Genomic DNA, 256241 nt, shown 5'->3' on the forward strand with positions numbered 1-256241 from the left:
CCAGTCCAGGGTATTACCAAATAAATATAATTAGATACATCGTAATTAGTGTGAGGTGTCGAACCTGCGTACCCGAACTTGCTAACCTTGAATCCGCTTCGCCAAAAAGTTTTTGCTATACGTGATTACGAACGTAGACACACCATCAAATGGATTAATTGTTACCACAAATTAAATACACGGAACTAAGGAGTTCTTCATTGACTTACCATGATGGGTTCTCTTGCAAAGGAGGTTGCGGAGGTCAGATGGGAGATGGGAATCCTGGATTATGGTCAAAAAGGCGCACCCCGGGTTCCTTTATTATTATTTTCGTAGTTTAATGTCGTATGGAGTTATGGACATGGCGAGTACGTAGGTAAATACATAAAATCACGCCTCTTTCCCGGAGGGGTAGGCTCTGCATATTTCCTTCGCTTCATCCACATTCATAACTCTCTTCATGCAAGCTTGGCGGTTTCGGGTACTTTTGACCTGACCCTTTACCAGGACGTCCTTAATTTGATCAAGATACGTTCGTATAGGTCTTCCCACTCCGACCTTTCCCGCCACAGTACGTTTATCTTATTATATATATATTTATTTGATATGTAGTATGAAGAGATCGTGGCAAGTGGAATGAGGTAGTCTCTGCCTACCCCTCCGGGAAAGAGGCGTAATTTTATGTATGTATGTATATGCATTCGTCCACGATTTAGATTTAAGGGATCTATATTTGTAAATTGACGTCCGGTGACAATGCTTCAGTGTAGTTAGTTCCGACGCTTCTTCTACACATGCGCTTTGGAAGCGGTGACGTCAATAAGTGATACCTAAAACCCAGGTTGCTAGCCCATCGCCTAAAAGAGGAATCCCAAGTTTATAAGCCTATTCCTTAGTCCCCTTTTACGACATCCTTGGGAAAGAGATGGAGTGGTCCTATTCTTTTTGTAGTGGTGCTGGGAACCACACGGCACACAATTTTTCACAATTTCCACGGGAATTATAGTTTATACCGAGATGAAAGGTAACAGGTAGGTACTTACGTTAGGTATGTTTCTCTTCAGACCCTTAATTATATATATTTTGTATTCGCTCTGTCTACCCAACAAGGGATATAGACGTGATTATATGTATGTCTGTTAAACGTTTTAACACAAATACGTCTTTTTTCACTTTATAATTTTAGCGGGATAGAAAGTACTTACCTATTCATAAATACATAGACTGCTTCTATACTATTCTGGTAAGGAAGAAACTACAATATTTTATGTGCAAGATGCACATAAAATATTGTCAAAGAACATGAAGTTTGCATTTTGGGAATTGAATATAAAATCTAATAATAATAAAAAAAATGGTTTGAACAAGATCGTTCAAGTAGTTAATGAGCTATGGAATGTGGTAAGTTACCCTTTGTGCGCGAGTCTGACTCACAATTGACCGTTTTATTTTTACATAAGCACAATAAAAACAAATTCTAAAAAAATCTTTCTTCTAAAAATATACAAAATATAAATTTGTTCTAAATTTAGGAGTGACCTACTAACAAAATCACAAAATGTAAGAATTCTTTTTATACTTACCTATTTTTATATTCTTCACAATAATGTTTAATCAAACTCAATAGAATGTAAAAGAATTATTGTTGAGGAAAAAAAAGTGCATTACGCATCGTGGGAGACTCTTTTTTTTTTGGAAAAAGAAAAAACTTTTATATGTTAGGGGACTTTTTTTGATCAAGTTCAGGTGTTTTGCTGTATGCAGTGAATAAAACAGATTTTGAAATCAAATCCTTATGCTTTCGATTCAAATTTTAATACTTACGCAGAATTATTGAAAAAAATGTTAGGAATAAGAATCTATCTGAATTTTTCGTTTCACAATAACTATTTTGTTATTAAATTATATATCAATAATAATTACCATTCAGTATGTTGTTTATTACATTTAATCAACGATTTGTTTTATAAAAAGGATTAAAACATATTTTTTGTGATCTACTCTCCACGTAATTTCATTATGGTAAAATGGACATGTAAAAATGTATTAAAAGTTTGTTAAATGCACGTGTTTTGTTATAATACAATTTAAAATACCTTTTTTTTAATACCAGATCATTATGTACCTCCCTAAAGGCTCGCCAAGTGCCAGCGATAAATTTAAATCCAAGTGAGTCACAGACATCTGCTGACCACTCTTGAGGCAGGTCTATTGTCAAATTTTCAAATCGCTAAAACTATGAAACGTCACGGGCTCCTAATTGTAATAAATTCTAAAACGCACATTTCCGTAAAGCAAGCGAAATCGCTGCAAGTTAATGATGTTGATGATATAATTAACAAAGCAAAACCAACCTTAGTTGTAAAGAATATAACTCACAATCAAATGTCTAATTGCGATATTGTGAGTCATTAAGGCTTCGGGGATGCTACACAAGATGTTGCATTTGAAGGTGGAGCTGATAAAGATGTAAGTGAAGAATTATACAAACTAAATTGTACTGTACCCCTAATAGTGATAAAGATGAAATTTGAAGAGCAGATAGTAATGATGTTAGTTCTTTTGCATATAAGGGATGATGGCAGGTAGAGAAATTTTAACAGTTAAGGGATGCAGGAAAAAATAAGGGTCGATTTTAAGACACAAAAGGCGATGTTGGCGTCCCGTCGGGCGACGGATGGGCGACGGATGCACACGTAGATGTTTTCAAAGATTTCCAATGTTGGAGATAGTTAATTGAATATGACCAATCGCTTGATTTTAAGAAAGATAACTTGAGTTGTATTTTAAAAAAACTATATTAAAGAATAAGATATTTTTATTGAATATTGTTTGTTTTCGCGTTTAAAGACTAATATAGAAACCTAATATTTAAAAATCTGCTGACATGTATCCGAATATTTCATAAATTTAATTGGAAAGTCAGACGCTTAAGAATTGTGTTCTTACAATATAAATTATTAGTATTATGTCTTCCTAAACTTTTCGAAAATTTCAATTAATTGTTATTAAATCCACCTGAAATATCCGTTTTTTCATCATAGTTACCATTGGGGAGTTTAACCTTTGAAATATCTTAACCGCCACTTTACAAAAGCACAACATCTGCATAAAACAATATATTTAAATAAACATATAAAAAGCTTCTATTGGAACACATTGCCACAATAAAAGCCCCAATCTGAGAGAAAAAATTATAATTCAAATTGAAATAGTCGCTTCAACCCTTGAGTTCAGGGAATAAGGTACAAAATCAGTCATATACGTGATATAAGTAGATTTTGTGAAATCTAGTAAAAAATCAGGCGCCCACAATCTTCCGGCAGGAAGAGGAACTTATTTGATTATAATAAACATAAGAAGGATCGATAAAAAATATATCGAACCAGGTGCACCTAGGGAAGCATTGTTTTTTCTTCTAGAAACCTCTTTCATTGTTTGTCTAATAATAACATTCGTATGAGTAACCGCCACCCTATAGTGGTCGAAAAAATGACCGCCCGTGCTTTGTCGGTATCCGAAACAATCATAAAAAGTAATGTAAGTACTAACTAGGATTGCGTCAGTGAAAGTTATTTTTTGTAGAAATTAAAATAAAAAGGATTATTTTTTATTGTAATAATTGGCGTTAGCTTTTTCATGTTTTTGTTACTTTTTTGTTGTTTCTTTTTTTTATAAACAATGATTCAACAAATAAATCAACAATGGTTTTTTTCAATCCTTTCCCTTTTTTATTTTTGTTCTTAAAATGTGTTTTGGCCTTTTTTTAAGGACTTAACATAGTCCATATAAAAATTAACGATAATAACTTACCTATTATTAATTTATTATAAGAGTTTAATAAAACCTCCTGACTATTATTATATAAATTATCAGTGTGTATTATTTGTTATCAATAATGGACATACAATTATTTAAAATCAGTTGTTACTTGAAACCAGTTTTGGACAAGAATCCGGTTTAGACATTTGCGTGATGGATGACTGAGCTGGTGCACGCGCGTCGCCATCTACAACAAAAACTATATCAACCTGCGATCGTTTAACTTCAAAAATATTGTTAATATCCATCGCTGCGTGTGTATAACATCGAAAATTATTTGTCCCTTGTAATTTTGAATTGTATTTTGTTTTAAATTTATTTACATCAGTAATTTTATCATATCATGAGCAAAGGATAGAATAGATCAAAATGGCGGACCCCCAAATATACAGGTTTTTTTGATGATACAATGTGAATAATTGAGTGCAAGTAGCGTGGTAGGATTTGTGTTTAATTGCTTTAATCTTAAAAAATCTATGCATTATCTATCATACATATTTATGGCCAAACATATTATTAATGTATCTTACTGATTTGATAGATTTATTCAAGTTTTAATGATCAAATTTTAATTTGGCAAATTAAATCAATCATAAAGTTTCCAATATAATATTAAGAAGATTAATTATTTTGACTTCTACAAGTTATAATTTCTTTTTACAACGGTTATTTTATTTCACAGCCTCATTTCCAAGGTTCAGGTAACTTTTATATTTAGTAAAATTTAATTAATAATATTATCCCGACAATATATTTCCACTATTATTTTTATTATAAAATCAAATATTTTTTTAAAATAAAATTAAAAAAAAATATATGATTATCTCTTATCATGTTTTTTATATTTTTTTCTTTCATATCCCTTCGATGTTTGCATGTTCCCAGTTGCACCCTCCGCCTCTATACCTCGGACCCTGGAGTCCACTTACCAGTATTTCTCTTTTCTTTTGCCCTGTCAATGTGAAAAAAGGATATGACAGGGCAAGAAACATACAGGACAGGACAGGCTTAAAAAATAACGATTTGATTTAACTACCAAGAAAATATTCAATAGTCCATACTAATAAGTATAATATAAATATAATTTCACCTGTTTACCATACCTTTTCAATTTACACTTGACAATTATACGCAATAATCAAATGCACAATCGACAATCCAACTTCCGTACCCTTTACAGGTGATTTTGATTCAAATAAAAAAAAAACTATTCACTCAATTGTCAAACCCTTGCATTGTAAGAAAAAAGTCCGCATGAATAGGAAGTAAAAAATAAGAAGAAAAAAAAATGTTTCAAATGAAAACGAAAGTTTTTGAAATGCATAACAATTATTCTAAAAAAAAAAATTTGTTCCACATGTGTCTTGAAGGTACTGAGGTATTTCGAAAATGACTTAGTACGAGTAGGTAGGTATGTGGGCCCATTTTTTTATGATAGCATATCTTTGTGAAAAGGTAAATTGTACGTAAGTACTTTTGTCGTAATTTTATTAAAAATACTCTTGTGACGAAATAATTATAATGGCTTTAGTATTATTTAAAATTAAATTAAGTGACTTCTTTTGTTAAATTTGAGTGGGACCATAAAAATCGCAATAATATAGTATAATGTTAAAAATTCTATGGTTTTATTTTATTCCTAATAATACCAAACCATCTTAATATACCCTTTTCTATTCCTGTTACTACCTACATCTTTTGTAGATAAGCCTTTTTGGACAGTTTTTGACTGCTCATAAATGCAAAATGCAAAGCTTCATTTACTATCACACTTGCCATCTGATGTCAACTTTGATCTTAGCTATACAATATTACATAGACATTAATTTCATTTTCTTATTTATATTATTAATTAAAATTCATAAAAATAGTAGTAAATTTGTTGAAAACAATATCGTTAGGTAAATATACTTCCAATTTCGTATATTGAGAAAGATACCTGTTTGTCTAAGTCTAGCGTCGCCAAATACAAAGTATCAAACATTACATTTGACAGTGCAATGCAATTCTGGCCGCTACCACCAGGCTCAGGTAGGAAGGGCAGGCCGAAAAGATCATGGCTGGACGTCGCAAAAGATGATATGCGAGCCAATGGCCTAAGATCCAAGGACGCCGAAAACTGGACCAAGTGGAACACCTCTGTGGAGGGTGCGACCGGGAACACGCAGAGATGAGAGAGAATGCAACCCTGGGTTTTATGTTCCATAATCCTAAAGGTACCTAGGAGCTACTTACCTAAAAAAAGTAAAAAAATTGTTCGGTATGTAGGAAATAGAACTAAAAGACGTAACGACAAAACATTTTTTTTATTGATTATTTTGTTGAACCTTATTTTTGTAATAACTCGGTACGTTTAAAAATAGAAAATCAAAAGTGCCGACCATTTTATGATGCCGCACTTTGACAATTTGTTCTCGTTAAAATACACTAGTTATGTTTTTTTTTATTGCAGGTTTCACTTTTAACTCTATGTTTAAGTTCGTTCGGTCGTTCGTTCATCGTTCATCTGCGTTTTCGTGGAATTGACAATTGATCAAAAGCATTGTTTCTTTCATTTCTATTTTATGAATTGTTTAAATATATTTCAGCATATTATTGGATGTACACCTGTTAAATTATAAGGCTAATTTGAACTTTATATGCATAGACCTACATTTTTACATACTTACTTTTATTGAACACATTGCCAACTGTATGCCATAGTAAATTTTATAACCTTAGTAGTTTCAAAGTCCAGGTGTTTGAATTTTTAATTCCACTTATTAATATCACATTATTACATATTTATTGTTTCAATGGTAAAATGCATTATCTACTGTTACTAATGGCGAAATATTTAGAAAAATTACATAATTTATGTGTATTTTTTATGATTTATTTAAATTTAAATAGCTTGTTTACAATGGTTTACCAAACTATTTTTAACCAAAAGCCAAAATATTTTTTACAAAACAACCTTAAACTGTAGCAATTAAAAATACTAAAATGACAAAAAGCCAGCTCCAAGAAAAAATAAACATCATATTAATTAAAGACAACTTTATGAACACACACCTTTATGTGACAAAAACCAAATGTAGGTAGGTCTTTTAAATGTTGGTAAACTCTTCGTCATCCTGTTTGTAATGGAATTGATTATGTTTATTACACGATTATGTGGACACATAATCTGCATTTCGTTCCATTTCATCTCTATCAGCTACCAAATTAAAGTTTACTTAAGGCCCATCTACAATTTTAATTTTTTCTCAAGCAAGCCATCTACTCCCGCGAGATCCGCTTCTGCATACAATTAACCACCCTCATTTACGTCTGGTCAATGACAGCCCTGTTTTAATCAATAAGTTCTTTTCGCGCGGCGTCCTTGGTTTTTTTTCCCCCCGGCGCGACTTTTTCTGCGCGTATTTCGCTTATTATGTGTCAATTGGTATGCCTGTTAAACTGCGATGAGTCGATCTATCGCACCTTAGCTCGTTTTCGTCGATTTCGCAAAAAGCCAAATAAAAAAGGCAAAAGCTTGCCCAAAAAATTGTCTACTGTCTACAGAACAGTATCTCGCATCGCGGGTCTTGTAGCCATTTTAATTATTATTTAATACCAAGGGACTAGCACGTGGCGACGTGCGCTCTCTCACTCGCCCTTGGAAGGGTGTATACTGCCCGCTTCTCGCCGTCTCCCTCGCACGAAGCCCACTTACACACATGAAAATCGTGAATAATAAAAAAAAATGTGTACACATTTTTTTCGCTTAACCACGGCGCGCTGTGTGCGTGCGGCCTCACGCCGAGGAAGCGAGAAGACGCTAGCGAACTGAGCAGTACCTACTAATCCCCACTCCGATTTTTTAAGCTTCGCTGTGTATGTTTGAGTCCGTGTAATTTTTTTCATTTTTATGTGTTAGTGTACCCCTCGCGCGGTGTAGTTCACTTTTTCTACTATAGATCTGAATTTCAGTCTCGTTTTTGCCGCGTCGGTCTTAAGACGGGTGAACGGGCATTTTGTATTATATTTTTGTTGTCGACGGTAGTAGCCGGTGGTGGCTCGCTAAAGAGCCGGCATTTTAAGCGAGCACATGTCGTCTTGTCTTACGGCCCTCCTATACTACTGGCACTGCAGGCCAGTGCACGCGCAAAACGCTGAGTGCGAGAGGGACGCGAAACATCACGTGTGATTACCACAACTATAACAAATTATAGCTCACTAAAATATTGAGCACAAAAAAAATCTGGTAATTTTGATCCTAGTAACGACGCTCGGCATTCATATTTTAACCGCACGGTCAAGAGCACGGCTCTGCATTTTTTTCGCCGGTATTTATAAATGTTTACTTTGAGGGAGCACGTGAATTTTTTGAATAATTTTGGCTGTAAAGCCTTGGACTGTTGCCTTTTGGACGTGTTGTGACATTAGTGTTACCTGTATTATGTGATATATTTTTAGTGACATTTAGATAGGAACAAACTGTGATTTATTTACATATAATGGTGATATAGTTGATGACTGTGAAGATTTTTTGGAAAGTGTAAGGTAATTATATTTCTTTTTTTTTTTGTAATTAGCCGGTAGTCTCCCTGTTGTCCCTCGCTTGAGTTTGGGAGGGTTCTCCCTCACTGGGGTGGGGTATTTAGCCAAGATCTTTTGGGAGCGGGCTCGTCGGCGGGCAGTCGCCGCCGTCTGTCAAAGTCGACCTTGAAACATGCCCGAACTATAAATACGGAAATATTTTCGGCCAGTGTGCCGCAATTTATTTTAGTATTCATTTGATTCGTTGCGCTCGTTTTGTTTTTAATGTTAAGAGTGTCAATATTTAATATAGGAATTATGGGAGTCTGCCGGAATTTTCATGACAGTTGAAGTTCAAAATGTTATGATGGTCACTTTCTTTCCATATTAATTTTATATCAATGGTGTTATTGATCTGTTTTATTTTTATCCCCAAAATTTGTATCTCATGAATTAGTAAAAAAAAAGTCATAATCAATCCTTTTGATTTTAATTTAATTTAACACCAATGACCGAAATATTGCCAAAACATCTATAATAATAGATCAGTGTCATAGTTTAAATTTTTTACACAATATTTGACATTAGAAACGCTCTTATCCAACGTCAGAAAACTTCTTGTCAAACAGCCTTGTATTGCACGCTTCAGTAACTACGAAATCTCCAATATCTAAAAGCATATTTTAAATAATCTGTAGAGAAAAAAACAAGACAAGCCGCGTTTTTTACACCTCAACAACTGGTACTAACAACGAAAAAAATTGGTGAGACAAGTGTCAATTTTTGTAGTTACAAATTGAGTGACAAACTTAAAAGTAATTAATGGAAATTATTTTGAAAAACAAAGTTTTCAAAAACATTGTTTTTAATTCTGTTTTTAAAAATAATACTTAAATTGATCATTGTTATAGATTTGAGGTTAATTTTTAAAATGTTAAAATCTCGTCGATCATAATGATAAACTAAGTGAATGAAACAAAAAGGTAATTACTGACCCGAAGCCACTTCTGAACTAAACTAGAAGTATGATTACAAATCTTGAAGTCGATCAAGCGTGAGGCCCAGTATACATCAACAAAATTGTTTTCGACCCAAACGAATTCCCAAACTTTGTGGACAACGATTCCTTAACATTAGAACATGAAGGTTCTAAATCCAACACAACCCGTGGTCAAGGACCGCAAATGTCCGTGGTTGTCTATTCTATACACGTAATTATATCTTTGACAGCCCGGCATTGCTGGACTGTACAGGTAGGTACAGTCCACTACAGAAGTATTCTCAACCTTAACCGCAAAGTCATCAACAAATTGATAAATCTTGAAGCTAGGTAGCACTTTGAAATAAAAATAATATATATATCGTCGAGCAAGAGCAAAAGATGTCATCAATAAAATTTTAATAAAGCTAGATGCTAAGTACACCCGTTAACAAACTATCGGTTTAATATTTTTATTATAACAAAGATAAAAATCTCCATTAAGCGTGCACATTGTACGCGCGGATGTACAAGCTGTGTGATTATCGAAGCCTTATTTGATGCGGCATGTGGGCTAGGGGCTAGATCATTGACACAACCTACGCGACGGCTCACTCGTCACCTGCTTGCTCGGAGAAAAAAAAACGCCATCTTTTTTACCCGTCAAATCTAGTTTTAAATAGATAAACAAGAAGTCTTTTTGCGTTTGAGAGTATAACCAACTGAACATAATCATTGACAAATTTTTAATAAATCATCATTTTGAACTTCTACGATGTTATTAAATGCTTTCTTATTATTTCCCCACTTATGGCCATATCATCCAAATACATGGTTTTTTCAGCAAACAAAAACGGAGGATCTCGGAAAAATTCCATGACATTTAGCAAGATATTAAGACGTAAAAATAATTTATGAGGGAGGTAGTGCCAAATAATCACTAGATAACAATTATTATATTTAGATAGAAATTTTAAAACAATCAAGATGATGGAAGGCAGGACAATCGATTACCGGCCGGACGGTGGCGGCTTAGATTACCACAACTCGCCGCTAATGGCGGAAATACCTTTAGACAATTACTCTCACATACACAGAAGCATAGAGCACTTAAGGTCTATGGGTGTTTCGAGTCTCGACCCTCATAGACATATAACAACAAATCTAGCAGACCTTAGAAGATACGAACATCCCGATGAAATGCCAGAGATCAAACCGTCCGTTTTAAGATTATCAGAATTCAAAAGTGGACTACACGAAATACGAGTCAGTAATGATCAGGAGAATGAAGTACAAAGGCAGATGACACCCCACGACGATGGACCCAAAGGATACAGCGCTCCTTCGACGCCATTGTCGGAAAACGGCGGGCAGTCAGTGCAGGAGGAAAAGGTAAGAACATTTTTTGTTTCCTAAACCAATATTAATCATATAAATCCTTGAGCACTTCGGAAGTCTTCATCTTCACTTGACGTCATTAAGGCAGTAATATTCGGCGGTTTAACACATTGTTCCATTGAGTGATCATTATATGAAATCACGATGCAAACTTGTGTTCCGCGTAAGGCCTATTAATCTCGCTAAGTCTAATATTATGCCGAGCTTCGTGATTTAACGTAATTATTATTGCGTTATAAACATCGCCTCAAGTCATAAAACGAGTTAAGTCAAAATCTTTGGCTGATTCGAAAATGATAATGAATTTCTAGTTTTTATTTACCATTATCCTTTATGAGCCTCTCCCGTTCATATTTGATTCCTCTTGATCATAGTTGTACCTCTACTTATTCGAATCTTATTTGTAATTTAAATATTCGGTACCAAGTTCAAGAGTACTTGATATCGAATCAACTTAGAATTCAAGTACTTCGCTTAAATGTTTATAATGCTTCCTCATTCATTGCTTAGATCACACTGCTTCCTATACGTAAACACTTTGTAGTTAATTGATTTATAATTGACTTAAGTTTTAAGGGAAATTACTTTTCTGACACGATTCTTCACCTGAAATTGTGTCTCCATGACATATTGTGATATCGTGAAGATTTTGTGAAATTACCATCTCACAAAATGTATGCAGACCACAAAGACGCCACATTTCAGTGTTTGTCTATCAACATGTGTACATTAAAGTTGCGTCCTTGGTTCCCCTTTCGGGGTTAACTGGGTTAGACTTGTAAGAAGATTGTCTTATAAGCCTTCATACTTACCACAAACCTCTTTCTTACCAGAACAGAATGCGAATTTCTGTTATTAAATGTTTAAGCAAGTTAATTATATATACTAAGTACTTAGAAATTTTAGAATTTTAAGCATGACAAACAATAGGTACGTATTTAACCTAAAATGGTTAAAAAATATTACATGATTTTAACTAAAATCATGCATAATTATCCATTCTCGTTATTTCATTTCAAATTCTCATTTACACATAATACATTAGTTAATTCATTACTTCAAATGCATGTCTGTTTATTATTTTGCTATTAAGGAACTACGTAAGTAATTTTTATATTTAACGGTATTTTTGAATTTTATAAAAAAATCGTTTCCTTATCAATGATTTATTTATTATGCAATACTATCGTCACCACTTATAAGATAATTCTTATTCGTATATCCTACATCGTGTCAAAATTTACTTTCCACAAAATAAGTATGCTTATTGAGAATCAAGTCATAGTATTTATTTACATTATTAAAAGTCTGTATGATCTCAACTGTTAGCAATTTGTTTAATATTTAAAAATATACTTTTGGTAAATTTTACTTAAAAATATTTTCTTTTCTGATTCAGATGCCTTATTAGTCATGGACCAATAAGATAATGGTCTTATTACCTATTTTATCAGCTTTGGAAACTGAACTATAAAGAATTTTTTTTATATATATAGCAGTCATTTTTTATTGACATTATAGAGTATATGTGTGACAAATTCCGCTAATATCTATTCTGGAAGAAATTTCGACAAATTCTCTCTTAGTGCGTTTATTTACGAGTACCTAAGTTTTATTGAGTAATTCTTATTAGAAAAGTTACGTCCAGATATTTTCTTTAAAAATCAACTGGAAGAGAAAGCTTCTTGTATTTAATTCGCCATTTTTTATCATAAGTGTGTGTTGTAAACAAGTGTTAAATTAAAAAGATAAAAAACCAAATTGAATACATCATGTATGTGATGAGTCAAAAAAGAAGGAAAGTCTAGCACATGATGAAAAGTCTTCAAATAATACTGGCACGTGATGAAAAAAGAAGTATACAAGTCTTCGAATACTGGAGCATGATGATTCTAGAGTCTCGACGTTGATGGCTGATGACTGCGGATACGCCTTGAGCCCCGAAGGTCGAGCGTACCCGGGTCGCGCAGAGGTTGTATAGGACGATACCTATTGTCTGAACGATGTTTTTTAAAATGCAATTACATAGATAAAGCGTCGTTTTTAATGAATATTTGGCGCTTTGATGTTTTCCGGGGCGATGCTATCTGTGAATTAATTTTGTTTCGAGTAAATTGTTTCTTTTTTTAAACTACTCGTACTTAACTACCTTGCATTAGATTTTCGTCTTATAAGAAATTGGTATTATTTTATCAGTAATGTAAACTTTTTAATTTTTTATCAACAACTTAATTTATTTTTAGGATTGCGGATTTGAAATGTGTTATTTGTTACCTTTTTTAATAACACTAAAAATGTCTCGCTTCGACATTTTTGTTTTTTTTTTTTTATTTTATTAAAAAAACCATTTCATAAGAACTACATAGCAAGTAAAATGACAAAAAAAAAAGATAAGAAATATTTTCCTTGCCACCTAACACAAATCAATAGTATCAATAAATTTGAATTTCTGCATAAAGTTTACACCAAAATGATAAGATAGCTCCAACTGTGACCCGGTAGAATTCCGAATGGTTACAAGGTCATTGATAAGTCCCCCTAGATATAATATTATGTAAGCTCGGCATAAAAATACATGTGTCATAGGGCTGGCACGTTGATATTTAAAAAAAATGTCATTAATATACCTAAAACTATATTATATATAAAAAATAAGCAAAATTAAATTTCAAAGCACTACATGCTTTTTTGAAATTTTATTTAAATATACATATACTCGTAGGTACATTGTTATGTCCGTCATCACGATAAGTACGTCCTCTCGTCTCCGCTCCCGTGGGAATTCCCAGAAAATTAGCCTTTATAATTTTGAATTTCTGTTTGTGTGCCAAATATTATCAAAATCAGTACAAAAAAAAATTATATCTACAATATAAGTATGAATTATTCTTATTTTCATTTATTCTGCTGTCAATAAAGTCAACATTTGACTTTCAATTTAATAACCTTGAACGAAAATGGTACATTTTCTGATGCTGAAAATAAATTAAACATTCGCGCTTTCATGGGCAGTGAATATTTTGACAATGAAAAGTTTTTGCATTTTTCATGCCGTGCGGAATCATTCGGTTTCAAAGCGAGTATGTGAGATGACGAACATTCTTTTATTATTTCTGTAACGCTGATCGAAATAAGAATTAATCTGCGTAACTGATATTATTAAAGATCAGTTTTACCTATCGGTGTTTATTGTTAAGCGAAAAATAAATAAAAAAATTATTCTATAAAGTAATTAATTTATTACTTTATAGAATAATTTTTTTAAATTCAATATACCAAATATTTGAAATACTAAAAGAACCGATAAATAAAATTATCAATTAACACAATTGTCATTAAAAGGTATAAATAAAAAAAAATCTAAAAAAATGCTCAACAAAAATATACTAAAAACATAAAAAAAATAAATAAAACGATAACCAATATAATTCGAAAATTATTATTCGGCTCGAATTGAATCTACTCGTGGAACAGAATCGAATCTATTGCCGAGTCGGTTTCCGCGCGCAGGAATCGAATCCAAGGCCACATGCTTCCATTGTCAATGTCACCATGCCAGTGACGGATTATGTTTTCTTCGGACTACGTTCAATTCATACTCGTATGTGATTTTATTGATGATTCCATGAAATTTTATTTCAATTCCAAATATTTTTATGTACTTAATTATATGTTTTCAAAACAAAATTTACTTATTTATTGGATAACTTTTGAAAACTTTTAAAAAGAAAAGCTTTCTAATGAAAATAAATGATTTGTTAGGTTAATTCAAAAATGAAGATTTTTTTGTTAGACCTATCTGAATCTTAATTTCATCGCTAACTGAAAGTGGCTTTCTGGTCTTTTCGAGACTGATGGCTCTGTCTACTGTCTATCCCACAAACGATAAAGTCTAAATCAAAAGAAGAATACCAAGTGTTTAAGCCTATCCCTTACTCGCCATTTACGACATCCATGAGAACGAAATGGATTGGTCCTATTCTTTTTTATTGGTGCCAGGAACCACACGGCATGTTGATCGAAATCGATGTTTATGCATTATTTATCGACATTCGATTGATAAATTTGCTAAGCTAACATAGTAAATATAGACACAATATAAATAATATTACGAGCTATGAACAAGAAAATTATAGTTTTAAAGAGTAAGTTTTTTGGTCGAATTAACGAAGTCGGCGGTCAATTTTAACATACAGGGTGCGCGTGAGCAGACATGTGTCAGAACATTTTTAGCATAAGCAATGTGTAGACCAATTAATCTATTTAACTAATGACTTTTCAAAAGTTCATTGACACTGTCGATATATTTTTTTTCTCAATTTTTTTTGACAAGCACTTTTTTCTCTAATGGATTAGTGATCAGTTTTATATTTTATTTATTTGTACTTACATCCACCATTACTATCATTCTTGACTTAAATTTGACATTTGAACTCTTCGAAAATGACAGTGGAAAATATATGCTTAGAATTTTTGAACGTGTTGATTTACATAAAATTACTTATTTATAAATAGTATCTTTACATATGACATCAAGTCCTTTTTTGGGAGATATACAATTTATATAATTATTACATTATTTTAATTACATTTATTTAATTAATTCATTTATTAATCACATAACTATGCTTATTGTTAATTGTTAAACAATTTTTATTTATTTTACATGTAAGTGTAGATACATGTAAAATTACGTTTTCAAATATGTTTACATACATTTATACAGATATTAGTAATTGTAAGAATGTTCAGATCTTGTAGCAAATTCATTATTATTCATTAATTTTGATTCATTCGCCATATGAATACGATTTTATTTAACTTTAACTATTTTAAATAAATAAAAAGAATGAGATATATTCTTCTTTAGTTAAAAACTACTTTTTAAATAGGTTCCAAATGCACAAAGAATCGTTTTAATGTGTAACTTTGCCTAGTAGGTTTTATGTAGAATCAGATATTACATATTTTTAATTTATTATATCATTTTATTTAGCAAATAATCACAGTATTAAAGTGACAGTATAAAAGAATCATTAAATTATTTTCGTTATCAATTTAAATACCACGTTATAAGTCTTAAATAGAATCTTAACGTACTAAAACGCGCCCGACCAAATTTGTAGGCAACTCGACAGGTCTTGATCCGCGTGATTCTCAGAATATATTCCAAAAATTATTTCCCATAAAAAAATAGTATTTAATCTTTATGGTATTGTAATAGAGTTCATAATGAGTTTCGGTTTGTTTGGCAGATGCATGTAAAAATTTGTTGTGTGTAATTTTGATTGACACCAACCATTACGGTTGAGTTAGGTATTGCGTCATCACGTAACTACGTACAGTCGCGTACCAAATTAGTTACAGAAAATGAATGAGACGCAGCACTTCTGTTCATTTTTTTGCCAATTTTATTTGGCACTATTTTGTGTTGTAATTATGTTACAAATTGAATGAAAGGTAACTATTTTGAATAGTTTTAATTATTTTTTTCTAAATGTTATATCATCATTATTATTTTAATGACATTTTAGTGCGGTATTTTTATTCATATACTACTCTGTCAAGAAAGTAGCAGGAAAAGATCAATAATACACAAACTGTTTGTTATTCATCCAAATTTATTTTATCACCTTCAAAATATGCTCCTTTAGAAACGATACACTTACGCCAACGAATAATCCAATCATCAAAACATTTTTTAAACGCTGTTTCCGGAATTGAGGTCAGTTCTCGCCGCGAATTCTCTTTTATGTCTTCTACCGATTGAAAACGGGTGCCACGAAGTGGTAATTTGAGTTTAGGAAAAAGAAAAAAGTCGGCTGGAGCCATATCTGGTGAATATGGTGGTTGCTCGATGGTATTTGTTGAGTGTTTGGTTAAAAATTCGTTCACAATGATGGCCTTGTGCGAAGGTGCATTATCATGGTGCAAAATCCAAGAATTTTCTTTCCACAAATCTGGCCTTTTTCGTCGGATTTGCTCTCTTAAACGCCGCATAACACTCAAATAATATTCCTTTTTACCGTTTGACCTTCCGGCAAGAATTCCGAGTGCACAACACCGCGATAGTCAAAGAAAACAGTCAACATGACTTTGACTTTTGAACGACTTTGGCGTGGTTTTTTCGGTTTCGGTTCAGTTGGAAGGCGCCACTCCGAAGCTTGTTGACTAGTTTGCATGTCAAACTCGTAAACCCACGTCTCGTCACCAGTAACAATGCGTTTCATGAATGTTGGGTCGGAATTGACTCGTTCTAGCATGTCCTCAGCGACTCTCATGCGATTGAGTTTTTGAAAAAAATTCAGGTCTTTTGGGACTAGCCGAGCGGCAACATGTTTCATACCCAAATTATTAGTTAAAATGGTACGGATCGACTCGTGAGATACAGAAAGTTCGGTGGCTATCTCTCTCAAAGTTGAATGAGGATTTTCAGTCACTATTTCCTTCACTTTTGCGATGTTAACTTCAGTTGCAGACGTTGATGGCCTACCAGAGCGAGGCAAATCTTCCATCACATCTCGACCGCTTTTGAACGCTTTGTACCACTCATAAGCACGAGTTTTTGATAAAGTCCATTCACCGTAAGCCTTCTGTAACATTTTCAGTGACTCCGAACACGATATTCCATTGGCAATGCAAAATTTAAGAAAAACTCTTTGTTCGATGTTTTTATCCATTATGAAATTAGCAATACACACTAGATATGATATAACTAAAAATAGCACTGTATTTAATGTAAACAACAGATGCAACTCAAACTCCGCGCCAAAATGGAAAACAGTTGTGCCAATCTAACAACAACAAAAAAAACAAAAATTTGAATTTGGAACCATAAATAAATAATCCATTCCCGATACTTTTCTGACTGAATGTATAATATTTGAAGAATAAATATAATTTATCTTTTTATCAAAATAATTCATTATACTAATGACATTGTTGTAAATTTAAATACTATTAATTTAGCGGCACCTACAAAAGAATACAGGTTTTCGTAAATTCCACGGGAACTGTAGTTACCGGAATTAATATCCTCTTTGTCCTTTTTTTTAAAGATTGGTTTAGGAGTTTAGGAGATAACACGTGCAGTTAGCAGGTACAGTACGTGGAGACAACAAATAAACTTAGGAACTTTCGCATTTATAATATTAGTATGGATAAGGTTCTCGATTCTTCGATTCTTCTTATTCTTATATAATGTCTCAAAAAAAAGTTTTTGCTTTAAAAAATATTTTTCCTTTATATGTTTCTGTATATAAACCAAACATTTTGGTACAGTAAATGAAACAAAACAAATTACTATAATGGCAGCGTGGTCACGCGATTCGTCTATCTTAGCTCGTGTATGATATAATTTGGAAGTAGCCGGAGGCTGAGACGGCATTCTTTGGCAGTCAGTTACTCACAAGTTTGGGGGAGATGGGATAATGTGTAAGGGTAATGATTGTGGATTGACTAGAAGGTATAGTATAAATCAACCACAGATTTATACTGTGGTTAAGGTTTCTTTTTTAATAATTTCTAGGTTGAAACATGTATGTAGTTTAGATTTATTTAATATCAGACAAGATGATATCATGGTCTAGTTCATATTATAAATCTTAAAAAATAATAATTTAAAAGGCGATAGACTATTACTGTGACTTAAAAGATTTTATTGCCGTTTTTTTCTGTATACTATAATTTTAAATTAAGTAGGGCAACATTATCCGGAAAATGTAAAGATATTGGGAGCATCCTACAATATTTTGATCTTGAGGCAAGTCGTTAAGTTACGCGTAATAAGCACTTGTCTAACATTACTTCCTTTTTGACTTTACTGTACAAACAAAATTTAATTGAAAATCACCCATAACTGTATCGATTTAAAATTCATTTTAGCAAACCATGACTTCAAACTAAATTATTAACGTAATTTGGTCTTTAATTCTATCGTAATAAGAGTTATCATATCGGAAGGTGTTTTAACGTTTGTGTTAGAAGCAAAATGATCTAAGTCACTAAAATTTTGACAGCGCTTACGGTTTTGTTTTATCAATATGAAAAATTTTGTAAGTACATTCGTATTGCGTGTTGGTTGATTGTCAGGCAGAGATTCGTTAAGAACTGTTTATGTACCACGTTTACCAAGTTACCTGTATTGTTCTGTGTTCAAGGGTAAACAAAATTAGTCGGGTTATTTGTAAAGTCAAATTTAATACTAATTTGTACACTCCACTCAAAAAGATAAATTCAAAATAATTAATATTATATGTTTTTTTTTTTTATAACATAGGTACAATTTAAGTATATTAAATTTAAAAATTAAACAGACGATCACTTTTTCCAATTTCTAATTTGTCAGTTGAACCAGGTTCAAATGGACTTAAACCATAACCATAGACTAGAAACTTATAAACTTATTAATATTATTAATGGTATCTATTTGAATTTTAACGTTTTTGTAATAACATTAAAAAAACGATGATTATAAAAATAAAGAAAGAAGGATTAATATAAATAGTCATATTTTTCTTTTAATTTTCTAGTCTCAATTCTAGTTTTTAATTAAAAAATATAATAACATTTATACAAGGCAGTAATAATATATACATTACAACTGTTTATTTCGGAGCCAGTTGGGTCATATTAATCATTACGCGGTGAATAGAAGGCATTCTCGGGCCAAAATGTCACTTGTATTAAGTTTCATCCTCTGCGGTTTAGGCCTTTGTGAATGTCTTGTAAGCTATACCTCCAATAATTTAAGACAATCTACGAAATTATTTGAATAATGATAACATAATCTAATTTAAATATAAAGAGAAATTGTTCGCTTATATTCATAACGTTGTTAAATTTACCATTTTTTTTTAATTTAAATATGATATCATTGTGTATATTTTATTTATAAGATGAATCCTAATAATAATTTAAAAGCGACCACTTTTATCTAAGCAACTTATGAAAACAGTTTGTTTAAAGTAAACACATTGTTTTATTCTAAATACAAAAAAATTGTGTGAATCAAAACTGATAGATTATTTTAGCAATCCATAGTATCTGCCTACCCCATTGGGAAACAGACGTGATAGTAAGTTTTAAGTACCTAGATTAATATTATATTTCAAACTATTATATTTCAAACTTTTATCTATACTAATATTATAAAGCTGAAGAGTTTGTTTGAACGCGCTAATCTCAGGAACTACTGGTTCGAATTGAAAAATTATTTTTTGTGTTGAATAGACCATTTATCGAGGAAGGCTTTAGGCTATATAATCACGCATCACGCTGCAACTATAAGGAGCGAAGAAATAATGGAATATATGAAAAAAACGGGAAAATTATTCATCCTTGAGGGCTTCAATGATGCCCAAAATAAATAAGTGCGACTTCGTCCGCGTGGAAGTTATTATATTATGATAGTTATTATATTATGGCACAGCTAGTATATTATATTTCAAACTATTATATATCACATTGAATCTTGGACAAATCTAAGCCATTACGCAACGCAAGACAGCCAGGGGAACGAGTGACCTGCCCAATTTTTGTTGGCATTGAATCGCTTCAAGGCCACAGCTAAATTCGCGCGGTGACGTCACCAGCCTGTTGCCGCCCAGACTCAGCGGCTGTGGGTGTGCTTTGTTTTGAGATTTTTTTTACGTAATCAGCCGATGAAAGGGTTAATTGTTATTTAATATACTTACTTTATATATGTCTTCAATTTCTAATCGACTGGCTGACACATTTTTATAATTAATTATTTTTAAATTACCTAATGTTTAACGTTATTGCTGTTTTGTCATTAATATAAATAAACTACAACATACATACATACATACGTATGGTCACGTCTATATCCCTTGTGGGGTAGACAGAGCCAACAGTCTTGAAAACAAGACTGTTGGCTCTGATAGGCCCGACTGATAGGCCACGCTCAGCTATTTGGCTAAATGTAGAATTAAGATTCAAATAGTGGCAGCGCCGTCTAAAATAAGAATCCCAAGTTTGTAAGCCTACCCCTTAGTCGCCTTTTCCGACATACATGGGAAAGAGATGGAGTGGTCCTATTCTTTTTTATACTGGTGCCGGAAACTACACGACATCAAACTACAACTATGAATTTTATATCATAAATTTGCAATAAGCCTAATAATTATATGGGCCCATGACACACCCTTGCGGCACTCCACATTAATTTTTTCTTGAAAAATACAGTTTAACGTCGGGTGATAAATTAAAAGCTACTTTTGAGAGATGTTTAAGTAAAGACCTCTGGAAAATGTGTAGGAATCCATAATCCCTAAAATAGAAAGTTCCCTTAAAACTAATTAATTAATTACCCAAAGCTGGCAGGGGCAGGTTTGAGTGGTCATATTAGGAAAACTGCTTGGTCATCGCTTACCCGTGGTTAGGTTGAGAAATTAGTTTAATTTATGATTTTGGCGGCTTCCGGCATATATACATATAACTAGAGGCCGCCCGCGACTTCGTCCGCATGGAAACCCTATATATCTCGAAGGAAATCTTGGATAAAAAGTGGTATACCTATATGTTATTCTAAGTATCTATCCCATAAGTCTCGAATTTCAATATACTCGTATAGCATTGCACAAACTATGTATTATAACTATTTATTTATTATATATAGTCGTGATTATATTATGTATGTATGTATTAAAATTCTTCATCACAGTCCTCTTCAATTCTAAGAACACGAGGGTACCTTGATATATAGTTAATAATAAATTACGTCACAAGATAACGTTTGTCTTTAAGGGCTTATCTATGCTAATTGAGGGTTTATCCGTGTGACCGGTCCTTTAGTCCGGGACTACAACACACTCCATTTCTTGAGAGGGGTATGATAGTGCTACAATTGGGGAGGATGTTGAACCATTAGCTAAAATTTAGCAAGAGCTTTCTGATTATATTTTTTTAGTCCTTAGTATTCTGCGCTGGGCAAAGACTTCGACCAAAAGAATCAAGTACGGAACTCATATTTTATATAAAACTATCTGTCCCGGTAAACGTAGTTTTGCATTTTGTGGGTATGAAAAATAGATGTTGGCTGATTCTCAAACCTACTCAATATGCTCACAAAATTTCATGAGAATCGGTCAGGCCGTTTCGGAGGAGTATGGGAACAAACATTGTCACACGAGAATTTTATATATAACATATAATTTTTCACTATGACCGATATGTGCCGTGTGGTGCCCGGCACTAATGCAAAAATTACTAGTACCACTCTCTTTCCCACGGATGTCATAAAAGGCGACTAAGGGATAGCGTTATAAACTTTGAATTCTTCTCTAAGGCGATGGGCAGGTAGCAACCTGTCACTATTACAAAAACAATTCTATCATTGAGCGAAACAGCTGAAAATGGCCTATCAGACTTTTCAAGACTGTTGGCACTGTCTACCCCGCAAGATCCCTTGCGGGGTAGACAGGGCTAACGTAGACGTGACACATGACGTATGTATGTCATAAGAGCGGCTGTTATATTTTTTGCCAGCTTCTAAAGTCAACTTTTATGTCTTCAAGATAACCCGATGACTGCTCACAAGCTGTGAGGTTAGGCATTAACCCATCCCATCAAACATTGCTCACTCTCCCATACAGTCGACCATCCTGTATCAGTGAGGTGGGCCTACTGGCCATATGACCTATTTTTTTACGCAGCACCTGTTACAACCTTACAAGTTATGAATTGTATCGTGGTGCGATTTCTTTTTTGCAAATACATTTCACTTTTACTAAGGGAACTCATGTACGTGTATCTTAATTGCAAATATGTAATATGTACTTGCTTTTTCTTGAAACTATAACTGTATACTTGTATGCTAATAGAATTTAAATATGACATAGGTATAAAAGGAATTTTTCTACATCTATGCATACATATATTTACGTCTATATCGAAAAGATATGTAGGAAGATGTGAAGTGGTTTTATTATTTTTTCTATTGGTGCCAGAAACCACACGGCAAATTTATCATATTGTATTATATTTATTAATTATATTAAAAATAATACGTTTTGCATTATTAACTAAACTTTTTGCTAAACTTCTGAACTTCAGCTAGATAAATCCAGAATTTCTAGAAACAGTCAACCTGTTATTAAAAAAAAAAACAACAGGTGTGTGATATTAAATGAAACATATGCTCTTTAAAAATCTGCATTGGGAAATAGACTTTATTGACTTTATTTTATAGAAACATTTCCTTTTGGCAAATAAAAGGAAACTTAATTTTAGATATTTCATACATTTTAAATTATTTTCAAGTTTCTGGTCCATGATTTTGTTCTTATAAGTATTTTTTGAAGTCCAGACTTTTGAAGCATATATCGGAAAAGAAAGTCATTGATTTCTTTTTCTTTTTTTTTCATTTTATGATATTTTGTAGTTGTGGAATATATTATAGGATATGGGCTCCAATCAGATCCAGAGAATAAAAAAAAAATATATTTTATATCTGTTGAAATTGACCTCGAATCTTATGAAATTATTATGAACTCGTAAATTTACATACTTATCAACAAATGATTATGTAGAATATATTTGCAGGTAGGTACTTGCCAGCTCCCTTTAAGCGGACTCTCTATTTTGTAACTAGCTCTGTCTTCCCCTTAAGTGAAGATATGATTAGAGTTATACCATTTTATGAATCACAATTTATTTTTCGTCTTTACATTAAATTTTTATTCTCAGTTCCATCATTAAGCCATGAGCTACGTTAGGTAGGTACGCCTCGATTTTGCTTACCACGTAAAGTATAAAAAGTTTGGTGTAAATATTACAGACACTTCTAAATTCAAAAACAGGATGCACAAATTTCGCGTTCGTAATTTGAGCAGGATGCGCGCAAGAGGGAAGCTGTGTGACCCGTCCCACGACCCTCAAATGACGTCACATGTGGCACAATACCACCACACCACCTGCACCCCGCACAGGGTAAAACCACCCTTAGCCGGCACTAAATAAAGTCTCGTTCAGACACCACCAATACTCGTGAGAACAAAATTTTTCAAGATTTAAGGAAATTTTAAGAGATTTTTTTTTTGTTAATGCATCAATGGTCTCTAGTGATATATTGCGTATTGTACGCATTGATGGAGAAACCAATTGTGAATATTCAAACTATGTATTTGATTTGACAATAAAATGGGATTATGAAATGAATAAGAATTATAAATACTGAAGCGATAGATATCTTGAGAAATAGACACGCCTCGTTAAAACAAGTATTACCCATAGCCCTGGTCTTTTTATGAAAAATAAACAATTATTAAATCAAATTTGCAAATTATTAATTAGTTTTGATTGACAGCCTCAAAAACTTTGTTTCCTGTTAAAATTTTTTGCTTATATTACTGTGTTTCATATCAAATTAGTTGGTGAATAAGAATTTCCTATTCTTTTTAGAACTCCAAACTCCACGTTACTATGGAGGATTTGATTTGATAAGATAAGATTTGATATTTTTTTTTCCATTTCACGCAGGACTTACCTAAATAAAATTTATAATGAACTACATATGCAGATTGTATTTATTTGTTGCTATCAAATATAACATCTGAAAAATCATTTACTTTCGTTGTTACAACAAACAACACCCGTGGGTACACAACAACACAAGTAATAACGTTATTTATTTTATTTGCAGAAATTAAACAAATTATACATATAAATTTATTTACCCAAAAAAATGAAACATTAAATTATCACAAATTCTGTTATTTTTTTTAATAATACATACACACACAATCACGTCTTCATCCCTTGCGGGGTAGACAGGGCAGCAGTCTTGAAAATACTGATAGGCCACTGAATTTTATAATAATACGAGTATTATAAAATTATACAATTTATCAAATTATACAATTTAATAATACTCGTATTATTTTAATACTAACAACATTCCATCAAATATACAATAAAGAACCATTGTATTAGAATATTATCTATAAAATGTATGCGTTTTGTGCATATCACTGCATTTTAATCCTGAGGGATACGTAACGGTCATCTGGCCCTTTGATGACCCCCTGTGACCCGACAGGATCAGGGGAAGCAGGGGGAAACGATGGCATACTACCCCGATTCGTTATTGTTAATATTTATTATTAAATTCCAAACTCGTATCTACAGAGGAGATGTTATTGCATCATTTGTAGTTAATGTAAACTTTTTGGTTCCCGACAGTGCCGTGTGGTTCCCGGCACCAATACAAAAAAGAATAGGACCACACCATCTCTTTCCCCATGGTTGTCGTTAAACGCGACTAAAGGATAGGCTTACAAACTTGGGATTCTTTTTAAGGCGATGGGCTAGCAACCTGTCACTATTTAAATCTCAATTCTATCATTAAGCCAAATAGCTGAGCGTGGCCATTCAGTCTTTTTAAGACTTTTGGCTCTGTCTGCCCCGCAAGGGATATAGACGTGACCATATGTATGTAAACTTTTTATTTATATACATAACATAAGTAATTGCATATTTTGTAGTTTGAAGTGATTTTAATTAATTAAAATATATTAGAGACATTCTCAAGATTATTTTAAAACTACAATGCCCAATAGGGTTCATATTATACCTACTTATTAACTGCGACTACAATTCAATTGATGTAGGTACTTACAATATCATAGGAATTAAAGATTTTGAATTGAATTGAATTAAAAGAAATCTTTGACGTCAATAAGTGATACCTAGTATCCTCTGCTGATAAAAAGAAGTATTGAAACTGTATACATACATACATAAACTCTCGTCTTTATTCATCACAGGGTAGACAGAGCCGACAGTCTTGAAAAGACTTAAAGGCCACGTGTAGCTGTATGGCTTACTGATGAAACTGTATATAAGAATATATTCTCAAGAAGAAATAAATGTCAAAAGTGTATAAAAGAAATTGCATATTATATACCTATTATTTATGTTTATTCTTTATTTAATATAGAATTAATTAATAATAAAATTAAACCTTTCTTACATACTTAAATAAATAAAAAAAATTAATAGTTAAAATTTAAAATATTGCTTGATAAATAAATAAATATATACGGGACAAATTACACAGATTGAGTTAGCCTCGAAGTTAGTTCGAGACTTGTGTTACGAGATACTAACGCAACGATACCTACTATATTTTATAATAAATACTTATATAGATAAACATCCAAGAGCCAGGCCAATCAGATAAAGTTCTTTTCTCATCATGCCCTGACCGGGATTCGAACCCGGGACCTCCGGTGTCACAGGCAAGCGCACTACCGCTGCGCCACAGAGGCCGTCAAAATAGTTTTTTGTAAAATTCATAGTACCGCGTTCGATCCGGCAAGAATATAAAATCATCTCTTGAGACCAATATTCCGATATCCTAAGAGAAATTTGTGGTCACCTGTTGTATTACGTGAGAGACAAGCCATTCATGGCGTACTTACCACAGACTTTAGACGTTACAGACGGGAACTTGTTTCCTTAGTCGTCTCCTTAATTTTATTATCAATTTCTACACGAGTCAATCCGCATGGGTTGACATGATATTTCTCTCGTGTAGAAATGATATTTCTTTTATAATGTTAAAATGACAGAAATGGATGAACAGATTTTGATGGAATTGTGTATGTTTATAGATTTATTGACCGCCAAACTCAAAGTAACTTTCTTCATAGATCACAGGGGAGCGAAGCCCGAGGCAAAAGCTAGTGTCTTTTCCATCTATTTAATAATTTATATTATATGTATTCTTCTTTAGACACATTCAATAATAAAAACCTAGTAAAATGTATCTATCTATTATTATTTTAGTAATTTTTATTAAATAATATTTTATTATTGCTTAAAGATATTGTTCCAACTTTTTAACAATCTTACTTACCTACTTATTGTAGATGCTAAAATCTGTAAGTATATTTATTATGGCGATTTTATCCATTTCGAAAATCTATAGTCTGTTGCGTACATTTCTGATAATAATTCTTAGTATGCCAAAACTGGTATCGTGTGAGGGAGACAGCATGCTTTTTGGTGTTGTCAGAGCAAGATGTAAAAAAGACATTTCCTGCAGCGTGGAAGCACGTAGAACACTTTTTGTATGCCTTTATGCCAATACTAGAAGTTGTTTACAATTTTGCTTTGTATTTTATTGAAAATGTTTTAAATAAAGTTTTTCTGTAATAAACAAGTAGAGGAAATGTTATTGGTCATGCGTATTTATGTCACGTCTTTATTCCTTACGGGGTAAAAAGAGCTGATGGTCCCGAAAAGATTGATGGTAGATTCAGATGGATGATGGAATCGAGATTCAGATGTTTTTAGGTCATCATTTAAAAGTATTCCAAGTTTATAAATCATTCCCTTGATTACCTTTTGATTTTGGTCTTATCATGAAAAAATATATGATACTTTAAATAATTTAATATTTCAATTTATTCCATTCATTACCTAGTCGCCTATTGCTAAATATATTTTTTTAAATGTAATGACGATAACTATTTGAGTAAATTAAAAAGTAATAATAACACAACATAAGATAATGTAACATGAATTATTGCATTAACATCAAAATTAATTTTACATTACTAATAATTATATTACAAAAAGGGAAAAGAAAAATAATCTTGTATTCAATTTATGAATTTGTAAATGTGAAGTAACGTAAATATTATACTTTTCCCCGTTAGTGTGGTAGAAATTAAATAGGTAGGTAGGTACGTAATTTATTAAAATAATTTCAGGCTATTCTGATGATAAGTTTGACCCAGGTTGTTGATAAAACACCTAACAGTTAGTAACGTGACTTATTAACGAAATGTTTAATTTCTTATCGAACATTACCTACTTACGTCTCATAACAAAATTGTTAATTTTCCACACATTTATTAGATAGTGAAATTAGTTCAGCATCATCATAGCACAGATATAGTATATGTAGATAAAACTTACATACTTACATAAAATGCCCCTTTTTATACACAGAGACTAACATCTTTCCACTTGCCATTTTATGTTAGCACTCCCCACGAAAGCAGACTATGTAATAGGTATAAATAAATATTTTTACAATTTATTTTAGTTTTTTTATCTAAGTTATTTATAAACCGGAATAAAATATAACAAATTTTATAAATTTTCAACAAATTTTCTTTAAAAAAAGTAGAAAAATAACCATAAATAATTCAACATTGCATTTTTCATGGAATTCCCAGGGGAATGGAGCGCAAAAGTCTAGTAACACACATATTATTTACTTGAACAATATTTTTGATGAGGGTAACTTTACAATATCCTCAAGATTACCATGTACGGAGGTGAATCAATACCATTATCTTAAAACCACTATAAAAATGACTGATACCCTACTACATCAGTTTTCTGCGAAATACTACAATTCCATTTAGAAACTTCCACTCTATTCTCATTAAAATAAAGTTCAAAATGCATTACACAGAAAAAATGTATTTCACAACGCATTTATTGTTCCACAAATCAATGCAAATTCATCTTTATTCACTTGTACTAAAGTTTGTATTTCATAAATAAGTAACAAAACGTATTTAAAACACCGGTCATTGTAAAATTTTCATTATTTCGGTATAAATAAAGGCGATTATTGTTTGAATATGATATGTATGTTAGGATTGTTTTCTACGGGGTTGATTGAGATGCTCCCGCGCATCTTGGCGGACGGAAATCTTAATGGATCCTGGAACCCGAACTAACGATGGGACCCATCGATTCGATATAACATAGACTGATAAACGATTTAGAAAGGCCCTTTCTATTTATTTTAAATTTTTAATAGGATGTCTATTTTTTAAGAGGAATATGATATTATAATACTTAGTCATAAATTCGACGTTAAGGAATAAGCATTTTTAAAACAATTGTCATTTGAATATTATATAAATATTTAATGATAACATCAAAGTAAGATTATAGGTAATATATTTGTTTAGTCAACGAAAATTATCAAACAACATACTTTCGCTTACCTTTTTGAAATATTGGATTTTGCATGTGCTTAAGTAGGTACTGTGGGTTGTCACATATTTTATTTATTTAAAACTTTATTGCACAAAAAAATATACAAAGGGCAGACTTAATGCCGTTTGGTATTTAATAACATTAACATATTTAAAATAAACATAATAATTAATATAATTGATAAAAAAATTAAAAAAAAAATTATCGAAATCCAGTGTCGTTTTTATTACATTCGTTAATCAGAATTTTTAATACATTAAATATAATTAATAATTATTTACATAACAATAATATTACTGTTATATTATTTTGATAAGGACATTCAAAAGGCCTAGTTGTTCCAGCGAGACTTTTATAGTAGGTAAAATATTCCTCCATTTTTATAGCCATGTCTACACATTCATATATCTGAATATCATTACGTCGCTATTTGCTCAGGCTGGACCGCAGTTCCAGACATCAGTTAAAGGCTAAATATCACACGACACCGCCTATATTAAAGTATTTTTATCTTATTTTTACTCTTTACCACGAGAGGAGATTAGCTCGTAAAAAAAACTGTACAATATATTTTAGGAGCAATTCATTTTGGTTAGGTCTCCCAGAATAGGATCACTCCAGGATGGTCGTAATCACATCTTTATCCCTTACGGGGTAGGCAGGGCCAACAGTCCTAAAAATAATAAAATGCCACGTTCAGCTGCTCGGCTTAAAATAGAATTTAGGATCAAATTGTGACAGATTGCTAACCCATCGCCTACAAGAGAATCCCAAGTTTATTTTCCTATATCCTTTATCACCTTTTACGACATCCATGGGAAAGGTATGGAGTGGTCCTGTTTCAAAGTACTGGGAAACGAACGTATAATGTCGGCTTATAGTAATAGATAGTACAGTTTTAGTTTTAGTACCCACATACGTCTTTTCTCTGACAGGGCAGACAGAGCCAGTATTCATAAGACTCTGAAGACCAAGTTATGACGACTTACTCGTTTGAATCGATCGAGATATCATAATGTGCAATGTGGCTTTGTTTTTTCACCTTTTTATAATTCATCACAATAATAAAAATGTATTCAACAATTAAAGTAAGTAGATATCCTTGTCGCGCCCAGCAGTACAGATCACGATGAAACGACGTACTTTTGATTCATTTTAACACAACAATAGCCAAAACGTGACATTTATCTTAGGGGCGACACGCTTCTCCAAATTACCTTTTAAAACCAAATTTTAACGCTCAAATCGCCAACCGCTCAATGCCAATATTAAATGCTTCTTTTTATTTTCTAACACGATTTCAAACTTTTTCACTGGCCAGTTTTGGGTGTCAAAAGAAAAAAAAGGTATCACTTTAAAAGTTTGCGTTTAAATGAGTTCTTATCGCGTTCGTCGAGAGTTCACAATAGATAATTGGAGGTGTATAATTTTTTGACAGTTTTAAGTGGGTCTTGGCCGCATGCTTCTTTACGCCGATGCTTGGAAAAACGATTTCTTAAAAATGGAACGTTTTCCGTGGCACGCGCGCGCCCCCCGCCGGCTCGTTCGAATTTTAAATTACCTACAATGATTTGTTTTGGCGGCAGTATTGGTATTCCATTCACAGATCACAGTAGAGCGGCGCCGCCATTACAGCAATGAATACGTTATTTTAAAAAATAAGAACATTTTTTTAAATTATCGTCAACGTCGCAGTGTCTTTAATCTCTTATGGAGTTAGTCCCAGCTACATCCTCACTTCTCTGGAAGAACCCGGGGTGTTCCTGAATTGGAAAAGTCACACGAAGCAACCTCCACAACCTTTGCAATAACCTAACTTTTTCTTTCAAAGATTTGACCGTAATTTCAACAGACCGTCTTCAAATCCAGTCCACCTTTTTAAATTGAATAAATAACCAAATCCATCGTCTGTAGTTTTCGCAAGAACGCACTTACAAACTTTATTCAACAATATTACAATACGGTCCAGCGTTTAGTAACATCTGATTTCTCGCTATTTACCCAGATTATTCGGTTTTTTCTATCGCCTGCAACAACTTAACGCATGACCGGTGACATTGGTTGGTCAGTTTTTGCCGCCAAAAAGCAAAGGTCGCGGAGAAAAACGCTTTTCAAGATCGACTTTGGAATAAGACACCACAGAATTAATAACTGTAAGAAATAAAGACATGTGCTAGATCTCTACCCGCGCAGAATGTAAAAGTTACTTAATGGAAAGGTTTATAAATTAAGAATCCCAAATTTATAGCTGGCGCTGTTTGAATCTCAATTATATCACTGAGCCATACAATCTTTCAGTAATTTCGACTGACTGCACTGTTGGCTCTGTCTACTCCCTAAGGAATGGAGACATGATTATTATGTATTTAAATATGTTTTAATGCCATTTCACATTCTCTCTTACATAAATATCAACGATGATTCGACACAAAATATTTTATTTACCGTGCTAACACGCGGGACGTTCTTATAATTCAAACAATGTTTAATCATTAATCAATTTCTAATTAACCATCCAATCGATTTCCGATTTCGGCAAATTAAATACTGCGTTAATTGTATAATCATATTATTTAAGTAATCGATTAGGAAGACACTTAATCGTTTGATATAAAGCTTCCTATTTTCTAAGATTTTGTTTATAAGTTACTAATTAATAAATAAGGTTATTATTTAATTGTATAATAAATCTGATATTTATCACACGGCATTTTCTAAATATTCAGATTTTCTTGAATTTAGTTATACATATGTTTAGGTAGGTACATAAATTTGATTAAATTAATTCCTTTAACACTTGCTATTATCTTAATATCAATTCCATCTTTTAAGTTGGCTGTTTCAACCCCTGTAAGGGATAAAGAGGTTATACATACATTTGAATTTAATTGAGAATATAAGTATGTCCACAATTTGCTTCGTCAATTACATATACATAAAAATATGTATGCAAGACACTCACAACACGAAAATACCCCACGTACTAAAAAAACACTAAAATCCTAACACCCATTTTATAGCCAGTCGAGTAAAACCAACGGAAACTAATTTTCTTAAAATTTTCGCTAACGTTACGAGCAAAAAGTGTTTGATAACAAAAAGCCGGCCAACCCTTACTCGGTTTTTGCGCGCCAAAATTATTATTAATTGCGGGCATACATTTCATCTGTTTATCTAAGGATATTAAAGGGCTTGTCCGGGGGCCGAAACGGACTTTCCTCGTCTAATAAGACATAGTTTTTGCTGACCCCCGGATTAATTTTACAAAAACACGACGTTTACAAAATGGCGAACGTTTGTCACATTCAACTTTGCCTATTTGCAAGAAAAAAAAATTAGGTAAGCACGGGATTTATTCGCGTTTTGAGGAATCGTTGAATTTTTACTGTTTTTGTTAGATGTGATGTTTGGTCGCTCAACTTTTTGTATCTGGCTTTTGCCAGGGCAAGTTTGGCGATGTTATTTGTGTTAACGGATTTTCATATATAGAACATCTTCTACATCACAACATTAGCACTCAACGATGTAAGTAAATACATATGTAGGTACTTACATAACTAAGAGATAATGTACATAACTGTTTATCTCACAAGATTACTTTAAATCTTTATCTACGCAAATAAAATTTTCAGTTTATGACTATTAAATAGTAACAACGGCTTAAGTCAAGGAAAATGTTAATTTACACCCGCATATAGTGTCTTATACCCGGGTCTCGACACAAATCTCGGTGTCACTCAGTGTCGGAGCGTGACAGGGAAATATGCAAATTAACCATTTTATTTTTATGCAGAACTAGCTTCCTACCCGCGACTCTGCGTGCGCGAATTTACCGCCACCTACAAAACAATTCAGATTTTACACAAATCCTACGGGAATTATAGTATTCTAAATAAAAGTGGGATTATTCTTGTACGATTGGTCTTGTTTCTTCCCATGGATGTCTTAAAAGGCGACTAAGGGCTATACCTTATATTATCAACTTCAAATTCTTCTTATAGATGATGGGCTAGCAACCTGTCACTATTTGAATCGCAATTCCATCAAACCTGTTCGCTCTGTCTACCTCGCAAGATTCATAAACGAGATTATTTGTATGTATATATATGTATGTTATTTTTAATACTGCATAGTTTATTTACAACAAAATTTTACCTATAACATATAATTAGCTAAAATTATACATAATATACCTAAATTATTACAATTTTACAAATGATTGTACATTTACTGGTTTGATATAAATAAGGTCTTAAAAATATTTCTTTTTTTGTATGCATTTTTCCCTTAAATCGGGGTGGTGTCGGTCTGTCCAAACTTTCAATTTGACCCTCTTTAATAATAACGTAATCTGGTAACCCTTCTAACCTGTCACTATGTAATCTTGCTTAACTTGAGTAATCGTGCATCACTATAAAGACACGTTACATTCACGGTGTTATTCTGGTGAAAATCCTGGGTTTTTGAAACAGAAAAAGGGTTAATGTTTTCGAGTAACTTAAGTAGGTAACGTCAAAATTGATAGACAGATGTTTTGGTGAAAAAAGAACGTTTTGAATTTTCAAATGCCTTGTAGTTCCCGGCACCTATGAATAGGACCACTCCATCTCTTTAGAATAGAATAGATTTATTTTCAAAATTGAATACAAGGTGTCACTAATTGACGTCGACATAACTCAAGTCTAATTATGTCTACTATGTAGTAGAAGCTGTGGAACAAAGTACACTGCATCGCTTTCACCGGAAGTCAATTTACAAATATAAATTTATATATAAAAAATTAAGAACTTAATTATTTTTGTGTATTCCTACTGATTGGATTGTCATAATAAATATTTTTTCTTTCCTTCTTTCTTTGAGAAGCAAGAACATATATATTATGTAACAATGAGGTGTTAATTACCATCAGAAAAACTAATCGGAGTTCCAAACATGATTCATCTGTGCTCAGAGTTAGTCTAGCTTGTCAATAGTAGAGTGCGCTATGACAAACCATCAGTTCCTTTTTACAAGCCTTCAACATGTAAAGTATGATGGTATATTGACGGCCGCTGTGGCGCAGCGGTAGTGCGCTTGTCTGTTACACCGGGGGTCCCGGGTTCGAATCTCGGCGAGGGCATGATTCTTGGCCTGGGTCTTGGATGTTAATCTTATCTATATGAGTATTTATTATACTCGTTGAGTTTGTATCTCGTGACACAAGTCTCGAACTTACTTCGAGGCTAACTCAATCAGTGTAATTTGTCCCGTATATATTAATATTTATATTTAATATATGCCAATAAATATATGAATTGTGGTAAAAATCTTTAAATTCAATTTTGCAGGACATAATCTTCAACTTGTAATGTATGTGTACGTTTCTTGGAATCATGCAACTTTTGAAGCATACCTATCTTCAACCGAATGAGCTGAAATTTTGCTTAATAAAGCGTGCTTCATTAATGTATGAATTTAAAAAAAAAACCGATACCGCCAGGCTGTTCCTAATAAACTAAAGATTCTTCTTCTTCTTCTTCCGCTTGGCATTAGTCCCAATTACATCCTCATATCTCCGAAGAGGAGTCCGTGGTTCGTCTTTTTGAAATGATCGGGGCGAGTCAGGTTTTTACAAGAAGCGACTCGCATCTGAACTGTGCAACCTATGAAAAGGGACGTATTAGTTCATGATTGCGCATTCATAAGCCTGAATGTGCGGGTTTCCTCACTATTATTTCCCTCACCGTAATGGCATCGGTTAGCACTCTATATTATTATAATAGTAACCTTGCTGAAGCCATGTTGGGGCCACGCCATTTTCGCTAAGCAATCGGCACGCGCTATGAAAAAAATCAACAATAAGATACAAAAAATATGTTAGAAACGTGGACCACGAAAGTTATCATTGGATTTACGTGCCAGGAGACTTATTTGGTTGTATTTTTTTTTATAAAACTATGCTATTTACGAAAAGACTTGACCATAAATATATATACATATATAGATAGATACTTTAAAGCTTGCAACGATTTGAAAATAACTAGTTTTCATATAATTTAGTTTTGCTTTAATTTATATTATAAGTCTGCAAGAGTTTAGAAAATACAAGTTTTTCAAAGTATACATTGAATTTCCATTATACTTTTTCATAGTAGAGAAATCATATACAAAATGAAATAAAACATAATAAAAAATGTAATGTATAAAAAAAATTGAAAAAATATATAGACATTTGAACAAAACTTTATACCTTTTTATTTATACCAATTCAATGTTAAAATAAAATGACCCAGACACAAGTTTGAGAACACAGCACGATATGGCCACAGTGGGACACAATATTTTTAGATCTTTAGAAATTCACAAAATATGAATTGGTAAAAAGTTGCGATTTTTAATTCTTTATTTCTTATAGCTGATCTAGATGTTTTTATATCAATGTGATTTATTGGAATCATGTCAACTTCATCAGTAAGCTTCTTCTTTGAGCTATCCAGCTAAACGTGACTTTCGAGTCTCGATACTTAAAGTTCTATCTATTCCGTGAAACATGAAGACGTGTTGTAAGTGTGTGTCACTTATTTCACTATCTATATGTGAGCACAATTATTGTTGTTGAAATAAAGTAAACATTCATCTCTCCTACTGGTCTACTGGAAGAGGTTTCTATAGAAATAAGTAGCACCTTTGTACTTCAACTACTGTATTAAATGCTTCTGTATATAATTTCGTGTACATATATATAAAAGTGAGTGAGTGCACACCACCTCAATTTTATTCATACATATAATTGTGTGGTATGTTGTCTAAAAATACATAAATACTTTTTGTTAATGCCTTCTCAAAGCTTCCGTAAACGATACCAAAATTTCGAACGAAGCCTACGCATAGCTATTTCTATTATCTCTATAGGTGCTCTACGGGTCCAATTTACCACAGAATCTCGTCGAATCGATCCTTCACGAAGCCCTATTAAAAGTCAGCCACCACCTCGAATTTCCAACCTCACACCATTAACTAGTGCTCCAAACTTTAATTATGTTCCGTCTGTGACCAATTGCGTTCGTGTCTACATTTTCTTACAAGTCATGCAGCGTGCTACCGAATGCTTTACCAGCGAACAAAACTAACTCTGCTTTGCGACCAGCTATAAAATTTTCATCCCTATCAGCATCAATTTTAAGTCTGAAATCGGTTTGAAATTTAACATGTCTTAAATTTGTATACTCTTCAACCAGAAAGCGACCATCGTCATCACGCGTTGATGATGTAATTTCAACTTTATTTGCGTTTATCTTAAGATTACTATCAGATTGATTGGTATTATAAAACTCGTTGAAATTGAGTCGTGTCCCGACAATAAGTTTTGGTACCCGAAGGAACGTGGCTTCTCCATTGTCGGTGAATAAAATCCATTGGTGGCATGACGCGTCAGTTTTAGCTAGAAACTAATTTGGAGTATCACAATGAGTATCAATGGCGTTCGGATAGTCTTTTGAATATGCGAAGTACTGTAGCACAATAAAGATAGCTTGAGGCACGTGTAACTGACTTAAAACTTGGTTTTAAACATCAAATGGGATTTTGATTACATTTAAAATGCAAATTTAAAATCTACTGACGCAACGGTGTGGACCTGTGGAGTTGTTATGATTTCGTGGCAATTTTTTAGGTGTATTATTTTGTATTTTTGGACTTTGTAATTTTAGAATCAGAAGTGTCGATTTTAGATATAACATTTATTGTCAAATTCTTCATTTTTATTTTAAATATAATTGAAATTATTGCGCATTCTCTGAATCTTTTCATGGATTATATTACGGATGGACTCAATAATTGATTGTTAGCAATATTTTAAATTTTTAGAATAGGATCACTTCATAACTTTCGTATGGATGTCGTAAAAGGCGACTCAGGGAAAAGCTAATAAACTTGAAATTCTTCTTTTAGACCATGGGCTACTAATCTGTCCTTTCATTATTTGAATCTAAATTCCATCATTTATTCTTTATAGTCTTTTCAAGACTAATGGTTATGTATACCCCTAAAGATATATAAATGTGATTTTACGTATGAAAATTTTCGGGAAGTTTTATAACTGACCAATCCATTGAGCTATTTAGCAATAAAACTAATCTTCAAATCAATCATGTCCAAATTTACCAACAATTTCTCATTCAACAAAAGTATTTAATTAGAACATGCCAAGGTTGAATTCTAACACATTTGTATCATGGTATCGTAGCCAAGATCTCGATCGACATCCACAAGATGAGCTTCAAGGAAGTCGAATCACGTCGCGTGAAAACGGCGTGACGACGGCATCCTGCAGTCATTACCGTCCTTACCAAATAAAAAAAATATTGTTTTGCTCAGAACGTCATTTGTTCCGGACGCCCGCGGATGTCGTTCAAGGGCAAATTTCGCTTTCTGCTACTAACGTTGATTTTATTGTCTCAAAGAAATAATTATCCACATTTTAATTCAGAACCCTGTCATTAAAGCTCTTTTTGTCATCATGGATCATTATATTAACTTTATTTTTTCTTCCACTTCCAGGTGTTCGGGTCCAAAGCTGATCTGCAGCTGCATACTCAAATCCACCTGCGTGAAGCGAAGCCTTACCGCTGCACTCAGTGTCCGAAAGCGTTCGCCAACTCGTCCTACCTTGCCCAGCATTCCCGCATCCACCTCGGGATCAAGCCGTACAGGTGTGAGATCTGCCAGCGCAAGTTTACCCAACTGTCACATCTCCAGCAGCACATCAGAACTCATACTGGCGACAAACCTTACCGCTGCACGCAAATTGGTTGCACTAAGGCATTCTCCCAATTGTCCAATCTGCAAAGCCACAGTCGCTGTCATCAAACAGACAAGCCCTTTAAGTGCAACTCTTGTTACAAATGTTTTACTCACGAGAAGGATCTGCTGGAACACATCCCGAAACACAAAGAGTCAAAGCATTTAAAAACTCACATTTGTCAATATTGTGGCAAAAGTTATACGCAAGAGACGTATCTTAGTAAGCATATGAATAAGCACGCGGAACGAGCTGATAAACGGCCTCCAATATCAGCGTTAGGATTGAGTGGTTTGAATAGATCTTTGGCCGCCGCAGCGCCGACGGCTGCACCATTTGGAGATCACCCGTACTGGCCGAAAGTGAGTCCCGATTCAGCGGCTCACATGTCGGATGACGCTGCCTATCACCAACAACGAGAGAACGATGACCACCACGAGCAGCAGTTGCAGCAACAGAGGGCTTTATTCGCTCAGCACGAAGCTCAAGATGATCGCATCCAACCACCTGTTTCTTCAGCCGCGAACTCTGCGTTCACCCCGATCAATTCCATGGCACCCCATCTCAACGGTCTCTCTCATCACAGCGCGCTACCGACAAGACCTTACCTCTACGACCCGTTGCATTTTCAACAAGGGAAACAGCAGCCAAATTCTTTCCCCAATCAGCTGATATCTCTTCATCAGATAAGAAATTATGCTCACCAGCCTTCCGCGCTACTGCCGGCCGAGCACATCCTTCCTCATGCTCTACCCCACAAAGATAAGCAGTAATATTTACCGATCACACTAGGTACATTTACTTAAGTACTTACGATGGTATTATTAGTATATAAAGTAACGAAATATAAATTAAAGTGTTTAGAATCTTGCTCTTGAGGACAGTTGTATTAATGTATCAAATAATAAATTGATTTTAACTTTAGTAAAACGAATTCACTTTTAAGACTTATTCGTATATGGATACTCTGAAATTTTGTGAGTAGATCGTTCTGGTTATTCGAAGTGATTTCAAACATCAGCATTTTGCAGACCAAAGATTAGTTGTCATTTAAGCAGAAAAGCAATGTGTGCGAGCCACAATTTTGAATCAGAACTAGATTCTTTATTGACGCTGCTTTTACGAAAACTAATCTTATGACCATTTCTTCGACCACTTTGTTGTCAATAGTTTATAATAAGGCTGCGTCAGAAATATCTTTTATTTATATATTTATCAAGGATTTTTTTTTTCAAAATCAATATTTTGTGCAGACAATAGACCTTCGCCGACACTTCACGATATTTTACATTTCAATAAATTAAATTTAGTTTATATCTTATATATTTGTATTTGCCAAAAGCTACAAAATACCTAAGCACTTTACCGCCTTGGGGCTAGCGTCCCTTTCAAAGAACAGAACGAAACGCTCTTCAAAATTGAACTCCCCTCCCCAAAAAGGGTGCTGGCTTCGCCCAAACAAATCGACCACTGGTAAGAGAAGATAGACCAGAGAAGACGAGCCGAAGAAACTCTTCCAGTGTTGGCCACGTACTATTTGCACAAGATAATGTTAATTATATTTATTATATACTAGCGACCCGCCCGGCTGCGCACGGGTGCAATGCTGATACTAAATACAGTGCAGAAAATCTGTCGCGATTTATTTTATTTTTACAACAATGTTTATATACATATATAATTTTTCCTAGCTCGAGCAAAGTTTAATAATTTGTTTTGCACACAAACGTTTATAATTGAGCAGTTGGGTTATTTCTTTTGTACCAAAAAAAATTAATGAGAAATGTCCTAAAACCCCTCATATATAATTCGAAACAAACACATTTACACTCCTGCAGTACCAGTGATAATCTGCTCCATATGCACGTTTAAAATTATTAAAATTTAGTTACTTATAGAAATTTTATATATGTGCCGTGTGGTTCCCGGCAGCACTATAAAAAAGAATAGGAACACTCCATCTCATTTCCCGTGGATGTCGTAAGACGCGACTTAGGGATAGGCTTTTAAACTTGGGATTCTTGTTTAGACGATGGGCTAGCAACCTGTCACTAGATATTTGAATCTCAATTCTATCATAAAGCCAAACAGCTGAACGTGGCCTGTTAGTCTCTTCAGGACTGTTGGCCCTATACACCCCGCAAGGGATATAGACGTGACTATATGTATGTATGCATAGATAATTTGTTTAATTATCACAAAGAACCGATTTGATTGAGACTGCCTATATCCAGTGTATTACTTTCTTTAAAGTGAAATGTTCCTGATATACAAAGTGTTTTATCATAGCGATACCCCGTGGTATTATATATATATGTGTAAAGTATATTACATATATAATATGTCATCATATTTCTTTCCGATGCATTTTTAACGTGTAAGAATGTACCTATACGTATATAGATCTCTCTACACCGCTGCACTCAGTTCCTAATTAGGTCATACATTTTTATTTTTTAGCTTTATTTCTCACAGGCATTAGCTATCTCATATTATGATGTCTAGAAAATGTGTTTCTCCTTTCACACTTGATATCTACTTAAAGAAAATGTGAAACATATTTTCTATATTATATTTAAATTATATTTTGTAAAGATTATTGAGTGGCCAAATCGCTTTTTATGTTTTGATGGGTACGTTAATGGCACTCACCGTGTAAATAATTTGTAAATATGGTACATTTTCGATTAACTTTGATTTTTATTAATATTTTTTTGTTTAAGTCTAAATTACATATATATGCTCAATTAAATTAGCAGTTAGAACAGTTTCGGTAGCTGCTATATCATTTTTTGTAATTAAGAAATTCCGATTGTTCCATTTTTTTAGTGAAAAATTGTACATCGATTTAATTTTAGAATATTTTTTCAAGTATACGAAAATTGTTGTTTTTTTTTGTTTTATAGAAGAACAGTGTAGTTTTAAAAAATGTGATAGGGGTGGATTGTGGATAGTGACATATTTTTGGAGGAAATTCTTTCTTCTGTCGAACAATTAAGGTTTAAATTGTTAGGTTGTGGTTATCTCGAGCGGAATTAGCACCGCGGGAGTTACGAACAAAGTAAGTTGAATTTGGAACGGGTTCGAATGATTTTTGAGAATAATTTGTTTTTATCAAAATCTTTTGTCATCAGAACGTTTAATCACGTTTGATCACATCAGAAGAATTTTTTTATCAGAACCGTTGCCTTTTTTATGATAACAGTAAACTTAAGCGAAATTGTTTTGCTGTTCTATTGAGCTGTATTTTATTCACATCATGTACTTTAAAAAATGTGCTAAGTACTTAATACTGAAGATATAATAACTCTTAAACTATAAGGGTCTGCGTTGGCAAGGAATCTTTGAAAAGGATATTTTTTTTGTTAAACATGATACAATCGAAGCAAGATTCATCTTAGCTAGATCACGAAGCCCTAAAATGGCAAGATGGGCGCACCGGACTTTTCCAGGTCAAACAGATCTTAGGCAGACTCCAGGTCTCCTCCAAGAAGACATGTCAAGGAAAATAACGGTGATTGTATTACGTTTTTAATTTATATTTATAAAAAACCCCTTCAAAGAATCCTCGCATTCGCGACCTTTAGTAATGTCAAAATGCTGTTTCCTTTTTTTTGTGTACAAAACGTTCTTTGTTATTATGTACTTATGGCAATAAAATAAATTCTTCCGAATTGTTATAATATGATTGTAAAGGTGCACTTTTTAATGTATAGTATTATAATATGATAACATGACAATGACGCCAATGCCCAAAAATTTTTGGAATTATCATTGGATTTTAGAGAAATCGCCAATATCTCTCTATTTTAAGTAGAAATGTGATATTGTACTTGATTTTTTTTAAGTGTAAACTTATTATGATTAAATAAATATTTTGTAAGTATGTAATTTCGTTTAGTTTCGCCTAATTTACCCATTGTTTGATTAAGTTTATTAGATGAATATGAACGGAAACATTTTTTGTTACTTAAAATCGATTAATATTACAACTACGCCAAGAATTAACTATGTCTTTTATTTCCTACCAATTTTAGCTAAACCTACAAAAGAAAACAGGTTTTTCGCAATTCCACGGGACTTTAGCTTTTACCGGGATAAAAAGGACATACTTTACCAGACTCTTCATTGTATATACGCAAAATTCAAAAAGATTAGTTCAGTAGATAACGTGTAAAAATAACACACAAACTGATTTTCGCATTTATTTTCATTAACAGAATGTATTATATCTTATTATTTATGTAGGTACACAAGCCAATACCTTTCTTTACACTCACCTGTCGTGGGCCTCCTGGAAGAAATATCCTTGCGGGGTAGACAGAGCCAACAGTCTTGAAAAGACTGAATGGCCACGTTTAGCTATTTGGCTTAATGATAGAATTGAGATTCAAATAGTGACAGGTTGCTAGCCCATCGCCTAAACGTCGTAACTAATGTAAAATAAAAAAATGATTTAAACTTTCCTCTTTATTTAGTTAACAGTCACAAATACATTATAAAAACTTAAATTAGGTATTTACAGTAATGGGGGGGCATTCCACCTACGTAGGTAAAACTCATACATGACAAACCATACATATTAATTAAAAAAGCAAAGTACATAGAATATACTTATTTAAATAGGTGCCAAGGTGCAAATTATTCATGTTAAACAGGCTTGTTGAAAATTATGGAAATTATTCAAAAACATTAAAACAAAACAACTATTTTGAAACAAAACAATGAATTATTTATGAAAAAAAAATTTGTTTCGGAAATATCGTATTTAATTAAAATTAATTTGAGATCGCAGAATCTGTTTAACTTATTATCTAAAAAAAATAAAGGAGTTTAGTTAAATTCCTCTAACAGTAAACTTTTATTAAAAAAAGATGTAGAAGAATTTTAGAAATTAACATGAAAAACAAACTCCGCATATTTTTTTTTTTTAATAAATTGCACCTTATTGACTTAAAAATATAGGGAATATTTCGAGTTAATACTTTATATGTTGTCATTTAGTCGCCCTAAAAACTAAACGAGAAACATATAAAATTTCTCCAAAAGTTCGGTTAGACAAAATGCTTATGGAAAAGATGGATATAAATGTAATTTAAGAAAAATAAAATAGGAACAAGAAAACGTAAGCACATAAGAGCCGCGAAAAAATTTTAATTATTTTTTTTAATATTTTAGTCGGGAGATCACTGTATCTTTTAGCGGCCCTTTTCAACGAAAATTGACTAGCTCTATCGTAATAATTGAATAATGGCAGCGTATGTAATATTTTAATTGGAAAAAATTATAATAATGGAACATGAACATCGCACTTTTTATAGTCTTTTTTTATATAATTTCTTAAATGTAAAACTAATTTTAATAAAATAGCCTAACCAATAATTTAATTTAAATATAATTTTAAGGTTAAAAGCAAAGTAATAAATAAATTACAAAGAAAAAAAAACCATTTATATTTTATTTTTATTTTTTTCTATTTTTTTTTACACACGCTGTCATTGGCCATACGTTTTAGACTTCCACCTTGTAGGGGGAGCCGGGGATGTGCTCGTCTCCCCACTTCACGATCACGATGTAGTCTCCCCTGTCCCTCACCACGTACCAACACTCGTAGTTGTTCTTGCCCTTGTGTTTGAGCTGAACTTCATCACATGGCCCTTTGGGGCCGTAGATGCCGACGTACAAAATATTGGTACCTGGACAAAAAATTTTTTTTTTTTTTTGTAAATTCCAAAAAAAAATTTGAAAAGTTATTGTAGTTCATTTATAAAATTTAATTAGCAAAAAAGGGATGTACTTGTATAAGTAATCATATGTATATCAATAATTAAAAAAATATATATATTAAGTAGATAAAAAAAAAATTAACAGAAAAAGTTTACTTAGCTCATTTTATTTTCTAAGACTAAGTGTTGAAAATATTAAAAAAATCATAAATTAAAATTATGTATGTAAGTACTAAGAGAGCGTTATTTTAAAAAAAGAAACAGTATTCATTCAGAAAATTAATCCATTCATAAGATCTCTATGATAATTATATTTATTAAGTGAATCAAAAAAATAAGAACTCTATGATAATTAATTTTATTAAGTGAATCCAAAAAATGGTATTTTACCAGCGTCTCCAGCATGAACGGTGAACTGATTATGCTTGTTCAGGTAAGCCTTCTTCAAGCCCATACCCTTGGACTGAACCTTGGATGCGTCTGACTTGAAATGAGGCAATACCGGACCCTGCTTCTGACCAGACTTGGAGACCTTCTGGACTGTTTCCACGGTCACCGATGAGGTCTCTTGGGCGCCTATTTCAGCAAGGTTTCCACCTGATGATATAAATTGGTGTAGTAAATGGTTGGTTGTAAGTTGATTAAAGCATATAGGTTTTATGTTTTAAGGGCGGATCGTTGAGCAATAAGCCGAAGTCTTTCATGTTTTTTTTTTGGTAGTAATAATACATGCCTTCCATGCTGTTTTCTTAATGAAGAATAGAATAGAATAGATTTATTTTCAAAACTGGTTACAAGGTATCACTTATTGACGTCACATAACTTAAATCTAATTATAACTACTACCGCTTCCAAAGCGCATGTGTAGAAGAAGCGGCGGAACAAACTACACTGCAGCATTTTCATCGGACGTCAATTTACAAATATAGATCTCTTAAATCTAAATCGTGGATGAATGCACATTGTCTACATTAAAAAACATGAATGAATGTAGAACTAATTATGTCAATACGAATATTTCGTCAAATAAAATAAAGATAAAATAAAATATGTACATACTGTACAAATTATGTCAAGATCATGTCAAAAATACACAAGAATCGAACCCAGACTGGAGTATAACTTACTGAAAAAGTTCCCTCTGCGCCGTTAAAGCCCGATACATTTTAAGTAATTAACATCTAAAATGAAATTATGAATGACGATGTTTGTCAGTGAAATTAAAGTAATTCTTACCAGTTGCTTCTATCTTGAAGGGAGAGCCGACTATGTGAGCGCCATTGTACTTGACGCTCATGTAGTAGAAACCAGGTGCCAGAGGAGTATAGCGAACCTGATGAAAGAGGTATCGTATACAGTGTTATGAGTATTTATATGTGTAGGCAACCTTCTTTGTATACGCCATAGCAACGGTTGCCATGATGTTGTTTATTAAAGAGATGTCAAAAATATTTTTTATTGTTAGATGTTCTTAATTTAATGTGGAATAATATAGTGATTTTTAACTGATTATTTCTCTCCTCTTTTCTCCTTCTTTCTTCCGTAGGAATAAATAACTTTAATAACTATACTTCCTACATATGTCACGTCACTATTGTTGTGTGACATCACTAGTCGGAGGAAGATGGCGTTTTAACCGGGTTGAGGGCCAGCCATCTCTCGCGGCAGACTCTTGTATTACTTGTGTTCATTCAATAAGAGTTTATTGAGTAGTTACCTAATTAAAGTCTAATTATTTATATGAATTCAAGACCAACACATCCAGTATCTTAAACAAACTCTTTACTAGGTATATAGTAAAGATTTTTATTAAGATACTATTTTAGATTTAGATTGCAGGAATATAGGATGCTAGACTATCATTCTTCATCCTCCCAGCGCTTTGTCATCCATATGGTAGAGTCTAGAAATGTCTGAAGCCTGGATTTAGTACTGGAAAGTGCAGGCGATAACCAAGATTTTCGTGATGGAGTGAATTAAATAATCTCATCATAAAATACATACCGATACATATAGTCACGTCTATATTCGACCGACAGTCTCGAAAAGCATGAAAGGCCACTGTCAGGCGCATGGCTTAGATGGAATTGAGATTCAAATAGTTACAGGTTTCTAGACCATCGACAAGAAACGAGATAAAAAGATTAAAAAAACTTTTATGACAAGGCTACAAAGACTCGTCAAATTAACAGCGCCTCGTCAAAAGTAACAAACCTTATAGCCTTCTTCTACTTCAGTGCAGTCCATAGCCACTCTGCTCGGCCCGTCCATGGTGACCGCCAATATGCCGGCTCCAGCGTTACACGTGTCGATGATCAGGTCAGTCTTCGCACCTGATGGTATAAAACAAAACACACATCTTATTATTGACCACACAAAAAAATATCATAACATTATTATGATTATGTCTTATTGTAAAATAATATAAGCGTAATAATTTGTAGCGGGAGCGATGATTCGGCTCGACCGCCACCAAAGGGAAGATCTTCCGCCAGGCTAGGTGTTATGCCTGGGGAACCGCGCGACATCTCCAATCCATGAAATCTCTGAAATCGCGATTTGGGTTCTTCGCTGCTATTGGCTGAGCGCGTCGATTTCTTCGAGATGATTGACAGTTGTTGTGTGATTTGATGTTGTTGACGAGTGGCGTAGAGATGTCGCCACAAATTTAATGTAAGCGTAATAAATTAATACAAGCGTAATAAAAAGAAGCATAAGCGTGCTGATACTTAATGCCGTACTTAAGACTTCTCCAGTTGTATCTGAAGACATACATAGGTACATAAAATTACGCATCTTTCCCGGATAAGTAGGCAAGGACTACATTTTTCCACTTGCCACCATCTCTGCATAGAGTACTTCGCTTCAATCACATTCATAACTCCCTTTATGCAAGCTTGGCGGTTTCGGGTACTCTTGACCTGATCTTTTGCCAGGACGTCCTCAATTTGATCAAGGTACGTTCGTCTAGGCATTTCGCTCCTACCTTTCCATCCACACTTTCCTTGTAAATATGCTTAGTTAACCTGATTTTATTCATACTCTCCACACGACTAAGTTCCTGAAGATATCTCAAGGTCCGAATAAAGTCTAATATCTAAGTCCGATATCTGAAGATATCCGTGTGGTTCCCGGCACCAATACAAAAAAGAATAGGACCACTCCATCTCTTTCCCATGGATGTCGTAAAAGGCGACTAAGGGATAGGCTTACAAACTTGGGATTCTTTTTTAGGCGATGGGCTAGCAACCTGTCACTATTTGAATCCCAATTCTATCATTAAGCCAAATAGCTGAACGTGGCCATTCAGTCCTTTCAAGACTGTTGGCTCTGTCTACCCCGCAAGGGATATAGACGTGAACATATGTATGTATGTATGTATCTCAAGGTCACTTCTTGATTAGTTCATTATTATCTTACTCACCCGTCTTGACCTGACCCAAGCCAGGCCCGTGTGCGTGGACAGCAGCGGGATCGGCGTCATCTTTACCCACCTGTAAAAAAAATGGGCAAAACTTTCTTTATTTGCAACTTGAATAAAAATTAGATATTCTTCTGCTTTGATTTTAAAACTTATACTTACCAAATTTTAATTATTTTCTTAAAACTTATACATAAATTGAATCTTTAATTTTTTATTTTATAAATAAATGTTATTCTTTATTAATGAGCTGTCAATATAAACCTACGTTTAACACCTGACGATCGACAATATGTGAAAGAGTTGAACAGTTAGTTAAGTGGTATAGGAGAAAGAATTAAGAGAAAAACGAAACTGTTGAAAAGAAACTTCGAAAATTGAGAAGAGGAAAAAGTTCATTCATTCATTCTTATAATCACGTCTATGTCACTTGCGGGGTAGACAGAGCCAGCAGTTTTGAAAGAATGATAGGAGAAAAACAAATAAATAAATACGGAACAAATTACACAGATTGAGTTAGCCTCGAAGTAAGTTCGAGACTTGTGTTACGAGATACTAACCCAACGATACTATATTTTATAATAAATACTTATATAGATAAACATCCAAGACCCAGGCCAATCAGAGAAAGTTCATTCCTCATCGTGCTCTAACCGGGATTCGAACCCGGGACCTCCGTTGTCACAGACAAGCGTATTTACCGCTGCGCCACAGAGGCCGTCAATAATAATAGAACTTCAAATGAATCAATGAATGATCTTCTTCGAACCTTGATCCTCAGCGGCGAAGCGGGTATGTGAACTCCGTTAAACTTGACATTGATGTTGTGAACACCGTTCTCTCTCGGCATGAACCTGATGCTGTACTGGTCGCCGTCTATGTTCTGGATGAAGCAGTCGTCCGTCTTGCCTGATGGGGAAATCACCTAAGATATGGGATGATAAAATTAGATTATTATATTTTATAATGTCAGTAAAACTTGATAAAAAAATTGAAATCTTTGATTTTGACAGTTTTATAAATTATTATAGAAATTAATTAAAATAGAAATTAACTTGGCTTTACAAACGTGATTGGCACAAGTGTTCCCTTAGTCTCTTGACTACAGTTGCAGCTAGCCTTTTCTCAAACAATGTGCAACGAGAAGAACAGATTGATTAGAAAAAAAAGAACTTTATTTCAAAAGCAAGCAAGTACATACATACATATAGTCACGTCTTGTTCCCTTGCGGGGTAGACAGAGCTAACAGTCTTGAAAAGACTGAATGTTCCACGTTCAGCTATTTGGCTTAATAAATAGAATTGAGATTCAAATATTGACAGGTTGTTAGCCCATCGCCTAAAAAAGAATCCCAAGTTTAGCCTATCCCTTAGTCGCCTTTTACGATATCCATGGGAAGGAGATGGAGTGGTCCTATTCTTTTTTGTATTGGTGCCGGGAACCAAAAGCAAGCAAGTATATAAAATAAAACTCAAACCGGTACCCATTACAAAAATCTAATCAATACATGAATTAACGGCCCCCATTGTTAAATTTTTCCGTTATTTCACATTAAATAGAATAAAATTTATTATAACCATATCACGCCTTAAGAAATCGCATGTAAGTACAGTCCGCGCAATATGTCTTCCAATAAACGCGGTCATTTGATTTATCGTGAGAACGCGCCTGACTTATGATGGATGTGGCCGACTGTACCTTGGGGTCCGTTGTTTTTTGTAGTTTTCGGAAATAAATCTTTGCATAATCGAATGTTATAGTCTAGCGGTTAAGAAGTTCGCTTATTACGCGAAATATACCTACGGGTTCAAATCCAGATGTCGGATTATTTGAAAATGAAGATTTGTGTTTCGGAACTGAAGTACTATACCACTACAAACTAAACTGAACGATAACTTGTTTAGCTCTCATAAAAGTCACAACTAAAGGTAAAATTGGCTCCGAAAAGTAACCAAAACAATGTCAAATTAAATTACCGCTAAGGCTTAATTGAGATGAACTTAATTAACAATTCTAAAAATATTAAAATAATATTTCATATTACATTGGATTTAATACAACATGGTAGGTTTTTAATAAAAATTCAAATAAATTATTATAATAACCCACAATCTACAAAGCTTGTTTACCAAAATAACAGTTCGTTTTCGCTCCATTTTCAACTCGCGTATTGTATTCCTCACCCGTTGCCAACTTTCCGAAAAAAAAAAGCAATAAAACTGACCGAAACGTGTTCGTCGTACAAATAAATCTTTCTTTTAATATTTGAGGGAGGGATGCGGCATGAAAATTAATATGGGGATGAAACACTCTTAGGGAAACTATGAAAAATTCATTGATAGTGTAAGAGCAGTTGTGTTCTTTGAAAAAAGTTTGTTTTAGATCCCATTCTTGATGTTAGAAAAATATTGGAATGGAACGTATGAGATGCTGAAAATATTTGTTGTATTTTCTGAATTATTCCTGTATATTACATACATAGATATAATCACGTATATATCCCTGATGAGGTAGACAGGGACAACAGTCTTGAAAAGACTCATAAGCCTCGTTCTGCTATTTGGCTTAATGATAGAATTAAGATTCAAATAGTGACAGGTTGCTAGCCCATCGCCTAAAAGAAGAATCCCAAGTTTGTATGCCTATTCCTTTAATTTAAATATTGCTTATTTTTATAATATTTTTTATTTCCATTCACGAAATATTTTTTATAATATTTTAATTGCTTTCTGGTTAACTGTAATGTATTTTTAAAAATATGTAATGCAAAAAACCCATTAATTTGAAGGGGAAACAGTCTTTATTTTATCTTGGCGACTTCGCAGCCCAGGGTTCAATTTTTGACTTTTCTCCCTCCACTTTATACACTTAGAAGGACTTAAAAATAACACTTACTCTAGCATCCAGTTCGCCCTTGGCTCCGTTGAACCGGATGTAGAACTGGGCCGGTTTGTCCACCTGGGCCGAGTCTGGGAACTGGGCCACCTCCAGGAGGTACGCGTCGCCAACTGCTGGACTTATGTAGACCTTGAACGGAGAATCTGGGATATGTTGCTCGTTGAACTTCAATCCGATGCGGTATTCACCTGGAAAGAGGTTCGATTTACTTTTCAAAATAGCAAAGACTCCCTGTTTAACCTCTGGACTAATTCGGGCTTCAATCCCCGGTCAGGTCATAATGAAAAAAATATTTTTCTGATTGACTTGGGTCTTGGATGTTTAAGTATATGTAAAACGTGATACCTAATCATGTGGTATGGTATAAAGTTAACTTTTTCAGTAAAAGATAACACAGTATTTATATAAAATAAACAGGCATCTAATGTTAAATAGTCAATGAAATAATGTTATTTAGTAACGAACAATTAAATCTTTGAGGCAAGTCACCAATAGAAAATAATAAAAGAAATATCTATCGAAAAGGAATTCAAGGGTTTATTGGTGCATTTGTTCTGATTTCGCGTTTATTCAAAATCTTGTCACTTTTTTCCGGCCAATAATGGGGAAAAAACAAAATCGAAAAAAAAATATTTAAATTTAGAACGCAGGAAACAAATCTTCAAACAACCCAATTACCAACCGGAACACATCAAATACTATTTCCGAACTGAGATCACCCGACAATAAATTTTCACCGGTTAAAAAAGCTGCAACACTGGCCAAAAAACGCAATTTTAATACCAACAAAAGAAAAAAATTGTAGAGAACGTCACTCAATCTGAATAACGGACTAACGATGTCTTCAATATTTCTTCCCAACCTCGACTTGGAAAATTTAAATTTGGAGCATTTTTGTATTTTTTACTTCTTAAAGCGATGGCGTCTTCGCGGTGGTCATATCGTTGTATTGGACTCATTTACATCGGAACTGGGGTTTTTAGCGGTGTTTTTGTGGATTTAATAAAAAATGCCCTGTTTTTAGAACGTTTCTTTGTCGCTCGTTTTGTACTGAAATTTGTTGCGGCCAGTTACACCATTGACATTTTGTATTACTTTGTTAAATTAAATATTAACTTATGTTTGTTAAGCTTATGTTTCTGAAGTTAAGCAGGCTTTTTGTAACCTATCTAGAGATAATTCATTGATAAGCCAGAAAAGGTATTTTTTTTATTAAAAATATAACTATTTAAAAATTTTACTAATTTATAACCGTATTTTTTTAATTTTTCACAAGTCTTATTTGGGTCTTTTTTGTAAGACTTTTAGTTCAGGTAAATAAAATCTACTATTGACTCTGGGGTAAACTTGACAAAATACCTACAGGATTCAAACGATATTCACAAAAGTTTGTGCTACCTTGATAAGGCACCATCAGAATTTATTTCATTTTATTCGACTATAAAAACGAGATTCAATGTGAAAAAAAAATCCTTTTAGTCTTTTTCATTTTGTATACTATTTAAAATTTAGTCTATATTAACTGGACGTTAACTTTGCATGGTGCAACCGGGCCCAAGGGCTCTGCAAATAATGACGTAGGTATGCAAAGCAGCAGTATTGACATGTTATGCTCGGGTTCGATGCCCGGTTCGTATCTTACTGACTCTTGTCAAGTTTTTCGAGCTATAAAAAGCGTTTTCGTATCTCAACTTCGCAGCTGGTAAAGTTGTCATGTCATAATATTGCCGAATTGTATGACTAGAGTCCACTGAATAGAGTCGTTAAACAATTGTATATATATGATATTCTTAATCCTACCATTAGCCATACAGCTAAACGTGGCGTTTCAGTCTTTTCAAGACCGTTGGTCCTGTCTACCCCGCAAGGGATTACTTCTAAAATAAAGCAAAGCATTCAAATCAGTTTTCACTATCACTCAAATTCACGTATAACACTAAGCCGGGGAAAGTCGGGGGTCCGCCTAGTGATTTATAATTGTCAGTTGACAATGACAGCTGCGGTTAACTGCAGTTTAAGGAGACATTTGATTTGCTAATTCTTAGTTAACATAACATTTAATTAATGAACCCTAATAGCGGAATAATTATGTGTATAAGGGCACAGTGGGGTAATTAATATCCCATTTTTAATATCAATATTCAATCCGAATGGTTCATGGCATTTTAGATGGAACTACTCCGTGCCATTTAAATTATACATACATATTAAAATTTATGCCTTACCGAAAGACAGAGATAACACTCTACTGTGTGCCAACTGCTTTTCTTCCCGTGCAGAATGTAAAAGTCGATCAAGGGAAGTTGGGATTATTCGTGTAGTAGATCGGCTACTAACCTGTCAATATTTAAATCTCCGTTCCATCATTATAAGCCACTGCTGAACGTGGCCAATAATGGATGGATTTTCGCTCATAAATTTACATACATACAAACATAAAATCATGCTATTTTCCCGTAGGGGTACGCAGAGACTACATAAATTTAATAATCAGTATCACTTTTCGGGAAAAATCTTTAAACTTAGAGACTTTTTTAAAGATTTATTCGTTTAATTACCAACAGTCATGTTCTCTGGTGCATGAAACAGAAATATTTCAAACATTTAGATAATTAGGATTTCATAATCGATCGCCATTGTTATTATGGTTATCGCTCGAAAAACAGAAAACAGTCAGGAATTCAAAAAAGGAACAGGCGAAAGTCGAAAATGTTTCGTCCAAAAACGGGTACAAGTTGGCAGCATTCCGTCATAGCGCGTCGTCTGCCCAATGTCGGATTTTAAACCTTTTTTTGAACGATTTTCGAACGATTATTTTCAACGGGCGGTCAATTAAAATGACTCTTAAACACCACGAGGCAAAGAGTTAGTATGGCTTTCTAAGTCTGATGCAGAGCGCGGGAAATAGGTGACAATTAATACAAGGAAATAGGTGTAAAGAATTTAAAACTTCAGAGTTAACATTTAAACAATTGATTGACTTAAAACATACGGTATAACGTAACATGAAATACTAAATCAAATGAAAGTATATTTAAACTTGTATCAATAACTATACAATAATAGATTTTACATTGCATCTAGAGTTAGGTATACATCAGTTTAATTTACTTATTCAAAATACTTTTACATTTGCCGTAGTTCTTTCGTACAAAATTTAATATGTTTTATTCTAGCTTGTGCAATGTCTCGCTACTCCATTCGTGGACGTTATAGGAATATCTAGAATTGCATGAAAAATACTTCATTTAAATACAAATTAAAGCTTTCATAGCAGAAAGCGACGGAATAATACAAGTCAATCAAGGGTATAGACTTGTAAAAGTACTTTATTTCTTCGGGTTTCTCTTTTAGTCAATGGGCTAGCTATCAACTACTCTGAATGTCCATTCTAGGCAAACATGGCATTTATGTCTTGTGATATTATTGGTAATTTAAAATATTAGCTGTTTCTGAGTGCCAATGATATGAAATAGACCAATTCGCATGCTAAATACGTCTATGGTTTCTGTGGCATCCATACTAAGAAAGACGAAGTTAGTGCGGTATGAGGAGGCGTACGACAATTATTAGTTACAACGCGCTCTATATAATTCAGTAGCTACTCTAAGCCGCGGAGAAAGAATGCGAGCTAAACAGAATTTGTTCATAGTCCCATTGTATTCGCAGGGATAAAAAAAGCAGCGCTTCCCGACAAAGAAGTCGGTCCTTTTTGTCTCAAAATACTTCATAAGTGTATCGCGATTAGAAATTTTTGAGCCATCCGACAGTATAATGACTTGTTTTGTTAATTTTTGATCGAGGCGAAAGTTATTTTTTTTTTTTGGTTCACCTGTAACATAGTGATAGTGCCGTTATAATCCCGCTTCTTTCTATATAAATCAGTATACTATCTTGAAACTACAGGCATTAGTAGCACAAGTTATGAACTTACAACGACGCTAACACAATCTGTGTAATTTTGCCCGTAGGTATATATTTATTTATTCATTCGTGTGTCTGCATCATGCACAGCACGAAATTATGTTATAAATGTCTAATAAAATCTCAGAATAATTTGAGATGCCAGTTGAAAATAAAAATGTGTTTTATTTGCTTTACAATAATCACTATACCTAGCTTAATATTCGCTATTAAATATTTCTTTTTTTTTTGTCTAAAATGTTTCAAATTTCTTTGCTTGCTTATCAATTAGGTGTCAGATTAAATGATCCACTTAAAACATTAAAACGTCATATCTACTTAACCATGAGGAATGTATATTATGGCAGAAGTACTGCGCGGGTCTACTGGAAGAAGTTTATTGAGAAACAAGTTGTACCCTTGTGCGAAGATAATATATATAAAGAAATAAATACTTTAAGTTTACGTTAGCCACGATACCTGTAAACATATTTTGCTCCATCTAAATTATCCATCATCTAAATGCAAGCTCGTCGGATCAAAATACTATACTTACTTTAAAAAAATTATGAAATTTTTTAGTTCATCTTTTTTTCTTTTGTGATAAGTGTCTATTTTTAAACACCTTAATAGAAATTACCCTTTCATGTGGTATACGTACGTATACCTCGATATTTTAAATTATCTGTGAAATGTTTGTTTAAAATCAAATATCGTTAATATATCTCCAATTGTCCAATATAAAACCACGGTCAGAGCCAATTATTACCCAATTAATCTATTTTACTTAATTAATAAGGCACAATCAAGACAAATTAAATGAAACTTTGGTATTTACAAGCGGTAAAAAGTAATTAAAATAACTTTTAAGGAGGCACGCACAAACATTACGACTTTCATTATCAAAAACAGTATCGTAAATTGGTACAATCACTGGCCATCCAGAAATCGCGACATCCATTACCGCGTTGAAAAAAAAAAGAACATATCTCTATGGTCAAGAAAAAAAGGAAAAAGAAAATTTAAAAAATGGAACTGTCAAAATGGCTCGCCGTAAATTTTGCCGCGCTGCGGTCAGCTCGACCGCCATTGGTCGTGCGTTAACGTAGGCGTGGTCGGTATTCCAAATAATAAGTCACTGGATTTATTTATGAAGTGTATTTGAGTGTTTATATGTTTTTGTGGCCACAGTTCACTATGGTGATGGGGTGGAGTGTTATTTGAATTGGTGATTACTTTGTCCTAGTTGAAAACATTGTGAATTCTGTGTATTTATTGTTGGTAATTCTATGGATATTAGTTTTCCGTGTTTGTTTAATCAGAATTATGGTGGACGACATTGGTAGTGGAACTGAATATTTTGAAGCAATTGTGATTTATTTTGTATTGCTAGTGATTTTACATTTTATTATGGATTTTTTTCATTTTGTAAACGACCATTTTATTTTCGTAAGTGAAAAGAAGATGAAGGGACAACATTATCAGGAAGCTTGTTTTGTAACCACTTGATTATGTTTAAAAGAAATAAAATAGTGATAATTTCTGTAGGCTATATATAGTGTGACATACATACATACATATGGTCACATCTATATCCCTTGCGGGGTAGACAGAGCCAACAGTCTTGAAAAGACAGAATGGCCACGTGCAGTAGGTATAGTGTGACCAACATAAAAATGTATGAACTTTTATGTTTCTTGATCGAAAAAGAAGTTTCTGGATTACAAAGAAGAAATGTAAACTTACCAGGCTCATCAACCTTATAAGACACGTCGCAGGATCCATCTTTCCTGTCAGTGAAGTTGATCTCAGCCTTGCTGGGGCCCTCGAGAGAGATGGCCAGCTGACCAGCTCCCGCCTCCCTGGTCCAGACGTTGAACTCGTTGAACCGCCCGGCTTCACCCCTCTCTAGACCTGTACCTCCAGCTTTGACCAAGTGAGCGCCGGAGTCTCTCAGGGGTCCAACGGTGAATTGGAAGGGAGATCCTGGTGGATCATAAAGGTATATTAATTGATGTCTTTTTATGATATACTTACATATATATACAATGGTTTATTGGAAGTACTTTATATATATATCTTTTCCGTATATGTCGTAAAAAGCGACTTAGGGATAGGTACTTATAAACTTGGGATTCCTCTTGTAGGCGATGGGCTAGTGACCTGTCACTATACTTCGAGGCTGTCTGCAATCTGTGTAATGTATCCCATCTATATTTCCTAGTAGTTTTTGCGTAAAAGACGAACAAATTAAGACGAGATAAGTAAACTTACCAGGAATATGGATCTCCCTATATTTGACAGAAACGGTATGGACTCCCAACTCCTTGGGTACAAAGTGGACGGAGTACAGGTCGTCCTCCGCCTCTTGGATCTCGGCGTCCTCGGAGACACCCCCCGGGCTGGTGACTGTCGCTGCCAAGTCGAAGGATGTGATTCCTGGGGAAAGTAAAGAGTAGCTGATTATTTTTCAGACATATTTGTACCCGTTTGGTCCCCGGCAATTAAGAATAGGACCACTCCGCATCTTTCCCATGGACGACATCCATGGGAAAGATGCGGAGTGGTGACAGGTGAAAGGCGACTAAGGGAAAAGCCAAGGGTAACTTGGAATTTTTCTGAATCTTACTATCAGAATATCAATTCCGTCATTAAGCCTTTCAGCAGTACGTAGCGTTCCAGTCTTTAAGATTGTGGACTAGGGTTTATTACTCACCAGGCATTTTGAAGGTAAGCTTGCAGTTCGTGCCGACCTCCGTGAGGGGTGCCGGGTCTCTTTGTCTTTGGATCTTCTCTCTTTGTCTATTGCTACCTTCACCAGTGACCTGGTAGGGAAGAGATTGTAGTATTTCGTTTATTGCATGATGAAAATTGTAGAAATAGCCGTGCGGTTCACAGCATTTTGTTTGAAAATACTACAACGGACAAACTATTTTATATTAATATATTATGCTCATATTATGCAAATATAGAACAATCGGCAGGCGGACTCCGGGTCCCAAAACACTTCTGTGGAGAGTGCAACCAGGAACACAGAAATGGGATATAGACTCATATTATGCAAATACAAATTTTAATTTGAATCACATAGACTGACTCTACTTTGAAGTTAAAAACTTGTGTTATTGGATACTAACTCAACGAAATTTTATGATAAAACCTTATAGAGCTTAAACATTCAAGGCTCAGAGAAATCAGAAAAAGTAAGCTTCTTATCATGCCTTAGCCAGGATTCGAACCCATGACCTACTGTGTCACAGACAAGCACACTACCTCTGCGCCGGCAGATAATAATGACCCATAGATTACTGATAAGTTTTTCATTTAAGTCCATAAACCTTTTCCTTACTTTAACAGTAAACGGAGAGCCCTCCACGTGGTGATCAGCGAACTTCAAGTTGATGATGTAGTAGCCAGGTTCTGTGGGCTTGTAGCTGATGGCCAGGACGCCATCTTTGCTGTCGGCGCACTGGATCTCAGCCTTGCTGGGACCTGATGAGAAATATATATTTATTTGGTTGCAACATAACATATACTCATAGTACTAATACTTTTGTAAATAAGTAATTTTAAAATGATATATCCTGACTCATTCAATGTTTTGTACATTTTAATTTAATGAATTTGAGATCTACATAAGAGATCTACAAAATTTTAATGTTTCAATTTGACAAAATTGACTTTTAAAGAGGGTCGGTCAAAAGAAAGTAAGCGTTTTATACTATAAAAAAAATTCACGAAAAAATAATGGAGGCTCTTTTGAAAAAATATACCAGTTATCATCACGTCATCTACATAACTTCTTACCTTCAATGGACAAGGAAAGACCACCATAACCAGCGTTCTTGGTGTCAACGGTAAACGTGTTCTCTGCGTGGGTCTTGCCCTCCTTCAGAGCTGTTCCACCAACCTGGAATACATAAAGTTCATTAATTTATTTTCCTTTATTCAGTCCCTCAATAATTTTAATAATTTTATTTTTATTTTATTTTATTATATTGACAATTTTATCCTCAAAACAACAAACAAATTGGTCATTTGAAGCAAGAAACTCCAGATTTTTATAGTCACATATTATCAGTTTTCAACTGGGTCATGAAGGGAGTAAATGATTCTGGTACGGTATCCACTTAATTGTCACCATTAGGTCATTATATGATACTTTATTTTATAAATCTTTATAGGCTGGTTTTTCCCATCAAGAGTATCTTTGCAAGTTCTCACTGGGAAGTCCTATCATCAAGTTATAATTGAGATTACTAAAGATAAATTAGAAAGAAAGAAAAATTGTTTATTTGGTACATTAATTAATTGTATTTTTGAGAATCAACAAGTGGCCATACTGTTTCAGTCAGATATATTGGGTCATTTCGATTTCAGTTTTATGAATTTAGAAAAGTTTGTTCACCTAAAATTCTGTTTTTCTTTAAGCAATAATAGTTGCATTTCTACATTACCCGAGGTGCCATATTACAGCTTTCTTTAGACCACTCATTCATCACCAGTGCATAAAATATTCAAGGTCCTTACCAAAACTTTCTTAGCATCACCAACTTCTTGCTCCTGGACCGTGATATTGAACGGAGAGTTCTGGATGTGGATGCCCATTTTCTTGACGGATACGATGTGCTGGCCTGCCTCCCGGGGGGTGAAGCTGATGCCGATGTTGCCTGAAGGCAGCCGCTTGAGGAAGCAAGGCTCTTCAAGGCCAGAGGGGGCCTGGAATGATTACATTATGAACAGGTTTTGGTTTTACGGGAATATGGGTAAAGATGTTAAATGGAGAAATAAAATTTTATTAAAACGTCATCGTAAGCGTCACTACAGTTGGGAGTTATCGTTGTTCTAATTGAATAGTACGAAGACCTGTTTGTCTTAAACTATCATCAAGCTATGGATGTGAAGAAAAGGTTGAGGAAATCTGTTAACGCTGGTATCACAAGCTCTCCATCGTGAAGAAGATCCTATTAGAAAACTTGCTGCAATGCTTCCGTCGGTGATTTTGGAAATGAGGAAACGGCTTTATGAGGATGAAAGGTTTTGATATTTTCCTTTTCTATGTGAATCTGGTATTCTCTACTTGAAATTAATTCTACTCAATCTTTGTGCTCATTAGAAGCGCTGGGTTGACTCCAGTGCCATGTTAGTTCTTAAGTAACATTTTTTTTACCTGAATGGAAGCATTCAAGCTACGGATGTCAATGTCAGCGATCTTCCCAGGCAGGGTGACCTCACTGCAGCTGCCCACTGAGATCTGGTTTCTCTTGCGACCCTCACCAGTCACCTGGAAATTACATCTCCAATTACCCATCGAAATTATCAAAAGCCGTGTGGTTCCCAGCACCATTACAAAAAAGAATAGGACCACTCCATCTCTTTCCCATGGATGTCGTAAAAGGCGACTAAGGGATAGGCTCATAAACTTGGGATTCCTCTTTTAGGCGATGGGCTAGCAACCTGTCACTATTTGAATCTCAATTCTATCATTAAGCCAAATAGCTGAACGTGGCCATTCAGTCTTTTCAAGACTGTTGGCTCTGTCTACCCCGCAAGGGATATAGACGTGACCATATGTATGTATGTATGTATTATCAAAATCAATTAAACTCTAAATACACTTTTTTACAAGTCACAAGTACAAGGCGCAAAATTTTAACGCCACAAATAAGATGAAAAGAGTATAGCGGGCAACAAAGACCTTGACTGCCCAAAATAGGGAAAAGGTCACAGCACCACCGAAGTTTTCATAAAAAGACAATCATATACAGATTGCTAAGTAAAGATCAGGAGATTATAGATAGATCATAAGCATTCTGTCATTCAAAGAAAACATTAGAGTAGACCTAACTGCGAAGACTGCAGAAGATCTAACTCATATTTACCTTGGCAATGAAAGGAGATCCCTTGATATGTTTGTCTCCGAACCTAATGGAGACCTTGTATTCGCCAGGGGCGGTGGGCAAGTAGGATACACCAACTGTGCCATCCTTGTTGTCATGGCAAGTGATCTAAAAGAAACATAATTAATATTAACGAAACTCTAGCAATACTGAGTAAGATTTAGCACGACATTCTAACGGGAAAGATAAAATAAGGTGCGGGCTAATTTGATTTAAGAACAGGAGGTAAAAAAGTTTTTAAATCTGTTTAATATGATAGTTGTTTTAAGATACCTTAAAGAAAGGATGTTATGTTTCCTTTGCAAAAACCTTTGATATTATAGATGTTTATCTCATGAAACTATCCGTCTTCACTTTATATACATCCCAATTCTGCCGAATAAAAAGGTCAATTACTCACCTCGGCTTTACTAGGACCTTCCACCGCCATAGAGAGCCCACCAGCTCCAGCGCCCTTGGTGCTGATAGTGAACTCACTGGGCTCACCGCTCACACCACTGATCAGGCCCGGACCGTAAGCCGTCACATAGCCCGAGGAGATGGAGTCTACTGTGAATTTGTAGGGGGAGCCTGGAAACAGAAATGATGAATGAATACAAGTAATTTGAACTAATTAATAAATACAAACGAAGACAATGAGGTAAAACTTCTACTAAATGATCCAATGATATAACTAAATTCTTTGTAAGTAATTCCTGTACTGTGCTTTTTGCGTATAAAATGACCATGATCATCATCATCATGGTCATTTTATACGCAAAAAGCACGAACAAGCCATCACATTTCATCAGAATTGAAGATATCTTCGGGATGTAATTAAGAGAAAACATTCTAGATGAAATAAAAAAAATACAATAACAATTAAAAGCAGATGAAATTTAAGAATCGGTCGAAGTACCATCAATATTAACTATATCAACTTTGTGTCTGCTGTCTGAATGAACAAATAATTGCTAACTTTTTAATATATAATTTGTTACCTTGCACATGCTCTCCATTGTACTTGACATACAACTCGTGCACCCCCTCCTCTCTGGGCTCGTATTTGATGCTGACTGTACCATCTCTGTTGTCTTCGATCGTTGGCTTGTCTAAGTGACCGCTCGGCATTTTGACCTCGGCTAGAAAGGAAAAAGCATTTTCAGTTTTTTTTTTCAACTTTTGGTATTTAAACTTTTCCACTCTCGTAATTTTTCGGGACTAAATTTTAAAGTAATGTAATATTTTATGACATGGTCTAACATATACCTTATATATGTGGTAACATTGCTTAAACTGAATTTATTTAATTCTGATGTCTGAAAAGAGACTCGATGATTAAAGAAAGTCGAATCGTAAAAAGAACTAAGCCCTCTGTCTCTTGCACATGTTATATTTTTTTACGAGAAAATAACGGGTTTTTATAATGAATTTTGTTTCACGCTTTGCACAAAGCCAACATCAAACGAATGTTCCAAAGTTTTGAAAGTCAATGAGATCATGGCCATTTATTGTACTAGGACCAAAACTTTGAAATTCAATTAATACAAACCTTTCCTCGTGTCAATGTAGAAAATCGAGACGAAACTCAGCGGTATATGCTTCAGTCCAAACACAGTTTTATTGAACGCTATATCGTGCGCTTCTCCAAACACTATTGGTATACCTTCCTTATCTACTTCTGATACTGAGAAGTACTTTTTAGTTTTGTCAAAGTAGAATTGTGTTACGTCGTTCCAGTTCACCTCCTTCTCGTTGTTACCCACGATAGAGTTCCAAAGGCCAGTCATGAAAGCCATGGCTTATACTTGGAAGGCAAAATGTGTTAAGGTTTTGTCATGGTGTTGTTTGCTGTGTGTAAAATCTATTTTGGTTTAAGGTATATTGTTGATGATGTAAATTCAGTTACAGTAAAAATTTATGCAATGTGGATTATTGACATAGTTTACAGGTACTTAATTGACCCTGTACTTGGATAGAAAGATAAAAATTATCATAGAAAAAAGACTCTATAGGATTAACTATAGGAAAAATTGGTTTAAATTTCTGTGTTGTTGTTTTTTGCAATAAGCAAACCAAATAAGAATGAATCCAAAGAATTCTAATAACACCCTCAATATTGACATCGGTTTCGAAAAAGATTATATCTCTAATTCCTCAATTTATCTTTCTGATAGTTACCATGTAAACGATTATATTTAAGTACATCGTTTAAAAAATTCTCAGATTGTAACGACTTTAATGTTCTAGAAAAAAAGGATTTTTAAACAAAGTCAAAAATTAAATACTAATCAACAAGTGTATCTTGTATGTTGTATCATATTTTAATTATGTCAGTGTTCGGTGTTGAAACTTATTTAAGTTTATCAATTATGAAATTAACGCGTTAAGTGAGTATTGGTTTCAGAAATGCTTGCGACTAGTTTTACAGGTAATTTCTGTCAATATTTTAATGACTTTACATTTTTAAATGCTGCTACTTTTTTCTGATTATTTATTTAAAAAAAACTAAACTTTAATATACTTAAAAGCAGCTTTAACTAAATTCACATATTCCGTGGGATATTTTTCAAAGTGGAATGTCATATATAAACCAACATCCTTCAAAAAGATTCCAGGAAAGAAAATTCTAATGGAATATATTTTTACCCTTCAGCTTATAAATATATCAACACGTTCAAGTGAGAATGATTTTACCAACAATTCATCATCCCAAATGCTTTCAGTCTGATCTAATACATCTAATTTATACATCCGAAAGTTTTACATTTTTGCGGGTATATTCACGTCAAATTTTAGATTATTCTAAATTAATTTCGAACACATGTTCGTGTTCCGTCGCACGGAATATTATATAAAAATTATGTTTATGTTGTTTTTGACGTAGAAAATAAAAATAGTTGGCATCATTACAGTTTTGCGTTCGATAAATTAGAAGATTGTGCGTTATTGGATAGCGGTGCCGATGTATATATTGTAACCATTAACCGATGAAAATTTTATAAGCGGGTGTCGTCTACCGTAGGATCGCGTAACGACTTAATAGACGTGTGATATTTATGTAATTGTGATGACATTACATGGTCGTTTAGTGTATTTATCGAAGGTGGTAATAGGTTGACTTTAATTGCACTTAAATCATGTGATGTGACGTTATTTGAATAACTAATCACTGGTAATATCATAAAGATTATATTTCCATCGATGAAGCTATATTTCTCATCATATCGCAATTCTAATAGCATACATTTATAAATACTATAATATTGTTTTCCGATTTTCTGAGTTTATCGTTCACCGCATCAAAGACTGACAGAGAATAAATTAAACATTAAGTTAGTTTTAAGTTAAACTCAGTAAAGTTTTAAATGCCTTTTAATTTTATAACTAACTAATTATCTTTTATATTTTATTTGCTTAACAACAAAATGAATAGCTTCATTATACGCAAACTGTAAATAATACTCTCAAGACACTTTTAAGTAAGCATTACTCATCTATAATTAACAATATTTCATTTTGTTATTTCTCCAGATTACTCAAATCTTTTGATCAATCCTTGACAACTAGGTTGGAATTAAAGTAAACGGCCAACATTCTACGCCACAACAATTTATTATTTAGATAGGACGTGTTCCAACATATTAATTATTTACGTCATTCATTGCCAAATGTTAGCGATGCCTGGAGTACTATTTCAATATTTTGCGACTCAAAGTAGACGAAACAAGTGATAATTTTTTTGAAATCGATTTGATTACGGTTGCTTCTTACGCTTAAATCATTCAATCTTCATAATTCGCTTAAAAAATTACTTTTGGTCCATTCCGATTGTGTAGTACACTTACTTATCTGGACTATGAGGAAATGTTCTCTAAATATGAATTATAATAAACTCAGGTGGTTGGCTTTTAAATATCAATTACTTAACATCTCATCTTCTGACTGATCCTCATATTTTAAGTTAGATACAAATACACACAAATTTTATACAGACAAATTTTGGTACCGTGACGTTTTACTATTGCCTGCAAGCTATAAGGTGAATAACAATTTGACCATGACACATTCACCGGAAACAATAAACAGGCCAAAGTAATGAAGATAATGCGAGCCAATTTTAAAAACTATGGACGCCGAAGACCGGACAAAATGTAGATATGTATTTAAATGTCGGAAAGCGGACGGACCCTGGAATCCGAAGTATAGCTTTGGAGGGAGCCACACGTGAAGTAAAGATAGAGAGCAAATAATTATTTAAAGTAATGGAAGATAATTTTGTCGCCTTTTTCTACGCTCTGCATGGCACGTGTATCATTCGTTAACATACAACAAATCACAGGATAGCCACTCGAATGAAGTGAGTCGCCAACTTTATAAATAGCACCCTTGCTCATTGACGTATTTCGTCGAGTTATGTGACAGTTTGTATTAAAATACATTTTTTTTTATTTTTTTTTAGAGCGTGAAGGTTTGACAGTGTGTAAACAACGCTAATGGTACTATTGAGATGAAATGATAAATGTAGACTGTCTTTATAGAGATAATGGTCCTAAAAGTTGGGTGAATATTTTTTTTGTGGATATTTTTTTTTGTTTAGCCGTATAAATAGGAATATGAAGTCTTATATTATTTAAATTTTTATGAGCGGCGCAGTAGCAGCTTGAAGAAAACTTCACGTGTAAGTTATTTTTGTAATTTTATAGTAAACACGCACCAATTATTTATTTTTGTAATTTTATTATTTTATAGTAAACACGTACCTATTATTTTTTTTTAATAATCTTTCGTCGCTCTCCGTAATTCTAAGTCTTAATTAAACTTCATATATTAATATATTTACTGCAAACCTACTTACATGAATCAAGTCATAACAATTACGAAGTCGAAGAGTCAATCTTCAGAAGCGAATCAGGCAGCTAGATGTTTAACCATTATCCAATATGAGTTAAGTTACCCAGCAAAAGTTGTCGTTTTTATTGCACCAAAAACAATTGCTGTTTCGCTTTTTATTAAGACATGAAACGGGACAGCGATAGTTTTTCGCGCGATAAAAATGGCGTCGCGCGTTTCGTGCTACGAGGGCGGGATTTTTTATTTTTTTTAATTTATTATCATTACACATAACAGAATACAACTAAGTAAATGTAATAAGATAAAAAAAATAGTTGAAACAGAGCTGTGTTGTATCCCAAAGGATTTGTTTACGCAAAAAACAAACGATTGCTATTATAGGCCGAGACTACCTCTTTCCACTTGCCACGATCTCTGCCTACCCCTCCGGGAAAGAGGCGTGACTTTATGTACGTATGTATGTATGTATGCTATTATAGGCGCAACTTTCAGGAGAGGAACGCAGCGGGGTCTAACGCCAGGAGACTTACAACAGCTTACTTTGGATTTTGATGCAACAACCACAACCAAATTGATACCGTGTGGTTCCCGGCACATAAAAATAGGATAGGATCACTTCATAACAGTATTTTTCTAGACTGTTGGCTATCTACCCCGAGAGGGATGAAGACGTGATTATATTTTTATTTTTAAGTGTGTATTAGATTAAATGGACCGATACTGATTACTGGTGTCAAAATCATACGATGAAAATATTAAAGAGATAAGTTTATTAGCGTTTTGCCATCTCACATAAATAGTAACATTTGTTGGCTGAGTCATACATTTCGACATGATAACTATTCATAAAACGATGTTATCAAAACAAAAACATGCCTTGGTATTTTCGCGGGGCGTTAAATGCCTGTTTACAAAACATATTGACTGATTTACAGTTTTCCAAAGTATAATCCATACTAATATTATAAGCTTATATTAGAGAAATGATTTGTATTGTATTTTTTTAAAGTAATACATTATATACATAAAGTCACGTCTCTAAACTTCGCGGGGTAGACAGAGCCGGCAGAAAAAGACTGAAAGGACACGTTCAGCTGTATGGATTTTTGTTGGAATTGATATGCATATAGTGACGAATTGCTAGCCCATCACAAGAGGAATCCCAAGTTTAGGAGCATAACTCTTAATCGCCTTTTAAGACATCCATGGTAAAGATATGGAATGGTTCCTTTCTAAAGTGCCACACGACATTTTTATAAAAAATACCCGAAGATCTTCTAATAAACCAATTTTGGAAATTCTGTTATGAATGTGGATGAAGCGAAGGAAGTATGCAGAGATCATGGCAAGTGAAAAAAGAGGTAACCTCTGCCTACACCTCCAGGAAAGAGGCGTGATTTTATGTTATGTTATCGAAATTTTGTCAAAGATAGTCTAGGCCATCAGGAGGGAAATAGGCTAGTCTAGTATACAATAACATACATACTATATATATATATGTATGTAATTATACATATAATCATGCTTCCACTTGCCACGAGCCCTGCGCATACTTCTTTCTCTTCATTCACATTTATTACTCTAATACATTTTACTCGCAGATCAGCCCGTGCGAATTTAGATGATTTGTTAGCGCCACCTTTTATGTAATATTAAGTATATTATCATCATTCATTAGATACTCTAAAAATACGCGCGAATTTAGTGCCACCTACGAAAGAATACAGGTTTTCGCAAATCCCACGGGATATTAAGTTTGAAGAGAGTTATGAATGTGGATGAAGCGAAGGAAGTATGCAGAGATCGTGGCAAGTGGAAAGAGGTACTACCTCTTTCCGCTATCTATCTTCTATCTCTGCCTCTGGGAAAGAGGCGTGATTTAATGTATGTATGTTTTAAGTTTTACTGGGATGAAAGGTGTCCTTGTTGAGACTTTTCATTATATGAGAAATTGAAAGAAGATTGGTTTAGTAGAAATCGCGTGAAGAGATAACAAATGAACAAATAAACCTACTTGACATTTAAAATTTTAGTTGGGATTCATGCAAGCTCTTTTTATATTTATTAAGGTTTATTAGGTGCCGCGTGGTTCTCGGCACCAATAAACAAAAAATTGGACCCCTCCATTTCGTTCTCATGGATGTTGTAAAAGGCGACTAAGGGATAGGCTTATAAACTTGGGATTCTTCTTTTAAGCGAAGGGCTAGCAACCTGTCACTATTTGAATCTCAATTCTAACATTTGGCCGAATAGCTCAATGTGGCCTATCAGTCTTTTTAAGACTGTTGGCTCTGCCTACCCCGCAAGGGATATAGACGTAATTATATGTAGATATGTATGTATTAAAGTTTATTTAAGTACCTTAAAATTGGATTATGAGATTAGTAAAAGAGGGAAAATGCATTTAAAAGCTAAACATGTCAAATAAATACAACACTATGATAAATTAATAGAAAATCGTATAACGACAGTGTCAGCCGCAATTTCTAAACACTGTTACATTTTCACGATCATTATAGTAATTTATTACGTCGCTGTATCAACACGACCTAAATACCAATATGGCGTCTTAATATTAACATATTATAAATAAAAAAAAATGTCTACAACCTAGTTCTTTTTACTACAATATTAAAAAAATAAATGCTGGAGAAAATGGCGGTCGACTAGTAAATGTATACCTACATACATAAATATATAATCACGTATTTATCTTTTACTAAATAGTGCCAACAGTCATGAAATAACTGAAAGGCCACGGTCAACTGTATGGCTTACTTATTAAAATTGCATTGAATTAAGTAGAAACTTTAAGTGGAATTGAGATTCAAATTATGACAGCTTTTCTCTTTATTATAAAAATATTTTTTAAGACTGGGCAAGATAATGTCGTTGCGTTATGTTTCAAATGAATAGTGAAATTCTGGTCTATTTTCAACGGAACAAGCCCACATTCTGACAAAGGCAATGTTCTCATAAACTTGTTGAAAACGCCCACTAGTTTAGTGTTAATCCACTTTATGCATAGCAAGGAATTTATATATTTCACGACTAGCTGTGCCCGCGACTTCGTCCGCGTGGAATAGTTATTTTGGGCATCATTGAAGCCCTCAAGGATGAATAAATTTCCCCATTTTTTTCACATTTTCCATTATTTCTTTGCTCCTTATAGTTGCAGCGTGATGTTATATAGCTTAAAGCCTTCCTGGACCATTTACTCTATCTACCCCGTAAAGGATATAGATGTGTTATTATGTAACACATAAAATGTTTTCAATTGTCAACATGACAAATTAATTCAAATGGTACATCCATAAAGTTTATGAGTTCCTCACATCCATCTAATATAATGCCAAGTGCTTGATGTCTGTATGTGTATCACACTAATATGACATTATTATTGCACCTGAATGGCCTGTGTGATGTATGTTGACATGCACGTCCATAACAAACTGATTTATGGCAACACCTATTTGTTTGTTATGTCTTCATTGCGCATAGGAAATTATTTACATAAAGAATGAAAATTGACTAATGGAAAAAATCAATACATACATACATATAATCACGTCTTTATCCCTTACGGGGTAGACAGAACCAACAGCTTTGAAAAGACTGATAGGCCACGTTCAACTGTTTCGCTTAATGATAGAATTGAGATTAAAATAGTGACAGGTTGCTAGCACATCGCCTAAAAGGAGAATCCCTAGTTTATAAGCCTATCCCTTAGTCGCCTTTTACGACATCCATGGGAACGAGATGGAGTGGTCCTATTCTTTTTTTTTATGCCGGGAACCACACGGCACGGCACGGAAAAATTCAATATGTGGAAGAAAATTGCAAAATTTTCATTTAAATGTTTTTTTTTTCGAATGCCGCGTTGTTTCTTTTTTATTCTAAACCTGCCTGTTGCATTATACGATTTATCAATAAATAATACAGGTGTTAAACGCGCACGTAACGTACCGTGCCGTGTGGTTCCCGGCATCAATACAAAAAGAATAGGACCACTCCATCTCTTTCTCATGGATGTCGTAAAAGGCGACTAAGGGATAGGCTTACAAACTTGGGATGCTAGGCGATGGACTAGCAACCTGTCACTATTTGAATCTCAATTCTATCATTGAGCCAAATAGCTGACCGTGGCCATGCAGTCTTTTCAAGCCTGTTGGCTCTGTCTACCCCGCAAGGGATATGGACGTGACCATATGTATGTATGTAACGTACCTTTATTTTATCTCGGACGTTTCGAATCATGTTACAATGATCGTTATCACCGAGCGTCTCGCATTATGTCTGTCGGTCGCTCGTTAAGCACGGATCATTTTAAGCTGATTGTTTTGTAAGATCATGATCAAGCTAAGATGATAAAATATCTAACGCATGCTCTGTGGGATTGACAACATATATTCTACATTAAATCACGGCCCTTTCCCGGAGGGGTGGGCAGAGACCACATCTTTCCACGATCCCTGCATACTTCTTTCGCTTCATCCACATTCATAACCTGACCTTTTGCTAATACGTCTCCGATTTGATCAAGGTACGTTCGTCTAGGCCTTCCGACATCAACAGTAAGACTGTTCACACTCCCTTTATATATTTCCCTTAGTATTTTCATGGCTACACCCCGAAAAAATATATTATAAAAGAGATTTTTAATTAGTACACCGAAAGAATACACGAAAGCTTATTTCAAAAAGTTTTTATGTGAATTAATTCAAATTCAAATTCAAACTTTTATTTGCATAATATGAGTACAACAAAGAATTACAATTATTTTGATATAAGTTTGCAAATCACCCTGCGTTTGAGAATCACATTGGGCGAGTAGGTAATATTTTGCGTAAGAGACACGACTTTAATTCTGGAAACTGGAACGATTGCCCAGATATGCGGGTACGGTCAGCAAATACGTATAGATGAACTTTTAAATAATTCGAAGCAAGATCTTTAACGTACAAGAACATACATACATACATTTGGTCACGTCTGTCTGAATGGTCACGTTCATCTATATGGCTTAATGCTATAATTGAGATTCAAATAGTGACAGGTTGCTAACCCATCGCCTAAAAAAGAATCCCAAGTTTGTAAGCCTATCCCTTAGTCGCCTTTTACGACATCCATGGGAAAGAGATGGAGTGGTCCTATTATTTTTTGTGTAGGTGCCGGGAACCACACGGCACGTACAAGAATATTTGAAATTTTCGAATTAGAAAAAAAAAATAAGATTTAAAAATACAGTAAGTACAAGAGGTGTCACGAAGAATAAGGAATCAGCCTATTTTGCCATCTAGTTATAGTACGTTTTAGTTCTGTCATACCCGGAATTTCAGTTCATCAATTATTCATTACAAACATATGATATATTGGCATTAAGTCCACTTACTCGTATTGTACCTGTGAGACTCAATAAAGTTTAAACTAAATAAATATGGAAATCTAGCTGGTGCTGATAATCATTCATTCCCTTTTTAGCAATAAAATGTTCTTCCTCAGGGTCAACTCTATCTCTGTACCAAGTTTCATCAAAATCGGTTCATTGGTTTAAGCGTGAAAGCGTAAAAGACATACATGGTTACTTTATTATACTGTGATTTATTTTAAAGGTGATTTTTTATATAATAAACTTCCAAAATCATAAATATCTGGGCCATATAACATCTCTGCCGTGTCAAAGAGTGAATAGTAGCCAAGATATGTCACATCAAAATTATACATCCGCTGAGCGATCGACGAGACGCGGTCTAGTGTACAGCGATTTTTATCACGTGAATCGTAAGAACTACATGGCGTTTTGTGATTAATAGGAATCAATAAGATAAGCATTTAATATTAAAATTCCTGATCCTGGTTGAATATAAAAAAAAAAAAAAATTATACGCTAATGAATTTATAAATTGGTGCCGTGTGGTTCCCGGCACCAAAATAAAAAAGAAAAAGGTCCACTCCGCCTCTTCCTCATGGATTTTGTAAAAGGCGACTAAACGTAAAAGGGATAGGCTCATAAACTTGGGATTCTTATTAGACGATGGGCTAGCAACCTGTCACTATTTGAATGTCAATTCTATCATTATACCGAACAGCTGAACGTGGCCTTTTAGTCTTTTGATGACTGTTAGCTCTGTAGACAGAGCTAACAGTCATCCACGCAAGGGATATAGACGTGTTTATATATATGTATGTATGTGATCCTAAGAATAGCTCTCCTTTCAATCGAGGAAGATCGCCATTAATCAAACCACGGCCCATCTTGTTCATTACAGTCATAGAAATGGTTATGTTCCTGCGCGATATTTGTAAAAATATGTGATGAAAATATGATTTTGCGAAAATATACGTGTGATTGGTCCCATATTTATTAATATAAGACAGAGGCTAAAAAGTATGTTTAAAGTGATAGATAAGTTATAAAAACAAATCGCCTTTTATTACATTCGAATATAACGATAACGCGTCGCGCAATTCGCTTTTTTAATATTCCTATCAATTCTATTCCTATCTTGAGTTTTTGAATGTTAAGAATAATTGAAGTATTGAGATCAGAACTTATAGTTACAAGCAATGCCGCACTAGACGTGATTCATTAATAAAAGAGTATTAAAAGTTCCTGCGTCGGTGGTTTAATTAGTAATGTGCCCGATTAAAAGGCGTGATGCGCAGAAAGGCACAGGTTCAAATCCCACCTCGGCCATATACCAATGAATACTAACCGATGCTCTTACGGTGAAGGAAAACATCGAGTGAGGGAAACCTGCACATTCAGGCAACTGGATGTGTAACCATGGATCCAATACGGGTTAGGTTTACCTGCAAAGGTTGCGGAGGTCAGATGGTAGTCGCTTCGCGTAAACACCCGACTCACCCAATCCAGGTTCCATGGTCAAAGGCATACCTCGGGCTCCTCTCCAGAGAGGTGAGGATGCAACCGGGTCTAAAGCCAGGAGGAAGAAGTTTTTAAAGTTTCACTGGAGACCTTCCATTCTGGTGATTTTCTTTCGTTATTTCGACTGAAGCGTACTGTAATTACAAATCCTTGATAGTGGATGATTGATCTTGTTTATAAGATGCGACACTCGGCCACCTGCCGCGGTGGGGGCAGGCACCTGCCAAACTTATCACGAATTTACTTCGTTTTAAGGTTGTCTGCGGCGCGAAAATATAGAATTTATTAGTTTTTTACATACATACATATGGTCATGTCTATATCCCTTGCAGGGTAGACAGAGCCAAAAGTCTTGAAAAGACTGAATGGCCACGTTCAGCTATTTGGTTTAATGATAGAATTGAGATACAAATAGTGACAGGTTGCTAGCCCATCGCCTAAAAAAGAATACCAAGTTTGTAAGCCTATCCCTTAGTCGCCTTTTACGACATCCATTGGAAAGAGATGGAGTGGTACTATTCTATTTAAAATGTAAGACATCAAATATACTTTAGGCTCTATAGGTGTACGTCTTAAGAACTAAATGTATGCTAAATAAAAACGTTTACATTTGTCCTCAAAAATGGCGAACATCTAAAGAACTATATGTATGCTCAAAAAAATGAAAGCAACTTTTCTTCTTAAAAATTGCGAACCTACTCGTATGAACTGAAAAGTGTCGCAGACCGGAAAGTGAGAATAGTATGTCAAAAAGCTGACCTCGTGACAAGAAGCTCAGCGGAGGAGGGTGCAACCACCCAATGATGGCAGAGGAAATATATATATATGTGGACAAAATCCGCGACGTCGCCTGCGTAAAATGGAAAATCCTGTTAATTTCTCTTCCCGCAGGAATATCGAGATATTCCTTTTTTAGTACACGCACACGGAACCTACTTACTAAACTTTTGTAATATGTCAATTCATCAGTCGCCTCATTAAAAGATGGTAAATCGTCCTCTATGGCGCAGCGGTAGTGCGCTTATCTGTGACGCAGAGGTCCGGGTTCGAATCCCGGCCAGGAACTTTTTCTGATTGGCCTGGGACTTGGAGGTTTATCTATAATAAGTATTTGTTATAAAATATGCCGTGTGGTTCCCGGCACCAATACAAAAAGAATAGGACCACTCCGTCTCTTTCCCATGGATGTCGTAAAAGGCGACTAAGGGATAGGCTTATAAACTTGGGATTCTTCTTTTAGGCGATGGGCTAGCAACCCATCACTATTTGAATCTCAATTCTATCATTAAGCCATAGCTGAACGTGGCCATTCAGTCTTTTCAAGACTGTTGGCTCTGTCTACCCCGCAAGGGATATAGACGTGACCATATGTATGTATGTATGTATGTATAAAATATAGTATCGTTGAATTAGTATCTCGTAACACACGTTTCGAACTTAGGTCGAGGCTTACTCAATCTGTGTAATTTTTTTACCGTAAATATTTTTCATTTTAATAAATGTGTCGTTTATTACGACGAAAATTCATTATTATCACAGAAATAGACAAAAACTAACACAAATTCTTAGATCTAGACGGCGATTTTTAAAACGCACTAATAATATGTTGAGAGCAGTTGTAACTATTAAGCTATTTTCAGTCGTGTAAAGATAGCAAATTGGGATTTATCTTAGATTTATGTACTTGTTATTTGCTTTTTTCTATTACGCGGTTCCTACGACAACCACAGGCAATAGTGTGTAGTTTAATTCTATTAATTAGATATTCTTTTTAGGCGATGGGCTAGCAACCTCTCACTATTTGAATCTCAATTCTATCATTAAGCCAAATAGCTGAAAAGTGGCCATTCAGTCTTTTCTAGACTGTTAGCTCTGTCTACTCCGCAAGGGATGTAGACGTGACCATATGTACGAATGTATGTAATTAGAGCGTCAAAGAGGTTGTTAAAAAATGTGATACCGAAGTTCACATCATACCACGGATATGTACTTAAGACTTATATACAAATACTTTCTCTTAATTTATAGTGTGGATAAATAATCAGTATCTAGCAATAACAAATGACGTTTTGAGGCGCGAGTATCAGCTTGTAAACTGATCAATCAATCAATTAGTCGTCCATAAAGGTAAAAACTTCTGGATTACACCCTGACCGACTGGCACTAGTGTAAGTAAAAAGCTGAAATTTGGGACGTTTATTCTCTGGGAAGTCACAAGGGGTACTAACAAAAGCTTTCCCGAAATTCCCACGGGAACGAGAAATAAACGAGACATTTCGATTTACGCGTAGCTGCGGCATAATATAGTTAATCATAAAAATAGCCGCTAGACGGCGCCCGCGCATGTCTTTTTAAACTATGCAATTTATATGTCACCAATAATATATAGGTGTAGATCAAAGAAGATTCCGTGGGTGATCAAATTATATGGTTTCGACCCACTGAGCGAGGACCTTGTAGAATTATATTAAAACTGACTCTTGCGCACTTCTTCGCCCTTGTTAATTTTAAATACCTACCCAAGTCCATACAGTTATCATACATTATTATGTAATATTGAAAGTGGAAAAATATGTATTTTAAGCTTCGGTTTTTTGACGAAAATATATATGTAACTAAAAGCGCTTGCAGCTCCGACCGCGTAAAAAAAAACCTGTTTAATATCTTTTCCCATGGGAATTTCGGAAAGAAATTGTATCTTAAGGCACACCTAGACCACATAGGAATTTAAATGCCAAATTTCAAGTTTCTAGACACAGTGGTTCAGTCACAGTCTGTGTAATACTTACAATATAGATTAATTTTACTGAATGAAAGTTATTTCGATTGTAATTAATTTACTCTACATAATAAAACATTACTCAAGAATTGTTATGCAAAAAGCATTTATAAAAATTAAATTCATTACGTTAAAGTTAAGTTTCGTGTATTTTTGTATCGATTTTTAAGCGAGCCGTTACGTACTAATACTACAAGCGAACAATACCGCTATTGTTCTACGCCGTAGCACCGAACCGGGCGCTCGTAGCACTTCGTAGCATTGAGAAACACTATACTCACTTATCGATATCGACACAATTAAAAAAACATTTTTTTATTTTAATTTTTTTTAAACTTATGTGAAATCGTGTAGTGTGTGAGTGATGTAGAAAAAAAAAAACTATAAAATTCTCGTACTAGCTCCATGTTTAAACACCAACCGTATTCCAAATTTGAATATTACCAAGCACTGTCACTTCACTTGCACTTTATTTTTTTTATTTCACTGCCGTACCGCACTGTTAAGCCCGCACCGAGTGACTAGTCCAGCGCGACCGAATTCGTACGAACACACATATAGGTACCTCAATTTATTTATATTTTATAATAATTAGGGATATTTTGAACGCTGCTATTTCAATACGGGCAGGTTATGGGTAATCATGATTCGCCGGTGTAATTTTTTCAGCTTATTTTTTTTTTTTCATTGGAAATAGAAAGTTTATAGTTTGTTCAAAATTTAAATTTCTTTTTTCCGATGCTATGTATATTCGAGTATAAATTATTTTTATTTCTAATAAAGAATATAATTTTCATCTTTTTTTCCATAGATCAATAGAGTGATTTATATAAACGTCTGTAAGTGTAAATTTTTATACAATGTAATGAATGAATGAATATTGTACATCAATGTTGTAAATTAAATCAAACTCCAATATAAGTAGATTTTGGAATACAATCACCCAGTTCGAGAAAACTGTATCATTCTAATCTTTACATATAAAGCTTTAACAATAAATGTTATAAAAGTTAATTTTGTTAAACGTGGACATTGAGTCTTGTGACAATGAGCATTGGACTCTGCCTAGCCTATAGTGTAATTAAAGTACTAAAATGTGCTGTGTGGTTACTGGGACTTTAGACTAGGACCACTCCATATCTTTACCATGAATGTTGTAAAGAGCGACTAAGGGAAATGCTAATGAACTTTGGATTCTTCTTGTAGGCGATGGACTAGCAACCTGTCATAATTTGAACCTCAATTCCATTATTTAGCTATGCAGCTGAACGTGCCCTCAGCCTCCTCAAGACTGTCGTCTCGTCTACCCCGCAAGGGATATAGACGTGGCTATATGTATGTATAATTGTACTCTACAGTAACAAAGGCATGCACGTCGCGGATTACCAGGTTGTAGGCTATGACAGTTGGTCATCCCCACCGCTGATGTGAGTCCATGGTGTGACCTCACCTCTCTGCTGAGTAGCCCAGGGTCTGCCAAAGACTGCAATGCGGCTCTCATAGCTCGGCACATAGGTACTACGCCGTTGATATCGCGCGATAAACTATCGCTGTTCCGCTTCACGTCATAATTAAAAGCGAGACGGCGATAGTATTTCGTTTTTCAAGCGCGATTTCATTGCTTCAGGTACTGGATTTTGCACTAAACAACTCCCATCTGACTTCTACCATTTTTTCAAAGAACTTAACCCGTATTGGATCATGGATACAAATTCTCTTGTCATAATATGCAGGTTTCCTCACGATGATTTCTGTCACCGTAAAAGCAATGACAAAGATAATAAACACATAAATAAGTTATTGATACAAATGGCCGCTTTTGGACTTGGAACTTGTGCATCATACTTTTTTCTCATATTCAAAGATTTCGAAGGTTTAAGGTACCTTGTGCCATGTGGTTCCCGGCACCAATACAAAAAAGATAGGACCAGGACGCCATCTCTTTCCCATGGATGTCGTAAAAGCCGACTAAGGGGTAGGCTTACAAACTTGGGATTCTTCTTTTAGGCGATGGGCTAGCAACCTGTCACTATTTGAATCTCAATCCTGTCTTAAAGCCAAATAGCTGAACGTGGCCTATCACTCTTTACAAGACTGTTGGCTCTGTCTACCAACCTACCCAAGGGATATAGACGTGATTATATGTATGTATGTAAGGTACCTTAAACCTTCGAAATCTTTGATCGTCGAGGTTAACCAAGCCAGGGCCCGAAATGAAAGCACTGGTATTTGCAACCGGGGAGACAAGACAGAATATAAGAAAGAGAGAGGAACAATGATAAAATTCTAGATAAGTCTCAATGTAACGTCATAGATGGCGCTGTGAATCACTGCGCTGGAATTTCCAGAAGCCACCGCTTCGAACCTGAAACCCTGCCAAATTAAAGATGACACTATATTACATAGTATTATATATATTACAAATAAACCCGGGCTTTGCAAGATAATTTGGCATCGCCTTTGATGTGGCCAGGTTATAGAAACGATTAAGAAATAGGATGCAATGATGAAATTAAACATCAAATGTTTGAGGTTAACGGTTTAATTAGTTGTGGTTCAAACCCGCGGCCATGACTTTTCTGAACTATGTACATTAGTTTGTTTCCTAACCAGTGCTCTTAGGATGAGGGAAAAAAACTTGGGGAAACCGCTCCTCCATTATCCAACGGGTTGAGTTCCCCTGCAAAGGTTTCGGAGGTCAGACGGGATTCGCTTCGTGTAAAACCCTGACTCACCCAAAGATCATGGCCAGAAGGCGCGCCCTGAGAAAGAAGTGAGGGTGTAACCAGGACTATTATTCTTGACATACATACATATAGTCACGTCTATATTCTTCACGGGGTAGACAGAACCAATAGTCCCGAAAAGACTAAATGGCCACGTTCAGCTGCTCGGCTTACTGATGAAATTGAGATCTAAATAGTGACTATTATTCTTGACAGTTCATAATTTTTAATCTATCATTTGGAAATCAATTATTTTTATCAATTTTAAAATTTGCAATCACTAAGCTGATAGCTTAACGTAGCCTTTCAGTCTTTTCGAGACTTTTGTCTCAGTCTCAGTCAGTCAGTCAGTCCCCGTAAGGAAAAAGACTTTATCACTACATAGTATAAAACAAAGTCGCTATTTTAGTCTGGTTGTCTGTATGCTTAAATCTTTAAAATTACGCAACGGATTTTGATGCGGTTTTTTGTAACAGGTAGAGTGATTCAAGAGGAAGGTTTTTATGTATAATAACATTTATAATTTTGCACCCGTGCGAAGCCGGGGCGGGTCGCTAGTTATATGTATATGTGTACTGAGCACGATCGAATGGCCCGTAGTAAACCACCACAAAGTCATCAAAGCAACAGTTATCATAACAAAATGGCTGCCAAAACTTTTTCATAACCCACCTTATTACGATACACGCGTAAAATTTATAATAAAAATAAAGTATAAATATTTAAAAAAAAACTCACGGCTAAGATTATTTTAGAAATGAGAACTATAGTGCCAAGTGGTAACTGTAAATATAATTTGCATCGGTTTGACGACACGAATCAAGATTTTGATATTTACTCGAATAAACTAGGTAGTCCAGTAAGTGTAGTAAGAAAACAACATACATATATATAGTCACGTCTATATCCCTTGCGGGGTAGACAGAGCCAATAGTCTGAAGTAGTGAAAAGACTGAATGGCCACGTTCAGCTATTTGGCTTAATGATAGAAGTGAGATTCAAATAGTGACAGGTTGCTAGCCCATCGCCTAAAAAAGAATCCCAAGTTCGTAAGCCTATCCCTTAGTCGCCTTTTACGACATCCATGGGAAAGAGATGGAGTGGTACTATTTAGAGAGTCCTAACGTTGTTCTTCATAGTAAGAAAACTATGAAGAACAAATAGTTGTGTGATCATGTCTCCTACCTCGGGTCTGCTGGAAGAGATTTCTTTTAAAAAAGCAGAATCTATGTTATTTTGTTTCTTGTGTTTATCATTCTCGATGTTTTCTGTGTGCATAAAATAGTAAATAAATAAATAAATATTGAGTGAACAAAGTTGACAATGTATGTCAGAGTAGATTGTTTGAACGTGTTGATAGGATAAATGAAAATAAATTAACATACATATAACAAGTTTTTAAATACTAACCGATGCTCTTACGGTGAGGGAAAACATCGTGAGGAAACCTGCACATTCAGGCAACTGGATGTGTAACCATGATCGATACAAAACGGGTGAAGTGTCCCTGCAAAGTTAGCGGAAGTCAGACGGGAGTCGCTTCGTGTAAAAACCTGACTCACCCAATCCAGGATCCATGGTCAAAGGCATACCCCGGGCTTTTATTTATTTATTTATTTATTGGAACAACAAACAGCTACATTATATACAGATAAATAAGAATTTAAACATAAGAAGTGTTACTAATAATGTAGCCCACAACGTTATTCACAGAGTTACACTAGAAATCGGGGCTACTAACTACATTAAGACATTTTAAACTAAATAGGAAGTTACTTTAAAAACTTACTAATTAAATAACGAAATTTTGGCCTTAAAATAAATTAAATTATAGCTTTTTAAGAATTAGATTTTTAAATTTAGCAACATTACATGCAAGAATATCGATGTCCACAAATTCAACATTGTATGTTTCCATCATACGGCGAAGAGGGGCTCTCCGTCCACTGTTCGTGCGACACAAACTTGTTGCAAACAGGGGACGGGAACGAGTACGAGTCTCCCTCATCACAGCACTCCTGGGCACAGTGTAGTACAATCCATTCACAATATCAGTGCAGTCAAAAAGGTTGTTAACAATTCTGTGTAGAGCAGATACTTCAAGGTACTTACGTCTATTACTGAGTGAGAGTATATTATATTTTTTAAGTAGTATAGGATAAGGTAAGTACCGTTTGAAACACCTATAATGCATAGCCTTTAGGAATTTTTTCTGTACTCTTTCGATAGCATCATTATACTCGTTGTAATATGGGTTCCAAATGGGCACAGCATACTCAAGTTGAGAGCGAATGAGAGTTTTATACAGGTAGAGATATGTGGAGGTCCTTTTAAATTCAATGGAAGAGCGAAGAACGAAGCCATACATTTTAAAAGCATTATTAACAATGTTCTGTATGTGAGTGTCCAAGCAAAGTTTTGAGTCCAAATTAATACCCAAGTCTCTTACGGCTGACACTTTAGTTAGGTTAGTGTTATTTAATTTATAATGAAAGTTTATTACATTTTTATTTTTAGTAAAAGTTATCGTGCTACATTTACTAACGCTCAGCTGTAATTTGCTGTCATGACAATAGGCCGAGAGTCTATCAAGATCCTGTTGTAAAAGGATGCAGTCATCTATACTGCTAATTGCCTTGTAAACTTTGAGATCGTCAGCATAGAGCAGGAACTTAGAGTGGTGAAAACATTGTGCTATGTCATTTATAAAAATTATAAATAGCAAAGGACCCAATATAGATCCCTGAGGGACTCCTGAAGTGATAATGACACTTCTGGATTGATATCCATTGATAACCACTCTTTGAGATCTATTAGAGATGTATGACTCGAACCAGCGCAGCAGATTTCCGCGGATTCCATTGAAGGCTAATCTGTTTAGGAGCAGTTCATGGTCGACTTTGTCGAAAGCTTTCTTAAAATCCGTGTAACCCACGTCAACCTGTACACCGCGATCCATATGTTTAAATAAAAAGTTGGCAAAAACAATCAAATTTGATGCAGTGGATCTTTTTTTGACGAAACCGTGCTGTTCTTGGATTATGGCTTTATGTAGAATGGGATAGATTATGTTGTGAACTAGTCGTTCAAATAATTTCGCCAGCGTACATAATATAGAGATGGGTCTGTAATTTTCGCAGTCGTGTTTGGGACCACTTTTATGGATAGGAGTTATGTTAGCGTGTTTCCATATTTCAGGAAACACGCCTTCATCCAAACATTTATTATAAATTATACAAAGCGGTCGGCATATATATTTGGCGGTATTTTTGAACAAAATGGGAGGAAGACCATCAGGACCAGGACCCTTTGAAATATCAAGTAACTGCAGTTCTTTCATGATATCAGATTCACCTAGCCGAATATTAGTTATAAGAGTATCATCATTGCTCAGGTTATTGAGAGCCAGCCGTTGATTAGGTCTGAGTGAAGAGGGTTCAAAGACAGATTGAAAAAAATCTGAGAACATATTGCATACAGTTTCAGGGTCATTTGTTTTTACATCCTTATAATGCATCTTGGGAGGTATATTAGATTTAGATTTACGATTAGCTATATATGTCCAAAAGTATTTCACATTAGTCGTAATATTGTCCTCAACTGAGTTGATATATTTTGAATAACACTCATCACACAATAATTTGAACTCTTTTCTGTATTGAGAGAATACTTCATAGTCAATTTGATTTTTGTATTTTTTCCACTTCACCCAGGCCTTTTCTTTCTTTTTGCAAAGTCTGATCAACTTGGGAGTAAACCATATGGGATAAGAAGTGCACCTGGTATTTGATAAAGGGGTATACTCTTTTATTAGTTTATCCAGAGTGTTCATAAAAACTTCGAGGGCCATTTCTGAGGGAAGATCGTCCAATAAAGCATTCCAGTCCGTTTTTTTAATAGCAGAGTTGATTAGGTTATAATCTGCCTTATGAAAATTGTATTTGGTATTAGGACGTTTTTTCATAGTATCCTCTACATGACTGACGGAAAAATAGGCTATAAATGGAGGGTGGTGAGATTGGCTAGATAGTAGAGGGCTGACAGTGTGCAGTGACGATGGAATATTAGACAAAAATAAGTCTAGAATCCTGCCAAGTCCATTCAGGAAACCGTTGTATTGTGAGACTTCGAGAACTGACATTAGATTAACAAGTAAGGAACACCTGGTAGATGCGCCCTCAGGATTAAAAGTAACGGGGGCTCCATTAATAGAAATAGGCAAAGAAGCAGACATCCATTTGATTTCGGGCATGTTGTAGTCTCCAACTATAAAATAGCTGTCGACGTCCGATGACGTAAGAATATTCTCTAATTTGTCAAAGTGGAGCTCATACATATCCGCTGGCGTCTGAGGCGGAATATATGCTGCACTAATCATATGTTTATTTTTGTTGTTTAAACTAGGTATTTCCACTATGATATGTTCTATCCTACTTAGTTGGGAAGGGTCTAGGTCAGATGAATATGCTAAGGTGGGTCTAAGGCTCCGAAGTACAGCCACCAACACTCCACCACCGTCCTGCTTGCCTGTAGCAACACGATCTCGGTCCAATCGGAATACCGCATAACGTGGGTCTATGAATTCGGTACTGTCAATATCGGGTGTTAACCAAGTTTCAGACAGTATTATGATATCGTAAGCGTTTAATAAAATATTCATATATAAAGTATAAAGCTTAGTTCGAAAACCTCCACAGTTTTGATAATAGATAGACAAATTCTTTTTGTTAACTGAGTTATCCATAGTCAAACCGTAAAACAATATCCACATATATAATTAAAAGTATTAAGTACGTATGCTGTGCCGTCAGGTTAAATTTATAGTCTATGTCCATAGAAATATTGCTTATGATTGATGTACAGTTATAAAAGTGTAAAGATAACATACGGGAGGCGCCCAAGTTTGTGCCATGTAGGCGATAAAATGAGGTGATATAAAAGTAAGGCGAATTACACATCGATACTGTTGCACTATAAAAATAGTTGGAATGGAAAAATCTGTAATAAAAACCGACTAAGGAAACTACACAAAAATTAAATGCAACTGCGTGACGTGTCAACAGGCTGTTGCAAAAAAAGTTGTTTAAAAATAAGAAAAATGCAAAATAAAATAAAGCTAGGTGGAATGAGAAAAAAGTAACATCAACTGGGTGTAGATTAGACGTTTTTTGTTGATAAAATCCGAGTGAGGTCGACTTCTCCTCGGACCGCGAGGGCTGGGCTATCGTCTCGCTCCCGCATAAGTATTGTGGCGTTTTTAATCCACACATACTTGAAGTGATGCTCCCTGGCGGCCTCACGGCATTTACGAAATAACTGCTTCCTTTGCAAAGTGAGGTGCTGGGCTTCTATCCAGAGTGGTGAGGATGCAACTGGGACTAAAATCAGAAGGAAGAAGATACACACAACAAGTTTATACCTTAGTGGGTAGACAGAGCTAGTAGTCACAAGAGACTTATAGGCCACATTGCACCCTTATAGCCATTTTGAGGGCATCATGGGATAGCACGTATTTCACAACGATGCCATCTACTTGAAGAAATAAACCGTAGCTACTACAAAAATGTCTCTAATATCATCCAAGAATTAGAATTCTGTTTGTGTATAAAATGTGTATTACATAAAAATGAGGACCTTGTATTTGTTGTAGCCCATTTAGCTGGGCGCTTCCTTTTCTCATAAACCATACCGTTTTAGACGCAGCCAAATTAATAATACAGAGTTGCGGTCTTTTTCATGTACACCGCAGTGCCAGAGGTTATTTTGATGATTTATTTATTAATACGAGTATGAAATATGCTTGCAGTGCTTGCCGTAAAAAGATTTGCAAACTAGTTTGAGAAAATAATTTTTCAATGTTAAGATTACTTTTTCTTCAAAAATAAAAAAAAGAATAGAACCACTCCATCTCTTTCCCATGGATGTCGTAAACGGCGACTAAGGGATAGGCTTATAAACTTGGAATTCTTCTTTTAGGGGAAAGGCTAGCAACCAGTAACTATTTGAATCGCAATTCTGTCATTTTGTCAAACATCTGAACGTGGCCCGTCAGTCTTTGTTGGCTCTGTCTTCCCCTCAAGGGTTGATAGTTATAAAAAATACTGACATTCTAAATAAAATGGCTGACCTGCTTAACCCTTTTCATATTTAGATAGAAATTTATGTATACCAGCTTAAAAGTTGGAACAACAAAAATCTGAGAAAATGCATTCAAATTGGAGCAACAGTTTTCGTGTGATACTAGTACGAACATACAGTCAGAAATTGGAAAAAAAAGAAACATTTGGACCTTTTTGGTTATAATAAGGTACAGATTTCTACGTTTTACCTAACACTTGCTTAATTTGTTTCAATAAATGCGCCATATTTTTTGTATAATTAAAGTACGGGCATACCAATAAAGTTAGTTATAAATTTAATTGTGTTCATATATGTAATTTGTAATGTTGATAAATATGTGTCTTTAACTTGAACTATTTGTTTTTTTTTAGATTTAGATAGTATTTTCAGTTATCTACCTATATAACAATCAATCACCAAAGGGAATGGCTTATAAACTTGACATTAAACCTGTTACTGAATTTCTATTTCGTCCAGTTAAATGTCTGGCTCTGACCACCACGTAAAGGATAAAAAATTATATCCGTGTGGTTCAAATTAAAAACAGCAGACTACGCTAAATCACCATCATTCCACGCCTTAATATTTAATCCAATGAATATATTTTTTTCTTGGTGTATAAGAAAATAAATTAAATTTACGACTTGTCCGGGAAACGTGGAGTTCTCGTCACGTGGGAATCTCTCCGTGCTGTTACTAATTGGGATAGCTCTAACTGTCACGTATTTATTTTAAATATCATTATTTACAAATTTCAACACCTGCTCTCTGAATATAATATGTGCGTCATAGCCTTCGATATGTCCGGATTTTTGTGTTAGAAGAACGATAAGGAAGTTTTATTTTTAATAACCTCTCGCTCGTGTCTGCGTGTGCCCGATTGCACCCTCCACAGTGTTTCGGGACCCGAGGTCCGCAGATGTTATTATTAATGACCAACCAAGCGTTTTGGTACCAGTTTCGAGCTCATCTCTGGATTTAGAAACTCCGCAATTTTCGCAAGGGGATATGACCCGTATTGGCTTTTTCAACAATGAAACCTATCCCAATTGAGTCGAGGAAATACTATTTAATAACTTTATGGAATGTAGATAAAGTAACTTATACTTACAATAGGATTTTTTGGCAGAATTTGACAGTAATACAAAATTTTATGAGTCTCTTTACTTATTTTTTGTCTGAATAAATACTTGAACCAGTGATGGAAAGGTAAGAACTCAGAAATATATACTACTTAACTTCTGTTTAAGCTTTGCTCCAGTTAGTATATGGTATTATTACTTTGTGACCCTAAGTAATTTAAATAACCTTTGGAAATATACCAATGAAGTCAAAAGTGGCGCCAACATTACCGCTAGCACGAAAAACTTTTCAATGCTTTTGTAGTAACGCCATCTATCGCAACGTAACTGAACTTTTAAGCATACTTCGGTCTTTAGTTAGAAGCGTCCGTATCTTTAGTTTTATGATACACGAAGAGATGGCGTTGTAAAATAATAAGTAAAACGTAGTTGTGAACATAAATAATTTCAATAATAATAGAAATAAATTATTGTGTTCTGGCGTGATTTATGAAATAAATTCACAAAATCAGTTCAAAGGGACAATATCACAAATGATTTCTAAATATAGAATTAAAACTGAACATTTAAAAGTTGTAGTGACTTGCAGGCACACTTGCAGATTTTTGATGGGTGCGTAAAACAAAAATTTAAAATAATAAAACGTACATTTCTGAAAGATATTGTTTAAAAAAGATAATAAATGCGTCCTTGGCATGATTTATAAAATTAATTCACAAAAAAACAGTTCAAAAGGACAAAGTACAAATGATAACGGAATTTAGGACAAATACAGAACATTAAAAAGTAGTAATATTGGGTGACTTGCAGGATTAAGATCCAACAAAAATATGAAAAAGGTTTAAATGATTTGGTCTGGGTCATTCCAAAACTAACATAACATACCCATTATGTATCTTCTAATATCACTTTGCCGATATTGAGGGTGAAAAAATTCTGTAAATGGCATTTTAATAGTTAAATATACTTTCTAACAGTAGGTAAGTAAACTTGTTACGAACTTATCCCAGAATAACTTATTATTACAGTCTCTTCTGACAGTGTTTGGCAGAACTGCAAAATTTTATGCGTCTCTTAAATTATTTTTTCTCCGACTAATAAGAAATATAAGTTAATTATATATGTACCTTAATTCTCATATTTAATGTAGGTATCCATTAAAATAATATAAAGAAATACCAATTTAACGTTAGCGGTAACATTAACAGGGGCCATAACATGAAAAAGGAATATTTTATAACACAAGAAATATTGTTATGGATTTGTTATCATTGTAATAGGTATTATGATGCAGCCCCTAATAAATTATAGTTGACTCGCGACCCGCTCCTTCTTCGCACGGGTGATAAGTAAAGATATAAAATAGACCAGACGTACTTCCTAACATTTCAAACAGGAACAAAATCCAACCACATCTTTCCGCGATTAATGAGTTTACTTATAAACAGAGAAAATAGGAGATTTTATATAATAACATCTTGCGATTAATGAGTACTTACAAACAAAGAAAATAGGAGATTTTATATAATATGTAGTGATTTATTGACGTACCTTCTAAAAACTGCCTAGTGGGTAGCCGTAGGGATACTTTGAGGGAGGATGCGTATGCGGAGTCGATGTACCAACGCGGGTCGCGCTGGTCACCCAGTCTACTGTCGCTGCCTCTGTAAGGAAAACAACTTTGATAAACACACATTTTATTAACTAATCCATAACATATCACATCTTTAACCCTTACAGGAAAGACAGAATCAACAGAGCTCAGAAGAACCGTTTAACTGGATGATTTAGTGTCTACATTGAGAGATATGTCATCACCAAACAGAAGAATCCCAGTTTCATGAGCCTTATCTTTAACCTTTCTGACCTGTGAAATACCAAAGTGGTTCATCTAGGTGTTCCACGGTAAAATTTTTGTACCCCTGCCTCACTTAGGTGTATTGTATTAGTTCACCTATCTGTCTTCTTATCTTAGGATTCTTCTTTTAATCTAGCGTAATTATAACTATCCCTGAATCTTACAAAACATGGCCTACGAATCTTGTGACATTGACTCTGCATACCCCCTAACGGATTAAGACGTGATATAAGTGAGTGTGTGTGTTTGTATCCATAGATATATGTTTATTTGGAAACTGATCTCTGTCACCGTGCGTAAACATTTGTTTTTCAGATTTGGAAGAAATAATCATAGGAAATTCATGAAATCATCCGTGTCATAAAAACTAATTTGTAATGAAAATTCGGGAAACTGTTATTAAAATAGAATTCTGATTTAAGTTATGTGCCTACACATTAACATTACAATTAAAACGTATAAAAGTAATTCTGTTGTCTTTTTCATAAAGTTAATCTTTTAAATTTTCAAACTTAAGCATTCCAGTAAGTATATTTTTATATGCAAACGACATGCTCAGACGATAAGTGTCAAATATACAAGGAAACACATAAAAAATAGCTGAAAACGACAAAGACGAGGTTAGGACAAATGAAAACACACGCAAAATGCAAACACTGCGAAACTAATTGACATGCGGAAATGCACACCCCTGTGAAATAATTACCCCGAATCCATTTTGTGAACCATCTACAGCCTCTTCTAAAATCTATTCATGAAATAAAATTCGCCACCGATATTCATAATAAAAACTACATGTTTCCCTCGTACATATGTCAAACTGTACTATTTTCGGATGCCCAAGTTCACGTCGGTAAGCCGTTAGCATAAATAAATCTGAAATACACTGAAACCGCGAGAGTTCGCATCATCACACGCTAGATTACAACATTTCGTTACGGGTTCGGATCAAAATTGTGATGTTTCAGTAAGAATGTCCCGATAGATGGCGTTGTATTTCTTCGATTGAGTTGAATAGGATTGCTACTCAATAACAGATGGCGCTAGATTTTCGTGGAATATAAAAATCAAAATTTTAATTCATTATTCATGGATGCAAATGTTATGGTGCTTGATAATTATCAGTTTTGTGAATACATTTAATAGTAATTTAGGCCTTTAGACTAGGATAGGCAGAGACTAAAGCTCTCCACTAGTCACGATCCTTACATACTCTTTCTCATCATACACATTCATAACTTTTATAATGGAAGCTCGTCAGTTTCGACTTCTTTTGACCTGACCTGGAGCTGCCCGATTTGATCAAGTTACGTTTGCCTATGCCTTTCCACTCCAACGTTCTCATTTACACTTCTATAGTCTCGTTATTCCAAATTCTACGTTGCGGATAGTGATTCCACACGGAAATAGCTTCGATATAAAAGCCAACAAACAACTCGTTAAAATCACTACTCGAGTTTACTAAACAATTTATCAAGTCGGTAAAAATACGCATAATATTGTTTACGCAGCTGTTACTCCGAAACTGAGATGAGAATTCCTGAATATAATTTTAATACTGCATTAGTTTTATAGCCAAGTAGATTGTATTCCCCAATCTATACTAATATTATAAAGCTGAGGACTAATATTGAAAAAAGAGGAGTACTATAGATCTTGTACGACGTACCCTACGTATGAAAATTCCTTGAAAAGTCGCGAAATATGATATGTGAACCAATGGACTTATAATTAAGAATGTCAGTGACCGGACAAAGTAGAAAGCGCACCCAGGGCTCCAAAGCACAGCTGTGGAGAATGCAACTGTAACGCGCAATGAGAGATACAGTGACTACTGAAGATTTGTTCTATCTAAATCTGTCCAGTAGTTTGTGCCGTGCGGTTGCCGGCACCAATACACAAAAGAATAGGACCACTCCATCTCTTTCCTTGATAGGCTTGCAAACTTGGGATTCTTTTTCAGGCGATGGGCTAGCAACCTGTCACTAGTTGAATCTCAATACCGTCATAAAATCCATACAGCCATTTGAGTATTTTCAAGACTGTTGGCTCCGTCACGATGTGACTATATGTATGTATGTAGTTTATGCGTTACATACTTCTTCTTCTTCTTCCGTCCCTGGTCCCCTTATGTGGGGCCGGGACTCCTCACTTTTCTGCGCCAAGACATTCGGTCTTGGGTGGTCGATTCTGGCAACTGGGCTTGCTTGAGATCCTTTTGGATATTTGACCACCAGGTCGATGGTGGGCGGTCTCTTCCTCTTTTTTTATGCGTTACATACTAAAGCACACATGTTTCCTCTATATGTAACTTAGTAATAATAAATAAATTTATAGGGTCAAATTACACAGATTGAGTTAGCCTCGAAGTAAGTTCGAAACTTGTGTTACGAGATACTAACTCAACGATACTAGATATATTTTAGAGTAAATACTTAAATACATAGATAAACATCCAAGACCCAAGCCAGTCAGAGAAAGTACGTTTCTCATCATGCCCTGGCCGGGATTCGAACCTGGGACCTCTGGTGACACAGACAAGCGCACTACCGCTGCGCCACAGAGGCTGTCACAGTAATACTGAAGCATGGATTTAAATGTCTAATTAACTAATAGTTATAGTTCCTTTAGCACTCTCATGTCAATACAGCTAACAATTTTACATGACAAGCTAATACCGTTAATTCAGTTAATTCGGCTTGTCTGTTCGTTTGACAGGCTGACATATCCGTAACACTAACACATCCAGCTAAATCTCTTTATTTATTGAAATCACTTTAACATCATTTTAATGATTCCGTATGATTCTCGGTATTTAAGTGTACCACTCCATACCATAAAAGGCGACTAAGAGAATAGGCGCACATTCATCTGTGCAAGCTTCTATGCAGGTCGGGTTGCGAAAAAAAAACATAGTGTCAAGGTCAACAGCTTCTCTGTACAGATGGTAAAAGTCAATCAAGGGATAGTCTTGTGTCACTTGTGATTCTTCTTATGAGTATATAGCTATCATATTTAAAAGGAAAGTGCCGTGTGGCACCAATGAAAAAAGAACCACTCCATTTCTTTCCCATGGATGTCGTAAAAGGCGAATAAGAAATAAGCTTACTAGCTTGGGATTCTTCTTTTAGGCGATGGGCTAGCAACCTGTCACTATTTGAATCTCAATTCTATCTTATGGGCAAACGACTGAATCTCGGCCAGGGCATGATGAACTTTTGTTTGATTGTCCCGGGTCTTAGATGTTTTAGATAAGTAGGTAAATTAATATAAATATTTATTATAAAATATAGTATCGTTGAGTTAATATCTCGTAACACAAGTCTCAAACTTCGAGGCTAACTCAATCTGTGTAATTTGTTCCGTATATATTTATATTTATTTATATTAAAAGCTTTGACATTATACAAGAGATACAACACAAAACATTTATGGAACACTATTCAATCCATATATTATAATTACTGTTACAACACTAACAGTGTCAGAGACATTGTAATTTAATGTTATGCAATATTAATGCGACGCCGGCGCAATCGTGCGGTGCATCTGACATTTAGATAATAAGTATACATAACCATAGATACTCGTAATAATATGATAATATATATATATATATTTTTTTTGTTTGTTACGAATAAAATTAAACGCTACGGGACCAATTATTATATACATACATAACATATAATCACGTCTATGCGGGTATATACCCTTGCGGGGTAGACAGAGCCAACAGTCTACAAAAGATTTGCTTAATGATAGAATTGATATTCAAATAGAACATTAAATGTTTCCTGTGATTAATAGGAATTCAACAAAAAACGTTTCAAAAAAAATTCGTCAAGTAATTTCGGAGATTAGCAAACTTACAAACATATATGTACAACACGAATACAATAGTCCTACTAATATTATAAATGCGAAAGTTTGTGAGTATGGATGTTTGTTACTTTTTCACGCAAAAACTACTGAACCGATTACGATGAAATTTGGTATGTAGGTAGCTGAAGGCCCAGAATAACATATAGGCTACTTTTTATCCTGGAGTTTCCGCGGGATTGATAGAGTTTCAATGCGGACGAAGTGGCAGGCGGCCTCTAGTTTTAAATATATTCAATACACAGAAAAAGTGTTCTCAACTGTTTTATTATAATAAATTATGTCGAGGTATTATATATTCTGATTGATGATAACTGAGAATATTAGCTAATTTTTATGAACATCATCATAATTTTATCAAACAAATTCACAATTTATGATGATTATAAATATTTTTATTACAGAATTAAATTTATTAAAAAGCTATTAATCTTTTGCTTAACTCTTATTTTTCAAGGTTTACCCTCGTTTATTCTCCCGGTTTTTTTAATTCTGCTTTTGGCTCCAAATACCTGGGTCTACTAAAGACAACGCTGTGCAAAATGTATAATGTATGTACCTAATAATCACGTCGATGTACCTTGCGGGTTAGACAGAGCCAACAGTCTCGAAAAGACTTAAAGGCCACGCTCAATAGCTCAATGATGGAATTGAGATTCAAATAGTGACAGACTATCGCCTACGAGATATATATCAAGTTTCCCTACGTTGCCTTTTACGACATCCTTGAGAAAGATATGGAGTGGTTCTTATGTATATGTTAGTACAAGCTAATTCAGTTCAATGTCACCTAAGTTCTCGTGTCAATATTACGCCACAGGAATGTAGCGAAAACCTGTAAAATACAGGATATTCGGCTTCCCGTTAGACGGACATTGTTTTATGAAATACATTGTCTTGCCAAGAATTTAATGTTTCGCTCACAGAATTTATACACGTTTCTCTTGTCTTAAATCAATGTCGGAAGTTTAGAAAAATATAAAACTGGATAACTTCCCAAAAGAACATATATCACACTTAAGAAAGGGTGGGGACATCACCGAAGAGGTAGGCAGAGACTACATCTGTCCAGTTACCACGATCCCTGCATACTTCTGCATGCACATTCGTAACTCTTGATGCAAGCTCGTCGATTTCGTGAGGTACTTGACATGACCATTCAGCAGGATGTCTCCGTTTTGATCAAGAAATTTTAAATACATACATAAAATCACGCCTCTTTCCCGGAGGGGTAGGCAGAGACTACATCTTTCCACTTGCCACGATCTCTGCATACTTCCTTCGCTTCATCCACATTCATAACTCTCTTCATGCAAGCTCGGCGGTTTCGGGTACTCTTGACCTGACCCTTTGCCAGGACGACGGACCTTTAAATTTTAACTAATTCTAAGTAATTCAGAACCGATATAAACCTAGGTACCTTAATTCTATAGCGTAGTATCTTTAAATATGGATATATTATGGCCTGAAATATCAACGTATGGTCTAAACTACAAGTCTAGGAATTTGAAATTTAACATGAAAGCTCCTTATATTATGGGTGCAATAATTCCCGAAATTCTCACGGGAATGAAAATCAACAGGAGCTCTCGTTTTACGCAGGCAAAACCGTGGACGTATTCTAGTTTGTAATAAACGCGAATGAAACTGTGGGCAAAAGCTAGTTATTATTAATGCCATGATGAAAGTTTTTGTTGCATAATAGATTGAATTTATAGTCAGACATCTTGGATCAGCTGCGGGATTAATGTTGTATTTGTTATAGTTTAGTCTTCAACGCTGTAAATAATAGGTTTTAGTGTTCCAAATTATACCTACATTCAGTGTCTAAAAATAAGCATGCCAGGGTTTCGCAATTTCTTGGTACAGCGCAGAATTTTATTATGTTCATTTGAAAAACATACAGCGTTTTGATTTTCTAAAAGGACTAATATATTAGCACAAGCTGTCTCGGCAAACGTTGTTTTGCCATATAAATAATTTTTAAGTAATTCCTAGGTAAAAAAATATGTTAAGGGTGGACAACCCTTATGAGTAGGGAGTATGAAAAATAGATGTTGGCTGATTCTCAGACCTACTTAATATGCTCACAAAATATCATGAGAATCGGTCAAGCCGCCGTTTCGGAGGAGTACGCGGGAACGAACATTGTAACACGACGGTTTTATATATAAGATTCCCCCCACAGCATCTAAAATTCCTGCTGTTTGTTTCCATTGGATTTAACTAAAATAGTTATGTCTGTCCTTTTTCAAGGTCAACATTTGCACCAACTTTCATCAAAATCGGTTGAGCCCAATATTTTTTGCCTCATCTACATTAATCAATCTTTTCATGCTACTCTTGACTTGGTCTTTCGTCAGACTATACCTGATATCTTTAGCTTCCCTAACCAAAATGTTGCGATCGTTTAAAAAAAAAATGAAGTTTAAAAATATATTTTTCTTTATTTAAAAATAAACCACATCGTTAGCCGATGAGCTAGAATTACAATCTCATCACTTCTGTTAAAAGCAGCTCAATCATTGTCAGCTGTTGATCTCGGGAAATCGTATTTCGAATTATATAAATAAATCCGTGTTATTGTATGACTCATGCGATACAATGTGCAAGAAATTGGTATAGTATATTGGTATATTATAAAACAGAATAGTGACTGACTGAATTACATATATAAATGTACAATACAAACGGCTGGGTCTAGGAATTTGAAATTTAGGATGTAAATATAAAATGTGCCGTGTGGTTCCCGGCACCAATACAAAAAAGAATAGGACCACTCCATCTCTTTCCCATGGATGTCGTAAAAGACGACTAAGGGATAGGCTTACAAACTTGGGATTCTTTTTAGGCGATGGGCTAGCAACCTGTCACTATTTAAATCTCAATTCTATCATTAAGCCAAATAGCTGAACGTGGCCATTCAGTCTTTTCAAGACTGTTGGCTCTGTCTAGCCCACAAGGGATATTATACATGACCATATGTACATACATACATACATATGTATGTAGGATGTAAATAGGTTTCCTCTGAAGTCTAAGGGTGCACAAAGAGAAGACAAATTTTTGCGGTAGTCGCAGGTAGTTTAGTTGCATGTGTAAGAGATTATTATTTAGAAATTATTAGTACCACTATACAAAGTATCTTTAGTCTAACTTCTTGTCGTATTCTACTGAGATCGGTTTAGTATTTTAACTGTGAAGAGGTAATAAACAAACTCACTTGACGTTGTTGAAGAAAATGCTGCAGTGCAGTTTGTTGCCGCTCCTTCTGCACTGACGCTTTGGAAGCGGCAGTAAACTTAGTTTTAAGTAATTTATTTGACGTCAACCAATATTGTGAACCAAAAGATATGACAATTATTAAATATTAAATATCCCATAATAATGAATAAAAATTTAGAATTTGAATTTGAGACTTCGCATTTATAATATTAATAAAAATTCCGGAAGCGAAATTAGTAACAAGTCTTGAACAAAATCGAAAGTTTTATTTCTATGTGACGCTACGCCGTAGCCAATCGCTACAAGGTCTCATGTTCGTAGCACTTGTGCTACGACCGCTACGACTTCTACGCAGACCCAAAATCAATTTTCTGAAAGATACTCTATATTGCCGTGTGATCCCGGCACCAATACAAAAAGAATAGGACCACTCCATCTCTTTCCCATGGATGTCGTAAAAGGCGACTAAGGGATAGGCTTACAAACTTGGGATTCTTTTTTAGGCGATGGGTTAGCAACCTGTCACTATTTGAATCTCAACTCTATCATTAAGCCAAAAAGCTGAACGTAGCCATTCAGTCTTTTTAAGACTGTTGGCTCTGTCTACCCCGCAAGGGATATAGACGTGACCATATTTCCAACCATGATATCTCCATATAAAACATATTATGACTCCTCAATCCAAACATTAAGATTGAGGTGCCACTCTTATGTTGATGTAACTTCTGATTATTTTTATTTCTTAAAAACAAAAATAATTGCAGAAAAAGGAGATGAATGGAGGATGCGCCACTTAACTTCACCAACAAAAGTTAGCTCTTAAATTCAAGAAGAACGACTTTTGAAGTATTATGTGAGTAGGTATATATATTTCATAACATATTTTAGAACGTAAGTACATTGATTTTATGTTTTACGGAAGCAAATATCATAACTTCTTCGTGTGTTTCCGCTACAAAAATTGACGATGATGAGTGTTGGACACTCGAAAAAATAATAATATTTCAAAAAATATTATTTCAAAAAAATATTACATCAGTAACGATGGATTTCCGCTGGAAACCACACGTTTACCATCATGTGCCACATCTGTCAATCATATAAATATGAGGTTAGCATACTCGTAAAAATAAACTCGGAATTCTTCTTTTACACGAAAGAAACGATTTTGATATGTTTAACAATCATAGAGGTGCTTAAATCGAAGGGTTAATGTGTTAAAAAGGGTTAAAGATAATCACGTCTTTTTTCCTTGAAAAGACTGAAAGACCATGATAAGCTGTATAGCTTAATGCTACTTTCAAATATTTCATCCTATCCTACTACTATTATAAAGGCGAAAGTTTGTATGGATGTATGGATGTTTGTTACTCTTTCACGCAAAACCTACTGAACCGATTACCATGAAATTTGGTATGTAGGTAGCTGAAGACCCAGAATAACACATAGGCTACTTTTTATCCCATAATTCCCGCGGGATTGATAGGGTTTCCATGCGGACGAAGTCGCGGGCGGCCTCTAGTCATCATATAATCACGTCTGTATCAGTTGCGAGGTAGACAGCGCCAGCAGTCCTGCAAGACCGATGTGCCACGCTTATAAGCCTATCCCTTACTCGCCTTTAGTCTTGAAAATACTGAAACGCGACGTTCAGCTGTATGGTTTAATGATTTGATTGAGATTCAAATAGTGACAGGTTGCTAGCCCGTCGCCTACAATAGGAATCCCAAGTCTATTAGCCTATCCTATCGCCTTTTACGACATCCATGGGAAAGAGATAGAGTGGTTCTATTCTCGTATATATTTAGTAAGTAAGTAAGTAAGTTTATTTGCGTTAAAAGTGGTATTACAGGTCAAAGTATATTTATGTTTCTCACTCTTAACCTAAAATAGGCATGCAAATTTCTGATTATAATATTATACAAAAAAATATATAGATTTAGCTTAGTATTACACTTGGTCACAATTATTATATATTCATATTTATATATTTATTTCAAATTTTCACACAAATAAATCCATTAAAGACCTATTTACGACCAATTTCCACCTCATTGAACCTTTTAATCCAACAATGACGTGGCGCCCCGCCAACTATTCTAGTCATTGACAGGTTCTTGTAAACTGTACCATATTTATGTGAATCGCTTACAGATTTCACACACGCCATTATATTTATGCGTACATACATATACTATACACATACATACATATATGTATGTATATACATATAATCACGTCTATATCCCGTCTGTTGCGGGGTAGACAGGGCCAACAGTCTTGAAAAGACTGATAGGCCACGTTCAGCTGCTTGGCTTTATGATGGCAATTCCATTCAAATAGTGACAGGTTGCTAGCTCATCGCCTAAAAAAAGAATCCTAAGTAATTATATAAGCCTTTCCCTATGTCGCCTTTTACGACATCCATGGGAACGAGATGGAGTGGTCCTATTCTTTTTTTTATTGGTGGTACCTATTCGGGTACCACACGGTACTACACATTTATTCGTACAATATCACAATAACAACAGCTTAGAATCCGACACCGATAAACGAAAGACCTATGTAAGAATAACAGTGGTAATTATTATAAAAAGAGGCATGATTTTATGTATGTATTGTACTTACATATGTCATAAATTCTAATAAATAAATGTGAAGGAAACTCAATTCTATCATTTAGCCATACAGCTGAACTCTGCTAGCTGGCTCTGTCTACCCCGCAACGGATATAGACGTGATTATATGTATGTAATAAGAAATAAGATCAATTTTAGCCATCGCATTTTACAAGAAAGGTATTTAAATATCATTATAAAAATACCAACAACACACGCTCAAAAAATAATCGCAATAAAAAAAATCGAATTTAGAAAATATCTCAACATTCCCTGTTCCCAGATAAAGTTCAAGGTTGTATGAGTTCAGGGTTCGTCCTCGCTTCCCGGAGGCCTTCGGTGGAGGTCGACCTCGCTGGAGGCCGGCAAAGGTCACGGGCGAAGGCCGAATCCTGACGGCCTCCGGGCGAGGCCGAACCTTGATTCTCAGGGACACATTTCGGGGCCTTGTTTGAAGGACAAACGGGGTGATACGTTTCGTTATAGGTATAATTCGTAATTGATTACAATGTGCACACTTACATACATATAGCCACGTCTATATCCCTTGCGGGGTAGACAGAGTAGATAAGTCTCAATAAGACTGAATAGCCACGTTTAATAATTATGTGACATATTTTTAATTAATAATAAAACACATAGTTTTTGTAGTACCTATGAAATGCTTTTTTTTTCACAACAAAAGTTAAATTTCCAGTTGAAAAAGTAACAATATAGATAGTAAGTTATTGTAAATTTCAAACTTAATCATCCTATAATACTTAATTTTTAGAAAACAAGGAGATTAAATACGTACATAATTTCTTTAATGTAATTATTTATGTACTTAAAAAACCGTAAGTAAAAGTAAATTTTATAAATCGATGAAAGGCTCTCGTAACAACATGCACTGAAATGACCTGGCCTTCAATACGTATCCTTGAACCCTAGAATATCAGGGCGCCCAGTTGGAGCATGCGCAGTTATAGATGTCCAAATGACAGACAGGCCTGTCAATTGAATGTCAAAATAGAAATAGGAACTTTTGATTTTACGCCCTTCAGTCAGATAATTAACAAAAACTATACTCTCAGCCGAATAAGACAAAAACGGTGATTTTTTTTTTAATTTTCTTTTAATTTTCGTCCGTTGAAGATACTTTTCTCATCTTGTAGTGGCAGTACATAACAAAACACTTTTTGCCAAATTGTGTTAAGGTAAACATGTCGTGAAATTTATGTCTTTATTACGCACTTCTCAAATTAGGGGCTCGAATATAAAAAAAACCCCGTTAAATTTTAACTTCTAAGTGCAATCATATATACATACGTGAAAAAGTTATTGAATGTAATCTATAGTCATAGAAATACGAATAAAAAGATGATTTTAAAATTCTTATAACTTCATGCAAGAAAACGAGATGCTCTTACACGCGGGAAAACAAAAACAAAACAAAAATTATGTAACATACTACAGAACAAAAGAAAAACATCAAATTATCGTTCCCGCCCGCGCGAGCTGATGACAGACGCCTGTCAGATCGTGACAGCTGTTAAGAGGACGGCCATATTGATCTTTGTTCTAATATTTCCCGCCAATTTAACGGGTGTTAAACGCCAAACGTTTTCTCTCTTGAGAAATGGTGAAATGTTTAGACTATTATTCGGACGAGATACTTTTGTTTGAGAAAATTTATGCATAAAATTTAATAGATTGTTGAAAGCTCTAAAATTATCTTTATTTTTTTATGGAAAGAAGTGAATATCTTACTGTACCTATTGAAGGTTCAACTTTCATTGATAACGATGTTGCTTCAAATTAAAAAGGTTCTGAAACAGTTAAAATACATCTTGTATCTTCAAAATGTGATTTTTGTGTGCATTTACCGTACCTATGTGAAATATTATTCGAATAAATTTCTTATGCACAATGATATACTCGTACCTACTTACACACTCGTAATATAAACGATTTATTACAAATAAGATGCAATAAGATTCTTGCACAAGTGTTTATAGGATTTATAACATTTTCAATAACAAGCTCACTCCAACTTAAGAAACTCTATAAAATAATAAAAATTTCTTTGAAATTTTAATGTATATTCTAAAATTATAATGCTCCATGGTAAAAACAAACGAAAAGAGTTATTTTTAACTTTACGCTTAGTTATTTTCATTCAAATGTAACTTGAAACAATTTATCCAGAAAGCATTTTCAAATTCGGAACACAGTTTCAAAAACTGCCAATATTATTTCTGCACATGATGATGACAATTAAATATCTACAAAAAAAAACATTTATAGAAGCATTTATGTCCAGCCAGTTTGTTGGGAAAAAAAAGAAAAAATGCGAATAAAAAAAAAACAAATTTCAGTGAAATAAAAACTTACCTGGTACTAAAATCACAACACTACACTTAACTATAAAAAGGGCTAGATCTAACAGGCGTCTACACGTATCTACTAGTAGTATAGCTTTGGCTACCACGTGTTCAAATTCGTTGGGATAAAATTAGACGGGTCGCTCGCATTATTCCAATTTCTGGATTACAGATTTCATGATTTCCATGATGTGACAACTTGTACGGATTAGCGAAAATTTAATGAATATTTATATTTATTATTGAAAATTCTCCAGACCAACCACTAGACTACGGAAACAGTTACTCCTACATTTTTTTTTTAAATTTAGTATACCGGCTCTGTCGATAAAGCTGTCATCATGCATCCGCTTTAAATACAGATATGAGTAATCATTCATACATACAATCACGTCTATATCCCTTGCGGAGTAGACAGAACCAACAGCCTTGAAAATCCAGATAGGCCACGCTCAGCGGTTTGGCTTAATGATAGATTTGAGATTTAAATAGTGACAGGTTGCTAGCATACTGCCTAAAAAAATAATCGCAATTTATAAGCCTATCCCTTAGTCGCCTTTTTCGTTGAAAGAGATGGATTGGTCCTGTTCTTTTCTATTGGTGCCGGGAACCACACAACAATAATCAATCATTTCTACCCATAATGTACATTCCTTTCTTATCAATTGCAAATCCTTTTTTATCAACGCTTCTTCGTGGTATTTATAACAGTCGCAACCGCCATCAAAATTGGAAAGTCTGTAAGTTAAGCGTTAAGCCTACGAAAACAGTTACTCCTACTACATTTCGTATTCAGAGTGTTGAGTACTAGTAGTCACATACATACATACATATGGTCACGTCTATATCCCTTGCGGGGTAGACAGAGCCAAAGACTTGAAAATACTGAATGGCCACGTTCAGCTATTTGGCTTAATAATAGAATTCAGATTCGAATAGCGACAGGTTGCTAACCCAACGCCTAAAAAAGAATCCCAAGTCTGTAAGCCTATCCCTTAGTCGCCTTTTACGACATCCATGGGAAAGAGACGGAGTGGTCCTATCCTTTTTTGTATTATTGCCGGGAACCACACGGCACCTAATAGTAGTCATTGGGCAAGAATCTACATACATGCTCTGTCAATAAGGCTGTCATCGTGTATAGCGGATAATCATACAGATAATTATTCATTTCTTGCTATAAAACTGTTTGATGTACAATACTGTTACTTATTATAACTCTTCGTTGTTTTATTTAGAACTAGCTGTGCCCGCGAATTCGTCCGCGTGGTATAGTTATTTTGGGCATCATTGAAACCCTCAAAGATTAATAATTTACCCCGTTTTTTGTTTTGGAATTTTCCATTATTTCTTCGCTCCTAATAGTTGCAATGAGATGTTATATAGCCTAAAGCCTTCCTCGATAAATGTTCTATTCAACACAAAACGAATTTTTCAATTCGAACCTAGATTAGGATTACCTAGTAGTTCCTGAGATTAGCGCGTTCAAACAAACAAACAAACAAACAAACTCTTCAGCTTTATAATATTAGTATACTCGTAGATTAATCAACAGCCGCTGAATTGAAATTGGAAACAAAATTTTCACATGAAATTTGAACCGGCTACATGTTGTGTCCTTGCGTTCTCTCGTGTTTGAGATCCATTCTTTTTGCCAGATTCTCCACATGTCATCTCTGTCAATATGGATGTCATCGTGCTTCCTGCTACTGCGGTACAGATAATCATTCATTTCTTGTTACAAAATACGTATAAAAATAAGAGAGACACTAATATACGTACACTACACGTGCAGGTTACTAGATTTGTGTGAATTTTCGAATTACGAGTATCATTAAGCCACACAGTTGAACGTGGCCTCAGTATTTGCGAGACTATTGGCCCTGTCTAGTCTACCCCATAAGGAATAAAGACGTAAGTATATGTATGTATGTATGATGACTTACAATACGAATAAAATCTGAAAATGTGAAATACAAAAAAAAACCTTTGTATTTTGAATTTAATTAGTTTCTAATCATCCTTTTTTTACATACATACTACATACATAAAATCAAGTCTCTTTCCCGGAGGGGTAGGCAGAGACTACCTTTTTCCACTTGCCACGATCTCTGCATACTTCTTTCGCTTCGTCCACATTCATAGAATAGAATAGATTTATTTTCAAAATTGGATACAAGGTATCACTTATTGACGTCACATAACTTAAATCTAATTATAACTACTACCGCTTCCAAAGCGCATGTGTAGAAGAAGCGGCGGAACAAACTACACTGCAGCATTTTCATAGGACGTCAATTTACAAATATAGATCTCTTAAATCTAAATCGTGGACGAATGCACATTGTCTGTATTAAAAAACATGTATGAATGTAGAACTGATTATGTCAATATGAATATTTCGTCAAATAAAATAAATATAAAATAAAATATGTACATACTGTACAAATTATGTCAAGATTATGTCAAAAATACACAAGCATTTAAGAGGCCATTATGTCCAGCTCGGGCCACACATGTTTATCATTAATATAATCATCCGTGCTGTAATAGGCTTTCCTACAAAGCTCAACTTTAATATACTGTTTGAATTTTCTATCATTCATTTCAAGAACACTTTTTGGTAATTTATTATAAAATCTTATACAATTAATCAGAAATGATTTCCCTACCTTAGCCAGCCGATGTGCTGGGATCGACAACTTGTAATTGTTCCGCAGTGATCTACTAGTACATTCACCTACTTTTTTGAAAGAGTCTAAGTTTTTCCTAACATGCATGATGTTATCGAATATGTATTGGGAGGGCAAAGTTAAAATATTTAGGTTTTTGAAAAAATCTCTAAGGGAATCTCTTTGTTTAAGACCGTAGATATATCGAATTGCCCTTTTTTGTAAAATGAAAATAGTTTGTATGTCTGCTGCTGATCCCCAAAACAGTAGACCATATGACATTAAACTATGAAAATAACTAAAATATACTAGCTTAGCAGTTGCCACATCCGTCAAATGCCTAATACGACGAATAGCGTATGCTGCAGAACTAAGCCTTTTAGAAAGTTTTAAAATGTGAGCATGCCATTTCAAATTTGAATCTAATGTTATTCCTAAGAAAGTAGTACTATCATAAACTCTCTTCATGCAAGCTCGGCGGTTTCGGGTACTTTTGACCTGACCCTTTACCAGGACGTCCTTAATTTGATCAAGATACGTTCGTCTAGGTCTTCCCACTCCGACCTTTCCCTCCACACTCTCCTTGTATATCTGGTTAGTCAACCTGCTTTCATTCATCCTCTCCACATGACCGAACCATCTTAACATACCCTTTTCTATTCCTGTAACTACAACTTTCACATCACAACATTCCCTTATCACGCTGTTCCTTATCCGGTCACTCAATTTCACACCCATCATACTCCTTAACGCTCTCATTTCCACTGCATTTATTCTGCTTTCGTGCTTCTTTTGCCATACACAACTTTCACTCCCATACATTAATGTCGGGACCAACACGCCCCTATGCACAGCCAGTCGAGCCTTTTTGGAGATAGTTCCGACTGCTCATAAAGGCATGCAAAAAGTCACCATGTTCCCCGCGTTCACACTCCTTTCAATATCACTATCACACTTGCCATCTGATGTAAACTTTGATCCTAGATATACAAACTCTTTCACTTGCTCTACTTTTTCTCCTCCAATCAAAATATTACATTACATTTCTCCATTTCAAAAACCAGTGTTTTAGTTTTACTTACGTTCACTTTCATTCCTTTCTCTTTTAAAGCTTCATGCATACAGTTTACCATCTCCTGTAACTCTTCCGCTGATGACGCCAGTATAACCTGATCTTTTCTTAATAAGTAGTTTTTGTTTTTATTTTACTTTTTCGAAAATGTTATATTCATTGGTTAATATATATGAATAAAAATTCTTATAGAAAAAAATTATGAATTATCCTTAACTTATTCATTATTAGTTATTCATTATTATTTCAGTTAGTCTATGGCCCTCTCTGGTAACATTGTATCAGCCATCTTACCAATAATCAACAAAAGTACTTTAGTACGTGTTCCAGAAGATCCCAATGTAGGAATGGGGATCTCCTGAAACACGTTTGTTCATTTACCTTACTTGCTAACAGGGGTGAAGTAATGTATCTGATAAATAAATTTGATACGGCGTTGGCACACACTATGTTTTTTCTTTACTACTAAGACCAGCATAGAAGTTCATCAAGACTCCTGATGAAACGACTGTATCCTTATTTCCGTGGCTCGGCCAACGACACACCGCCTATATTTAGCCGGGATGCGTGGGCGCGCCCCAATTTTTCACAACACCACCAATTTCTCATCACATTTTCGTTTGACAGTAATTAACGATGATATTTTGAAGGAGGTTAAAAGGTATAAAATATCAGTTTGTTAGTAAACGGTTAAAAATTTCCGTTGTTTATTCTTTGTGGCGTGGCATGCATTGATGGTAGTAGTAAGTTGCAAAAATACATACATACATTAATATGGTCAAGTCTATATTCCTTGCGGGGTAGACAAAACCAACAGTCTTGAAAAAGACTGAATGGTCACGTTCAGCTATTTGGCTTAATGATAGAATTGAGATACAAATAGTGACAGGTTGCTAACACATCGCCTAAAAAAGAATCCCAAGTTTGTAAGCCTATCCCTTAGTCCTTTTACGACATCCATGGGAAAGATATGTAGTGGTCCTATTCTTTTTTGTATTGGTGCCGGGAACCACACGGCACATACATCATTTTATAGTAACCGATGCTGTTACTTAGTGATAGAAATTATCGTGAGGAAATCTTCTCATTCCGGCAACTGGATGTGGACCTAACCATGTTTCAATATGGGTAAGGTCCTGCAAAGTTTGCAGAGGTCAGATAGGATTCGCTTTTTGTAAAACCTGTCTTACCTACTAAATCCAGGATCGTAGTTGAAAGCGAACCCAAAGCTCTAGGTATCCAATAGAATAGATTTATTTTCAAAATTGTATACAAGGTATCACTTATTGACGTCACATCACTTAATTCTAATTATAACTACTACCGCTTCCAACGCGCATGTGTAAAAGAAGCGGCGGAACAAACTACACTGCACTCTTTTCCAGAGATGTAAATACGGAACCACAGTCTCCAAGATTTACATAGTTTTCTATAACATGATTCCAACATGTAACAAAACATGTTTATTTTACATTAATAAGAAACAAAAACATATTTAATTCGCAAACATACTATTTCGGTCGAAAGTAGTTTTGATCTGAGTCATGATTGTGTTATGACGTTGACGTTTGTGCAATATTTGAGTTTGTTTCACGAAAATTGCGCAGTTTCTATCAAAAAGAAAGAGACAGGAAACATTTAAAAAATCCCATTACCTCTCGTTCCAGCAGGAATTTCTAAAAATCCTTTCTTTGCGGACGTCTCCTAGTTATAATCTACCTTCCCACCAATTTCCATCTTTATTGGCTCTAGTTTTTGAGACTTGGTCTAACAAGTAATAGATACTACCTGCACCTCTCTACTTCTTTAAAATTGTAGCCGTTTAACTCGACTAGGTATATAAATGTCGTCAAATAACGCCAAGATATTTTTTCTCGTGTAAAAATACCAGATCGGATAAGAGTTTTCCCGCCATCTTAATTAATACTTCGCTATGTTTATTTATAAACGGGTTTTATGAGAACTCGACGGCTGTCGGCTCTGCATGTCATCAGTTTTGACTTTTACTCGATTTTCCGCAGTTTTATTGTTTTATTCACCTTTTAACCTTACTAGCTGTTGCCCACAATTTCTTCCGTCTAAAATCTCTATAAATTTAACGTGTTATTGCAATGTCTGCTAAATTACCGTAAAGGTTAATGAAAAACCTTTCTGTCGTTTTGCGTCTGTTACAAACATACACGCATCCTCATGGCCTTACAAACTTTCATAAAATCATATTATAGTCACATCTATATCCCTTGCAGGGTAGATAGAGGCAACAGACTTGAAAATACTGATACGCACGCTGTATGGCTAAATGATGAAATGGAGATTCAAACTTTTGCATTTAATCAGCATTAAGTCCGCCTATTGTACTTTACAAATTGTAATGGTTACAATAAAGAATAAATTTAAAAAAAAATATTTCCCCCAAAGAGAAATGCAGAGACTACATTTTACTACTTACCATAAAAACTGCAGCTTTTAATAGGTACATCCATTTTATTATTAAAAAAACAACATCTTGCAAACTCCTCGGCTTTATACTCAAAAGCTGACCTTCCACCAGAATGCCTTCTGTTTGATTAAAAATCATTTCTCTTAGCCCTTCCTCCTTAAAGTCTTACCGTTTACAAAAGCAATGTGTCGGTTCAATTAAATTAGATCCGTGTTGTAAATTAGATCTGAGCTCTGCCATAGCAAACATTAGATTTATAACTATCAAAATTATTTATGTGTGTTTAGACGAATGACATTCCAGTTCACACAAGATATGTGATTTATAGACGTACAGAGTAAATCTAAAGATATATAAATCTGTATGTACAATAAAATATATGTTATAGGTACACATCCTTTATTATTAATTGTGCAATAATTGTATTTTATTTACATTATTGCAAGTTGATGCTATGCAGAGACTGTAAAGTTTGTAAATTTAATTTGAATTTTTAATAAAAAAATTAAGAAAAAAATGTTGTTTGTAATCATCTTTTTTTTAAGTAGTTTTAGTTTTAATTTAGCTTATTCCAAAATGTTATATTAATCAAACCAATATAGGTAACTCAGATACGAGTCACGGTCGCGACGGGATTCGAATCTGTGCATAGAAACAGATACTTTTTGAGTTGAATACTATCCATCAACGCTTTGCAGTCCATCTGAAGGTAAGTGGTTACCCGTTACCACAGGTCATAGCACCAGGAATGACTCACGCGCAAATTGTGTAGTAGTCATAATAAAGAGCCAAAATTAGAATATTTATGTACTGAGATATTTATGTTTGTCTGTCTGGTTCCTTAATTAATTGCTTGAATATAGGACAAGGATAGCGGTTTGTGGTAAGCTAGTTCTAAATTTCCGTTACTAACTAAACATTATGATGGAATTTTAGTGTTAATGTTGAGACTGGAATAAACTTTATATTTTACGAAAAGACAAATATTACCTACTGTGCTTACAAAATATATGATAAAAGATTGGTAGGTAGGTAACTATCTTTTTAGATTTTCTATTGTACACCAATAGGAAAGCTAAAAAAGATACTTTCTATTTAATTTTTTATTCAGGCGATCTGATCGTTAGTATTATTTGTCGAAAAATCAACTGTACCTATTTACTACCAAATGTTTGATGATGACTTTACTTGTGTTTGTTTGTAAGTAACTATGACCCTCTTTATGGTTAGTGTAAAAAAATCTTAGTCTTTAATTTTACTTTATTTATTGCAAAAAAATAAAATACGAATGAGTTATTAAAAGTTGACGCACCCTTATGAACGGAACATTAAGCGGAAGTAGGTCAAGCGAGGAGTAGACTTTAACAAGAAAACAAAATAATAAAAATTATCTGACAATGTAATTTAATAATGTTTAGGGAAAATGTGAAGAGAAAGTCGGTATTTAATTATAAAATGTAACATGATCTCATTAATTCATTTCATATGACTCATGCCACTTCGTTTAGCGACGTATAAAATTATATTTAAAAATAATATTAATAGAAATCAGCCAACGAATGATCACGAGTGTTAAATTGAAAATAACGGTATTGAAGCAAATCCAAAAATAGCAGATTTCATCGTCTGATTACATCACAAGTTGACATTCTCGGATCTGCTTCGTACAGCGTTTAATATTTCTCGTAACTTACACGAAATCTAGCATTTCTGCCAAGCCCAATTTAATGTCTTTCTGCGTAATGATTACTCCGCGAACACAGTTGAACAATTTGGCAATAGACCGCGATGAAACGCATCGGCGATACACCACAGATAATTCATCACGTTTCATTGAAAACATTTATTATTTTCCGTATGCAGACATAATTGTTTAAATAAAACATCACACCTTACCTTACCGCTGAGAATAAAATAAAAATCACTAACACAACACCAAAAAATTAAACACAAAAAAAAATTAAGGCTTTTTAAATATATCTCCTTTGCACTTACTTCCGGGAAACTCGGAAAATGCCGACGAGGCAAGATGGCGGGACGCGAAAGCGCGCGAAACGTCAAGTTTCGCGTTGGACGCGTCAATTGATATTGGCGTAGGTTACAACAAAACAGCGCGAATATAGCTAGTTGTATAATTATTTTAACGGGTTCATAAGCTTTAATTTCAGCTGGTGGAATTTTTATCGCAGGCGTCTCTGATCTCGGCCGACTTGTAAACGTGACTAAGTCGGTTTCATACGCTTTTAATATAAAGTTTAGGTGGCACGGAGAAAATACTGGGCAAAATGTATTTTGGACCGAATCATAAGTCATACTGTGGTTTGTAACGCTTAGTTTGAAACGCATTAATGGCGTTACACAATTTGCAAGCCACTCTGTGACTGGTGTTAAACGATTTTATTACTACGACGAGAATAAAATTATAGATCAAACAAAGTTCTAAGGTTGTGATTCTGTTACGACTACGAATACGAATGATAACGACTACGAATGACTAAATCGTTATCTTTTTACGATTTAAAAACACAAGTTAATACAATTACTGATGATAAATCGAAATGCCAGTTACACAAAAACAGATGAAGACGGTTAAAATTTTTTTTTTCTTTTAGTTTTAAAACATTGCAAATTAAATATATTGAGTAAATTATAAATACCTTTTTCATTATTAAACAAGTCATACCATTAGATATATATTACTAAGTAGATATAAATATTTCATCAACTTTTGTTGCAAGATTATTTATTTATATTTTGTAGGAAAATTAGCACCTTTCCAAGGATTTTACAGCATTTTGTCATGTAACGTGAATCCCACGATAACAGTTCTCTTTTCAGCATGACTCCCTTTATAATTTTCAATACTTAGGAACCTTTTGAAGTAAAACAACCTCTGCTGAAGGGAAATCATCGCGCCTCTTTCACGAAGAAATTATAAAACTCCGCAGAGGACAGAGTCGTGATTATAGGTATGAGTAGTAGTATGGTATGGATGTGGTTCCTTACCCTGATCACAGTATTTTCTGTTTTCGATCTCAGCAGCAGATCTGATGGCAAAATTTCTTGACCATGTAACCAAAACTAACGCCGGGAAAATGGTAATAAAAAGCTTTAGAATATAATAAATACTTGTTTATTTCGCATTATTTCACATACATAGATTTTAGAGTCTTGAGATTGTTTAATGCATTACCGAGTTGTCGCTCATTCGATTACTAGGTATGCCACAAACGGGATAATTCACACAATTCTGAGATTATACCAGGCTATTCTGAAATTCTTTTATTTTTGCAATTGTAGCGTTTTCAATTTTAGAGCCATCAAAAGCAGCAGGGCTCAGGGCAGAATTAATTCAGTCTACCCCTTCAACCGGGTGAAAGTGAAATGGAGACGAGAGGATGAATGCAAATAATTTCATTTGACATATCTATAAATAAAATTGTTTCAAAATAAAGTTATCTTTAAGATCTCGAATTTAACGTTCAAACCTAAGCTTTGATTTGTAACTGATTGGAAAACTACATTTCTGTTCTTTTTGTGTGGTTTTTGAGTAGTGTTAACGCCCTCTGTCGAGAAGAGGACATTTAGTCAATCAATTTTGCAAGTACACCGCCATCTATGATTAAACTGATGTAAACATTGATTGAGATATTTAGCTAAGCATGTTAGTAATGTTAGTCAGTACTTGCATGTTTCGTTAGATGGCAGTAAAAGGTAAGTAAACATTTAAAGCATCATAGTGATGTGCTTGTCTAACTTACGACATTCGATTAAATGATTCGATTCTTTGATTACATGATTTTCAATAATGTAATCAAAGATTTAAAAAAAAAAATATACATAATTTTTTAATCCATTATTTTTAAGTATTACAGCTTCGTCTTTAGGTACTATGAGACTCAAAGTATATGGATAATCTGTGTGGTGGTGGTAGGCTTTCATTTTCTTAAGCACACATATCTACATAATAATATATGAACACGTTTTTATTCTTAGGCAAACATAGCTAATAATTACAACTCGACTAGCTCATTGCTTTTTAAGGTATATACCTGAATTATTTTTACTTCACTCTTTTTCTCTTCTATGTTACAAGATTAACATACTTAGAAATCTGCGTACCTACATAGCACATAATATTAACACGCAGTCGCACACGTAACACATCTTTCCCAAAGGTTGGTATTATAGACTTTATCTTTTCACTTGTCACTATCTGTTCTTTTAGTTCATTTACATTCTGATATCTTCACCTGATCTTTTACAACCAACACAATATAATATTCTGTTATTAGCATTTTACCACATCACATAAAGTTTGAAGGTTGTGCTCAAGTCATTCGATTAAAGCTCGATTACCTCTCGCTGGATCAGTTCAATTCGTTAAATTAAGTCGAGTTAGTCTATTCGTCCGTTGTCTATTCTATGGCAAAGTCTATGGTCGGTCAGTCGGTCTTCAAAAAAGTGGTTTTGTTGGTAGGCGTTTGAAGTTTTACTTTGAAACTCAATATTATAAACGAACTATGTTAAACCAGTACTTATTTTAATAATATTCGGTTCTCCATATATTTGCTTGTAAACAAGTGTGTATGTTAATATCACATGTAATCTAATAAAACCAAGACGACCTTTTTAATTATGTGGTTTGTACGTAGGTAGGTATCTATAAACAAACAGCTGTAGGGTCATGAATGTGTGCTAGGTACCTATTCACTTGTTGCTGTACCCTACTTTCAAAATTAAAACTTCATCTAAACAGTGAAAAAGTTTTAAACCGTCTTCATATCATTGAATTCATTTTTGCGTTATTTTTACCGTTACAGTTGGCGTTACAATGTGGGAATGCTTGATGTTTTCACTATCTTTCTACGTTAAAGTTCGTTACGGTTACGATGCACCTGCATCGATGCAGATTGCTGCAATGAGTTGAGTGCACTGTGATTATGAAATGATTTGACGGGAAACCAATCCTGTTAGTTGTTACGTTTGTACTTGCTAATGGACAGCAGGTAAATTTATAAAACTGTAAAAAAGGAGTCATCAGTCCCAAAATGACTCATACGTGTTTCACTGGCTGGCAGATAATGTTTTGTTTTTGTGGAATTCCTGACTGATGACAATACAAAAAGGATTTAGAAAAAATATCAGATTTGTCTGTGACTCTGTGATGTGAGGTGATAGTTGTTCTATTTTTGAAACTTATTGGTGGGAAAATTGATAGTATTCACAACTTTTCTGAATGCTATGTTGCATTAAAATGGCCCAAAACTCAGTGGATTCAGATCGATTATCATCTGCTGGTATATCAACACATAGTTCAGGAACTGCTGGAACAATAGGAGGCTCTGTAGCTGGTGTCAGAGTGGTGGATCCAAACCACAAGATAGATGATGATGATGAATTCAAGCTAGGATCCCTACCGCCAATGTGGGAGAAGGCATTTACTCCATCTGGAGAAGCATACTTCATTGAGTGAGTAAACTTCTGAAACACTAATTACATATTAAATTTTAATTTATGCCATATTCTATTTCCAAACTAAAAAGATGGTTTTGTTCCACTTTGGTCACCTGGGTGATCAAAATTATGTTGTGTCACCTCTTTAGAAAACACAGACAACTTTATGCATAGTTATAGTAAAGCTGTCTATATAAACTCGGAACTATGATGTAATTTATTTGATATTGGTGTCTGTAAAGTAGCAGAACTGTCCTTGCCACTGGGACTAAAGGCCATGTGTTCAGATCCCCTCCGGGGCATAAGTTGTAATGAAGTCGAGTCTCTATCTCATAATGCAAGCCTTGAATTTATTTTTAGCTAGCTGAATACCTATTAGTACTTTCAACTAATTATGTGTATACATTGTATTCATAATTAGTCCTGTATATGTATTTTAATTATTAAATTTCATCTGGAAATGATAAGGTGACTGACTGGTGGTAATAATCATCTATTACGATGACACATTTACCAGTAGGAACTTACCTTTTTCTATAAAAAAATAAATCAAGTCTTATATTATTTTTAATGTCTGTGCTAAAAACAAAGGTCTTTGTTATGTAAACAAGTAGTCTCAACACCATGTGAAAGTTCTGAAATCTTTGTTTGCAAAAATAATTGGCATCTATTCACATGTTAGCACATCCATGCCAATTACATGCTCTCTAATTGTAAGTAATTGTATGAGAATAAGACTTACATTTGTAGATTTACACAATTTGCTTGCAAATCTGTTTAAAGTTTTCTAGAATTAAGGAAGATTTTTTATTTGTGATTTTTTTACCTTTGACTTTTTTTATAACTCAGTTATAAGCTTTCAAACAACAGGAATAAGAACAAGGGCTTCAAATTATGCAAATTAGTAGAAAAATCCTAATTCAATACATTTTGTGAATTTTTAGTTTTAATTTTGTTTCCATAAATAAAAAAATATATATGGGACAGGTTTAGTCAGACTCGAAGTAGATTCGACATATTTTTTATGAGATAGTAACTTAAAGATACTATATTTTATAATAAAAACATATAAGATTTACAATATTTTTTTTATTTTTATTCAAAATAAGAATGTCAAGTTATAAAATTATATAAATTTTATTATAAATTATAGCATCAGTCTGTTATTTAAAAAAAATAAGGAACACCTTTAACAAGTAGCATTAAATGTCTTACAAAGAGGCATTTATAAGTTGCCTGAATAATCTGTTATTTACTTTTTTTGTTTATTGAAATGTTTTAGTTGCTATAAAACTAAATTAATAGACACCAAAACAAAAATTTGCCATCATGCCTGTTAATTAATTACAAAAAGGTTCTTAATTTCATGCAATCCTTTTTTACTTTCACCATTACCTGTTGTGATCAAATTTCTAACATAGTAATAAGTTATAATACAACTTATCTTTTCAGCTACAACACCGGTACTTCTCACTGGTTGGACCCGAGACTGGCTCGGTTCCGGAAACATTCCCTAGGTGAATGCGGTGAGGATGAGCTACCGTATGGGTGGGAGAGGGTATCGGACGAGCGATATGGGTCCTACTATGTAGACCATATCAATAGAAGAACACAGTATGAGAATCCGGTGCTGCAGGCGAGAAGACTACGTGGTAAATACATTTGTGTGTTCTGATTGGTATTTGTAAATTACATATTCTCAAGTAGATATCTACTTCAAGGCTTAATTAAGCAAAGCTGATGAGTTTATTTCATATGTTAAAAAGTCAGAGTGGCTATTTAAATAAGTTTAATGTGTGTCCAGTTATTTAACTATAGTTTAAAAAAATCTGATACTTGTACAGTAACATATCAGTCTGCTTACATTTACCTCGCATCCTATTACATTTTCACACGGAATTTGCTAGGAGAAATCTTTGCAAGTATGCAAATTCAGAAATCACATGCAGTCTTTAAGTAAAAGTTATGATCTCATTTTTTATTCATGAATGCAAAATTGCCAACAGTTTTAATTTATATTTTTAATTTATGAATAGACTAAGTTGGTATTCTCTGGAACTAGTATTACTTTGTAACGGTAGTAAGCGTCGGCGGTCGAACGGTTAAGCTATCCGGCTAATGCGTGTAAGGGCACAGGTTCAAATCCTACCTCAGCCATGTACCAATTACTCTTTTCTGGGCATGTACAAAATTTTGAGTTAGGTTCCCCTGCAAAGGTTGCCGACGTCAGAGAGTCGCTTCGTGTAAACACCTGACTCACCCAATCAAGGATCATGATCGTAAAGGCGCACCCCAGGCTCCTGTCCATAAAAGTGAGGATGTAACCGAGACAAACGACAGGTGAAAGAAGAAGAGTATTAATGTGGAACTAAATTAGTTTACATAAAATATTAAAAGACAACAAGCCTTCATTGTAGCGAGGATGGGACTGTGTGAGACTCACAAACAAAAGAAGTAAATTACTTTACATCTCTATTCTTACTCTACCTTTAGAAATAACTAAAAGGCCTCTCTAGATTTAACTTAACAGAATGACATAGATATCTTAAATGATAATCTAATTTCAGCGGAGAAATTAGCAGCAGAAAATGGCGCAAGCAACCAAGCAAACGGTCCACCGGCCACGGGAGAGCTACGGGGGGAGAGGTTCAGCCTCACGCTCACAAAGGGGACTCAGGTAACCTAGAATAAAGTAAGGTACAGATGTGAGTCTATAAATTGAATCATCATTATTGAATACTATTATAATAATATTATAGTATCCAACTTGCAGTGCTTGATTCGTTTACCTCGTCTGGGATGATCTGGTAAAATTATAAATTAAATTAGTCTAATTAATATTAGAAATGAGAAAGAAAGTACTATCAATTTATATACACAGAAAATATTTTTGATTGTCAGTTTACGCATTTCATCTCTCTTTTTTGGAATTTCACACATAGAACTGTAGAAATAAAAAAGTAGAACATTAAGTCTGGCTAAGCCACCTCCACCCATCTCATGTAAAATGGTGAATGGCAGTCAGTGCAACTAATGCCCTTATAACCGAGAATTTCATAGACCCGACAAAATGTAGAGAGGAACGTCGGAAAGCAAACCCCAAGCCAAAGCCCTGGAGGATGAGAAAGAGAGATAGGGCAACCCTTGTCTCTCACTCACCTATGCTAGTTTCCAGTTGCACCCATCACCACAACTCTGAGGCCTTTGACCCAAAGAAACCTTGACTTGTAGAAAACTAATACAACTTTTGTAAAAAAAACACCTTCTCCAATCGATATCCTTCTTTGAAGTTGGTAAAATTTCTTCTAAGTATCGGTAGAGCGAAACACGAGATAATCGCGAACAAACAGTTTTTCTTTCTTTTTGAAGGCGGTTAAAAATGTTTCCAGCTGCTTAACTTCAAATGTAAAACATAGCTGGCCTTTCTGTGATGTCCTTATTTTAATAATGACCCCGATAGTCATGCTGGCGAGAGGATTATGTTCACGTGTCAATAAGGTCGAGGTTGCGGGTAAATCTGCGGAATGAAAACTATTTTAATGGCAACTCTCGTATTTTTTTTCTTATTTTTCACTCGATAAAATTAATATAGGTATTGTTTTGTAGATACACTTAGTTTTTGGATCTTTCTCGCACACAGGTATCTCAATTCTATTGAAATAGTATATTAAATGGTATAATGTTAATTTATGTTATGCATACATACATATTATCACGTCTATATCCCTCGCGGGGTAGACAGAGCCAACTGAAAAGACTCATAGGCCACGTTCAGCTGTTTGGCTCAGTAATAGAATTGAGACTCAAATAGTGACAGGTTGCTAGCCCATCGCCTAAACGAAGAATTCCAAGTTTTTACGCCTATCCCTAAGTCGCTTTTTACGACAAACACGGGAACGAGATGTAGTGCTCCTATTTTTTATTGATGCCGGGAACCACACGGTACTTTTAGTTATGAAAACTATACAATGAGCAAAATTTCAAGGATATTGAAGAACGCGCGGAGCAACTAAGTGGTCACAATCAAACGAACAAATGATACATCAGCAGCAGCTAAAGGTCATCCACTGCTGAACATAGGCCTCCCCCAATGAATTCCACAAAGCTCTGTTAGAGGAGAACTCCATCCAACGCTTCCCTCTAAGTAATGTATAATGGAACGATTTATTCCCCAAAATCCTGGCTGCGATGTGTGAAAGCATTTTGTTTTCAGGGACTCGGCTTCACGTTGATCGGCGCTGAAGGCATACCGGAGACGGAAGGGTACCTTCAAATAAGGAGTATCGTGCCGCACAGTCCCGCTTGGATAGATGGTGAGAAGAGAATAAGCCTTTTTCAAATTCAAAATCTTTATTGCTTATCATAAAGTCCATCAGTTGAATTACAGTTACTGGCTTTAGTCAAATTCAAATTCAAAATTTTTATTCTTTATTATAGGATACTTCGTATCGCTTAATAATTGTCAAAAGGTACGGTTTAACAACATTGGTTGACGTCAAATAAATTACTTAAAACTAAGTTTACTGCCGCTTCCAAGGCGTCAGTGCAGAAAAAGCGGTAACAAACTGCACTGCAGCATTTTCTTCTTAGTCCCGGTTGCATCCTCACTAGTCTGGAGAGGAGCACAGGTTATGCCTTTGACCATGGCCCCTAGATTGGGTCAGTCAGATTTTTGCACGAAGCGACTCCCATCTGACTTCCGCAACCTTTGGAGTTAAACCTTGTCCGTAGTGAATCAATCATGGTTAGACAGTCAGTTGCATGGATGGGTCATTCCCGTTCTTTGTAATTTTTATTGTGCTGGACAGTCTTGAAAAGTCAGAAACGTCACGTATGGCTTTATGATGGATTTAAATAGTAACTAGTTACTAGTCAGTCGCCTAAAAGTAAAATCTAAAGTTTATTAGCCTTTCCCTTAGTTGCTTTTCACGACATCCACAGAAAAGAGATTGAATAGTCCTTATGTATAGTGACATGAACCTTTTGACATGCCATGAATGTCCCCCTGCCCCCCAGGAGCGCTGCGGCCCGGCGACGTGGTGGTGGGCGTGGGCGCGCGCGGCGTGCGCGGGCTGGCGCACGCGCAGGTCGCGCAGATCTTCCAGTCCATCGCGCCCGGCACCGACGTCACTCTGCATCTCGTTAGAGGCACGTATTTAATAATAATAATACATTTCTTTTATTAAGTAATAAAAGTAAAACTCATAGTGTGTTAGTAACAATGTGCTTAGGTACCTATGTTAGTAAAATAAACACTATTTATTTGGCTCTAATAATAATCTATTATAAAAGAGAGTATAGTGGTAATTTCTGAACAAAACACAGGAGGTTGTATATCGCTACAAATGGTACTTTTTCAAGCGAGCCAAGGATATAGACATGATTATATGTATCTATGTATTTATTTATTTAACCATTGAATCAAATAGGAAATCAAACATTAAATTCAGATGTTACACCAAAATATTTATTCGCACCAGTTGGTTATTTTTTTTTTTATAGAAGACCCTTATGGAAGACCATTTTATTCTACTTTTATTGATTTTTATCTTTGGTTTTAATTTTGATTTGATGTTAACAGCTAACCTGTGAATAACGCTGTCGGTGCATTAATATTATGATATATGTATATCATAAATTGTAACATGGAAATAATTTTTAATATATTTTTATAACATAGTTGTTTGTTATTATTAATAGATAAATGAAAGAAATCCCGATTGGGATAAGTCCGCCGTTGTACATATTCTTGTAAATATAATGACTATAATTTATTGTATTTATTTTTATGTGCAATAGAGAATTTACAAATAAACAAACAAAATGAATTAATACTCTGCCGGAAACGCATAACTAATAACTTTACAAGTTATAACTTACATAAAATAAACACACTGTAAGTTATTTACCTAATCGAATCAAGATTAGCAATCATTACGTTACCGGATGATTAATCACGATGATAACCCATTAGTTACATCAACTGTTACCACCCATGTGTAAAACTTATGTAAATCTATTACATTTATTTTCTTTGGACAAAAGCTTGAACCATTAGTGCGATTTATAAAAAATATATATGACAAGTTTTTCTATATAAATCACCATCAGTTCCTAACTTAAATATATAAAGTCTTGATACTGACCTCAGATATATACTGTCTTTAATTTTGGCGTAAGAAATATACATGAAGTAGATTTTTTTATCACATCGCGATTCATATAAAAATATTCATGATGGCCAAATTATAATTTCATATCGTAAATGGTCATTTTATTTTTAGTATATAGTGCGTTCGGTCGACCGCTTAAAATCATACAAAAACATAGTTATCAATTTGTATAGAATATAAGATATGCGCCTGCGTAAAACGAAAAATCGCGTTAATTGCCGTTTCCACAGGAATTTCGGGAAACCCCCTTTTATTGCACCCCTAGACCACATAAGGAGTATAGAATATATAGAGTAGAGAATAGGCATTATTTGAGCTAGCGTGCACCACCTTATGTCTCAACTTGGCAAATTAACGTCAAACGCACTTCGTTTGTGAGTTGTCAAAAAAGGTATATAAATATACATATATATATCATATAGAAGCTGGGACCAAATTCATCCAAATTTGGTCCCAGCTTCCAGAAATTGACATTAGGTGCCTCATTACCATATTATCTTCATGGTTGTCAGGTTACCCTCTATCGTTCGACTCGGAGGACCCCAACACTCGCGTGCTGAGCACCCGCGCCGTGGACGCCGCGACGCCGGCCACTTCCGACGCCGTTGCTATGCAGCATCTCACCAGAGCGTTGCGGACGAGGTAAGAATAGAATAGAATAGATTTATTTTCAAAATTGGATACAAGGTATCACTTATTGACGTCACGTAACTTAAATCTAATTATAACTAATACAGCCTCCAAAGCGATTTAATGATATCTTCTGATCATTTGCGTGAACACTGTTGGACGACTTGGGGGTCAGACCAGTTGGGGGTTAATTCCAATCGAATATGGTAACGCGATTTTTTTTTGGGATTCAAACGCCAAGTACTGAATAATATTAATGACATGTTAATGACATTTTTTGCGTTTACGTGCTCATTTTAGTTGATTGATTGATAACCGCACTTATCTTTCAGAGCTATAAAAAAATCTTTTTTGAAGTATAAATAGTAGCACAATTAATACTATTTATAAATAATTCAGGTAGGTATTAAACGCGCGCGTAACGTAACTTTATTTTATCTAGTACTTTCGAATCATGTTACAATGATCCGTGGTCACCGGGCGAAGCGTGAGTCGCTTAAAACTACGTTACGTTCGCGTTTAATATCTCTATTATTTATAAATAGTATAATACAACGTAAAAGTTGACTGGGAGAGATCCCTAAATGGGATAAGACCGCCTTTGTATATTTTGTCTTACAAATTCCCTGTATTTTTGTGTTCTTTCGTATGTACAATAAAGATATTACAAAGAAACAAAGTGTAAAACTAGTAAGCACTATTAATGTAAGTTTAAAAGGTAAGACGACAGTCTCTCCACGTAGGTACATTTATACATCATATTTTGTTATGTTATGGTAACTGCTAAAAAGAAATCCCTCCCCGCCATATTTGTTCCCCTACATCGTTGTCATACCTTTTTCTACTTTTCTCCCAGTTGGACCCTTTTCCAGGGATTACAATGGTGGGAAGATGATGACATTTTGTCAAGTATGTAATTGCATGCATGTTCAATGTATTTTCTATATATAGCACTGTTGTTCATTTTTCCTCCTTGTAATAATGACACCATATTAGATTCCATGTCGACAACTTTCTTTTGTCCAATCTCAGTTTAGTTAGAAGTATAGTAAGATGTTTGATATCATTAGATATATCGATGTTGATTTTGCTTGTTGTGTCAATAATTAAACATACCTATGTACATACATATGGATGGATGGATGGCGTAAAGGATAGTATGAGGAGAAAGGGAGTGACCAGTGAGATGGCAATTGACAGATGTAATTGGAAAAAACTAACATACTGTGTCGACCCCGCGTAGAAAGTGGGGAAAGGTAACGACGAAGAAGAAGACCTATGTACATACATATGGTCACGCATTTTTTACGGTAGGCAGAGACACGTGCCACAATACTTGATTACTTCTTGCGTTTAAATTTAAAAAGGTGGGGCTGGGTACCGCCGCCCTTGAAAAAAATAAAAAATATATATTTTCTGTTCCCGCGGAAATTCGGGAAATCACTTCTTTGTGCACCCCTAGAATTTAATGAACCTATTTAATGAATCTACATGCCATATTTCAAATCACTAGAAGGCGGAACATACTGTGCGTGTATATATCAGTCAATCAGTCGAGTCAGTGTCCTCTTTTCTCAATTTCAACATAAAGCCATACATCCTTTGGCCTTTCTGTCTTTTCAACCCAGCTCAGCTACCCAGCAAGGTATATAGACATGACTATATGTACGTATCCTCTTTTATATATAACAGATTCAACCTAGACTCCCCGGAGCAATCGAACCCCGGGCTCGACGAGCCGGACGGCGCCCCGCGCAGCCCCGGCGCGCGCCGGCTGCTGTCCCGCTCGTTCGACCTGGACGGGGGGCCCGCGGACACCAGCCAGCCGCCGCCCAGGTGTCCCTCCGCTGACCATCTGCTGTCTCTAGCTACAGGTCAGATTTCAATTAATTACCAATCTTTAAGGCGCCGTGCCGTGTGGTTCCCGGCACCAATACAAAAAGAATAGGACCACTCCATCTTTTTCTCATGGATGTCGTAAAAGACGACTAAGGGATAGGCTTACAAACTTGGGATTCTTAGTTAGGCGATGGGCTAGCAACCTGTCACTATTTGAATTTCAATTCCATCATTAAGCCAAATAGCTGAACGTGGCCATTCAGTCTTTTCAAGCCTGTTGGCTCTGTCTACCCCGTAAGGGATATAGACGTGACCATATGTATGTATGTTAAAGGCGCCATACTAGTTCTACATCTGGCTGGAATAACTGTACAGTAAATATCAGAATGTATTGTAGATTGTGACAGTTATATGTACATGAGAAACAGTGTCTAACAACGGAAAAAAATAATTTGAAGCGTCATATTAATCTCTAAACCAGAAGTAAGATTTGTAAGATCCCAGACAGTCACTCAACAACAAAATAGTGGGTAGCAAAGAAGAATGTTTGACCTTATATGATTATTTTATCTAATAAAATTTTATTTTGCAAAGCAGCTATGTTCGCGTCAATATGTTACAATTTCTTTGGTGAGATATAATACGTCTGAACCGTCTTTTGTGTCATGTTTATGTCTTGTCTCGTTTAAAGGTAGGCTGAGCCTTATATGTGAACCATACATGCTCTAATTGTTTTGTTGCAACATTGTGATAGTTTCTCATCTTTGCGTGTCACCTCAGCCATTATAAATCTGGGACCAGAGTCCGCTTTCCTACAATCCAAATAAATGTTAAGATGTTTTGTAATATGCCATTACTTTAGGTATACTTATAAAATTACCTTTTTAAACTCAATTAGCGCATTTACCAGAACATATTTGAATAACAAAACGTATGTATGTTAACCTTGACTGTTCTTGATTAGGTTTTAATTTAAATATTATGAAACTTAAAATATTACTTGCTTACATATTATTTTTATTTCAGAACATCCGAGAAACAACAGTGAAGCAGGTCGCGAATTGATATTAACCTTACGTCGGGGAGCTGCCGGCTTTGGGTTCACTATCGCTGACAGTGTTCACGGGCAGAAAGTCAAAAAGGTGATTTCTCATTGTATAATATACCGAGAAACATGTTCGTTTCTCATTAATGAGAAACAGGCGCAAATTCGAATGAAGGTTACCGCTCGTTCCACGATTCGACAATTCAGAGTATATCTACTTCATAAGAGTTTTGTTACGAGAGAATATAGTGAAACACATCATATTAAATAATTTACCTACTAACAAATTGACTAATTATTTATTTTTTGTTTGAAATGATATTTGGTTTATGCATAATACTACAATATCACTAAACAACCATATTTGTTTTCCTAATAAAGGTGAATAAAATGGAATTATACACATTTTTTATGCTTTAAAGGTCATATTGATAAAATAACATTTTGCCCAGGTATTGGACAGGAGCCGCTGCGCAGGTCTTCGAGAAGGTGACCTGCTTCTACAAATTGGCGACACAGATGTTCGCCACTCTCCCCACCAACACGTCGTACAAGTGAGTTATTTGACTTATCCCTCCCTCTATTTCTTTTACTCTTTTTGTTATTATTTTTATTTTGTCACTTGTTTGAGCATGATGCGTGCACTTGATTTTTCTTGCCAAGTTATGTGTTACTTTGCAAACATATTTAGAGATATGTTTCGCAAAGTAACATATATGTGGGAGAAGTTTTGTTTTTATTTAAATCCTTTTTGTTAGCTAACCTTATTTTTACGTTGGTAACATTAAGATATAGAATAGTGAGTCTGTGGTACGATGTAAGACGTTATAAGATGTGTTTTTAAGAAGTCCAATAAAATAAGAAGATTTACGATATAATTCCGCACTGTTTTACTTTCATTCCCACAACTATTTTGGGGGCTCGTCCGGGATATAAAAAAAAAACAGTGTGAAGAAATTGAAGACGAAGTGATAAAAAACGAAAACTGAAGCTGTGTTTTATAGAAGTAACGGCCATTTTGATTTTATGAAGACGTGCTGTTTTACCGACGCAGTGCTATTTTCCCGATACTGTCACTGATCCCTATATTCAATAAGTAGGTACTGTGGACACTGAACTGAAGTTGTTACGAAGTCATTGACATTTTATTATTTTAAATAGTGAATCTAATTACGACAAAGATACTATTACAGAACTAACTGGGATAGCAGGAAAACGAATACGCACGGAAGGGCTTTTGAGCGCTAAAGTTGTGATTGATGATTATTATACCGATTTCAAATTCTATGTTGTGCAAGATAACTGTATACCTGTTAGCATTATCCTTGGAAATCCTCTTCTTAAAGAATTTTAAGTCAAGTTTACTGCAGAGGGCGTTTATCTAGAAAAAAATCCTTGCATGACACGAATTGTTAAAGAAAATAATGCTGTTTATAAAGATCATAACCCTGAAAATAAAGCAATTGTTAAAAAGATTAATAAAATGTTTAAAGAATATAAGAATGAAGAAACGAAGAAATTAAGTAATATTGATATGAAATTAGTACTTACCGATGAAGATCCTATCCTTCAAAGTCCACGTCCATTACCTCCAATAGAAAGAACATTACATAAGAAAGACTTACTTGTAGCTCGCTGGGCTCCGCTCCTGGAAGAGTACATTAATGAAATAGAACACAGATCAGAATTGGAACTTAATAATGCTGACGCATTAATAAGAAACCCAGTGTGCACGATGCGTACAAAGATTGCTGCCCGTCTGAAGAAAGTACCAAATTATATGTTGAAAAGAGGAATTCTTTGTCAAGAAAAAGATGCTGCGTTTTTTGTTGTAGTTCTAAAGAAAATGCCACTTGAAATAATAAGAAAGAAATACCAATATGGACATTTTGGAATCACGAAGATTGAAGAACCTGTTAATAGAGAGTATTTTATAGAAAACCTGAAAGAAAAGATGAAAAAGGTTATTAATAATTTTGGGTCAAAGATGAAGGTTGGAAACAAAGAATTTATGAAATTTATAGATGAAGAAGAATTAAAGATTTGTAATAAGATAAGATATGAGTTAAGACTGAATGCTGAAGAACCAATACAAAAAAATCAAAAAGAAAATATAAGATATTATTACAGAAATAGAAAGAAGCTTATCGCTCATATGGATGGTGATTGGGTTGCTAAAAAGGAAAGTCTTTTTATTACCTATACAACAAGCTTTGCTGATTTGAAGCCATGGATCAACAATGACACTTGTTCATCTGGGTCAGATGAATGTGCAGGACGGCCGTGTGGGAGAAGTTTTGTTTTTATTTAAATCCTTTTTGTTAGCTAACCTTATTTTTACGTTGGTAACATTAAGATATAGAATAGTGAGTCTGTGGTACGATGTAAGACGTTATAAGATGTGTTTTTAAGAAGTCCAATAAAATAAGAAGATTTACGATATAATTCCGCACTGTTTTACTTTCATTCCCACATATATATACAGAGTAGAATAGAACAAAACCATTCCCTATAAATATTAAGAAAATTAACTTAATTATACATACATACATAATTACGTTATTATATCCCTTGCGGCATAGACAGAGCCAGCAGTCTCGGAAAGACTGATAAAACCACGTCGAACTTTATAACTTTATGATATAAATAAAATTCAAATAGTGACAGGTACAAATTATATGATAATTATAAATACAATCACATTTTATTATGACCAGGTATTGAAGGAGTGTCCGGCGTTGCACGAGACGACACTGCGCGTGTGGCGACGCAACAACGCGATAGCTCGTGCAAGAAGCAGATCCGCCACCAGGGTGCCTCCGACACCTTGTAAGCATACATACATACATACACACACTAGCGACCCGCCCCGGCTTCGCACGGGTGCAAATGTTTATTTATCAAAATAGGATGCACCACTTTACGACACCACAGTAGAAACCCTGAAAATAACAGTATTTCTCCATTATTTAATAGATGTTATTATACATAAAAACCTTCCTCTTGAATCACTCTACCTGTTACAAAAAACCGCATCAAAATCCGTTGCGTAATTTTAAAGATTTAAGAATACAGACAAACAGACTAAAATAGCGACTTTGTTTTATACTATGTAGTGATACATAAAATCACGCCTTTTTCCCGGAGAGACTATATCTTTCCACTTGCCACAATCTCTGCATACTTCCTTCGCTTCATCCACATTTAAACTCTCTTCATGCAAGCTCGGCGGTTTCGGGTACTCTTGACCTGACCCTTTGCCAGGACGTCCTTAATTTGATCAAGATACGTTCGTCTAGGCCTTCCCACTCCGACCTTTCCCTCCACACTCTCCTAGTAAGTGTAGAATAAAATAGGATTCATGACGATTTTTTAAAATATATTTTTGATTGCCATCGCAACATCAATTTATCTGTATTATTATAGAAATTATTAATTTTTTTTAGCGGCGAATAACAACCAACTGGGCAGGAGTAAAACGCCGACGGCCGAGCAACTGAGAAACCCGGCGATGTCTCAGCAAGACAATTTACGAGAGAGATTGAATGGAATCAATCCAGGTAAACATATCTTATTAAATTTAGTCAATTCAATCAGTCAGAGGTTTTAAATTTTTGTAGATCAAGTCTCGATTAAAATTATGAGTTTGAAATTGTAATTTGATGAATCTGTAGCATGTGCATGAGAAAGTGTCCACCTATATTTAACTTTACAATTGGAACCATGGAAATTAGTGAAACAATTATTGATTGATTTTAATTTATTATAAAGAGTATCATCGCCATGTAAAGTTTACCTGTAGCTATAAGCTTTAAGAAGTTTTGAAATATATGCATATGTACAGTGGAAGCCACATACTCCGTCCCGCACAGCGGCGCGCGACCGAGCCTGATGGAGCGGCGACGGCGGAGCAGCACGCCGGGCGGGCGGCTCACGTTGCCGGCCGTTACCACCTGGACAGAGCCTGAAACGCACCAGGTATAATAACGTTGAAAGAATGCCTTTCCAATTTTTTTTTTCTGAATAAATCATTGATTTTTGATTTTATGTGAATGAAGTTCATATTTACATGATTTTAATTGGATTTTTTTAAGTACATTATATTTAATCTGTCCTGAAAATTAGGCTGACGTTAAAAGAACCATTACATATTTTTTTAAATAGTATTCTTGAGTTACATAAGTCCACGCCCATAATGTAAATCTCTTTTTGATCTTTCTGATGTTTTGTTACTATAGAAATATTAATATTTTGTGCTGATATTTTTCTGTATTTATTTACTATCCAAATACCAATGTTCCAGGTCGCTCCCTGGTCGGAACGGGAACAAAACGGGAACCAGTGGCAGGAGCGAGAGACATGGGTGGACAACTCCAACAACGTCCGCAACTGGGCCGAGAACGCCCAACAATGGGACCAGAACGGCCAGAAATGGGACCAGAACGGGCAGAAATGGGACCAGAACGGGCAGAAATGGGACCAGAACGGGCAGAAATGGGACCAGAACGGGCAGAAATGGGACCAGAACGGCCAAAAGTGGGAAGAGAGTGATCAGAAGTGGGACGCCGGTCACAGCAACGGTGTGCCATGGGAGGGGAACGTGGAATGGAACGGGAATTGGGGGGAGGTTCCCACGCCTACTGTCCACGTGGATATGAATGCCGCGTACTGGAGGGGCAACGCCAGTGTTGCCGATAGCAGCGACAATGGTGGTGAGTTTTTTCCTGTTAACCCGTCTCGCTGTGTGGTGTGATACATGCTTGTCTTCGCTTGACACACTGGAGTCAATAAAAACTCAATTTTCTTGAAATTTACTGTATTCAGATAAATTATTGTAACAAAAGTGTCAGATAGAGCGCGTTACGCCGGTGAAGCCGAAGTGAAAATTTTCTTTCTTTTCTATATTATGGCTTCCACCGGACTTTCGGTGATTCTGACAATGTCATGGTTTGAAGAGACACGAAGTTAAAAAAATTTATACAATGAAAAAATGACAGTGACATTTTATTTTTAACATTTTTTGCAAAGGCAATGGCATCTTGTCTTTGGGCATCATTGGGCCTAAACAATGCTAATAATCAAATCATGCGATGTCCAAGTCGATCTATTTGTTTAACGTAAAATATTTTTAATATTGGCATGATAATAACTTACAGACAGAAGGTCCTTCAAGTAGAGACTAAATAGATTAACCGACTTGGTATTACATGGATCTCACAACTTTTTACAGTAGAAAGGCTGCGAGTGACTGCGAGACTTGGGTTTTTTTACAGGCTGTTTCTGATGGCATGTATTTTGTTTGACTTCGTAAATGTGGGAATTTCTAGAATGGAAAGTTGAACATGAGACTTCCGAGGATCTAGTTTATATTCGTTCGAATATCGTCTAAATTTTTAATTAATCCCCTACACGTACCAAAGGGGCTCTCTCCCTTTATACGAGTATTTTCGATTGCATTTTTAACCTCCGATGGATAAAGAGGGGGGGTGATTAAGTTTGACGTGTCTGTGGACGAAAGTGGCGGGAGTTGAAGGTATTTAGTAATTCGTACGGAAATAATTAGTGTAACATTCATTCATGTTTTTTAATGTAGACAAGTTGCATTCGTCCACACATGCGCTTTATTTATGCATTTTTTATGTATAAATACTATGTATCAATAGACATACCTATTTAATGTTTATTTTTATAGGGTTCCCGGAAGACGGTCTCCTGCACTCGCCGAGCACGACGGCAATGGGCGGCCGTCACCAGTCACCTTCCACCAGCAGAATGAGACCACACTCCCCGTCCAATTCTACAGGTTTTTTTCTAATTATAAACATTATATAATAATAATAAAAATAATAAATATACACGGGACAAGTTACACAGATTGAGTTAGCCTCGAAGTAAGTTCGAGACTTGTGTTACGAGATACTAACTCAACGAAACTATATTTTTTTTAAATACTTATATAGATAAACATCCAAGACCCAGGCCAATCAGAGAAAGTTCGTTTTTCATCATGCCCTGGCCGGGATTCGAACCCGGGACCTCCGGTAGACGAGCGTACTACCATTGCGCCACAGAGGCCGTCAAATATTTATCAATCAATATTATCACCTCCTTATTCCCTGTTGGCGAAGACACAGCCAAAAGTTTCGAAAAGACTGAAAAGTCACAATCAACTGTAACGGCTTAATGATGGAATTGAGATTCAAAAAGTCACAGGTGACAGGTGGTCACACACAACCTATCGCCTGCGAGAGGAAGCCCAAGTTTATAAGCCTATACGTTAGTCGCCTTTTACGACGTCCATGGGAACTAGATCAAGTGGTCTTTTTTATATTGATGTCGAGAACCACACGGCACGGCTTTCTTTAAACATTTGATTAATATGAAATCAGTTATAAAATTAAAACAGTCTTACAATTTCATGCTATTCAGGGACTGTTCAATTTGTAAATTAAATTTAAGTTTGTAATCATCATTTTTTTTTCTTTCTTTTTTATAAAGAGTTTTAGTTTTAATTTGAGTTCATTTTAATTATTATTTTTTAAACATAAACAAATGTCTATTAAAATATAAAAAAATAAATACTTACAATTATATATAATACATTGTATTTCTATGATATCTCATCTTATAATTAACAATGATGTTAATGTAAGCTCTATATTTCTTCCCTGCAGGTCGCCTCCGCAGTCATTCCCCATCTACGGCTAGTGCGACAGAGAGACTGTTAGCCAATTCGCCTTCAACACGTTTACAAAGCCAATCGCCTTCTAATAATTCATCTAATAGCAGGATCAAAGGATCGCCTATGAGGTAATGTTATTGATAGATCCAAAAGCATTTTACACTAAATGTCTGATCGAAATATACTGCAACTTTCAACTTTAATCTTAATACGGGTTAGGTTTACCTGCAAAGGTTGCGGAGGTCAGATGGGAGTCGCTTTATGTTAAAGCCCGACTCACCATATCTAGGGTCCATGGTCAAAGGCAAATCCCGGGCTCCTCTCCAGAGAGGTGAAAATGCAACCGGGACTAAAAGCCTGGAGGAAGAAGAATACGTAGAAAAAAAGGCAGACGTAGTGGCTTTGTACGCATGTGTGAGAGAGAGAGAAAACGAGACAATAGATAATGTCGGCCGACTGTCACAATATTCGTGAGAGAGTGTGCGTTTGGCGTGTATTCGTATATATACTATATATACTACAAGAAGCCGCCCGCGACTTCGTCCGCATGGAAACCCTATTAATCCCGCGGGAACTCCGAGATAAGAAATAGCCTATATGTTATTCTGGGTCTTCAGGTCTACCTACATACCAAATTTCATCGTAATTGGTTCAGTAGTCTTTACGTGAAAGAGTAACAAACATCCATAGTGACATACACGCAAACTTTCGCATTTATAATATTAGTAGGAATGGTGCTTCATTTTGCCGTATAGTAAAACTCCGTCCACTTTTTTTTCTTTTTTCTTCGTCTATAAAACTTAATTGTTTTCTTTTCAGAATGCGGCCCGGGTCACCGTCTCGTCGGATGCATTCACCGTCGTCGTGTCTCGACAACGATTCTATACAGCAACAGGGTGTCTACGTGCCTAACTATCCACAGGTATTACTTAGGAAACCTTAATATTATATATATATTGTTATTACTTTTTTTAGAAAAATTCCTTACCTTCGCGGATACCAGCTCCTTACTTACCTTCGCGGATTGTCAAATTCAATAAATAGAAATGTTAATAAATTTGACTCTTCAAAAATTCAAAATTTTTATTCATTATTATAGGATACTTCGTATCGCTTAATAATTGTCAAAACGTATGGTTTAACATTGGTTGACGTGAAATAAATTACTTAAAATTAAGTTTATTACTGCCGCTTCCAAGGTGTCAGTGCAGAAGAAGCGGTAACAAACTGCACTGCAGCATTTTCTTCTTTAAGGTGATGGGCTAGCAACCTGTCACTATTCGAATCTCAATTTCATTATTAAGATATAGACCTATATTGATCCATCCCGAGGCGACTTATCAACGTGGTAGTACTGTAATCAGAAATGGAGGTCTTACGTCTGTAAAATTATCATGATTTCTATGACAGATTTTTGTATGTATGTATTTTTTTTTATCTACTCCACTGAAGGTTCGTGATTGGATCGTATTTTATTTGTATTTCATATCTATTAGGTATTTTTTTTTAACAAAATGAAATGTTTTTCCAGCAAATGTACATGGGCGGTTCTGTGGGAGGCGACCCGCTGGCGGACGTGGTGGTGCGGCTGTCGCGGGGCGCCGCGGGCTTCGGGTTCCGCATCGTGGGCGGCACCGAGGACGGCAGCCGGGTGGCCGTGGGGCTCGTGGTGCCCGGTACGTACACAGCAGCAGGGCCCGGGGCGCGGGTCCGCATCGTGGGCGGCACCGAGGACGGCAGCCGGGTGGCCGTGGGGCTCGTGGTGCCCGGTACGTACACAGCAGCAGGGCCCGGGGCGCGGGTCCGCATCGTGGGCGGCACCGAGGACGGCAGCCGGGTGGCCGTGGGGCTCGTGGTGCCCGGTACGTACACAGCAGCAGGGCCCGGGGCGCGGGTCCGCATCGTGGGCGGCACCGAGGACGGCAGCCGGGTGGCCGTGGGGCTCGTGGTGCCCGGTACGTACACAGCAGCAGGGCCCGGGGCGCGGGTCCGCATCGTGGGCGGCACCGAGGACGGCAGCCGGGTGGCCGTGGGGCTCGTGGTGCCCGGTACGTACACAGCAGCAGGGCCCGGGGCGCGGGTCCGCATCGTGGGCGGCACCGAGGACGGCAGCCGGGTGGCCGTGGGGCTCGTGGTGCCCGGTACGTACACAGCAGCAGGGCCCGGGGCGCGGGTCCGCATCGTGGGCGGCACCGAGGACGGCAGCCGGGTGGCCGTGGGGCTCGTGGTGCCCGGTACGTACACAGCAGCAGGGCCCGGGGCGCGGGTCCGCATCGTGGGCGGCACCGAGGACGGCAGCCGGGTGGCCGTGGGGCTCGTGGTGCCCGGTACGTACACAGCAGCAGGGCCCGGGGCGCGGGTCCGCATCGTGGGCGGCACCGAGGACGGCAGCCGGGTGGCCGTGGGGCTCGTGGTGCCCGGTACGTACACAGCAGCAGGGCCCGGGGCGCGGGTCCGCATCGTGGGCGGCACCGAGGACGGCAGCCGGGTGGCCGTGGGGCTCGTGGTGCCCGGTACGTACACAGCAGCAGGGCCCGGGGCGCGGGTCCGCATCGTGGGCGGCACCGAGGACGGCAGCCGGGTGGCCGTGGGGCTCGTGGTGCCCGGTACGTACACAGCAGCAGGGCCCGGGGCGCGGGTCCGCATCGTGGGCGGCACCGAGGACGGCAGCCGGGTGGCCGTGGGGCTCGTGGTGCCCGGTACGTACACAGCAGCAGGGCCCGGGGCGCGGGTCCGCATCGTGGGCGGCACCGAGGACGGCAGCCGGGTGGCCGTGGGGCTCGTGGTGCCCGGTACGTACACAGCAGCAGGGCCCGGGGCGCGGGTCCGCATCGTGGGCGGCACCGAGGACGGCAGCCGGGTGGCCGTGGGGCTCGTGGTGCCCGGTACGTACACAGCAGCAGGGCCCGGGGCGCGGGTCCGCATCGTGGGCGGCACCGAGGACGGCAGCCGGGTGGCCGTGGGGCTCGTGGTGCCCGGTACGTACACAGCAGCAGGGCCCGGGGCGCGGGTCCGCATCGTGGGCGGCACCGAGGACGGCAGCCGGGTGGCCGTGGGGCTCGTGGTGCCCGGTACGTACACAGCAGCAGGGCCCGGGGCGCGGGTCCGCATCGTGGGCGGCACCGAGGACGGCAGCCGGGTGGCCGTGGGGCTCGTGGTGCCCGGTACGTACACAGCAGCAGGGCCCGGGGCGCGGGTCCGCATCGTGGGCGGCACCGAGGACGGCAGCCGGGTGGCCGTGGGGCTCGTGGTGCCCGGTACGTACACAGCAGCAGGGCCCGGGGCGCGGGTCCGCATCGTGGGCGGCACCGAGGACGGCAGCCGGGTGGCCGTGGGGCTCGTGGTGCCCGGTACGTACACAGCAGCAGGGCCCGGGGTGCGGGGTCCGCATCAAAACAGGCGGGACTCCATTGTTTCTATGTTCGACGCATTCTCGATGAGGGCGGAGCCTAGTCTTAACATCGGCTAAAGAACAGGATGTCAGTATGGATGTTTGTTACTCGTTCACGCAAAAACTACTGAACCGATTACGATGAAATTTGGTATACATAACTGTATAGGTAGCTGAAAACCCAGAATAACATATAGGCTACTTTTTATCCCGGAGTTCCCGCGGGATTGATTCCACGCGTACGATGCCGCGGGCGGTATCTAGTAATAAATATTTAGAAAATGAATGTTTATCTAGGAACGTGTACATTGCAGGCGGGCCGGCGGACGGGCTGCTGCGGCCCGGCGACCTGCTGACGTCGGTGGACGGCGCGCCGCTGGCGGGCGCCACGCACGCGCTCGCCGTCCAGCACGTGTGCCGGGCGGCGGCGCGCGGGCACGTCAGTACATACACACATAAATAAATATATATATACGGGACAAATTACACAGATTGAGTTAGCCCAGAAGTAAGTTCGAGACTTGTGTTACGAGATACTAACTCGACGATACTGGATATATTTTATAATAAATACTTAGATAGATAAACATCCAAGACCCAGGCCAATTAGAGAAAGTTCGTGCCCTGGCCGGGAGTACACACAGACACATCTCCTGCTATATATGTATACTAGCGACCCGCCCCGGCTTCGCACGGGTGCAAAATTATAAATGTTATTATACATAAAAACCTTCCTCTTGAATCACTCTACCCGTTACAAAAAACCACATCAAAATCCGTTGCGTAATTCTAAAGATTTAAGCATACAGACAAACAGACTAAAATAGCGACTTTGTTATATACTATGTAGTGATACATATGGTCACGTCTATATCCCTCCGTCCCGGCACCAATAGAAAAGAATAGGACCACTCCATCTCTCTCTCATGGATGTCGTAAAAGGCAACTGAGGGGTAGGCTTATAAACTTGGGATTCTTATTTTAGGCGATGGGCTAGCAACCTGTCACTATTTGAATCTCAATTCTATCTTAAAGCCAAATAGCTAAACGTGGCCTATCAGTCTTTTCAAGACAGTTGGCTCTGTCTACCCACAAGGGATATAGACGGGATTATATGTTATGTTATATACAGATTACAGTTTGCTCTCTTACAACGCGCGCTCTCTTGATTCCTAAAATATATCTTAGTTCTATATTACTCACCCCTCGTACATACTAATAATAAAATCATCCCCTTTTTTTCATAAAGTTTCAATTTATCACACTTAATATATTAATCAGACTAAACCTTAAACAGCTAGATTTACAGTTATTTTAGTATTGCAGAATCACAATCAATTGTTTATTTTATTTTAAAACTAGCTGACCCGCGCAACTTCGTTTGCGTGTATCCCGCTACTTCGACAAATACAGTCAACGCACCAACACATATTGGATACTAATTTTCAATTCACAATCGCCGCCGCGGCCGGCCCGTACCGTGCCGCAATACTAATATCGTGATATCTCCTAAACTATATGTCTAAATAACACACTGTAAACTGCAAAAATAATCTAAATTAAATGCTCGTGATGATGAACTTACTTATTTTGATAAGGATATATGTATTATTGGTTATATCACCAGTTAAACATCACCCAACGAATTAAATGTTTTTTTAATACAGAAAAGTAGTTTTTGTGACTTAAATAAAAAAGCTGGATATATGTCATCGCGGACTTTTTTGTAGAACTAATAAAGACCAATGTTTTTGCTATACATTGTTCTTACTTGTATCCAACGGTATAAGCGGCGCACGCACAAATGCAATCTTCAATTAGATTTTTTTTCTGACTTCTTGGACATAAATTGCTATAACTCAGCTAATATAGTTTCAATGTATTTCAATTATATATAAAAACCTGTCGGAGAAAATACTCTTTCTATTAGTGAAAACCGCATCAAAATCCGTTGCGTAGTTTTAAAGTTTTATGCATACGAAGGGACTACAGACAAAATGGGCGACTTTGTTTTATACTATGTAGTGATTAAAATACAAATGTATAGCACAATTGGCGGACTTAATGCTTGAAGTCGACCATTGGGTATGTCAGAGAACTTCATGTGGGGTCAAACTAAATAAATATATTTATACCTACGCAAAATATAAAATTAAATTATTATAAAAATCATACAGAAAAAACTACAATAAACAAACATATATATAAATAATTATCCTTTGCGCCTTGAACTACGACGACAAAAAAAAAATCATTTTCAAATGGCTTCTTTTTTTTTGCAGGTAACACTCGGTGTACGTCACAATCGCGCCGACATCCAGCCATTGGGAATACCAAATATGGCGCCGCATGCGCACCAACCTTTACTTGCGTAAGTTCTGTAAACTATACCTTTTGCAATACCGTATTTATGTTTTGAAATTGTGTAGTTTTGGTTTTTGAGAAATTTCAACATACATACATATGGTCACGTCTATATCTCTTGTGGGGTAGACAGAGCCAACAGTCTTGAAAAGACTAATAGGCCACTAAAATAGTGACAAGTTGCTAGCCCATCGCCCAAAAAGAGAATCTCAAGTGTGCAAGCCTATCCCTTAGTCGCCTTTTACGACATCCATGGAAAAGAGATGGAGTAGTCCTATCCTTTTTTGTATTGGTGCCGGAAAGCGACGGTAAAAATAATTTATGTGACGTCAACCAATGTTGTGAAAATCAAAAGATATGACAATTACCGAGTGATATGAAGTGTCCTATAATAGCGAATAAAAATTTTGAATTATTTCAGTACTGACCCGTCTGTGCATCATTTGCCGCCAACTTCATATAACATCCTGCATCCGGCGCCGATGTACCCTCCCACTTCACACGTCACTCCAGGGTAAGTTATTATTCTTCTTTTTCATTCTGTTTGTTTTATATATATATTTTATTTGTGTTCTACCGGGCCGTGCCGTGTGGTTCCCGGTTCACCAATATAAAAAATGACCACTCCATTTCTTTTCCATGGATGTTGTAAGAGGCGACTTAGGTATAGGCTTATAAAATTGGGATTCTTACAACAAACGTAGAACAAATATCACGTATTTTCAAACATGTATTTTCAAATGCTGGCAATGCTGCCAGCCTTCTGGGCACAATCCCGCAAGTTGATGCTATGCAGGGACTGTACAATTTGTAAATTTTATTTTAGTTTGTAAACATCCTTTTTTTGTATAAGTAGTTTTAATTTTAATTTTGCTTCTTTACGTTAAAATGTTATTTTAATTGGTTAAAAATTAATTTTATAAATAAATAAATGAATATTAGTCCATAAAAAATTCAATCGTTAAACATATTTCAGGTACGGCGTACAATACGACAATTCCCGTGGCGGCTGGCCAGCGGTCCCCTATGACGTCACAGTGACCAGGAGCGAAGGGGAAGGGTTCGGTTTTGTCGTGATATCCTCCACTAATAAAGCCACCAGCACAATCGGTAAGATGTTAATCTTAAATTAAAATGTTTGTTAATGACTGACAGACAACTTACAGCCGAAATAACTAGATGAAGGGCGTAGAAGTTTTGTATGTATGCTCCTATTTAGTGAGGTAAAAGGGAGGGGTTTTCTCAAATTTTCTAAACAATACGACGCGCTCAGCCAATGGCAGCGAAGAGTCTGTGGCGGACATGTTAAACGTCACACGCCACCAGCCAATCACAGCGCGTAAGCTTAATCTATTGAAAATTGGAGCATAAATACAAACTCCGACACAACATCGTCGGAGCCGCGGTACTCAAATACACCATAAGAAATACAGTATTGACGGCCTCGGTGGCGCAGCGGTAATACGCTTGTCTGTGACACTGGCGGTCCCGGGTTCGTATCCCGGTCAGGGCATGATGAGAAAAGAACTTTTTCCGATTGGCCTGTGTCTTGGATGTTTATCTATTTAAGTATCAACATCAACATCCTACTACTATTATAAAGGCGAAAGTTTGTATGGATGTATGGATGTTTGTTACTCTTTCACGCAAAAACTACTGAACCGATTACCATAAAATTTGGTATGTAGGTAGCTGAAGACCCAGAATAACACATAGGCTACTTTTTATCCCAGAGTTCCCGCGGGATTGATAGGGTTTCCATGCGGACGAAGTCGCGGGCGGCCTCTAGTACTATTATAAAGGCGAAAGTTTGTATGGATGTATGGATGTTTGTTACTCTTTCACGCAAAAACTACTGAACCGATTACCATGAAATTTGGTATGTAGGTAGCTGAAGACCCAGAATAACACATAGGCTACTTTTTATCCCAGAGTTCCCGCGGGATTGATAGGGTTCCCATGCGGACGAAGTCGCGGGCGGCCTCTAGTTTATTATAAAAAATATAGTATCGTTGAGTAAGAATCTCATAACACAAGTCTAGAACTTACTTCGAGGCTAACTCAATCTGTGTAATTTGTCCCGTATATATATTTATTAATATTAATTTAATACAGTATTTTCCTTTTTTCTCTCTCCCACAGGACAACTGATACCCAACTCTCCAGCCTCCCGCTGTGGCCTTCTACACGTGGGGGACACCATTCTGGCGATAAACGGGACCCCCATCAGGAATCTGCCGCATCCAGAAGTCGTAGCTCTCATCAAACACTCGGGGACCACGGTCACGCTCACTGTGCTGCCTCCAAGCCATTCTGACTGAGGCACATCGACCCTGCACACTATGGTGATGAGACACAAGCAAAATTTGGACAACCATCTGTGACTAGTGATATTCAAGAGACCCTTTCGTCAAACACAGTCACCTGTCTGTGCTGCCTCCAAGCCATTCTGACTGAGGCACATCGACCCTGCACACTATGGTGATGAGACACTAGCAAAATTTGGACAACCATCTGTGACTAGTGATATTTAAGAGACCAAAATTCTAAATTTTTATTCATTATTATAGGATACTTCATATCGCTTAATAACTGTCAAAACGTTTGGTTTCACAACATTGGTTGACGTCAAATAAATGACTTAAAACTATGTTTACTGCCGTGTCCAAGGCGTCAGTGCAGAAGAAGCGGTAACAAACTGCACTGCACATCGACCCTGCACCCTATGGTGATGAGACAAAAGCATTTTGGACAACCATCTGTGACTAGTGATATTCAAGAGACCCTTTTATCAAACAGTCTCCTTTCTGTGCTGCCTCCATACCATTGTGACTGAGGCACATCGACCCTGCACACTATGGTGACGAGATACAAGCAAAATTTGGAGCACCATCTGTGACTGACTAGTACAGTTTAAAAGACCCTTGCTCTCGTGAAAAACGGTCACCTCTGTGCGGTCTCCACTCCATTCTGACTGAGGTACATCGACCCTTCATGCCATTGTGACGAGGGGTGCTTTTAATATTCTTATTAGTGAGATCAAGACGTGAAGACGCAACCGGGACTCACACCATAAAAATATGAATAATGATGATCTATCGACGGACACCCATCCAAAAATTGCCACAATTAGTGACCCTTAAACCATATAGTACATACATATGGTCACGTCTATATCCCATGCGGGGTAGACAGAGCCAACAGTCTTGAAGACTAAATGGTAACCCATATAGTAATTTTTGATTATAACATGTACTTTTCTTCCTCTGGGCATTAGTTCCGGTTACATCTCACCTTTTTGGAGAGGAGCCCGGGGTGCGCCTTTACTACCATGATCCTGGATTGGGTGAGTCTGTATTTTACTAGAAGCGAGTCCCATCTGATCCCCGCAATCTTTGCAGGAGAACCTTACCCGTATTGGAGCATGTTTACACATCCAGTTGCCTGAATGTGCAGGTTTCCTCACGATGTTTTCTCTCATCGTAAGAGCATCGGTTAACCCTAAAACTGTACATAACTCAGAAAAGAGTGTGAGTACATGGACGAGGTAGGATTTGAACCTGTGCCACTACACGCATCACTTGCGATTTTTAGTCGGGCACCTTAACCGGTTGACCACCGACTCTAATATTTTAAAATAAAATTGAGACAAATTAATGAATTCATATTGAAGGTCTGACTTACTCTGTCGGGTCGGTTTTTTTTATTAGTTATAAAAAAATATGAATAAATTAAGAAAAGTATAGCTTTAATATTGCCACTAAGATTCGTTTATATTTAAGGATAATTGTTTATGTAATTCCGTCCAATTTTATTGATATCGTGCCTTCAGATAGATAAGTTTAAGGTTCAAATCCAGTATAAAGGAACCAGTGTTCTTATTTTTAATAAATTTTACCTTCAATGTTGCATTAAGGTCTGATGGACTGGAATCTAATTTTATTATATTTTGTCAATATAAATTGTAAGAAAATATCTCCAGTTGAAATCTCGTTATACATGTTATACTAATAATAAACTTAAAGTATTGTTAATTACTATTTTTTTTTAATCAGTAGTGTAGTCAAATCTGTAGTCAAATCATTTTCTTCATCAATTAGTGTAGACCTTTGCTCAACTAAATATGTTTAATTCGGGATTGTTTTAAATATAAGAATACATGTTATGACTAGATTTTAATATTAACAATGAAAGGAATTGGTCACAAAATTGATGATTAATGTTGGAAGCCATAAATTAACTAAGGAATTTTGATTTCTTGATGTATGTGTAAATATTATATTACTTTAGAATATAACATAATAATTATGATTAAGCCTTATATTTTATTTAAGATAAATAAATATCGCGAAATGAAATCAATTATACAAAAATCATTGCATTAATTTCTCGAAGGGACCACCGAGCTAAAAATAATATTTTTATTAATAAGTTAATATTGACTGACGGATAATGCTTATAACATTAAGTTAATCTGTTGTAGCTATAAGTCTCATTTAAAATAAATAGTATAGTGAACAAGAATGCAATAATTTTGTGCCTTTTGTAATCATGTCTTGCCTATTCAAGATTATGTCAAACGTATCACGCCGTGTATATAGCATATCCAAAGATAAGAAAGATCTAGAATTTACAATAATTTTCTTTGCAACATTGCAAATGGCAATTTTAAAACATAGTAATAAGTTTATTATGAAATAATTCCACAGATTAACTCAATAAATATTTTTTTTTTATTAAACACAGCATTGTTCTTCATTTTTCACATTGTAAATCAGTGGGATATTTTAATACTTAAAGCTTATCCAAAAAGAGATCTTGCAAAGAGATCTATGTAGGTATTTAATTTTACATTTTGAATCCCAAAAAAAGTAACAGAAACCATTTCAATTATAAACCAAAATGTTTTTAAACACATCACATATTTTTAGTTTTACTTTACATGTCCTTTATGCCAAGTTTCGACGCTGAATAAAGGTATTCAGTGACTTGTATGTATTTCAATCTAAAAAGTCACATCAGCAACTTTCACGTAAGGGACGCTGTCCACCCCGTCAACCCTCGAGGCAGCTACCTCCAAAATCCAGTTTGTATACCTGTAATAAAATTATCTTATTATTAAACCGAGAGAAAGTGTCCATAAATAAAATAAATAATTTAGAAGTTTTCGATGGTATAAATTATACTAATATTCAAATATTTTTTATAATTATCATTTTCAGATTTTGTTTCACTAGGTACTTACCTAGTTGTTCGCCGCCACGTTAGATATAGCTAACACTTTGTTTATGAAATTGTGAATATATCAATTATAAAGAAAATATCAAAAACTAGTAAACCGATTTCGATACCCGACGAACTTTTTGACAGATTATATTTTAAATTTCATCAAAATCGGACAAACTGTTCGAAAGTTATCCCCTTACATACCTACATAAAAAATACGTTGCGTACGTTTGAGGAATATGAGCAAATACGTATAGAAATCAACAGATAGTTACAAAAATAGTAAATTTTAACATCACCTATCGATCCTGGTGAAAACATCAGGCTTATCATCAGTGCAGCTATCGTAGTATGAAGACAGGCCGACCAGCGTCTCTCCGATGACCATGGGGGCGCCCGAGTCCCCGAGGCAGATGCTACGGCCGGCCGCCGCGGCGCAGATAACCGCTATAATTTAATAATCCTACTTATGTTATAAATGCGAAAGTTTATAAGTATATCAGGATGTCAGTATGGATGTTTGTTACTCTTTCACGCAAAAACTACTGATCCGATTACGATGAAATTTGGTATGTAGGTAGCTGAAGACCCAGAATAACATATAGGCTACTTTTATCCCGGAGTTCCCGCGGGATTGATTCCACGCGGACGAAGTCGCGAGCGGCCTCTTACAAGTAATAATACATACATACAAACATATAGTCACGCCTTTATCGATAGGCCACGTTCAGCTATTTGGCTTTAAGATAGAATTAAGACTCAAAAAGTGACAGTTTGCTCTAGCCCATCGCCTAAAAGAAGAATCCCAAATTTATAAGCCTATCCCTTAGTCGCCTTTTACGACATCCATGGGAAAGATGGAGTGGAGTGGTCCTATTCTTTTTTCTATTGGTGCCGTGAACCACACGGCACATAGGTACATCACTTCGTAGTAGTACCTACATTACTACAATCACATTGCGAAGGTAAAAAAGTAGTAATGTAATATTTCGTAAGTAGGTACCTACCTTCTTATTCAGGTATTGAATTTCAAATAAAAATACTTTATTTGCTATACAATTGGTGTTCAAATGCGGTACAATTATAGGTGTTACAAAGCATTTAACCAGTCATGGCATGCAAAATGCATTTCGTAGTACGGAACATTAAAGACACCAAAAAAAATCAATCTTTACTTGAATTTACTTACGGTCAGCGATTTCAACGGCTTCGGAATCCGCGTAGCTGGCCTGGCACTCTTCCAGCGGCAGTTTGTTCATGTTGACTGTCTTCAAAGTGTCCAGTTGAGGCCCACTTGCCTGGAAATTGCCATGAAATCACGTCGTAATCACGCCTATATGCTTTGCAGGGTAGACAAAGTCAAATTCAAAATTTTTATTCATTATTTTGGGACATTTCTACCTCACTTATCTTTTGGTTTCACAACATTGGTTGACGTCAAATTAACTAAGTTTACTGCCGCTTCCAAAGCGTCAGTTCAGAAGAAGAGGTAACAAACTGCACTGCAGCATTTTCTTCAGTCCTGGTAGTAGTTAAGTGCTAAAATTGGAATTTACCTTCATGGTTTGTTTCCTACCTATGTGTGCAGATATATAATTTTTTTATTTTGCTTTTTCTCTGTCATATAGGTAATGAGAGAGTGTACTGATTTTTTTATTATATCCACTCCGGTCCGAGATTGTGAATTTAACAGACACCATAAGTAAGTTGAGAAAATATCTGGTATCACGTTGGAAATTATTTTTATAACTGCAACTACCTCATAATCTGCCTGTGTATATTTTCGATACACATTACCAGGTTATGGTTCCTTCACTCCCTTCCTACGACATCCACAAGATGTAGGTAGTAACAATACTCACAGATTCGAATCCCCAGCTTACGATCTTAACCTGGTACCCGTCCGGGATGAAGGTGTCCTGTGGCGGGATGTAGAGCACCCCGATGGTGTCCGTGATGCCCAGGGGACTGTCCAACACCGCCAGGGCTATATCCCCAGCCCTTAGTTGGAAAAAAAAAATGAAAATTAAAGAAAGCGTGAAGCTGAATAAGGGATAGACTTACAAACTTGGGATTCTTTTTTAGGCGATGGGCTAGCAACCTGTCACTATTTGAATCTCAATTCTATCATTAAGCCAAATAGCTGAACGTGGTCATTCAGTCTTTTCAAGACTGTTGGCTCTGTCTACCCCGCAAGGGATATAGACGTGACAATATGTATGTATGTATGTATGAAAATTATAGAAAGCGTGAAGCTGAACGCGGCCATTCAGTCTTTTCAAGACTTTGGCTCTGTCTACCCCGCAAAGGATATAGACGTGACCATATGTATGTATGAAAATTAAAATTAATTCATCTATCTCAATTCCATCAATAAGCCAAGCTGTCGTGGTCTTTCAAGCTTTTCGAGAGTGCTCGCTCTGTCTTCCCCGTAAAGGATAAAGTAATTTATGATGTTATTGATGACTAGCTTTTACCCGCAGCTTCGCCCGCGTGTATTTAGCGCAATCTACAAAAAAGCGACGAAATTAGAACCACATAGTTACAAAACGGAACTAGTTTGGCGCCACTTATAAAATAATACAGGTTTTTCGCAAATACCACGGGAACTATACACCCTATGTCCTTCTCCAATCTTTTAATTACATGATATTTCAAGAAGATTTTTGGCGGAAGCGATGATAATGGCTCGACCGCCACCTAACGGAAGATCTTCCGCCAGGCTAGGTTTTATGGGGAACCGCGCGACAGACAATGTTGTACCCGAGGTTGTATATGTATATGCACGGATTGCGCCACAGCCTGATTCAGTAGATAACTCGTGAAGAGGTAACAAACAATAAAAAACTCACTTTCGCGTTTATAATAATAGTTGGAATGGACTCGAGTTTAATATGTACGACTGAAATAGGATCTAACGTAACCATTCCTTTATGCAGTTGGAAGAAAAAAAAGGGTAAAAATGTTTACCTAGGTGTCTCCTCGTAGCTGGGGTGCTTGATGACGTCACTGATGAAGCGCAGGGTGCCGCCCACCATGCTGTCGGTGGAACCGGCGCGGACCACCATGTTGCTGATCACAGCTTGCCTGTGACAGGTATAATACTTATTATCGAAGCATACCTGTAGGTATATAGAAGTTTTAAATGGTAGGTACCTAATACAATAGTTACTAATACCAGGTGTTTCTCTTCAAAATACTAATGTTCCTAGTATAAACCTATGTGAGAGAATCGCGTCTATTTTTGATAGGGATAGGCTTACAAACTTGGGATTCTTTTTTAGGCGATGGGCTAGCACCCTGTCACTATTTGAATCTCAATTTCTATCATTAAGCCAAATAGCTGTAGGTACGTGGCCATTCAGTCTTTTAAAGACTGTTGGCTCTGTCTACCCCGCAAGGGATATAGACGTGACCATAACGATTTACAAGCTTATAGCGGGAGCGATGATTCTGGCTTGAACGCGACAAAGGGAAAATGTAGCAAATTAGAAAAGTATTAATTACAACATTGTACCTAACAGTTAAAAAGCAATAGTTTAAAAAAGAATTGACTTACGTAAAGCAATACCCCGAAGTCAGAACATGGAATGAAGACACCAAGGACCCCACACATCGCTGAATGAAGATCTGAGGCCCAGGGTAGTAATACACGATGGAGACGATGTAAGGGAACTCCTGGATGGTCGTGGGGGTGCCTCCTACTATCCTGGGCTCGGGGGCCGTGGACACAGAGGCTGTTGGATTAAATTAACTTCAGCCGTAGAAATTGAAATAATCCTAAGTGTATTGTTCCGATTTATATAACTTCAAACAATCGGGATCCAATGATAATAAAGTTCATACTTAGCGGTCACAGTTCCAATACTCAAATGTTTTATAAGTATTTTTTTTATACGGGACAAATTACACAGATCAGGTCAGCGTCAAATTTATGTTAGTGGTTCAAAACTCAATTAAACTGCTATGAGTCTGACCTTGGTCAGTTGTTTTTGATGTTTATGAATAAACCCTATATGACTGTTTCGTATTTTTGTTATATTATTTATTTATGATCAATAAAGTAAACTGTTTATTCTTTCAAACAAACAAACAATAGAATTTGGATATGCGTGCCAATAGTCTGAAAACACCGCAGACCGGACAAAGTGAGAAGAAAATGTAGAAAAGCAAACTCAAAACCCCGAAGAACTATGGAGAGTTTGGAAATGCGAAGATGAGAGGCAGTGAGATCAATCCAAATTAGATTTGTTGAATAAAGAGACAGCCAGCCATCTTGTTTCTTCAATGAAGATCGGCGTACAGCTGGTGGACAGTCAACACAGAAACACCTCCTTTTTATAAGTTGGATTTTTTAGACTTAAAAGCACGTCATCCTATAAGGATGCGACGATGAACGAGCTAATGATTTTATGCATTTTTTTTGGAGAATTCCCATGGGAATAACAGTGCAAAGTACATACCAATCGACAGAAGAGCCAGTATCACAAATAATTTTAGAGATGTCATACTGAATTTCTTTTTATGTGCCTATGCCCTGGGCGATGCACTCAAAATAATGAGACTACTGAATTAATGATCAATAAATCAGTCCAATTTATAATTGGACAGTAGGAGTTTAATTTATTTATTAACTTTATTTATAGAATCTTTATACAGGGTGTTAATTTTAATGAAAGGACAAAATCAGACAATGTTACGCATTTATTGCACAATAAATAATAAAAACCAATAACCCTTGTTGAACTCAGATTTTTCAAATAACAATTTTAATTAAAAAAAATTGAATTTTGCGCTTAGGTCTTTTCTCAAAACATTTCTGCACGGTAGGTACATTACCATTTTCTTTATAATAACATACAAACATACATATAATCATGTCTATATTCCTTGCAAAGGTAGACAGAATGTGGCTATCAGTTTCCAAGTCTGTTGTTCTTGGAAACTAATAGCCACATTCAGCTGTCTAGTACTAAATGCATAGGAGATTAAGTGGTCCTATTTTTTTTCTATTGGTGAATAATTCAGCTTCTTTAAACAAATAAATTGTCATTGACACAACAACAGCAACAGTGGTAAGAGGAGACTGGCCAAAGTTCATTTTATATTCGTCAAAAAGACGTCACGTTCGCTAATTCGTTAAAATTATTACTTTTATAATTTGTTAAAATAACTGAAAATCTTTTTATATTTATTCAAAAACACAAAATGAAACACCCTGTACAAGTCCGCCAATAAGTCCTGATTATCATTACTGGCAATCTCACACGTACTCTTTATCTACATATATATAATTGCTAACATCGCTGATAACAAGGAAATTATTTCGGACTTGGTTTTAATACGTACCAATAATAAATAAATAAGTATATACGGGACAAATTACACTGATTGAGTTAGCCTCGAAGTAAGTTCGAGACTTGTGTTACGAGATACTAACTCAACGATACTATATTTTATAATAAATACTTATATAGATAAACATCCAAGACCCAGAGCAATCAGAAAAAGTTCTTTTCTCATCATGCCCTGGCCGGGATTCGAACCCGGGACCTACGGTGTCACAGACAAGTGTGCTACCGCTGCGCCACAGAGGCCGTCCGTATAATTACGTCTATATCCCTTGCGGGGTAGACAGAGCCAACAGTATTAAAATATGTACTCGAATGCCACGAAATTGAGATTCTGATACTGACCTGAGTCACTGTTGCTTGCACTAGCACATCGCATAAAAAAAGACAGATGTGTTATCCCTTTAATTCGCAGCGTTAGATATACATAACACACACATTTCGAAAATTCTACCTTCAAAACAATATCGATTCTACAGCGGTTTTTTCGATAAGTTAGTTAAAGACATCACTACCCACCCATAGCAAAATATAAAACGTTATTAAGTTGTAAATTTTGAAATTGAGGTACAAAATAGCGTCCCGACCACGAACTGCTCCCGCGCACAAGGTAAGAAATATTATTTTTATTTAATTAAAAGCATGATTTTTCGTTATATTTTACATTAAATATGTTTTTATGTTTGCATTCTACAATTATTAGTACAAAATATTACTAACAAAGTCATTTTCTATAACATGTAAAAGTGGAATGATAGCTACAATTAACATTGCGAAGCTAACGGTGATTGAGGCGAAGTTACGAATGTTAACAATAACTAACATTGCGAAATGATGAGCAATATATTTAGGCTTTTTTATTTTAAATAACCATGGTGTTGGAGGGTGTTTGCATGAATGGTGGCTTGATTTTGTTCTAGCATAAGTTGCGCTTAGAGCGTGTGAAGAAGATTCTGGTCCTCATCTCTCTGGATAGCAGTATATCAGACGGTGACAAAGAGATAGTAAAAGACGAAACTGTTTATAGTTCTGCACTTCCCTCTCTAGATTCCTCTTTGGAACGTCTGAATATTATAGACGAGTCACATGATGATACGCTTTTGCCTGAAGACGTGATACCATCCACTCCGTCTATTTCCGAAGTTCTCGCATCACATAATTTACCACAAGATTTGCCTGCCATTCAATCAATATCATCTGTCTTGTCGGTTCCACCAACTCCTGAAGCTTCAAGTGTGCCCAAGATCACTCGTTCAAGAAAGAGACCTTTACCAACCTTGTTGATAAAAAAAAGACAGCATTCATTAAAAAAAACCTTTGAATTTTGAATGGGAAGGCGGCAGATTTAAATAAACTGCAATTTTGGATGAAATAACTTTTATTAAATTTTGCTCTGAATCAAAGTCGCCATCTGAATACTATTTCGATTTCTTTAATGAAGATGTTATAAAAATAATTATAGAAAACACAAATTTATATGCCGTTCAAAAATTTCTAAAAAGTTTCAATTTCAATTTGAGTTTAAAGCGTTACGAACAGATACGTCAATTTTTACACTTTGTCGACAATACCCAACCAAATGATGATCGTTATTTCAAAGTTCGGCCGATTTTTGAAGTAATACGTCAAAACTGTCTTAAAATAGAAGAAGAACATTGGTACAGTGTTGATGAAATGATGGTGCCCTATAAAGGAACCAGAGCAAAAAAGCAAAGAAGTGGGGTTTTAAAATATTTGTCAGGGCAGAAGTATCTGGTAAGTAAAAAAAATCAAAAGCCGACGGGACGTAGGCCTTCTGATGCAATTCGCCGTGACCACGTGGGTCACATGCCTGACTTCATAGCAACTCCAGGCAAAAAAAATTTTGTAAGAATGGTATGACAACTGTTATATGTTCTAAATGTTATTTGAGATTATGTTTTGAGAAAAAATGCAACTGTTTTAAAAATTTTCATGATCAATAATATTTTTTGGTTCATGACAGTTTTTAAAAGAGTTCCATTAAACCATTCTATATTTTTGAAGATATAATAATAATAAATGTTTAAAAAAATCAATAGAAATTTTATTTTTATTTTCCTGTAGCTTTCGCATTGTTAAAAATACATAACGGTATTTTTGAACACTAAAATGCTGGCCACTTCGTAATGTTACGTATTTTAAACATCCATTTATTAAAAAAATATATATAATTAAATTTTTTAAATATTTTTTAGATTTAGTATATTACATTACTAAATCAAATAATTAAAAAAATATAACAATTTTTAATACAATTCTTGTTGCGAACTAAAGGGTTATTAGAAGATTATCTATACCTATAATACCTACTTTTTTTTCAATGGTGATTGCTGTAGCCTGTACCAAAATACGTGCGCGCCATCTATTGACCCTAAAAAGAACATTAAGGTTGTGTTCCTTTAGACATCAGTAGATGGCGCTAACGTCTACCACAGACCTTATGATTTTCATGCTAATTAATTTGAGTCTTTTTCTGTAGATGGCACTTACTAACTTTTCAAGTTGACAACAAAATTGTCCGAATTGTCATTTAAATCCGTCACATTAACATCTGTCATTGTGAAGGAATGTTGCTATCTCTGTTAAGATATTTCCCTATAAGCGCCAACAGACATATCTTTTATATTCTTAATTTAATAAATAATAATTATATTTTCTTTCTTTTCTATTGACTTAACTAAGGAGGCACGCTTTTCAGTCATGCATTCTCTTTGTTTAAAACATGCCGCTGAGTATTATTTGATTTTTGAAAATTTATTATTTTTTATATTGCTTATAAATTAATTCATAGCTAGAAAGCAGTGTACATGATATTTTTTATCTTCTTACAAGTTCTAAATCATCATCAGTTGTTGTTGTTGAAAACTGAATGAAAATTCATTCAGCACTTTTCGAGTTTATTGCGAATAGACAATCACACAGACGCGGCGGGGCACTTAATTTTATAAATATAAAGCGAATTAGTTACCTTTCAAGGTTTTCAAATACTTTAGTAAAAAACCGTTCAATTTAGTAACATGTTTATTTCAGACTATTTTTGCCAGTGCACCAACGGATCATCCCGTGGGAGGTATGGCATGTTCCAGTATCCAGCCAGTGTGGCGATCGATCCTGGTGAAGACGTCGGGACTCGAGTCATCACAGCTGGCGTAGTAAGAAGACAAGCCGACTAGGGTCTCGCCGATAATCATAGGAGCTCCGGAGTCACCGTTACACATACTTGTATTGTCAGCAGCAGCACATATCACATCTAATGAAAAAAAAACATAATCAAGATTTAATTAGCTACTTATATCGTTTATCATTTAAAACCTATATATAATTTACTACATATGTGTGGGGTACGCGTTTCAGGAGATGGCTTCGATGATTTTTTTTATATGGATAATATGTGACACTCATATGTACCAAATTTTGACACTAAAATTCTAAGGCGCAGTGTAATAGCTTGATTTCTAATATTAAACACTTTTTAAATCTTATGATAAAAAGATTTACTTACGATCGTAAATTGAGACACTTTCGGAGTCTTCGTACACAGTTTGGCACTCCGCTTGAGGAATGGTATTCGAGTTAATCTTTTTTAGCTCGTTGATCTGAGGGCCCTCTTCCTGAAATTAATAATTTTGGAATTTTTGCAGACTATTTTTCTATGTAATATTTTTACCATTTAGCGACCATAAAATTTGGAATTATATGTAAGACCATTATTCGTATTTCTATCGATATATATTCAATATAGTTTGTAAATATGTGGCAGGTACATAAGTATTTAGATAATTTCAATTATTATTCTCTTGCATCAATGCGCATGATTTAATTAGATTTAACAACTTACACTTTCAAATCCCCAGCTTACAACTTCGACTGGATATCCATCAGGAATATATGTTTCTTGAGGAGGAATGTACACAATGTTTACGGAGTCGGTTATTCCTATAGGGGAAGCCAACACGACTATAGCGACGTCTCCAGCCCTGGGTGACTCTTGGTAGTCAGGGTGTTTGATCACGTCCTGAATAGCAACCACATTCCCACCAGACAGACTGGTGGTGGAGCCAACTCGTACTTGTACATTATCCAGGTTTGCCCCACTGAAATAATATTAAAATGTTCTTTCAGCTCATCCCTAAACCAGATAAGAATAAAACATACCATACATTCAAATCTCTAGACCCAAAGGTTTAGCCGAAAATATCGGCCAATCAGTTACTTTTTGTTCTCTTTAGGACTATCTTTGAACGCCCAAGCAGGTCCAAGCTACCTGTTTTCTATTGCTACATTATGTCAGAGCAATTAAACTTTAACCACTTACGTGAAGCAGTATGCAGTAGTAAGCACGTGCCATGATGAGATCAAAGAGCCAACACATCTTTGTATGTTGATATTGGCATTTGAATACAAATACTCGATGGAAACTACGAACGGGTACTCGATTATCGTAGTAGGGGTTCCACCCACAATGCGAGTTTCAGGTGATGCTGATGCTGCGGAACAAGAAATAAGTAGTAACTACTTATCATTACTTTATTTACTACACACTACGGTTACTAGCGTTTGCAGAATACGTTTGTAACTCTTTTTCAGGCTAGTTTGATCATTCCAGACTGATATATTTTTATAAAAATAGTATCTTTAAAAATCTGACTTAGTTATTTTCTTTAGAGCATGAACATTATTAAAACATAAATGAATATAATATAAGAATATAGAATAAAAATATAAAGTAAACATTATAAATCACGTAATTTCAATAAAGATGGTATCAGATTCATTTACTTTAATGTTGTACTTGTACATCGTTAGTTTTTAGACCACTGCTAAAACCTACGAGATACGTACGTGATTACGAAATAACAGAGCAGGCCTTATTGCCTGTTTGGAATGGACGTCACTGATAATGTAGTCTAGTCAGGTTTTTGGAGTTCGTTTAAAACTTATTATTATAAAATCTAGTTTTTTATGCTACTTACCGGATATTGTAAGAGTGAGCACCAAGCAAACTAATTTAAGCACCATTTTACCTAGTTAATCCTAGCTACTTCAAAGAAATACCAACAAATAAAAGTAATAATCCACATTTATTACATTCTACTTCCGTTCAGGTGTTATCTAATGTTATTTTTACAAGATATTTGATATCTTAAATACAGGGCCGTCACAAATGTGGAAAAGTATTAATTAAAGTTCATTTTCGAGCAACAATATCTATTTTAAACCTGCAATGCATGGCCAAAACCTCTAAACCGCATCTGCTAAAATCATCTAGATAAAGATTAATAAGCGTCCGCTAAGAAAAGATTTTATTAATTCCACGGAAGAAAATTCCCGAAAAATATGTTAAAATACATCATATAATCACGTCTATATATACATATGGTCACGTCTATATCCCTTGCGGGGTAGGCAGAGCCATCAGTCTTAAAAAGACTTAAAGGTCACGTTCAGCTGTTTGGCTTAATGATAGAATCGAGGTTCAAATAGTGACAAGTTGCTAGCCCATCGCCTAAAAGAAGAATCCCTAGTAAATAAGCCTATCCCTTAGTTGCCTTTTACGACATCAATGAGAAAGATATGGAGAAGTCCAATTCTTTTTTCTATTGGTTCCGGGAACCACAACTCATCAATATATCGACATATTACATTTTATTATGGTTTTAATCAGCTTCAACAAACTTGCAAAATGGAATTGCATAATAGTCTTCTCAAAAACAACCATTTATTTAATTCCGAGTACTTGATGACTTAGATGAACTATAAATCCTGATGTATATTGAGTATTTATTTCCATAAGCACACTTACGAAAAGCAACTCGAATATCGAGATAAAATAAATCCACCGTGGATTAAGCGGCCTTAGTTAATATACCTAATCGTACGAATATATAAACTTTTTTGTGATTATGGTGAGACAATAAAGATTTATTATTATTTATTAATATTAAAAATTATTCCTTTTGCACAATTCATGCATGATGCTCGGTCTATCCCGTCAAGGTTAAAAACGTGATTGTATGTGTGTACGAGTATCTATGCACGATGACGAATTTGTGTCAGGGATTATTATTTTTACAATAAATAAAATATTGCACCTAATTAAATTTACTCATACTTCTTCCGAGCGTGTCAACTTTGGCAGATCATTATTTGTCAAAGATCAATTATGTTGCTAGTGATATGGCATTATTACAACAAACAAATTCTTCAGGTGGTTATGATATGTAGGGCACTATAGTAGTTGCGCTTTCGTCTAAGGAGACACCAATCCATGTTCACATTGAATTTTTAATGAAGTTCTAAATTGCAAGCTTATCATTTTAAGTAAAAATTATTGATTATTTTTAAAAACAAATTATAAATGAGAAACTCTTTTTTTTATTGAATGATGCATGACAGTGTCTAGAAGAGAATTTACTTGGCATATAATTATAATCAATCAGACATTTACGAATATTGGTATCCCCTTTAGAAAATTTAAAGTTTCCAGTAAAAGAAATAACATGGGCAATCGAAGTACAAGTGGATTTCTGCAAGACATTTTTAATCAAGATATAATTTCAGGTGATGTAAACGTAAAATGTAAAAGTAAACAAAGGACAATTACGAAGAAACAGAACAAAATTAATAAAAAACAAAGACCACACAGGAAGCGCTCTTGTACTTCGAAAGCGAGCGATGATATTGACTATAGAAAGATCCGAGCATTATTAAAAGTGAACACTCCACTACTGGTAGCAATGTTGAACGCTGATTACGATTGCCCCATGCAGTTACGTAAAAGAAGAAGTCGAACAAAGCGGTGTTCATCAGAGGAACATTTAGGAATCCCATGCCACCAACTTTGTCAAAGAGCCAAATCGAATCCTTGTGCGACGTACTGTAAAGAATGTAAGAATAATCTGTTTTAGTGGTGACCAATGATAAATAACTTGTTTTCTGTAGTTCTTTGTAATATGTTAAATGTCTTTTATAGTCTTGCATTTTTGGTTGTGAAACATTATTACTACTGTTGAGTGTGTTATTAAATAAATTATATTAATAGATACTTTTTAGGAATTTTGAAATTTATTTTGGGTTAAATCAGACTCGAATCTAGCAACACTGGTCAGTGGCGCGCCTTGGAGCTGGGTGAACGTGTTTCGTTCGTCGTGTCCCATTGAAAATCAAAGTTTTTATGTTTCTTTTGGAATTATCGCATTAATTCCTTTATTTTATCTATAAGTGACGTTTTGGTGATTATGTGCCGTTATCTTATGTGTGGGCGGAATATATGATAAGGGTAAGTTAATCGTATAAACATTTGTCTGTTAGTTTTTGTAAAGGACGTCGTCGCGGCTTACCATGTAAAGTATATTTAATGCATTTTAAAGGGGCTAATTCATAATATTAGGCCATTGAATTAGTTCGAATAATTTTTACTATAAACCATGTGGCGGTATCAGCAAAATATGGATATGCCTACATGTGATGTTAAGTTAAACCTGATAGGTATGTTTTTGCATGTAATACTTTGACATTGATAACTACTTGTTTGTTATGCAGTTTCAGGGACTATGATCTGTTGGTATTAATTTTTCCAACAAGAATCATATTAGAATATTTAATATAAATATTTTTTCAAAACTTTTTGTAGAATCAACTTGTTTTTTTTTTGTTGTTTTGAAGGTATTCTAAGTTATTCATTAGAAATGTATGAAGAATAATAATGTAAATAAATAAATGATAAGATTTGTTCTACTCCTACAAATCACTTCTAAGTAAAATTATTAGACAATTATAAAAAAACAGTTCAACATACTCTAGAATGCTTAAGTAATTCTGGGGTGGTAAGTAATAAATCATCATAAGTCTACCCTTGCAAGTTTTTAGAAGATAAAGGCGTTTTATAGCCACTGTCTTTGAGATCTTTACTAGATATTTAAATCCATATTCATAATTGTTTTGTCTAGCTGTCCTTATGTTTCTTATTTTATTTTTTTTTAAGTATATTTTTTTATCATTTTTTACCCATTAGTTGTAACAACAGTATGTAATCATTCTTCTTCTGTCCGTGGTCCCATTATTTGAGGTCGGGTCTCAAGCATGTAATCAATATCTTTTCTATATACATACTTATGATGTAGGCATGTTAAAAAGACAATCACGCAGATTGTGATAGTCCATGAGTAATCCTTTCTGCAAAGCGGCAGTGTTAAATATGTCCAAAGTTCTTGACATAACTAACTACATTTTCTTTTATCGAAGGGGAAATTCTGTTAATGGCTGACCTGCCGGGTCTTCACCCGGGAGAATGTGGAACTCCAGGCACCAAGCGTGCCAATTACCCACTAAAACCCCCTCTGTGTGCCTTTCTTGACATTTTGAGGGTATCATATCTCGCAAGGAATTCCACCATGATGCCCTCTGGCTGCCTGGGTTGTAAGGAGCATTCCAGGCATGTTTTCAGCATATTCAGTGTTATAACAGTATGCGCATAAACCATGGAATGTGTATGATTACTCTGGATAACACATAAAGCTGGCGATGTTATTGTTACCAAACTATTGACAAAACACTTGTTGGCATTATGCCAATGCACCTGTAAGTGCTGTTATCCGGATGATATAAAGATGACTGGTCTGACAGAAAGGGATGATTTTATTTGAGCAGCACTTTGTACCAGGCATTTTATATTACCTAGAGCATTGCTGTTTCATCAATTTGCTGTCCAATCCAAATGATTAACCCACTTCACTCAATGATTGGTACTAGGTTGAAGTCATTAATGTTTTTAACAGACTATTGTAGGCTAATGTTAAACGCAAAATCCCTCTTTATTGTACGCTTAAAGTTATTTTTTTTTTGTATAAATTCATAAAATCATTAAATTATGACACAAGGTAATTTTATGAATTACCTTCCAACATGGGATTGTGTTATTTAAGGAAATTGTATATTATGCTTTTACAATGGCGAAACAAATGTCTTGAGACATTGAAGGACAAATGAATGTAAATATAATTTTCTCAAATAAGCTGGACAATAGTTTGGAACTAATCGAGTTTTTAATGCCTCACCCCTCGACTTTAAATTTAGTTTGATTTCTTATAGTAACAGCTGAATGTGGTCTTCTTTTTGAGATATGATGATGATGATCCATGATGGATTAAGATATGATTATATATACATATATGTATGTGGCAATTAGGTTTTTCCCACAACTCCTGCATTAAATTAGAATTCTATTTTGACCTGTGCTAATTTACAGAAAATAAAAAGCTATTAATTAATGATAGGTATAGCTATGCTGTGTGGTTACTGGCGCTTTAGAGGAAGACAAGTTGCTAACACACTATGTTTTTTCTTCGGTGACCGGCATGATGCTCGCACAAGTGGAATGTCCGTATTCCCTTAGTCGCCGTTTACGATGTCTACGGCAAAGGGATGATGTGGCCATATTCTAATATACCAGAATGCACACGACAATTTGTCAAATGTCATATATTTCGTGAAATGAAATTTATTTAAACGTTATTTTTGTTCATTAATTCTCTCATCAAATCACGTCCAGTCCATATCCCTTGCGGGGTAGACAGAGCCAACATTCTTAAAAGACTGATAGGCCAGCTGTTAGGCTTAATTTTATTTTTGTTATGGCCAATATTAACAACGTACATACACACATATAATCACGTCTATATCCTTTGCGGGGTAGACAGAGCCAACGGTTTAAAAAAAAGACTGATAGGTCCAGCTGTTCATTGATAGAATCAATGCTGGCTTAATTATAGATTCAAATAGTGACAGGTTGCTAGCCTGTCGTCTAAATGGAGAATCAAAACATAAACAAAAACAAAAGTAAACTCAATTACCACAACCGACCAGTTAGTGAGTCAAACAATCATATTGCAGACGAGTCAATCAGCGTAAGTATAATTGTGCTAACTGTCTGTCTGTGTGACTGTACGCGTTGTGTTCAACCGTTGTTCAGTGGTCACTAATTAATTGTGTTGCTGGCTTCAACAAGCGATAGACCAGGGGATGTATGATTTTTTTTTCTATGTATACATATTATAATCATGTCTATATACCTCGCGGGGAAGAGATTCAAATAGAGACAGGTGTTAGCCCATCGCCTATAAAAAAATAATCACCAGTTTATGAGCCTATCCCTTAGTCGCCTTTTACGACATCCATAGGAAAGAGATGGAGTGGTCCTATTCTTTTTATCTACTGGTGCCGGGAACCACGCGGCACTTCTCACTTATTACTTGGGAGTCAAAAATTGCGGGCGAGTCAATCAGTGTAGGTATAATTGTTTGTGCCTGTCTATCTGTATGTTTATACGTTTTGTGGTTTTAATTGTATTAGTAAATTAAATATGATTAGTTTTTTGTCAAAATAAAAGATGTGTCAAAGAATAATTATGAACTAATATAGAACATATGTACATACATACATAACGTCTTTATCCGTTCCCTCTTGGATAGACAGAGCTAACAGTGTTGAAAAGACTGAAAGACCACGTTCAGCTGTATGGAATTAAGATTCAAATAGAGGCAGGTTGCAGTTTTTTTAAGCCTTTCCATAAGTCGCCATTTCCGACATTCATGGGAAAGACATGAAGTGGTTCTATTCAAAGGTGCCGTAAACCACACGGCGCTAAACTAAGCTAAACTAAAATAAAAGAGACAGAAAATACTGTCTTGTCAACCTTTGTGAAGCCACGAGGAAGAGAGTGGTCGTGTGGTTTCTATCTGCTATGTATAAAGAATAATAAAGAACCTAAGTTTATAATTTTGTTTGTTACGTATAAACTCAAAATCTACTGAACTGATTTGGATGATAATCAGCACAGAGGCGGGCAAAACCTTAAGGAGTAACATAGGCTTCTATTTCCTGGAAATTCCCACGGGTGTGAGGCTAGTACGAAAATAAAAGTGTAACTTATCTTCAAAGCTTTTGTTTCTAAGAGGCAATAAATCAATGTCTTTAAACTACAACACCATTGCGTTAAAATATGTATTCCTGACAACAAGGCATAGTTTTTAAAAATGATAATGTATGCTTTTCAAAAATACTTTTGTGGTGTGACAAGACTTAAACAACGAGTTGAATTGTATGAATTTAAAAGACAATTGTTTTGTAATGCTTTTGTTTATTTATTACTTAAAATTAAATGAAAGTAACTGACTAGGTGTAACGAATCCACGGAATTAAGTTTTGTTTTCTCCTGTTGCGGTTCATAGATTTGTCAGCCATCTTCACTTGTCAGCGGTTCGACTTGTATTGCACTCACTGTAATCTGGATAACCATATTAAATTTTATTTTTTATTATTAAACTTAGATATTTTTACATTACATACATTTAACTGCTACAGTGTAACAAAAACCATAATATGTAGGTTTGATTTGACATTATTATTATAAATATGAAAGTGTGTTTGATTGTCCGTCTTGTACGTCAAAACCACTGATACGATCTCAATCAAGTTTTGAGCACGGAGAAGCACATAGGATCCTGTCACGCATCAATCCGTATTGGATCGATCATGGTTACCAGATCCAGTTGCCTGAATGTGCAGGTTTCCTCACATTGTAATTCCTCACCGTAAGAGCGTCGGCTGGTATTGAAACTACTGTAGGTACATAACTTAGAAAATAGTCATTGGTACATGGCCGAGGTGGGATTTGAACCTGTGCCTTTCTGCGCATCACCCATTGTAACCGGGCGCCTTGCCGATTCGACCATCGACGCTCTTAATTTAGTTCTGTATTATTGCATTTAGCTTGTTTACTGCACATTGAATCTGAAGAACTTTAACATCGGATCGTTGACTTCAGTTTTAATTAGCAGCCGATGCAGCCGTTTGATTAAACTTTAATTGGCACACGACCTAATAGCCAAGTCTAGAAGCCTAGCGGTTAATAATTCGAATGATAGTTATGTATAAGATTATAGGTATATATAATATGATATAAGAATGAAGATGATGATAATGATTTTGATGCGGTTTTCAGTAACAAACATGTTACTGAAAACCGCATCAAAATCGGTTAAACGAAACGCGAGATTATCGCGGACAAACATGCAACAACTGAGAACCTTTTTTTTATGAGGGCGGTTAATTTAAAACGCCCTTCGTCCCTCAGAAAACTTTTGTTTTGCATAAGAAAAGCTTTCCGCAAGGTTATGTTTTTATCATTTTCCTTTTGTTATTCAGATGTCGTTTTTGATAAGTAATTACTTGTTTGAATGACGTTGACAAGAATAAAGTTCTTACAGGGGTCGACGTTGACTTATCTTCTACTTAACCTACAACTTAAACTGAGGGGTACAAAAAGTTAACTCCGGTTCACCTGACTAAACCTAACATTTTAGTGTTTGCGGATCAGAAAAATCTGATAATATCAACTCCATCACATTACATGTTCAAAACTAATTAAAATAAATTAAAAAAATAAACATTCACTGAAATATTCTAAAGATATTTTTAAGTATTTATTCATAAAATCATGTTTGTATCCCTTGCGGGATTGATAGAGCCAGCATTCTTGATAGGCTGACAGGCCACGTTTAGCTGTAGGCTTAATGATAGAATTGAGATTTAAATAGTGACAGGTTGCTAGCCCATGCACTGTGCACAGGGGCGTGTTGGTCCCGACATTAATGTATGGGAGTGAAAGTTGGGTATGGCAAAAGAAGCATGAAAGCAGAATAAATGCAGTGGAAATGAGAGCGTTAAGGAGTATGATGGGTGTGAAATTGAGTGACAGGATAAGGAACAGCGTGATAAGGGAATGTTGTGATGTGAAAGAAGATGTAGTTACAGGAATAGAAAAGGGTATGTTAAGATGGTTCGGTCATGTGGAGAGGATGAATGAAAGCAGGTTGACTAAGCAGATATACAAGGAGAGTGTGGAGGGAAAGGTCGGAGTGGGAAGACCTAGACGAACGTATCTTGATCAAATTAAGGACGTCCTGGTAAAGGGTCAGGTCAAAAGTACCCGAAACCGCCGAGCTTGTATGAAGAGAGTTATGAATGTGGACGAAGCGAAAGAAGTATGCAGAGATCGTGGCAAGTGGAAAGAGGTAGTCTCTGCCTACCCCTCCGGGAAAGAGGCGTGATTTTATGTATGTATGTATGTATGCTAGCCCATCGCCTTTAACAAAAAGAATCCCAAGTTTATAAGCCTATCCCTTATTCGCCTTTTACGATATGGGAAAGAGATGGAATGGTCCTATTACTATTTGAATCTTAATTCTATCATTATGCGAAACAGCTGAATGTGGCCTATCAGTCTGTTCGAGACTGTTGGCTCTGTCTACCCTACCGGAGATATAGACGTGACTATATGTATGTTAGAACCATCTGGAGCCACGTAATAATCAGTCGGGGGAATTATAAGGCGCGTTCCACAGTTATGTGTACAAATGTTATATTTTATTCCATCCGTATGCGTTCAAAGTCGTAAAACATGGTTTTATTACATCATCAAGCAGTGTTTTATGAAATTATAAGTTTCAACTGAAAGTCTCGAATGAAAACGATTTTCGTTCATTCATTAAATGTTTACAACTCGGCCAGCGCAGTTCTTTTTTACCGTGGCCATAGATTTCGGTTATTTTTATTCCTAGATTTAAAAGAGAGGTTTATACCTACGTAGAATTTTGATTTAAACGATTTTTTTATCAAGTCTGGTAAATCAAACCCCTTGATACGGGCAACATTCATTTAGCAGCTACGATGCCATACACGGACACGAATAAAATAAAACTTTCTCTTTTTTGTCGGGGGTTAAGGGTGATTGATGTTAACAGTTTCCACCAATGGTTCTCAAACAAACTAGATATGATTTATGTGTATATGTTTCATCAATTAATCCGCGCGGAGTCGGCAAAATAAACATACTACAAAGACAAGGTCTTTGCCAACGTTAATCATGAACAGAATGACGGACAAACATACACGCCGTGAGAATGTTTCAGTCCGCTGGAGTCTTCGTAAGGTGAAATGTGGAAAGTGCGTAGTGAAGTTTAAAAATTTAAGTATGGAAGGAAATCTTGTTTGCCCGTGATCATAAGCAAAAAAAAAACTAAGATTGATACATATCTATGTATAGATCATATATTGACTTTCATAAAGACTTGGAGTTCCTAAAGTTCTTATGGGAAAGCAGCTGAGCTGTAGAATCAACTGGATATATGAATGAAGTCGAATTAAGAAATCTCTTAACACTCGCAAGTTACCCACATATTCGGCAGACTCCATGGCCTTCCAAAAAATAAAATTATCCGAATTAAGTTGAAAGTTTAATTTTTCAATCGTTGTAATACTATATTTACATAAAATTAACTGATGAATTGGAAACACGTTGTAATTAGCTCAAGTTTAAAAAAACTAGAGTAAAGTTACCATAGAGTGCGAATACAGCTATTACAACATAAAGAATTATTTAACACGAATTACGAGATGGTCCTTCACAGTTTTTAAATATTTAGGATAAAAAAAATATCTTACATTATATTTCACAGCATAAAAAATACAATAGTAAAAACCGTTTCACGCCCACCCATCTGAAACGGGTCAGTAGACTTGCAAAAAGAAAGCCACGGTCGAGAGCCTTCAGGCTTTCACTATATATAGACAGACACCCCTGTCCCTGCAGCCTGATTAGGCATCACGCCACGCAACATATCGATTGGCTTATCTCCCTGTTGGAAATGTTAGTCTCAGATTATATTTATTGAACAATGGCCGAGTAGCCGTTAGCTCAAAAAAAGAAAATAAAAATAAAAGTTTAATTCCAGCCCGGCCGTTGGCTGCCAGCACCAAAATTCCAATTTTAAAAAAAGATTGAGTTACCATAACTTATTCAGTGCAAGTGACCTTTTTAAACGAATCGGATAAAAGTATTTATATAAAAGCCTTCTGTGTGTAAGGTTCTGATGTTGTGGTTGTTGAGGATTATAGATTTGTAAGTAAATAATTCTAAAGGTTCCGTTTCTGAGGCACGGACCCCTAAACTTTGTAGATATACTAGATACATATAGTATAACTTACGTTACGTTACGAAATTGAAGTACTAAAAGTTACACTCGATAGGTAATCGTATTTATTCCTTACTTACTCTTGTCTGTCCAGCACAACCAATAACAAGACAATATTTCCATTAAGGAATCCAAGAATAAACTTTTTGAACCATGCAGGACCAAAGTAGTGCATATTATGCAAAAAAAGGATCTTATTCATCGTCTTTTGCAAATGTGTTCCTCAAAATTTTGCCCACAAACGTGTTTTTATTTGTTTATAAGAGAGCAGCTGTTCAGATACATGATTCATTTTTATGGAAAATCTAGTTATTAAAGCCGGATGTTTCGGCCTATAGTACAAAAAGTTGCCGAATCAAATACCGATATGAATGATAGATAATAGTGACACAAATCAATAGCACTCCTAGATAATATAAGTATCGTAAATCGACATATTTCATACACAAAATGCCCAAAGCTTTTACTTTTAATTTTGATTACGGCTTCTAACTTTGGCGACGTGTTCCTTTAAATTATTCTAGATGGTGATGTAAAAAAGTATTTTTTTAAACTCTGATACCAAATATTGCACTAGATTAACTGACACAGCGACTTATGTTTGAAGTTAGTATACAATCAAGAAGTTTATTTTAAAAATGTACATAAATAACATTCTTTAGCATTTCATTTCTCATGTTATGAAATTGTACACAATCGTAATTGTCTACATCACGGCACCATGCCGACCTTGTACTGTGCCATACTAAATGGCTACAATTAGACCAGCCAGCAGTGAGAACATCATGAAATATTGTCAGTAGTCCGATCAATACTCACATAATGTGTATTACTTTATCGTGGTGTGATTTTGATGGACATTTTACCAGTTATTAAGTGACGTTACTCGGCTTTACGGCATTATGTGTGTTTAAAGCTATAAAATTTGCGGTCGATTGAGATAGTTATTGCACCTTAAACAGTGTGTCGATTTACGACAATGCCACGAAAGCAAAACACTCGTATAAAATTATGATGTTATAGGCTCAATCGCCACCAAAGGGAAGCCCCCTCGGAAGGCCTACTTCTTATCTGAATACTTCAACTGTTTGGAAGAGAGGAAGGAGGAGAGAGGAAAAAGTATTACCGTTCTTGAATAAACTTCAGAACTTTTTGTCACCAAGGCTCTAACGATGGCAATAGTTATATATTCGAATGAAATATAAAACTTAGATACTGTGCAACCTTTCTGAAAGCACTATATCTCGGACGGTTGTAATCTGTCTGACAGCAGAATGAGTTACTTCATATTGTTTCTTGACTTCCAAAGTCCTTGTGGCATAATTATTGTAGTATAGATGTAGCTGGTGCAGGTTTGGTTTGTTTGGTTAGCCTCTGTCTTCATTATTGTATGTGTACTGTCTAAATTGATAATTCCGTTCGGTATCATCTTTTTTATTATAAAACTCTACTGTTTATGTGGAATTCATAGATAATTTCGCTCGGCCTCATCTTTTTGATTACAATATTTTGTGGAATTTCCAAAATAAGTTTTTCACTTTCACCAGCCATCATTTTACTCTTTTGCATATGGTCAATCATAGTCAATTCATCTTTTTTGGTCTTCCAATATCGAAATCTTTAAAAGCGTTAGATCAAATTGGTTTCCCAAAACTAGAATAAATTTTAAAACTGGCAATAAATTATGTATTTCTGGTTCAACATCTGTTTTTCCTCCCGTGGAATAACCATCATTGTTTACGCCAGCACTTTCGTGGTTGTATTTGCAATGTTTTGTTATAACATGAACGGAGGTACGTCTGTCATTGAATTCGTTCACCATTCAACGTCTGAATGTAAATTGACATGAATTGAAAACTTTGTCTTGTTCGCGAAATGATATTTCCATAGATAGCACAAGTAAGATATTTTCTCACGAAGCCAATTGAAGCTCGCTAAACACCTGCTGAAAGTTCTTTGGAAGTGTTTGAAATTGTTCTTCAGATGTTAAGTCATAGCGTTCATTTTTCTTGGGTCAATTATATTATTTTTTATGTGAATTGTTCCACTTATTGTATAGTAATTTATCGGTACAATAGTATCTTTATAGTTGGTTTAAAAATTACACAGCACCTAAAATTTCTAATATTTTAGTACATACTGTTCCAATGGCTGACCTGAAGGACAAGTGGAATCGTAATCCTCTGTATGGCTGATTGGTTAAAACTAACATAAAACTTAAAGGCTGTTTAATTCATACCTATTTGATAATTTTTGTAAACGTCCTAGGAAGCGCTCTGTATATTAATAATAATTACTGTTAGTAAAATATAAGACATAATTAAAACAAATGACGGCTTATAGACTCGCTAGTTACAAATTTTCAAATGACACTACAACTAAAGCCTTTGAAATTTAAGTGACAACATAGAATTGCTAATGGAAAATTTAATGATATACGTGTGAGCCCTCTCACCTTCCTTTATCCCGTCCACCACAACATCAGAATTGAAATACAAAATGTCTTAACAATTCATCAATTTTAAACTTTAGAAACGAGATGTGCATGGCACAAAATCGTGTAGCATTCTAAACCGACCGTCGACGGCAAAGATTCAGATGGTTATATCTGAAAATCGTAAGATATGTTACGCCGTGGCTTTAGTTGTGGGAATAATTCTAATTTGCTACCTTATTGACGTTAAGCGAGCGTGGTACAAGATTATTCTGCATACGTTCTACATTGCGTGTGATATGCTGAAGCTGCTCATCAAGTTGGTTGAGCTGTATTGATGGATGTGTGAGGGTGAGTGTTATATCTGGAACATGACTTGAACTTATACGTCTGTATCACATCTTGAATGCCTGTCAACGTGCAAGGATTAACTTACGTGACGTGTACAGAGCATTATGCGATGCTAGATCATCTCATCAGACTGTATCATACCTAATTACACTGGTTCAATGTGCAAGTTTCTTCATGATGATTTTTAGGCAATTGGATGTATAACTTTTTGTTTATTTATTTATAACTTACAAATATCGTTACAGAAAATCCTTTGCGATGGCGAGGCTCTAACGATGGCAGTAGTTACATATACATACATAATACATAAATACATACATATAGTCACGTCTAAATCCCTTGCGAGGTAGACAGACAACAGTCTCAAAAAGACTGAATTGCCACGTTCAGCTGTATGGCTTCAAGTTGGAATCGAGATTCAAAAAGTGACAGGTTGCTAACCCGATGCCTACAGAGGAGGCCCAAGTTAATAAGCCTCTCCCTTAGTCACCTTTTACGACATCCATGGGAAAACTATTTTAAAGTGCCGGAAACCACACGAAGAATATTAAACAAAATAAAACCATCAGTGAGCTAGGTGCCACGCGGACCTTCGCTTTCATGGTGGTCCAATTTTGGAGGTTTATCGTTAAGTATAAACAAAAATACGAAAATTTTCCCTCAATAATATTTATATGGTAGCAAAGAGGAAAGCAAAAGTTATTTAACATAAATAGCCGTCAATCCCCTGGACTATAATTTTCAATTGATTCGTGATTGGAGCACGCCGTTGTTCCCGTGGGAATTAATAAATCGATTTGCTATGAAATGAATTGGCTAGGTTGAAAGTTATTTAATCATAGTAATGCGTCATGATGGCTACTGCTGCCTAGTAAAAAGAAATTGACTGTATTAAAAATATTGTACTTTTATTAGCTTTAGTGTTTTAACTCGGAGCTTATTACGACTTCGCCCGCGGGAAATAAAGCCTTTGTGAGCTTATTGGGCTGTGGTCATGGACCACAGATGGTCATGCATGGTCATGGTCAGATCCTACCTACCCTTTGGTGAGGTGACGACGCAGCTGGGCTAATGCGAAGAGTATGAAGACCTAGTTTTAGCTTGGAAGTAAGACGTACTATAAAACAGAGTGATCTTATTTATACTCTGGACTGGACCATCTAACACCGCACCAGTTGTCAGTAAGGAAACAATTGTCCCAAGTTGTGTTATTGATTTTTTGTACTAAAATTTGTTCTATTAGTAGAAAAAGCAGGATTTAGAATGTCCTGTTTGTTGTAATTATGTTCTTAGTAGTGCAAAAGGGACTTTTTTTCTGCCATAATGTCCAAAACTAGTGATCATTTTAAAAATTCAACCACACTTTGAATGAATTAAACTTAATTTGATTAATCAACCAAATTCTTCTGTGTTGTAATATTGTGTGTTTTAGACACAGATGGTAACTAAGGGATTTAAATGATTTTATTTTGTCGGCAGGTGTCGTTGCATGGTGGGGGTAAGGAGACGGCGCCATCATGGGGGACAGCTTCCTCCATTTGGGGGACATCGTGTCCCTTTATGCGGAGGGCTCTGTATCAGGATTCCTCAGTACCTTAGGGTGAGTTCACAGGTCGCCGAATTACAGAAGCGTTAAGCTCACGACTTGGCACCAGTTTGGGATGGTATTGATCTCGGTATTTACATGTTGTGGGGGTGAGAAGCTACGTACAGAAACCGGTACCACAAAAATGTCAAATGCAATTTAGTGGTGGCGCAGTTACATGATTTTGTAAAGATTTTTAGTACTGAAACAAACAAAGATAAACTTTTTTTTCTGATTTATTCTGCATTCCCTAAGAAGATAATAATCCTATAGTGATGACTTCAAAGATGCAAATGTTTAAATGGCTTTAGAAATAATTTATCACTGTGTCTGTACTGTTTTCTCTATTTCTCCGAATTCCCATCATAAAATATGATGGGATTTGAGTATGGGACCATTTCGGGAGTATTCTCTTTAAGAAGATTAATTATCATCAAAATAGGTTCTAGGGTAATGTAAACATAAAGTCGAATTCAGATCCTCCCCTTCTTTAAAGTTGGTTCAAAAAAAAGTCAGCTGTTTGTAAAGTCTCTTTCTGTTGTAATCGTTATTAACATAATTTCATTGTCAATGAACTAAATTAATCGTGTGATATTCCTGCAGGTTGGTAGATGACAGGTGCGTGGTCTGCCCAGAGGCCGGCGACCTGACTGATCCGCCCAAAAAGTTCAGGGGTGAGTGCCCAATAGAAGTTATTAAACTTTCAAGAGGACACTATTCTAGTACTGTCAGATTTGTGAAATTTCAATACTTTCAAGTTCAATTAATTCAAGGTTTGTTCAATTCATTCCATGGCATGAAATTCTGTGACAGTCAAATCTTTCGACGAAATTAAGTTGCGTAGGATTTTAACAAACATGTTCGACTAAAACGCACAAACATGTTCGACTAAAACGCACAAACATGTTCGACTAAAACGCGATTTAGCTAACAATTAATTCAAACACGTTTGGTGTGCCATTTTTACCATATCTAGTGACCTTCGGCCTAATAATGTAATCAGTGCAATGCATAGATTAATGGCCAACTTGGAGTAATAACGTATAGGATGAGTGTGATATAATAAATAGACTGGTAATAGAATGAGAGCTGTTATTTTAATTAAGTTTAAGAGTTATCCTGAAGTCATAGCAGACTTAATTTAAACCTAAAGAAACACTAGTTCTGCCAAATTGCCTGAAAATGATTGTTTTTCGTTTCAATTTCGTGACTAGATTTTTCCTGCATCTGTGTTAACACGGGTATTTCTAGAAAATACTAGCCTTTGTTGCTACCGAAATTTGAGTCTATAAAAAATTTGTGCTAAATTTTTAAAGCCCTTAAAGGAAAATCTAGCCAATTGATAAAAACGAATCATTCACTACAAAAAAAACAAATATGTTCTTTTTAAAACATACAAATATTAAAGTATGCATGTCTGTATGACTTCCAGATTGCCTGTTCAAGATATGCCCTATGAACCGCTACTCCGCTCAAAAGCAGTTCTGGAATACTGCCAAGCAGTCGGTGAATTCCAACACAGACACCGGTTTGCTGAAGAGGTTGCACGTGAGTTTTGTTTTAGCTACATGAAGTCCATTGCTGTCACTGGAATCCCTCTCCACAAAAGGTGTCACATTACTGCTGGTTGCGCAAACCCAAAGATAAGGCTCATGGAGTTCACTGCTGGACATAGGGCCCCACAAAGTTGCCAAATTACAGCTGATTATCTATAAGCCAAGGATGTCTTTGCTGACAAATTTGGAAGGGGAAGGCCTAGACTAACATATCTTGTTCATATTGGGGACGTCCTGGTGTTAGGTCTGATTAAGTGTACCTTAAACTGTCGCGCTTGTGTGAAGAGTTATGAATGTGGTGTGCTTCAGGCAACTGAGCTGGTTGTGTACCAGTGGGTAGACGTAGCCCTCCTTACAAAGTTGCCCACTTATTCCTGACAATGTCGGAAGGGTAAGGCCTAAAGGATGGTTCCTTGGTCAAATCGGGGACGTCCGGGCGAAAGGTCTAAACCTTAAACCGTAGTACGTTAGTACCTTAAACCAACTTGCTAGCATAGAGAGAAGATTAAGATGAAGTGAAAGAAATATACAGGGATCGTGGCAAGCAGGAAGATATGTAGTCTCTTTGTCCCCTTGGAAAAGAGGCGTGATTATGTTTATGTATTTTTGACATTTGTTATAAAATAGATTGTTATACGTTGATATACTTATATTACCGATGCATAGTTTTATATGTGCCCAACTGTACGTTAAAAAATAAATCAATGACATTCAAAAATAATGCGGCCGACATTCCTGTTATTTTCACCTTTCATCAAATGTAATTCTTTCATCAATTGCCTTTTAATGCTTTTAATAGATGGGTCGACGAACTTTTTCGATCGATAAATCACAATTTCGCTACTTTAAATTTGCCGACATAAATTAATGTAAAAGTTTTTCTCTGATATCTAGTAATCGGGCAGAATATAACCTGGAAGAACATAAAAGTAGGTTTACCATTAAACCATGGTTTAATGCTGCGTGCCATGGCACGCAGCTAATTGACACATACATATAATCATGTCTATATCCTTTGCGGGGTAGACAGAGCCAACAGTCTTGAAAAGACTGATAGGCCATGTTCAGCTATTTGGTTTTAAGATAGAATTGAGATTCAAATAGAGACAGGTTGCTAGCCCATCGCCTTAAAGAAGAATCCCAAGTTTATAAGCCTACCCCTTAGTCGCCTTTTACGACATCCATGGGAGAGAGATGGAGTGGTCCTATTCTTTTTTTTATTGGTGCCGGGTACCACACGGCGCTTGTTGACACTACATACATATATACGTATATACATGTCTTTGTCTTTTCACATAAAAATATTAATGTTATAATTGTGTGCCATTTATATCCATTGCATAACAACATTAATGTGATTTATATCATCTTTGTGGTCATTTTTGTTAAAGAAAGTAATATTTTGTGTTTTAAATTTAGTTCGTCTCGTTCCGTGGGATTCGTGTCGAGTGAATTAAAACTTTTCCTATTAAATTCGTTTCGAATGTACGAAGGTTTCATTAGACATTGTAGCGACTAGGTTTGGTTAAACTTTGTAATAAATTGTAAAAAGTCGGAAGTTTTACATTTTGCTAGCTGTTTCCAGAGTTTTAACTGTAATAAAATGAATTAACTGGCAAGTATGAGGGAGATATAGAAGGAAGAGTGGCTGCGGGAAATAAAGTAAATGGGGCATTACATTCTTTTATGAGAAGTAGGAGGGTATCAAAAAGTGCTCGATTGGCCGTGCATAATGGTGTGTTACTGCCTACACTTATGTATGAGAGTTGGGTATGGCAGGAATAAAATAAAAGTAGAGTAAATGCAGTTGATATGAGAGCTTTAAGAAGTATGTGTGGTGTTAGTTTAAAAGATCGAGTTAGAATTATGGATGTTAAAGAAATTTGTGGAGTGAAAGAGTATGTGGTGACTAAAATTGAAAAGAGTATGTTGAGATGGTTTGGACATGTCGAGAGAATGGATGTTGACAGGAACTATGAAAGGAATTTATGAGGCAGAGCGCCCGAAACTACACGGATAAGATCTGGGAGAGATTAAAGTCAAGAAATCTAGAGGAATCCTCACCTGCCTCCGTGACCCTTTTAACAGGGTTACAAATGATATAAGCACCCATTCCAGTAAATTTAGCTTCAAATACAAAGGGACAGATGATTTATACAACGCTCAGACTTAATGGCGCTATGCGTCAAAGTAATTGGCTCTACGCTTTGGTAATAAAGTTGAAATTTCTACATTGACAGATATATTATACGCTCGGATTATATTGAAGCATTGTTCGCTTTTAAGTTGCACAATATGATGACCTGTTTATTTTGGTTTCTTAATATTTTGTTATGTTAATTTGAGATTGCAAGATGATTTTCGTACAGTTTATTGTAATTATTTTGTTTTTAATTACCAACTAAGATAATCCTCTTCTAGAAACTAATTCAGTTAATGTATGAATTATATTTTTATCTAATAATAGAGGCCGCCCGCGAATTCGTTCGCGTGGAATGATTCCCGCGAGAACTCCGGCATAAAAAGTAGCCTACATGTTATTCTGGGTCTTCAGGTCTACCTAAATACCAAATATCATCGTAATCGGTTCAGTAGGTTTTGCGTGAATGAGTAACAAACATCCATACTGACATCCTGACATACTCACAAACTTTTGCATTCATAATATTAGTAGGATATAAGACACTAAGATTGATTGACTGATCCATCAACGCAGCGACAAACTAATGGACAGCTCGAGTTGAAATTTGACATGTGGATTAATTTGTAAGATTTACTATACTTATAATATTTGATTTGAATGTGATTTCCTACGCCTGGCAAAGTATGTCTGACACTTAATTTCTGACCATCGTTATATACACATGTATATAATTAATTGTCAAAAATACGTATTTTTAAGGAATAAATTTGAATTGCTATGATTTAGGCATTCGCTAAGGAATGGTTCTTGGAATTCCCGCGGGAGATCGGAGATAACGGGATTTTTCATTTAAGGCGGGTGGAGCCGCGGACGCTCTCTAGTCTACTTATACGATACTTTGTTGATTGGTCGCCCACTGACTGATCTGGACTAATTTACACAATTGTATCAATGTCTCGCTCGTATTGTTTGATGCACAGTTAATTCTTGAAGTTGATATTTTAAATGAAATCCTAGTTCCTATAATACTATGTTAGCCCATTCTAGCCCATCGCCTAAAAGAAGAATCCCAAGTTTTAAATATAATATTAATTTAACGTCGTTCCGAAAAAGGGATAGGCTTACAAACTTTTAGGCGATGGGCTAGCCACCTATCACTATTTGAATCTCAATTCTATCATTAAGCCAAATAGCTGAACGTGGCCATTCAGTCTTTTCAAGACTGTTGGCTCTGTCTAGCCCACAAGAGATATAGACGTGACCATATGTATGTATGTTTTCGAAAAAGTAGTTTGTATATTTTCTTAATTTATTTGAGTAACTTTTGTTCCAGCATGCCGCTGAGATCGAGAAAAAGCAGAATGAGTTAGAGAACAAGAAGCTGTTGGGGACTGTCGTGCAGTACGGTAGCGTGATTCAACTGCTGCACGTCAAGTCCAATAAGTACCTCACTGTGAGTACGCGGCCTTAGACCTTCTACTTTAGAGAAGACGACTGTGAGTGTGCGGCCTGAGGCCTTCTTGTTTAGAGAGGTCGAAACTGTGAGTACGCGGCCTTAGACCTTCTACTCTAGGGAAGACGAGAATGTGAGTGTGCGGCCTGAGGCCTTCTTGTTTAGAGAGGTCGAGACTGTGTGTACGCTGCCTTAGACCTTGAGAAGACAAGAATGTGAGTGTGCGGCCTTAGACCTTCTACTCTAAAGAAGACGAGACTGTGAGTGCGCGGCATGAGGCCTTCTTGTTTAGAGAAGTCGAGACTGTGAGTACGCTGCTTTAGACTGTGTTTAGAGAAGACGAGCTGTGAGTATGCGGCTTTAGACCTTGTTTAGAGAAGTCGAGACTGTAAGTACGCGCCCTTAGGCTTTGTCCAGGGAATACGGGATTGTCAGTACGCTGCTTTAGACTGTGTTTAGAGAAGACGAGCTGTGAGAATGCGGCTTTAGACCTTGTTTAGAGAAGTCGAGACTGTGAGTAAGCGGCCTTAGCCCCACTCTAGAAAGACGAGACTGTGAGTGCGCAGCCTGAGGCCTGCAAGTTTAGAGAAGTCGAGACTGTGAGTACGCGCCCTTAGGCTTTGTCCTGGACAAAGCCTAAGGGCGCGTAATACGGGACTGTCAGTACGCTGCTTTAGACTGTGTCCAGGGAATACGGGACTGTCAGTTCGTTGCTTAAGACTGTGTCTAGAGAAGACGAGACTGTGAGTACACGGCTTTGGACCTTGTCTAGAGAAGACGAGACTGTAAGTACGCGGCTCTAGACTGTCTACTCTAGAGAAGACGAGACTGTGAGTGCGCGGCCTTAGACCTACTCTAGAAGAGACGAGGCTATGTGTACGCGACCTAAGGCCTGCTTGTTTAGAGAAGACGAGACTGTGAGTACACAGCCTTAGACATTCTTATCTCGAGAAGACGGGACTGTGAGAACACGGCCTTCTTATCCTCGAGATGGTATCAATAATACCTTCTACACACCAAAGTTGATCGTTAGCAGAGTTTAGGGCGATTTGACTATCTGCAAATTTTTATATGTAAATAGCTTTACGGCAGTATTATTTCGTCCAATAGAATCGTCCTACATTTAGATGCTTACTTAGGTAAGCGTATTTAATGTTTTATAATAGACATTTTTACACTGTAACACCTTGTGGGGGAAGCAGGTGTACTGAGATACTATAGCTCTGCTTAGTACGAAACCCAGACTGGGTTCTAAACTATCTCACAATTGTTCCACATAAAGATGTACTTACTATCTATTAGTTTTAATGTTGGATTGTAAAAAAAATTGCCGTGTGGTTCCCGGCACCAATACAGAAAAGAATAGGACCAGCCCATTTCTTTCCCATGGATGTCTTAAAAGGCGACTAAGGGATAGGCTTACATATTAGTGATTCTTTTTTTAGGCGATGGCCTAGCAACCTGTCACTATTTGGATCTCAATTTCATCATTAAGCCGAGCAGCTGAATGTGGCCATTCAGTCTTTTCAAGACTGTTGGCTCTGTCTACCCCACAAGGGATATAGACGTGATCATATGTATGTATATATGTATGTATGTTATATTTGCAGGTGAACAAGAGACTGCCGGCATTGCTTGAGAAGAATGCAATGCGCGTTCACTTGGACGCGAATGGCAATGAGGGCTCATGGTTCTACGTCATGCCTTTCTATAAACTACGATCGACTGGTGAGTCAGTCAAATACTTCTGGCACGCTTAGCTAGCACATTTAAAACGTGATCGTCGATAGGTTGTACTATGAACGTGTATGCGCCTAAAAAATAGAATCCCAAGTTTGTAAACCTATCCCTTAGTCGCGTCGTAAAGAGATAGAGTGGTCCTATTCTTCTTTCATTGGTGCCGGGAACTACATGGCACTATAGAGATAATATAATAAATATCTGCTTAGTAAATTAAAAAAAACGCGTTCGGTTTTTTTTTGGTTTTTGTAAAGTAAATCAACTGCTGCACGTCAAGTCCAAGTAACAGCGGAAATCGTTCTATCCTATAAATATTATAATTCTTTATTGCTATCTTTCTCCTTGACAGGGGATAATGTGGTGGTTGGAGACAAAGTGATAATGAACCCGGTGAATGCTGGTCAACAAGTCCTACACGTATCCTCAAATCACGAGCTACCTGACAATAGTGGCTGTATGGAGGTCAGTAATGACTACATAAATAAATAAATATAAATAAATATACATGTTTTTATACCTTCGTCCTTCTGAGATAAGTCAAAGACGAGAGTCAGAGACAAGACTTTAATAAAAAAATTCGAATTGTTATAAAAGAAGTTCTTTTCAAATTCTACATATTTAGTCTATGGTAAACTTGTATTATCTGTCATTGGATCATCAAAAACTTGAAATCCTCGATTTCGAATCTTTTATCTGTCTATATATTTTTTAAATTAAAATAGGTATAGGTTACATCAGGGTGCATCTCAACTGGCTTATCAAAGGTTTACGTTATTTGTTCTTCGTAAATTTTTACCGCTATTCTACCTCTTTGTCAGATCAGCAGCATCATATTATATGGCAATTTATTTTTAAATGATCAATATTAACTTCTTTCCAAGGTGAATGTGGTGAACTCATCCACGTCATGGAAGGTGACACTCTTTCTCGAGCACAAAGAAAACCAAGAGGAGATTCTGAAGGGTGGGGACGTAGTGAGACTGTTCCACGCGGAACAGGAGAAATTTTTGACAATGGACGAGTATCGCAAGAGGCATCATGTGTTTCTGCGTACCACCGGAAGGTCCAGTGCCACGGCTGCTACCAGCAGCAAGGCTTTGTGGGAGTGCGAGGTAAGATTTTGAAGTTGCAAAATAAACATTAGCGGTCCTAACATAAAACCTTGAGGACGCCGCGTACAATAATCTTACACCAGTATAGAATACTGTTTATCATACGCTGTTCGCTCGATTGTGACTAACAGCTCGTTCGTGACATTAGTATTTCTAGAATTTATTTAAGAAATAAACCTTAGCTGACTTGACAAAATACCCTGAAAAAACACCACGTTTTATAGGTACCCTTTACATAAAACTCCTGTTATTCACACACCTACAATTCAAATTAGCATTATATAAGTTGATTAAAAATTTTATTTCGTCAACATGTTCAATTTGTATTTAATGTCAATTCCAAATTTTTATCCTTAAAAAACTCGTTAATTGTACAATACGAGTATGCTTTATTTATTAGTAATCATTTTAATTGATTTATTAATATTTTATCGTTTTCTTCACAACGTAAATTGTCAGGAAGGGTGTTATATATTTTTATTGTCTTGGCTAGTGGGCAGGACTTAAATAATTATAATTTAGATTTAGTTACTACTTATGTACATATGTTTCTTTCTTGAACGATATCGTCGCGGCAAGTGATCTTTATTTAATTGTAAAATTGTTAATGTCGACTATCTATTAATGTATGCACGTAACTGTTTGTAAATTAGCTGGTAAATTGTTATATTTGTTAACAAGGTGGTACAACACGACCCGTGCAGAGGCGGTGCCGGCCATTGGAACTCGATATTCCGGTTCAAACACCTCGCCACCGGACACTACCTGGCGGCCGAAGCTTGCAACAAACCACCGTGAGTCTTTTCAATCCTAATTCAAATTCAAAATTTTTATTCATTACTATTGACCCTAAAAAGACGCCTTATATTTTTTTTTCTTAAATATCTTCAATGTACAGACAAAGTTCAGTTACAGTTTTGTTATATGTATGGATTATAGGTGTTGTGTATTAAACTTACTTTAAAAAAAAATTGTCAAACGTAATGACGTTGTCATTGTGGTTTTCGTTATACCGTCCAGTTTTGTAACTTCGTGTCTCTTCAAACCATGACATTGACAGAATCACCGAAAGTCCGGTGTAAGCCATAATATAGAAAAGAAAGAAAAACAAAGAAAGAAGAATGAAACAGTTACATTACACTTTGCAATATTTTTTTTTGCAGAGATGCAGTAATGGAAGCCGGCTCGCCAGCCTACCAACTGGTTTCAGTGCCGCACTCTTCAGAGATTGCTACTCTGTTCGAGCTGGACCCCACCACCATGACCCACTCCGACGCGCCTGTGCCTCAGAGCAGCTATGTCAGGTAATTCAGCTATGTCAGGTAATTCAGCTATGTCAGGTAATTCAGCTATGTCAGGTAATTCAGCTATGTCAGGTAATTCAGCTATGTCAGGTAATTCAGCTATGTCAGTGTAGGAAGAATAGAATAGATTTATTTTCAAAATTGGATATAAGGTATCACTAATTGACGTCACATCACTTAAGTCTAATTATAACTAATACCGCTTCCAAAGCGCATGTGTAGAAGCGGCGGACAAACTACACTACAGCATTTTCATCGGACGTCAATTTACAATACATACATACACCAATTTTCAAGTTGGTCCTAAATCTGTACTTAATATTATAAAGCTGCAGAGTTTGTTTGTTTGTTTGAACGCGCTAATCTCAGGAACTACTGGTTCGAATTGAAAAATTTGCGTCGAATAGACCATTTATCGAAGAAGGATTTAGGCTATATAAAATCACGCTGCAACTATAAGGGGCAAAGAAATAATGAAAAATGTGAAAACAAAAAACAGGGAAAATTATTCATCCTTGAGGGCTACAATGATGCCCAAAATAACTATTCCACGCGGACGAAGTCGCGGGCACAGCTAGTAGTTAATATTTGTTATTTTGGCCAGAAATTTTTATATATTTTTTGTTTTTTGAAGATTTTTCTAGAGTTTTATGTTCTCATCCTGTTTCAGGTTACAGCACCTTTGCACGCATACGTGGGTGCATTCCACTTCGATACCCATTGACAAGGATGAAGAGAAACCCGTCATGTCTAAAGTAAGTCATTTTATTTCTCTATAGTGTGGAAAAGAATGTCTTAAAACCTGCCAAAGGGCCCAAAAATCTATACTACTAAAAGAAATAGGTTATACCGACTTGGAAATAATAATAGTCTAAACCATTGAATAAATCTGTTTGGATTTAATTAGTAATAGTCATAAAGATACAATTTTTACATAAAAAAGCTGCTTATTTTATATACGTGTGGTTCCCGGCACTATTACAAAAAAGAATAGGACCACTCCATCTCTTTCCCATGGATGTCGTAAAAGGCGACTAAGGGATAGGCTTATAAACTTAGGATTCCTCTTTTAGGCGATGGGCTAGCAACCTGTCACTATTTGAATCTCGGTTCTATCATTAAGCCAAATAGCTGAACGTGGCCATTCAGTCTTTTCAAGACTGTTGGCTCTGTCTACCCCGCAAGGGATATAGACGTGATCATATGTATGTATGTATGTATTTTATATAAGCTTTTAAATATGTAACGATAAGTTAAATGTTGATTTTATAAGTCGAAAAAATCGGGACTGTGGTCAGTGGAAAGATTTAGTATTTGTATTCTGTTCGGAAATGAGACGTGATAATAAAAATATTTGTATATAATAATTCTTTACGTTCCGTACCGTGTGGTTCCCGGCACCAATATAAAAGAGAATAAGTCATTTCCATAAAAGTCGTAAAAGGCGACTAAGGGAAAGGCTTATAAATTGTGATTCTTATTTTAGGCGATGGGCTTATGATAGATTGGGATTTAAACAGTAACATGTTGCTAAAGAAGAATCCCAAGTTTATTCGCTTCTCCCTTGATGGACTTTTACAATGTGCACGTTAAGTGAAGCATTTGGTACACACTGTTTTTGCATGGAAGCTATCAAGCAAGAATTTGTTTCTCAACAAATATATAATATGCCGTGTGGTTCCCGTCACCAATACAAAAAAGAATAGGACCACTCCATCTCTTTCCCATGGATGTCGTAAAAGGCGACAAAGGATAGGCTTATAAACTTGAGATTCTTCTTTTAGGCGATGGGCTAGCAACCTGTCACTATTTGAATCATCACAAGCTGAACGTGGCCATTAAGTCTTCAAGACTGTTGGCTCTGTCTACCCCGTATGGGATATAGACGTGACCATATGTATGTATGTACAAATATATACTATTTTGCAGGTGGGCTGCTCAATAGTGAAGGAAGACAAGGAAGCTTTCGCGTTAATATCGGTGTCCCCGAGCGAGGTTCGGGACTTGGACTTCGCTAATGACGCGTGCAAGGTGCTGTCGGCCCTGTCGACCAAGCTGCACCTGGGCAACATCGAGCACAACGAGAGGAAGTGAGTTCTAGAACATTCTTGACGTTTTCAGAAGGAACATAAGCACTCCGAGCGAGGAACGGAAGAAAGTAGGTGTCCTCTAGTACATTTCAGGTTGAACCTTCAAGAGTTAACGCAGTCAGTATCACCAAGCGTGGTTTAAGAACTGGAAAGATCTAGAACATTCTAATGAAGACAAGGAAGCTTTATGATATCGGTGTCTCCAAGCGAGGAACGGGATGAGGACTTCGCGAACGACCAAGCTGCACCTGGGCAACATCGAGCACAACGAGAGGAAGTGAGTTCTAGAACATTCTTGACGTTTTCAGAAGGAACATAAGCACTCCGAGCGAGGAACGGAAGAAAGTAGGTGTCCTCTAGTACATTTCAGGTTGAACCTTCAAGAGTTAACGCAGTCAGTATCACCAAGCGTGGTTTAAGAACTGGAAAGATCTAGAACATTCTAATGAAGACAAGGAAGCTTTATGATATCGGTGTCTCCAAGCGAGGAACGGGATGAGGACTTCGCGAACGACCAAGCTGCACCTGGGCAACATCGAGCACAACGAGAGGAAGTGAGTTCTAGAACATTCTTGACGTTTTCAGAAGGAACATAAGCACTCCGAGCGAGGAACGGAAGAAAGTAGGTGTCCTCTAGTACATTTCAGGTTGAACCTTCAAGAGTTAACGCAGTCAGTATCACCAAGCGTGGTTTAAGAACTGGAAAGATCTAGAACATTCTAATGAAGACAAGGAAGCTTTATGATATCGGTGTCTCCAAGCGAGGAACGGGATGAGGACTTCGCGAACGACCAAGCTGCACCTGGGCAACATCGAGCACAACGAGAGGAAGTGAGTTCTAGAACATTCTTGACGTTTTCAGAAGGAACATAAGCACTCCGAGCGAGGAACGGAAGAAAGTAGGTGTCCTCTAGTACATTTCAGGTTGAACCTTCAAGAGTTAACGCAGTCAGTATCACCAAGCGTGGTTTAAGAACTGGAAAGATCTAGAACATTCTAATGAAGACAAGGAAGCTTTATGATATCGGTGTCTCCAAGCGAGGAACGGGATGAGGACTTCGCGAACGACCAAGCTGCACCTGGGCAACATCGAGCACAACGAGAGGAAGTGAGTTCTAGAACATTCTTGACGTTTTCAGAAGGAACATAAGCACTCCGAGCGAGGAACGGAAGAAAGTAGGTGTCCTCTAGTACATTTCAGGTTGAACCTTCAAGAGTTAACGCAGTCAGTATCACCAAGCGTGGTTTAAGAACTGGAAAGATCTAGAACATTCTAATGAAGACAAGGAAGCTTTATGATATCGGTGTCTCCAAGCGAGGAACGGGATGAGGACTTCGCGAACGACCAAGCTGCACCTCTGCAACATCGAGCACAACGAGAGGAAGTGAGTTCTAGAACATTCTTGACGCTTTCAGAAGGAACATAAGCAGGCTGACGCACTAATACCAGTGTCTCCGAGCGAGGAACGGAAGAAAGTGGGTGTCCTCTAGTACATTTCAGGTTGGACCTTCAAGAGAAAACGAAGTCAGTGTCACCAAGCGTGGATTAGGAACTAGGAAGATCTAGAACATTCTAATGAAGACAAAGAAGCTTTCGCATTAATATCGGTGTCTCCAAGCGAGGAACGGGATATTTTGGACTTCGCGAACGACCAAGCTGCACCTGGGCAACATCGAGCACAACGAGAGGAAGTGAGTTCTAGAACATTCTTGACGCTTTCAGAAGGAACATAAGCAGGCTGACGCACTAATGTCAGTGTCTCCGAGCGAGGAACGGAAGAAAGTGGGCGTCCTCTAGTACATTTCAGGTTGGACCTTTAAGAGAAAATGAAGTCAGTGTCACCAAGCGTGGATTAGGAACTAGGAAGATCTAGAACATTCTAATGAAGACAAAGAAGCTTTCGCATTAATATCGGTGTCTGCAAGCGAGGAACGGGATATTTTGGACTTCGCGAACGACCAAGCTGCACCTGGGCAACATCGAGCACAACGAGAGGAAGTGAGTTCTAGAACATTCTTGATGCTTTCAGAAGGTATATAAGCAGGCTGACGCACTAATGCCAGTGTCTCCGAGCGAGAAACGGAAGAAAGTCGGTGTCCTCTAGTACATTTCAGGTTGAACCTTCAAGAGTTAACGCATTCAGTATCACCAAGCGTGGATTAGGAACTAGGAAGATCTAGAACATTCTAATGAAGACAAGGAAGCTTTCTTAATGATATCGGTGTCTCCAAGCGAGGTTCGGGACTTGGACTTCGCGAACGACGCGTGCAAGGTGCTGTCGGCCCTGTCGACCAAGCTGCACCTGGGCAACATCGAGCACAACGAGAGGAAGTGAGTTCTAGAACATTCTTGACGCTTTCAGAAGGTATATAAGCAGGCTGACGCACTAATGCCAGTGTCTCCGAGCGAGGAACGGAAGAAAGTGGGTGTCCTCTAGTACATTTCAGGTTGGACTCTCAAGAGATAACGCAGTCAGTGTCACCAAGCGTGGATTAGGAACTAGGAAGATCTAGAACATTCTAATGAAGACAAGGAAGCTTTCTTAATGATATCGGTGTCTCCAAGCGAGGAACGGGATTTGGACTTCGCGAACGACCAAGCTGCACCTCGGCAACATGGAGCACAACGAGAGAAAGTGAGTTCTAGAACATTCTGGATCTTTGTGGTTGAAACTTCTTTAGAGCAGTCTTCTAGAACAGTGCAGAAGCTTTTGATTTAAACTGCTAGTAGAAAGCTATAGCACTTGTATCAATGCCTCCAAGTGAACCAAATTATTCAATAATGTCTTCAATTGAGCCCGTTTCCCGCACTTTAAATTAGAACTACTCCATATCTTTTCGCGCATATGGACGTGTAAAAGGCGACAAAAGGATAGGCTTATATATATATGGGATTCCTCTTGTAGGCGATGGGCTAGCAACCTGTCACTATTTGAATCTCGATTCCATCATGAAGCCATACAGCTGAACGTGACCTTTCACTCTGACTATATTGACGGCCTCTGTGGCGCAGCGGTAGTACGCTTGTCTGTGTCACCGGAGGTCCCGGGTTCGAATCCCGGTCAGGGCATGATGAGAAAAGAACTTTCTCTGATTGGCCTGGGTCTTGGATGTTTATCTATATAAGTATTTATTATAAAATAAAGTATCGTTGAGTTAGCATCTCGTAACACAAGTCTCGAACTTACTTCGAGGCTAACTCAATCTGTGTAATTTGTCCTGTATATATTTATTTATTTATTTATATATAGACGTGACTATATGTATGTATGTCTTTAATCCCAGGGCTCTGACATGCCTCCTCCAAGACATCGTGTACTTCATAGCGGGCTTCGAGAACGAGCCCAACAAGTCCGAGGCCCTCGACCTGGTGGTGGAGAACCCCAACAGGGACAGGCAGAAGCTGCTGCGGGAGCAGTACATACTGCGGCAGCTGTTCAAGATACTGCAGGTAATGTGGACACGTCATCATTTCAGCTGCAAGAAGTCCAATGACGGTCATTGACCTCCCCCAATTACCATTTAAACAATTGAAAGCGTTTCAGTGTTTTACCTTGTGGTACTATTTTAAATAGTAGGCATTATTTTATGGGTGGTGCGTATTTATTACTTTTCCCTGCGTATGCATATGGCTGGCATAAACCACCGCCGCCATTTTGGTTCGTCTTATATTCTTAGTGGCAACTGTGTGTCTCTTCCCAGGGCCCATTCCAAGAGACCGCTGAGGGCGAGCCGTTCTTGAAGATCGAGGAGTTGTACGACCCTCGCTACGCCCCCTACAAGTACATGTTCCGGCTGTGCTACCGGATATTACGGCTGAGTCAGCAGGATTACCGGAAAAATCAGGTCAGTGTTCCTAAAAGTCATGATTCTGTTTGCTAAATTTGAATAGAGTGATTTAGGGCTTATTACAAGATGGCTTTTTGTCTTCGGGAACAAAACATTTGCTTGTGTATTATTTTAAAATCATTGAAAAAGCAGTAGCTATTAATGATCTGTTAAAGGAATTAAATTCAAATTCAAACTTTAATTTGCATAATATAATAATTTAATTATCAGGTAAGACGTAAATCCTCAAGCCACAGAGGATGTAACTGGACCTGAAGGATGATGATAGCATTCACATATACAGCCCAGCCCGTGACACTGAATAACTTTCCTTATCTATAGAAAGATTGAAATCCGAGAAATAAATTATAGGTATTGTAGCGACATCACTAATAATGCCACACACCAACTGTCAATCGTCGCGAAGGAATTGACGCGTTCAGCCAATAGCAGCGGAGATTCTAAATCGCGCAAACAATGATTTCACGAATTGAAGCATGAATACAACCTCCGACCTAACATCGACTGTTGCGCGGTTCCCCAGGCATCTCACCTAGCCTGGTGGAAGATCTTCCCTTTCGTGGAGGTCGGGCCGAAACATCGCTCCAACTACAGAATACTGAAGTAATAATATCAGCTAGTCAGCATTTTTATATGAAATCAAAATTTAATTTTCGGATTTCACTCCATGCTTACTAAGAAAAGTTTTTTGGTTTCACGCACAGATTAGATCCTGGGCGGTTTGATACCTCATTTCCGTTACACCTTGTATTAGAACTGAATGAATACAATTGAATTTCAACTTTATCCCGTCGACTCCTAGTGTAGGAATTAGCACAATTTCATCTCTTAAGAGACAAACTTATAGTCTACCGTATGACTTCCAGTTGTAAGTATACCCCTATGGCATTCGAAATCAATTTATATGTACCGGCTTAAAAATTGATGTGATAATTACAATAAAATTCTTATATTTATAGGAATACATAGCGAAACACTTCGGCTTTATGCAAAAGCAGATCGGCTACGACATCTTGGCCGAAGACACCATCACGGCCCTGCTACACAACAACAGGAAACTGCTGGAGAAGCATATCACGGCTTCGGAGATAGAGACGTTTGTCGGTGAGTTGTTTACATATACATATATGTGGGAGAAGTTTTGTTTTTATTTAAATCCTTTTTGTTAGCTAACCTTATTTTTACGTTGGTAACATTAAGAGATAGAATAGTGAGTCTGTGGTACGATGTAAGACGTTATAAGATGTGTTTTTAAGAAGTCCAATAAAATAAGAAGATTTACGATATAATTCCGCACTGTTTTACTTTCATTCCCACATATATGTACAGTACATACATACATAAAATCACGGGTCAGGTCAAAAGTACCCGAAACCGCCGAGCTTGCATGAAGAGAGTTATGAATGTGGATGAAGCGAAGGAAGTATGCAGAGATCGTGGCAAGTGGAAAAAGGTAGTCTCTGCCTACCCCTCCGGGAAAGAGGCGTTATTTTATGTATGTATGTATGTACATATAATCACGTGTATTTCCCTTACGTGATAGATAGGGGCATACGGTCTCGAAAAGACTGATAGGCCAAGTTTAACTGCCTGGCCTAATGATTGAATTTATTGTTATTGTGAGTTGTTTATTTGTTGTAAATGCACCAATAGAAAAAGAAAAGGACCACTCCAATGGATGTCCTAGGAGGCGAGTAAGGGATAGGCTTATAAACTTGGGATTCTTCTTTTAGACGACAGGCTAGCAACCAGTGACTATTTAAATCTTAATTCTATAATTTAGCCAAACAGCTGAACGTGGCCTATCAGTCATTTTAAGACTGTTGGCTCTGTCTATCGCGCAAAGGATATATGTATATATGTAAATATATAAAGTAAACATCTTTTATAAGTTGGTACTCTAAAACCTACACTCCCGAATTTAGCGCCACCTACTTTGATTTACATATTTTTTATTTGTTAGCTGTGAACGTGAAACGAATCAAATATTATGTAAATAATGTGGAGTTATAATTATTCTTAGGCCTCGTCCGTAAAAACATGAAGACGTGGCAGTCCCGATTCCTGGACTATCTGAGCGACCTGTGCATATCGAACAAGAAGGCCATCGCCGTCACCCAGGAGCTGATCTGCAAGAGTGTGCTGTGTGCCAACAACTCGGACATTCTGATCGAGACCAGGTACAGTAGTACTACCTGAGTCCTGTACCTGCATTGTAACCTACCGCCAAATCATAAAGAATGAAAACTCAATAAAAATAACGACCTTATTGCAAGTACATTGAACTTAAATTTAAAGAAAAATGTTTCCTGTCTCGCTCATAATAGCGGCCATTTCGCGAAATGGCCTGCTCTGATAGGCTCAACTTCTCAAATATTATCGCGACATACAGAAATTTGATCTCTGCGCAGGTAAATCGGTTTAATTAGATAATACAGTGACTATGTTATCGAATCGCTACGCCGTCTGGCAGGACAGCCGTGTAGTAAATAAAAATAAAATAAATAAATATATACTGGACAAATTACACTAATTGAGTACACGGATACAATGGACGAGATCACTTTTAGTGATAAGCTTGCCTTTTGCTGCAATTCGTTATGGTTCAGTAGAGAGTTATTGTATTGTATTGTACTCTGTCTCTTATTCATAAGATTTATCACAGGTTATCAAAAAAGTGGCTTTTCAGTCTTCAAGATATAGACGTGATTATATGTATATCAAAAAAATTTATCCCAACTAATTATAATCGAAATGTATGACAATGTCTTTTAACTAATTAAATCTTTTGTTTCTTTGAATATTCAGATTGGTCTCGACGAAATATGAAAATACTAAATCTAAAGACGGCGACGATAATGACAAGTATACCATTGAAGACGAAGTTATTTTATTGTGGAATAACAAGAAGGTGAGTATTTATATATTTATTATTTTTGGTTTTTTTTTGGGTACCTAGTAAAACAAAATAGCTCATATATACCAAAGAGTACGTCATAACACGTATTTGTAATAAACTAGCTTTCACCCGCATCTTCGCCCGCGTGAATTTAGCGTCACCTACAAAAGAAAACAGCTTTTTCGCAAAGCTCATGGGAACTATATTTTTACCGAGATCAAAAGTACCTTTAAGTACCTATTAGTCTTTCTCAAGACCCTTACTTTATATATATACACAAAATATTAAAGATAATAATTGGTTCAGTAGATAACGCGTGAAAAAAGATTTTTTTATAATATACTAAATATTAATATTTCCTTTTCAGAATTCAAGACTACTATCAGAACTAGCGGCCGAAGCGAGAGTCAATCCGAACAGCGAATCGGCCGCCATCTTGGATTACTACCGCCACCAACTTGACCTGTTCTCAAACATGTGCCTCAACCGACAGTACTTGGCCCTGAACAGCCTTTCTCCACAGCTTCATATACATCTCATATTGAAGTGAGTATACATAATATCATGCCTCTTTCCCGGAGGTGTAGGCAGAGACTACATCCTTCCACTTGCCACGATCTCTGCATACTTCCTTCGCTTCCTCCACATTCATAATTCTCTTCATGCAAGCTCGGCGGTTTCGGGTTTAGTGAGTATATATAGATAGATTAACTTATTATTGCACCCTTAAAAAACAAACGAGTCGGCCATCTTGCTGTACTAACGCCATCTATTAGAAATGTTCTACAACATCTCAAACGATAATACATACATACATAAAATCACGCCTCTTTCCCTAATCGATAATACTTGGCCCTGAATAGTCTTTCTCCACAGCTTTAAGCAAAGAACTATGTACGGATTGTTTTTTTTTTTTTTTTAAATTAATATTTTTTCTCTGTTCCCAGATGTATGTCGAACGAGCAGCTGCCGTACGAGGTGCGCGCGTCGTTCTGCCGCCTGATGCTGCACCTGCACGCCGACCGCGACCCGCAGGAGCCCGTCACCCCCGTCAAGTACGCGCGGCTCTGGACAGAGGTCTGCGAGCGGATACACGTGCTGCAGTGAGTGTCCTACTGCAGCCACAGGGCGGAGGCAGCTCCTGAGACACTGTCACCCCCGTCAAGTACGCGCGGCTCTGGACAGAGGTCTGCGAGCGGATACACGTGCTGCAGTGAGTGTCCTACTGCAGCCACAGGGCGGAGGCAGCTCCTGAGACACTGTCACCCCCGTCAAGTACGCGCGGCTCTGGACAGAGGTCTGCGAGCGGATACACGTGCTGCAGTGAGTGTCCTACTGCAGCCACAGGGCGGAGGCAGCTCCTGAGACACTGTCACCCCCGTCAAGTACGCGCGGCTCTGGACAGAGGTCTGCGAGCGGATACACGTGCTGCAGTGAGTGTCCTACTGCAGCCACAGGGCGGAGGCAGCTCCTGAGACACTGTCACCCCCGTCAAGTACGCGCGGCTCTGGACAGAGGTCTGCGAGCGGATACACGTGCTGCAGTGAGTGTCCTACTGCAGCCACAGGGCGGAGGCAGCTCCTGAGACACTGTCACCCCCGTCAAGTACGCGCGGCTCTGGACAGAGGTCTGCGAGCGGATACACGTGCTGCAGTGAGTGTCCTACTGCAGCCACAGGGCGGAGGCAGCTCCTGAGACACTGTCACCCCCGTCAAGTACGCGCGGCTCTGGACAGAGGTCTGCGAGCGGATACACGTGCTGCAGTGAGTGTCCTACTGCAGCCACAGGGCGGAGGCAGCTCCTGAGACACTGTCACCCCCGTCAAGTACGCGCGGCTCTGGACAGAGGTCTGCGAGCGGATACACGTGCTGCAGTGAGTGTCCTACTGCAGCCACAGGGCGGAGGCAGCTCCTGAGACACTGTCACCCCCGTCAAGTACGCGCGGCTCTGGACAGAGGTCTGCGAGCGGATACACGTGCTGCAGTGAGTGTCCTACTGCAGCCACAGGGCGGAGGCAGCTCCTGAGACACTGTCACCCCCGTCAAGTACGCGCGGCTCTGGACAGAGGTCTGCGAGCGGATACACGTGCTGCAGTGAGTGTCCTACTGCAGCCACAGGGCGGAGGCAGCTCCTGAGACACTGTCACCCCCGTCAAGTACGCGCGGCTCTGGACAGAGGTCTGCGAGCGGATACACGTGCTGCAGTGAGTGTCCTACTGCAGCCACAGGGCGGAGGCAGCTCCTGAGACACTGTCACCCCCGTCAAGTACGCGCGGCTCTGGACAGAGGTCTGCGAGCGGATACACGTGCTGCAGTGAGTGTCCTACTGCAGCCACAGGGCGGAGGCAGCTCCTGAGACACTGTCACCCCCGTCAAGTACGCGCGGCTCTGGACAGAGGTCTGCGAGCGGATACACGTGCTGCAGTGAGTGTCCTACTGCAGCCACAGGGCGGAGGCAGCTCCTGAGACACTGTCACCCCCGTCAAGTACGCGCGGCTCTGGACAGAGGTCTGCGAGCGGATACACGTGCTGCAGTGAGTGTCCTACTGCAGCCACAGGGCGGAGGCAGCTCCTGAGACACTGTCACCCCCGTCAAGTACGCGCGGCTCTGGACAGAGGTCTGCGAGCGGATACACGTGCTGCAGTGAGTGTCCTACTGCAGCCACAGGGCGGAGGCAGCTCCTGAGGACACTGTCACCCCCGTCAAGTACGCGCGGCTCTGGACAGAGGTCTGCGAGCGGATACACGTGCTGCAGTGAGTGGTCCTACTGCAGCCACAGGGCGGAGGCAGCTCCTGAGACACTGTCACCCCCGTCAAGTACGCGCGGCTCTGGACAGAGGTCTGCGAGCGGATACACGTGCTGCAGTGAGTGTCCTACTGCAGCCACAGGGCGGAGGCAGCTCCTGAGACACTGTCACCCCCGTCAAGTACGCGCGGCTCTGGACAGAGGTCTGCGAGCGGATACACGTGCTGCAGTGAGTGTCCTACTGCAAGCCACAGGGCGGAGGCAGCTCCTGAGACACTGTCACCCCCCGTCAAGTACGCGCGGCTCTGGACAGAGGTCTGCGAGCGGATACACGTGCTTGCAGTGAGTGTCCTACTGCAGCCACAGGGCGGAGGCAGCTCCTGAGACACTGTCACCCCCGTCAAGTACGCGCGGCTCTGGACAGAGGTCTGCGAGCGGATACACGTGCTGCAGTGAGTGTCCTACTGCAGCCACAGGGCGGAGCAGCTCCTGAGACACTGTCACCCCCGTCAAGTACGCGCGGCTCTGGACAGAGGTCTGCGAGCGATACACGTGCTGCAGTGAGTGTCCTACTGCAGCCACAGGGCGGAGGCAGCTCCTGAGACACTGTCACCCCCGTCAAGTACGCGCGGCTCTGGACAGAGGTCTGCGAGCGGATAGCACGTGCTGCAGTGAGTGTCCTACTGCAGCCACAGGGCGGAGGCAGCTCCTGAGACACTGTCACCCCCGTCAAGTACGCGCGGCTCTGGACAGAGGTCTGCGAGCGGATACACGTGCTGCAGTGAGTGTCCTACTGCAGCCACAGGGCGGAGGCAGCTCCTGAGACACTGTCACCCCCGTCAAGTACGCGCGGCTCTGGACAGAGGTCTGCGAGCGGATACACGTGCTGCAGTGAGTGTCCTACTGCAGCCACAGGGCGGAGGCAGCTCCTGAGACACTGTACCCCCGTCAAGTACGCGCGGCTCTGGACAGAGGTCTGCGAGCGGATACACGTGCTGCAGTGAGTGTCCTACTGCAGCCACAGGGCGGAGGCAGCTCCTGAGACACTGTCACCCCCGTCAAGTACGCGCGGCTCTGGACAGAGGTCTGCGAGCGGATACACGTGCTGCAGTGAGTGTCCTACTGCAGCCACAGGGCGGAGGCAGCTCCTGAGACACTGTCACCCCCGTCAAGTACGCGCGGCTCTGGACAGAGGTCTGCGAGCGGATACACGTGCTGCAGTGAGTGTCCTACTGCAGCCACAGGGCGGAGGCAGCTCCTGAGACACTGTCACCCCCGTCAAGTACGCGCGGCTCTGGACAGAGGTCTGCGAGCGGATACACGTGCTGCAGTGAGTGTCCTACTGCAGCCACAGGGCGGAGGCAGCTCCTGAGACACTGTCACCCCCGTCAAGTACGCGCGGCTCTGGACACAGGGTCTGCGAGCGGATACACGTGCTGCAGTGAGTGTCCTACTGCAGCCACAGGGCGGAGGCAGCTCCTGAGAGCACTGTCACCTCGCCGTCAAGTACGCGCGGCTCAGGTCTGCGAGCGGATACACGTGCTGCAGTGAGTGTCCTACTGCAGCCACAGGGCGGAGGCAGCTCCTGAGACACTGTCACCCCCGTCAAGTACGCGCGGCTCTGGACAGAGGTCTGCGAGCGGATACACGTGCTGCAGTGAGTGTCCTACTGCAGCCACAGGGCGGAGGCAGCTCCTGAGACACTGTCACCCCCGTCAAGTACGCGCGGCTCTGGACAGAGGTCTGCGAGCGGATACACGTGCTGCAGTGAGTGTCCTACTGCAGCCACAGGGCGGAGGCAGCTCCTGAGACACTGTCACCCCCGTCAAGTACGCGCGGCTCTGGACAGAGGTCTGCGAGCGGATACACGTGCTGCAGTGAGTGTCCTACTGCAGCCACAGGGCGGAGGCAGCTCCTGAGACACTGTCACCCCCGTCAAGTACGCGCGGCTCTGGACAGAGGTCTGCGAGCGGATACACGTGCTGCAGTGAGTGTCCTACTGCAGCCACAGGGCGGAGGCAGCTCCTGAGACACTGTCACCCCCGTCAAGTACGCGCGGCTCTGGACAGAGGTCTGCGAGCGGATACACGTGCTGCAGTGAGTGTCCTACTGCAGCCACAGGGCGGAGGCAGCTCCTGAGACACTGTCACCCCCGTCAAGTACGCGCGGCTCTGGACAGAGGTCTGCGAGCGGATACACGTGCTGCAGTGAGTGTCCTACTGCAGCCACAGGGCGGAGGCAGCTCCTGAGACACTGTCACCCCCGTCAAGTACGCGCGGCTCTGGACAGAGGTCTGCGAGCGGATACACGTGCTGCAGTGAGTGTCCTACTGCAGCCACAGGGCGGAGGCAGCTCCTGAGACACTGTCACCCCCGTCAAGTACGCGCGGCTCTGGACAGAGGTCTGCGAGCGGATACACGTGCTGCAGTGAGTGTCCTACTGCAGCCACAGGGCGGAGGCAGCTCCTGAGACACTGTCACCCCCGTCAAGTACGCGCGGCTCTGGACAGAGGTCTGCGAGCGGATACACGTGCTGCAGTGAGTGTCCTACTGCAGCCACAGGGCGGAGGCAGCTCCTGAGACACTGTCACCCCCGTCAAGTACGCGCGGCTCTGGACTGAGGTCTGCGAGCGGATACACGTGCTGCAGTGAGTGTCCTACTGCAGCCACAGGGCGGAGGCAGCTCCTGAGACACTGTCACCCCCGTCAAGTACGCGCGGCTCTGGACTGAGGTCTGCGAGCGGATACACGTGCTGCAGTGAGTGTCCTACTGCAGCCACAGGGCGGAGGCAGCTCCTGAGACACTGTCACCCCCGTCAAGTACGCGCGGCTCTGGACTGAGGTCTGCGAGCGGATACACGTGCTGCAGTGAGTGTCCTACTGCAGCCACAGGGCGGAGGCAGCTCCTGAGACACTGTCACCCCCGTCAAGTACGCGCGGCTCTGGACAGAGGTCTGCGAGCGGATACACGTGCTGCAGTGAGTGTCCTACTGCAGCCACAGGGCGGAGGCAGCTCCTGAGACACTGTCACCCCCGTCAAGTACGCGCGGCTCTGGACAGAGGTCTGCGAGCGGATACACGTGCTGCAGTGAGTGTCCTACTGCAGCCACAGGGCGGAGGCAGCTCCTGAGACACTGTCACCCCCGTCAAGTACGCGCGGCTCTGGACAGAGGTCTGCGAGCGGATACACGTGCTGCAGTGAGTGTCCTACTGCAGCCACAGGGCGGAGGCAGCTCCTGAGACACTGTCACCCCCGTCAAGTACGCGCGGCTCTGGACAGAGGTCTGCGAGCGGATACACGTGCTGCAGTGAGTGTCCTACTGCAGCCACAGGGCGGAGGCAGCTCCTGAGACACTGTCACCCCCGTCAAGTACGCGCGGCTCTGGACTGAGGTCTGCGAGCGGATACACGTGCTGCAGTGAGTGTCCTACTGCAGCCACAGGGCGGAGGCAGCTCCTGAGACACTGTCACCCCCGTCAAGTACGCGCGGCTCTGGACAGAGGTCTGCGAGCGGATACACGTGCTGCAGTGAGTGTCCTACTGCAGCCACAGGGCGGAGGCAGCTCCTGAGACACTGTCACCCCCGTCAAGTACGCGCGGCTCTGGACAGAGGTCTGCGAGCGGATACACGTGCTGCAGTGAGTGTCCTACTGCAGCCACAGGGCGGAGGCAGCTCCTGAGACACTGTCACCCCCGTCAAGTACGCGCGGCTCTGGACAGAGGTCTGCGAGCGGATACACGTGCTGCAGTGAATCCAATATCTAATCTAAGTTAAATAAAAATAAGTTATTAACAGATGACTTACCAAAACTACTGAAATCTCCATAACCTTTACAAAGGAACATATGTACGTACTTATAATCACGTCTTTATACTTTACAAGGTAAACAGAGCCCACAGTCTTGAAAATATTGTAAGGCCACGTTCAGCTGTATGGCTAAGCGATAAAAACAATATGTAAGGGACAGATTACACAGATTGATTAAACTCGAAAGAAGTTCGAAACGAGATACTTAACCACGATACTATATTTTATAATAAATATTTATAATCCAAATCCAAACACCAGGCCAATCCGAGAGAGTTCGTTTCTCATCATGCTCTGACCGGGATTCGAACCCGGGACCTCCGGTATCACATACAAGCGTACTGCCGCTGCGCCACAGGGGCTGACAGGCTAACTACGTTTCTAGCACTCAATATTTCTTTTTTTCAAAAAAATTCTAACATTAAGCCAAATAGCTGAACGTGGCCATTTAGTCTTCAAGACTGTTGGCTCTGTCTACCCCGTATGGGATATAGACGTGACCATATGTATACATACATACATATACATATGATCACGTCTTTATCCCTTACGGGGTAGACAGAGCCAACAGTCTTGAAAAGACTGATAGGCCACGTTCAGCTGTTTGGCTTAATGTTAGAATTGAGATTCAAATAGTAACAGGTTGCTAGCCCATCGCCTAAAAGAAGAATCCCAAGTTTATAAGCCTATCCCTTAGTCGCCTTTTACGACATCCATGGGAACGAGATGGAGTGGTCGTATTCTTTAGCACCATATGTATGTATGTATGTATTTCTTTTTTTAACCAATACATTTCTTTACATAGTTACCAGTGCGTGAAAGGCGGTCCAGATGCAAATCGTGAGAAGGTGAAGGAGCAGTTCGCTTCCACCATCAGCTTCGTGGAGAACTACCTTTGCAACGTGGTGAAGAGGACCTGGTACTTCAGCGACCACGACCAGAACAAGCTGACCTTCGAGGTGGTCAAGCTGGCCAGGGAACTTATTTACTTCGGTTTTTACAGGTTACTATTTCTATATATTGTGTAAACTAGAGGCCGCCCGCGACTTCGTCCGCATGGAAACCCTATCAATCCCGCGGGAACTCTGGGATAAAAAGTAGCCTATGTGTTATTCTGGGTCTTCAGCTACCTACATACCAAATTTCATGGTAATCGGTTCAGTAGTTTTTGCGTGAAAGAGTAACAAACATCCATACATCCATACAAACTTTCGCCTTTATAATAGTAGTAGGATTTTTGTTTTTTTTTTTTGTGAAAAGCAATGTATATTTTTTTCTTACATACACACATACAGTCACGTCTATATCCCTTGCGGCCTATAGGCCACGTTCAGCTGTTTGGCTTTATCATAGAATTGAGATTCAAATAGTGACAGGTTGCTAGCCCATCGCCTAAATGAAGAATCCCAAGTTTATAAGCCTACCCCTTTCGCCCCAGTCGCCTTTTACGACATCTATGGTATCCATTCTTTTTTTGTATTTATGCCGAGAACCCTGTCTACCCCGCAAGGGATACAGACGTGACTGTATGTATGTATGTATATAGGTTTTTGCACCGGATAGAAGTGCCGTGTTGGCCGACGAGTTTTTCTTAATTGCTTTCATATATTTTTTTTTACAGTTTTAGCGACCTCCTTCGTTTGACTAGGACCTTGCTCAGCATTCTGGATTGCGTCACCGCTATGGACTTGCTCAACGAGACCAACGCTCTCTCGGGAGAGGTGGAATGTAAGTATTACATACATACATACATGTATGTACATATAATCACGTCTTAAAAAGACTAATAGGCCACGTTCAGCTATTTTGCTTCAAGATTCAGATTCAAATAGTGACAGGTTGCTAGCCCATCGCCTAAAAGAAGAATCCCAAGTATATAAGCCTACCCCTTAGTCGCCTTTTACGATAGCCATGGGAGAGAGATGGAGTGGTCCTATTCTTTTTTCTATTAGTGCCGGGAACCACACGGCGCAGTTAGTATTAGTGTACCATAAAATTGCTTTCAAGAAGTGAGTTATGAATGTGAAGCGAAGGAAGTATGCAGAGATCGTGGCAAGTAGAAAGATGTGGTATCTGCCTATCCCTCTGGGAAAGAGGCGTGATTTATGTATGTATGTATGTATAATATTGGTTATGAAGGTTGATGTTTACGTTGTGAGTGTCGGTGGTTGAATGGTTATGGTGCTCGGCTAATGTAATGTATGCACAGGTTCAAATTCTTCCTCGGCCGTGTACCAATGACTCTTTTCTCAGTTATGTACATTAGTTTCTGTGCTAACCGATGCTCTTACGGTGAGGGCAATATCGTGAGGTATCCTACACATTCAGGCAACTGAATATGTTACCATTATCCAATATGAGTTAGGTTCTCCTGAAAAGGTCAGATGGGAGTCGTTTCGTGTGAAGACCTGTCTTACCTAATCCAGGATCCACGGACGTTAAAAGGCGCACCCCGGGCTCCTCCATAGAGTAGCGAGGATGCAACCGGGACTTAAGCCAAAAGGATGATACATACATACATAATATCACGCCTCTTTCCCGGAGGGGTAGGCAAAGGACGATGAAGAAAGATATTACAAATCGCTGGCGGCACAGGGTAAGGGAGCAAACCAGCGCTTTGGAAAGAGTAAAAGTAGAAAATTTGCAAGATATGGATGTAGGTAAGAAGTATATTAATAGACTGAAGGATGAATTTGAAGATTTAGAGGAAATGAGCGATATTGAAGATGGATGGAAGGAATTTAAAGAAAGAATTGTGAAAGTAGCTGTTGAAGTGTGTGGTGTAAGTAGAAGAAGGAAAGGAAAAAATCACAAAAATGCGTGGATGAGTAAAGATGTGCAAGAACTTGTGCGATTAAAGAAGAAAGCATGGCTGGATTTGTTAGCAGCAAAAGCTAACTTAAGAATGCAAGAGGTTATAGATGAAGATGTGAATGAAGCACGTAAGGAATATAAGAAAATGAAAGATTTGGTTAAGAAAGCTGTGATTAGAAAGAAAGAAGAGTATAAAGAGGATTTTGATAAAAGGCTATCAGAAGACTTTCAGTCAAATCTGAAAGTATTCTGGAAATCCGTAAGGTCAGCCCGAGGAAATACTATAACCAGAGAGCTGACTAGGATCAGATGCCAGGATGGTAGCGTTGTGAAAGGAGAAGAATGTGTACTAAAGATATGGAAGGACTATTTTGAAAGTTTATTTGAAAAAAAGGAAGGAAATAAGAAAGATTTCTGCTATAGCGAAGAAAAAGAGAATGAGATGGAAGGCGAAATTGAAATGTTCGAAATTGTGGAAGCACTTAAGAGTATGAAAGCGGGAAAGGCTGCTGGGTGTGATAGAGTGTCGGTCGAGATGCTTAAAGCAGGAAAAGGCGTAGTAGCTAGTCAGTTGTACTGCCTTTTCAATTTGTGTTGGAAAAGCGGCCGAGTACCAAAAGATTGGTGTAAGGCTGTTATCGTGCCACTTTACAAAGGAAAAGGGTCACAGCTGGACTGCAAAAATTATCGTGGTATAAGCCTGCTTAGCGTCGTCGGCAAATTGTATGCTAAGGTATTGATTAATAGAGTCAGGAATGAAACTGATGACAAAATATGGGATGCTCAAGCGGGATTTCGAAAGGGAATGGGATGTACTGATCAGGTCTTTTCCTTGCGGTGCATAGCCGAAAAGTTTTTGGCCAAGAGTCAAAAAGTCTATTGCACATTCGTAGATCTGGAAAAGGCCTATGACAGAGTTGAGAGGAATGAATTGTGGTCAGCACTTTCTATGCATGGGGTGAGCAGTCTCTTAATACGAGCACTGAAATCCTTATATGAGGATTCGAGTGCTTGTGTCAGGATAAACGGAGCGCACACTGAGTGGTTTAAGATTGAGAAAGGCGTTAGGCAAGGATGTGTTGCGTCACCGTGGCTGTTCAACCTATTTATGGATAGCTGTTTGACAGATTTGAAAGAGTCTAAAAGTGGATTAAGGATGAATGAGTTACTCGTCAAATGTCTGCTCTATGCCGACGATCAGGTTATACTGGCGTCATCAGCGGAGGAGTTACAGGAGATGGTAAACTGTATGCATGAAGCTTTAAAAGAGAAAGGAATGAAAGTGAACGTAAGTAAAACTAAAACACTGGTTTTTGAAATGGAGAAAGAAATGACAGCATGTAATATTTTGATTGGAGGAGAAAAAGTGGAGCAAGTGAAAGAGTTTGTATATCTAGGATCAAAGTTTACATCAGATGGCAAGTATGATAGTGATATTGAAAGGAGAGTGAACGCGGGGAACATGGTGAATGGAGCTTTGCATGCCTTTATGAGCAGTCAGAAACTATCCAAAAAGGCTCGACTGGCTGTGCACAGGGGCGTGTTGGTCCCGACATTAATGTATGGGAGTGAAAGTTGGGTATGGCAAAAGAAGCATGAAAGCAGAATAAATGCAGTGGAAATGAGAGCGTTAAGGAGTATGATGGGTGTGAAATTGAGTGACAGGATAAGGAACAGCGTGATAAGGGAATGTTGTGATGTGAAAGAAGATGTAGTTACAGGAATAGAAAAGGGTATGTTAAGATGGTTCGGTCATGTGGAGAGGATGAATGAAAGCAGGTTGACTAAGCAGATATACAAGGAGAGTGTGGAGGGAAAGGTCGGAGTGGGAAGACCTAGACGAACGTATCTTGATCAAATTAAGGACGTCCTGGTAAAGGGTCAGGTCAAAAGTACCCGAAACCGCCGAGCTTGTATGAAGAGAGTTATGAATGTGGACGAAGCGAAAGAAGTATGCAGAGATCGTGGCAAGTGGAAAGAGGTAGTCTCTGCCTACCCCTCCGGGAAAGAGGCGTGATTTTATGTATGTATGTATGTATTATATCTACTACCGCTTCCGTATACACACACACACACAATCACGTCTATCGTATCCCTTGCGGGGTAGACAGAGCCAACAGTCTTAAAGACTGATAGGCCACGGTCAGCTGTTTGGCTTAATGATAGAATTGAGATTCAAATAGTGACAGGTCGCTAGCCTGTCGCCTAAAAGAAGAATCCCAAGTTTATAAGCCCTTAGTCGCCTTTTACGACATCCATGGGAAATTGATGGAGTGGTCCTATTCTTTTTTCTAACGATGCCAGGAACCACACGGCACCGCTTCCATAGTTTGTAATGTATTGTTTTTTTTTACAATATCATAGGGTACAAAATTTATTGGTAAATGTTTGTATTTTCAAGCTGACCAAGAAAAGGAGACGCCCAAACGTGAGTATATGATGTGAAACCAGCATGGCGTATGTTTTGGAATGATACCGAATTTAAATTTTTTTTATGATTTATTAAAAAAAAAAGAATTTGACATTTCACATTGGCCATATGTTGACAATGTTTGGGCCACGTAATGTATTATCAGAGCGTTGAATGATTATTTTTATACTAGCTGTGCCCGTGACTATGTCCGCGTGGAATTGTTATTTTGGGCATCATTGAAGCCCTCAAGGATGAATAATTTTCCCCGTTTTTTTTTTTCACATTTTTCATTATTTCTTTGCTACTTATAATTGCAGCGTGATGTTATATAGCCTTAATCCTTCCTCGATAAATGTTCTATTCAACGCAAAAGATTTTTTCAATTCGAACTTGTAGTTCTTGAGATTAGCTCGTTCAAACAAACAAACAAACTCGGACCATTTACTGGTGATATCCCGGATAAGGGGTATCTTCAATCGCTGGCGGCACAGGGTAAGGGAGCAAACCAGCGCTTTGGAAAGAGTAAAAGTGGAAAATTTGCAAGATATGGATGTAGGTAAGAAGTATATTAATAGACTGAAGGATGAATTTGAAGATTTAGATGAAATGAGCGATATTGAAGATGGATGGAAGGAACTTAAAGAAAGAATTGTGAAAGTAGCTGTTGAAGTGTGTGGTGTAAGTAGAAGAAGGAAAGGAAAAAATCACAAAAATGCGTGGATGAGTAAAGATGTGCAAGAACTTGTGCGATTAAAGAAGAAAGCATGGCTGGATTTGTTAGCAGCAAAAGCTAACTTAAGAATGCAAGAGGTTATAGATGAAGATGTGAATGAAGCACGTAAGGAATATAAGAAAATGAAAGATTTGGTTAAGAAAGCTGTGATTAGAAAGAAAGAAGAGTATAAAGAGGATTTTGATAAAAGGCTATCAGAAGACTTTCAGTCAAATCTGAAAGTATTCTGGAAATCCGTAAGGTCAGCCCGAGGAAATACTATAACCAGAGAGCTGACTAGGATCAGATGCCAGGATGGTAGCGTTGTGAAAGGAGAAGAATGTGTACTAAAGATATAGAAGGACTATTTTGAAAGTTTATTTGAAAAAAAGGAAGGAAATAAGAAAGATTTCTGCTATAGCGAAGAAAAAGAGAATGAGATGGAAGGCGAAATTGAAATGTTCGAAATTGTGGAAGCACTTAAGAGTATGAAAGCGGGAAAGGCTGCTGGGTGTGATAGAGTGTCGGTCGAGATGCTTAAAGCAGGAAAAGGCGTAGTAGCTAGTCAGTTGTACTGCCTTTTCAATTTGTGTTGGAGAAGCGGCCGAGTACCAAAAGATTGGTGTAAGGCTGTTATCGTGCCACTTTACAAAGGAAAAGGGTCACAGCTGGACTGCAAAAATTATCGTGGTATAAGCCTGCTTAGCGTCGTCGGCAAATTGTATGCTAAGGTATTGATTAATAGAGTCAGGAATGAAACTGATGACAAAATATGGGATGCTCAAGCGGGATTTCGAAAGGGAATGGGATGTACTGATCAGGTCTTTTCCTTGCGGTGCATAGCCGAAAAGTTTTTGGCCAAGAGTCAAAAAGTCTATTGCACATTCGTAGATCTGGAAAAGGCCTATGACAGAGTTGAGAGGAATGAATTGTGGTCAGCACTTTCTATGCATGGGGTGAGCAGTCTCTTGATACGAGCACTGAAATCCTTATATGAGGATTCGAGTGCTTGTGTCAGGATAAACGGAGCGCACACTGAGTGGTTTAAGATTGAGAAAGGCGTTAGGCAAGGATGTGTTGCGTCACCGTGGCTGTTCAACCTATTTATGGATAGCTGTTTGACAGATTTGAAAGAGTCTAAAAGTGGATTAAGGATGAATGAGTTACTCGTCAAATGTCTGCTCTATGCCGACGATCAGGTTATACTGGCGTCATCAGCGGAGGAGTTACAGGAGATGGTAGACTGTATGCATGAAGCTTTAAAAGAGAAAGGAATGAAAGTGAACGTAAGTAAAACTAAAACACTGGTTTTTGAAATGGAGAAAGAAATGACAGCATGTAATATTTTGATTGGAGGAGAAAAAGTGGAGCAAGTGAAAGAGTTTGTATATCTAGGATCAAAGTTTACATCAGATTGCAAGTATGATAGTGATATTGAAAGGAGAGTGAACGCGGGGAACATGGTGAATGGAGCTTTGCATGCCTTTATGAGCAGTCAGAAACTATCCAAAAAGGCTCGACTGGCTGTGCACAGGGGCGTGTTGGTCCCGACATTAATGTATGGGAGTGAAAGTTGGGTATGGCAAAAGAAGCATGAAAGCAGAATAAATGCAGTGGAAATGAGAGCGTTAAGGAGTATGATGGGTGTGAAATTGAGTGACAGGATAAGGAACAGCGTGATAAGGGAATGTTGTGATGTGAAAGAAGATGTAGTTACAGGAATAGAAAAGGGTATGTTAAGATGGTTCGGTCATGTGGAGAGGATGAATGAAAGCAGGTTGACTAAGCAGATATACAAGGAGAGTGTGGAGGGAAAGGTCGGAGTGGGAAGACCTAGACGAACGTATCTTGATCAAATTAAGGACGTCCTGGTAAAGGGTCAGGTCAAAAGTACCCGAAACCGCCGAGCTTGTATGAAGAGAGTTATGAATGTGGACGAAGCGAAAGAAGTATGCAGAGATCGTGGCAAGTGGAAAGAGGTAGTCTCTGCCTACCCCTCCGGGAAAGAGGCGTGATTTTATGTATGTATGTATGTAAACAAACTCTTCAGCTTTATAATATTAGTATAGATTTACTGTGTAAATGTTGTTGACGTGTTGGAATGCGCGATGTGTTCTGAAAGGCTTTTTTACGTTTTACTAATAAAATCAACACAAAAATGTTTGATAATATCTAATGAGTATGTTTTTTTTTGCAGCCGAAGGCGGTGTATTAAGAAGCATAGGCGATATGGGCGCGGTAATGACGTCCATAACTCTAGGATCTGTACCGAGGAATGTGAGTATTGAGACATTTCCAACGATCGTATAGTTCCAGTACTATTATTTGTATCAAATTTTGTAACTTTCATTCAATGAATTCACAAGCGGGTTAATTTAACACTAGTGCCGTATGGTTCCCGGAACCAATAGGAAAAAGAATAGGAACACTCCATCTCTTTTCCATGGATGTCGTAAAAGGCGACTAAGGGATAGGATTATAAACTTGGGATTCCTCGTTTAGGCGACGAGCTTGCAACCTGTCACTTTATATGAATCTCAATTCTATCAGTAAGCCTAACAGCTGATCGTGGCTTATCAGTGTTTTCAAGACTGTTGGCTCTGTCTACCCCGCAAGGGATATAGACGTGATTATATGTATGGTTTTTTTTAATTATAAATAAATATATACGGAACAAATTACACTGATTAAATTAGCCTCGAAGTAAGTTCGAATGTATGTTTATACGAATATACTTGTTTGTACGAACCGTATGGCTTTGCACGGGTAGCATTTATTGATCTTTCTCAGAAAGTATGTATGTTTGTACGAACCGTATGGCTTTGCACGGGTAGCATTTATTGATCTTTCTCAGAAAACTATTTCCAACATTACAAACAGGAACAGAATCCGTCCACAACTTTCCGAGATTAGCGCGTATATACAGACCGTCAACAAAGACTACCTAATCATATGTAGTGATAAATCACTGGCAGATAAATTTGACCGTCCTATAGAGTCTACATGATCTGAACCTCTATACATGTAATATACATATATATTTTGTATTGTATTTTGTAATGACGGCCTCTGTGGCGCAGCGGTAGTACGCTTGTCTGTGACATCGGAGGTCCCGGGTTCGAATCCCGGCCAGGGCATGCTGAGAAAAGAACTTTTTCTGATTGGCCTGGGTCTTGGATGTTTATCTATATAAGTATTTATTATAAGATATAGTATCGTTGAGTTAGTATCTCGTAACACAAGTCTCTAACTTACTTCGAGGCTAACTCAATCTGTGTAATTTGTACCGTATATAAAAAAAAATATATATAAAAAAATAAATAAATTGTATGCCATTGTATGTAACACAGCAAACGACCGGCGCGACCGGAGCCGGAACCGGTATGCAGCGGTCGGCGTCAGCGCTGATGCTGGCCAGGGAACATCCGCTAGTCATGGACACTAAACTCAAGATCATCGAGATATTACAGGTAAGAGTTGAAGATGATACGCAAGAGAGTTATGAATGTGGATGAAGCGAAGGAAGTATGCAAAAATCGTGGCAAGTGGAAAGAGGTAGTCTCTGCCTACTCCTCCGGGATAGAGGCGTGATTTTATGTATGTATGTATGTTACGCAAGCCAATGGTTTAGAAACTGAGGATGCCGCTGATCGGGGAAAGGGGAGAGAGAAATGCCGGAACGTGTGTGGCAACGTCATACGCCATCAGCCAATCATAGCGAAGCACGCTGCGCCATCAGCCAACGGCAACGAAGATTCTATATCGCGCTATCAAAGTTTTTATGGACTGTAGCAAAAATATTCATACGACGTTTACCAGACATAACACCTAGTCTGGGGGAACATCTCCCAATCGTGGAGGTCGAGCCCAAAGCATCACTCCCGCTAGCGGCGACAAGCGGACCTAGGGCCACGAAACATAACGGCAAAGGGTGCAACTGAGATCACGTACAGATACGAGAGAGAATTATTTCTGAGACGAATATATAATGGTAATTTTCAGATATAAATAGCCAGACTTTAGTAATTTTTACTTTGCTAACGGCATTTTTTGGTCAAGCTTCACAAACAGAATTGACGATTACAATATATTCAAGTGTTGCACTTGTTTTTGTGCCGTGTGGTTCTCGGGACCAAATAGAAAATGATGTCGTAAAAGGTGACTAAGTGATAGGCTTGTAAACTTGGAATTCGTATTTTGGGCGATGGGCTAGCAACCTGTCACTATTTGAATCAATTCTATCATAAAGCCAAACAGCTGAATGTGGCCTGTCAGACTTTTCAAGTCTTTTGGTTCTGTCTATACGATTATATGTATGTTCCACTTGTATTCCAGTTCATCCTAGACGTGCGGTTAGACTACCGCATCAGCTGCTTACTATCGATCTTCAAGAAGGAGTTCGAACAGAGCGCGGACAAGACCGCAGACAGCCTGGCCAAGGCTGATGTCGAGGCCATAGGGCTCCAGGCCGAGGGCATTTTCAGCTGCCGGTAACTTTACCATAGATAACTTACCACTACTTTTACCAACTTCAAAGTTCCAGGACTGAGAGCAACAGATGTGCAAGTCTAAAGCCTTTAGCAAAGAGAAGTTGTAATTGCCAGTGATTTTCCCATGGATCCACAGTTTTCCAGGGTCCAGGGCTTGGAGTAACAGAAACAGAACCTCTGGTCAAGGGCATTTTTAGCTGCGGGTAGATACTATAAGCTGAGTCTCGTCTAGAGGCGTTTTCATTTCGAATTTCAAAATCTGTTTGAATATATTTTGTAGTACAGTTTTATTTGAGGCGAAGGGGTAAGAATATTTACCATATATATAAATATGTATATAATGGTAAATATGGATGGTTTGGAAGTGCTAACGTTTTAAATCTCTACTAAATAAAGGACTGCTATAGTTGAGCAATATTTTAGGGTGTCACAATTTTCTAAAATATCTACCTACCCTCTTATTTTGTATGCTCTATTCACAACCTTTAAGAGGACGTCGAGACATCGCATAAATCTTTTAGACGACGTAGTGACTAACGCATGTCCAAACGGTGATGGGAATATAGGTGATGGTGAACTTATTGATGATATATACAGATAAAGATTGAACTAATTAAGACATAAAACATAAATTTGAACTGTCACTATCTATAATTGAAGAAATTAAACCAATCATACTTGTCTGATGTCTAAATTAATTGACTTGTAATACCCGTTTTTGCGTCGCGAGGAAAATAGTGCAATCTGTATCTGTGTCAGCGACATAGCTGGTATCGGTATGGTGCGTCTTCTGAGATATCTATTTGGTTTTCATGTGTCATATTGTTTCAATAAATTTTATTATGTGATAAAAATGGATAGGTACTCTTTTTTTCTTTCATTTTATATCGCATTAATTAAACAAATATTGAAACATGATACATATAAGCCATGAATAATTATGTCCGCTCAGATTAAATACAAATTTTAATGGTTTAAGTCAAAGATATAAATATTAATTAATAATATTTTTAAAAAGAAGTTCACTCTCCTTTACCCAGAAATCTAGAGATTGGTACTTACCATCAAATATCTTAATTGAAACAAACCTTAAAATATTTGTACTTAATTTGATCCCATCATATGTTAGTGGTATATAAACTGCTATGTAGAATAGTAACTAATCTGCCCCGTGTATTTCAGAGCGATACAAACTGTGCCCGACAGCTGTCTACCAAAAAATGTAGATTTGTTAGTAAGGACTTATATAATGCATGGTGGCCCATAACCCAGCCTAGCATGAGAGGCGTGAAAGTATATGTTTTGGATTCGAAAACTCTTATACAAAGCGTATGACAATATGTTCTGTTTGAAACGCAAAATGTATCAATTTAAAAAATTTTAACGCAAGAGCAAATAGGAATTATTTGAGCTTGTGGTATACTTTCTTTTGGGCGTCGCCTACGCAGCGTCGACGTAGAGGTAGTGCATCATAAAGGCAGGTGCTCGCCATATAGACCTTAAGACCTCGTATAGCTTAGCATCAGGCACATTGACGTCTAACGTTCTTTCAATTTTTTCAAATTTTTAAAAACGTCGTTCGTTATTTTAGTTCGTTAGTTGCACTCTTGTACTAGACTCTTAAATTTTGTTTTAGCCAAATCCAAAACAGTATTTTCATTCCTATAAGCGATGTTAGAAATGACACTTAAAACACAAAAGAGCACGAATATAACATATCTAATATTATTTGTCCATACGATACGATGTAGTTTTATTTTTACCAAAATTTAACTGCCCGGAACATATAAACATTCATAAAAGCATGGAGAAAAATTTGCCCTCTGATTGGTTACAAACTACTGTGTGGTTTAATTCCCTTTTAAAATTAATTATTTTGTCGTATTGTGAATTTTTTTATGGATGTGTTGTTAACAAACCCTAAACTGACTTTGAATCATGACTTACTACCATGAGTTTTACTCGATAGATGTAAAAAATCCCACAAAATGGAACTTGTGAAAAAAAATGTGTCCATATAATTGAGGTCAGAGGCTTCACTCCTGTTGGAATTACTTGTGACCCCTAATTCTGAATGCGATATTAATCTATTAACCAAGCACGCTTCACAGAACTAACCTGATACATATGCAATGAAAACTTGAGACGCTTGCAATTTGTGCCAGTTATGCCTGTTTAATCAAACGCATTTGTTCTAAAATGTAATTATTTGATAAGTCTAACCAACATAACATTCATATCTTATTTACTGAAATCTATCAGAGTATAACAGAATTATTAATATTAGTATATTGCATATCCAATCCTAGCTTAAAACCAAACAAAAAAATTGTATGATAAATTTTAGGAATTGCTAATTTTAAAAAATAACTTAATTAATTTATATATTTTACAATGTTCATGTCAAAGATTATAAAAATACCACGGCTTTAAACTTCTCTAGAAAAAAATCACATGCACTTACGTTAGTGCCACAGATTTAACCAGAACTTCACTAGCAACACTCAAAATTGATGTGTATGTATGTGTGTAGATTATAGATAAGTAGTTGTAAATACCTACTTTTGTCAAGTTGAATTGAACCTTCCTACGTGCAGTTAGTGCTGATTATCCATGTCTGACAGTCACACACTAAAGTATAAATCATTTGATTGCCATAATTACAATGTCATTGAAGAAATTTGTGTTAATATATTGATTTAAATAGCTCGTTTAGAAATTCCTTTGCAACTTCTTTTAAACAAAGTATGCAATGAATCGTGTGCACTTGTCCAAAAAAAAATAAGTTCTTCTTTAAAAGACACTTCCTTATCCACTTGTTTAGTTGCCTACCATAATACGATACGCGCTTAAAATCGATTCTTCTTCAAGAAATCTTTGCAATACAATACAATACAAATACTTTATTTGCTATAAATGCGATACAATTATAGGTGCAAAGCATATACATGTTTGTGATTCAAGACATACTTAAAAGAAGGCTGAAAGAAGATTTCCTTTTACTTCTACTGAGCAAGTTTCTACCACCAGGGACGGCTTAGACCTGGACGAGTGTGGAGGCCGAATGGTGCTTCGCGTGTTACTCCAGCTGTGCTCCCAGGGCGCCTCCCCCGCGCTCGTGTCCGGAGCCCTGGCGCTCCTGTTCAGGCACTTCAGTCAGCGGCAGGAGGTCTTGGCTGCCTTCAAACAGGTGCAAATTTTAAAGTTTTCATATCAATGAGTAATTACTTAAAGACTTAAAGTGAACCTTTTTCAATAAATACATACATACATACATACATATCGTCACGTCTATATCCCTTACGGGGTAGACAGATCCAAAAGTCTTGAAAAGACTGAATGGCCACATTTAGCTATTTGGCTTAACGATAGAATTGAGATTCAACTAGTGACAGATTGCTAGCCCATCGCCTAAAAAAGAATCCCAAGTTTGTAAGCCTATCCCTTAGTCGCCTTATACGACATCCATGGGAAAGAGATAGAGTGGTCCTATTCTTTTTTGCATTGGTGCCGGGAACCACACGGCACGTTAAAGTGAACCTTTTTCAATAAATGTATTTATTTATTCACTATGTTACACAATGTTTACCTACATACAGCATAACAATAACACTTACAGTTTATGTATATCATAGTGTTTTTTGCAGGTAACATTGTAAAAAATATTCTGATCATATAAAGCAAAAAGTAAACGTTAAAACATACCAACAAATAAAATATTTAAAAGAGAAGAGTGATGAATGGTGGACGCTCGACTTCACTCCACTGACAAGAGTTAGCTCTTAAATTTAAGAAGAGATCATTGAAACATGTTTTTTTCATGCATCTATTACTCTTCATACTTTATGGAGTAGGCAGAGCTAAGCATGACAAGATATGAAGGACACATTTAGCGGGACTGCTTTGCTTAATGATGGAATTGAGATTCAGAGATTTCAGCTCGCTAGCACATCGCTTAGAACAGGGAGCCAATTTAAGATTTTAACTAAACATTATTGTTCCGTGTGGTTCCCGGCACCAATAGAAAAAAGAATAGGACCGCTCCATCTCTCTTCCATGGGTGTCGTAAAAGGCGACTAAGGGGTAGGCTTATAAACTTGGGATTCTTCTTTTAGGCGATGGGCTAGCAACCTGTCACTATTTGAATCTCAATTCTATCTTAAAGCCAAATCGCTGAGCGTGGCCTATCAGTCTTTACAAGACTGTTGGCTCTGTCTGCCCCGCAAGGGATATAGACGTGATTATAAGTACGTATGTAACTACACATTATGTTTATGTTCTTTGCTCAAAATTAATCACCAATCTCGTTTGAAATAGTCTTTCTTAATCCTCCACTCTGTACAGGTCCAACTTTTAGTATCGGACGCTGACGTGGAATCGTACAAGCAGATCAAGGCAGACTTGGACCTCTTGCGACAAAGCGTTGAGAAGTCAGAGTTATGGGTGTTCAACAAAGGCAGGGCTGGCCTGATGGATGATCATTCTGGTATGTTGTAACTCTTTGATTCTCATTTCCATTCTAGAGACTTGACGCCAGAGTGAAACTAAAAGTACTTACCGAAAATTTATCGTTACCGCAAGAATTTCGGGAAATCCACACCTAGACCATATTAAAGTAACTGATTTTAAACTTATTCACCCATATAAAAGTAACTGATTTTAAAATTATACATACCTACGTCTATATCCCTTGCGGGGAAGACAGAGCCAACAGTCTTGTAAAGACTGATAGGCCACGTTCAGCTATTTGGCTTTAAGATAGAATTGAGATTCAAATAGTGACAGGTTGCTAGCCCATCGCCTAAAAGAAGAATCCTAAGTATGTGAGCCTATCCCTTAGTCGCCTTTTACGACATCCATGGGAAAGAGATGGAGTGGTCTATTCTTTTTTGTATTGGTGCCGGGAACCACACGGCACTTATTCGCGTTGTATTATACTATTTATAAATAAAACAGGTATTAAACGCGCACGTAATGTACCTTTAATTTATCTCGGATGTTTCGAATCATGTTACAATGATCCGTGGTCACCGAGCCACCTATAAAAGTACCAATATGCCAGTTTTCAATCTGTGTGGTTTGGTATGTCGTTCATCAGTCAATCAGTCAGTCAGTGTCTTCTATTTTATAGAAATATTTGCAGCATTTTCTTTACATAATACAATCATTTTAAAGAAAGTCTTAAAACAGACTGAAGCAAAAAATTTTACATTTTTTTTAATAACTTTTTTTTGTAGGTTTGACAGGTACGGTTGGGCCCGGCGGGGCTGTTCTAGAGAGAAATGCGTCGCTGGACAATGTTCTGGATACTTCCAGAACGACCAAGCACGACCATATGAACGAATATAAGAAGATTAAAGAGGTTTGTTACTCATGTTACTTTACTGCCGACAGATGTTGTTAGTATTTATACATACATACATACATATAGTCACGTCTATATCCCATGCGGGCTAGATAGAGCCAACAGTCTTGAAAAGACTGACAGGCCACGTTCAGCTTTTTGGCTCGATGATAGAATTGAGATTCAAATAGTGATAGGTTGCTAGCCCATCGCCTAAAAGAAGAATCCCAAGTATATAAGCCTATCCCTTAGTCACCTTTTACGACATCCATGGGACGAGACGGAGTCGTCCTATTCTTTTTTTATATTGGTGCCGGGAACCACACAGCACAGTAGTTAGTATTTATTTACTTATTTGGAAGACCAACAACCGTTTACAAAAAAAATTGCGCCACATATGTAAAACAAATGATCAATTATAGGTTAGTATAGTTCTATTGTGTGCTGATACTAGAAAAGAGTTTATAATCTATGTATATACATAATGTCACTGAATGTTTTGTCATCTATCAATCCTTGAATAAAAAAGATGTACACTGCACTGCATGTTTATAATATTGAATAATAGGGAAAAAGTTAATACAACTAACAAACTTCAAGTTCAGACACATAAGTAAATGAACAACATTCGATGGTTAGTTAAATAGACGGATTAAAACTTCATTTGAATCAACTGGAGTAAAACAAATGAGAAGTGAGAATATTAAAATTAGAATAAAACATCTTTACTCCCTATCTGAATCTCCGTGTGGTTCCCGGCACCAGTACAAAAAAGAATAGGACCACTCCATCTCTTTCCCATGGATGTCGTAAAAGGCGACTAAGGGATAGGCTTACAAACTTGGGATTCTTTTTTAGGCGATGGGCAAGCAACCTGTCTCTGTTTGAATCTCAATTCTATCATTATGCCAAATAGCTGAGCGCGGCTTATCAGTCTAATCAAAACTGTTGGTCTATCTGTCTTCCCCACAAGGGATATAGACGTGACCATATTTATGTATGTAAGAATCTCAGTTCGTTACTAAGAAATGCAACAGACTATGACTTTCGAAGCTATTCTGCCTACCTTTTAAGGAATAAAGACGTGATATATGTTTGTCCGTAGATTCTGCAGCGCATGATAAAGTACTGCACCCAAGGCAACAGCGGCGGCGGCGAGACGGGCCGGCCGCGGAGGCACGAGCAGCGGCTTCTGCGCAACATCGGCGTGCACAATATAGTGCTGGACCTGCTACAGGTAATGCTCTTCGAAGAATGGATCTGAGGAACTGGTAGACTGGTAGAGCTGTGGGTGCTGAGGGAGTACTATTAGAGTCAACAATCCGTCGAAAGTATCCGAAACCGCCGAGCTTGCATGAAAAGAGTTATGAAGGAAGTATGCAGAGATCGTGGCAAGTGGAAAGAGGTAGTCTCTGCCTACCCCTCCGGGAAAGAGGCGTGATTTTATGTATGTATGTATGTATGTATCAGTCAAAGGAGCAAGAAAGATTTAGTCTCTGCCTACCATTACGGGAAAAAGGCGTGATGCTCGTGTTCTGGCCTAGGGTTTATCTTAAAACAGTAACGTATCATTGTCACGAGGTTTCCTAAACTTATGATTCAACGATAACTGGTTTTGTAGTTTGATCTCCCGAACTCAAATAATAACAAGATGGATTTAATCAAACGATAAAAGGAAAATGAATGGAACACCCCTCTTTTCCCAGGTGCCTCACGACGAAGACGACGCGGCTATGGATGAGCTACTGGCTTTGGCACACGAGTTCCTTCAACACTTCTGTCTGGGGAACCAGCAGAACCAGGCCATACTTCATAAACATCTGGATTTGTTTCTCAATGCTGGGGTAAGATTGTCTTTCTTATAGCAGCCTATGTCCCGATCTCATTCCTTCTGTGATGATCAGAGATAGCGGTCAGTTCGTGTAAAAACCTGATTCTTTGACAGGTTTTTACAATAGGTCAAAGGCGCACCCCGGGTCTTTCTCCAGAGAGGTGACGAAGTATCTCTCTCTCTCTCTCTCTCTCACTCGGCTATCGACTTAAAATCTCGGATTTCAGAAAAATAGCATTAGAACAAAAGATTTGAAATCTTCTTACCTGATACCAGACTTCCTCGGTTATTTTCTATGCAATTGCAAAGCCTTATTGTCTCTTAATCGCCTCTCGCTACATCCACAGGAAGAGAGACCTTAAAAGGTGGACAATCTACCATCAGTGCCCCTTATATATGAGAGCCACTGATGTAGTATTAAAAGAGAATTGATCTCTGTTATAAGTACTCGTAATGTTTTCACGTAATCAACGAGTTAGCATGGAGAGACATATGCACTTGAATGAAGCGAAAGAAGTATGCAGGGATCGTGACAAGTGGAAACACGCTGTCTCTGCCTACCCCTCCCCGAAAACGGCGTAATTTTATACATGCATACATACATATAGTCACGTCTATATCCCTTACGGGGTAGACAGAGCCAATATACCCGAAAAGACTGAATGGCCTCGTTCAGCTGCTCGGCTTAATGATGGAATTGAGATCCAAATAGTGACAGGTTGCTAGCCCATCGCCTAAAAAAAGAATCACAAATATGTAAGCCTATCCCTTAGTCGTCTTTTACGACATCCATGGGAAAGAAATGGAGTGGTCCTATTTTTTTTTTGTATTGGTGCCGGGAACCACACGGCACTAACGTACGTAACGTACGCACGTAATTTTATGTATTGTATTTTATACAGATTCGCGAAGCAGAAACCGTATGCGCGATATTCAAAGACAACGCGACGTTGTGCGCTCACGAGGGCAACGAGAAGGTCGTGGCTCACTTCGTGCACTGCATGGAGTCCCGGGGGCGAAGGCCTGCTTACCTGCGGTTCCTGCAGACCATTGTCCACGCCGACGGACAGTACATCCGCCGCAGCCAGGATCTCGTCATGCAGGAGGTATGTAGATAGATAGATAAACTTTTTGTTGCACCATAAGGTTAAAACATACAAAACAGCACAAAGAAGATGGTACAAAGACGGAATTATCGCTAATGTAATCTCTTACAGTCAACTTTTGGGTGGAAGGAAACCAAACAGGAGATTAGCGTTGGAGCATAGCAAGATAAATGAATGCTTAAACATAATTCAATACAAACAGAATATATGCCACTATATTATATATATAAATAAACCAAAATTAGGAGGTTTCTAGTTCACTAAGAGTAAAGATTAAAAAAAAAAACGAAACTGGATTAACACGAGGTGAATTCTTATTTAAATTCAAAATTATTATTCATTATCATGGAACATTCGTCTTCCTCGTCTGTGATTATTATATAATTCGTGATTAAACAATAGCTCTCTTTCAGATGGTGAACGCCGGCGAGGATGTGCTGATATTCTACAACGACAAGGTCTCATTCAACTACTTCATTTCTATGATGAAGCAGTACAAACAGACCAGTGAAATGCCTGAGGCTTTGACGTGAGTAAACGACATGAACAAACCTTCTGCTAGTTTAAAGGTTAGCATTCAAACTAATGTGCACTCCCTCAAAATCCGTCATCATCTTCTGGAGCTAGTTCCGGTTGCTACTTCACTTCTGGTGACCCAGGGTTTGCTAGTGACCAAGACCTTAGGTTGGGTAAGTCAGGTTAACGAAGGGACTCCTATATGACTAGTCTGAGTTACGTAAGTCTGTTTTTTTATTGTAATATTTGCAATTTGTGAAGTACAATAGGCGGACTTACTTTGTTTGATTCATTACGATATTTTTCCTAATCGTAAGCCCATCGGTTAGCATACTAACTAATGTATGGTTCATATCTAAAAAGAAGTAATTAGTGGCTATTCGAACATTGTAACTTCCTAAAATCGTAACATCCAGATTATTAAAAGTTAGTTGGTAAGTTATGACGTTACACCGTGTCACACGTATGATTCTCGTGTGAACTAAACTACGCAATTAGTATCGTCCTTTTCCATATTAATCCACTTCTTATCTTCCAGATATCACATCCAACTGGTGAAATTACTCACGTGTTGTACGATGGGAAAAAACGTGTACACCGAAATCAAGTGCCATAGTCTATTGCCGTTAGACGACATTGTCGCCATGATCACACATCAGGATTGTATACCAGAGGTACGACTACAAATCTCTCTCTCACTCTCTCTATTACTGACTTATATTGCTAGCATGAATAAAATTAATAAATACAGTAGGACCCAGAACACTTCCCTGGGGCACCCCATATTTGATCTAAGTATGTTTATTAATTTGAATCGTTGCCTGCGGTCATTCAGATAGTCAGAAGAAAATTATATGCCAGAAGTAAGACAACCAGTTCACTTTCTAATTAAGCTAGATATCTCATTTACTGAAGAAAATTTAAACCAAGATGAAGTGCCATAATCTATTTCCGTTAGACATCGTCGCCATGATCACACATCCGAATTTTATACTATAGAGAGTACATACAGAGATACGACTAGATCTCTCTCTCTCTTATTTAGTGTCGTATATTGGGGGCATGAATATAATTAATAAACACAGAAGGGCCCAGAACACTTCCCTGGGCGACCCCATATTTGATCTAAGTATATTTATTAATTTGACCCTAATTACAGGTAAAAGAAGCGTACGTGGGCTTCCTGAACCACTGCTACATCGACACGGAAGTGGAGATGAAGGAGATCTACTCCAGCAACTACATGTGGGACCTGTTCGAGAGGTCCTTCCTCCAGGACATGCAGGCGATCCTCACAGACATCGGTGACTAGACTCATAAATTTAACCAGGTCTTTGGTCTGGAAAAAAAAACTATTACACATGTTTTTCCACAAGATAAAGGATATGCCCGCTTTTTTTAAATTGACACTCCAGAATTGTTACAAACAACAGAAAAAATATATTTCCTCATGATATAAGTATTGAGATAAAAGTCACAATGCAAAAAACAATATATTCCTTGGATCGTGGGCGTGGGGGTATACCACACTTTCATATTGACCTTTTAAAGTGTACACAGGTCAAATTTCACGCCTCGCCTTCGCATCATCACGTCTATATCGTCTTTTTTCTATTTTTTTTTTTCTTTTTATTGTATTTTAATTTAGCTGTTAGTTCTGTTAGCCAGGGTATTAAAATCCGAGAGGGGTGGCCTAGTTACCTGTAGTTCAGGTTCGACCGAATCTTTTTCAGGAACTAGCCTCCCAGCCCAGCAAAGATCTTTAATAACCATTTAGCTATAAGTAGTTAAGTTAGCTTAAGTTTGATCTTTGTAAAGAGGAAAAAAACGAATTTTGAATTTAAAAAAAAAATTATATCCCTTGCGGGATAGACAGAGCTTGAAATGCTGAGAGTCTTGAAAGACTGACAGGCCACGCCCACTTGTTAGGCTCAATGATAGGATTGACAATCAAATATTGAAAGGTTGCCAGCCAATCGCCTAAAAGAAGAATTCAAAGTACAATCCTATCCCTTAGTCGCCTTTCCCTCGTAAAAGGCGACTAAGGTAAAGAGATGGAGTGGTCCTATCCTTTTTTCAATTGGTGCCGGGAACCACACGGCCATAACAATCATCATGATCGTTAAACAAATTGTAGTTGTTCCAGGCTCGCCGGCCGGTTCCTCATCGTCAAAGGAGTCGTGGAAGTCAGCGGACACCCGTCGGGCGTGGGTCAACTATGTGACCGACGTCCTGGTCCAGACTATATGCACTTTCTTCAATTCGCCGTTCAGTGACCAAAGCACGACTGTACAGGTATATTCTAATCAAATTTAATTTTATTTAAATTGTTTTATATGTTTGGATGACCAACAGCAAGTTTTACAATCAATAGCTTTTTAAATATACATTTAACAGCCAATTACAGGTCTACACTAATAAAAACAGTTAAAAAATAAAATTTTCGAGAACGCCAATACATTAGTTAAAAAAATATCATTGAAGCAAATGCTTAATGCTTTTTACTTGAATAACTAGCGACGCCACGGCTCCGCACGGTTAGCGTTTATAGATGTAAACCTTCCACAGTAAACCCTCTTTCCAACATTTAAAACAGGGACAAAATCCGTTCACTACTTTCAGAGATTAGCACTTACATACAGACAGAGATAATAGGTAGAGATAATACTTAATGATACATACATACATAAAAGCACGCCTCTTTCCCGGAGGGGTAGGCAGAGACTACCTTTTTCCACTTGCCACGATCTCTGCATACTTCCTTTGCTTCATCCACATTCATAACTTTCTTCATGGAAGCTCGGCGGTTTCGGGTACTTTTGACCAGAACTTTTGCTAGAACATCTCTGATTTGATCAAGGTACGTTCGTCTAGTTCGCCTTTACACACCAACAGTCACACTTCATTTGTATATTTGCTTAGTCAACCTGCTTTCATTCATCCTCTGACATCATTTGATCATATAACGTCACTTTTACTATCACTATATATCATTAAGTAGTGATATTGAGAGTGAACGCGGGGAACATGGTGAATGGAGCTGGAGTGGATGAAGCGAAAGAAGTATGCAGGTATCGTGGCAAATGGAAAGATGTGGTCTCTGCCTTCCCCTCCGGGAAAGAGGCGTGATTTATGTATTTATGTACATGATCAAAAGTACGCAAACCCGCCGAGCTTGCAAGAAGGGTTTATAAAGTGGATGAAGCCAAACAAAAGTGGAAAGATGTAGTCTCTGCCTACTGGCCGGGAAAGAGCCGTAATTTTATGTTCGTATGTGTATATGAGTGCAACAAAGTCTGACAAAAATACCATAGTCTATGCACAAATATGCCTTGAGTCAAAACTCGTTGATTGCTTTGGCAACTTAAGTTTTCTTGATCTTGGTGGAGTACTTTTTTCTAGTGTAAATATATATAGTATTATAGAAAAATGTATATTTTTATAGAGTATTGAAAGTAATGTACCTATTTTTTAATTATTCCTATGCTTTTCTTCCATTGGGGAAACTTTGAGTGAGTATTATTTTTTGAGTAACTAATAAATACTAATATGTATGGAAAGATTTTCTGTCTATTTTTACATATAAACGTAAGAACGACTCAATGAAATTACGTGTTTTAACACTAGAATTATTCCATGATCCGACCATTAATTTTCTTTTCTTTTCTTTATAAAATTAGAGTGAAAGAACATGTGTCTTGATTTTCCCGGCACCAATAGAAAAAAGAATAGGACCACACTCCATCACTCTCCCATGGATGTCGTAAAAGGCGACTAAGGGGTAGACTATAAGCCTAGCCCTTGGGATTCTTCTTTTAGGCGATGGGCTAGCAACCCGTCACTATTTGAATCTCAATTCTATCTTAAAGCCAAATAGCTTAACGTGGCCTATAAGTCTTCACAAGACTGTTGGCTCTGTCTACCCCGCAAGGGATATAGACGTGATTATATGTATATATGTATGAAAGAACAGACTTGATAATGCATAATTGTAATTACAGACACGGCAGTCGATATTCGTCAAGCTACTGCAAACGACATTCAGCATCTACCAATGTCCGTGGCTGAGTCCGCCGCAGAAACTCAACGTGGAGAAGTGTATTCGCACTCTCAGCGAAGTTGGTGAGTTTTGTGACACAGACACACGTACAAACACTCTTTGTTTATTTTATTTTCCTTTTCTCAAAACCCGATTGCATATAAACTTGTTATAATTGTAAAGAAAAACAATTCCTTACAATTATAACAAGCTTGTTAGCGTAGCACAAATCAGATTTTTTGTGAGATGTCAGCTATCCTATGCCTTCATTCCCAGATGTCGGTCCTGGTTGCGTCTTCACCTCTTCTCAAAGGAAAGTAAAAAGTAAGTCGGGTTTTTACACGTAGCGAGTCCCATCTAACCATTTCAGTATTCCTACGAATGTAGGAACACAGTTTTTTTTTAAATTTGAATTAATAAATGAAATATTTTTTTGAAACAACTCAACGTACACTAGCTTCTCAAACACATAACATAAAATAAATTAAATTAAATAAAAATTAAATTAATAATAATAAAAATTAAATAATTAAATTAATTAGAATAATTTGATTCCCTTGTTCATTTTGTAGCAAAATCGCGCAGCATAGCTATACCACTAGAACTAGAGGCCAAAATACAGACGGTGTTTGAGAAGGCGGCCGCGCTGTCCCGGCAGACCAGCAAGTGGCTGTTGGCGTCCAAGACGTCCAAGCTGGAGAAGATGCACTCGCAGGTACGTATATAGAGTACCTAGGTGGCCGAGCGGTGCTTTGTGGACTTTAAAAATCCATATAAAATAATAAACTATTCATTGCTGGATATCAAACCTGGGTACTCCCATGTGAAAGCCCATGGCTCTGACCACTTGATCAACAGTTCCCTGAAATTATCCTAGCCGCAAGGCCATAGTAGTAATACCATAAATGTTCCAATGTTCCGAAACCAAAAGATATGATAATTATTGAGTGATGGCGATATGTCCTATAATAATTAAAAATAAAATGAGTTTGTAAATTTTTTACAAAATTTAAACAACTCAAAAAAATGGTGGCATAGGATAAAGATTCTCGAAAGTGTACATCGGCGATTTCATGAAATACTTTCGGATAATCTTTCCTGCTTTTTATTTTCACTGAAATAAATACTTTTTCTCAGTCAAACCTCCAGAACGACCGTTCCGTGATGGAGGGCCTGCAAGAAATAGTATCGCTGTTGGAAGAACAGCTGAGACCCTTGCTACAGGCCGAGTTGTCCCTCCTAGTGGACATCTTGTATAAACCTCACTTGTTGTTCTCGAGCGGTGAGAGGGCCACTGACACCAGCGGTATCTTCATATCTAGGTATGTTGTTTGTGATTCCCGTATCGTATGTATTATACATACATAAAATCACGCCTTTTTCCCGAAGAGTACCCGAAACCGCCGAGCTTGCATGAAGAGAGTTATGAATGTGGATGAAGCGAAGGAAGTGTGCAGAGATCGTGGCAAGTGGAAAGAGGTAGTCTCTGCCTACCCCTCCGAGAAAGAGGCGTGATTTTATGTATGTATTTTCCCGAACGGGTAGGCAGAGACTACATCGTTCCACTTGCCACGATTACCATATTTAGCACATTCGATGATGTTCCGTTTAGCGACATTCTGTATAAATTACAATATCTACTGTGTGGTTCTCGGCACCAATAGAAAAAACAATAGGACCACTTCATCTCTTTCCCGTGGATGTTGCTAAAAGCGACTAAGGGTTAGGCTTATAACCTTGAGATTCTTCTTTTAGGCGATGGGCTAGCAACCTGTCACTATTTGAATCTCAATTCCATCATAAAGCCATACAGCTGAATGTGGTCTTTCAGTCGTTTTAAGATGTTCGCTCTGTCTACCGTGCAAAGTATATAAACGAGACTGTATGTATGTTCAATATCTCAATGTACCTTATGGGTCAATGTTTAAATGTATCATATAACAGTGATTATTTATTAAAAAAAAAAATAACAATAACACCTTTTTCTAGACTTATTCGGCACACAGAGAAACTTCTAGAAGAGAAAGAAGAGAAGTTATGTGTTAAAGTGTTGCGAACGCTGCGGGAGATGATGGCCGCCGATCCGGAGTACGGGGAAAAGGTAGGCAGCGACTTTACTGAGGCGTCTTCCAAGTATAAAAAACGTGTAAACTTTGGTAGCACGAAGATATTAAATATTACACCATATCCTGGTGAAAGTCTTCTTCCATACCGACGAGCTCAGATCACGTAGATCATTTAAAAAAAATCGGAATAAGGCAAAAAAAGTGCAAAACATATTGACGTCACATCACTTAATTATAACTACTACCGCTTCCAAAGCGCATGTATAGTAGAAGCGGTGGAACAAAGTACACTGCAGCTGCAGCATGGCAGTATGGTTCTTTTTTTTACTTTTACTCTTTTGTAACAAGGTCAGATAACGTGACCTATAAAATAGTAACACACTACTTGCATTACTTCGAAAAAGGTAAAATTTAATAGGACCTAAAGGTTTTCGAATAAATTAATGAATTATCTCAATGCTTATTTTGTTGACCCCGCAAGGGATATAGACGTGATTATATGCTTTCTGTCATAGGGCAATCAACTCCGCAGCAAGTTACTATCGCAATATTTCGTGACCCGCAAGTCGGAGCCCAAGATACAGCCTCCGCAGCCGCCCATCACCGTCACCCACGGCCCCGGCGGTAAGTCTATATTGTCTCTTGTAAATAATAATAAATAATAAAATCTTTATTCACATAAAACATGGTTACATCAGGTGTTACAAATTAAAAAAAGTTCACATGTTTTGCCATCTCATACAGCAGGCGTATATGTACCTTAATATCATTTTGTCTTATTGAAATTATCATCTAAAAATTCTTTAATGTCATAAAATGATTTTTCACACACAACCAAGTAAATAGTTTATTTTTTTTTGCACATGTAATTATTACATGGTTTCATAATACTGTTGTATAAATACCATATATTTTCCTTCGGGATACCATAAGCTCCGTTTAAATTTGATTTGAATACTAACCGATGCTCTTACGGCGAGGGATAATGAGGAAACCTGCACATTCAGGCAACTGGATGTGAAACCATGATCGATCCAATACGGGTTAGGTTCCTCTGCAAAGGTTAAAGAGGTCAAGCCAGAATCCATGGTCAATGGCATACCCCGGACGTCTCTCCAGAATACAAATTTCATTCTTTACAAACAAATATAAACCTTTATATTATACATTGATAATGACATGGATTAGTATCATAATAATTGTTTAATAGTACTCTTAAAATGTTTGTAAGGGGACCATATTTGTTAATATTTTCATTTGTTAACAAAAGCAATATAGCGACTTCACAATTCACAATTTCAAGGGTTTTTTTTTTATTTTCTGTTAATCACCTTCAACACTCATATAGTTACAACAATTTCACTGCATTAGATTATCACTAATACATAAATTTTAGCGTATCGTAGATCGTCAGTCCAAGGACTATAGTTTGGCACAAGGTAGCAATATGAACTGCGCATTTCGGAGTGTATAACTTCACAAAATAGATTATAGATAACACCACACAACGCTATTTTTAATAAAAGGTGACATATCTATTTTTTTTAAACAAATGAAGAAAAAAAAAATATGCAGAAACGTTATAACTACCAAATTTTCTCATGGCATGTAAGATTTCACTTATTGCGAAACTCAGTAAACTTCTTTTTTACTTATGCCGTCTAAAACTTCTTGTTTGTACAGTAGTTAAATATATAAGTGCAAGACAAAAAGATTTAAAAGAAAAAAAAATAGAACAATGTCTCCTTTTTGAATATTTGTAACAATTTCATAACTAGCATATAGATTTAGTTGTGTTTTTTATTCCACGATGCGCATGCAGAGGTCCATCCGCATCAGATCAAAACAGGTGGGCCATCCGACATACAATATTTACGGGGCTGGCCCTAGGGTAATTTCTTTTTCTCAAATAAAGTCGTCGCACTCATTTGAAGCAAATTGTTTTCGGCTGTGATTTGTTTTGCCGCCTATTCGGGTTACATGTGTTTCATAGTTATGATGAGGGCACCACCAACGCTAGTCTAACTTAAAGTATTGTTACTGTCAAACTTTAACTGATATTCTGATTCTTTGACCAATAACTATATTTATTTATTATTATTAGCATTGGGCCAAAAGGCCATAAGCTTAAGTGCCGATATCTGGTGCGGAGCATTAAGTTAAAACCTGATGATTGATAATGATTCGTCTCCCACACTTTCGGTTTCTCTGTGTGACGACTTTTAAGGGCGCCTAGAGAAAATCCGCCCTTACCCATCAACGACTAGGGCCGGCCCCGTTTAAACTCACGGCTTTGTGTTCAGCACAATTGGTATTCACTATAATAATTAAAATTTACTCATTGCTGAAGATATTGTTGCTTAACCCACGAAGCGCACTTGCCTTTGCCCGCGGTTTTGCCTGCGTAAATTTAGTTCTTATAAAATTAAAGGTTAAATCTATAGACTAGCTGATTTAAAAATTAGACATTATAAATGAAGTAAAAATATACCTAATAAATAAGTCTGTGTTTTGACATATGTACAATGGGTCACATAGAAGAGTGACCTTCGATACGTCTTACGTTAAGAAGTGGCCTTCTGTGTGGCCTGCTGTAAATATCAACATTGTCAACTTTGTACGAGAGTGGAGTAATTTTGACTAAACTTGTATGAATGTATAACATCTTTTCATTTCACTATTTACACGATTGTTCACTGTTTGGTATTTCATGCATGGATCACTTAATCGCACTTTTTTTGTACTTTTTAGCATTCTTACATTCTTCACTCGTCAAATTTTACAGATCCCATTATATTCCCCATCACGTTTAAAAAATTATTCATTTAAATATTTGTACCTACCTTTTTTAGATCTACTCAGATGTATTCTATGTAAAATGTGTACATTTGAATATTTCTGTTATGAATACTCTTTCTTTTCCTTATATTCTTGTCCTTATAAAATGAATCTTTCCTTTTAAAATGAAATTGATTCCTTTACACCGCCCGGAAAATAATAATCAAAATTGGTTTTATAAATAAATAAATAAATATAAATATAAATAAATAAATATATACGGGACAAATTACACTGATTGAGTTAGCCTCGAAGTAAGTTCGAGACTTGTGTTACGAGATACTAACTCAACGATACTATATTTTATAATAAATACTTATATAGATAAACATCCAAGACCCAGGCCAATCAGAAAAAGTTCTTTTCTCATCATGCCCTGGCCGGGATTCGAACCCGGGACCTCCGGTGTCACAGACAAGCGTACTACCGCTGAGCCACAGAGGCCGTCATATTTTTTTTTAATATCGATATTTATTCATCTCTACGCAGCCAAAGTTCTACTACGCACAGGACAAACTCTAGCCCAAGTGCAGGCGCATTTAGACAAGGAAGGTGCCTCCGACCTGGTGGTAGACCTGGTCATCAAGAGCACCAACCGCCCCGCCATCTTCTTGGAGGCCATACAACTTGGTGAGTGCGCAAGTACAGCAAGGATATGTACACGATAACAATTTGCTTTCATTACATATACATACATACATATAATCATGTCTATATCCCTTGCGGGGTAGACAGAGCCAACAGTCCCAAAAGACATATATACATATATCATTACATATGCTTTAGAAAATCCCTATATATAAATGAGAAAGTAAGTTTTTTTCGAAGCAGAAGAAGAGGTCATGAATGTGTATCATGTTTATATAATTATGAGAATAGTGTAGGGTATCTTTTATCCTTGTAAAAATGAAAGTTCCAGTAGGATTTGCGGAAACCTTTTTTCTTTTGTAGGGGGCGCTTTTACATAATTATGAATACACTCATAATAATTTTAAATTTGGTTGTAATAAATAAATTTTAAATTTTATGCAAGATCACACACCTATAATTGTATATTTGATTTATTTTATACCCTTTCGTGTTTGAACAGGAATCGCCCTCCTGGAAGGTGGCAACCCTATAATTCAGCACAGCATATACACAAAGCTGCAGAACGGAGAGATCTCGCAGGCATTCCTCAAGGTAATAAGAACATTAACCCACATTTTCAACAAAGCCTCTTAAAGGTCTTGTAATTTTTTTTTTGTCAGTTTTATTTACATACATATATACAAATAATCACGTCTATATCCAACAGTGACAGTGCCAGCGTTCGTGAAAAAACTAAATGGCCACGTTTAATTAAATAGGCTTGATGATAGAATTGAGATTCTAATAGTAGATAAGTTGCTAGCCCATCGCCTACAAGAATAATGTCAAGTTTATTAAATTTTGCCTTAGCCGACTTTTACGTCATCTATGGGAAAGATATGGATTGTTCCATGTTTAAAGTGTCAGGAACCATACGACAGCAATTCTGGAAAAAAACACAGAAAGTAAGTTGTTTCATTGACAACTTTCAAGTACTCCTCGCGTTTCACCCGGACCCGTCTTACCCGCTATCAGCCCGGTTCCCCCTTATCCCCCGGAATCAACTCTCGTTTTAAAATCCTTGTCACCGTTTACTGGGGAACTTAAACCAACAGGGCTAGCATGGCCGCGACGATGTTTTTATCGCGCGATAAAATATTGCTATCTCGTTTCACGTCATAATTAAAAGCGAAACCGCGATAGTTTATCGCGCGATTTGTGATGATTGTAGTGATTATTATGAAAACTATTGTTTGCCCAGGTATTCTACGACAAAATGCGGGAGGCGCAACAAGAGATAAGATCTCTGGCCGCCAGCAGCACAGCCGCGACCGGCACCGAGAAACAACGCACCGGCCATGCGGAGAAGAAGACGCAGGGAGCTGATGGTAAGCTGTGTGTTGATCAGATGGTCTTCCATAGATAAAGGGAGATAACAGCGCTGAGAAACAACGCACCGGCCATGCGGAGAAGACGCAGGGAGCTGATGGTAAGCTGTGTGTAGATCAGATGGTCTTCTATAGATAAAGGGAGATAACAGCGCTGAAAAACAACGCACCGGCCATGCGGAGAAGAAGACGCAGGGAGCTGATGGTAAGCTGTGTGTTGATCAGATGGTCTTCCATAGATAACGGGAGATAACAGCGCTGAGAAACAACGCACCGGCCTTGCGGAGAAGAAGACGCAGGGAGCTGATGGTAAGCTGTGTGTAGATCAGATGGTCTTCCATAGATAACGGGAGATAACAGCGCTGAGAAACAACGCACCGGCCATGCGGAGAAGAAGACGCAGGGAGCTGATGGTAAGCTGTGTGTAGATCAGATGGTCTTCCATAGATAACGGGAGATAACAGCGCTGAGAAACAACGCACCGGCCATGCGGAGAAGAAGACGCAGGGAGCTGATGGTAAGCTGTGTGTAGATCAGATGGTCTTCCATAGATAACAGGAGATAACAGCGCTGAGAAACAACGCACCGGCCTTGCGGAGAAGAAGACGCAGGGAGCTGATGGTAAGCTGTGTGTAGATCAGATGGTCTTCCATAGATAACGGGAGATAACAGCGCTGAGAAACAACGCACCGGCCGTGCGGAGAAGAAGACGCAGGGAGCTGATGGTAAGCTGTGTGTAGATCAGATGGTCTTCCATAGATAACGGGAGATAACAGCGCTGAGAAACAACGCACCGGCCGTGCGGAGAAGAAGACGCAGGGAGCTGATGGTACGAGTAAGCAGTTTATAGATTACCAGGGCGCCTAGAGCTGGTGGAATTGTCAACCATGCGTGGAAATGATGTGAAAATTACGTTCTTAGAAATGTCACACGTAACGTTAAAAAAAAATACATACATACATACATATGGTCACGTCTATATCCCTTGCGGGGTAGACAGAGCCAACAGTCAAAAGATTGAATGGTCACGTTCAGCTATTTGGCTTAATGATAGAATTGAGATTCAAATAGTGACAGGTTGCTAATCCATCGCCTTAAAAAGAATCCCAAGTTTGTAAGCCTATCCCTTAGTCGCCTTTTACGACATCCATGGGAAAGAGATGGAGTGGTCCTGTTCTTGAAAAAATGACACATGGAAACCAAATGTTAAAAAAACGTTGTGATCAAATCGGGAACGACTTGGCGAGAGGTCAGGTCAGGTCAGACGTAACCCTCAACCAACGAGCTTGCATGAGAAAATAATAATGGTGGATAAAGTGTTACAGGGCAGGGATTGTGGCAAGGGGTAAAACGTAGTCTCTGCCTACCTCTCCGCGAAAGAGGCCTGATTTTGTGTATGTTCAGATGCGGCCGCTAAAAATAACAGTTATTGTCTGCAATGTTTATTAACAACCTCCTTATATCTACTTTATACTTTGGAAGTTTCAAAGCAGTATCGACGTTTACTGTTTACAATGCGTCATAAATATTTGTTTATATATAGTTAATGTAGGCCTAGAAGAATGTAACTTGATCAAATCGGAGAGGTTCTAGCAAAAGGTCAGGTCAAGAGTACCCGAAATGTGGATGAAGTATGCAGAGATCGTGGCAAGTAGAAAGATGTGGTCTCTGCCTGCCCCTCTGGGAAACAGGCGTGATTTGTGTATGTGTGTATTGTAAATTGACGTCCGATGAAAATGCTGCAGTGTAGTTTGTTCCGCCGCTTCTTCTACACATGCGCTTGGGAAGCGGTAGAAGTTATAATTAGATTTAAGTGATGTGACGTTCAATAAGTGATACCTTGTATCCAATTTTGAAAATAAATCTACATACATACATATAATCACGTCTATATCCCTTGCGGGGTAGACAGAGCCAACAGTCTTGTAATGACTCTGATAGGGCACGTTCAGCTGTTTGGCTTTAAGATAGAATTGAGATTCAAATAGTGACAGGAAGCTAGCCCATCGCCTAAAAGAAGAATACCAAGTTTATAGGCCTACCCCTTAGTCGCCTTTTACGACATCCATGGGAAAGAGATGGAGTGGTCCTATTCTTTTTTCTATTGGTGCCGGGAACCACACGGCACTATAAATAAATCTATTCTATTCTATTCTATGTATTCCTTTGCAGGTGCAAGAGCCGGCGGACCGCCCGTGGTGGGCGAGGAGATGGACGAAGAAGTAGCGAGCGCTTGCGGCTCCGCCGTGCACGCGTACTCCGACATACACACCATGTCACACGGTACTGTAGCTCTGTCTCGCTCTGACACTTTATCAGCCTTCCCCGGCTTCACACGGGTAGTATTTATAGACAAAACCCTGTTTCTCGCACTGAAACTGGAAACCATTTGTGAAGGACTAGCGACCCGCCCCGGCTGCACACGGGTAGCATTTATAGACATAAACCTTCCTAAGAAAACCCTTTTTTTACATTTTAATCAGAGAAAAAATACGTCCACAACTTTCAGAGATTAGCAAGAACAGACAGACAGAGAAAATATGGGGATTTTTACTTCATAACCCCACTTGATAACTTATTCACATAGTAAGCTACGTAGTCTCGTCTTGGCATTTTTGGTGACGATTCAACTGTCCTAAAAATGTTTTAATTTGGATAAAAATAGCTAGTTAAAGTTTTCCAATTAACTGAACGTGGCCTATCAGTCTCTTTAATACTGTTGGTCCTGTCTACCCCACAAGGGATTTGGACGTGACCATATTTAGGTATGTATGTATTAAAATTATGTATAGTAATAGTAGTATGTAGTAGTAGCATACATACATACACATGGTCGCGTCTATATCCCTTGCGGGGTAGACAGAGCCAACAGTCTTGAAAAGACTGAATGGCCACGTTCAGCTATTTGGCTTAATGATAGAATTGAGATTCAAATAGTGACAGGTTGCTAGCCCATCGCCCATCCCAAGTTTGTAAGCCTATCTTTTAGTCGCCTTTTACGACATCCATGGGAAAGAGATGGAGTGGTCCTATTCTTTTTGTATCGGTGCCGGGAACCACACGGCAATGTAGTAGTAGTAGTAATAGTAAGTATGCACGTATTAAAATTCTCCGTGCACAGGTACAACGGTCCTCGAAGAGATAATGGCGGAGAAGAAACTGGAGCCGGGCAGCTCCGACGTGCTCCCCGCCAAGGTGTCGGTGATGAGGCCCATCCTGCGGTTCCTGCAGCTACTGTGCGAGAACCACAACCCGGACTTACAAGTACGTCCATCATCATAGATGGCTCCAAGAGAGGTGGAGAGGAAATTAGTTGTAAGGTCTAAAAGTTCAACATCATACTATAGGACCACTCCATCTCTTTCCCATGGATGTCGTAAAAGGCGACTAAGGGATAGGCTTACAAACTTGGGATTCTTTTTTTGGGGATGGGCTAGCAACCTGTCACTATTTGGATCTCAATTCTATCATTAAGCCAAATAGCTGAACGTGACCATTCAGTCTTTTCAAGACTGTTGGTTCTGTCTACCCTGCAAGGGATATAGACGTGACCATATGTATGTATGTGTCATGCTCCAGTCTTCGCAAATCCGACTTGGATGAGCAAATTTGCGAATATAAGCGATAAGAACGCCCGTTGTACTACATCTTTCTTCTGACACCTATTGCTCCAAAGTGAAATTGTCCACTGGTATTTTCCCATGGTTTTCGTAAAAGGCGACTAAGGAAAATGACGACTTAAAAGACTTGCGATTCTTCTTGTAGGAACTTGTCTAAATTGAATCTCAATTCTAACAGTAAGCCAAACAGCTGGACGTGGCCTATCAGTCTTTTCAAGACTGCTGGCTCTGTCTAGCTCGCAAGGGATATAGACGTGACATAGTCTTAAAGGTGTTAAGGTTAAAGGTATGCTGGAAGAGACCTCTTAATGGGAACAGTCCGTCCAGTGTTTATTTCTTATGTTCTCCTTATGTACAATAAAGATATTACCAACATACAAACAAACAAACAATTTGTCCCCCAGAACCTTTTGCGCAATCAAAACAACAAGTCGAACTACAATCTAGTATCCGAGACGCTGATGTTCCTGGACTGCATTTGTGGCTCCACGACCGGTGGCCTGGGCTTGCTCGGCCTCTACATCAACGAAGGCAATGTGGCGTTGATCAACCAGACTTTGGAGACACTCACTGAGTACTGCCAAGGTATGTTAATTGTAGGATAAGCCACTTAAATCTGATCTGTGAAGCAAACATATTTCCTATGGATGTCGTTAAAGGCGACTAATGGTAAATGGTGACGGGTTGCTAACCCATCGCCTATCAGACGAATCTCAATTTTATTAGCCTTTCCCTTAGTCGCCTTTGGAGTGATCCTATTATAAAATGTCGGAAACCACACGGTAACAATCGGCCAAAATCATGGTAAGTATTTTTATTTATTAAACTCAACATACATATAATCACGTCCATATCCCTTGCGGGGTAGACAGAGCCAACAGTGTTAAAAAAGACTGAAACGCCAGGTTTAGCTGTTTGGTTTAATGATAGAATTGAGATTCAAATAGTGACAGGTTGCTAGTCTGTCGCCTAAAAGAAGAATCCCAATTTTATAAACCTATCCCTTAGTCGCCTTTTACGACATCCATGGAAAAGAGATGAAGTGGTCCTATTCTTTCTTTTCTAATGGTGCCGGAAACCACACGGCCCATAAACTCAATAACTTAAATATAGTTATAATAGTCGATATAAAATAGTGATCGTGTTGTGAAAAGGTGGACTGTATGATTAGATTAAATAAAATTGGATATTATTATAATGAAAAATGATAAAACTTGTGAACAGTCGAATTGGCACTTTTATTTGACATTAGTGACAGACATAAAAAATAAAAGCAAACATTATACAAAAAAGGTTGTTATAAAAATAGTTCACAACAGATCGTAATTCTCTTGTAATCCAGGTCCATGCCACGACAACCAAAACTGCATAGCCACCCACGAAAGCAACGGTCTGGACATCATCACAGCTCTCATCCTAAACGACATCAACCCCCTCGGCAAGACGCGTATGGACCTCGTTCTGGAGCTGAAGAATAACGCCTCCAAATTACTGCTCGCCATTATGGAGTCGCGTAATGATTCAGAAAACAACGCGGAAAGGATATTGTACAACATGAATCCTAAACAGCTGGTGAGTTGTGGTCAGTTGACCGTGCGTACCCTGGTGATTGAATTATAAGGTCCTCTGTCCAGTATGTTATTCATCGGTAAGGATTGTGGTCACTAAAGCTCATCAGTAGAACACAATATATTACCATTAATTTCGATAAGAAATAAGCTAAGACAGGAATTGCTTCGCTTCCTTAGGGAGGTAGGATGGTGCGATAGAGTGGAAGGCTTGTTCCACCCAGGACAGGTATCAAGCAAGAAGCCTATATGAGGAAATCAGGTCTTCAATAGCCCTCACCACGGTTTTCGGCATCCTCATTGACATATTTTATTAACATACATACATATGGTCACGTCTATATCGCTTGCGGGGTAGACAGAGTCAACAGTCTTGAAAAGACTGAATGGCCACGTTCAGCTATTTGGCTTAATGATAGAATTGAGATGCAAATAGTGACAGGTTGCTAGCCCATCGCCTAAAAAGAATCCCAAGTTTGTAAGCCTATCTATCCCTTAGTCGCCTTTTACGACATCCATGGGAAAGAGATTGAGTGGTCCTATTCTTTTTTGTATTGGTGCCGGGAACCACACGGCACTAGGCAAAGCATTTTATCAACGTTACCACGATATATTAAAATGTATCCATTCCATTCTACCCGTAGCACAATTTCGCAAGACCCTGTTTCAGGAACTAGCCTCTCCTCAAAGATTGATGTAACATGCTAACTTAGCTGAATACTGAGTTAGCATTAAGTAAGCGTGTTCAATCTTTGTTAATTGAGGAAATAGACGATACATACATACATACATAAAATCACGCCTCTTTCCCGGAGTGGTAGGCAGAGACTACCTCTTTCCACTTGCCACGATCTCTGCATATTTCCTTTGCTTCATCCACATAAATAAACGATATACCTATTTATTTTATCCATTTGTCATCAGGTTGATGTTGCGTGTTCGGCCTTCAACCAGGAGCACGCCATGGACGCGGACTCCGACTGCGAGGACGACGCCCCCGTACAGGGCGTGTCTCCAAAGGAGGTGAGTACCAACTGGCGCCCCCCCCCCCCCCCGGACTTCGCTCGGGTAGCAATATGAAGCGATAAGGGTGAAGCTTACTTTGATGAAGGTGTTGTGCCGTGTGGTTCCCGGCACCAATAAAAAAAGGACCACTCCATCTCGTTCCCATGGATGTTGTAAAAGGAGACTAAGGTATAGGCTTATTAACTTGGGATTCTTCTTTTAGGCGACGGGCTAGCAACCTGTCACTATTTGAATCTCAATTCTAAATATTAGGCCGAATAGCTCAATATGGCCTATAAGTCTTTTCAAGACTGTCGGCTCTGTCTATCCCGCAAGGGATATAGACGTGATTATATGTATGTAAAAAAAGTACAGCACGCAATTGGTGGAAGGAGTAGGTCTAAAAGAATGTTAGCGAAAGAATAAATAGAAGAAATAAATTGCACAAATAATTATAGTGCTAAAAGGTTGAGGAACGAACAGACGACCCAAATTTCCTTGTCATTTAAAAAACAAATATGTTTTATTTATTTTTATGTGCAATAAAGAGTTTACAAACAAACAAACAAACTCGTCCGCCGACTCTATGGCCGGACGAAAGAGTTCCGTGCGTGCACTTACGTATATAAAAACGGAACAATTGTCCGTTTGTTTTTAAGGTGTAATTAGTGACAGGCTTATAAATTCGGGATTCTCTTTTAAGTCGTTAGGCTGGCAACCCGCCACTATTTGAATCTCAATTCCATCATTACGCAATATTAAGTATGATAAATTAATATTTGTTTTTGTGTCACCAGGTGGGCCACAACATCTACATCCTGTGCCACCAGCTCGCCGGCCACAACAAGGAACTGGCCGCGCTAGTGAGAGCTTCCCCCGCGGGACACAACGCCCCCGCGCTGCAGTACTACCGGACTCACACGGCGCAGATAGAGGTAGGAATATAAACTCATTCTTACTCAATATACCTTTTTTTCCATTTTGGAATATGTTGGTTAATATTACTTAATAACTTTTTTTTTATTACAAATGAAATTGTATATTTGTGCATCATTTCTTATCACATACATACATATAATCACGTCTATATCCCTTGCGGGGTAGACAGAGCCAACAGTCTTGAAAAGACTGATAGGCCACGTTCAGCTATTTGGCTTTAAGATAGAATTGAGATTCAACTAGTGACAGGTTGCTAGCCCATCGCCTAAACAGGAATCCCAAGTTTGTAAGCCTATCCCTTAGTCGCCTTTTACGACATCCATGGGATAGAGATGGAGTGGTCCTATTCTTATTTGTATTGGTACCGGGAGCCACACGGCACTCTAGTCAATTTAAACTCATTCTTATTCAATATATATATATTTTTATTGTGGAGTGTGTAGAATATCACTTAATAATAGATTTTCATCAGAAATGAAATTGTATATTTGTGCATCATTTCTTATCACATCGAATGTTTACTTAATTTTTGTAAAGTGTTCGAAATAAGATAATCTTTTCGTAGACGTAGAAAATAAGGTGGATATCGTTATGGTTGTACACATGTGTCAGTAACAGAAAACTTGCCATTTCGTGAGATATACGGTCGACTTTCACACTATTGGGGAGATTGTGTGCGTGAGGCGTGTATATATACAGTGGGCCGGCGTGTATATATACTATTGATGCTTCATTTTGTCGTATAGTAAAACTTCGTTTTTCTACGTCTATGCTTTTATTTTACTGCCATGATCCTAGATTATGTAAGTCACGTTGTTACACGAATCAACCTTAATTAATGTTAATTTAGTCTGTCATATATGGCGCAAATAAATAGTTATTTTATTCGTTTTTTTTTTATTTATTTTTATTATTTAATGTTTTCCAGATAGTCCGCACGGACCGCAGCATGGAACAGATAGTGTTCCCTATCCCCGAGATCTGCGAGTATCTGCCAGCCGACAGTAAGCACAGAGTGCTGCAGAGCGCGGAGCGGGACGACCAAGGCAGCAAGGTAGATATGATATGTGTAGGCCTTCAACCTCCTCAATACTATATTTTATAATAAATACTTATATATATATATATATATATATATATGAACATGCAAGACATAGGTCAATCAGAAAATATTCTTGGATTCGAATCCGGGATATACTGTGTACCAAACAAGCGCACACCCGGTGCGCCACAAAGGCCGACAAAATAATGCTGTTTTTTTTTCCAAATTTTAGGTCGCGGACTTCTTCTCCAGGTTGGACAACCTGTTTCATGAGATGAAATGGCAGAAGAAGTTACGTGGTAAGTTCATGTTTAACTGATTATACTTTCATCACGATCATCCTGGGTCATCCAATACAGTTTCTGTTTTTGTAATGACGATCCAAGTAAATCGGTTCAAGATGGCCGCTGCTACAAAATGGCGGAACTGCCACAAAATGGCGGAACAAATATTTTGTCACGACTCCCACGATATAAAAATATCAAATTAAAAGACTCGAATAGTAGAACACTTTATGCCAAAATGGCGTCGGGGCATTTTTTCTATGTATTAATTACCAATTAATGTTCTGTTTTTTTTTACAGGTCAGCCCTTTCTGTTTTGGGTGTCGTCCTACATGTCTCTGTGGAGCAACATATTGTTCAACTTCGCTGTTTTGATCAACGTTATTGTCGCATTCTTTTACCCATTTCAAGACGAAACGCCCAGTAAGTATTGTACATCTTAGATTTATTCTTCTTCTTCTTGGCTTTAGCTCCGATTACATTCCCACCACTCTGAAGAAAAGCTCGGGGTATGCCTTTGACCATGGATTCTGGATTAAATGATTTAGGTTTTTACATGGGGTGAGTTCCATCTGACCTCCGCAACCTCTAAAGGAACTAACTATTTACCAAACCGAATTCCATGGTCGATCGATCATGGTTACACCATCCAGTTGTCTGAATGTTAAGGTTACCTCGCGATGTTTCCCTCGCCCTAAGAGCATCGGTTAGTATTCAAACTAATATACATACTTTTGAAAATAAGTCATTGATGCATGGATTGGTATTTGAATCTATGCCTTTATGCGTATCACGCATTTAGACCTGGTACCTTACCGATTCGATTACCAACGGTCTCTTGAGTTTGTCTTTGTATGTACCTATAAAAAATATGTTTATCATTTGTATGTGTGCAGAGCTCGGGCAGCACCTCTCGCTGGTGGTGTGGCTGGTGTCGCTGTGCGCGGCGGCGCTGGTGACGTGGCTGCCGCGCTCGTCGGGCGTCCGCGCGCTGCTGGCCAGCGGGGTGGTGCACCTCATGTTCTCGCTGGGCCCCGAGCCCACGCTGTGGTGCGCGGCCATGCTGTGTGTGAGTACTGTATCACTAACTATCCGCGCTGCTGGCCAGCGGGGTGGTGCACCTCATGTTCTCGCTGGGCCCCGAGCCCACGCTGTGGTGCGCGGCCATGCTGTGTGTGAGTACTGTATCACTAACTATCCGCGCTGCTGGCCAGCGGGGTGGTGCACCTCATGTTCTCGCTGGGCCCCGAGCCCACGCTGTGGTGCGCGGCCATGCTGTGTGTGAGTACTGTATCACTAACTATCCGCGCTGCTGGCCAGCGGGGTGGTGCACCTCATGTTCTCGCTGGGCCCCGAGCCCACGCTGTGGTGCGCGGCCATGCTGTGTGTGAGTACTGTATCACTAACTATCCGCGCTGCTGGCCAGCGGGGTGGTGCACCTCATGTTCTCGCTGGGCCCCGAGCCCACGCTGTGGTGCGCGGCCATGCTGTGTGTGAGTACTGTATCACTAACTATCCGCGCTGCTGGCCAGCGGGGTGGTGCACCTCATGTTCTCGCTGGGCCCCGAGCCCACGCTGTGGTGCGCGGCCATGCTGTGTGTGAGTACTGTATCACTAACTATCCGCGCTGCTGGCCAGCGGGGTGGTGCACCTCATGTTCTCGCTGGGCCCCGAGCCCACGCTGTGGTGCGCGGCCATGCTGTGTGTGAGTACTGTATCACTAACTATCCGCGCTGCTGGCCAGCGGGGTGGTGCACCTCATGTTCTCGCTGGGCCCCGAGCCCACGCTGTGGTGCGCGGCCATGCTGTGTGTGAGTACTGTATCACTAACTATCCGCGCTGCTGGCCAGCGGGGTGGTGCACCTCATGTTCTCGCTGGGCCCCGAGCCCACGCTGTGGTGCGCGGCCATGCTGTGTGTGAGTACTGTATCACTAACTATCCGCGCTGCTGGCCAGCGGGGTGGTGCACCTCATGTTCTCGCTGGGCCCCGAGCCCACGCTGTGGTGCGCGGCCATGCTGTGTGTGAGTACTGTATCACTAACTATCCGCGCTGCTGGCCAGCGGGGTGGTGCACCTCATGTTCTCGCTGGGCCCCGAGCCCACGCTGTGGTGCGCGGCCATGCTGTGTGTGAGTACTGTATCACTAACTATCCGCGCTGCTGGCCAGCGGGGTGGTGCACCTCATGTTCTCGCTGGGCCCCGAGCCCACGCTGTGGTGCGCGGCCATGCTGTGTGTGAGTACTGTATCACTAACTATCCGCGCTGCTGGCCAGCGGGGTGGTGCACCTCATGTTCTCGCTGGGCCCCGAGCCCACGCTGTGGTGCGCGGCCATGCTGTGTGTGAGTACTGTATCACTAACTATCCGCGCTGCTGGCCAGCGGGGTGGTGCACCTCATGTTCTCGCTGGGCCCCGAGCCCACGCTGTGGTGCGCGGCCATGCTGTGTGTGAGTACTGTATCACTAACTATCCGCGCTGCTGGCCAGCGGGGTGGTGCACCTCATGTTCTCGCTGGGCCCCGAGCCCACGCTGTGGTGCGCGGCCATGCTGTGTGTGAGTACTGTATCACTAACTATCCGCGCTGCTGGCCAGCGGGGTGGTGCACCTCATGTTCTCGCTGGGCCCCGAGCCCACGCTGTGGTGCGCGGCCATGCTGTGTGTGAGTACTGTATCACTAACTATCCGCGCTGCTGGCCAGCGGGGTGGTGCACCTCATGTTCTCGCTGGGCCCCGAGCCCACGCTGTGGTGCGCGGCCATGCTGTGTGTGAGTACTGTATCACTAACTATCCGCGCTGCTGGCCAGCGGGGTGGTGCACCTCATGTTCTCGCTGGGCCCCGAGCCCACGCTGTGGTGCGCGGCCATGCTGTGTGTGAGTACTGTATCACTAACTATCCGCGCTGCTGGCCAGCGGGGTGGTGCACCTCATGTTCTCGCTGGGCCCCGAGCCCACGCTGTGGTGCGCGGCCATGCTGTGTGTGAGTACTGTATCACTAACTATCCGCGCTGCTGGCCAGCGGGGTGGTGCACCTCATGTTCTCGCTGGGCCCCGAGCCCACGCTGTGGTGCGCGGCCATGCTGTGTGTGAGTACTGTATCACTAACTATCCGCGCTGCTGGCCAGCGGGGTGGTGCACCTCATGTTCTCGCTGGGCCCCGAGCCCACGCCATGTATCACTTTGGTCTAACCTCTTTAATTTGTACACTGTTTATAGCAAAGCAAATTTTCTGATGTTCTTTGGAATCTATCAGGTCACTTTTGAAATAATTTGCTGGTGATTATTTGACTTTTTGGCACAATTGTCGAATTAGTGCCTCAGAACCAAAAGGTTATGGGTTTGATCCCCGGTCATGTCATGATGGGAAAAGATTATATAATACTGGTATATTATGAATGGCGTTGGTATCCCATAACACAAGTTTAACACTTACTTTGGTACTATCTAGATCTGTGTAATTTGTCCCGTGTATATACAGGGTGACATTTAAAACAACTGCATCCTTTTAACTATACATGCTTCTGAGCCGTTTGAGCCTATTTTTATTTAAATTAAACGTCATCATTTTCACATTAAAAAACCCTCTAAAACTACGTCACACGCTTTATTAAAGACCAATACTACAAAAAGAAATTAAAACTAAACATGTAAATAAATGTCTGAAAAATAAATTATTTTTCTAGTATCAAGATCAAGTAAAGTACAGAGTTGTCGAGATCGTTCAGCTGAATGAATTGTGTCGTTGACTTCTGAATCTTACGCGTCGCTGTTCCGCCGGCCGGGGTGATATTACGTATTAAGGATCGTGGATTTTGATACTTATATATTTTTTCGTACTTTCTGAAATATGAACCGATATTTTTCTTTTAACGTTTTTAAATATCCTTTAGATGAGTACACTTAACAGTTAAATTTATGCAGTTAAATTAGAAATCACCCTGTATTTATATCTTTTTTATTATTTCCAGATCGTGGTAAAAGGCGTGCACCTGGTGAGCATCATGGGCAACCAGGGCACATTGTCCAGGTCGACTTGGCTGGTGCTCACCGACCCTGAGTTACTATATCACAGTGTCTACCTCGGATTCTGCTTTCTCGGCATCTGCTGTCATCCGTTCTTCTTTTCCGTTCTGGTGAGTGTGATGTTTCTACTTTTTATGAATTTCTATATTTTTTTATTTCTTTTTATGTGCCGTGTAGTTCCCGGCACCAATACAAAAAAGAATAGGATCACTCCATCTCCTTCCCATGGATGTCGTAAAAAGCGACTAAGAGATAGTCTTACAAACTTGGGATTCCTTTTTAGGCGATGGGCTAGCAACCTGTCACTATTTGAATTTCAATTGTATCATTAAGCCAAATAGCTGAGCGTGACCATTCAGTCTTTTCAAGACTGTTTCCTGGCTCTGTCTACCCCGCAAGGGACATAGACGTGACCATATATATATATATGTATGTTGAACTTTTTTACAAGTATTAGCAGCAAGTTTTGTTCCTATCAATCACTTGATTAAACGTTAGAGTAACAATGGCCACATTGACATTATATCTTAAATAATTGCCAACAGTTGCTCGACATTGTGTACCGCGAAGAGACACTACTGAACGTGATGCGATCAGTGACACGCGAGTTTTGTTCCTATCAAACACTTGTGTAAACGTTAGAGTAACAATGGCCACATTGACATTATATCTTAAATAATTGCCAACAGCTGCTCGACATTGTGTACCGCGAAGAGACACTACTGAACGTGATGCGATCAGTGACACGCAACGGGCGGTCCATCCTCCTGACGGCCGTACTGGCGCTGGTGCTGGTCTACATGTTTTCAATTGTCGGCTACATGTTCTTCAGGGACCACTTCCTGGTGGCGGTGGACAGGCTGGACGGTAATGTGTTGTGGAGCTGCTGATGTGATACCATCACGGCCATACTTGGCTTATGTCTATTAAAACGCGACTCTTTTGGACTTATTATTTCTTTTTTGAGACGGCTAAGTTCTTTAAAATGTTTAATGTTTGGCTAGAAATATAGCAAAACTCGTCACGTGATAAGGTTTTAGAGGTGATTAAGCGTGATTTTACGCAATAAAAATATCGTTCGTTTATACGTTCATTAAATATTCATCTGGCAATAATTAGACAGAAGAGTAATCATAAACAAAAGCTACATAGTTTTTTGGTTGTTCAAATAACTGTACATCTTCATCACTATTACTCAATATGAGATGGTTTTGCTGATGGACAAGTCTATATTTCTGTTCAAGCTTTAATTTTAACCTCAGAATCGTAAAGATGTGACACACAATGTATAAAATATAAAAACAAGATATATAATCTCAACTTTCTGCCATCAATAGTTTTGCCTATTAGTCTATCATTAACCAAAGAGTTTCACAAATATATCGATTCGAATCGAAAGCAATTTTTTTAATTTCATGTTTGTTTTCAGGCGATGACGACCCTCGCTTCGATTGGGACAAGTGCGGTGACGACCCCGCTTCCAAGTACATGCAATCCGACGGGGAAAGCTGTAAAAAGTCTTCTCGCTTCGTATCCGTGGGCGGAGAGCTCCGGGAACGAAGCTGCGACTCCTTAATCATGTGCATCGTCACTACTCTCAACCAGGGGCTGCGGAACGGAGGTGGGATCGGGGACATACTGCGCGCGCCAGCTAGCTTTGTAAGTCACTTTATCATCCAACTCGAATAAACGTCCGAGAAATCCTCGAGAAACCTCGAGAAAACATTCTAGAAAGATCTTTTACATCCAAGATTCCTCCTGGATTGGTTAAAACCGGTTTGTAGATCAGAGGGGTGTCGGTGATAATGTGCGCGCGCCGGCGACTTTATTTACGTCATCTCTACAACGTCATTTACATAAAACCAATTGTTTAACCTAAATTTGTAACCTAACCTACCCTCGGAAGATCAGCGCTAGCTGTGTAGCATGTCGTTTATATTATGCTGAGGTGGCGTCCTTTCGTGAACACCATCCTATGTACTTAAAATACTTATATTCCTGGTTTACTTTTTAATGGTGTTCATTGTAAAAATACTATTTACTAAACTTAGTTGGCAAATAAAAGAATCTCTGACAAACTTGAAAGATCAAGACACATTTGAACAAGTTTCATTAAAATATTTCAAAGAATAAAATAAAAATTCAAAAAAGATATAATTAATTTTTTGCTATGCAATTCAAAATGAGAGTCTGAAAGTATTTACCAATTCTCATTTCGTCTAAGAACTATTCGATGACATAAATTTTCTCATGACTTTTATATCTTCGTATCATTCGTCGACATTCAGACACCATTCTCTTACAATTTCTAATAGGTATCTGTTCTTAATGTTAAGGACAAATTGCGAAATTGTGTTGAGATAAATAAATTTTTTATTTATTTATTCGTCGACATATAATAACTACCATTCTGTCGACGAATCGTTCAAAAATAAAACGTCCTGTCGTTAAGTGTCCCAAAAAATAGATTCAGAATCTGCATGAAAAATAAAAAAATCGGAATTTTAATCTCTCTCCCTCATTATAGAGTGTTCCCAGTCCGCATTCTTACACTTTCAAATTTTTATACCAACTCTTATCCTATAAATCATTTGACAGGAACCGTTATTCGTGGCACGCGTAGTATACGACCTGCTCTTCTTCTTCGTCGTCATCATCATCGTCTTGAACCTAATCTTCGGCGTCATCATCGACACGTTTGCCGACCTCCGCTCCGAGAAGCAGCAGAAGGAGCTGATCTTAAAGAACACCTGCTTCATCTGCGGTCAGTGTTACTGATAAACATTCATACATATAATCACGTCTATATCCCTTGCGGGGTAGACAGAGCCAACAGTCTTGAAAAGACTGATAGGCCACGTTCAGCTGTTTGGCTTTATGATGGAATTGCGATTCAAATAGTGACAGGTTGCTAGTTGCATCTAGCTATGACAGGTAGGCTAGATGGAGTGGTCCTATTCTTTTTTTATTCTTGCCGGGAAACACACGGCACTGATATTTTATGGCATAACTGATAAACCGGCAGCGATTTAATGTGGCTGCACTGCCTTTGTTTCTTTGTCTGTAATATTTTTACATATATATTTATAAGTGCCGTGTGGTTTCCCGGCACCAATACAAAAAAGAATAGGACCACTCCATCTCTTTCTCATGGGTGTCGTAAAAGGTGACTAAGGGATATGCTTACAAACTTGGGATTCTTTTTTAGGTGATGGGCTAGCAACCTGTCACTATTTGAATCTGAATTCCATCATTAAGCCAAATAGCTGAACGTGGCCATTCAGTCTTTTCAAGATGATTGGCTCTGTCTCCCCCGCAATGGATATAGACGTGACCATATGTAATGTAATGTATTTATAATCACGTCTAATCCCCTTGCAGGGTAGACAGAGCCAGTGGTCTTGAAATACTGACAGATCACGTTCAGCTGTTATTTAGCTGTACATAGTTTTGAGATACAAATCAGATACAGATCTAAAAGAAGAATATCAAGTTTATTTAGTCGCATTTTACGGCATCAATGGGAAAGAGATGTAGTGGTCATATTCGTTATTATATCATACAGAGCCAACAGTCTTGAAGACTGATGAGATATCGATTGAGGTATTATATCACACAGCATAAATAAATATATTTTTGTTCATCAGGTCTGAACAGATCAGCGTTCGACAATAAGACGGTCTCGTTCGAGGAACACATTAAGAGCGAACACAACATGTGGCACTACCTCTACTTCATGGTGCTGGTGAGGGTCAAGGACCCCACGGAGTTCACTGGCCCGGAGAGCTACGTTCATTCCATGATTAAGGTACAAATATTGTCAAAAATACCTACATTTATCTCTTTCTTTGTGTGTGTATACAAACTAATGTACATACATATTCTTTCACATCTTTTAATGTAGACTTTTTTTTTTGTAAATTGGCGTCCGGTGAAAATGCTGCAGTGTAGTTTGTTCCGCCGCTTCTTCTACACATGCGATTTGGAAGCGGTAATAGATATTATTAGAATTAAGTTATGTGACGTCAATAAGTGATTTTGCATCCAATTTTGAAAATAAATCTATTCTATTTGTACAATAATTTGAAAGTGGTATTGCTGGGCACTAAGAAAAAAAAAGAACAGAAATAAAATATTGAACAAAATATTAAGAAAGGGAGCATGTTACAATGTTCAACGTATCAAATTAAGTTCACTTTTTTATAATGACATGGATGGATGTTAATACCTAATGTTTAAGCCAATACTAAACATATAATAAGTTCAGTGATATATTTCAGAAAGTGCAGATTTAATTTGTATCAAAACAAGTTTCGACAAAGATCAAGAAATAGTTCTCTATCAAATACTATTCTAACTTCGATAATAGTCATTGGTACATGGCCGAGGTGGGATTCGAACTTGTGCCTTTCTGCGTATCACGCATTGTAAACGGGGACCTTAACGATTCAATCACTGACAATTCAACATACATACATATAGTGTCCGACCGAAGCTTCGGCTTCGGCTTCGGCCACCTTCGGCCAAAAAATCCGAAGGTCCGAGCGACCGTCGAGATTGAACGAACTGTTACGAAAGTCATGAGGCGGCGGGGAGTCACTGTCAAAATATCACATTGCTGATTGCATGCATCAAAACAAGTCCGTACGTGTATTTAAACGAGTGTTTTTGTAAGAAATCAAATCATTATTTTTACCAGTAGGTAAATCACAAACTTTTATCTATACATATAATAAAACAGTAAAAATATTTTGTCTGTACATTTAGTATTTTCGACTGAAATGGATAGAGGGACACTTAGAATGAATAATAGAAAGCAAAAATATATTTTTTTAATTTCTTGTCTGTCTGTCTGTATGTATGATCACGATTATCTCCGAAAGTACTAAACCGATTTACTTTCACCAATTGCTTTGTTTTAACTCAGAATAACATTAAAAGTTTGTTTCATCAAAATCGGTTCACAAAAAAAAAAGTTATCGACATTTGAATGAACTCAAGGCATCAGTATGCCGGCAAATAAGTTACGAAATTAAAAATTCAAAGTCATTTATCATTATACGACGACATTATACCTATAACATATAAATATAAGTGAAAGGCGAGTAAGGGATGGGCTTACAAACTTGGGATCCTTTTTTAGGCGATGGGCGAGCAACCTATCACTTTTTGAATCTCAATTCTATCATTAAGTCAAATAGCTGAACGTGGCCATTCAGTCTTTTCAAGTCTGTTGGCTCTGTCTACCCCGCAAGGGAAGACGTGACCATATATATGTATGTAGTCTACTTTAATTTCGACACCAACGCAACGGCTTCGATGGTCCAGTGGTTAGCCCGTGAGACTGTGAAGTTGGCGGTCCAAGTTCGAATCCCAACAATTACAAGATATTTTTTATTATTAAAAATATATTTTTTTTGTATTGTTTGAGTATTTTATGTAGAAAAACTGAAAATCAAAATACTACATATAATGTCACTGGACGCGACAGCATTCGAGCTTAAATAAAAACGTGTCAAATTATTACTAACATTAGTACATAAGATTTACTAACAACTCTGGACTGTGTCTGAAATAAACATATTTTATTTTATTTATTTATATTTATTTATTTATTTATAATAAAACGGTACAAATATTTTTTCTGTACATTTAATATTTTGACTGAAACGGATAGCGAATTTTTTTTAACATTTTTTGTCTGTCTGTATCTGACTGTATGATTAAAATTCAACTCGAAATTTACGCGGACGAAGTCGCGGGCAACAGCTAGTTTATCTCTAAACCAACCACCTCTTTGATATATCATCAACTTCTATATGAAACAGTCAATATATAAACCTTCAATATTGAGGTTTTGAAATGATTTTAATATTAATTGTAGCTTGTAGACAATATTGAACAAAATTAATTACTGAGTGCTGAGAGAATATAAACCTTCGGCTTCGGCTTCGGCTTCGGCCAAAGGTTGTGGCGATAGCCGATTGATCGGCTTCGGCTTCGGCTTCGGCCAAAAATAGACCTTCGGTCGGACACTACATACATATAATCACGTCTATATCCCTCGCGGGGTAGACAGAGCCAACAGTCTTGAAAAGACTGATAGGCCACGTTCAGCTGTTTGGCTTTATGATGAAATTGAGATTCAAATAGTGACAGGTTGCTAGCCCATCGCCTAAAAGAAGAATCACAAGTTTATAAGCTTATCCCTTAGTCATGACAATTATGACAATTCAACATCTCTATTAATTCACTATTTTTATTTCTGTTGCGATTTTATTAACAAATGTGAATATTAATATATATCACGCCTTTATTTTTTATGGGATGGTCATAGCGAGCAGTTTCAATAAGACTCAAATGTCACGAATTGACTAGTGCTAGTCCATCGCCAATAAGAAATAAACCTTCACTACCTGATCAGCATGATGGTAGGCTAATCGGATAATATTATCTTTCATTATTCATTTATTTTGCAAAATGAAGAAAGTAGAACTGAACGAAATTTTATATATTAATAAAACTAATACATACATACATACATATAATCACGTCTGTATCCCTTGCGGGGTAGACAGAGCCTACAGTCTTTTAAAGACTGATAGGCCACAGGACAGGTTGCTAGCCCATCGCCTAAAAGAAGAATCCCAAGTTTATAAGCCTACCCCTTAGTCGCCTTTTACGACATCCATGGGAAAGAGATGGAGTGGTCCTATTATTTTTTGTATTGGTGCCGGGAACCACATAAAACTAACAAGGATCAAAAAGGACTCTTGTACATAGCGGTAAAATGTATCTATATTTTTTTGCTGTTTGTTCAATCCCATGGACTATGGTTATAATAATTTTGATGTTATACTTTCGCGTTGTATTTTGATATTTTTAAATAATACAGACATTAAATGCCTGTATTAGTAACGCGCACGTAACGTACATTCATTTTATCTCAGACGTTTCGAATCATGTTACAATGATCCGTGGTCACCGAGCGACTGAAAGTACGTTACAAGTGTGTTTAATATTTGCAGCTTTTATAAATAATTAACTATTTTACGTATATTTATATATATTTCTGTCAAAGGACTGGTAATACTACTTCTCGTCAATACTAACCATCTCACCGTAATTGTTTTCAGTCAAACAACTTGGAGTGGTTCCCGCGGCTGCGCGCGCTGTCGCTGGTGGGCGGCGGCGAGGGCGAGGGCGGGGAGCTGGAGCTGCGCAACCTGCAGGCGCAGCTCGAGCGGGCGCAGCGGGCGGTGGGCCAGCTCACCGAGCTGCTCACCGAGCTCCGGGACCAGGTGAGGGGAGCCCTAGCGACCTGCAGGCCAGCTCGAGCGGGCGCAGCGGGCGGTGGGCCAGCTCACCGAGCTGCTCACCGAGCTCCGGGACCAGGTGAGGGGAGCCCTAGCGACCTGCAGGCCAGCTCGAGCGGGCGCAGCGGGCGGTGGGCCAGCTCACCGAGCTGCTCACCGAGCTCCGGGACCAGGTGAGGGGAGCCCTAGCGACCTGCAGGCCAGCTCGAGCGGGCGCAGCGGGCGGTGGGCCAGCTCACCGAGCTGCTCACCGAGCTCCGGGACCAGGTGAGGGGAGCCCTAGCGACCTGCAGGCCAGCTCGAGCGGGCGCAGCGGGCGGTGGGCCAGCTCACCGAGCTGCTCACCGAGCTCCGGGACCAGGTGAGGGGAGCCCTAGCGACCTGCAGGCCAGCTCGAGCGGGCGCAGCGGGCGGTGGGCCAGCTCACCGAGCTGCTCACCGAGCTCCGGGACCAGGTGAGGGGAGCCCTAGCGACCTGCAGGCCAGCTCGAGCGGGCGCAGCGGGCGGTGGGCCAGCTCACCGAGCTGCTCACCGAGCTCCGGGACCAGGTGAGGGGAGCCCTAGCGACCTGCAGGCCAGCTCGAGCGGGCGCAGCGGGCGGTGGGCCAGCTCACCGAGCTGCTCACCGAGCTCCGGGACCAGGTGAGGGGAGCCCTAGCAAACAAAGGTTATGGAGGTCAGGATCAGGAGTCAGGGTCAGGAGACGAGTCGCTTAGTGTACACTAGAATCATTATGAAAGGCGCTCCCCAGACTGAATTTACAAAGAGGTAAGTACAGTACTCAATCGGGACTACCGTCAGGATGATCTCATCTTTGGTGTTCCTAATTGCACTTCCCACCACTATTTTCTTCAACTTTCATAACAGAAAAAATATTATGTTCCCAGATGACAGAACAAAGGAAACAGAAGCAACGCATCGGCCTTCTAAACTCGACCTCTGCGTACTTGCAGAACTTGCAAATGAACCTGCCACCGTGAGCTACACTCACTACGCATGCGGGGGCGCGCGGTGCCAAGCAATAGTATCATAGGAAAATATAGGTAACATGACATATTGAGAAATGGTTTCAATTTATATTAGACAGACTATGATTAAGTCCGTAATAGAATGATTTTTTTGGTATAATCTCGTTTCGCATAACGTTTTGGTATAAACTAGTTTATATAATATGACAAAACAAAAATTTTAAAACGAGATTTAATTAAATTAAATTTAAATATGAATTTATTTAACTTGTAGTTTTTAATACTTAACTTCTGGTTGTGAAACCAATTGAATTTAGAAGTGTTTAAAAAAATTGTTTACTTGTTCAACAAGAAATCTGTAAGCGAATTTTTAAATTATATTTGTTTTTAAATAAAATCTGTAGGCCATTTCAATATGGCTAAAATGAGCAGTTTATCATTAAAAAATGTATATAAAACTATATAAACTTGTAGGGAGTTTGATTAAAACTTACTCTTATGTCTTTATTTTAGAATTCAACAAATCGCGCGCCACCCCCCCTTAATATAAATATAAATGCCGTACATGTGATAACCGCACAACCAGATATTTTTACTTTTAAATCATAACATTTAAACTATTTAAGACAGCTTTTATTTTCTTTGACAGATACATAGTCTAAATAATAGTTACTTGGGCTTAATCAAATTTATCTCCCAAGGAGTAACGTTATGTATCCTTGTTTTTTTTATACGACTAGAAAGGGACAGCGAACGAAAGGCAGTTAGACTGATCTTAATTTTACGTCAATTTTTAAAAGCCGCATTCATACACTAATATTATACCCTAATAGTTGCCAAAATGAATACTAGATGTACTCTTTAGAACTTTGAACTTAGGGCCGTATATACTTAAGAGTCTTTTTTACTTATTAATTTTAATAACTGTCTGTTTCTCTCTATACCTCAGACAGAAAGGGATAGCATGAGGTAATTATGGTATCTTAAAAGCCAAGTGTTTTTGGACGTTGAATTATTTATATAAAAATAAATCTATGTAAAGAGGTATTGTAATGAATAAATAAATAATTTCAACAATGATTGTTATCTGAACATATCTATATGATATTTTTAAAGGTTTACCTTAAGCGAAGGATTTGAGATTTAGATAAATTAGAATTATCCTTAATAGAGCCTTAACTTCGCGTATAAATTTAGAAAAAAAGAAATTCCTTGCAATAAAGTAGAATTCTAAAGTATATATGAATGTTATTTAGTAATCTATACTATCCGGCTCTTATTAACTTTTGTCTAGTGACTTGAACAAATTGACGTCAAATACCTATCTATATTTATGAACAAATGTCTGTTTGTTTGTAATGTTGTGTTCATAGATTAGTGACTGTTGACGGAGGAGCTTACAGGTTTCAAAAAAAGCTCTTTATTTATAATCAAATAAGTTAAATATATGAATTACAGTAGTAATGTCAAAATCGTAATAATAAATGTTACAAATTTATTACACAATTATGTAACAGGCGCGCTACATTTTTGACCATTAATCTGATTTATTCTTAAATAGAAAAACAAAAATTTCTTTATTATTAAAGTCATTTTCAAACAGGAGGAGTAATCTTAATTTGCGATTTGAAAACAAATGAATACTTTCAAATCTCTTCTCAAAAACCAATCAGACTCGATACTTAATGCTATCATTTGTTATGAGAAATTTAAAAGTAAAAAATGATTTTTTTACTTTTAATTAACCTGTTGTTTTGTTGTCTTCGTTGTCTCTGTATCATCTACATATCTAATAAATCTTATGTCACCAAAAGTTATTTTTGAAATTATATAAAAAAAAACAAATTTTCTACTGACTTCTTCAATCGGACTTCCCTCTAAGCTTCTCCACTTTAGATTAAAGTGCAATGTTGATAGCTCAAAACCCGTTACCTACTTATATAGTTGTAGTTGGACGAGAGTGGTTCACCGTCTCGAGGTGAGAACCTAGTAGAATTGTTATATACCGTTACCGTTACCAGTTACCGTTGAACGTTGCTCTAAGCCGCACGCTACTCGAGTTAATTCGTTTAATCAGTGGTCATCAACATTTTATTTTCCCGATTCATAATAATTCACGTCCTTAAATAATAAAAATGAATACGTGTGCTAGATGTAGCTCAGAATTTAATGATGGAGTGCAGTGCTCATCATGCAAAAAATTGTTTGACTTTGCCTGTGCTAATATCACAGAAGCCGGTTATAGAAAGCTTGGTGCTGATAGAAGAGCCGCGTGGAAGTGTTCGTCATGCAGATCTGGAACCGAGGATCCTGTTTCCCTAGATAAAATTTTTAGTGAAATCCTGGGAATGAAGCGACAACTACAGAGCCTTCCTACACTAGTCGAAGATGTTAAGGCCATTAAATCTGAGATGCAGGAGCTCCGTGCTGCATGTGAATTCAATAATGATAAACTGGATGAATGTGCAAATAGAATAGATGCTGTGGAGTCTAAATTTGCAGAATTCGATAATCTTAAGGAAGCCCTGAAATCTACTCAAGACGAGCTTATGAAGTGCAAACTTAGCTTGGCTGCTAAGGAGCAGTGGGCCCGTCTAAACAACGCTGAGATTAAAGGGGTGCCTACTAAAAAGGATGAAAATCTGTTTTCGATTGTCGAATCTATTTGTAAACATATAAAATGTCAGTTTGCTAAAACATGTATAAACTACATTGCCAGGGTTCCTACGCATAATTCCAAGGAAAAGTCTATTATAGTGAATTTCGCTAATCGCTATGTAAAGGAGGACTTTGTTGCTGCTGCGCGGTCTGTCAAAAACATCGTAGCAAGTGATATCGGCTACCGGGATGACGTACAGCGCATATATGTAAACGATCACCTTACGGCTGATATGAAGAATTTACTCACTAAAACTAAAACTACTCTTAAGGAAAGACTGGGCTACCGTTATGTGTGGGTGAAGTATGGGAAAATACATGTTAGGCAAAATGACACTTCAAAGATTCTCATCATCAATAGCGACAGTGATTTAAACAAACTTTCTTAACTTGGTTCATAATAATGTGTAGTTTAAAATTATATTTATGTTCTGCATTTCAATTGTTCGGAAGTATTTTATGGCTTTATATTTCTTTCTTGCATTTAAAAATCCGTATCAGTTTGTTCACCCGTCTATTGTTAAAAACATATTTCTTAAAAACTTACTTCTTGAACATGTTTAGCGCCTCTGACTTGCAGTCCGTGCCTACGCTGGCCTTTTGTTCTCGTCCGGGTGGCTTTTGTTCGACTTATCGCTCTGTTATGCTTGTGGTTGATATTATTAAATCTATACTCATCCTTTTCTTACACATGTTTATTGCGTATGCATATTCTCAAGTTAGTCACGATCTATTCATAAACGCTTTTTGTCCGATACTTATTATTTTAACTACCGTACTTTCTGATACAATTACCTTAGTTTTTATTACGATAATAATTTATTTCTATTTTGTCTCATACAACATTCTTACTTAGTTACAGTGAATAAATTAAATTTAAGCATTTATTACCAAAACACTAGAGGGCTGCGTACCAAGACTGATACATTTAAGCGGAATTTGTGTATGTCTAATTACGATGTAGTGTTTTTAACCGAGACTTGGCTATTGGATGGGATTGCGGACAGTGAGATTTTTGATGATCGGTATGTAGTCTGGCGCCGCGACCGTGACTATACTTTAACAGAACAGAAATACGGCGGTGGAGTACTCATTGCTGCGCGGCGGGAACTTGCTGTTACTTCGCAACCAACATTCCACTCTAGCGCGGAGGATTTATGGGTGACCTTGACTCTTAAACAAGGTAAAAAAAATCCGATTAAAATTAATTTTTGTGTTTTATATTTATGTACCCAAAAATTGGGCAATTCCTTTTCCCAACAGTTATCTAACTTTTTTAACAGCCTGGATGATGTATTCATGCATAATCCTTTAGATAAATATCTCATTATCGGTGACTTCAATTTAAGTAAAATTGTGTGGAACTTGAATAGTGACTTAAGTTATAGCCCATCTAACATAAATAGTGGTGATGAATACTTGCTTACCGACCAACTTAAGTTGCACGGATTGTCTCAATTCAATGGTATACTGAATAGTCAGGGTAGAATACTGGACCTGGTCATCTCTAATGAGACTGTCAATGTTCAAAAAAATCCAGATTCTTTGGTGCCAATAGACCCATTGCATGATTCTTTAGTTATTTCCGCTAATTTTAATACTGACGCTTTTCTCAAGCCAGCCTCATTTACTAAACGACTTTTTTATAAGAGTGACTACAAACAAATAAATTCAGAAATTTCTAAAATGAATTGGAAACAGGAATTTTCGGGTAGGACTGTGGAGGAGGCCACTGACTATTTCTATAATTTTATTAATACCCTCATTCACAAATATGTTCCAACAGTGCAACCCACTAGTAATTCGTTCCCTGCTTGGTATTCTAAGGCTCTCATTAAAGTTATTAAGGAAAAAAACAAATATTTAAAACAATACAATATTTATGAAAACTTGTCGGACTATGAAACTTTTAAATTGTTACGAGATAGATGTAAGCGTCTTGAAAAAACTTGCCACCAGAATTACCTTGATAAAGTTGAAAGTTCTATTGTTAAGAATCCTAAATGTTTTTGGACCTATATTAAAGAAAAAAATAATTCAAAATCCAGTAGTATTCCGAGCAACGTCTCATACAATAACGTACAATATAAAACTGGCAGTGAGATTTGTGACGCGTTTTCCACATATTTTTACTCTAATTTTTCACAACCGATTGCATCGACCTCTCTCCCCAGTCCTATGTCCGATTCCTTTTCTGATATACCCACTTCTTTTGTTTCTAATGTTGAAGTTTGTACTGATGATGTCAAAAAACACTTACTGTCACTTGATACGTCAAAGTCAGCGGGCCCGGATAAACTACCAGCTTGTTTTTTAATAGCTACAGCCGATACTATATCCGTACCTATTGCCATGTTATTTAGGATGTCATTAAGCAAGGGTTTCGTTCCCAGCATGTGGAAGTCGGCGTTTGTTACTCCTGTCCATAAGAAGGGATCCAAAGCGGATGTCACAAACTATAGGCCAATTTCCAAGTTGTGTTTAATCGCTAAGATTTTTGAACGTATAATTTATAATCAACTATATCCTATTTTAAAGAATTCCTTTGGTCCCTTTCAGCATGGCTTCCTCAGTGGACGGTCGACTGTCTCTAACCTCGTACTCTTTAATGACTTTCCAACGGATTCCATGGAAACTAATCAGCAGGTTGATGTTATATACACTGATTACTCGAAATGCTTTGATCGAATTGATCACAGAATCCTGTTGATCAAGTTGGCGGCAGTTGGTATCGGTGGAGATCTCTTAAGATGGTTTACATCTTATATAGATCATAGGTGTCAGGCGGTTGTTGTAAAAAATTATATCTCGAGTTGGGTTCATATTCCCAGCGGTGTTCCTCAAGGCTCACTATTAGGGCCTCTTCTCTTTAATATCATGATTAATGACATTTATAAATGCTTACATTCTTCTAAACTGCTTTGCTTTGCTGACGATATGAAGGTTTTTTCTACTATATCATCGCAATCTGACGCAGCTGCTCTTCAAGCTGATATTGCGCGGCTTGAAGAGTATTGCTCTCAAAACGACCTTGACCTAAATCCCTCCAAATGTTGTGTCATTACCTATACCAGAAAAAAACATATTATCCCAACCACATACTATCTTAAGCAAATGCCATTGCAGCGTTCGTCATCAGTTCGTGACTTGGGAGTCGAGCACGACACTAAATTAATATTTGACACCCATGTAAATAAAATAATTTCGAAGGCTCTTAGATCTCTTGGATTCGTCCTAAGGTGCTCTTCAACGTTTAAATGCATCAAAACTATAAAAATATTATATTGTACATATATTCGAACTCACCTTGAATACGCTTCACAAGTATGGAATCCCTTGTATAATATCTATATAGATCGCCTAGAAAATATACAGCGTAAGTTTGTCAAATATTTATGTTACCGCATGAGACTGAAATTCAGCTCTGATAATTATTTAACCTTATGCAAACAACAACATCTAGTTCCTCTAAAAATACGTCGTGATGTCGCAGACATAGTTTATTTGTTAAAAATTGCTAGTGGTTCAGTGGATTCCCCTGAACTCCTATCTAAATTAAAAATCGTCGCTCCCTCTAGGAATCTTCGATATACGCCTCTTATATCTGTACCGGTTGTATCAACTAAGTATCGGAAGAACTCTTTTATGTTGCGTGTTGGCCAAAATTTTAATAATATCTGTAGAATTGTGGATTTGGACTTATTTGCCACAGGCATAGCAAAAGCGAGACGTCTACTTTACGATCACTTTCTTCAGTGACAACAAAATTTTCCTTTTATTTTGTATCTCATAGATAGGAATCTAATTTAGTTTAATTATATTGTATACTGCATCTTGCACGTGAATCGTAGAACATATCTTGTAAAAACTTTTACTTTAAGTTTCTATTTTTTTTTTTTGAACTCTAAGTTTGTGTTGTCAGTGTTCAACTTTTTCTATTTATCTTGTTTCTTATTTGTGAGGACCTTTAATTGGCTTCTTTGCTAACTAGCTTTATTTCTACTAAGTACTATATTATGTTTGTAGCTGTTGGTCTTCCTATTAAAAATAAAATAAAAATAAAAAAATAAAAATAAAATATTATCTTATATTATTTGGTGATTTGTTATTGTTAATTGAGATATATAAAACCTATTACTTTTTATCTTCTACATAGTATTTTCTTTCGTGATATATTATTCTATTTTAACAGTAAACAGTTCAAAACAGATTTTCTATATTTTATTTCTGTAATCTGTTAATAAAAATAATATTTTCATAGAAATTTATATATTCGAAAAGAACCAAATATTTGGACTAAAACCAGTGTTAAAAGTGTTTAATATAATTATGACTTAAACATGAAAAATAATAGGTTTTGTATATTCTAGTATAGAATATGTAGATTAAGATTTCACTTATTTTGACTTTAATTTTATTTACAAAATAGATGAAAGAAAAGATGAAATGTGACCGTCGAAAGATTTTTAGGAATATGTTTACTATAAAGATTGAATATGTTCAAGATCTGATGATTTGAATCATGACATTGATTTTAGTGAGTGATAGATCAATTAATTAGATCCATTCTACTTACAAATTAGTAGGTGTCTACGAATTGTAAGGAATCTCATCTTTACAAGAGCCGATTAATTTACAACATAATGTTTTACATGTCAGTGCCATTTTATTGAATCGTACAAACCACAGATTATGCATCTTTTTACAATTATCATGTTTTTTTTGTGTCACACAATTCTACAAAAAAAGTCTGAACGCATTTCCGACAAAACGCGACTGAGTTATTCTAATTATAAATTTGTTAAATCAATCCGTCGTTTTATCTCGGATCAGTTCTCTCGCCCCTTATATTTACAAGAAATAAAAGTAAGATATTCTGTTTCACTAAACATTATCGTAGCGAGTGAGACCGCAACATATTTTGTGCGTTAATTCTATCCATCTATAAAAAATCCTTATTATTTGACTTTTTGAACATAAAACATAGGTCCAAAAGACGACTTGTGGTATTTCCCATTATTTAATCGCGTCGATGTAGATGCGTTTAGATTTTATTGCACGCCACAAACCAGAATAAAATAAGTTTAAGAATGCCAAATATTCAATCCAATTGTTATTTATATGTACTTAAATCATTTGTCGAAATATTATTTTCTAATATTGACCAACTTTTTATTTTCTACATTCCTGTCGTTAATTTTTATACATTGTTTACACGTTTTTCTCTCGCTTCTTGAATTTTATAGTTTTATCTCTTCGTTATAACTTAATAACTATTATATTAAGTACGTACATAAAATAAACTTTACGTGCGTTGTGGTCAAAACTGTTTATGGAGATATGATAGATTTTTTTTAATAATTTTTATGTAGTTTATCTATTTTAAAGTTTTGACGAAAAAAACTGTACTATTAAAATTGTAACGATTAGTAGATGCATACTGGATAATATACAAAAATAGTTTGATATATTGTTTTTATCTTAAAATGTGTATTTTAGTACTCTCTACTCTACCTATTTACACTTAAAGATTGTTTAATATCAAATTCGATATAGTCTATTTACTGCACATATACATATAAATACATTCCTAGAGTTATTTATTTATAAATATTCAGATCTATTTTGGACTCTAGCTAGTATGAAATAAAGTTTGTTTTCTCGTAGTTTCGTGGAGTAGGGTGCGAAGTGTTTTGTGATGAATTGTTCGTTGTGATCAATTATGCAATAAATTGTGTTTTTGTTTTATGAAAAATAAAGATATGGCACAAAATTTGTATTTTATTTTAAGAATCTCAAATTTAAAGAATGTGTTAACTTCACTGAAGTATTTTTTATTCTGTAACCTTTTTATTAACTAAGATTTCACGTCTTTATCCCTTACGTGGTAAACAGAAGCCCGAAAATGCCACATTTAAATGGAATAGATAAAAAAAGCATTTCGATTCAGATATAATTACAGGTTTCTAGCCAATCGCTTACTTATATTAGTAATTTTGTGACTTTGTCATGTTATGCATCAACTTGAGATTGGGTCATTCCATATGTCTTGTCAATTCCCAAATCCAATTTTTCTGAAATCCAAATTGTGATGGGGAATTACTATTCTTAAAATAATTCTAACGAAGACATTTCACTAATCACTGATCAAAATAAAACTTAATCATGCCTTTATCTCTGACATATAACTACAACCAAGATATTGTTTTATCATAACAAAGATAATTTAATTATTGTTATTTATTATTGGACTTTGGATTATACATTACAAACATATTAGGATTGGAAGTAAAATCATTTCGAAGTACCTAAGTAGTGCTTAATTTTTTTAAACAAATTTTTAATAAAGTCAAAATGTATTATAAAATCCAAAGCTATGGTTGGAATTGAGATTTCTCACGGATATTTTCCGATGATTCGCCGATACACTATCAATAGATAAGGTTTCCGATATCGGAGGGAGCTGAAACACGCACAGTGGCGGCAGACAACATGTGGAGGACGACTGTTTTTTTCGCTATCATTGTTTGCTGTAAGTATTGCAATTATTTTTCTATAGCCTTCAAAACTCTTCTGTTATTGACTGACGGACAAAGCACGGCTCTCATCGCTGGCTTTAGAAATTTGGCATCTTCCTTATATAGTCTATGGGGGCACTAGATTATTTCCCGAAATTCCCGTGGGAACGGGAATTAACGGGTGTTTTCGTTTCACACGGGCTAGGGGCGTATTCAGTATCAGTGAGAAATATGACAGCGTCTATAAATAGTTAACGTATAAGAATGAATGCCATAATTTCTTGTAATTCAGTTTCAACAATATTTTTAACGACTAATTTTTAATTTAACTTTGTCATTTTTATAATTAAGTCTTACATTATGCAGTCATATAAATATACCGAATTATATCGAGTTATACCTAAAGGTTCTGGCTCAGTGTAAAGCTGAACATAACATTTATGAAATGGATCTCAAGTGTTATTTAAATTGCGAAAGTCAATTGGTTTAAATATTTGTCCTAGGCGCGCCATGTCGTGCAAAGCCGTTGTCACGGCGAAAAAATATATTATATGTCGGTGAAAATAAAAAGAAAAATACCAAAGGTCCAAAAAGAGTTCCTTGCACGACTCCATACAATATACACGGCATACGTGATTACTCGTAACGTCTCTACATATAAACGTTAATATAAATATTTTTACACTATTGATTTTTGTACATTTAATACAATTTCATAATTTATTTTGTTTCCTAAATATATTTTTTTTTATAATAATAAAAACATTAGAAAAAAATGGTGCCCATAAACCAGTTATTATACACGCATCAAAATATACATACATCAAAAGCCACTATTTTCAATAATTCTCTTCCAGCTTATGCGGAGCAATTAGAGCAATACAACATAACAATACAAAACCCAGTGCCGGCCGCTGCGACCAATAGGATCGTAGGTGGGAGCGAGACAACTATACAGCAGTACCCTTTTGCGATACAGGTCAGAAAATTATCTATGAAAAAGTATTATCAGCATTTTTTTAAATGAAAATTGAAGAAGTATACTCATAGTAATATTTTAGCATTTGTTTTCTCTCTTTCTACTTCTTAAACTGTATTAGTTTTTGGGGAGTAAGGATCTAGTATAGGTACAAATAATTCGTTGTGTGCATTCGGCTAAATAAAGCCTTAAAGAATTGACTTGTGGACTTTCCATCACAGTGGATCTTGGCTCTGTCTATCCCATAAGGCACAAATACGTAATACGTGTTAGTATAAAGTCTAGGTATGCGTAATAAATTATTCCTAATGAAAATTTATAAATATACCAAATGAAAATGCGTAAAGTCCGGTCTCTTTAGATGAAACATCGTGTTAAGTGGAAGATAACGCCGCCCTTTATGCGCTTATCAACAATATAAATAAAAAATACCGATATGATATATATCATCACTGTTTTGTAAACTTTCAGTATTACAGAAATAAGAATGAAAATAGCTTCAATAATAAAAATAATAAAATAAATAAATAAATAATAACAAAAAAATCATGAATAAGAATAAAGAGAGGTCATGTCACTAAAACGGTCTACAATATGAAAGTTTTAGAAATAGGGGAAGACCGAAAAAGAGATGGGCGAAAGGCCACGTTCAGCTGCATGGCTTTATGATGGAATTGAAATTCAAATAGTGGTTGCTAGCCTAGCGCCAACAAGGAGAGTCCCAAGGGAAAGATTTACTTTTTTATATCTTACAGGATAGAAAGAGCCAACAGTCATAAAAATAATGAAAGGCCACATTCGGTCATATATACATATGAACCATCGCCTACAAGAGGAATATATCCTATATCCCTACACGCCTATATCCCTTGCGGGGCAGACAGAGTAAATAGTCTTGAAAAGACTGATAGACCACGTTCAGCTGTTTGGCTTAATAATAAAAATTGAGATTCAAATAGTGACAGGTTGCTAGCCCATCCCCTAAAAGGAGAATCCCAAGTTTATAAGCCCTTAGTCGCCTTTTACGACATCCATGGGAACGAGGTGGAGTGGTCTTAGTCATTTTTTATTGGTGCCGGGATCCACACGGCACTTCCGCTACAAAAGGAATCCCAAATTTATAGACCTATTTTATCTATAACCTGTTATGTATATATTATGAATTCGGATCGAAGGATCGATGAATCACATAAATTAAATTATAATTGCCAGCTGTTAGTGAACTCGCAGCTGCAATGCGGAGGCTCGCTGCTGACTCTGAGACACGTGCTGACCGCAGCCCACTGCTTTTACGACGGGTGAGTATTTGTCTTTGTACATACATATATCATGACAAAAATTAAAATACATTAAAAAAAAATTAAAACTTGCCTAAACTTCTGACATATATTTGTTGAAGGAATAACAACCTCATCGCGCCATCAGTATTCAGCGTCCGCGCCGGATCTACCAGACTTTCTAGTGGTGAGCTTCTCGAATTTATTTCAGTGTTATCCGTGACATATTTTGTATATCAATAAATGAAATAAAAAGAGAAATGAAAGAGATAGGAAGTAATCAGTTAAAAAATGTTGTAGGTAGTGTGTTAAAGTTGGCTGTTGTAGGTAGTTTGAAATTTTTCACGTATTTCCTAAGTGTTAGTGTCAATTTGAAGTAGACACAGGCCGTACTTAATTTTTTCTTCAAAATACTTAATATATATATGAGATAATATATAACAAAATTATATATCTGAATATTTGAACGAACACTGCTATTAAAGTTCATTGTTTGATCGAACGTGGTCTTTCATGCTTTTAAAGACTGGCTCTGTCTACCCTGTAAGAGACAGAACGTGATTTAGCTTACTCATCGATGTTGTAATAGGCGACTAAGGAATAGGCTTATAAAATTAAGACTCTTGTAGGCAATAGACAAGCTGTCACTATTGGAATCTCAATTCTATTATTAAACCATACATCAAAACGTGATCTTTCAGTATCTTAAAGAGTTGACTCTATCTACCCTGCAGAGGATATTTCTATGTATGTTAGGTATAGTTAGGTCCATCAGAATAAAACATATTCTACAACGTACACGCGAGAAAATTCGCTGTTAAAATCTAGTTATATATATTATTATTTTTTAATTTATTTTTACACAAACAGTCATAACAAAACAAATAAGTACAATAATACAGTTTTAAAAAGATAGACCAAACAGTGTCGAGCAATAATACAATAAAAATTGCGTGCTTATAACAGACAGCAAGAGATGGTTAAATAAAAACTAATTTGGTAGGTATCAGATAAAGGCAATTATATAAAGTAAGAGGAGGACATCAAGTTGCGTAGAAAAACAAATACAAACAGAAATACGAGTAGACATCAAACGATTACATGTATGTATGTGTAGTATTGTAGGTACCTTAGTTTTGTATTATAAATAAATAAATATATACGGGACAAATTACTCAGATCGAGTTAGCCTCGAAGTAAGTTCGAGACTTGTGTTACGAGATGCTAACTCAACGATACTATATTTTATAATAAATACTTATATAAGTATTGATTCTATTATATTTGTATTGATATTCTCTTCTGCAAACCTTCTCCAGGAGGATCCGTAGTCCGCCTGTCTATGTACATCGTGCATCCCTCATACAATCCATTCACGTATGACAACGATATAGCCGTGATCGTGCTACGCTCCAGACTCAGGGCCAGCACCAGCCTCAACATTGTGGGGGTTCCCATGCAAGGGTACGCTGTGCCGGACAACTCTACAGTTGTCCACGTGGGCTGGGGAAGGACCCATGTAAGTTGCATTTATGTTGATCAACAATTCATCGAATAGAATAGATTTATTTTCAAATCTTTTTTTTTTCAAAGTTAATATACCATATACCGTATGGTTCCCGGCACCAATACAGAAAATAATAGGACCACTCCATCTCTTTCCCATGGATGTCGTAAAAGGCGACTTAGGGATAGGCTTACAAACTTGGGATTCTTTTTTAGGCGTTGGGTTAGCAACCTGTCACTATTTGAATCTCAATTCTATCATTAAGCCAAATAGCTGAACGTGGCCATTCAGTCTTTTCAAGACTGTTGGCTCTGTCTACCCCGCAAGGGATATAGACGTGACCAAAAGTATGTTATTTTCAAAATTGGACACAAGGTATCACGTATTGACGTCACATCACTTAAATCTAATTATAACTACTAACGTTTCTAAAGCGCATGTGTAGAAAAAGCGGCGGAACAAACTACACTGCAGCATTTTCACCGGACAGAAAGATGAATTTTTTTTTTTCGTTTTCACCTTTACATCGACGACAATGAGATAGTCCTATTATGATGATGATATCACACGGCACAGTTAAAATAAATACTCAATGTACCATATATTAATCGTAATCAGTAACTCAGTGATAGTGACTAAACGTACCTACATTAATTATCTGTTTGTATCTATATTTTTATATCTTTATAAAGCTATGGTGTTAACTATAATGTATAAATGATTAACGCTTGTGATAATACCGATAACGGAAACAAGCCAATCAAGGGATTTTCACATCGAGATAACAGAATTATTTTGAATTGATTTCAAAATACTTCTAGGAAAACAAAAAACAACTTGATAAAGTTAAAATGCTAATTACTTATTAGGTAGATTTAATTTCGTTTATGATTGCGGTCATCCAGGTAGTAACTTTCGCTGTTATCATTTTATATACTTATCTGATAGTCTACTAAAGGAAATGCGTGCCGTGTGGTTCCCGGCACCAATACAAAAAAGAATAGGACCACTCCATTTCTTTCCCATGGATGTTGTAAAAGACGACTAAGGGATAGGCTTGCATACTTGTGATTCTTTTTTTAGGCGATGGGCTAGCAACCTGTCACTATTTGGATCTCAATTCCATCATCAAGCCGAGCAGCTGAACGTGGCCATTCAGTCTTTTCGGGACTATTGGCTCTGTCTACCCCGTAAGGGATATGGACGTGACTATATGTATATGTACTAAAGGAAAGACTGATAAACTTAAATTGGGATTCTTACTGTAGGCGATGGGCCTGTCACTTTTTGAATCTCAATCCCATCTTTAGGATCCTTTCAGTCTTTTCAAAACTGAAAGGCCACATACAGCTGCATAGCTGTGTCTGTTGGCTCTGTCTACCCCGTAAGGGCTATAGACGTGATGATATGTAAGTATGTATGTTATAATTTCCTCGCCATCATCATACAATACCATTCCCAGTTCCCAGCTAATCAACTAGTTGTTCTCCCTCACCGTAAGACCATCAGTTATCATGGTCAAATTAATTTGACTGAACTCAATGAACGCAGAGAGGTACATGACCGCAATAGGACTAACCTTGGTCCGGGTACAATTCTGAGTATGAGTTTTAAGCATCAGCCTAAACAATATGGAAGCACTGAAGTTCTTAAAAGCTACTTTCTATTTATTTATTTATTTATTTATGTACACAAAATTATATACAGGAGCATTTATTACAATAATTCTAGTACAAAGGTGCTACTTATTTCACAAGAAATCTCTTCCAGTAGACCCATGAGAGGAAAGATGAATTTTAGAGCGGTATGGCGTGTGCATAAATAACGTTTAACATATTTACCTAACTAAACATACATGCTAGTACTTAAATAAATGACAGTAATAAACTACATAAACATACCAATATATATATAATATATATAAGTCTATTTGGAGAGATAATAGTCTTTAACTCGTCGTTTGAATGAAGAGAGAGTTTGGGAATCGCGAATATCATGCGGTAAGGAATTCCACAGTCGTACAGCATGAGTAGAGAAGGAGAAAGAGTAGAAGGAAGTCTTGTGGGTAGGAATAGTAAGAATGGTGCGCAAATGGGATCTGCAAGGAGATCTACTTTCATTCATCTATCATCTTCCTGCCTAAACCGGCCTCAGTGTCTGGCCGGTAAGTCACGTCCAAATAAAACCACAAGCAGTGCCTAGCATGACACACGCGACGTTTTTCAATAATAGAGGTCCCTTCATGGGATAAGTCCGCCATTGCAAGTGATTTTTTTCTTTTATAACTATGTACTATTTTCTTGTTACTGTGTTCATTTCTATGCAATAAATAAGAGAAAACGTTTATATTTGTTTGTTTGTAAAAACAAATAGGTACCTATAAACGTTTTTTCGCGCGATAAACTATCGCTGTTTCGCTTTTTATTATGACTTAAAACGGGACAGCGATAACTCAAGCTTCTTCCTTAGTAAATAAATCTCAATATTGTCACCAGCCGGCTATCCAGGCGCCATCGGAAATCCTCCGACACGTGGCTGTTTACGTGGTGAACAATAGTCTATGCGCGCAGCGGTACCGCGAGATCTACTTGATGCCCGGCGTACCCGCCACCGTCACGCAGAACATGATCTGCGCAGGAGTGCTCGATGTTGGCGGTGAGTATGTTCTGGCGTATTTCTCGAAGGCCGAGGCTGTATTAGCCGGTCGCGAGATCGCTGAGAGTGGATCTTGGAGAAGTGGGACAAGGCCTATATTCAAGACTGGATTCTCAAAAGGCCACCATTATGATGGTTATTATTTCTACCTTAACGTTCGATTCGTTGCGGATGACACGGCAGTCGTGTTTTTATTTTTTTAACGTGTGGCGTATGACACGGTAGACGTGCCATTTTAAAATTGATTGTATCTCTCTCAACATTTTAGTTTTAGAAGATTCTACCCTGAACAAAACCATCCTAGTTTTTTACGTAAATCAAGCCTGTAGGGTTCGTATCTGAATATTCTATCAAATTTAATTACTTATATTATGTATTACCTAAAAACATTACTTAAATTTAACATCGAATGTAGTTTAAATCAGATACACACATCTATTTAATTTACCTCACTCATAATATCACTCAATCATTTTTTTAATTCGAAACCTACAAAACGTTTGCTACCTCTGAACAGAAAAGTAACTTACCTGCCATTTTCAGGAAAACACTTAATAAACACACTCAAAAACTACTTAAAACGACGTTACCTTCCGCTTACATGCGTGGTTTGCGTTCAACTAAGTGAATCAAGTCAATACACTACACGTGTAAAAACCAAGAAAAACAATATAACTTTTCAGACATGGCGGGTGACACGGCTACCGTAACGCTATGACGTTTGACACGGCGGACGTGTCACAAAATATTTGTATGCCGCAACTGCTTAGTGTTTAAAAATGTGCGCCGCAACGAATCGGTTCATCAGGTTCTCTTTGAAATGTGAGGAATAAAATATAGGTCAGACGGTGAGTGTTGCTTACCATATAGGTCTAGGATGTGATTCTAGGTCTAGGATTGCCGGTAATGTGCCTCTGAGGTGCAAGATCAGGGGTTCGCATCCAGGGCATGAAACAAAACGCACATTTTCTGATATATGTATCTCCAATATACACGTTAATAGGGATGTGGACTGTACTCAAATAAGTAAAAAATTTTACCACGAAAAGGTAGTTTCTATAGTAAAAATAATAAAAAACACAATATTTTCCTCAATAAACAAGGGATTATTTTTTTATTTAATAAAATGTAATTAAATATTTCACCCTCAAGTCACGTGACAATGAACACCAATCAAAATGCGTGATGTCACGCGTTGCAATACAAGAATTTTCGCTGTCAAATACTTTGGTGTTTGTTGATATTTGGATCATATTATTACCGTGATTACCGTCCGATTATCTTAGCCACGGAAATACTTTGTGTAGAATGAGTCTGTTCTTTTTCTCTTTCACATTCTGCTATTGATTCCAATCTTTGCCTTTTAACTGCTAATAGTCGAGTTGTTATGTTTTCGGTTCGTCTTTTCTATCGGGTTGACATGCAAACTTTCTTGGCACACAACCTGCTCTCAGTCTGATCTGGGATACTGTGCCCATCAAATGATATTCTGGATAATTCTCCATATCATTGGCAACTATAATGAAACTACGAAACATTGTTTACTTTATTTCTAACCTGAAAATTCGAGATTTCGTCTTTGAAAACTTGAAGAGTTAAATTATTTTAATACAAGTAAATGTAACAAATATTATCAAACTTACATCAAAATGATCCTCACAGAAATACATTTTACTTTGTGTAGATACAAGTGCCGGATCCCGACGGGCTAATTGAAGCCAATTTTTCAGCATCGTTTTTGTACGTGGAACGTGAATAAACAGTTTTTCAGGTGTTTTAATAGTTGTAATTTTACACTGCGGCACCGCACAATATTTATAAAATTTTGAATTCATATTATTATCACACAACTATGAAATAACTATTCATTGCATACAACTTCGACAATATTTTATAACGCGTGACATCACAGCGGCCGTTTGACAGGTATCCGCGTTTTAGCGCGAAATTTTAAATGAAATTTTAAATAAATTATTTTAAAGGTATTACTTCAAATAAAAAAATAATAATAAATAGTTTGGGTTATATTTGGTACTTATGCATGGTTTTAAACACTTTCCCAAAAATAGTCCACATCCCTATTACCTAATCCATTTTTTTAACTCCACGAAGAAGAAGTTGATTTAGTATACCAAAACACAAGTCTAGAACTTTTTTTAGAAACAAGACTGAGCCTACTTCCAGTTAGTGTTTGGTCTGAAGTTAACTCCAGGTTTTAACTTTACAAATGCTGACAGGTCGAGACGCTTGCCAAGGCGACAGCGGCGGACCGCTGTTGTTCAACAACAGCTTGGTAGGAGTCACGTCGTGGGGCTACGGCTGCGCAGAGCCTCGTTACCCCGGTGTTAGCGCCAGGGTATCTAGTTACACTAATTGGATTAATGCTACTGTAAGTAAAATAAAGTTATTGTGTTCACGCGCACATAAAATTAAATGCTTTATGCTTTTAAAATTGCGTGATTAAAACTGCGTTCCATAATATGATAAAATATATTTCAGATACACCAGCCTCGCCCTTAGTGGGAAGACGCTGGTGTACTTGCTTCGGCTTAGTTCAGACACCAGTTTTTATCAAATCTTAATTCACTTTTTTAAATTCATTTTTTTTTATTTATTATGTATTAGTAGACATACTAACTTATACATAAATGTACCTACTTAGTATCACATTATAATTTTAAGTCTATACTACATATTGTGAGATAAATTGTTTTTAAATACTTAGATTGTGAAGAAAATGAAGTATTATCATTATATTATTGCATAAAATATTATGAATTTCAGATCACGAGGTACAACGCTGGGTCTCGTCTGGAAAGCGTCAGTTTGGCCACCATGACGTCACTCGTAGCATTTTTGTTGCTCTCTTCCAAACGTGATATTTCATGAATATATTTATCACTTTATATTTGAAGCTTTGCCCAGCCTTTTGAGAAAAGAAATCTGAATTATATATTTGATTACACATTTTTACATTTTCTGAAAAATATATAGAGTTATAAAATTAATACTTATCTACCTCATTTATTGTACTAGTTATTCAGATTTTTTTGCCTCCTGGTAAAAAAAAAAAAATGTCATCACAAAAATTGAATCTTATCTCTTTGTTTATTACTAAGACATAAGATTCAAGATTTAAACGATAATAAAAAAGGGCTCTAAATTTGTTTGTAAATTCTCCATCCACAAATGTTGCTTGTCACGAGATTTTTTTAAGTCTTTCCTTTGTTAAATTAAGACTTACAAAGAACAATTAGACAAAATTTAATTTCTCGTTGTATATTTTGTTAAGATATTGATAATATAAAGTTATTTTTATTTTATAATAACTGTGTTTAATTTAAATAGACCTCCGATGCGTCGGACATGTGCTAGTTGTACAATTACGAACATTTATTTAAAAATGGATTGAAACATAATATTGGTCTCTTATACGACGCATATTATTATTAGTTCATAAAACAAAGGTTATGATATTTCATGCTAAGTCATGAATAATTTATCAAAAATTGACAATCTCGGTTTATTAATAATTTTTTTGAAACAAAAGTATATAATTAGTTTATTAATCTTATCATTGCCGGATGCTAAAATACTGATATATTTTATAGGTATAAATAG

The 256241-nt window shown here is 37.3% G+C and overlaps 6 protein-coding genes and 1 long non-coding RNA gene across 15 annotated transcripts; 4 read left to right on the plus strand and 3 right to left on the minus strand.

Annotated features, from left to right (window-relative positions):
* The first annotated feature begins 7776 nt into the window (after window positions 1-7776).
* On the plus strand, window positions 7777-41386 carry LOC106143483 (zinc finger protein rotund). Its single transcript, XM_013345595.2, has 3 exons — window positions 7777-8331; window positions 10131-10678; window positions 37211-41386. The coding sequence occupies exons 2-3, from the start codon at window positions 10274-10276 to the stop codon at window positions 38222-38224; spliced, it is 1419 nt and encodes a 472-aa protein (XP_013201049.1). The 5' UTR covers window positions 7777-8331; window positions 10131-10273; the 3' UTR covers window positions 38225-41386.
* A 520-nt stretch (window positions 41387-41906) lies between these two features.
* Window positions 41907-106105, minus strand: LOC106143481 (filamin-A). Of its 5 annotated transcripts, none has more exons than XM_060951625.1 (19): window positions 105852-106105; window positions 85281-85393; window positions 60281-60421; window positions 59701-59870; window positions 59283-59408; window positions 58571-58684; window positions 57931-58119; window positions 57208-57310; window positions 56750-56892; window positions 56117-56225; window positions 55675-55839; window positions 55147-55386; window positions 49495-49685; window positions 47368-47523; window positions 46602-46671; window positions 45392-45510; window positions 44414-44510; window positions 43568-43774; window positions 41907-43147 (listed from the first exon to the last, which is right to left on the minus strand). In XM_060951625.1, exons 3-19 carry the CDS (start codon window positions 60408-60410, stop codon window positions 42963-42965), a joined length of 2514 nt encoding a protein of 837 aa, XP_060807608.1. In that variant the 5' UTR covers window positions 60411-60421; window positions 85281-85393; window positions 105852-106105; the 3' UTR covers window positions 41907-42962. The 5 variants fall into 5 exon arrangements, with proteins under 5 accessions (XP_060807608.1, XP_060807611.1, XP_060807610.1 ...); XM_060951628.1 differs by lacking the exon at window positions 105852-106105 and adding an exon at window positions 97989-98007; XM_060951627.1 differs by lacking the exon at window positions 105852-106105 and adding an exon at window positions 97683-97761.
* A 2186-nt stretch (window positions 106106-108291) lies between these two features.
* Window positions 108292-135810, plus strand: LOC106143473 (membrane-associated guanylate kinase, WW and PDZ domain-containing protein 2). The gene is made up of 23 exons (XM_060951589.1): window positions 108292-108511; window positions 108680-109328; window positions 110766-110965; window positions 111881-111990; window positions 113527-113626; window positions 114330-114461; window positions 115999-116128; window positions 117809-117990; window positions 118982-119097; window positions 119453-119554; window positions 121718-121829; window positions 122447-122560; window positions 122845-122978; window positions 123304-123712; window positions 124693-124803; window positions 125675-125810; window positions 126502-126604; window positions 127214-127358; window positions 129388-129512; window positions 131356-131444; window positions 131859-131951; window positions 132414-132547; window positions 133580-135810. The coding sequence occupies exons 2-23, from the start codon at window positions 109096-109098 to the stop codon at window positions 133756-133758; spliced, it is 3189 nt and encodes a 1062-aa protein (XP_060807572.1). The 5' UTR covers window positions 108292-108511; window positions 108680-109095; the 3' UTR covers window positions 133759-135810.
* Window positions 135811-136147: 337 nt separating this feature from the next.
* LOC106139657 (uncharacterized) lies at window positions 136148-147165 on the minus strand. Its single transcript, XM_013341144.2, has 12 exons — window positions 147009-147165; window positions 146351-146522; window positions 145874-146129; window positions 145538-145646; window positions 145095-145285; window positions 141127-141193; window positions 140223-140400; window positions 139634-139750; window positions 138526-138664; window positions 137853-137961; window positions 136963-137110; window positions 136148-136533 (listed from the first exon to the last, which is right to left on the minus strand). The coding sequence occupies exons 1-12, from the start codon at window positions 147052-147054 to the stop codon at window positions 136443-136445; spliced, it is 1623 nt and encodes a 540-aa protein (XP_013196598.2). The 5' UTR covers window positions 147055-147165; the 3' UTR covers window positions 136148-136442.
* A 1432-nt stretch (window positions 147166-148597) lies between these two features.
* Window positions 148598-149191, minus strand: LOC132903377 (uncharacterized). Its single transcript, XR_009657392.1, has 2 exons — window positions 149082-149191; window positions 148598-148912 (listed from the first exon to the last, which is right to left on the minus strand). It is a non-coding gene; the product is annotated as an uncharacterized LOC132903377 (long non-coding RNA).
* A 12145-nt stretch (window positions 149192-161336) lies between these two features.
* On the plus strand, window positions 161337-238677 carry LOC106139652 (inositol 1,4,5-trisphosphate receptor). Of its 5 annotated transcripts, XM_060951582.1 has the most exons (59): window positions 161337-161452; window positions 162041-162111; window positions 162870-162985; window positions 166470-166589; window positions 168200-168317; window positions 168679-168791; window positions 169211-169441; window positions 170123-170235; window positions 170605-170745; window positions 171416-171500; window positions 172675-172835; window positions 176121-176286; window positions 176538-176681; window positions 177644-177788; window positions 178708-178864; window positions 179493-179595; window positions 179951-180129; window positions 180531-180686; window positions 186942-187139; window positions 187758-187864; window positions 191352-191378; window positions 194273-194352; window positions 195426-195545; window positions 196411-196565; window positions 199596-199755; window positions 200910-201051; window positions 201803-201927; window positions 203015-203146; window positions 203616-203753; window positions 204643-204846; window positions 205260-205375; window positions 205901-206036; window positions 206522-206666; window positions 207509-207657; window positions 209364-209484; window positions 209974-210116; window positions 210539-210723; window positions 211391-211502; window positions 211983-212091; window positions 214795-214935; window positions 215396-215487; window positions 216137-216263; window positions 218436-218546; window positions 219385-219527; window positions 220288-220468; window positions 221226-221455; window positions 222376-222474; window positions 223254-223391; window positions 224324-224449; window positions 224670-224736; window positions 225022-225144; window positions 225618-225790; window positions 228687-228851; window positions 229431-229608; window positions 230171-230400; window positions 231340-231505; window positions 232389-232549; window positions 235878-236042; window positions 236946-238677. In XM_060951582.1, exons 1-59 carry the CDS (start codon window positions 161370-161372, stop codon window positions 237036-237038), a joined length of 8115 nt encoding a protein of 2704 aa, XP_060807565.1. In that variant the 5' UTR covers window positions 161337-161369; the 3' UTR covers window positions 237039-238677. The 5 variants fall into 5 exon arrangements, 2 of the variants coding, with proteins under 2 accessions (XP_060807565.1, XP_060807564.1); XR_009657389.1 differs by lacking the exons at window positions 161337-161452; window positions 162041-162111; window positions 162870-162985; ... (6 more) ...; window positions 171416-171500; window positions 172675-172835 and adding an exon at window positions 175039-175167 and having other exon boundaries at window positions 207500-207657; window positions 235878-236700; XR_009657390.1 differs by lacking the exons at window positions 161337-161452; window positions 162041-162111; window positions 162870-162985; ... (6 more) ...; window positions 171416-171500; window positions 172675-172835 and adding an exon at window positions 175039-175167 and having other exon boundaries at window positions 235878-236700.
* A 7333-nt stretch (window positions 238678-246010) lies between these two features.
* Window positions 246011-255949, plus strand: LOC106139654 (trypsin CFT-1). Its single transcript, XM_060951590.1, has 8 exons — window positions 246011-246216; window positions 247060-247181; window positions 248394-248479; window positions 248581-248645; window positions 249778-249977; window positions 252461-252620; window positions 254858-255009; window positions 255405-255949. The coding sequence occupies exons 1-8, from the start codon at window positions 246177-246179 to the stop codon at window positions 255507-255509; spliced, it is 930 nt and encodes a 309-aa protein (XP_060807573.1). The 5' UTR covers window positions 246011-246176; the 3' UTR covers window positions 255510-255949.
* Window positions 255950-256241: the final 292 nt, after the last annotated feature.

Source organism: Amyelois transitella, chromosome 25 (assembly GCF_032362555.1).
Source record: "Amyelois transitella isolate CPQ chromosome 25, ilAmyTran1.1, whole genome shotgun sequence".
Classification (NCBI taxonomy): Eukaryota; Metazoa; Arthropoda; class Insecta; order Lepidoptera; family Pyralidae; genus Amyelois; species Amyelois transitella.

What these genes read in the sequence shown, in the direction of transcription:
- LOC106143483 (XM_013345595.2), top strand. Translation starts at nt 10,274, where the DNA reads ATGATGGAAGGCAGGACAATCGATTACCGGCCGGACGGTGGCGGCTTA. An exon ending in AGTCAGTGCAGGAGGAAAAG is followed by an intron (nt 10,679 to 37,210) that starts GTAAGAACATTT and finishes TTCCACTTCCAG; the next exon opens with GTGTTCGGGTCCAAAGCTGA.
- LOC106143481 (XM_013345588.2), bottom strand. Translation starts at nt 61,078, where the DNA reads ATGGCTTTCATGACTGGCCTTTGGAACTCTATCGTGGGTAACAACGAG. An exon ending in CTACATTGACACGAGGAAAG is followed by an intron (nt 60,422 to 60,831) that starts GTTTGTATTAAT and finishes TTTCCTTTCTAG; the next exon opens with CCGAGGTCAAAATGCCGAGC. An exon ending in AAGTAGAAGAAGGCTATAAG is followed by an intron (nt 44,511 to 45,391) that starts GTTTGTTACTTT and finishes CTCTTTCATCAG; the next exon opens with GTTCGCTATACTCCTCTGGC.
- LOC106143473 (XM_060951589.1), top strand. Translation starts at nt 109,096, where the DNA reads ATGCTATGTTGCATTAAAATGGCCCAAAACTCAGTGGATTCAGATCGA. An exon ending in ACCAGAGCGTTGCGGACGAG is followed by an intron (nt 116,129 to 117,808) that starts GTAAGAATAGAA and finishes TATATATAACAG; the next exon opens with ATTCAACCTAGACTCCCCGG. An exon ending in GCGCACCAACCTTTACTTGC is followed by an intron (nt 131,445 to 131,858) that starts GTAAGTTCTGTA and finishes GAATTATTTCAG; the next exon opens with TACTGACCCGTCTGTGCATC.
- LOC106139657 (XM_013341144.2), bottom strand. Translation starts at nt 147,054, where the DNA reads ATGGTGCTTAAATTAGTTTGCTTGGTGCTCACTCTTACAATATCCG. An exon ending in ACTACTGCATACTGCTTCAC is followed by an intron (nt 146,130 to 146,350) that starts GTAAGTGGTTAA and finishes ATATTATTTCAG; the next exon opens with TGGGGCAAACCTGGATAATG. An exon ending in AGCTACGAGGAGACACCTAG is followed by an intron (nt 138,665 to 139,633) that starts GTAAACATTTTT and finishes TTTCCAACTAAG; the next exon opens with GGCTGGGGATATAGCCCTGG.
- LOC106139652 (XM_060951582.1), top strand. Translation starts at nt 161,370, where the DNA reads ATGGGGGACAGCTTCCTCCATTTGGGGGACATCGTGTCCCTTTATGCG. An exon ending in CTATAAACTACGATCGACTG is followed by an intron (nt 168,318 to 168,678) that starts GTGAGTCAGTCA and finishes TCTCCTTGACAG; the next exon opens with GGGATAATGTGGTGGTTGGA. An exon ending in ATCGAGCACAACGAGAGGAA is followed by an intron (nt 172,836 to 176,120) that starts GTGAGTTCTAGA and finishes CTTTAATCCCAG; the next exon opens with GGCTCTGACATGCCTCCTCC.
- LOC106139654 (XM_060951590.1), top strand. Translation starts at nt 246,177, where the DNA reads ATGTGGAGGACGACTGTTTTTTTCGCTATCATTGTTTGCT. An exon ending in GCCCACTGCTTTTACGACGG is followed by an intron (nt 248,480 to 248,580) that starts GTGAGTATTTGT and finishes TATTTGTTGAAG; the next exon opens with GAATAACAACCTCATCGCGC. An exon ending in AGGAGTGCTCGATGTTGGCG is followed by an intron (nt 252,621 to 254,857) that starts GTGAGTATGTTC and finishes AAATGCTGACAG; the next exon opens with GTCGAGACGCTTGCCAAGGC.